This window comes from Nannobrachium achirus (genome assembly GCF_963921795.1).
Source record: "Nannobrachium achirus genome assembly, chromosome: 5".
In the NCBI taxonomy this organism is placed as follows: domain Eukaryota; kingdom Metazoa; phylum Chordata; class Actinopteri; order Myctophiformes; family Myctophidae; genus Nannobrachium; species Nannobrachium achirus.
The window spans coordinates 36,641,911-36,927,339 of record NC_137814.1 but is presented as its reverse complement, the minus strand read 5'-3'; the positions used below and the strand labels follow the sequence as shown (position 1 = coordinate 36,927,339).

Here is a 285,429-nt window from a genome sequence, read left to right as displayed (position 1 = left end):
AACCTCAGAGCAAACTGGCGGTCAATAAAGCTCTCATCGGCCCCTGAGTCGATGAAAGCTGGAATAGTGAGCGACTGTCCCTCCCAGGTGAGTGTGGCAGGGAAACTGGCACGACTGGCAGTGAGGGGCTGGAGAGAAGTTAGGCGACTCACCCGAAAACCCCGACTGGGAGAAATTACGCCTCCTGGCGTCCAGGAAGGGGACACCTTGGAACGTAGAATTGGACAGGAGTGAACGGTGTGAGCTGAGTCAGCACAATACAAACAGAGCCTGTGTAGCCTGCGGTGCTTGCGCTCAGCCGGTGATAAGCGGCCCTTGGAAGTCACACGGATTCGGCCCAGCTGCATGCAGTCTTCTGTGGGACTGTAGACGGCAGATGGTTCTTGCTTGGGCCGAGTGAGACTGGTGGGGACTGAGGATATAGGCTTGGAAGCAACGTAATGCTGGGATGCCCTCTCACGCTTACGTTCACGGTGTCGCTCGTCAATGAAAATGGCGAGAGAGATGAGTTTGGACAGAGTGGGGGGTCTCTCTCTCTCGGCTAGGGCATCTTTCGTAGGCTCGCTCAAACCCCGGAGGAACGTGCTGAGAAGTGCAGGCTCGTTCCAATCACAACGGGCGGCGAGGATGCGGAACTCAGTGGCATAATCTGCTACAGAGCTGGAGCCCTGCTGAAGAGAAGAGAGAGCTGTGTCTGCATCGTGCCCCTGGACGTCGTGGTCAAACACAGCCTTAAACTCCAAAACAAAGTCTTTGTAGTTCTGCATGTAGGCTGCAGACCCCTCTCGACTTGAAAAAACCCAGCGGCGCGCCCTACCGGTGGTCAGGTTTGTAATGTATGCTATGCGGGCGGGGGAGGTGGAATACATGCTAGGCTGGAGATCAAACACGTACTCACACTGCATGATGAACTCCCGGCAGAGAGAGAAAGTTCCGTCATAGGGAGCCGGGGCAGTAAGGTGGGGTTCCCGGCTGGGAGACGTAATCTGCACGGGAGCGGGACTCGGAGGAGGAGTGAGTTGAGCGTAGAGTGCGGCGACTCGTTTAGAGAGCTCCTCGACCAAGGAAGTGAGATGGTTAACCTGGGTGTGTTGTTGAGTGGCCTGGGACTGCTGGAATGTAGAAACCTCCCGGAGCTCCTGCTGTAGGCTCAAAACAGCAGCGGATGCCTCCGACAGCAGGCGGGAGTGTTGGTCCAAAACTTGTCCTTGGGCCTGAAGTGGAGTGAGAGATGGGCGCTTTTCCTCCATGCTGGCTGGGTCCAGGTGGCCAGTTCCTACTGTTACGACTGGTGTGAGTTGACCCAAACGCACAGCAAAGGAGGAGGCAGAAGGAGGTTGAAGCCCACCCGGGCGTGTTTATTAACAATGGAACTCAGAGTTAATTCACAAGGGGGGCAAAAAGGGGAATTGGGCTCTGCGGCTGCTCCAACTCAGCACGGAACCCGGGAAACTGAGGAGGAGAGAAAAAGGCAGAGTCAATAATAATCCACAAGGAATAGCAGTGCACAGCAGCTACAAGGAGCAAAAACTGGCTATCTCTACTAAACTGGGAAAGCTAATAATGGCTGTCTACTTTACCAACCATGGACTGGTGAGGAACTGGCGCCGAGCTGCAAACAGGCCAGGCTCTTGTAGGCTCTGGAGGAGATGATTGCAGATGGCGACCAGGTGAGAAGATTGGCAACGGGAGACAGGTGTGCAGATGTCTGGGACTCAGAGGTCTGCTGTGACGTACTGTGCCACGAGAGGGTGCCACAGTGCCAAGTGAGGACCAGGACGTAACAATCACTTCTGCTGACTCATTCTGACATCACTCCTGTGCAAATAGACGATTCTTCCACACTATCACTTTGCACTCTAGGTCAAGTATGTGGAGCTGATGTCTGACATCAGGGTGTTCCGGACCGGAACCGGCACAAAAGGCTCTGACATCACGTACGCCACATGAGTCAACCCAATGTGCGGTTTTCCGGAACCGGCACGCGCGTTCCCCACCGCAGCGGGGAGTGCAGTGCCTGGCCTCGACTGACCCGATACGCGATCTTCCGGAACCGGCACGAAAGATTCGTAATCTCCGTATACGGAGCTGATGTCTGACATTAGGGTTTTCCGGAACCGGCTCTGTGTCTGCAACACAGTCAGAGGCACAGACAGATACAGAGATCTCCATAATGGGCATAAAGGGACTCAGACAGACAGATACAGAGATCTCCATATATGGGCATAAAATGGATGCAGACAGACAGATACATATATCTCCATATATGGGCATAAATGGACACAGGCAAACAGATGGTCAAAACGGGTCCTATGACAACAGGTTTAATGGGACCGTTTGTCCCACCGGCCTCAAATTCGGCACACACGGTTTTCCGGAACCAGCGCCAAAGGTTCGGAATCTCCGTATGCGGAGCTGATGTCTGACATCAGGGTTTTACGGGACCGGCACATTCACAGGCATAAAAGGAACACAGACAGACAACAACTACAGAGATCTCCATATGGACATAAAATGTACGCAGACAGACAGATACAGATATATCCATATATGGGCATAAATGGACACAGGCAAACAGACATCGTTCCCGAGAAGGCCGGTCTCCGACTAGACGCTCGGCCGCCCTTCGGGCAGCCAAGCTTCTAGTTTAGTTGAATTTATATGAACGTATTCATGAATTAATTTTCTCCATTGACTTTAATTAAAAATGTAACTTTTCCCAAATATGGAGATGACTGACATCATAGATGTCTGACATCATAGACTACATGAGACTGACACATTATGTCCATATGGGCATTCCAAGATATATGCTTAATATTGATGACATCGTGGATCTCCATATATGGGCATAAAAGGGACAAGGACGGAATGGTTAGTACCGCTGACTTGAATTAAAAATGTAACTTTTCCCAAATATGGAGATGACTGACATCATAGATGTCTAACATCATAGACCACATGAGACTAACACAGTACAGTTGTGTTGTATGTACAGTACTAGAAGGTCGGAAGGTCGGTTTTTTGAGTAAAAAAAAAGTTTTTTGAGAAAAAAAAAGTTTTTTGAGAAGAGAAAAAATTTTGAGGAAAAAAAAAGGTTTTTTGAGAAAAAAAAAGTTTTTTGAGAAAAAAAAAGTTTTTTGAGAAGAAAAAAAAAATTGAGAATTTTTTTTTTTGAAAAAAATAAAAAATAAAACGTATTGGTGATGCGATGACGTGGTGTATACGGATGTTACTGCGATTGAGGTGAAAGAGAAAAGTGGAAAGTTGTGAGCTAACTATTAGCTATTTTTGTGTGTGTGTGTGTGTGTGTGTGTGTGTGTGTGTGTGTGTGACACAGCCCTCCCTCTCTGTTGTAAATGTAATTCGATACACTGCCCCGCTCCTCTCCCCTTCCCTCTCTCTCTCTCTCTCTCTCTCTCTCTCTCTCTCAGTGCCTGTGTGAGTATAGGCTTCAAACATGACCGTTTTGTGGAGGCTTCTTGTCCGTTGCTTGGAGGCTTCATGTCCGTTGCTTGAAGTGGGCTGCGGCTTTAAGCCAATTGTAAATATAAGATGTCCATATGGGCATTCCAAGATATGGGCTTTTGATGACATCGTGGATCTTCATATATGGGCATAAAAGGGACAAGGATAGCACACTCGAATAGGGACACTGACTGGCAGATACAGAGACATTTGCAAGTGTGACTCGCCTCAAGATAACCACACTTGACTTGCTATTTCCAAATGCATCTTTCTAGTTTCAGTATTACTGGCCGAATGAATAAAAACATCACTTTCATCATAGCACTGGTTCAGATCAGTGGTCAGCTCATATAGGGTGGACAGACACACACCCCTCTGACTGAATTCCCTCACTGCTCCTCTTCCCAGACCCATACAAATCCCATACCCAGCAGACTCCCACAATCCTGAAATCCAGGGAGGGAGGGTGAACAGAATGAGGAGAAGGAATTGCTTGGTCAGTAGGCTTCTCTTTTCTTTTTCTTTTTTTGTCAAGACATTGGCATTCTGTTTCCCAGGTTGGGTCAACTGCGTACTGTGAGGGGGGGGGGCAGCTCCACCGCCCGCTGGCTTCTTATAGGCTTAGGCCACTGGTGGCACCTGTCTCCTCTTCAGCGCCAGGCTGGGGAGACTGCACTGCTAGCCTTGATCCTCACGCTAATTATTTTCAAAGCAGGCCGGATTTATATCATTCTCCTGCAGGCGCCAAAGGCCCTGCAGCTCCCCCAGGAAGCAGCTTTCCTGGCCTTTCTCTCTTGCCTGTTGGGCAGAGATTGTCACCATGGATGTGAGTGGCGCTTGGACACCACACAAGCATGTGCCCACACAGTAAAATCCAGAGTGTTCATTTCACTCTGAAAATGTTACATTCGCAAAGTTAAATTATCATGCAAGGTTTTGTTGTCCATTTGGCTGGATTTGGTTTCCAGAATCAATGCATGTTAATTTGTTTATACTGTATGTTTTACACAGTGGCAAAAGAGCCCGCCACTCAATCATCTCCCATCATGTCACCAAAAGCATGTTCATGTCATATTGGATAATAAAAGGAACAGAATAGATCAGAAGATTGCATTTAGCTCTAGATTAGGTTCAACTAGAGATTAGTGGAATCACGCCCATGCAGCTCAACAATACAGCATTCATATCAAGTTTCTGGCATTACATATCATTGAACATGCGCCGTACCGCACTGTACTGCGCATACAATGTAAATACTATTGTACAACACATCACATACACATTTACCCGTTGCCTCACAACTCCATTTATTACTCAACAGCTAAGGCTACTGACACCTGACAACTAAGCTCTGCAAGTAGAAACGAGGGACATGCATCAACAGGAATGTGTAATTTATCTGCAATAATATTATGACTTGTGGTTATACTTAATTGGTCACAAAAATGCATTAATAAAGATCACATTTTTCAGATTACAGTATAATAATGCAATGTAATGCACAGATTATTTTAGAATGCATCCCTGGAGGAGAGCAGGATATTTGACACATTCTTCCTTTGAAAACATGCAATAGTGGAAGACCTGCTTCACGGTGCAAGATCCCGTCATTCCCTGCCAATCAACACTTTTCCATTCCCCAGAGAACTAATAGTTCGTTGTTATCGGGTGGAAACCTTGTATGTCCAAAACCGCATTTGAAACTTGGAAATACAGGGTTTCTGCTGGACAGTGACAAGTTATGGCAAAAACGAAAACAGATTTCAACTTATTGAAATATCTCTACTACTAATTGACAGGCCAGCTCCTGGTGTTGTTTAAGCATGTCATTGATAGACTCTCACACCACTGCTTCTACAGATTCCTCCTTTCACACATACATCGCTGCATTTCCCCCCTACATTCCTAGCTGCTTTCCCTGAACGTATTGTACTTGCACGATGTACAATTAAACAAAACAATAATTTAATGCTATGACGCGAATTACATCACAGTACGTCCATTATAAACCTTCCGGCCGAAACACAGACTTACAAATAGTTCCATGGTGCACTACTAATTGACAGGGCAGCTCCTGGTGTTGTTTAAGCATGTCATTGATAGACTCTCACACCACTGCTTCTACAGATTCCTCCTTTCACACATACATCGCTGCATTTCCCCCCTACATTCCTAGCTGCTTTCCCTGAACGTATTGTACTTGCACGATGTACAATTAAACAAAACAATAATTTAATGCTATGACGCGAATTACATCACAGTACGTCCATTATAAACCTTCCGGCCGAAACACAGACTTACAAATAGTTCCACGGTGCAGTGTACTTATGAGTGTAGTAGGCCTACTGTGTCCCCTGGTGGCAGGAACAGTGTAGTGCAGACATAATGAAAAGTAAAAGGGACGACCGACTACTGCTGGAATTTGAAGTCAGCTGTGTCTTCAATGACTATGATCAAATGTGAGCGCCCGTTAGGGCGCGATTTCTAGATATGAGCGGCTGCGTCATCGGCCGCGAATTTCTAGTTGAGATAACCCTTAGATATTTTGACTCATTACGCTTTTTTTTTTTTTTTTTTGTTTGTTTGTTTTTGTTTTGTTTTTCTTAATATGATTATTGCCTTTGCTTTAGTTGTTGAATTGCATGTATTATCAACAAGATTTTGAAAATAATAAGTTATGTCCCATTCATTCTATGATCCCTACTTTGCTATGCCATTATCACAACAATACAGTTTTATGAAATGTTGGCTAGTGCCCGTGTCCTTCACAAAGAGACACTAGTTTAAACCGACCCAAATTCAGTCAGGTGAAATATTATGGTCCACCAGACCATAACAAATGCAAGAATTCAAACTGTGACCTTTTTGTATAGTAGCCTATTATCCCATATCTTTGTTTTATCCTGAGGGCAGGCAGGGTCATTAATTTTACTGGTTCCTCAAGGTTCAATACATTCTTTGATGTTTTCTGACACAGAACACTTAACATTCCACATGTACTTCTCGTCACCCTTTTGGCTGAAGGGACTAACAAATAAGTTATAGCCCATCTAAATGCACTTATGCAAGGGGAAGTAAGAACAGAAAAGCAAGTAGCCCTGGCCAGTTTCCATTCATACAGCATCATACAGCACACCGCTGAGATAAGATCTCCATTTGATGATGTCATCCGATCATTGCCAGCTCGGAGGGGTCAGTGTACGTACACTTGACCTCAGCAGTGCACAATCAACCACACCCACAGAATCTAATGGACCAGTTGACACAGGTCTACAGGTCCGTGGAGCAAGACATTCTCTCTTTTTGCTCTTTAAACCTAGTCATTATTAGTCTAACCCTAATGTGATATAAAAAAAAATATCCTTTGCTCTTTTCTCCAAATTCATGGTTTCTAAAATCAGTACCTTCTGCAAAACCTAGCCACTGTTTTGTCCGGATACATACATTTGAAGGAATATTCCACAATGCGAGTGGAAAATCACAGTTCAATACTTCCGCATCAGAAGCAACAAACCATATTGTTGTTGCAACATGCCTATGTAATGAATGGTGGTCATTTGAATGCCATTTCTTGTATGATAATCCCAATCATGTCGATGGATTAATTTCACTCACTGTTATGAATTGTTTACACTTCCCAATTTGGCAAACCCATACAGACATGTTTGTCTCTAATTGACCAACTGGTATTACATCCCAAAGGAATCCTAGGAAAACAAACCACTGTGCTTGACCTTTGGAGGGACTCTTGTAGCAACAGGCTCTTCTTACAACTCATATCAGCTTCCATTGAAGTGCAAACAAAGGCTCCGTAATAGTAACCAAAAAATAAAAGAGAGAAGCTGAGCAGAGCTCTTATCGACTAGACATTGTGGACATGATGCAGAACCAACTGTCATGACTACTTCACACATAAACACATCATAGGCCCAAATTCTAACAGGTTACAATGAATCTTTTTAAAATAGTTCCTTATACAGTATGTACATGCGGCTCAACAGTAGCATGCCTTTGACATCAAAAGTTACAGTTATTCAGCGTACCTTCACATTGACACTGGAAAGGATGGTACTGCCAGGGGAGTGGTAATTTTGTAAATATTTAGGCTTAGTCTCATTAAGCTGATTTGGGTACTTTACTCTGCTGGTCTGCCATGAACACTTGAGGCTAAAGCTTCTTAATTTGTACTGTGCCACTTCGCGAGAGCTTCGCATTCTTTGAGACAGTATAAGTGCCTGATTCTGTGGTTACATCATTACAGATTTATTTATATTTAACGTGGGATTTATGGAAATGTTGTCATTTTTATCAGGGATTTATAACTTTGCAAATGATCTTTAATTGTGTTCAATTCAGTCTGGTGTTTTTGGAGACGTTGAATGCGAAGAAGGCTCCCATCGTCAGCTGGGAAAGTCTGGGCAGCTCTGTGATAATTGATCTGGGGAGCCAAGGAGCCTAGAAGTCCTGGCAACCGTGAGCCTACAGGGTGAATAAGGAACCCGTACCAGGTTCTTGTGGCGAGACAGCGGAGATGTTGTGGTCAAGGGCTAGGCTAAACTCCTCGGGTGAAGGGTAGCGATCCCTGTGGTTGACTGAAGGAACAATTACTGGAAGATTTTTGAATAAAAAAAGGGTTTGACAGAAACACGATGAGCATTAAAAAAAAAGAAAAGGAAAAAAGAGGTTGAGACAGAGATGTTTGTTTTTCCGAGAACGCTCCAGTCTGTTTTAGATGTTCGACATTTTTGTGGATCTCAATCAAAGGGCGATGCAGACGAGAAAGCCTGTGGTTCATCTATGATCCCTGGTTTCAAGGTGCTGGCTCAGGGCAAAAAAAAAACTGAAATATAATTTGATTATGAATTTACCATAAAGGCCTGTGTTTCATCCCAACTACTAAATACTGTCACAGAAGATAAACTGAAATATTGGGCAAAACAAGAGAATCTAAGAGATAAGTTACCTTATACAGTGTTTAGCATCACAAGCATCCATTGGTTCAATTAACAAGTCCAAACATCTTTTCATGCCCTATTTCAACAAACATTAGCATGTTAATTAATGTGTTGATGTGACTCTGTCTCAGTGTCGAGAGTTACCCCTGTTCTGGGTGTGTACAAATGGACCCTTAAATACCCATAAGGGTCCATGTGGTTTCATTTGTACACTCTCAGTTAAATTCACACCCAGGATTTTACTGTGTAGCCTCAACCTCTCCTGCACTGAATCTTCTATCTTGGGCAACATTCTTAACACAGCCACCGAAGAGCCAATGACAAGCTGGTCACACAAGTATTATGTTTTATGTTTTCCCCATTGCTGTCTAATGTTTCACATCGAGGTTGGGACCATCGAGCAAACTGCAGCTCACAAAAGAATGGACCCATTGATTCCCAGAGGAATAATTTTAGTGGAGGGAGAATTTAGCACAGGCCCAGCTAGAGAGAGCTATTAGCCGCTTCTCCAGCGCTGTGATCCATGACTGGAGAGGCTCAGAGTGAGGAGAGAAAGGGGACCTTACCCTGGCACAGTCTTACAGTGTCACCCAAGGGTGTCACACCAAATTCTGGGCCTTGGGTACAAGGATTCACTGTGGGCCCCTCTTGAATGGGATCGCAATATTATGCATTATTTTTTGCTTTAACCATTGAAAAATAGCAGATCTACAAGCTCGCAGAGCTTGAGATCTGCTATTTTTGAAAAGTTGTGACAATTTGTGCACGTCTTTCAATATTTTTGACACAATGCTATAAATGTCTTAAAAACCTATGTTTCTATGTCAGTGGTGCTCAAACCTTTTCATGTGAAGGACCCCCAAAATTATATGTATTTGGCCACAGACCCCCATCTCAAAATTTTTAGTTCCAGGGACCCCAGAAGCAAAATGTTAGTTTTTTCACTTAAAATAATACATATTCAAAGATTTGCCCACATTTTCACATCTTTTCAAAAATAGCAGATCTACAAGCTCGCAGCTCGCAGCACGGCACCGAGTGCCGTGCTGCGAGCTTGTAGATCTGCTATTTTTCAGTAGCTAAAGTATAAAATAATGGCCCTCCACCTTGGGCCCTAGTAACTCAGTCCCACTTCCCCCCTCAGTGTGACGCCCCTGGTGTCAGCTCACCCAGGCTCGCTCTGGTGAAGTCATGTTTTACGAGGTTGTTTCAGTCTTCAAACCATGCATATGAGGCCATCCTGCCACAGTGTATGGAATATCGTTGTTATTTCTTGCTATAGGCCTAACATAAAGAATTCAGATCATGTCATTACGATGGGAGGATGTCATACGTCTGAAAAGTAGTCTACGTTGCCTTTATGATCAATAAGTGATCTTAATCTTTCAATTTCAAAGTCGTTAGCTGCAGCTTGACAATAAACACACAGAAATGGAGATCTGCTGTATGTGGCAGTGTCACAATCATGGTGCTTTCGTGGTGCAACCAAAAATAGCCAATCTAAAAGCTCACAATGTACTGCGCGGATGCCACACGTCGTTAGCTTGTAGATCTGCTATACAGTATTTGTTGCGCCACTCCGTCACACGGCAAAGTCTAATTCCGCCCCTGGTCTCTAGACCCTCCCAGATTGGGCCCGAATTCCTCTTTCTCAGGAGAAACCAAAGTGGTCCATCATTACCTCCTCCAAACTCCCCCTTTTCCCATTTCAGCACCACACTGAGCTGAGATATCAGCTAACACATTATCCTCTTAGCCCGGGAGACTGATAGCCAGGGAGGGCCTCAAGCCAGGAGTGGCCGTACAGGTCAGTGAATAGAACAGGCGTCACAATTACAGCAACAGAAGATTGAACACAAATCAACAATTTTACGCTCACTTATTGACCAATTGCAAAGCATGCTAACTACATGTTGAATCGCTCTTATATACTGTATGTGTGCGTGTGCGTGTGTGTGTGTGTGTGTGTGTGTGTGTGCGTGTGTGTGCGTGTGCGTGCGTGCGTGCGTGCCTGCGTGCATGTGTTTTGGTAAACTTTTTGAATGGCGAGTATTGCATTATTGTTTATCATTATCTTAACATCACTTAAGTAATGAAGTTATCCAACTCTGAAAATATTAATACATGTATTATTATGATTATTATGATTATGATTATTGTTATTAGGCTATGTCAGAGATATTTCATTAAGTCATTGATATGCTAAAAAAACAGGTCAAGACTACGCACCCATTGACACATTGTAATGTAATTAATAACAAACACATCCCTCGTTACAATCATTACAAAATGTCACAAGAAAACATGATCACTACAGCAATGAATATTGGGTGACATTATTCCATCTGTGTTCCGAAACAGGACTTCCTTTTTCAAGAACATTTGATTGTATACCTTGGCTTCTACCTCCCTTGTGTCAATAGAGGAAGCCAAACCCACCAAGTTTTTTTCATTAAACGGACAAATTTGGTGAGGGTTCTATTCCAGACTCGACGCCAAGTCATTTTATATCACTTCAACAAGCAAGGGAAAAAAAAGTGAACTCATGAAACATTAATAGCCTGCTGCAACGTTAAAGAAACAGAAGTCCTTAATCGTCATGAGATGTTTTACAAGCGAATCTGGCATTCCTCATCGCATGTTGTTTTTCACCAGGGCCATTTTATGTAATAGCCTGAGCCCCAAAAGTGAGATGTCATGTAGCTAAAAAAAAAAAAAAAAAAAACATTGCACTGTAAAATCATCAGTGTTCATTTCATTGACGGGTCCATTTGGGTCCATTTTTACACTCTCGGTGTTAAATTAATACTGACGATTTCTACTGTGCAGCAGCCCCACATGCTGGCAGTATCCCAAGATGCACCTGCACTTTCAATTACTCAGTGAGTGCACTCCTCTCTCTCTCTGCTGGTCTAGACACCCAACACCTGCTGCACATTAATCTGAAAGGCCCCCACCCAGTGGCGTCAGTTCAGCAAAAGCTAGGGTATGGCAAAGATGGGAGTCCTCATGGAAAAAGAGGCATTACATTTTGTATAACACGGTTCTATTGTGAAAATAGCAGATCTACATGCTCACAACGCCTCGCAGCTGTGAGCATGTAGATCGGCTATTTTCACAATGTCTGAAAAAAATAAAGTTTTGTCAGTTTTTTACACAGGTTTCTATGGTTTCTTGAGCTGGATATGGCAGCCTGGAACGGTTGTTCAAGTGCAGCTAAACTTGGCATGTTAGTAAACGTGCCACAATTAACAATAATGCATTGCACCTGTGCAGCTGACCTGCGGAACCTGGGAATATACCATTTTGTCAAAATGGGGAGAATACGAGTGTGGAGAATATCATTATAATGCCTTGTTAAAGTGGCATTTTGTTTAACATTTTGCATTTGTAGTTATTTTTTACTATTTAACAACATAATAACCCGCACAGATCGTCAAAGAGACATTCATGGATTTATATTTATTTATAACTTTTATTTCCCCCCCTGGACCCAGAGTATGGCAGCTGCATACCCCTGCCATACCCAATTGACGCCCCTGCCCCCACCGCCGGATACGCTTGGTTAGCACGACAACATGAACATCTCGTTGCCACACCTCTCCCTCCTGCCCTGCAGGGGCACACACTTTTCCGACCCGGCTCTGCGGGGGCTGGCATGTGTAGTCCAGGGACGTGCTGGCCATTGGGAAAAGCGGGACAACTCCCGAACGGCCGGTTCATTCCCGGCCGGTCTAGGCCGGCCATTAGGAAAGAATTAAACTGTCTGCACAAAAGTTAAAATTTAACTGTTTGCACACAAGTAGTGAAAACAGCAGATCTACAAGCACACCGCGAGGCGTTGTGTGCTTGTAAAATGATAAATACAAAACAAACGGTTTTGGACATACAAGGTTTCCACCTGACAACGACGAAATATAACTCATGTAATTGGCATACTGGCTTGTCACTTGTCATGATCTGAAATGGCAAATCTTTGAGTAGCAGCAGCGCTATAGAGAGAGATCTCTCTCTATAGCGCGCAATGAGGGCCTCTCCAACTCTTTTTCCCGGGCTGAATCAGGGTCCCAGCACGTCCCTGGTGTAGTCTCACCTTCAACCAGCTGAAGGGTGGCAGGGTGGCAGCGGGGGAGGGCTTGGGGTTCGTATAGGACAAAAGCCGGAGAGGTGCCAGGTCCCCTTCACACATTATTTGCCATCTTGGCAGGTGCATTACCGTCTTGGCTCTCGGTTAAACATGTCCACATTCTTTGACTGGTACAGTAGGTTACAGTGTTTCTGGATTGAATCCATGTGCAATGGTTCTCACCACCGTCTCCACCAGCCAGGTCTGACTTCATCGTTGCATTAAGGCCCAGAGCTGATGCTCAGCAACACAATGAGAGTCAAGTCATCACCCTGTGCAATACCTGCTTTCGCTTTATGTGTTCATTTTAAAGTCCTCGTTGGATTAAACACGCCTGCTGTATATCATCCACTTGCAATTGCATACTGCCTTCAAAACCAACAACATTAAGAATATAACATGATGTCACATGCCTTATGCTGAATTTCATTTTTCATTTATGTAGGCTAATTCATGTGAGGGTGTGCAATTTTAGAACAAATCAAGTTACTAATTAACCCTGACGGAGTGTGTGTGTGTGTGTGTGTGTGTGTGTGTGTGTGTGTGTGTGTGTGTGTGTGTGTGTGTGTGTGCGTGTGCGTGTGCGTGAGCGTGCGTGTGCGCCTGTGCCTGTGCGTGCGTGCGTGTGCGTGTGCGTGTGTCCATCCAGCGTTCTTCTTGTGTGAGTCTTGCTTTGAGCAGGAGGACAAATGATGACCCGGTGTCATTGTGATAAGAGAATGCAAGGTGCACTCATCTTGGCCTGCCAGGGTGGATGCAGCCAAGGAATGGAGCCCAAACTGACAGCCACAGAGCAGTGATGAGTAAAGTGAATGTATGGGAACAACACAGACGGGGGGAGACAGTTGCTCAACCTGTCGACAGCTTCTCCATAATTCAATAAGTCAAGTTGGAGGACCATTCCTGCGTGGCTACAGCAACACCATAAATAGCTGTCAGGCCCTGCTGAGTTTTTTCTCCACAGTAATCTTGCTCCTCTCTCTCAACAGGTCTGCTAACGTAATTGAAAACACGGAGTAAAAGAAAAACAAAAAGCCCACAAGAATCATTGACACAAGGAATGTTTCTTTGTCCTGCGTTTTTGTTGTCCTGTTTTAACTTGTCCCAAGAATCTGTGAATCCAGCTACAGGTCAACACGTCTGACAATGCACCCCTTGTTCCAGAGTCGTCAAAATGAAATTGTTCATTCATTGCCACACTATTAATACATTATGATGGCAATGTTTGCAATGTTTATATAGCAATGGAAAATACTTTTCTGAGGGTATGATGGTTGATGGGAAATATTTACAGAGATTCTGGGGCGTGGTTATGGTGATGCTCCATAAATCACTTTAGTGACTTTAGAGTGCATTTGTGAGAACCTTGTATTACAGTATGATGAGATGAGATATACTTTATTAATCCCTGTAGGGAAATTGAGGAATCTTTGTTTTATTTATTACAGAATTACAGAATTTAAATTACAAATGTGATATTGAATATTAGACATGAAGTGAAATAAATGAAGATCAACTGTGGGTTTGTTTTCAGGGGAAACCTACCGCAGAGCGATGATTCCATGTTCCTACTCAGAGTGACTCTTCAAATTCCCCCTTTTTGTCGAAGAAGAAAAGAGGTATTTCAACTTTCCCACCATCCCCTCTCAATGTATCTACTCTCCTCCAATTGTGACTTAAGTCTCCCTTGGACAGAGGCCAATGTGTTAACTCCAGCAAATTCAATGGATTAACAACCCCCCCCCACACACACACACACACACACACACACCCCTGCCTCCCACCCCTAATCTTAAGGGTCTGACCTCAGCCAACAAATGACCAAATTCACACAAAATGGAGCTCCGCCCCCTCCATCCTTGTTTTTTTTTGTTTTTTTTTTTTTTTTCTCGTCTTCTTCTTCTTCTACTTCTCTTTTTATGAGAGGCTCCCATTGAATCAGCGAGCCACACTTGTTGAGATCATGGTGACAGATCCTCAGGTCCCCCCTCTCTGTTCAACAAGACCCCCTTATCCACTGGGATTCAATTTGGTTGGTAAACAGCGCTCACAAAACCAGCGAGGGTGGGAATCCAACAGGGGCAGACTATCTTATGCAGACTGGATTACAACAGATGGGAGCTCGCTCTGGGCCTCCCACCACAAGCAGTGTTCATGTTCAACACGTTTCATATATTTAATGCTCACTCACCACAATAGCTTGGCCACACACAATGTGGAATTAATTTAACGGAGGTGCATGTAGGCGCGAGTAAAGCCTGATTTATACTTCCCGCAATGTGCTGTGAGCTTGTAGAGTATAAAGTAAGCATTACGTCCTTTAAACACCAGGGGCATGACAAATAGGCCTTAATGATATGAAAATTCTAAGTACTCACCGGCGCATATTTCATATCAAAACTATTATACTAATACCGGTAGTTGATGCCTCATTCATATACTGTAGGTTGATGCCTTTACTCACATAGTAGAAGCTCCGAAAAATCTACCTTGTTCTCAATATGAATTACATCACTTCATCACCGCGCTATGTATGAACGCACTCTTGACAGTTTGAAAAAATATATTTTCGGCTGAATTAATCGCACGAAAATAACACCCCCGTTGTGTAGGGAGTAAGGACCTTTAGTCAGAGTTCCTTGTGCCTTGCAAAATGAGCCTGTTTCGTGCTGCATTTTATGGGCTACTGCAATGGCCTCACCAACTCCCTTCAGCTAGCCGAGCATGTAGTGACCCATGAGGTCAGCGTTACTGTTGAATCCATGCCACAGTGTCTGCTAGAGTGGAACTGGGCTATGTGCAGCTGTGCAGAGCTCTGGATTGGAGGGCAACTCACACACACACACACGCACACACACACACACGCACGCACGCACGCACGCACGCACGCACGCACGCGCGCGCGCACACACACACACCATGCTGTCACACTGTTTGTCATTCCACATGTCAGTCATTTCGAGCTCTCCCAAGCCAACATGAACACATTTTCATAAGAGGATGCAGGAGGAAAAGCCAGAGTTCTTCCTGTTAACGTCAATGTTTCCCCCAAGTTGGAAAAAGCTTTTCCATTGCTGCCCGGCCATTTCATGTTGTCCTTCAAGCAGAGATCAATAACTTTTGTGATCATATGTGCCAATGAGTACACGTACAAGAATGAGATACGGTAATAAGAATGTACCATTAAATAAACATTTAAATGTACCATTCTCACCTACTGTATGCAGATATGCAGTGACATGATCTTCTTATGTGCTACTGTGTGCTTTTTTCTGAGTTTAGTTTTCCTACATTGTGGCTTATTGTTTAGGCTATACTGTACATAACTATGTGTCTGAGAATCTGGAGAATTAGTTTAATGAGATTGTAAAGTTGAATGAGGGGTTTTGCTGGGTACCTGTCTTCCTAGTGTCTTCTGCTGGGTTAAAATGGTATTTTATTTAGCGAATCAGTCTTTGTGTCCATGGATATTACATATCCACACAGTAAAATCCACAGTGTTAATCTTTCCATATGTAAATCTGAGAGTGTACAAAATATAACCAAATGGACCCACATTTGCACACTCTATACCCCATATTTTACTTTGTCATATCGGAACACGTTGTGAGCATGTAGATCTGCTATTTTTTCCAAAATGACCACATGAACCCACATGTCCCTATTCAGGGGGAAAAAGCAGATAATTTCACAATACATCACATTGCAGCGCGTTGTAAGTTTGGAGATTTGGTGCAGAGGGGAAAGAAAGGAGGGGACCAAGCACAGACGCCCTCAATGAAGTATACATGGTTTAAGTCAGGGGTCTTCAACAGGGGGTCCGGGACCCCTAGGGGGTTCTCAAAGTTAGGGGGCCCTCCAAATCATTGTGGTATAGAAACCTTTTTTCTCCTTTTTTATATTGACCGTTCGAACCCTAGAGTCCATATTTGGAGAACTTTGGCCAAAAATAGCAGATCTACAAGCTCACAACGCCTCACAACGCGAGGCGTTGTGAGCTTGTAGATCGGCTATTTTCGGCAAAGAGGTTTTGTGTAGAGGGGAAAAAGAGCAGACTAAGTACAGAGTGAAAGGTCAAGTTTATTAAGTATTGATGCGGTTCAAGTGGTTAAATATCTGAAAACACACATTGACATGAATCCAAAATACACCGATCATGTGATGATTGTGATGTCAAATGATGAAACTATATGGTATCCATGGGTTGTGGGGGTCCCTGCTTCATCTCTCTCTCGACTAAGGGGTCCTTGCCCTGAAAACGTTGAAGACCCCTGGTTTAAGTAGTTAAATGAACACAGGATTTTACCGTGCATTTCTATTAGTTTGCTTAGTTGTGGATTCAGTGCCTGGCTCCCGGCAGTAGGCTATCACCCATCCCTTCTCCTTCCATCCCCTCTCATCCTGCATTCCCCGGGTCAGAGGCGCCTGCCCGAGCCGCGGTGCCATGTATCCTAATCACATAAGCACACAGGCTAATCCACAGGACAGCTGGGGAATCTTTACTGCACCATCGTAGCATGAGCTGGACGGCAGCTTCATGGCCCCCATGTCTCTCTGAACCCCCTCACTTTCATCATGCTGTCATTGTGTCCCCTGGTGCTGCAGTACATCCACCATAACTGTAGACACACACAGACACACACACACAGACACTTACACACGTGCGCCAACACAACCTTGAGCGGTTGTACACTGTAAAATCCATAGTGCAGGGTGGGCTGGGCACTTAATACTTCTTTGTAAAACAAATTGTGAAAATGACAGAGCAGAGACGTGCAGAGAATCTTAGAGAGGCAGGGGCTGACATTTCTAAAAGGGCCTTTTGGTGAAAATATATGGCAGAATATATAGCTTACGACGCGTCGCGCTGCGGTGCGTTGTAAGCATGGAGGTCGGCTATTTTCGGTGCATGATACTACACTGAACTAAGAATAATCAAGTGAATACTGAGATGTGGCGTAACGGCATGGATTTCTACACAGAAATTCTTTCAACATAAGATACTGCATTCAAGTTCAGGAGAGTTTGAATAAGGCTCTTGAATGCTGCCTTCAAGTATAGCATGGAAAGAGGGCATTTTCATTTCTTTCACCATAGTAAAAACTGCATTCATAGTCTGGAGAGGGCACTTTTTACAGAGGGATAAAAGGGCAGGGGCTCAAGCCTCCTTTGATGTCTATGTGTGCACATGCCCATGTGACAGAGCTTGTAAATATGCTATTTAGATGTAAATTGGGGGATGCCAAACATACATTTTTAATTAGCTTGTTAAATTGTGATATTACCAAACATAAATATCAAATATACAGTATATCACACAGTGTCAGTCTAAATGTCCTAAACGGAAATGCATCTATTTCATTTAGTGGGACCAGAAGCAGGGATAAAACATATCCCCATCGGTTATAAAATAAATAAAAAATAAATCGTCTGGGATATCAATAGCAGAGGCATGGATTTCCCCCCAATTCCCTCCAGCAAATGGAACCCTGTACACTACACACTACACACCGATTTAAACTTTGTATCCTATTCTGTCTGTGGCATTGAAATGCTCCACCATTTCTTGTGCGAAGGCACCCCCAGCATGTTGTGAGAAAATAAGCCTATAATTTGTCAGACAAGTCAATCTTTCATCCATCCCTGGCCTGATGCACAACACAGGTGTTGACCTGGCTGCTCCAATGAAGTTCCTCTCTCACAATAGCAAACCGTCAACCTGTTGTTGTCCTTTATACACGTACTTTATACTTTTGGTATTGGATTTCCATTCAATGACCTTCCAAAGTACTTACTGTCCTGTGCAAATTGATGGACTGAGGGGGGACATGTCTATCCCATATCCTACTGGTTATACATCAGAAAGCTCCCATGTCTAGGATATCTTCAATGATGAACCGTTTTATTCCAAGTGGGTTCTGTTAGAGCAGTTAGAGCATCCATCCCCTTAGAGAATCTGATGAATAATGGAGTAATAGAAGGAATTTCCTCAAGAATAAAATGTTGCTAACCCTGCACCTCTCCTGGCAAGTGCTCACAATTCCCCCGGTGCAATTGTGAGCACAATGGGCCTGCCAAAAAAGCCCAGGCGTCTAACAGATCTATGTTTATCCCATCCCCCTAGAAACCCCCGCTATGGGATCTCCAGGGCTTTCCTCACTCCGCAAGTATGTTCACCAATGAAAGAAACACATGCTCCATTATTATTTATAGAATCGTTTGTTTATTTATTATTCTATTTTTCCTGAAAGAAGATTTGTTGAATTAGGCCCATCCGAAAATATTGCAGAATTTATGTCCGGTATTGAATTATCCTTTCGGATTTTGTGGGAGTGGAGCATATGAAAGACGAGGGTTTCATGATAAATGAGCTTTGTCATGTGAAGCTGACATTTTTATGATTGTGAGCAAGTGTTGAAAACCTCCTGAGCCAGTTATCATCATTATCCATCGTATCTTGTAGGGAGGCCTCAGACATGGTGAGGTTTCTCTCTAGTCATGGAAAAAAGAAATGACACAGAGACCTCCAATAGAGGCTTCCAAATGAAAACGCTGATAGTTTTTACAGTGCACATCCCGAGTGGTATCACAAAACATATTCAAGATATATTACACCTGAATGCTCTGCCTTGTGCTTAAGTATTTAAGCAGCATGGATAATAACTGTTAACCGTGGAGTTTATTTAATAGACATTACCCAGGTCTGTGAGAATGTGAAGTGAAATGCGTCTATGCGAACAAGCATTGAATTATCTTAGCTGACAGTAAGAAAAGCGATTCCGGGTTGCTATCGCACACACCTGAATACACCGTCATTCAAGGTGATCATCATGTCTTTATAGCAGATGGCCAGATACATAAGTATTTTTGGAGCGGTGAAAGCGCTCCCAATGAACAGGTATATCCGTGGGTATGTGGCTGGGTGGCTGGCTGGGTGGCTGGCTGGGTGGCTGGCTGGCTGGCTGGCCGTGTCCGTAGCCTGGGCAATACCTTGAGTGGCCACACACAACACACTAGTTAAAGGAGGGGCGCTGTTTTGTGCAGGCCAGGCACACTCACCACTCACTCACAGGCACAGTTTACACTCACTCACTCACTCACATAGGGTACAGCTGCTCAAATTCACCGCTCCACTTCGAACCGAGGTTTGATTTTCCTGAACATGCTGTATTTTTGTTATTTATTATTTTGCTCCTGTTTTGAGAGATTCTGAGCTCACATGTTTTTCCAGGCATGAGGGACAAGTGGGAACCATGACAGGTACTTAACAACAATCTGAAACATTTATAAACAGGGCATGCTCCTGGGCAGGGCACAGGAAGAGGGCGAGGGAGGTAAATGCAGAACCCTTCAGACCCCTATCACACTTTCCAAAAAGGAACTAGCTTTTTCCTTGAGCGCTGAAAAAAAGAAATCATAAATCAGAGAGCTCCACAGACCTGTGCCATGAGCTAAGGTGTTTTCATAAGGCTGGGCACATATGTTTCAACCACGATTAGCTCGTCCTTTGGTAGCTAACGCTTCAACCTGACGTTCTGGTGATGCTCCCAGGTGTTTGCCTGCTTCATAGCGCTGGAGGACAGTTTGTTTCTTTATGTTTGTCTTTCTTTCTTTCCTTCTTTCTTTCTTTCTTTCTTTCTTTCTTTCTTTCTACCTACATTATTAAGGCTTCATTGAGGGTTGAAATACAAAGTGACAGGTCGGTTTGTCCTGTTTTAGTTTCCTGTCCCAGCACGCATGCATGCATTTCATGCCCTCAACTCTACAGCCAATTACATCCAATGCAACTGGACCACAACCAACAGCCCTCAGCAAAAACCTCCATGCAGACTAAGCAATATGGACACATCCTGTACAATGGGGGGAGGGGGGGGGGGGGCATTTTGGGCTGTTCCAGGTTTCAGTGAGAATAATCTCACTATCTGCTCTTTCTCTATACTACTGCCTGAGACATATGTGTGTGTCCAAGCAGTCCAAGGGAATGACAACGCAGAGTGGGGGCAAAGCTCATTTGATTTCTTTCTTGCTTTTTTTTTTTTTTTTTGCCCTGTGCTTTAGTTGCACCCACTTCCTTCATGGTAACAGCTGTCAAAACGTTGCCGGATTACAGCACACCGCAAAGTTACGGCTCGTATTAGAGCCTGGCACAGCGCAGGACGTTTTGGAGGAATGGAGCAAGCAAGGAATACTTGAGCCTGATTTATACTTTGTTGTAAGATGGTGTCGCATGCCGGAAATAGCGTATCTGTGTGAGCTTGTAGATCGATCAGCTATTTCCGGTATAAATTAAGCGTCAGGCGGGCCACTCTTTTCTTAGGGCAAGGCAAGTAGGACCCAGGGGAGGAATAGCTAACACTGGGAGGGTGTAAGTTAGGTACACGTGTCAGGGATACCACGGGTTTTACAGTGATGTTTTAGGTATTAGAGCTGATATCACTGTGAAATCCACAGTGTTTGATTCCATTTTTACACTTGGAGAGTTAAATCAACATTCCGGGTTTTGCTATGATACAAGCGTTAATTGTGTTTTGTTTTCACATAATGTGGGGCTCTTATTGCCAGTCGGGGATCACAAGGCCACTCTCTCTTGGATTAGCCCGGCTTCGAAGTTTGTGTGATGAGGAGGCCATGTGATATTTGCAAGGATGTTGAGAAAGAAAATTCCCTTAATTCCTTACACATCTGGCGAGGGAGAAGGGCTTGTTGAAATAATAGTAGTTCCAACGGGGGAGATTGTATCAGTTCTGGTGCAAATTATGTCCAAAACTAAACACAAAACACACAAAAATGTGTTTATGTCCAGATCTGATCCTAATGAGTTTCATAGTAACTGTGTTTGACAGCTGTAAGGAGACACCATCGCAAGTATAATGTGTAGTATAATAGGTCCTGATCATCAGTTTACACTGAATCAATGTACAATGTCATAGCAAATAAAAGGTGGGCTTTAGTGATAAGTGTGAAAGTCCAGCAAGGGTGCATATCATGTTCTAGTAAACACCTATCTCAGTGATGACATCTGAATACATAGCCTAGCAGACATAATGAATCTTGACGGTGACATCATTCCACAGCAGGGAGGGTATGTTATTTTCAGCCGTGGATACCTAGATGCTGACAGAGGTGTATACTTCTCCTATATAAATGTATCTGGACTAAGCTCCCACACCCAAAAACCTTTACACTTCAGCTTTAGCATACATGTGTGGGCTGATTCGTTTACAGTTCTATATTTGTTGTCGGGGCAACTGAAATTCCCCTTACGAACTGAACTTGGGTGCTTTCCCTTATGAAATGAAGGAGCAGCAAATGAAAAGCTGAGTTTTCCTTTGAGTTATTTTACCTGGTGAGCTGAAAACTTGAATGAATGCATACAGTATTATCTACATATAGTCTGTTTAGCTCACATTGCAGTGCAGAAAGTCAGTTTGCTTCTTATTTTTACTTTGTGGGAGTATATCTAACAAAAATGTAAATCTAGAGCCTGGAACAGCCCTTGGATCAAAGTACTTTAAATATTACCACTACTGAATGTACCCCTTTGATGTTCTTTGTTTAGTTTTTGGCAGTTGTACGTCTGTATGAGCATTTATATTATGCTCATGTACTATAAATGTTCATGTGTATACACATGAACATATATATATATGATATGGTATATCATGACCCGGGGGGGAGGGGGGGGGGTACTTTAACTACTTTGACATGGAACACATATGAACTAAGGTCATGAAAACTAAAATGATTGATCTTATCATAAATACTTATTAATTTGTGTTAAAATAATCATTGGGTGGGTGATAAAATTACATCAGTCCATGTTGCTGCAACGCTCAAAACAAACAACCGAATACCATATGAAATAATTTAAAAATTCATTTATTATTTCAGATTTGTTTCGCCTTTGTTATACAAAGAAGTTAAATAACTTAAATACATTCTTACCAGTCATTTGTGATCTGTTTATACCTACAAGCTATACACATGAGGTAGAGGAAAAAAATAATTTAGGGTTCCCATAAGACATGAATAAGTGAACACGGACAAAGCTTTGTTGGTGTAGTATCATCACAAAGGGCAATACATGGTTGCTGTGTATATTTACAAGCACAGGACAAATCCTAACAAAAATGTACATGCAACGTGACGCCTAAGTGAGTGTATAAACTATAATCTCACATTGACCGGTTGATGAAATAAAGGTATGATGACTCTTGTCAAACGATTGGAAATTGTTGTTCTGAGCATAAAAAAAATCAATTAAAATTCAGTGAAGATTCAGAAGAAAGTGACACCTCTGATCGCTCATTTCATTGTCATTTATCATTCCGGGATTACACTAAACGATAAAATGCTACATAAATACAATTGATGGTTATGATTTTCTTTTTGTGTACTTTATGAAGATGTTCCAATAAGAAAATAAGAAACGGCAAAAAGTGGAGTTTCAAAGTGTGTTAGGATTTGTTTTGTGCTTACATTACTACAAATGTTTGAGATATCTATATGAAAAACAAAAAACTAAAGTATACAATGCTTCTTGAAGCCTCCACCTCAAAAGGAACAAACACCCATACAGAGTAAAAAATACAGGATATAAAATCAGTTTAGACTTTGACGCTATTTACACTGAACACATGCTCATAATATAGTATTTAAAAATAATTTATCTTTCTTTTATTTTATTTTATTTTTTCCTACAAAATAGAATTTTGTACATGATCCACTGACAACTAAACAGTGCAGAGCATTGGGTCCCAACACAGAATATGAAAAACAAAAATATTAATATCTGGAACCGACTGTTGTGTGATGCTGTTCTTTGTCGTGAAATCGTTGAGCGGAATAGGCCTATGTACAATACATAAACATACAAAAATGCACCTGGTGTGCACACTGTATTTCTCTTGTGCCTGTTTACCATTTCTGACTCGATTCAATAGCACAGAACCACAGTTTTGATTCCAGGAGTGTGTGCAGGATACGCACACCAAAACCTGTGGGAAGCAGGCATTTATGCTTCGGCTCTCAGCATAGCTATTATGGTTTCCATGTAGCGTGCAAAGTTCTATGTATATGTTTTGACCATTCTTTATTTGGCATGCCTGCTCATATCAACATGCTTGGAATTCATCTCCTCAGGACAAATAGCCGATGCCAGGCTCGCTTCCTGAGGCATGATTTCCCTGTCAGAGATGGTGGTTCAATTCAAACAGGAATCCCATGATCGTCATCTTTAAACCCGCAGACAAAACCATCTGCCCAACATGACGGTGACCAAAACTCTTTTTCTTTTCATTTTTCTTTTTTTTTAAGGACGTTTGCATGCTACGGCATCTACTGGCATTGGCACCGCACTCAGTGATGATTACAATCTCTTACAAATAAAATGGGTTTACAGCAGCAATATACTCCATATTCGTGATTACTCTTAGCCAATGCATCAATAACAGAACATCACTGAACCGTCCCCAGAATGTGTCATGCTCCAATTGCTACCAATTTCCTCTTAAATTGCCTGTGAGATTTGAACATGTGCCTCACGCTTGTCTCATTTACCACAGGAGAATAAACCTTTTTTTATTTACAAGAAGGAAAAAAAAATCTGCACTGCACTGTATATATCCATAAATACAGATATTTAAATACTCAGGGAAATAAAAAAGAAAACTATTTTGGGGGCTTCAGTGCGTGAATGGGGCTATAATACAAAGCTGGGTCCCTCACTCAGTAGTTAATTCACACCCATCTAAAACAAGGCATAAAATATCCTATGTCTTTATTTCTTTGTATTTTATACAATGTCTGTAGAAAATGAATGCAGAGGAATAGAATGAAGCATTGTGCTGTTCGTCCGTGTACAAAAGTGTCCTCTCAAAAAGTTATACATGCCGTTCACTATTGACATTGCAGTTACGTCATGAGTCTGACTCTGTGTCGGTGTAGTGTTAATCGAGTGTGTGGAAAAAAGGTGAAAAACAATATACTGTAATACAAAAATGCTAATCAAATCAATGCATTGCAGCACAGACCTTTTTTAAAGAAGACAGCACATTTGCAGCTATGACCCGGTGTTTGGGATTAGACCGCAAACAATATGAACAGTAACTTATGGACTATATCGATCCCACCCTAACATATATTATATATTCGGTTTGAGACTGAAAGGGTGATTTATACTTAGTTGCATGCCGGTGTCATGCACAGAAAATATCAGATCTACAAGCTCACAACGCATCACACATTGTGATATTGTAGATTTTCTGTGTGTGACACGGCACGCAATCAAGTATAAATCATGCACAAGTTTTCGTCTACCTGTCATGGTAAATGTCAGACTCTAGCGCAGGGGTCTTCAACGTTTTCAGCCCAAGAGAGAGATGAAGCAGGGACCCCCCCCCCCCCCCCCCCCACAACCTTATCATAGACTCCATATAGTTTCATTGTTTGACAGCACGATCATCAGTATATTTTGGATTCATGTTAATGTGGGTTTTCAGATATTTAACCACTTGACCCGTCAATACTTAATAAACTTGACCTTTCACTGTACTGTACTGCTCTTTCCCCCCTCCAAAGCTCTTTGCCAAAAATAGATGACCTACAAGCTCACAACGCCTCGCGCTGTGAGGCGTTGTGAGCTTGTAGATCTGCTATTTTTGGCTAAAGTTCTCAGAATATGGACGCTAGGGTTCAAGTGGTTAATATAAAAAAGGGGGAAAAACAAGTTTCTATCACACAATGATTTGGAGGACCCCCTGTAGTATCTCTGAGGACCCCCTAGGGGTCCCGGACCCCCTGCTGAAGACCCCTGCTCTAGCGTATTATTGATTGACAATGCGTACTTGAAGTCTACATGCTGTTTATGGCTCAATCAAATTGTGGCTTTCTAAAGAGGAAGGAGGATGTGAAATGGTCAGAGACTACATTTTCCTCCAGTTCTCTACAGTTTTCTTTATGTTATAGAGTTAAGTACAATATATCATATTTTAGTATGAGCCACAGCAAATGGTATGGATACATACAAATTCTAATGGCTGTGCAAGTCACATACGGACCCACCTGTTGTCATGGTGTAAAGTAACGTAACCACTCTGTCGTCTGCATTTGCACTTTTTTTCTCACTTTCTTTAGTCCAATAACTATAGTGGTTTAAACAATTCCCTGAACAATGGTTGCGTTTGCTGAAGACCAAGAACAGCCCAGAGACTGACTGGCAAAAAAAAGCTATTTCCTGTCCATGTATTCACGAACGGCTTCATATTACATCATTAGTCATTACCAAAATATAGATATGAAAGAGAATTGGGCTTTTTTTCTCTCCTTGTCAACGGAGCAGTCCCAAAGGATTCATAAATTATCCACAGCGAGAGACATAAAGGACATAAATGTGCTGCTTTTCAAAGAGCCTTGTCAAAATGAATTAAAAAGAAAACGAGCGAGAGCACACAAACAACAAAACATTTGTGTGGTTAGTGGTTTGTTTTAACATAGTTAGATAAGTGGCTTGTATAATGTCATACAATAAAGTTTAATTTATTTACATACATATGCAGACACACAATATGTGTGTGAGTGTAAATATGTGCGTGTAGAATAATTCTTACACCCTGTCTTTTTTAACAGTCTCTTGAATATGGTCTTGATTGCCGTATAAGTTGTCATTTGACCGCCATTTGCACTTCCAAAGTCTGTCAGCACGACAGACACACAAACACACGTGCACACACACAAACGTTCTTCTTTGGGCAAGGCCCAAAAAAAAACAGTCTACTGTTCTTATAGTCCTTGTATTGGATGCTCATTAATTGCTCACTAGCTGGAGACAGCTGCTAAGATGACTCCTTCTTATTGGACTGATCCGATTGGATAGGGAAGTGGAAGCCCCTCTACCCAAGGCAACTCTGCCACCAAAAGCTAGAGGCGTTGATCCCGGTTGTCTAAGAAGGGCTGTGGGTTTACCTCTGCAAACCCAAAGCATGGGAGGGGGTGCGGTTGGGGACACAGGATTTCAGGTCCACAGAGATCCCTCAAAGTGCTTATTGCTTCTCCGTCTACTTGCTCTCTCTCTCTCTCTCTCTCTCTCTCTCTCTCTCTCTCTCTCTCTCTTTTGTCTGCAAAACTTTTTTCCCGACAGCAGAAGCAAACATTTGTCCAAGATAAAACAAAAAATTAACCAGGGACTACCCTGCACCCCTCTCTAAAAAGCCCCATCTTCCACTCGCTCCAATGGTCATAGGACAAAAGGGGTCATGGGAGGCGACTGGGCTACCCTTTGCAGGTGTAAACCTCTTCTCTCTGCGTGCACTGCTTGCATTCCACATAGCAGCACCAGCGCACCTGGCACTGGCACGGCCGCGTCACTTCCCTGCTCTGGGTGTTATGGCCTCGCCCGCAGCAGATGGCGTCACAGTTCTTGTCCTTGTAGCACTTGCGGGCCGCGGTGCCCGCCGAGTACTTGCTGGGTCTGCAGAAGCTCGGCGAGTCCTCAATGTGAAGCAGGTCCATAGTGCGAGGGATCTGATCGCTCGGGCCGGGCGGGGGCTGCTGCTGCTGTTGCTGTTGCTGTTGCTGCTGTTGCTGCTGCTGTTGCTGCTGCTGCTGCTGCTGCTGCTGCTGCTGCTGCTGCTGCTGGTTCCGGCCTGTGGAGATTTCTCCCTCCCCTGTGGCCTCGTTGGTGGAGCTGCCGACCTTGAGGGAGGTCTCATAGCGCTGCTTCAGCTGCTTTCCAATCTCATGGAAGGGCAAAAGCTGCCTCCAGCATGTCTGGACCGTGCAGGAGCCAGAGACTCCATGGCATTTACAAGTGGTCTCCACCCCAGCTTTGATGACCTGATTGTACAAAGACAGCACAATATAGTTAGCAACACAGATAAAGGATTGTCATATAATTGTAACCTTTTAATATGTATTTGTTTTGTAAGCAGCATGATTAAATGTACATGATTAAATGTATTTGTGTCTCTACTTATTGCTACCACCAACATCATACTAGATGACAGCAACATCAAAGTAAGTTACTCTGTATATAAAACTGGTACATCTGTGACACAAAGAGCAAATTAATCTTAGCTCGTGGGAAGCGTATACTGATATTGTTATGATAACCATGGATGACAGAGTTTTGATTAAACTCAATGACAGTTATTATGAGAAGTAAGTAGAGGTATTTCTTCTGAATAAAAGATCCATTCAGAGTCAGACAGTCATGGGAAAAAGAGGAGACAAGATGCCCAGGCATTGAGGTCTATTCTTATCCTGTTTAAAAGTATACCTACTGTAAACCCACGGTCAATCTATCAACCCGACCAATGTAGCAAAAGGCAAACAACAAAAATATTGTATAAAATCATGAATAATTGTGAGAGAGTCTCTGAGAAGTCATCCTGAAAGGCCAATGCATGTTATTATAACATAACATGACCTCTTTGTGGTAAGCCAAAGTTAATTTGTGCATCAGCCATGCACTGTTAAAAAACAGTGAGAGAATTCATAGCGCATATTCTCTAGATGAGGTTTGGACAGTATTTTCACTTTATTTTCTCACACTTTGAAACAGACTGGGGGATAAGAAGTGCATATTCAACACACTAACAGTGTAAGAAAATGTGATATGTCAGCTTTAAAATATCGGGGATGCAGAGCCTAGCACATTCCAAGATGTGTACTCTGTATGGGAATTTACCCCAAATGTGGTACACCTCACTACATGTGCAAATAAGAAAGAAGAAAAAAGAAATAGAACAAAAACAGTGCTGTAAATCTTTTATCACAAATGAAGAAAAAAGTCTTGAGAGAATGGATAATTGAGAGCCAAGTTTAAAAGGAAGAGCATAGTCTTATGGGAGAGGCTCTGTCTGCTATTTGGGAAGTGTGCTTCTGCTATAATTCATTTTGAAAATATCCAAGTAAATGTTACTCCAGATATTGAGTTTGCTTTGGCTTGACAGTTTATGACTATTCTTTGTTTTTACTATCAAAATCACTTCCAAGATGAAAAAATAAAAAGCTAAATTGCTCCCTCACCACAAACAAATGCTCAGCTTTGCCAAAGCACGACTGAAAGCAATTACCGCTCTAATTTGAATGGGAAAACAAACTATTGATTAATAAGTACATTCAGATCTTTACCAAATTTTGCAGTTAATTTAAATTATTTAGACGTGGGTTTTATGAAGCTTTCACCCGGGGTGATTTAAAATATATAGTATTTGTTTAATAACCGCAGCATTTGGTAGACGACTCTCTGCTGCCATTGGAATGCACCATAAAACTCTATCATTGTTATTCTATTGTGGTCACATTAAATTCCACATTGGTCATTTAAAAAAGAAAAAAAAGGGAAAAAAGGAAAAAAGTCAATCACCAACATGGCAATGATTAAACTCCAGCATTAGGAAAGCCCTATGATAGCATATCCCTGTTTAACCAGATAAGGTGCACAATTGACTAGCACTTACTGCTGTTTATCAGTTTAATAGGACGTGTGTGTGTGTGTGTGTGTGTGTGTGTGTGTGTGTGTGTGTGTGTGTGTGTGTGTGTGTGTGTGTGTGTGTGTGTGTGTGTGTGTGTGTGTGTGTGTGTGTGTGTGTGTGTGTGTGTCACTTTTTCCCACATTTAAACTATTCAACAAGCAATTACTGAGCATCTTTGTTCATTATGTGAACCCGCTAAATGAGCTTTGATCAATGTGAAACTAATTAAACTAATTTCTCTTATTGAACAGTTCATTTAAGAGGTTACTTTATTGAAAACCAAACTAATTGTGGGGTTCACTCAAGGAAACAATGGATTAGAATACAAGTAAGGGAGTAATGGCATGTCTAGACATTACAATGAACAAACAATGACGCAAAGTCTAATAGATCAAAGAGCCTGTCGTTAAGCCGTGTCAAAGTCAATACTACTGGAAAAGGGTGCTCTCTCTTGAACATACTTGGATCAATTCAAAACTGCAGTGAAGTTCTGTACAGTCTATTAAAAAAACAACAACTATGCTTTCTTTTTTCGACCAATCACAACATGATTTTCATGCCCCTGGGAATGTAAACAGATCTGTACAGCATCAACTGAACTTCCTTGGGCCCGCGGTACTTCCTGTATATCCATTAAGACCAGAGGTCTTCAACAGGGGGTCTGGGACCCCTAGGGGGTCCTCAGAGTTACTACAGGGGGTCCTCCAAATCTTCTAATCCTTTTTATATTAACAACTTGAAGCCTAGTGCCATATTCTGAGAACTGTAGCCAAATATTGCAGATCTGAACAAGCTTGTAGATCGGTTTGGTGTAGAGGGGGAAAAGAGCAGACTAAGTACAGAGTAAAAGGTCAAATTTATTAGGTAATGACGGCTCAAGTGGTTACATATCTGAAAACACATTGACATGAATCCGAAATACACTTGTGATTGTGCTGTCAAACGATGAAACTATATGGAATCTATGAAAAGGTTGTGGGGGTCCCTGCTTCATCTCTCTCTCAACTAAGGGGTCCTTGGCCCGAAAACGTTGAGGACCCCTGATTTAGACGCCTTCGTTAGCCATTCTAGTCCAGCGTGACAACTCACCTTCATGCCCACGTTTGTGTTGTGCATGTCCACACGTGCGCGGAGGTCCTTGTTGGAGCGTTTGCCCAGGAAGTCCTTGACAAACTTGTTGCTGTATTTGAGGTTGTCGCCGCAACCTCCCCACTGCCAGGCCTTCCGGTTCTCCAGGTCTGGAGCCTCGTCACACGTGCAGCGCTCCATCCGGCCTGCGCTGCACGCCTTGGCCATGGCATGGGTCAGCCCCGCCGAGGAGATGGCGTACAAGAAGGCTGTTTCTTTAAATCCTGAAAGGAGATGACATGATGCAAAGGAAGAATGAGAGCATGCATCAGGAACGTGGCTTTGCACTATGAAAGAGGAGGACCTTGAAAGTTGCTCGAAATGAGCTTCTAAGTAGAATTCCGGACTACCCATGTTCTTACCTTAATCTGATGTTATAATATCCCAGAACGAGTGGAAAGTGGACGGAGAGTGGACAAGTTTTATCGGTAAATCACTTATTTGTATCGCTTTTTTATTGTACATATCTGTTGTTCATAATGCCGAAATACTCTCCACAGTGTTTGTACTTCCTGATGTCTTGCAAAAGAAGATGTCTCCTGTGATTTCATCCAATGTCCCCTTTGAACGGCCATAGTCCACTACGGCGGCTCATTTGGGACACAAACACTGTGGAGAGTATTTCAGCATATAATGAACAACAGACATGGGTGCTGGCCTACCGGTCCGAGTGCATACCACATAGGCTCAATGTAGCCTGACAGCGTGTTGCTGGTTCGATTCCTGATCCTGACTACCTTTGCTGCATGTCACTCTCCCCATTTCCTGTCACTGTCCTATCAATAAAGGCATAAAAGCCCCAAAACATATCTTAAAAAAAAACAGACATCTTTTTCCCATCGCTCGCAGTCGGAGCTGTGGTGGACTCTTTTCCACTCGTTCTGGGATATTATAGCATCAGATTAAGGTAAAAACATGGGTAGTCTGGAATTCTCCTTTAATCACTTTAACCCTGGTGTCCCCCATTTTGTTTTTGAGCCAGACGTCTCCTACGTCTGGCTTTGTGTGTCTTTATGTCTCTATGTCACATAGAGACATGTTGTGAGCTTGTGGATCTGCTATTTCCTCTATTCATCGTACAACCAAGTATATAAATTCAAGGCTCAAGTGGTTAATCCTAATTTATATTTGCCGAACTATAAATCAGGCCATAGAGCTTCTCTCTCTAACCCTCACCTCGCTTCAGAATATTGGCTCGGTGGCGCCCCTCTAAGGTGCAGTTCCACCTCTCAAAGCGGAACTGATACTGGCATTCCAAGGCGCTCATGCTGATGGCCTCCATGAGGGTTTCAGCCACGCCCGGGTCTCGTCTGCACATCCTGCGCTGCTTCTTCTCCAGTTTCAGCCGGTCGCACAGCTTGTAGTGGGCCCTGCCCACGTTCTCCTCTGGTATAGAGCTCAGCGGCAGGATGGACAGAGGTTCATTACCTGTCAACCTGAGGGGGAGGCACACATGCACACACACATTAACCCATTGAGACCTGAGGACCCCATTCTGCAAAATGTCTTCTAAATCAGGGGTTCCCAAACTTGTTTGTCTCAGGGCACCCCATAAATATTTCTTTAATCCGAGGCAACCCTACATTATAATTTTCACTCCCGGCACCTTATATTTATAGCATATCGTCGTTGTCGGGTGGAAACCGTGTATGTCCAAAACCGTTAGTTTTGTATTTGTCATCTATAAAATGTACTAAACTAGTGAAAACAGCAGATCTACAAGCACACAACGCCTCGCGATCGGTCTTGTATGATGAAGCAGGGTAAAAGAAACTTGGAGATACGAGGTTTCTGCCCGACAGTGACGATATTTTAGTGATTATGTTGCGAGGAAAACGTTGAGATAATAGCCATTTTGGTTAGGAATAACTTTGTACTTCAAGTTTAAAATTATACTAAATAATATTTTTTCAAGTGTCCAAATAAATTCCAAACATTATCAAATGATCTCGTGGCACCCCTGGAAACGGCAAAACAGGGTGCCCCGTCACCCACTTTGAAAACCCCTGTTCTAAATCCATAACAGTTTTCTGAAAAACCTATGTTTCTATATTAGTGGTTCTAAAACGTAAAAAAAAAAATAAGGACCCCCAGAATTATATATTTGGCCGCGGACACCTATCCCAAAATATGTTGTTCTAGGGACCCCCCCAGACACAAAGATTTGAGTTAAAAACTTTCACTTTAAAACTATATACTGTATTCAAAGATTTGCACAAACTTTCATGATGTTTCCAAAATAGCAGATCTACAAGCTCTGTGCCGCGCTATGAGCTTGTATATCTTCTATTTTTGAATAGCCAAAGTATAAAATAATGGTAAAAAGTGGTTCAAATGTAAAGTGAGACAGATGCCCATGCATAGCGAGGGAGTGGAAACATCTTGATAAAGTATCCAACACACAGAGCGCAGGATGCTGAACTTCCTAGATAAACAATAGGAGTTGCAATGATATACTACACAAACAGCTCTGGAAGTACTGTAGTACAGCTGCTTAGCATGGAATGGTCCAAAAGTTAACATTCAAATGAATTCAGCTGGCATGTCTGCAGGTCAAAGCTGAGTTCCTGTGGGTTAATGTTCAAGTAAGCTCTCGCGTCACCAGACTTTCCACCTCGGAGGAGGAAAGCCTGGTAAAGCCTATATTCGTTTTAAATGGGCTGTCGCTACGAGTTGGACTAAAAGATGGATATACCAAACAGACTTTTCAAAAAAATAAGCAAAACTACACAGCATCAAGGGTTTTATTGGGTAGGCCCTAAAATTATGCGGGGAAATATTTTGGGTTAAAACTAACTAACCACTGTGCGGGACATGATCTGTGACTGTGTGAGCAGTGGTTCTCAAACCTTTTCATGTCAAGGACCCCCAAATTGACACTTATTAGCCCCGCAGACCGAAGATTTCTACGGCTCTAGCAGTGATTCTCAACCATTTTCATTTCAAGGACCCCCAGTTTGACATGCATTAGGATACGGACCCCCATTCAATGGTATTTTCCATCTCTGGGACCGCAATTTATATTGTAAAATGTTAATTTAACTCTGAGAGTGTACAAATGGAACCAGAGAATGATAGATGAAACTATCATTTAGCTGGGGACTCCCTCAAGTACCCTGGCGGTCCCCGGACCCCACTTTGAGAACCAATGGTGTATAGTATACAGCTAATTCTTTCTTTACATATTGTTCCTCACAGGCTTTGTCTCCTGTTAGCACTCCGTCACATCGGGCAAGTCACAGCACTGCTGGCTGCCTGCCGTACTGAGCGCCATAGTTTTAGGGTATGAAATGTATATCATCACCACTACTGCAGCGTTCGGGTGGTAAAGGGGACAGATTTAAAACAATGGCCCACGCCGAACGCGACAGTCGTACCACAGGCATGTGAAACAGTAGCCAATGGAGACTTGGTTTAATATTTATATCATATCCTGAGCGGGGAATGTCACTCACAGCAGCGTTGTGTAGATTTAAATCTGATCACACAGCAGGATTTACACTCTCATTATAGAATCCCCCATACAAACGTCCCACACACGGGATCTTAAAGCTGCAATCCATTTGAAATATAATGAGCACAAGCTTCAGTTCTAAACATGGTATAGAGAACATGTGGCGGAGTTGCACTCCTCTCGTCGGTTTATTTAAAGGAAGCGTATATAAAACACACAAGCGGGGCCTGCCGCATAGCTGGCAAAACCAACGACCAGCGTTCTGAGGTTGTGATGGGGAAAGCAGAGCATTACTTTCATAAACACACACAGGGGACATGACTGTCAGCCTGTGACCATTTTGGTCACACCAACTGACAGGATTGGCAGGGTAGTTGTTCATTATGTGTAATTTCTGGCCTCTCTTACACCCTTAAAGTGAAACTGAAGAATGAATGGATTTGCAGAACTCACAAGCGCTCAGCTCCCCAGGCCTGTGTGCTCTTCCAGAAGGAGCTGATTAGTTTAAGCACTGACACCTAACCTGATGTACGGTATTTAGCCTGGCAACGGGCAACACCTGGGGGTGTATATTTATGATGTATTGCAGAGATTACGAAAATTGTTTGTTTCCTCCAAAGCTCAATAATTCATTTACAGGCCCGTGCCACTGATGACCTGGCCCTGACCTCTCGCAGCAAATATCTGGCCTGGCAGCTGTAGTTTCTCTTTCTGTGCTTAAATCAAGCCTCAACATACAATTAATTATAACACTTTCAAATAAATAATAGTTCTGAGTAACCATGGCAAATGGACCAGAACATTTGTAAGAAGGGCTTTGTTCAGTTGTTCAACCGTGGATAGCGCTGTATAGCAACAGCAAGGGAGCCCTGTTCTTACAGCACACTGTGAAAGATGAATTATACTACATTGTTTAACATTATTTCGCTGAGGTGCAGAGTCCCTGCTGAACGTTCAACACTTTGTTTTAGTTCATGTTTCAGAGGTGTTGATTGGTGGTATATTTGCACGTGTGACTTCATTAGTTATTGGAGTAGATTTAGTCACCACTCACGTCCCATAGGCTCTATGAGAGGTCACATGAGTCCTTTTTTTAAGACATACTTTTTACACAAAGACCCCCCAAAAAATTACAGAGGTGTTTCCCCACAAGTCCTCAATTTCTCACTGATAGAGATCAGTAAAAGCTGCTTATTATTGCCTATGGCAGTGGTTCCCAAACAGTGTGGCGTGACTCGTGAGGCAAACCCAGGTGTGCCTTGGAAATTTGTGTCAACATTAGTATTGCAATATATGTTATGAATTACCTTTACATTTTCTATATCAGTACTTTGTGCACTCTCATTTCCCAATACAGAGGCAATTACACCAACATATATTTTAACCACTTTCAACCTGGCATCCCTATTTTAGGGAGGTCATTATCTATAATAATACTATAATTCACTAAATCTGTCTGTGTGTGTCAGTCACACGAAATTTGTCCCTGGCATAACTCGGACAGTGTCTAACCATTCCGTCAAATACTTGCCGCGTGTGTGTCTCATATAAACGCATGGTGTGCAGAGCCGAACAGCTTTTACGAGAACCAAAAACTCCCCGATATCTTTATCTGTCGTCCCGTGGGTCTGAGAAAGTTCTCCATGTGTCGGGGAGCTTGTATGCATGGGCTTCCCTGATTGGCCAAACAAACCAGTAGCTTCACGGATTGGTGTCAACGTTTGTGCCGCTAAGCCAGTAACCACTGATTGGCTAACCCGACCTGTCGGCTTATCTGATTGGTCGAGCAGAAATAACATTTGTGCCGCATATTAGCAGTATACCTGTAAATGGACCAACTTGCATCATTCCCATCCAAACATGCATGGCTGTTCTGCATGTTTTCCCTATTTCTTTCAAATTGCCATATCATGAACGCAATATCCAGTTGAGGGGCATATATAGTGCACCTCCAAAAGCAATGTCTCTTCTGCCCAGAGGGGACGCCACACATACAACATACAATACAACAGGTTTTACCATCTGTTGTACCACAAACGCTAACACCCCCTGCAGCTTCCTCGTGTCCTGATGGCTGCACCCTGATACAGCCCTTGAGTAGGCAACCCTGCCTGGCAGAGATATTTCCTCAGAGGAATCTAGAAAAACATTTTTTACAAACATTTTCAAAAATAGCACCAAAAAAACACTTTTAGGTCTGGTGTGGGTTTTCTAATTTGCCCATTGGTGTGCCTTGGGCACAAAAAGTTTGAAAACCACTGCCTATAGAATAGATTCATAGCTAAAAAAAAAAAAAAAAAAAAAATGAATGAAAAAAGTCATGTCAATAATATACACTTAGAATGTGGCTATACAGATTAGTTCAAATGGTTTCCCATTTTCAAAACATGTTTGCCTTTCCTAAACTTGTCTGACAACTATGAATTTTCAAATGGAAACCTGGCAAGCTGTGTCTTGACAGAGATTGCTCTCTACACGGTTCAGAGAGTAAAAACATGAAATGTAAGGTCTCAGGCATACATACAGGCACACACAGTGACACAGTAACTATGTAGCTCAATCAGAACAACTGGCATTTTCCTTTCAATTGTTTCTTGCTTTGATAAAAACCCACTGTGCTGACAATGCCAAGGAAAGATATTAAAGGGGGGCCAGAACTAACATTTCCAATTGACTCAACGCACCACGCATGAGTGACAACCGTTCCACAACAGTTCCACAGTAGGCTAGCATTCAAGATTTGAATGATGGCGCCATGTGGAGTACCTGACTAATACCACGGACCTGTCAGTGGGAGAGCAACACTGTACAAATGACAAGTCTTCACTCAGACACACCAGACAGCAGCAGTACAGTACATGGGCTGATCTTCAATAAACACACAAAGATCAGTTGCAAAATTGTCCATGTGCCATCATTAGCTTAGCGATGGGATGCAGCTGACAAGTGGAGGCATTAATTTACCCAATACCACTAACATGACGCATGCATTCCTGGGTGGACGTGCATATAGTCACACAGGCATTGGGATCAGGTCTGCCCAACAGCCCAGATGCCTGCTGCCACAACTCAAAACATGAGACCAATAAAATGCCATTCCTCAACTGTCTGTATGACGTCTGTCTGTCTGTCTGTCTGTCTGAGCGAAGATGGTCTGGAGAGAGTTGGAGCGCGGCCAAAGATGACATGACAATCATTTTCATTTCTGCGCTACTGTCTCTGTGGCTACAACACAAAGGAATATTTTCGAGCCAGTTACCAAGACAGCCTGGGGGCAACATGTGTGGATATGAGAGATTTGAGAATGGAGAAACAGTTCTTCTGTCTCCAGAGAAGAGGCTACCGGCCGGGGCTCACTCTTGTGCGTGTTTCCGCTCTGTGGCAGACCAGAGAATAGTCAAATAGTATCACAGATGTGCTTTTAATTCCACGCTCCCTTCTTGTAAAGGATTTACTATACTTTCAGGGGATACACATCTTCATTATGTAGCACATACAATGACCATTGTTGACGATGCCCATTACCCTTTCATTTCATTTAATTTTACCCTTTAGGAAAAACTCAGAACTTATTGTGGATGCAACACCATCCCTGCTGCTGTCACCTAAGGGGGCCATTGCTACACAGTCCAATGGCATGATCCCAAAAGAAGAAGAAGAATTTAGAAGGCTACTCTGCTGTTTGCTGTAGAGTGAACTCCCTCAACTCACTTAGAGGGAAAGACCATTGTAGGAGTACATCACATGCGGGACACAGCTGAATTGCAAATCTTTGGTTAAAAAAAAAGTAATTATTCTGCTCCCCTTCTTTTCAACCATAACAACAAATTTTATTCGTGTCAATTGAAATCCCCAGACCGCACGACCCGACCAGACGAGAACGTGGATGTTTATTATAAAGTGAAACCCTAGGGGGTATTACAGACTGAGTTATGTACAAATGAGAATAGGGTGAAGTGCATGGATCTATAGCCGTCCTACTGAGCATTAAACCATAAGAACATGTAGTCCTATGTTTTCATATCATGGACCATTTTCTGAGGTTGTTTCTGTTTGAGGTGTTGGCACAGCAACACACATTACACATGGAATATAACACCAACAGACATAATAAAGTTCACTATTATCCTACGTGAGGTGGGATTCTTGCTGATGTTTGCTCAGCTTTGCTTTTTCCACACTCACACACGTACGCACGTGTGCACACGTACACACAGAGCGAACACACACACACACACACACACACATTCACACACTCCTTGCAACGATCGCTGGGCTTCAGACCGTCTAATCTCACTCGTTGCCAGCTTCTCTGTCTTTCACTGGCTAACACTGGAGTTTGTTTAGTCCTTTCTCTGTACCTGTCAACACCTCCCATTGCCCGTGACATTTACTTCATATACATTTTCCAATGCAGCAGGCTCAGTGAAAATGGCTCATTGCACACCGTGGAGCCTCGGCGTCGATCCCTGGAGGAAACCATTTATTCTTACTAAACTTTGCCATCATCACTCCCATCATTGGCTTTACATTAGAGGCCTGGCAATGACCCCAGTTGCTGCAGTGTTCCATAGCTGCCAATGCAATTCTTCATTGCATATGTTTGTAAATAGTGATGGATGACTTGTAGAGGCATAGTACAAGACCATTTACTACAACTAACACTACCACCAGTACCAATAGGCCCCTTTCTGGGCCCGCCCCTTCCGCTTCCGCCACGTGACCGGCAGACATGATGGAGTCACGCAGAATGTAAACAAAAGACCACCCACACTGCTAACAATGGACGCGCTGAGCCATCTCACGGTGCCGGAGAGGCAACGATATGACGATAAAATCAAACTAATCGGTGTCGAGAAAATTAACAAAAGGGAGTCTAGTGTGAATACGATTTTTATCCGGCCATCCAATATCCGGACATTGTAAACTATTTTGTGTATTCGCGCAGTGCTTACACCACAGACCTTCATGGCCTGAAAGCCTACACGTTCTTCACGGCTGGATGGGTGAGAGAACCGCTGGTCACCGTTCTCAAAAACCTCCACGGTGCGAGGGTAAGTTTATAATGTATTTGTTTGGCAGTTTTCAGAAAACTACAACAGCAGGCCTGGCCTAGCTCTGGTCCATAGCGTTAGTGGATTTTCCCTAACGCTATGTGGACCAGAGCTAGCCAGGACTGCTGGCTGCAGCTATAGTGCTAACATGCGCACTGACTGCTGCTGTTATACTAATTTATCGCCATAAATGTGATTTCAACTGCTCGACTTGAGTTAAAACTATGACTAAAACAACGAGCTAACTGTAAACCTTGCGTTTATAGGTCTGACTGGGTAGGGTTACCCTCCTTGAAGTCACGACCATGTGGCTAGTGCTGCCCTGAAAGGTGTTGAGCGACATGATGAAAGAAGAAAAAAGCGGTCTAAAAGATCATCTGAGGCTGAAGGTAAATGCAATAAACAGTGCAGCATATGATACAGTATATTCTGGTAACCATCACCTCTTTATGTGGCTGCTATAGGCTACATCAGGAGTAGCTGCTGCTAAACTAATACATGTGATGTTGTCAACTTGCTCGGACGTGGGCTAAAACTATTAATAACAATCGTGCTGTTGTTGGTGAATGTTTAAAGTAAAACCTCGATCATTATATAGTTCAGGCCTGTGTGTCGTCAGTGGTATAAACACGTGTTGTTTTTGTTGTAGACTCTTGAGTGTGTGACACATTCTGATTTATTATATTATTGATTATTATTGAATAGTAAATGTATTACAGATAGAAGTCGAGTCTTGCAGGTTGTGTCTGATAGGTGAATAGACAAGAGTATATTCTTAGTAACAAAAAAAAAAACAATAACTCATGCACGTTAGCCTAGCCATCACTTTGGCTGGTCGCGCTATATGTATTTGACCTAACATTGTTATTGTCAAAATGCAATGCACAACCAGGGCCAATAAAAACACAGTATTATAACTAGATATAATGTCGAGGCCTAAGATTGATGCCCAACGTTGTTTTCTCTCCCAACAGTAAACAAACCAACCTAAAGTTTAAGTGTATAGTGCATACACGCATATTTCGAAAAGTGCACATTTATGGACTTTTTAATACATCTAAAATGACAAATTAACATTGGTTGTCAAATATTAGAGGCAGAAATTGTGAAAATAGCCGATCTACATGCTACATGTAGATCTGCTATTTTCACGTGTCATACCAAATGTAATGCCTCAACTCTTAGTGCTTGTCAGGGGTTGCTGCCTGAAAAGGTTGAGAACCACTGGTCTAGGTCTAGGACACCTTGGCTGAGGGAGATGAAGCAGGCAACCCCACAAAACATAGAATAAAATTGTGTTTCCACAATAAGGTATGACACTAAGGGGTGGGAAGGAAAATTCTCAGAAAAGCTGAGTTCTATAGTCTGAGAATATAATTATAATCATAAACATTTTCAGAGAGCTTCATAGGCTTGTTTGATAGCGCTGTAATCAGTGTTAGATTAATGTTGGATTCGTGTTAATGTGTGAAATTTTCAGACATTTAAAAAGCCATAAGCTTTCTTGGGAAATCCCTTTCAGAAGACTGTACTGTAATGCAGTGCAAACTGTTAATAAAAAAAGAACAAAAAAGACAACAACCGCCTAATAGTTGGTCAAATTGAACAATCACTGTGTACTTGGGCTGCTCTTTTTTCACTCTACGCCAAAAGTCTTAGCCAAACATAGCTAATTTAAAAGCGAGGTGTTGGGCTTGTAGATCTGCTTTATGGTAATGTCCCTGTAATAAGTTAAGACCCCCTGGTGAAGAACTTGGCCCCCTGGTTACTGCACTGGGCTGTTCTATCAGTAATCTCACTGTCTTTTTTTCTTTTCTTCTATTCTCAGGCAGCCGAGGGAGACGCTGAGCAAACTGGGAGGGTTCTTGCTGCGCATTGTGACTGCGGGCTGCAGGCCTGGGTGAGGTGTGCTCCCATGTCGGTGCAGTGCTCTTTTTCATCAAGGCTGCAGTTCGTATCAGAGATTCCAAGACTGTCACTGAAGAGACTCTGTTTCATCATTATACTGTATTATACATAACAAGTGCATAGAGATGTGATAAAAAAAATCTGTGATCCTTTTCATAATAAATAAAATAAGAGACATTGGATTTTCCTTTTGTTTTACTTCTAAGAAATAATGTACACAGTTTTAGTACAGAGTTGTGTGAACCTGTGATTTGTAACACAGTACACCCAGTAAAATCAAATTGTTGATTGTAGCCTATGCAGTTCAACAAACACAGCAAGTACTTGTCTCAGTTATGTCTTTTTTCAGAGAAAGTGGTTCTCAACATTTGGGTCAGGATTCCCATGTGAGCTTGTAGATCGGCTACTTTCACATTTTTATCTGTGGAGTCAAGCTAAATGTAATGCCTCAACTCCTACAGTCCAAGTAAGTGCTTATTAGGGTGGGTGTTCCCCAGTTCAAATATTATGTTGCAGGGGTCACAGCTTGAAAAGGTTGAGAACCACTGCTCTACTCCAGCAAATAATGGGTGATAATACGTGACAAGGTTATTGTTTTTTATTCACAACATGATTTGTTTGGCTGCAGTATCCACAGTGTCCACCTGAAATTGTTCTAATACAATTTGTGCTGTCATATACAAAGGAGAGGTAGATTGGATGTTTGGATCTTTACAGAAGGAAGGTAGCTTCATAGATACCTGTTTGAACATATGTACACAACATGCACTTCAAATAATACAGGTATGGGTCATTCTAAATAGTATATACATAAAACATCTTAATGACAGTTTCCCTGTGTTAGGTGATATAATTTACCAGAAACTTAATCTGAAGAAGGGCCTCACGCTTCTTGCTAAAGTATAATGATTTTGCTCCCTACAAATAGGAACAATTACTCAAACTATTCTGATCTTGTTTCCCAATTTGACTTATTTCAATAACAAGCTCACAATGTATTGTACCCTTACAAGTATGTATCTCTGATAGTATACAAACGGGCCCATTTGTATAATGTTCCAATTCTGCAATGAATCTCTACAGGATGTTTTTATAAGGTTCCCTCATGATTGTATCACAATATATACAATATCTCTGAAAAGGCATATTGTGGAGGCATATCTCCCTCCCCTACTGTCAACAGAGGGGTTAGATTAGTAGTATGATATTTTTAAATGAGATCACATTGATGTATGAATCAATATTGTGTGTGGTGCAAGGTTGGAGTAATATATAAGTTCCTGTATGCCACTTCTTCCACATCTCTTCTGAGGGCAATTCTTCTATGGACATCATGGTGCAGTATGGACTGCAGACGGCATCTCGCTCCTGCATCAAATAAATGAATATGCAATTATAGACAACAAAGATGAGGAAAAAAGTTTGAGTGTTCTCACACATTTTTACCAATAAAATGTCAATGTTTCAATAGCTATGTATTTAATCCTATTTCCAGGCCTATAGTAACCATACCATGCAATAATTACCCTTAAACCATTGTGCTATCAATGCACTAACACAGACTTCCACTGACAAAAATATATAAGCTGTTCCCTACATAGCCCCACAAAAAAAGGTTCTATGTTCCCCACTCATCCAAAAATTCAGGAAACATGTATTTATAATGATTAACAACTCTCAACACAACTAAAATAATGGGGAGAAATTGTGTAGGCATTTGGACGAGTGGCACCTGGACAAGTAGGCACTTAGGGATGGAGTTGTGGAGACATCTGGGCACTAGGGACATGTGGGCAGACTGGGCAACTGTACAAGTGGGCACCTAAATTACGATTGCCCAAATGTTCCAAGTGCCCAGATGTCCCACCATTTCCTGCATTTGAACATTTGGGTCGGAACATAGATCTTGTTTTTGGTTGAGCAGGGAACATAACTTTTCTTGGGGGTGAAGGGGCTAGCATAGAACCTGGGGAACATATGGAGGACCAATCCTTGATCATACTACAGTGTGGCCCAACAGCACAGTGTTGACAAAAACGACACATGGTTTTTACACCACGGACGAGTTATAATAAGTAGGTCACGACACACGGACCTGAACTGTTAATGATCGAGGTGTTATCTTAAACATTGGCCAACAGCACGTTTGTTATTCATAGTTTTAGCTCGAGTCCGAGCAGTTGACATCACATGTAGAACAGCAGCAGTAGCCTACTGACGGCTGCAGTAACTATAGCAGCTGTGCATGGGTTTAGTAGTGGATGTGTTCTTTAGACATTCACCAACATTAACGTTAGTACGTTGGTTTATTCATAGTTTTAACTCAAGTCGAGCAGTTGAAATCACATTTATGGCAATAGATCATTATAGCAGCCGCAGTGACTAGCTGCTGCAGCCCTGGGCTAGATATAGCCCTTGCATTCTAACAGTTTCAGCTTTCTGAAAACTGCCAAACAAATAAATATAAACTTACCTTCGCACAGACGCCATGTTATTGACAGCAGTGACAAACGGTTCTCTCTACCATCCAGCCGTGAAGAACGTGTAGGCTTTCAGGCCATGAAGGTCTGTGGTGTAAGCACTGCGCGAATACACAAAATAGTTTACAATGTCCGGATATTGGATGGCCGGATAAAAATCGTATTCACACTAGACTCCCTTTTGTTAATTTTCTCGACACCGATTAGTTTGATTTTATCGTCATATCGTTGCCTCTCCGGCACCGTGAGATGGCTCAGCGCGTCCATTGTTAGCAGTGTGGGTGGTCTTTTGTTTACATTATGCGTGACTCCATCATGTCTGCCGGTCACGTGGCGGAAGCGGAAGGGGCGGGCCCAGAAAGGGGCCTATACAACTACTACTACTACTACTACTACTACTCCTTCTACTTACCACTACTACTCCTTCTACTTCTACAACTACTACTACTAATAATAATAATAACTTGAAAGGTGGAACTCTGACAAATTGCAAGTGTGGTTGCACTGACGCGAGTCATGAGGAATCCACTATGAAATGATTTCCATCTTACCATTTATATTGTATTATATTGTGATGTCAAGTGAACCATGACCGGGCAGGGTCATGTTCATACTGACAATAAAAAAAAAACATAATAATTACTTAATTACATGCTAGAGCAGTAGTGTTAGAATTAGCATATTTCCCCCCTTATTTAAGCCTAAACCTAACACGTTCTGTTGCTTTTTATGCTTTAGAGGACGAATATTTCCTTGTGTACACTTAACATCCTTTTGATATATTTCAGTAATTGGGTATCATTTCCAACATCTCCACAAGACGCCAAAACAGGTGCTTGTGAGCGCGCGTGTGTGTGTGTGTGTGTGTGTGTGTGTGTGTGTGTGTGTGTGTGCGTGTGCGTGCACGTGCGTGCGTGTGTGCGTGTGCGCGTGTGCGTGCGCATGTGCGAGTGTGTGTGTGAGTGTGTGTGAGTGTGCGTGTGTGAGTGTGCGTGTGTGCATGCATGTGCGTGCGTTTATGCGCATGTTATACCATATATGCAAGCACATAAAACACGTGGGCTCCTCTCGTTCTACAGTCTACACCTATGAGAGTCAACCCTGGCTGAACCGGGCCTCACACAGAAAAGCACAAATCCCACAGTTTCCCCATCAGCCTGAACCTGCAGGTTGTGTGGTCTGGTGCAGGGGTGTCACACCAAATTCTGGGCCCTGGGTACAAGGATTCACTGCGGGCCCCCCATGAATGTTAACTATTGAAAAATAGCAGATATACAAGCTCACAGCGCGGCACCGAGTGCCGCGCTGCGAGCTTGTAGATCTGCTATTTTTGGAAAATCGTGAAAATGTGTGCAAGAAACCTATGTCAAGGACCCCCAAGATGATAAGTATTTGGCCACGGACCCCGATCTCAAAATATTCAGTTCCAGGGACCCCCCCCACAGAAGCAACATTTGAGTTAGAAATGTTCACTTAAAAAATACATATAAGATTTTCACACATTTTCACAACTTTTCAAAAATAGCAGATCTACAAGCTCGCAGCGCGGCACTCGGTGCCGCGCTGCACTCGGTGCCGCGCTGTGAGCTTGTATATCTGCTATTTTTCAATAGCTAAAGTTACTAGGGCCCCTCCACCACCTTGGGCCCCAGTAACTCAGTCCCACGTTCCTACCCCTTGTGACGCCCCTGGGTCTGGTGTCTCTAGGATCAACCCCCACCACTGCCTCCTTCTCCTCCACACTCCCCCAATTCCCACCGGTCACTTACTCTAAACGCATGCCAATCATTCCCTCCAGCTGTTGGCTCAAAACAAAGCCTCTTCTAGACAAAACCACTGCAGTCTACAAAGGCAACAAACCATAGACAATGACAGACATGACCATGTGCGTGCATGGCACAAGCGCACCCGAATCAAATAACCGGCACTAGTTTACCCCTCTCCCCTGTCACACGGAGAGACTAGCATGCTCAACATCTGAGGAAAACCACACGGAATGCTGGTTGTATCTTAGATATCATCACAGTGACGATGAAAAAAATTAAACGGGTGAGATTTTTGGAGAAGTGTTGAAGTTGCCCTGATCTTTTCCTCTCCCAAACTTTTCTCTATACCACTTTCACGGTGTGCTCCAAATGCTCCTTTTTGGGGGGAGTGTGTATTTCTAAGAAATGTTGGATGAACTTCAGACCACCCTGCCCAAGTCCCATCTGGTATATCACAGGCCAGGCCATGCCAGAGGTAGTAGGAATGTGAGTGTGCGGTATTTTCCCTCTGGCCCACTCTCGGCTGACGATGTGTTCCACACAGCTCAGACTTGAAAAATTAAAGGAACCGTGATTCAGTTTAAGATGACTCTCAGGGCGTACAGGGAGAGTCTCCAGACCACAGTACATCTCCAGGAGGGAGATGAGAAGGTCTGTATTATGCCCTGTTGGGATTAGAGCCGGCCAACATGTATATCGATATGATATTGATACTGTGATATGTGACCAGAAATCATCTGGAGTTTTGTCATCATATGGTCAAGATGTACCGTACCATATATATATATATATATATATATATATATATATATATATATATTTATACATATGTGACCCAGCATAGCAGAGGGGCAGTCATTTCGGAAAGCACAGCTTTAGACCAGCCCTGAAATTACTTTTTCTTTTTTCTTTCTAAAATGTGATAAAGCCACAAAAGCATTTCATAAATATCAGGCTACATTTCACTTTAACGACAGAGCTTAACTCTGCATGTAAATAAGACCTTTTTAAATTAATGTGAAGAGAAACCTCACATTTTGCAGGTTACATTTCATCTAAAAGGCTGAATTTCTCAGATCTAGTATTTCTGCATGGCATAACTCTATAAGATATATCTACACAACTGTTGGGTCAATCTTCACAACCAATATATCATTTTGTAGCTATGATTCTCAGCTTTCAAATGAAATGAAAATGAAAAAAAAAATAAAAAAAAAAATCAATGACTAGCCGTCAGCTGTGTTCGGACACATATATACATACATATATAGTTACCCATATATGGAGACCCCTGCATGATAGTCAACAATGTTATGTCAAAACATGCCCATATATGGGCATTACCAAATATGGGCATTCCCAGATATGTCCTTAATATGATGACATTGGGACAGGGATATCCATATATGGGCATAAAATGTATGTTAATTAGTAAAGCCAAGCAGGGCCTTGGCGAGTTAGGGCCTGGGTTTGATGCCTGAGGATCTCCATATATGGGCATAAGGGGGTACCCTAACAGGGCATCATCTGGGAATGCCCATACTGTATATGGACATTTTATTTATTTGATCCTTTATTAATATATATCCATATACATATATGGAGTTAATATTAACGTTTTCAGGATGGTAGGTTGTAAATCAGAGTAAAGCAGGCTCTTATTTAGGGCCTGGGATTGATGACATCAGAAATCTCCATATGTGGGCATAAAATGGATTTTGTTTCTGGGAATGCCCATATATGGACTTTTTATTTTATCCTTTATTAATAATAATATGTATCATATACATACAATATATGTTATGCCCATACATGGAGATCCCTATCTGAACCAGCCACACAGATATGGGCCATGTCTTGGCCATCTGGCCAGTGATATATATCGATGACATCAGGGATCTTCATATGATATATGGGCATAAATGGGATTCTGGGGAATACCCATAAATGGTACTTTTACATAGGTGATGTCACCTGTGATATCACCTGTGATGTCACAGTGATGTGTCAAGGGAACCAAACCATAGACTGTAAAAATGCACACACACACACACACACACACACACACACACACACACACACACACACACACACACAGACAAGCTGTGACATTTCTCATGGTAAACTGTGACCTTCGGTCGCAATAATATATATAATATATATTTTCATGCAGTTTTCTTTTTCAAATTACAAACATTATAAAGAACATCCGGTCACCCACACACTGCCTAGCCTCGGGATCCAGACTTTTCAAGAAAAAAAAGCCTGGGATAGCGTCCCTGTAACTGTGGCTCAACCATTTTAATTGTATATAAAATATATGTAGCCGTTCAGATATCTTATTTTACATCAGTATTGTTCATGTGAACTGGTTTCTTATAGGTTTATCCATTATCAGCATCATACACTCCAGCAAGCAACATTCCAATGGTGCGACACACTTCAAATCTGTATCTGTATCTACATCTACAATATCTGACAACACCTCTCATAAACATACCCACCAGGACAGACTAACCTGGACGCTTTGCGCTGTCAACATTTCATGTTTTCAAAATGCATATTTACCGTACAGTTTGTGTTTGTATGGTTATTTCGCAATACCTATTGCGCAATCCTCTGTAGGGCAATGTGTCATTATCATCACCAGAGTCTCAGGTTACAAGAGGGAAGGGGGGGGTCAGCTGAACAGGGGGAGAGAGAGAGAGAGAGAGAGAGAGAGAGGTACGGTACAGTACAATACGATAAGATACAGTCGGGTACAGTACAGTCAGGTACAGTACAGTACGGTACAGTCGGGTACAGTACAGTACGGTACAGTCGCGTACAGTACAGTCAGGTACGGTACAATACGGTACAGTCGGTACAGTAGAGTACAGCACAATACGGTACAGTCGGGTACAGTAGAGTACAGCAAAGTACAGTACAATACGGTACAGTCGGGTACAGTAGAGTACAGCAAAGTACAGTACAATACGGTACAGTCGGGTACAGTAGAGTACAGCAAAGTACAGTACAATACGCTACAGTCAGGTACAGTAGAGTACAGCAAAGTACAGTACAATACGGTACAGTCGGGTACAGTAGAGTAATGCAAAGTACAGTACAACACGGTACAGTCGGGTACAGTAGAGTACAGCAAAGTACAGTACAACACGGTACAGTCGGGTACAGTAGAGTACAGCAAAGTACAGTACAACACGGTACAGTCGGGTACAGTAGAGTACAGCAAAGTACAATACGGTACAGTCGGGTACAGCAAAGTACAGTACAACACGGTACAGTCGGGTACAGTAGAGTAATGCAAAGTACAGTACAACACGGTACAGTCGGGTACAGTAGAGTACAGCAAAGTACAGTACAACACGGTACAGTCGGGTACAGTAGAGTACAGCAAAGTACAGTACAGTAGAGTACAGCAAAGTACAGTAGAGTACAGCAAAGTACAGTACAGTAGAGTACAGCAAAGTACAGTACAACACGGTACAGTCGGGTACAGTAGAGTACAGCAAAGTACAGTACAATACGGTACAGTCGGGTACAGTAGAGTACAGAAAAGTACAGTACAATACGGTACAGTCGGGTACAGTAGAGTACAGTAAAGTACAGTACAGTACAGTAAGTGAGGGATGTGGATGGATGGATGGATGGATGTGAATGGATGCATGGATGGATGCATGGATGTGGATGGATGCATGGATGGATGCATGGATGTGGATGGATGTGGATGGATGGATGGATGGATGGATGTGGATGGATGGATGGATGGATGGATGGATGGATGTGGATGGATGGATGGATGTGGATGGACGGTTGGATGGAGATGGATGGATGGATGTGGATGGACGGATTGATGGATGTGGATGGATGGATGGATGGATGTGGATGGATGGATGTGGATGGACGGATGGATGGATGTGGATGGATGGATGTGGATGGATGGATGGACGGACGGACGGACGGACGGACGGACGGACGGACGGACGGACGGATGGATGGATGTGGATGGATGGATGGATGGATGTGGATGGATGGATGGATGTGGATGAATGGATGGATGGATGTGGATGGATGAATGGATGTGGATGGATGGATGGATGGAAGTGGATGGATGCATGTATGTGGATGGATGGATGGATGGATGTGGATGGATGGATGGATGTGGATGAATGGATGGATGGATGTGGATGGATGAATGGATGAATGGATGTGGATGGATGGATGGATGGATGGAAGTGGATGGATGCATGTATGTGGATGGATGGATGGATGTGGATGGATGGTTGGATGGATGTGGATGTGGATGTGGATGTGGATGTGGATGGATGGATGTGGATGGATGTGGATGGATGGATGGATGTGGATGGATGGATGCGTGGATGGATGGATGTGGATGGATGGATGGATGTGGATGGATGGATGGATGTGGGTGGATCACTGCTGCAACGTAGCTGTGAGATCTCTAGATGTGAGCGGCCCGAAGGGCCGCGAACCTCTAGTAATTATACAATCGCTATGATTTATCACTCGTTTTCCACCGCGGATCACTTCAGTCATTTCCCCCGCCACGTCCATTCCGAGACACCCGAGGAGCCGATGAGATTTGTCGGGGCCATAGAATGTCATGTAGGTTAGAGTCTAACCTACATGACATTCTATGGCCCCGACACACTGCCCGACTACACACTGCCTAGTTTAACCCAACATCTGTCCACACATAGCAGCGAACCGTTGTGTAGGCCCTACACTGTAGGGGACCGTCGTGAAGTTGGTTTCAGGTTGGATATTCAACTGGGTCAATATCCAATCTGAAACCAACTTCACCACAGTGGAAATGGACCAGTGTTGCGTCAGCGTCTTTTCCAGGATTTTTCAGAAACTAGTTGAATAGAAATATAACATTGTAGCGAACACAGCAGCAGGTGAGGACGGCCCTACTAAGATGTGGACAAAAAGACAGTGTAGCGAGGCTAGCGAGTAGCCTAGGCTAGCCTTGTGTTATTGACTAACAGCTGGATTTATTGTGTACTTTGTTTAACGAGAGACACGGCAGCAACAGTCATTTTGTTCAGTCCAGTTTCTATTCTTTGTAGCAGCTAAAATGGATGTGGAGTGTGGCAATTGTGAAACACTGTTATTCGTTGTTGCAGTGTAACATTCTCCATTACATGGCATTACAACATATCCATTGTCATGGCAACCTATGCTAGAACTCCTCTTGCTGCGTCTTTATTATTACATAATAGGTAAATCGAATTTGTAAACTAGTAAAAATCACTAGTCATAAAAGCCCTAATATATATAGGGACACCCTAAGGGCGAGAAGCGAGGTCACACTGAAACAACAGCGACTGACACAATACGTCCATATATGGGCATTTCCAGATATGGGCTTAATATTGATGACATCAGAGATCTCCATATATGGGCATAAAAGGGACAAGGACGGAATTCATTTGCAAGTGTGACTCGCATTGCAAAAACCACACTGGTTATCATGAGACAATATGTCCATTCCCAGATATGGGCTTAATAATCATGACATCAGGGATCTTGGCCATATATGAGGCATGCATCTACTGGTTTTCATACTAAATGTGACCTAGTACGGACGCAATAATATCCTATATTAATTTAAGGGGGCAGACAGTCCTCAGCCATAAACTCTTACTCAGACCTAACCATAAACAAACCCGATACGCCCATACAGTATAAAGGCATAATTATGGAGATCCAGTTGTCCAGAGCCACAGATTCAACCGTATATGCCCATATATGGTCATGAGCATATAAACTCTGCATGCCCATCGGCAAGGACTCGAGGGAGTGCAGTGCCTGCCGTCATGTAGTTCGAAAACGCGGTTGTCCAGAACCGCCGATCCAACTGATAAGTCATATTGCTTAGATATCCAGTTGTCCATAATATCCAGTTGTCCATACTGTATATGGGCCTGCTAATATAGGGGCATATAACATCAGGGTTCTCCATTATGGGCATAAAAGGGACAACGACTGACAGATAGAGAGATCTCCATATATAGGAATAAAAGGGATACAGGTAGTCAGACAGATACAGAGATCTCCATATATGGGCACAAAAGGACGCATGACAAGTACAACAGGAACTCTGGCAAAGCCTCCGACACTATGACATATAGACACTATGATATATCGGTCGAACTTCTTGAGTGTAAAAAGTGTAAAAGAACCAATAATGATCCCTAAAATATCTCCACATTATCGATATTGGGGTATTCAGTCAAAAATATTTCATTTACAAATCTCAAGTTATTTTGCACTAATAAACTGAGTGACACCATTCATTTCACATGTAATTTCAGCACTGAAATAGGGGAAAGACTAAAAGGTTATGTATGAGGCAAAGCTAAGATTAGCCATTGGTCGAAAGCATTGAGTGATGTGACTGCTCCTAACAAGCTGTGACTGACACAGTACAGTAACATGACAGAACGACTTTGAAAACAAAGTGGTGCTAGGATTTCTGTAAGTCATTATTATTGGAGTAATGAGCCTTTCCACATAGCGCGGGTATGATGCAAAGTGTACAAGCACTGCTATTCAACTGCGTGAGGGAAGGAAAGTCCCCTATCTTGAACTGCTGAACGCAACAGGATATGACCAACCATTATGTCATCTGTTGTCCCCTCTGGTCATTTGCAACTCACAAAGGACATGTCAGCATGTCCCTAACCCTCACACTAATTGATTGATTTGAGGTTCTACTGGATGGTGAATGTTAACATTGTGAATGACTTGTGACATCAAAATGTTGCCTTTTAATCCAGTAGGCTACATATTAAAATATAATTAATTCTATTGTTTCTTTTTCCTTATTTTTTTTTTTTACAACAACAAAACGCTGCCCTGGGTTGAATTGTTGGCTTGCAATGCTGAGAGGTGCATTCAGGCGCTAGGAGTCGAAGCTGTAAAAATACAGTTGGGATTGGGAATGGGAGTGTGTGGGGCATGGTAAGGTCTGATTTATATTTAGTTGTGCGCCGGTGTCTCGCACCAATAATGACAGATCTACAAGCTCACCAGGCGTCGCAGCGTGACACGTCGGCAAGCTTGCGGATCTGCTATTTTCGGTGCGAGACACAATGCGCAACCAAGTATAAATCACGCATAAGAGGTTTAACTGCTATGTGAGAACTCAAGACTTCTGGGCTCAGCAGCTCAGTTATAGTCACTGTGTGACTGGCACAGATTGGGCGTGCAGCGGTGTCCGCATGACTCCCCTGTTCTAGCCTACGCCATGGCACAGAGCACCCCAGTACCAGCACACCAACGCACCAAACACACTCAGGCACACAACCCATTCGCACATGCTGACACGGGAATCAGAGCACAGTTATTTGGTAACAGAGTGAGAGAGAGAGAGAGAGAGAGAGAGAGAGAGAGGGGATAACAACGCTCTGATAGTTTATACTCTTGGCAATACTTTACACTCTATTGAGGGGTGTGCGCTATGCACAGATTATAGATCACTAACTCAAGGTCTGCCTGTTTATTTTGCATCGGGTGAAAGCACTTCAGTGGATAAGTCAAGCATGCAAAAACAAATCACTATCAGAGAACAGTAGCCGTACAGTAGCTTAAGCCGTGCATCAGCAAAAGTTTAGACAGATTATTGATGGTTATTTACAGTCACCTAATATATTAGGCTTTTCCGTTGAAGGACCATGGAAGTGAAATTCGTCATATAAGCCAAAGCCACAAATAAATAGCGGTAGTTTTCTTTGGTTTTTGTATGAAATATAGAGTGATGTATAATAACAATACATGATGACGAATAATTGATATTATATGGCAAATATTATTTTGCCATTCACAATGAGTTCGTAAGACTTTGTTCATTTATTATTAGAGATTGATTATCTGTCATTACACTAAGAACAACAAGCTGGTGTTAGTAACAGGAATGGAAAGAAACTAGAGCAAAGAAATAATTTTTGGCTAATTGTAGACAGTTAAAACTTTTAAGCATATGCCCATGCATGTCCATGAAATGATTAGCTTACAGCAACTTTAGGATTATGAACACAATTAAAACGCCTTCTGGGGGCAAACTATGGTCTGTGTTATAACACATATTTGGCACACACACACACACGCACACGCACACGCGCACACACACACACACACACACACACACACACACACGCACACACGCACACGCACACGCACACGCACGCACGCACACTTGAGGGGGATATGAGTGCATGTAGGGTCATGTTTATTCACAATAATCAACCAGATATAGTGCCTAGTATACTCAACTGATAGCCACCAAAAATGCAGGAATAAACTTAATGGCTCTGCTGTGCTTTATTGAATCTTCCTTTATATGTAGTTATTCAAGGCGATCAGGAGTTGACATAGCATAGGAAGTAAAACGCTTTCTAGTCTCTGTAATGTCCCTGCAAAAAAGAAAAGAAATGACCTTAAACGGCCGCCCTCTCAAGCGAGACATAAGGCAAAGATTTACTGTAGGCCACCAAACTTTGTCAATCTACTAATGTTGGCTCATGTCAAGTCCAGTGCCTCTGCTGTTCCCACAGAGCAGGCACAGAAACAACCCTGTGGTCAAAGTATGGAAAACACAGGACATGGCAATCCCACTAATTAGCATCATCTCATCAATTCCTGACCACTAAAAGTATCATGGGTCTATATTGGCTTTCCTGTTTTGCAAATTACCCATGTCTCCGACCCCATCTGTAAAGAACATCATGTATGTACCTTCTTAACAACACAAGTTTCCTTCCTATATCTACTGACTATCCATCCATATTAAAGTGCACCGCTGACTGAGAGAACTGGACTTGAGTTGTGCGCTCCTTTTAAAAAGTCAATATATCTTAAGCTGTGGTCTCTTCGGCATGCAGATGATACCAGACCTGGAAGTGCTTCGGACATGAGTGGGCCAAATGCATTTTAAAAGCCCTCTTGAACCATGTAATCTTCAGGATATACATTAAAAACCATGTCATTACCCATTATAAGCCTCCTCGCAGCCCGCAACAGACACAACTAAAGCCTTCAAAACAAAGGTGTGTACCAGTAGTTTTCAACTCTTGATGGGCAATTTATTTAGGCTCATTGAATAACAACATTTAAAAACATTTGAGATCTTTGTAGAGAAGGTATTTTGTATTTCTGAATGTATTTTGGCCAAAACTAGGCATATGTGAAGCTATTTCCCCCTGTTCTATTTTCACAGTACCCACAGCCTTTAGATTTCACTGTTTTTACATTTCATTTCCCACTGTGCTAAGGTTACACAAAGGGGTAAGAAAGTGCTGATTGAGAACCATCCTACTCTCTCAGAACACACTGCTCCCCCCTGTGGAGTCCAGAGGCATAACGTGTCCTCCCGAGGAGATGTCAGAGGGCAGGGGCACTCGCAAAGCTGGGCTTAGCTCAAAACCAGATATATCAAACGGAAATGTAAAGAAAACAAAGCTCTCTTTTGCAGAGGGGCATGTGGTCTTTTATCTAAGCCTGCAGGTTTGCGTGATCTCACCAGACTGCATGATCAACGCCGCCAAATGCTGAGAGAATCCTATCTTCTTGGCTCATGGTAAAGTGATACCCTTTGAGGTGTGGCTCTAGCCACAGGATATCCTATGAAGTTGGGAAATCCCTCTGTCCGCGGTGCTCCCCGCCCTGCTGTGCGTCAGGGCTAATCAGTCCTTAAGGCCTGGTAATGAGACGCCCGCCACCGCTGTCTGCCAGGCAGGCAGGCAACACCAGCCTGAGCCCACTGCAGCTCCTAATGAGTGGTAATCACCCAGCAGCTCCCCACAAACCACGGCAGAGATGCCGGCACGCACATGAGGCAGGGAACAGAGAGACTGGTGGGCAGGGAGAGGAGGTGGCTGCAGGAAATGTTTACATGGAGCCACTTAAGAAACGTTGCGTCTCCATCCTTCATTAGAGGGGAGAAGAGGCTCATCTATACCAGTGGTTCTCAAACCTTTACATTTCAAGGTCTTCCCTTAACTCTGACAGTATACAAATGGAACCAAATGGACCCTGACGGGTCCATTTGGTTCCATTTGTACACTGTCAGAGTTACAGACTTGTATGGGTCAATTAAGACCACCCTAAAGGAACCTAGAGAGTCCCTGGAATCCACTTTGAGAACCACTAATCTACCGTATACCAAAGCTTCAAGATGCATTAACGTGCAATAGACTCCAGGAACTCACCGAGTGACTGTGATGCAAGCCTTTTCCAATTATGCTGAAATTCACTCCACCAAAGTCAATTTACACACATCCCACTTATTGCTATGTTTCTTTTGGCATATTGCCTTACTTAATGGAGTGGAAAACAATAACCCCACCTGAAAGGGAATCAGCCTCCGTGTTGTGAACAAACTGACGCACTATCTTGACTTCATCTGGATAATGTGGTGCCTCGGTGTTGGTAAATCACAGTTGCATGACTGTGGGCAGCCTTCCTGTATATGTCGCACAAGGTCTAAATAAAAACAAACTCCTGACTCAGTGTTAGGCCTCGCATTCAGCACAGTTTACAAGACCACAGAATGACATGCCATGGACCGAAAAAACGCACATTTTAAATGAATGGAATTGTCTCCAGCAGCATTCCAGAACTCCTTGACGTGAACCCTGAAGGGGTCAACCGAGCCAACAAATCACTCCCCTCCCCTCTGACAGCTCGCAAGAACGTTCCCTGGAGGTGCTGTAACCTATTAAGCCAAAGAATGAGTACTCGGTGAACATCTCCAATTGTGGCCTTAATGATAACGGATTTAAGTGAGGACCAGCACCTGCCACAACAGGCTGAGGGGAAAGAAAATGAACACTCACATTCTTGTGGCAAAGGATGACAATTTAAGCGGGTGCTTGACTTCGCCAGGAATCCCACCCCACCCTCTGCTGTGCAGACTATGGGCAACAGAGATTGTGTTTATGTTACACTTACGCTCCACCGCACTCTGGAAATTGGGTATGCAACATTGACCCTCTATTTTGAGTAAATCAGTACCCAGGAAGCCCTAGGATACCTTGTGTGCATGGCATATTTATTTGCACAGGTTTGTGTTAGTATGTTCTCCACTCAATGTCATGCAGGGCCTCTGTTGCAGTGTCCGTGGTGTCAGATTTCTGGGAAGTGGGCTGTGGGGCAGTCACATTTTGCATACATGTATCTATGTCACCTGGGCCGGGTCTTTCAGTATGTCTCGTGTTGTTCAGCTGCAGGGCTAAATCATTCACTGACACTCATTCATATTCCCCTCTCCTCAGGTCACGGAATAATAAATCTCAGAGTATTGTAATACCACATGTCTCTTTGCACTTCAGAGGCCAAAGATACAGAACAGATCGACTGAGGGAATTGCAAACAAGTGCTAACTGAATAAGTAAATATGCATTACCATTAGAGTGGCCGCGAGTGCCAATTTGGCACGTCAACTTTAATACATACTACAGGCGCGACACTGCCAGAAGATTATACTGGAGAGAGAGAGAGAGAAGGGAAGAGGGAGCGAGAGAGAATATTTGATACTCGTGTGAGTTTCATCGATGGTGGAGTTTCTGCATGAGACTGGTGTGAGACATTATGCAGCATCCTACCAACTCGGTCCAACATGAGAGTCCTAACAGGTGCCATGTGTGTGTATAAAAAATTCTCAGTGTGGCATCCCTTTATTAAAGTATCCCAGGGAAGACACTTTACCGTAATAACTTTAGCCTGATCTATGCTTCGTCATGTGATTGGGTTGCATGACGAAAATCTAACGTTTGTACATTCTTAAATTTAACATATAATGTCATGCCCAAAATAGGGATGCCAGGTTGAAAGTGAATAAGTCACATCATTATGCATCTGCTGCCATTTCAATTTCCCAAAGCGTACAACAATATAACTCGTGCTACACATAACTCTATGAGAAGGTAAGGCTCAATTGCACATAGCCCCTGAGGTCTCGTCTAACAAACCAGTTCACGGCTTCGTAACGCCCAACTGGTCCTGGGGGGCCACTCCTGTGTTCCCCAACAGATTCACAGCTAACAATGCCCTTATCACCTAATACTCCTGGAGCTCACACAGCACACTACTCATACCTACCATAAATATGACGCTGTTGGAGCGGCTTCAAGTGTCATCACTCCACAGGCTACGACTGTTTGTCTCTGTGTGAATTCAGAACTGCATTGTTTTCAGCACAAGGGAACTCTAACAACATCCATCAACGGAGATATTAGTGTCTGTGCCGCAATAAAAAAAAGAACATTGCGATTCTGCCAGTTCATGTCACACATGTCCCGTGGTTCCTACGAGATGCCCTGAAACCCTATGGCTCGCTTGGTTGACAGAAGAAATAAGTGACCGTGATTTATGAACTACATGCTGGGGAAAGGATGCAGAAGAATTCTTAAAATGAAACGTGTGCTCCACTACTTGACCTGCTGCATGGCCTTTGGGTTCCCTTAATTGGTAAAAAAGAAAATAAAAAATGCCTGAGTCAGATTTATAACGAGGAGTGATTTTTATCTGAACAGACAAAGTTAAGTGTAGCATGCAGTTCAGTCTGTCTGAGGTCTGGGTCAATGTGGGCTACACCTTAAAATGTAAGGCGTTCCCTAGGAATGACTACTTTGAAATATATACCCCTCATGCTTTTACTAAATTAAACGTTATTGTTGATTTGATATGATTCATGTGATTGCGCAACTGTATATTCTGTAAGATAAATTCCCTAGCATGTGCTTTAACTGTTTTTAAACTTAGTTGGAGCATGAAAACCTGGGCCAGAGTTCTCTGTCTTAATGTTTATGCTGGATGGGGAATTTTCTGTGCAAGCTGAGCAGACGGTCCGGCCACCAGTTCAGTGAGTTATATTGCTTTATTGTTACCAGCTGTTGAGTCTGAAACCTATGCTCACCTTTTGCTCTATGTCTGTTTTCAGAGTCGACTTACAATATGATATTACAAGTGTTTCAACAAAATAATCACACAACCGCTATACCTGCCATTCAAAAGCACCAGTTACAGTGTGGGTGCCCACCTGTCAAGCAAATAGTGGGGCCAGCTTTGCCTTGGCTTGGACACGATTCAGAATGGGCTTTCTAAATGGGTCCAAAATGCTTTACAAGTTACAAAACAGACTATATTAGCCTATTATTCAGCTGGATACAGTGTAGGCTAGCAGTTGTTACAGATGTGTAACCTGAGCGAGACAGGGTAGCCTTTACTAGCCTATAAGCATCAAGCAACGAGTCAGCAGACGCAATTCTGCTAAAGCAGTGGTTCCCAAACCCTTTACCTCGAGACCCAAAAGAAAAATTAGACGTTTGCCCAGCCGGGACCCAAACTAGCTTGTAGATCGGCTGTTTTCACTACTTCTTAAACATTGTGTTCTAATTTATGGATTTTCTTCGAGTTTTCTTTGATTTCTTCATAAAATTAATGAGAAAAAAAATGTTTTTAATTCATAAAAAATGCTTTTTGGGAATGCTTTTTGAAAATATTTTTGAATTGAAATAATTAAAAAACAATGTAGGAAACAAAAAAATCTAAAACAAAGGGAGCCATAAAAATCTGACTGCGACCCACAAATGGGTCCCGACCCACTGTTTGGGAAACCGTGTGCTAAAGCGTCCCAGTACAACCTGCTGCTGCTGCAGCCACCATGCAGCGGTGGACCCACCGCAAGTAACAAGCAGCGTTACCGCGAGTTGACAGCTCAGTTACACGGGACCACAGACACTGAATCACACCGTACAGATAGGGCCTACGTAAACGACCATAAACAGATTTAAATTAATGATTTAGGTAATAGGCATTCATAGGAAGAAAAAGAAGGAAAAGAAATGTATCAAATTGCTCTGAACGAACTGCGCCTATGTTTTCTGAGCCAATCACCAGATCAATGAGTGTGTAAGCATCATGAACATGTGGCAGCAGGTAGCCTATAATAGCCTATAATAGGCGCTTACCCGAAATATGCGGCGGTTGGTCCAGGCAAGTTGATAAGGTACACTATAACTGTGATCGATAACCATCCCAGGAGTAGGTGTCCATCCAGCATTTTGCTGCGGCTCTAGGGCAGATCATTTCGTTTCTTCTGAGTAGCTGTGTAAAATCCCTTGTTGAACGTTCAGCACTTCTTATAGAGAGAGGAATTCTGCGCTCCTCCCATTAGCAGGGAGCAAGTGGGAGAACCAGGGAGAGAGAGACAGACAGAGAGAGAGAGACAGAGAGAGTGGTAAGTAGCCTATGCTGCAGGCAATGCCAATAAAAGTGGACTGATTGTTCTTTCTCTGTGTTGCACTGTATGATAGAGTAATTGTTGGTTATATTGTAACTTTGCAATATATTTCCAGACTTGCCTGCAGTCAATATGTTTTACCTTATTATAGATAATAGATAGTATAGGCTACTAGCCTATGCTATATCTATCAGGAGCACAATAAAGATCCTCATCATTTCAAAACAGCCAACTTGAATGATGACTTTGAATTGTAACCATGTTCACATTTGTGTCCAACAGTGATAATTATGTACTGGACATGCAGTCAAAGAAACACAACCTATATCACAGAAGGTTTCCATGTTTCACGTTTTTGTTTTGGTTAAAGATTGTCTTCGAAGTTAAATATCAGTCTAGTCTTGCCTTTGAAAGACAACATGATCAGTTTCACCTAATCACAAACTGAGACAAGTTCACATGTAGTTCATAATGAAGAAAGCAAGTTTGTCAGCAAGTATAACTTTAGGCTATTTCACAAGTGTTAAAGATGAAACCTTTAAGCCCGATCACTTAGCAAAATATCATATTGAAAGTCATAAATCAAATGGCAAACTATCAATCATTCTTGCAAGAATTCTGAACCCTTTGGCAAAATAGTGTATATTGTCTCCCTTTTTTCTACACCCCCCATCCCCCTTTTTTTTGCATTATGTGATTGCATAATTTGATAAACATTCACTTTTACTGCTTGTCCAAACAATATTTTCAAGCCATAATTAAAAACTATACTTGACAGTTGCTAATTGAGACCAACTCTCTCTTGAAGTATTCCCAAGTGAGATAAATATATATTTCATACTTTTAACATAAACTCTGGTAATATACTGAAAAAAAAAAAATGAAAAAAAAAAGGTCACTTCTCTGTTCAGTTTTAGCTTTTTTGGACAATAGAAAAAATGGAAGTCCCGCACACTGTGTAGTTTATTTGGCTACAATCTAAACAACACTCATCATGTATCATGACAGAAAAAATCAAGGACAAAAAAATGCATAATCTGTGTACAGTTGTGTAATTATGGACAAAGAACAGCGCAATGTGGTGCCACAGTGGCACAATCTTGTGTCCGTGTATAGGTAGTCCGGTCCATTTGGGGGGAAAAGAAGACAGGGAGAAGCATAATGCGTATCAAGCCCTACTCCTGGCTCAGATTGCATAAATAGATGCAATTATCACAGTGTTTAATTACTAATATTCAAAAATATACTCTCAAATGTATACCCAATTTATAATGTAATTTTTGCATCACTGTATTATTTTGCAGGAAACCATTTGTGTGTTATAGATATAGTGTTTATTAAATTGACTGACTGATTAGTGAATAACATCCAGTGACTGCTGGCCGATTTCTTAAGTCAGGAACAACCTACTTAACTCCTGTGTAAACACCTTTCAGTGGCTTAGCTACCGCCTGACATCTTTTATGTCCACACACACCTTGCTTTCTGGCACATAACGACAGTGGTAAGCCTGATTTATACTTCAACCTATACGGTGCATGAAAATACACTATCTACAAGCTCACAGCGCGCCACGGATGTGATGTGTTGTGATCTTGTCAATCTCCTATTTTCAGCACATTAGACTGTTGTACTACGGAACATAAATTAGGCAGTAGCTGAACTTGGGAAGGATCCAGCTTTCTTCAGCTACACCTGGGAAGCACTCCTGCCAGGATCTCGGATGAAGTCTATTCATTTCCAACCTCAAACAATATCAACCCCATTCATCACACATCGGAAAAGATCAACAGATTGCAACAGATGCCAACATGGCTCTCTGTGCCAAGTTTCTGTTTACTGTGGCTACTTAAACATAAGTGCATCCCAAATTAGGGATCAGTGCAAATGATCTAGATAATTACTGTAGTGTGTTTCATATCAAATTGAACGTCTAATCTCTCTCTCTTTTTCTCTCTCTGCTGCAGAGATCACTATTGAGCACTACGTATGTGCAAATGTCAAGCATGCAAAATGAAGACGTGTGCAGGGATAGCGAAAAATACCAAATTGAGGCATTCGTGCTGTTTATGCTATCAACGTAAACATGCTCTACACGCTCCATTAAAGTGGTCTAAGCTTTTAAGGCTTTTTACAAGTGTGAAATTTAATTTAATCCACACAGTGAATATGATTCCAGATTGGAGCTATTCATCAGTCATTGCTAAAAATGTAGTGAGTCAAAGCCTTACGAGTAAAGGCCCCCAGTAAGGGCCTTGACTCTTAATAACACCTGGTTTTAAGGAGATCAGCTGGAGGGTTTGTCAGTACATGACAAGAATGGACACTAATCCCAGAAATACCCACAGTGGTCCTGCATGTCTCTTGAGTGGGATAATTGATTCCCGCACCCTTCTTAAACGTTCGCCCCCTCTTCGCCGACAAGGCAACCAAGAAAACAGTGCTTGTTTCATTCCGGTGTCCAGGGAACATGGCAAATGAAGACAAAGACATGTTCTTTTTTTATTAAGCGTTCCTATGAGGGTTGTACTGAGGCTTGTAATAAGTGCTGTAGGTGTTAGCTAAAATTTGTTTGGTAATGGACACTAATCCGTTTGAGCTGTCAAGAGACTTTCCCTGCTGTCCCTATACCGTCTCACTTACTGTACCTTCCTGTCAGGGGTGTCGCACCAAATTCTGGGCTCTGGGTACTTAAACTATTGAAAAATAACTGATATACAAGCGCACAGCGCGTGCTGTGAGCTTGTAGATCTGCTATTTTTGAAAAATTTTGAAAATTTGTGCAAGTCTTTGAATATTTCAAATCCTTCTAAGGTTTTTTTTTTTCTATGTCAGTGGTGCTCAAACCTTTTCATTTGAAGGACCTCCAAAATTATATGTATTTGGCCACGGACCCCCATCTCAAAATATTTAGTTCCAGGGACCCCCCAGAAGCAAAATTTGAGTTACAAATGGTTCAATTAAAATATACATATATTCAAAGATTTGCACACATTTTCACGGCTTTTCAAAAATAGCAGATCTACAAGCTTGCAGTGCGGCACTCGGTGCCGCGCTGTGAGCTTGTATACCCCTGCTTCCTGTGTCCCTCTTTCTGTTTCATACTATCTCTCTTGTATAGAAAAACATTTAAATGCATACAAGAGGAATGTCATTGTGAATATCACAGATCATTCTGAAAACAGGAACACCAAATGTCCTGAAAAAAACTACCCTTAAATAAAGCGTGGGTGCATACTCTCCTTTTTTTGTAAAAAGTCAAATTCTAGTGTGACTAGAATACTCAGCAGCGTTAGCCTGCAGTGTTACATTTCTTTGCAATTACAACGAGGCTCCTTTGGGCATTGAGGTTAGGAGCACTTCTGTGCACAGACTATTCAAATGAGATGGAATGCACTGTAGGATGTTGATGGATTTCAAGGTATTTCCTTCAGTAGAGGCAAAACGCAAGCGTGTGTGCGTGTGTGTGTGTGTGTGTGTGTGTGTACACACATATGTATATATATAATGTATAGGCTATACATTCATACACACACACACACACACACACACACGCACACGCACACGCACACGCACACACACACACACACACACACACACACACACACACACACACCACATATATATAGTACGGTATATCCTTGTCAGTTAACATGCAATGTCCAGAGTTACCATGGAAGATATCATGTTTCATAGAAAGTAATTGTGTCTCTTTATGTCCACTTATTGAGGGAAAGAGAGTGAGGCGGGGGCCCAGACCAGGCCCCGCCTTCATCTTTCTCTTGTGTCTTACGTATTAGCCTTGGTCTGACCTTGTCTTGATATCACATCCCTGGAGAGGAATGTAAATCGTATCCGTCCTATCCCAACCCAGTTACCACCAACCTTCCTTGCTCTCACCACCCTTCTACTCCGCTGCAGGGCCACATGATCTTTTCCATGCACCAGACATAATTTGTGGCTTAGGTTTGGAGGCTGACGGTGCGTCTGCGCCACTCTGCTGTTTCAGGCGTCGGGCGCACCGTGTGCAGTTCTCAGGATCGGGCTGAGGACGAGTCACGTCTGAGTCGGTATACTGTTGTTTTTTAAACCACAGCACATGCACTGTCACCCCCCCCCCCCCTCCCCTCCGCGCTTTGATTGTTGTGTCCCATCAGCAGGCACGTGCACACATAATAGACATCAACGGGGGCTTGAGCCCCTGCCCTTTTACCCGTCTGTAAAAAGTGCCCTCTCCAGAACATGAATGCAGTTATACAAAAAATGCAAATGCCCTCTTTCCATGCCATACCTGAAGGCAGCATTCAAGAGAATTGACTTGTTCAAACTCTCCTGAACTTGAATGCAGCATCTTATGTTGAAAGAATTGCCCTTTCGCTGTAGAAATCCATACACCACATCTCTTGTATTGACTTGATTATGCTTAGTTCAGTGTGGTATAACGCACCGAAAATAACCGACCTCCAAGCTCACAACGCATCGCAGCGCAACGCGTTGTGAGCTTGCTATTTTCGATATTTCCACCAAATGCCCTTTTAGAAATTTCAGCCCCTGCCTCGCTAACATTCTCTGCATGTCCCTGCCCATCAGAGCGTCTTGCAGTTCTCACCAACTCACCAAGGGGCCCAGCACAGCAAAGTGTTTTGAAGTGAAGGGAAGTTGAGCAGAGAAGCATGCTGGGGTAATGTACAGTAAAAGATCCCATCTCATAACCCACTGCAAAAAACAAAATAAAAAAAAAAGACAGAAAAAGACACTCAACATGTCATTTCCCTGGCAACATCAGCACTACATGCATAATACATTACTTCATGACATTTGAAGTTTAAGAACTTAAATGGCTTATTGTGCCCTTACAGACCGGTGCATTACAGCAGGGGTTCTCAACCTGTGGGTCGGGAGTGGGAGTGGGATTAACTTAATGTTAACTTAATGTGCAACATTGTTTTCTGACTCAACAGTAAACAAACCAACATAAATTTTAAGTGCATTGAGGGTATCTGTACATTTCTAAAGAGACAATTTAAGGACTTTTTAATACCTCTAAAATGACAAATCAAACATTGGCCAAATTGTCAAATATTAGAGGCAGAAATTGTGAAAATAGCCGATCTACATGCTCACTCGCATGTATCTGATTATTTTGGGGGTCGCGCCTGAAGAGATTGAGAACCACTGCATTACAGCACGAGTTTAATAAGTATCACCCACATTTACCTTAAAAGATGGTAGCTGTAGTATAAAGAAGGAGCTCTCCCCTGTCAATAAACACCTTAGTGGAACTTAATCCCAGTGCTTCATTTGTGGCATGTAACCTATGGTCCGTGCACATTTTCTAGTGAAATGTTATGACACACTTGAGCCAAATTGTATGTGTCTGCATGTAGTGGCTTGTCCATTCCCCAAAATGTCTGTTTAAGTAGGATTTGTCTAATGCAGTGCTGCAGCGTTGCTGTTGGGAGCTTGGGTGGCTAGATAATTGAACATAACATGAAATGACTTTGCTTTCTAAGGTGAACTATTTAATTAAGCCAGAATATCTTTTTTCATTAGCAAACATATGGCGATAAACATAGGCTTCCATAAGAAGTGAACACGAAAGTGAACAAATGTACTCTACAGCAAGCCTTGGTTGAAGATAACGTCTTGGTGTGGGTTTAAGGAAATGATGGTTCCACAGATATCTTCTGGTTTATTATGTTTACTTATACATTCAGTGGTTAGCCCAGAGCTTTGTTCCCCCAAGCACTACTTACATTTCCTCTCTATTAACTCGCAAAACAATGACGTTTATATCAAACCACATGGTCTTTTTTCATCTCTCCGGCAAAGCCGCAAGATATGATCCACTCCGTGGTTGCCCAGTAACCTGTGAAACGCCCTGCTTGAACGATGTTTACAGAATGACAAATTTGTATTTGCCTTTACTCAAACTCTACAACTCATCCAAGTTCACTCTCCATAGGGAAAGTATTTCCATTGACACAACACAGGCCCAACAGTAAAAGTAATAATAATACCAGTAAGACTCCCTAATCGGGAGATAAGTGACCGTTGGTCGCTTATCTCCACAAATAGGCCAATATCTCCGCATCAGTATGACATCACACTGCTGACATCAGTATGACATCACACCGTACACAAATGACCCTTATATAAGACCGGCATTATCTACCGACAGATTAGTAACAAGATGTCAAAATCGTTGAAGGTTGAATCTCCAGATATGGAGATAACCAACACAGTGTACGAGTTATACCCACAGAGCTATGGGAGCCCTATTCTAGGGCTTCGGCGGCGGCAAAAAAAAATCGGGTAATTGCGGATATAAAGTCGCCTAAAACGGGTACTTTCCTATATTAAATCATATTAAATCGGGTATTTCGCGGATATAAAGTCGGCTAAAACGGGTATTTCCTATATTAAATCATATTTTTCCTTTCACAATATTAATTCGGGTGTCTTTGGGGCTTCACATTGGCTATGTTGACAACTCCAGGCAGTCTTTTCTGTTCATATTAACTCACCATTATTGCTCAGCCTCCAGTTCCCAATTCCTCCATCTGAGCTCTGAGCCATCCAGCCAAAAGTTCCCGTTCTGGTAGCATAAAGTCGGCTAAAATGGGTATTTTTCTTCTCAAAACAAGGCGGGTCGGGTTCATATTTATTTACTAAAAAAAACATTGTCATGGGCACAGGCACACTAAGGCTACAGTCTTGCTCAGAAGACAGCGTTGTTTTGTTTGGTTGTTTGTTGCTGTCCGGCGTGTCCGCCTTCCTTTGCCGTCCGGGCCGTGGCTAGAACAAACACTCGATGCAGTGGTTCCTAGCTTACCCCATGCCCAGGCCATGGCGAGACCACGCAGCTGGGTAGGTCTGCATCCAGGGCCTCCTCGGCCCTGGGGGAAAGGTAGGAACCATTGCAGCGAGTGTGTTATAACCCGGACGGTAAAGGAAGACTCACACCCCACATTAAATGCGCCTGATTTATAATAATAAAATGAATAGTAGGATTAAACGGTGTGATGTCATTGTTCAGTCTTACTGTCTAACATGTTTATTTAGTATATCTAGTTAACATAAATAATATAAATTCTTCCAATGGAACATAAAAAATAAAAAAAAACGAGAAAAAAAAAAAAAAACACACTTAGAAAAAAAGAGACCCCAAAGGGGGTTGTTGACTATGGGGTCCCAGACTTTAACTATGGGAGCTAAGACCCCACTGGCACCCACGTAACTCGAACTCTGAACCAACACATCCCTCCATATATGGAGATAACCGACGAATCTCACTAAGTCTGACCTCACAAGCCCCATATTTGGACACGAACAACATATAACTCCATATATAGAGACATAGCTGCTGACATCAGTATGACATCACACTGCTGACATCAGTATGACATCACACCGTACACAAATGACCCTTATATAAGACCGGCATTATCTACCGACAGATTAGATGCAAGCAGGATCTCGACTCTGACACAACTCATCGGCTCATAAGCTGGTTCTCCCTCCATATATGGAGATAACCGACGAATCTCACTAAGTCTGACCTCACAAGCCCCATATTTGGACACAAACAACATATAACTTCAAAACCTCCATCGTGTCCAAATATGGGGCTTGTGAGGTCAGACTTAGTGAGATTCGTCGGTTATCCCGGAAGGTCGCAGTTTACTATGAGAAACGTCACAGCTTGTCCGTGTCCGTCCGTCCGTGTAGATGTGTACACATTTTTACGGTATATGGGTTTGCAGCTCTGACATCATGCTCTGATGTCACTGTGATGTCAGGGGAACCACTCTACCAGATTGGGTTTGCCGCTCTGACATCACGCTCTGGCTTCGCAGTGATGTCACACTAACAGAATCCCTTTTATGCCCATATATGGATTTCCCTGATGTCATCAATATTAATTATGCCCTGTTAGAGAGATCCCTGTGATGCCAGGGGAAACAAATCCCTTTTATGCATATATGGAGATAAGGAGATCCCTGTGAGGCCAGAGGAACAAATCCCTTTTATGCCCATATATGGAGATCCCTGATCCACAACCCTGATGTCCACATCACTGTGGCGTGACCTCACCCTTAGGGCGAGGTCGCTTGTCGCCCTGAGGCGTCTTACTAGTAATAATAACTAGAAGCAGTGCTCTTCCGAGCGCAGGTCTCCACCAGGTCAGGTATTTTATTGTGGCCTGGTGGTGGCGCTATAATAGGGCAATGTGAAAAGGGTGCCTGCCATGTCTTCTTTGGCCTTTCATGGCAATCGGACGCTTCACAGACAGAAGGAGTGGACGGACACACGGACGGACACACTGATGGACGGACGGACAGAGTGCAAAACATAGTCTCCCCATGCCTTTGGCTGGTGGAGACAATAATGTGCCAGGAAATTGCAGGTTGCTGTGTGAGGCAGACGATATGGTAGATATACAGTAGTGAATGGGTCATGCTCTTGACCAGCAGGTGGTGTGGTGTTGATAGAATGCTATGATCTGCTTTACTTAGCATTAATAAAACAAGACAGAGTCCAGCTGAACAGCTGTAGTCGCTGCTACCTCCCTCTCAGATGATTGTGACCTGGGGTGACCCGGAGCAATTGCAAGTGTCCGGAAAATGCGGGAGAATGGGAAAAGGAGAAATGTATAATAATTTCTCTCTCTCTCTCTCTCTCTCTCTCTCTCTCTCTCTCTCTCTCTCTCTCTCTCTCTCTCTCTCTCTCTCTCTGTCCGCGAGTGTGCACGTGTGTGAGAGAACGTTGTTGCGCTCTAAGATGATAGGCTGTTAGGCTCTCATAATTCTCATGTTTTCTCACACTGTAATTAAAGCTCTGTTGTCTCCCCAGACCGAGAACTCTGCTGTCTCTACATTAATCTGTGACACCTGCACTGACACAGTTTTGACACAAGGACACAAGTGTCTTAAGAAGTACCGTAGTTCATCCCAAAATGACTTTTTCCCCTGATTGATTACCCACGCAATGGAGACTTGAGTTCAATAAAATCTTTCGTTTTTTGTCGCATTCCTAAGTCAATAATTTGATTACAATAAATGTTCCCCCATTTATTCCAGATGGGGACCCAAATCTATTTGGGTCCCCATCCGGAATCAATGGGGATAAAAAATATTATCGAACTCGAGTCTCCATGGCATGAGTAATCAATAGAAAAAAGGTCATTTTGGGGGTGAACTACTCCTTTAAGGACGCACCTTGTGATTAGACACGTATCATGGTCAGTATCATGGTCAGTATCATGGTCAGTATCATGGTCAGTATCATGTCAGTGTATTATGGTCAGTATCATGGTCAGTATCATGTCAGTATCTTGTCAGTGTATTATGGTCAGTATCCTGGTCAGTATCATCATGGTCAGTATCATGTCTGTATCATGTCAGTATCATGTCAGTATCATGTCAGTGTATTATGGTCAGTATCATGATACTGATACTTCTTGCAGTTCTAAAATATGAAACATCCTACAATACATGCCGGAGAAATCACATGTATCACATGTATTCCCTATAGTTTCTAAAGTATAGGTCAAGGTCTCCTTGAGTACATCATTCCTCATGGACTCTAATGCCTGACAGCAAATCCCCGGTTTGATTGGACTGTTTGCTGTGTGTCACTTCCCTGCTGTCTCTGTCTTTCCTGCCGCTACCATATATCTAACAAATGCTCCAAAAAGCATTTAACACAAAAATAACTTAAAGAGGTGGTGCCGTGATATTTCCCCCCTCTAAAACATGATTATCAGGTATTATGATTATACTAGGAGGAAGATTTTTTCCAAAAAAGTATACAGAAAGAGTTAAAATTGGGTTTTTATGTGGCCACACCCCCAGTTCATTAAGTATGCATGGATGTCATGGTGGGTGGTGACCTAGCTGAGTTAGCCACACCCCACAGTGTTGAGTGAATGGCAATTAGGGGAGGAGTTGATTCTGTGATGTCATCATATCTGTGTTTTTTAACTGGCACTTTTGACCAGAGGTGGCAGCCTCCAAGAGAAAACAAACAAATACCAAGTGAATAAATAATTGCTCATAAAAACCACACCAGGGGGTCTAATGAGGTACTTTCAACCTCCTAGACACATGAAAAACAGAAAAAGTACAAAACTATGGCACCACCTCTTTAACACAATAAGATTCCCCTTATCATAGTGCTTTTACACCCTGTATTGCCATGAAGCTAAAGGAGGAGATGGGGATGTCAACGCCTATGGTAATGCCCATCCTGCAGATAAGTGGCCCTGCCCGCTTCCCTGGTTCCCATGTCTGTAGCCACCTTGTGTCTGAGACCTGGAGGTTTCTTTAGAGCAGCGGTCTTCAACGTTTTCAGTTAGTTGAGGGAAAAGATGAAGCAGGGCCAGGGACCCCCCACCATAGATTCCATATAGTTTCATCGTTTGACAGCACAATCATTGTGTATTTTGGATTCATGTCAATTTGTGTTTTCAGATATTTAACCACTTGAGCCGTCATTACCTAATAAACTTTACCTTTTACCATGTACTTAGTCTTCTCCTTTTCCCCTCTATACCAAAGCTCTTTGCAGAAAATAGACAATCTACAAGCTCACAACGCCTCGCACTTAGATCTGCTATTTTTGGAAGATTTGGAGGACCCCCTGTAGTGACTCTGAGGACCCCCTAGGGGTCCCGGTCCCCTGTTGAAGACCCCTGCTTTAGAGTGTACAAATAAAAGGGGCCTATTTGTTTTCATAGATTATTCTGAGTTTAAATAAACACTATACCTTCTTTAAATAATGCCCAAAGTCAAGTTAAAAAATAAACACTCAATAAACCGGATAAAAACATATAGAAACAGTGTGGGCTCTCTGTGTTGGTATCAGTAGTTTAAAATGTTGATAGTGTTAAGAATGTTGTTTTTGCTAAGGCGTGATGAGGGTTGCTCCTACATTTCTATAGTTTTCCTAGAGAGGAACTGCACTTCTATGTATGTGATTAACTTGCTTATTGTATGTTGCTCTGGATAAGAGCCTAAATTGAACTGATTAAGTATTAGTAGTGTTAAGAGTGTTGATAGTGTTAAGTATTTGTAGTGTCGTGAGTGTTGATAGTGTAAAGTGTTGTTACTAGTGTTAAAAGTGTTGATATTGTTAAGTAGTGTTAAGCCCCAGAATGCCGCAGCATGTCTGGTCTTCAACCAGCCAAACCTTTCACGTCTCCCACTTTTCCCATTGGCTCGCAGTTGCTGCCCGCACCGAGTACAAAACACTGATGTTGGCCTACAAGGCAACCAAAGGCATGGCAATCACATACCTTCAAAGCCTGATCCAACCATACAACCCTTCCCGCTCACTCAGATCAGCTTACACATGAAAACGGTCTGAAACTTCCCCAAAACACTCGGGAGTGTGTTCTCTCTCTGGATAAGAGCATCTGCTATAAATGCCTAAATTGTACTTGTAAATTGTACACTTGTCTGTTCAAATGGTCATACAGCAAAAACATTTCTTAGCATTCAGTAGATTTGTTTGAAATCTTTAATTTATAGAATATTCTTGTTGTGTTTTGTTCGCCCTGTACTGTTTTGTTCTTGTTACTGTTAGTCTTGTTTTGTTTCTTGTTTTATGTGAGGACAACGGATGAAATTTAGCTCTAAGCTAACTCCGGCTGGTTTACGCTGAGATTTTTGTATATTTGTATTTATTATGCAACATGTCAATGTCAATGTGTCCATTAACTGGTACTGTCCTGTCCAAATAAATAAATAAAGTAAAGTAAAGAATATATCTATCTTTAAAAATGATGGGAGTAGTGACTTTACAAACATTTGTCAAAAGATGTTATGATCTGGCTCCACTGTCGCTAAATGGCATTTAGCTATTCAAACTAATGTGATTTTGGGCCATTAAGAGTTAAATATCTCAATATAATTATATTAAATATACAAATGGTAGGCGACATGTCAAACATTGTAGAGTTGGAACGGAATTTCTAGCTAAGGACTGCCCAAACGATGGAATAATAAATAAATAAACTAGAAGAATGTGCTCCTCAGAGCACGGGTCTCCGCCAGGGCAGGTAGGTTATTGTAGGCCATGAAGGTTTCACAGCAATCGGATGCGCTGATGATTGGAGGCATTTTGTTCAAAACAAGACAAACAAACTTTGGAATCGGATGACTATGGAGATAATAAATGTGTACAGATTGGCATGACAAAATCTGTAGGAGTAATATAAGAAATATATATTTTGCAAATATCGGCCTCCCGGTGGCACTAACAGACCGATGTGAAAGATTTGGGGCAGAGGGCTTCCTTGGCCTCCAGGGAGTGTGTGTCCTAAGTTTCATGCCAAACTGTCCAAAGGTGCTGGAGATTAGCTGCTCATGGAACTATGCCTTTTATAGCGCCACCATGAGGCCGATTTGAAAAATGTAGGGTGCCATTTCTCCTTGGCCTACTCGGAAAATGCGTGAAAAGTTTCACGCCAATCCGACGCTGTGTTCATGATTTCAGGCATTTTGTTCGAAAGGGGACACTCCTGCAAACTTCAGTCAATCTTAGCCAATTAGGATAGAATATGAAAAATTTGACACAATCCAACATTTTACAACAAGTCATATTGGTCATGCAGTGCTGCTTTTTGGCCTCTTCTAAGACATTTCTAAGAAAGAAAGAAAGAAAGAAAGAAAGATAAAAAGAAAAAGCTCATCACACTCCACAACCTGCCTCTGACAGCACTACCAATATAGCCTATATCTACATTTCACTGTATAAATATAAGCCTATGCAGCAAATGGTGCGACAATGATTAATTCAACACACACAAATAAACTATAGCCTGCCTCAGTCAGGTCATAAGAATAAAATAAGACATATTGTATATGGTTACTACAAGCACTATACTACTACTACTACTATTACTACTACAGGCACTATCATCACTTCTGTTACAATTGCTTTCTATGATCTCACATTTCAGTGACTTTATAATTTCATAACACAATGGTGACATCTAGTGGGACAAATACATTTGCACACTAACTCATCTTCCATCACTGAATAAATACTAATCTTTCTGGCTTAACAAAATACTTTGTAGGCCTAAGTGTCCTCTAGACACCCATGAAGGCAGAAATGAGCGAAACACCTCGCTAACACTCACACATAAGGGAAACATTTATGGAAAACTCACTGAAGTAATGAAAATGTGATTAGGTTCATATTTTTCTGTTGCATGGCGTTGGTGGGACTGTGTTGTGTCAATGGAAGTCAGTCTGACTGTGGCTTACTAGCGGGATACAGGACAGAGGCGAGGCCCTGTCGCTCCGGACATGACTTGGGCCAAACGGTATTTTCTCTCAATGACATCATCATTGTAGTGAGGTCATCGTGGGCACACAAGAGGTGCCATGATGGCTGGCACAATTGTCCCTCTGTTCAAGTCTAGGGAAAAACTGAATGGACCAGGGACGTGCTGGCCATTGGGAAAAGCGGGACAACTCCCGAACGGCCGGTTCATTCCCGGCCGGTCCAGGCCCCCATCCATGTTGGGGGCTGGGCGGCCAACAAAGTAAATCGTCACTGTCGGGCAGAAAACCAAGTTTCAAATTTGTAATTTTTTTCGCAAAGCAAAGCCCTGCTTCATCGTACAAGGCTGTCGCACAAATGTAGTGAAAACAGCAGATCTACAAGCACACAACGCCTCGCAGTGCGAGGCGTTGTGTGCTTGTAGATCGGCTGTTTTCACTAGTTTAAATCATTTTTAAAATGATAAATACAAACAAACGGTTTTGGACATACAAGGTTTCCACCCGACAACAACGAAATATAACTCATGTACAGTAATTGGCCCACTGGCTTGTCACTTGTCATGATCTGAAAGGCAAATATTTGAGTAGCAGCAGCGCTATAGAGAGAGATCTCTCTCTATAGCGCGCAATGAGGGCCTCTCCAACTCTTTTTCCCGGGCTGAATCAGGGGCCCAGCACGTCCCTGGAATGGACTGCCGAACAAGAGGCCGAGCTGTAGATGGCTTGCTGCCGGTGTGGAGAGGAGACAAAACAACAACTATTTCTCAGTGCATGTGCCATGCACAGATTGCACACACACCCTCTCTGACAGGAATGATTTTGGGGATATTAATCTCTTGTGAGGTTGCCTCATTTGAAACACGATCACGCCCTGCATAATTCAAACCACGGTATGCACAAGTGAAATTCACACAAACACTGGTTTTACGCCAGTATAGGCTAACGGCTTTACGAAAGTAGGCTAGTGTGACTGTCGCAGTCTGTCAGTTACACTGTACATACATTCACCTGCCACATGGCAGTAAATTGAACAGACATTACATTTTTTCCCATGCATTAAACACCCTGCTGACTTTGCCTCTGTGCCAGCCAACTGCTGCTGACAGCTGCTGGAAAAAAAGGCCTATTGCCAGTGGTGGAAAAAGTAAAGACCTACTCACATTCTATACTTAAGTAAAAGTATCAATACTGCAAATGTAGAAATGGGCCTACTGTTACAAGTAAAAGTACGGAATTCAAAATGTAGGCCTACTTGAGTAAAAGTACAAAAGTGCCAAAAGTAAAAGTACTCGATCATGCAGAATTGTGTCAAATGTGTGCAAATATTTCGAAAATAGCAGATCTACAAGCTCACAATACATAGCAAGAAAGCTCTCAATGCGTTGTATAACGGCTATTTTTAAATGGCTGAAATGTATAGGCCTACAGTTTTGTAATAGTTTTGTTTTGTAATAATAAAATCTACAAAGTAACTATAGTAGCCTGACTAAAGTTTTCAAATAAATGTTTTGGAGTAAAAGCAGGTTAGGAGAAGTAAAAGTATTGGAAATAAAGTAAATTACAAACAAATACTCAACATTACGGAACAGTACAGTAGGCTACTTAAGTACGTAGGTAAATGTAGCCCACTTATAGTTACTTTCCACCACTGGCTGCCGTTCCCCCCTAGAGAAAGGTCTGGACTCTGGAGGTCAGCCCACTCAACACCAGTGGCGTCAGTTCCGAAAAAGCTAAGGTATGGCAACATGACTGGTGTCTTACACGCGCGAAGGTGCGCGTGCAAGACACCGGTCATGCTGCCATACCTTAGCAACACGCACGATGAATTTATTTTAAGAAGTACATTTTATTTTTTCCCCCTGTAGCCAAGGTATGGTAGCTGCCAATACCTTGCCATACCCAATTGACGCCTCTGCTCAACACCTGCAGGCCAGGAGGCAGCTGCATGAACCTGCTGCCTCCTCGTTGCTGGCTTGGTGGTTTCCACTCCACTCCACTGTAGAACGTGGTTGGGCTGCACTCAAAGACAAAGTGGCATTTAATAAATTGGTCAATCAAACAATTTGTCTTAAGACGTGTGGGCCCCTATAGGTCAATTCTTCTTATTCCATGATACGCATGTGTCAGGGCCATATTTTTCACATGGGACTGTTACTCCTACAGATTTTGTCCAAAAATCACCATGCAATCATGCTAATCAGTAGGCTACACAGAATCTCTATAGTCATTAACGAAACAAACAAAGATTTTTCATAATACCCGATTCCCGATTGGCTATAAGATTGGCTTCCAAAGCAGTTGTGAACAAAATGCCTCAAATCATGAACACAGCATGCAATTTCCGTGAAATTATTTTTCACGGAAATTGCATGCCTTTTAGTAAGAAATGTCACTTGAACATTTTCGAATCGGCCTCATGGTGGTGCTATAATAGGCCCGATTCGTGTTTTTACCTATGACTGCACCAATCTGTGTAAAACTCTGTATGTGCACTCTAGAGGCCAAGGAAAAACCTTTTTCACATATGCCTTATATTATATAATAGCACCACCGGGAGGCTGACTTTTTTTGCCCTTCAGATTTTATAAAAATTTCACATGATCTCTATAATTATGTGATCAAGACAGATCTGTTAGATGTTTCATATTCCATCCTGATTGGCTAAAATCTAAAGTTTGCACAAAATGCTGCAAATCATGAACGCTGCATCCGATTGCGGTGAAACTTTGCACGCACTACTTTGAGGAAAAAATGCCACCCTTTAATAATTGCCCTATTATAGCGCCACCAGGAGGCCAATTTTTGGTAAACATTTTTTTATATTTACTCCTACAAATTTTGTCCAAACATCACTTGAATCGATACAAATTATCTCTATAGTCAAGTGATCAAGATGGAACTGTCCGATTTTTCATATTCCATGATTGATTTGCATACTGAATTCCGAACATTGATGTCCCACAATAACCTACCTGACCTGGCGGAGACCTGAGCACTTCTTAGTCCATCCACTGTCTGCTGCAGTTTAATGCACTTGCTTGTGTTTCCACTAGATGGCATTAACATCCAAGCTTCGTGCCGTCTCTCAATAATTCAATACCTTTTACATATGAAATTGCACTAATGGTGCAATATTATTTTCAATAGCGTTTTATGCTTGGAAATTGGGTAATCAACAATACATTTACTCTATGCTAATGGAAGAGCCCAAGTTAGTATTTGTTTACCATGTTTATGTTATTTTACACTATAGCCTAAAACTATAATTTCTACTGTTTTGGGTTGGTTTACACAGTTTACATGTAAACAACACATCACAAATAATGCCAAGTCGAGTTGCCATACTTTTTCTTTTTTTTTTGCTTCCATTTCATTATTTAAAATATTGTGAGTTTGGGGTCAAATGAGATAATAATAAATAGGTTGTAAACTAATTTAAGAATTGCCTCGGCTAAATGAATTGCTTTTGCTTTGGTTGCATCCTTAGTTAGGCTACTTAAAACATACAGCTGTGCACTAATCATGCATGTCTATGATAATTGTGTTTGGCGTATAGTGTAATGCAAAAAATAGAAAGGCTATCACTGACTTAAATGTGTGTCTGTGTGTGTGTGTAGGGGGGGGGGGACTAAGCAATAAAAGTAAAACATGTAGCCTAATTTGTGCAGCATTCATTAATGGATCATTTCTTTAAATATAGGCCTAAGCAGAAAAAAAGATCTTGAAATTCATTGAGATGAAATTAGGCCTACTAGGCCAATTCTGCATTGCGTAACTAAAGCAGATTTCTTTTTTCTTTTCTTTTTTTGTAAGCAAGGTAAGCGCCAGTGCCTATAAATGGAGAGACTGGTCTACTTAGATCAGCGGCATGAGCCACTTGACATTGAAAGGGGGAAACAGACAACATTCCATTTACACTAAACGGTGCGGGTAATGCTATCGGTCGGATATTGCTGTGCGATAGGCCTTTTTTTTTTTTTTTTTTGTGATGGATAAAGTACTCAAATGTTTACCTAAGTAGGCCTAAAGCAGTAATACACAATATCACAATATAAAAAGACTCTGAAGACTCTGAAAAAAAAAAGAACTGTGTTCAAAATGTTACTTGAAGAAATTATACCAAAATATACCAAAAGTAAAAGTACTAAAATGTTTGAAAATAACAGATCTATAAGCTCACACATATAGATCAGCTATTTTCAAATATATATGTAAATATGGCTGAAGTGGTTAATGTTTGTTTTATAATATAATAATGAATATGCAAAGTAACTAACAAAAGTTTTTAAATAATTTTAGTGGAGTAAAAGTACAATATTTTCCTCAAAGATTTAGTGGAGTAGAAGAAAAAGTATTGCAATTTGGAAATAGGCCTACTTTAGTAAAGGTAAAGTAAAAGTACCTCAAAATTGTACTTGAGTATATGTACTTGAGTAAATGTACATTACACCACTGCTTTTGTCTAGGCCAGTAGTTCTCAAAGTGGATTCCATGGACTCTGTGCATGGTTCCTTTAGGGGGGTCTGAATGTCTGTAACTCTATAGTGTACAAATGGAACCAAATGGTCAATTTGGTTCCATTTGTACACTGTCAGAGTTAAGGGGAGAACTTGACATTTAAAAGTTTGAGAATAACATCTCTATATAGGCTACTGTCTATGATACAACATGCACATGCTGCAACCATGCAGGCTCTTCGTGCCCAAATAATTACAAATACACATGCACCATTTAAGTGAAACTCTTTCTTTCGTTTCCGTCAATTAATGCCTATAAAATGTGGCCTATAATAAAATAATATAAAGAATATCTGGAAGATTATGACAATGAAAATGCACGGGAAGATTGACTTAAATACCCGCTGTTATTCGTTTCAAAATTGGAATTATTTGTTTAGACTTTATAAATATATATATTTTTTGTTTTATGCAATCATCCAGCTTTAATGCTGATGATGGCTTAGCATTGCATTTTTATTTCATATTTGAACATGTGTGTAGCCTAAGCTCAATTCGTTTGGGTTGTATATGGGCTATAATATTAAATATATAGGCTAAATTAGTCAATTAGAAAAGCTTTCCGAATTGCGCTCATTCATGACGATGGCACACGAGGCCAAATAAAGAACTCACGAGCCTAATAATGGCCTCGAGCAATTCACACATTTATTTCTGCATTTTAGAAGCTTCAAACCAGGGAGTGAAATCCGGACAGGTTGTTATAGCTACGCGATCCACGGGGGTTCCGATGTCTGTTTAAAACGCCTCGGACCCTCCCTCTCTCCCCTTTAAACAACATTATATATCACACGCACACGCGCGCGCGCGCACACACACACACACACACACACACACACACACACACACACACACACACACACACACACACACACACACACTCACTCACTCTCACACACACACACACACACACACACGCACAGCATGCTAATGCGACCAATTCTCAATGAGCACTAAAACTCATCTTAAAATTGGCTCGTTCTGGTTAGTGCGTTCAAACTGACTCACGGGGGAACGGAGGGAACAGTACCAGCAGAAAGAATAGCCCCTTTGGCAATACCTGCTGATTGGGTCCTAAAAAAGCAAGCAGCTTTTAACTTTTAATATTTGGCTCCCGAGTTCAGCCACGACTAGTCGCAAAAGACAGATTCTCCGCCAGTTTCAGAGGACACATGTCATTATTCCCGAATCCTTATTAGTGCAGATATAGGATTTTTTGGAGGGGGTTGTTGTTGTCTTGTCGCTCCTCACTTGAAACAACCCGTGCGCGTCGGAGCGCGCATGTAGGCATTTCTACAGTGGAGATGTTTTGCGAGACTTTTTTAAGGATGATATACACTGGATGTCTCCTGTTGCTCTGTGGGCTTACGCATCATGTCATGGCAAGCTATCCAATCTGGTGGTAAGTTTTATTTTCATTTCTGATGTGCAAATTGACAGATTTTCATTTTTTAAACGTGTGTGTGTTTACAGCTTTGTTTCCTATTCTGTGTGCGATGTTCGGTAGCAGCGTGCATGTCAAGGAGCGACGCTTGTGCGCAATCGTGGCATCGATATTGTGTTAATTTGAGTCTGCAAAGCATGTTAGCCTGCCGGTAGCCTACTTATCGAAGTTAGTTAAACCAGGGGTTTTCAACCAGTGGTCCGGGGACCACCAGTGGTCCTTGGAGGGATTCCAGCCTGGTCCCCAGCTAAATGATGGAGAGTTGGTAACCAAATTATGGAACCCAATATAGATCTTTAACTCTCTCTCAATGGTTTCATTTTGCGCTCTCAAGAGTTAAATTATTGTTAAAAATGTGCATTACTTATTTTACAAGAAGTCTTTCTAAATAGAGAACATAGAAGAATCAATGTGTTGCCTGTCATCTCTAAAACACATCAATACAGCGTGTTGTGGATAAAATGTTAACCAACGATTTGGTCGTTTGGGTTCTTCTAAGTTTTGGGTTTGTGGGGCTAAAAGGTCATCATGACATGGTGGTCCGTGGCTCAAATGCCAAATAAATAATGGGCCTTGATATGAACAAGGTTGAAAACCACTGAGTTAAACAACTGAAGTGCAATCTCAGGGTGGCTTGATGATGGCTAGACAAGTGAAATTCAAGGAGAAAACAGCGCACGTGAGTCAATGACGCTATTGATTTCAAAGCCTGTGGTTGCGTAGCCAAACACTTCAAAACTAACCGGAGCCGTGCACTGGCATTATGTCTGTAGAGAGTTGAGACTAATTGGTGAGTTAATTGTAGGCATATTATCATCTTGATTGTATTTTGAGAGAAAGTGTAGAGATACAGTACATTTTAGAGATATTTCTTTAATACAGCAGCAGGTGCAGTGCACGCATGCGTGTGTGCGTGCGTGTGTGTGTGTGTGTGAGAGAGAGAGAGAGAGAGAGAGAGAGAGAGAGAGAGAGAGCGTGTGTTCACGCGCACGCGTTCATGCATGTGTGTGTGGGTGGGTCAGCTGTTGCAGAATAAGAACATCATGTATCGGAGGCTATTTAAACATTAATTTCTATCAATCTTGCATTACTGATTACATAATAAAACATAGGCCTGCATATTAGAATTATAATTTGCAGTCGCGTTTTCTGAATCTTATTATAGGCACCTTCTCTTAACAGAACTGTTGTATTAGTTTCTCAACTATTAGTAGCCTATTTAATATTTAAGAACTATATGACTACAAGTCTAACATGAATCAAAGGCCGAGCTCTAGGTTATCGCTGCATGCGTCATTTGCAAAGTTTATACTTTATAGTTCACTAAAACCTTAAAAATAAGGCATTTTGTATATGCTTTGTTTTGTCCATAATTTCTTGCATAAAAGAGGATTATAGGAAATTAATTGAGCTGTAACTGAGCTCTGTCTCTAAGCTTTCTTGAAATGTGTTTATTGAGCCTATATGAATGTGAGTTGAGTGAGGAACACGATTCAAGCCATGAATAATGTTAGTTTTTAGTGTCAGCTCATTTGCTTTTATCTTTGGGCAAAGTGATATATAAACTCAATGACATGGAAGCATGCAGTATATTTGACATCAGAAGTGAAATTGTAAAAAGAAAAGGCATATTCAGGCATTGCCAGGAGATTTATTGAATGTTTAGCCTTCGTCTAACCAATCAAATAATAATATAACATATAAAATAAAATAATAATACAAATATGAATTTGCTGAATAAATAATGAAGATTTACTTCCGAATGCAATTGGCCTGGGATTACATGTCTCCTAATTTAGCTTCCTTAATGGGTCCCCTGGTGGTTCTGCTGATGAGAACCTAATTACATGCTCTGCTGGAGGGAAATCCAGATATAATAGTGGAGCTTCAAGTCCACAGGTTGGACGAAATGGACCTAAATGAGGAACTATGAAGTGATGGGCTGCAATATCTTTCCAGCTTTTGTTTGTTGATTCATGAAATATTGATTTATGCAACCTAATTAAACGAATAGAGGGTTAAAATACTGTATGATAAATGTGTTGCCGGATGACTTTTTGGTGACCTCTCCGTCACCAAAAAAAAGAAAGAAATTAAATCCCAAAGTATTTTATTTCTGTATCACAACTCACAAAGAGGTGTCTCTTTATTCTTTATTATCAGGCTAAAGATAAGAACTAATCAGTCATTGGACTGCATGCAGCTTTTCATTTTATAACAGTAAATCTAATCATCGACTAAATTAGGAGTTTTATGATGTGCTTATAATGGATGGGTTAGGACATGTTTGGGTAAAAGTGCAACTATAACTATAGTGCAGAAGGTAAAAAGGGCAGATATGGGTTTGCTGCTGTATCATTGTAACCAATACAAACAATCTGTGATTGTGGTGCAGGAAAGGTAGCAGAGAAAAGTCACCACTGAGCTTGGCATACTTGACATAATATTGAGCTTTGTTTTCATTTCGTGTGGAAACTCAACCCATTCCCAATAACATGATACCCTCTGGATTTTAACTATACACAAACCCTAACACCAGATTCTGGGTATGTTACTGTATAAGCAAACATTCTGCAAAAATAGACAAACATTTGGTGAAAATAGGTGATCATTTGGTAAAAAGAAATAGGCGAACATTAGGTGAAAATAGAAATCTTGTAGTTCCCACCACAATGTGATGCACCGTGAGCTTGTAGACCTGCTATTTCGCTATAACAATGTATATAGGGTTTTAAGTGGTTAATGGCTACACTGTCTCTATAATGTGTTTGCAAACAGCTTGTCAGCTATCTGAGGGCTGTCATAGTCTTATGAAAACCCAGCATGGTGGTCTTCTGCCGACAGAAGACAGTGAACCCAACTCCATGTGGCCATCAGAGCTGCATCAAACTCCTTCAACCAGGGGTGTCACACCAAATTCTGAGCCCTGGGTACAAGGAGTCACTGCGGGCCCCCCATGAATGTTCTTCATGGGGGAGGGGGTTTAACCCATTTAGATTGGGAACGCATTATTACGCATTATTTTGTGCTTTAACTATTAAAAATAAAAGATATACAAGCTCACAGCGCAGCACCGAGTGCAGCGGGTGCGAGCTTGTAAATCTGCTATTTTTGAAAAATCTTGAACATTTGTGCAAGTCTTTGAATATTTTTGACCCGATTCTATAAATGTCTTCTAAGTTAAAAAAAGAAAAAAAAAAAAAACCTATGTGGTGCTCAATCATTTTCATGTCAAGGACCCCCAAAATGATATGTATTTGGCCATGGACCCCCATCTCAAAATATTTAGTTCCAGGCAAAATGTCAGTAACAAATTTTCACGACCTTTCAAAAATAGCAGATCTACAAGCTCGCAGGGCGGCACTCGGTGCCGCGCTGTGAGCTTGTATATCTGCTATTTTTCAATAGCCAAAGTATGAAAATAATTAAGGCCCCCTCCACCTTGGGCCCTAGTGACTCAGTCCTGCTTTCCCCCCTCCCCTTGTGACGCCCCTGCCTTCAACACAGTAGTCTGCGGGGGGATTGGTGCAGGACCAAGACAGGTTCATGTCTGCCTCTTCTCGACCTGCCATGGCATAGCCTGACTGCACCTCCCACCACCCTTCCCCTCCCCAGTCCACCCCACCTTAGAAGATAAATACCTGGAGGTGAAAGCTTGCCGCACATTCCTTTTCCCAAACATGCTCTCTTGATGTCAAAGTCGGCTCCAAGGCCCCAGGGCCCAAGAGTAAAGTGGTAATTCTAAGGCACCGTGCTTGGGCTTGCTGAAATATGCATTAAACCTGTGTTGGATACACTTAGATGAGAGAGGGAAAACATTCTATACTGAGAGACTAAAATTTAATATGATACCTTCTGTTCTCAACTGTTTACCTGTAACGGAAAACAAATTTGACAAAGGTGTTTTGGTGAGGTTTTACAAATCCTCTGCTTTATTAATGTCAGATTTAGTTACAAAATGGAAACCCACTTCCTTCAGAGGTGGTATCGCCCAGACTTTCTTAGAGAAGTCAAAAGAATAGTGTAAGGTTCACAATAAAATCCTCAGCCTTAATACTGAGAGTGTGTACAAATGGAAGCAAATGGACCTGTTCCTTTTGTGGAAAAATTAGCACATTAACATTTTACAGTGTTGGTTCGGTTGAGGCTGTGATAGTGGCACAGTGATAACAGTGGAATCAGAGGATGTCTAAAACGTGTATTTTCCTCCTTGGCTTGTAAATGTAAATCCTAAATACCAGCAGTTACATTTAGAGATTTATTAACAACAGCGCACTTCATGCTGTACAGATTTCAAATCATAAATCCTCCTTGGTGAAACATTCCCTGCCTCCACTCTCTGTGTTTCCTAACACAGGAAGAGGATACAGGGATGCACTGAGACAGACAGTGACTCTGTAGGCATGTGTGAGTGGAACTGTCCAATCTGGGTGACTCAGCGTGGTCTGGTCTGACTTGGTTATCGTGGCATACTGCAGTGATAGGGATCCTACTGTATGCAAACATTATGTTATTATTATGCCGGTAGAATGAGACAAAACCACAGACCCTCACCAGTGCTTTATCTGATCCACATTATAGTTGATTGGTAACTGTAATAGCGGTGCCTTTTTACACCTGTTGCTCTCACTCATCACAGACCTGAAGGAAACTCACAGAATAAATGATAGTATAATGCACTTTTCTTCCTGATTTGATAAGAGTTCTTACAGTCTGTTTAAAACCATATGTCTATACAGATTCAGACTCGAAGATGCAAAAGCATTTGATGATATTCGATTATATACATTTGCTAAAGTGACTTTATTGTGCAATTATAGGATCTCCAGAGGAGGAAGAGGAGGTTCCAGAGAAGGAAAACTTGCGTGTCAAATATTTTAACCTGCGGCACTTTTTTTTCTTCTTTTTTTTCCGCTTTCCCCCTCTTTCCCAGAACATCTAATCTGCTCGCACTTGTATTGATGAAGCTGTGTGATGACTTGCATGGCTACTCTGCATGTTATGTGTATTCGAGAGGCAAATGTCTTGTCTGTTTGTGATGCAGACTCAGGTTTCTGTTGTGAAAGGTCTGCCTATAGTGCCTCAGGGTGCGGATTGACAAGGGCCAAACAGAGGTCAGTTTGGAATAGGAGTGTCTCTCGTGTTTACTGATACCTTCAATCTCATTGATGTTGCAGACAAGCAGACAACAAAAACATTTGATTTCCTCTTTTTTAACTCGGCATCACTGCACTCGCTGGATCTCTCGTTTTCATACGTAACAACACGTTAGCTGAGCTCCAGCTTCTGGTGGAGCTGAGCACATTGGTGGTGTTTGAAAAGCAATCCACGACTGCGGTATTCAAGGTCACCGTGTCTTACAGGGTAACAGTCAGTCAAGGGTCACGTGGCTGTGGAGGTCTCTTAGGGATGTGAGGTTTTCAAAAAGAGCCTGGGGTGAGTGTCGGGAGTTTGGTTAATCTTGCTGTGATCAGTAATTAGTCCTTGAACAACACTGAACAGGTCAACATATAGCGAGCTAATTGAGCAGCACAGGACGACACAGTAAAATCCAGAGTGTTCCTTTGACCCCAAGAGGTTTCAAATGGATCCATAAAGGTGCATTGTTACACTCTCAGGGTTAAAAGAAACACTTTGGATTTTCCTGTGCACTCACACCTGCTTTGGCTTTGCCTTTGTGCAAAAACTATACAGCCCCTGTTATCATGCCCAGATCACTCAGAAGAGGATCATCAGATTACTGTCATTAATACTAGGTTTTTAAAGAGACAGTTAATGTGGAATGAAGGCTTGTCTGGATTGCCAGCAAGCTACTTTGTAGCTACTCTACAGTGGCCTTGCCAATGATAATAGGAAGTCAGCGATCAAATAATTTAGCTGTTCTGAGAGAGTACAAAGCGTTGTCAAAGCACTGATGTAGGGTGACAGTTCTGTGAGAGGCAAAGAGTTCAGGTCAGTAGTTCAGGACTATTCACTCATGTATATTCATATACATTGCCCCCCCCCCCCCCTTTAATTTCTATGAATTTTTATGAGGCCAAATTACGTTTAGACAACCTATTGATATTTCCCCCGATGGGTGGAAGCCATGATGTATAAACGCAAATGCACTCCATGCTCTCACCAGGCTTACAATTAAAGCACAGCAAAAGTCATTAAGTCTGCTTCAATCACATGACATAGCCTACAATGATACAGCGGAATGGTTGTTCCCTTTGCCATGGTTATGAGGTATAAACAATCATAATTGAGAGGAAAGAGAGCGAGACACAGAGAAAGAGAGAGAGATGTAATCAGTGAACCACCAAGTTTGCACTTGTTGCATCCCAGAATACCCCCCTCAAAGGCGAAGAGGGCTGGGTTCAGAGTCACACTTAATACACCCTCTGAAGTTTCAATGTGGGGTTTGCACTCTTATTACCCTAAGCTGAGGGCCTGTTAAGTGTGTGGACAGTTAATAACAAGGTGTAGGTTTCCAGGTTGTCAACTTAAGGTCTATGAAGCACTGTTGGTGTGTTGTGGACTTTCATCTTAAGCTGTAGCCATGCTTACGTCTGTGGTAGTAGGTCTGCAATTTCAATGCTCACAAAGGCCAGGTGTGTGCAGAAAGGGTAGTTGAAGGGATAACGGATTGATCGCTAATGGTAGCATCTGATATAACAAATGGACGTGTGTATGGATGCACATGCACGCGCGCGCACACACACACGCACGCACCCATGCTCATGCATGCACACACGCACGCACACACGCACGCTCACGCACGCACGCACACACACACACACACACACACTCTCTACTTTGACAAGAAATTATGAATCAATCGTTTTTGGGAAGGTTTTACGCTGTCTGTAAATTTAGTTTTTCTGTATATATGCACAACAGAAACTACATGTATGCCTTTTTACCCCTTTTTATTTTGTAATTGCTTTGGGTTACTATTTGGATTTGACTGGCACAGTAGCACAGATGTTAATGCCATCTTGGATCTTGACCTGGATGGTCTATAGCTCACTCTGAACAGAAAACAGGCAGATGCAGAACACTGCACACTGTTGATTTGACCACTTAAACCCTATACTTGCCAGGGATCCCCCAGGCGTCCCCTACTTTTTTCCCTCTTCACCAAATCTTATAGCCAAAAATAGCCAATATACAAGCTCACAACGTGTCGCATGGCAAATGCGCTGGGAGTTTGTATCTGCTGTTTTCGCCAAATGTTTGACTATTATAACATGCCCAGAAAAGCGTTTATGGGGTTATAAGTGTAAAAATGGGTGAAATCTTGCTTTTTCGAACGCACATCATTTCGACAACGGAGCGTCGGCAGGTATCGCTACACACACCACGGAGGTTAGGGTTAGGGTTAGGTTTGGTTGTCGAAAAGATGACTTGTAGAAATAGCGACACGCTCCCTAAAAATGGACCCTTACGGTAATACAGTAGGTACTGTCACTGGTTCCCAAACACTGGGTTGGGACCCATTTGTGGGTCGCGGACAAGTTTTTATGGGTCCCTTAATTCTTTGTTTCGTACAATTGGTTTGGCAATTATTATTATTTCAAAAACATTTTCAAAAAAAGCAAAAAGAATCAAGAATTAAAAACGTTTTTTTTCCCCCCAGGTATTTCATAAAGAAATAAAAATAAAAATGGAAGAAATTCGATATATTAGCCTTGTGCGCTTGTAGATCTGCTATTTACACTAGTTTGGGTCCCTGGCAAACGTCTAATCTCTCTTTTGGGTCTCGACGTAAAGAGTTTGGGGAACCACTGGTATGGATGTAATCCACACTGACACTGTGAATCTCTCACCCTCCTGTAGGTCTCTAGCTGTGGGCCACCAGTACTCATCAATGGGCACCCAACCTATCCTGTGTGGTAGCATCCCCGGCCTGGTGCCCAAACAGCTACGCTTCTGCCGGAACTATGTGGAGATCATGCCCAGCGTGGCAGAAGGGGTGAAGATCGGCATTCAGGAATGCCAGCACCAGTTCAGAGGCCGGCGATGGAACTGCACCACCGTCAGTGACAATCTGGCCATATTTGGGCCGGTGTTAGATAAAGGTAAGGCTAAATATCTGGCACTTGTATATCAAAATGCATTACAGGTTTCCCACGGTCATGAAATTCCTGGAAATATTTTGAAATTTGACAAATATATTTTCCAGTACTGGAAAAGTTTTGGAATTGATCAAGGGTCCTGGAAGGTCCTGGAGAAATTAGGTGTGCATTGTCTTTGGTTATTGATTTTGTTAATACCTCTGAAATGACAAATGAAACATTGGCCAAATTGTCAAATATTAGAGGCAGAAATTGTGAAAATAGCAGATCTACATGCTCACAACGCCTCGCAACGCGAGGCGTTGTGAGCAGCATGTAGATCGGCTATTTTCACCATGAAACCGTGTTAAACTCAAACCCTCAACTCTTAATGCTCGTCAGGGTGCTGGGGTCCCCAGTTAAAAATATGATCATTTTGGGGGTCACAGCCTGAAAAGTTTCAGAACCACTGTCTTTGGGCATTGCGCATAGGAGTAAGCGACTCGTTATTGAGCTGAATTATTGTTATATAGTCCTGGAAATCGGGTTAAATATTCTGTAAAGGTTTTGGAAATTAATTGGTAAAAATGTGTGGGAACCCTGGTATTAGCATAGGTCTGCAAGTTTGATCACACCGATAACGTTCACGTCATTTGTCAAGTTCCTGTCATTTGTGCAAGAGGCCTACTGTTCCTCTATTTGAAATCAATATCTTTCACACACGCCTCTTCTGTCAGTCAGATGACATCAAGAGCTGAGGTTGGTGTTTTTACTATTTATGATCTTAAGATCTTGGAAGATGACAAGCGCACAGCATAATCCTTTCCTTGGATAGCATTTTCTGATATGCTGACCTTTTTAGTCAAGTTAAATGTATGAAGCCAGCAGAATTGGTTCAGTCAGCATATAATCGAGTGGTACATTGCGGTTGCATTCAGTTTCTATTTCAACGCTATTACGCCAGTTGCACGTCACAGGCGACGTGGCAGTCAGCTGTCAGTCAACTGATCACTTGCCAAGCTATTTAGCCTGCTCAGCCTGTCATTCTCCTACTGCTGCTTCCCAGGTCTGTCGTGATATGCGCTTGCTTGCCCCCACCGCCTCCCCAGCACCACCAGTAGGCTCTGCTTATTCTGTCCCCCATGGGGGGGTGTTTATATATATTATATCTCCCTGCTCCAATGGTTATTGATGTTCTTCTGTGCTGCGCTGAGCAGGGAGAAGCAGAGCAGACGCCAAAATAAACATACACACTTGTATTACTAATTTATAATAATAAACATTGTTTCAATCCTTATCGTGAGTTATCTGACTGAACCACATTAACCCTGGCCTCCCTATTTTAGGTTTATCATTCATTATAGTTAGAAATTCTCAATAACCTAGTCCTATTCCGTATGGTTCATGTATATCATACACCAGTGTCTCACTGTGAACCATCTACAGTAGGCCCACTAGCTACTGTACACGCTTGTAGATTGACTATATTTGCTGTGTGACATCACACAACAAAAAAGTGGTTAAACTACAAATGTAGTGATTGGTTATATAATTGGTTATATAAATGGCAACACAAAATAAACCTCCCATATAAGGACGAGAAGTGAAAAATGCTGTGCAGTTCTGTTTAAAGGTGTTACACTCCCTGTGTGCATCGTTCACCGTATTCACTCAAAGCCTTGTTCAAATACACTTCACAGAGTGAATGAGCGGTCTGCATGCATGAAATAATGTATGTGCAGAATTAGGCTGAGAGTGAGTTGTGTCTTGTTGGAGTTTTTCTTAGAAGGGAATCCCCTTCGATTGTTCTTCTGTTTGTTAAATTCCTCAGAAGTTCCTTACACAAGACTTTTAATCATGCCATGTTCACCAAAATGAATGTTTCCCCTTAGATTCCTAGCTGTTTGTATGGAGGGTTTGCAGACGTATGCTGAGTCTGGTTTAATAATGGGCTCTGACTGTAGAAACCCCCCTCGACACTCAAAATATAAGCAATGATAAAACCAGGAAATATTCAACATTCATTCATTTTCACTGCATAAACATATATACACACATATTGAATGTGTATGTACCGGTATATACTGTATAATGTGTGTGTGTGTGTGTGTGTGTGTGTGTGTGTGTGTGTGTGTGTGTGTGTGTGTGTGTGTGTGTGTGTGTGTGTGTGTGTGTGTGTGTGTGTGTGTGTGTGTGTGTGTGTGAGACATACAGTATACAGTATTCAGTGCATATAACAGACCAACGTGTATTTATTTATACTAGATTTAGAGGTTGCTATACGATCAAATCTAGTTTCCAGTACTCTCCATACTGTATGGGCATGTTACGTTTGCCGTGTCCATCCACCGTCCCACCACAAGGCAGGTTTAACACAGAATGCCAGGACATGTTTTTTGTTTGCCTGATCCTGAATTAGCATGAGAACTGATGATGTGGAGAAGTTGTGGGTTCTAAACCTGTCAACTGTTTAACAGAAGAGTGATGTTTACTGTGGTGGGATATGAGGTTAGTTGGGGCAATTGTTTTTAATAAACTCTTGAGTCAGTTGTTACAATGACAGAGGCGGCTTGAACTCAAGTGGGTGGGTAACGACGGGGGGTTCACAGTCCAAACCCTATTGTGGTGCAAAATGCCATCACATTGCTTCGACCTCCCTGGTCTAAATTGCAGGGGCACTGACTGGAAAGGGGAGGTGGCTACTCTTTGGATCTGGGCTTTAGTAAATCATTTTGATTGGATTAAGGTCACTGAGGCCCTTAATAATGTGAGAGGTCAAAGTGGCTGGATTAAGTGCCTTTGTCAGAGGCCACAGAGAGTGACTTGGGGGCTCACGAGCCTTTGATAGGGCTTAGTAGGAGAGGGCTCCCATTTCATTGGCTTTGATTGATGCTTGTGTTTGTCTGCGCATCGGGCCATTGTCCTCACTGGTGTATGTTTGTCTGCCATGCAGACTCTTGTATGTTGGTTTCCTCGTCCCCTTTTGAGGAAGACGCAGGAAGCAGCGGTAGGCCACCGTACCTCATGCAAGGTTGTATAAGACACAACGTAAGTTTGTGTGTGGTGGGGGGGTCGTTCAGTGTGGTGTGCCCTGCCTCACTAGTCAACTAGTCTAAATTTCCGCACACCTTTTGGTCTCAAAAGTGAGCTAGGGAACTCTCTTTTCTGATTTGCTGCCTTCCGCTTCCTGTTGTGAGAGGATGTTTTCATTGTTCACTGTTGGCAACCACTTGTTTCCAGCTTACTCCATGCGCCCACCTACCTGTACAGTAGCAGTAGGCTACAGTATAGCTGTGGAGGGCCATATAGTAAGTGTACAACATGCTTCAAAGTGTTTGAGCTTATCAGTTATAGCCCACTACTTCCCAAAATCATCTTTAGGAGATTAGAGACTAGAGGTTTGACAGTCATGATTGAACAATGGACCAACACAGAGAGGAGGACGTTTTGTCAGTTGCTGCCTAAACCCTACAGTTGAAATATTATGAAAGGAATGTTTTTTTTTACAGTTACTGGCAACAGCCTGTGGAAATTATCATAATGCAATCAGTCAGTCTGTCTCCTCTCATAACAATGCAAATACACAAACATGCACATGCATGCACTAAAACATCATTCAAATCTAAATGACCACACACAAACGCACATATGTACAAGATACATATATGCTTTGCAAGCAATAGTTAATTGGTTCTTGCCTGTACAGTGAACCTATTCTCTCTTTCTCTCTCTGTCTGTCTCTCTCCGCCTCTCTTGCGCTCTGCCCTGATCACAAGCCCTGCCTTCAGGCTACGTCTGCGTCAGCACTCATTAATTTACATTAACCAAAGTGTCAAAACATGCACTGCTGGAATCTGCTTGTGATGAAAGTCTATAGAAGGCTGTGCAGGTGTTCTTAGTCGGCAGAACTGATCCAAGAACTGCTTTCAGCACATGTGGCTCTTGCAGAGGACCTGACAATGTGCACTGTAATCAGCCAATAGGTTATGAGTTATATGACACCATTATGGAGGGCAGCGTTGCCACAGAAAGTGGACAGTCACGATTACACAGGCATGAACAGCCTTGCAGGCATGGGCATGCACTGTTAGTCACTGCTCTTTACTTGAAGCCATAAAAAATGAAATGAGGTTTATGGTAAATCCAATGACATAATATGTAAAATATGTCGCCGTATTGTTTGATTCTCCAACCAGTTGTTGTAGGAGTTTGCCGACATTGAAGATGAAAATAGATAAACCGCCAAAAACGTAAAATGTGGATGCCTCCAGGCCTCTAGGTTTTCATTACATTGGTAAATCCACTTCAGAAGCCAAACTCAACCATCCAAGCGAGTCCCACCAGGAAAAGGTCAGGCGATGCAGGTTGTGACCCATGACCTGAGGATGAGAAAGTGTTACAATTTAGGATGTGCTAAGAGGTCTCTGCTTTTCATAAAACGCATGTTTGTCCATGCTGGGGGAGGGAGGTTAGCACACCGGTATATCATTAACTCTGGCCCAGAAAGAAAGCAGGGGTGTGGTAAATGGAGTTGATGGGGGGACCTTAGCCCCGCTCCCTGCTGAGCGCTGCTCGGAGCACAATATCTCCGCAACCATGAGATTAAGCAGGAGAAAAAGCGCTTTTCCCCATTCACACGCCCTTTAGATTGTTTTATTAAACCATTTGAATAGGGATTTCCCCGTCTGCCGACAAGCGGGGTCCAGCCAACGCATACTTCTCTGTTGCTATGACTTAACTTGGTCCCCACTAATCACTGGCCAGGGCAAATTTCATATAAAATATCTTGGGCCATTGTGGGGCTAACACAGCGTGACAGTGGCAGCACAATAGGGGATTCAGCCCCCCAGCAGGTCGTAGGGACCACTTGCCATGCCAGGGTCTGGCAAAGTTTGGTGGAGGAGCACTGTCAGAACAAAGTGCCTTGAAACCCTTTAAATGTGTTTAACACCAAGACTGCAACCAAGCCGGTGTTTAGGGGGGATTGAAAGTAAACCCAATTACAGGTGTGTTCATATGGGTAAATGCTTTTAAAACACCACAGCTCTCTGAAATTCCCAAGTTTGTACGTCTCAATGTTGAAAACACGATTTGGAGAAGCCATTTAGGGTTAGGTTTTAGGTAAAATCTTAGACAAAAGACAACATCAAAGCATTTCTTCTGAAATTGGAATCTAAAGGTATTTATTATCATATTTAATACTGTCTCCTCAAGTGTAAATGGTACACACATACAAGAGGAGTTCAATCAGTTTAACTTCTTAATGATCTGAATGCTGCTACCCTGATTGACTTTGAGAACTTGATTGCCACATGCATTGTGGGATCATAGCTTGGCATTTTATAGACTTGTCTTGTCAGGGGTCCAATGTGTGCTGTGGTTAGCGATGGATTATATTTAGATCAGAGCAGTGATACAGTAGTTGCTTCACATTTTCATTTCATTGCTGTTGATATCGAGTGCCTCGGGGAACTATATGGATTTACATATATATGAGCATATGAGGTATTTGGACATGGTGCAGTATGTGAACACCATGTGGTGTAATAGACTGAACTACAGTATATTCATTGGATGGCAGCCCAGTTGCCACAACTTGGACCTTGTTTATTTCAATGAGTCTGGGATTGTCACCTTACTAAAGCTTAATTTATACTATGTTGTATGATATGTATGTTTTATTTATGTATTTCTGGTTAAAAAATGCAGTAAAGTAAGGCAACTCCTAGTTTAAGGTTGTTGGGGGTTTTTGTTTAGTTTTTATATTCAAGTAAGGTACTATTCTTATCTCAATCTGTCTCAGGAGATAATTCTTTTGCCCCTGCTTTGCCTTCTTTTTCTCATTTTGCCCCCAGATAATCCTCTTTCCCCCTCTTATATTCATCCAACCATTCCTCACACCCCTTTAGCTCCGCTGCATCATTGTCAGTTGTCCATAAGAGCTTGACCCACACTTTATTGGCTTCCTGACAATAAAAGGGGGAGTCTGGGTGGTTTTAAATCGACATAGCAGAGGAAGCATCTTAGCTACACTCCTCCAGCCACCCCCACCCCCATGATGATAACTAATGACACAACACCCACTTCATTAGTAGCATCTTTACAATGAACTCTATTGATACAAGTGTCTTCATCATTCTTGTCTGGTATTCATTTGGTTGTATAACACATAAGAGGTGCCCAAGAGTAGAGCAGATTCGAGGATATTGCAAACGTCAGTGGAGCTGTGCACCGTTCTCTTGCATCATTGTTTCTAATGCCCTTTTAGTCCTCCAACCAGTTGGAACCTGCTGCAAGGGAGGAGTTCATACTCCTCTTTACTCCTCCCTTCTTTCATTTCTCTCTCTTTATACCTCTCTTCTCTTTACACATCTCTCACTCTCACTCACTCTTGCACTGTCCTATGCCCTTTTGCACTTCACTATTTTCACTCTTTCATCTTTATCCTTTTATTTTTCCTTCTCTTCACTCTCATGTATGCTAATACAGTATTTTCTCTTAGTTTAACCCCTTGCCTCTCCACCCTCTCCATCCATCTTTCTCTCTCTTTCTGTCGTTTCTTGTGGTTGTGCAAGACCATACAAGCAAGGCAACCTCCCTGTCATAATGAATCCAGTAAAATCCGGAGAGGTAGAAGTGTGGAATGTCTACTACAGCACCCACTTCATATCAAAACCACAACTTCTGCTGCGTTTCTGGACACTCCGTAGACCCATTGGCCTCTCGATAGTCTCACTCTCCTCGTGGCCCATTCGGTGTGAGGCCATTTCCTAACCTTTCAAAAGCTTAATTGAGTCTCTTAATTATAGGCCTGTCAGACCTCTGTCTCCTCCTCTCATCTTAGAGGTTCCTGATCCCCTCTGAGTCATCATTCAGCTATGCCAGACAGAGACAAGAGCCCTCGCTGGCCTTATTTAGGAGGATTGATGTCTTGGCAGGATCAACCCACACTTTTGGCCTCCAAGAAGTAGACACCGCCCCCAATCAATGACATGACTCCATCTACAGTGCTGATGATGACCGCTTCTCTAGCAGCACCGCTCTGGATGTGAAGCCATTTGGATTTCATTGTTCTGGTTTTATGCACGCAGTAAAAAAAACTCAAGGTTAATTCAACAGCGAATGAAACACTGTAGATGAAATACAGTCAGGTTTACTCATGTAATTACTCATAAATATGGTTCAAAATATTATAGTTGATTATATTGTACAAGCAGCTGTCAGCATCAGAGGTCATGACCTACATTAGGTCCCACGACTTTTACACTTGTTTTCTCTTTGTAGGAAATTGCCATCCATTGGCATACCATGCTTTACATGTTAATACATTGATGGTTACAGTGTGCTCCTCTGCTTCTACTTCCAGCCACGCGAGAGTCGGCCTTTGTGCACGCGATCGCCTCAGCAGGAGTGGCGTTCGCAGTGACCCGCGCCTGTGCTGAGGGCTCAGCCACCATCTGCGGTTGTGACACGCGTCACAAGGGACCCCCTCGTGAAGGATGGAAGTGGGGTGGCTGCAGTGAGGATGTGGACTTCGGCAGCATGGTGTCCCGGGAGTTTGCAGACGCGAGAGAGAATCGCCCCGACGCGCGCTCTGCAATGAACCGCCACAACAACGAGGCGGGGAGAACGGTGGGTTTCCAATAGCTTCTGTAGCTGTTTACTGACATTCAGAGTTAGAGAGGGAATTACCTGATAATGACACCTGTTTTTAGAAAGGTTTCCTTGAATCACAAGAAAGCCCTCTTCAAAGACACTCTTCAAAGACACATTCTTTTGATAGTCATTTAATCTCATCACCCCATTTCTCATCTCTCTCTTTCCAGTCCCTCAACGACAAAATGTTCCTGAAGTGCAAGTGTCATGGCCTCTCGGGCAGCTGCGAGGTGAAGACCTGTTGGTGGTCGCTGCCCGACTTCAGGGTCATCGGGGACTACATGAAAGACAAGTACGACAGCGCCTCAGAAATGGTGGTGGAGAAGCACAGGGAGTCCCGCGGCTGGGTGGAGACCCTGCGGCCCAAGTACAACTACTTCAAGCCGCCCACAGAGCGCGACCTGGTTTACTACGAGAACTCGCCCAACTTCTGTGACCCGAACCCTGAGACCGGTTCCTTTGGCACCCGCGACCGTACCTGCAACCTGACATCCCACGGCATAGATGGCTGTGACCTCCTCTGCTGTGGCAGGGGTCACAACACCCGGACCGAACAGAGAAAGGAGAAGTGCCACTGTATTTTCCACTGGTGCTGCTATGTCAGCTGCCAGGAGTGTGTGAGAGTCTATGATGTCCACACCTGCAAATAGAGACCTATTTATAGCACTGGCCTTCTCTCACCAAAACATTAAAGACTTCAGTAGGTAGAAGAGCAAAATGCAACAAACAGACCAGCTTGACTTGAGAGACTAAACCCGCCGGACCTGTCTGTGGATTGAGCTGACGGCAGACAACGTGGCCTCGTGTTTTTATGCTGTGATGCTAAAAAAAAAGAGCCATTCCCTGCCTTGGTTTGCTGAAAACAGTTGAGCTGTTGCTCGGAAACCACATCCATGCGATCTGCGCGATGTCAATGCCAGATGTTGACGACAAAGATATCGATCGTGGTGATGATGACGATGGACCAGGAGAGCCAGAGAGGTAGCCGAGTGGTGGCTGTGCGATGAAGGGGTTTCACGTCCTGACTTAGGAAAGGAGAAGTGTTGGCTAATTATGTCCACTTGACAAGCGCCATATTGGTGAATGTCTCTCTGCATTTCAACTCTGTTGAGAAAAGCACAGCATTGTAAAAGTGTTAATTTATCTCTGAGTTAAATTATCTGAGTTAGATTAACAATCTGGATTTTACTTTGTTAATACTCGCATGGTATGCTCTTATCATGAAATTATATTTTTCTCGTCCTTCAGTAGGCCTATAACCGAACTCTTCACTGTTTCAGTTATGTTTGTTTTGCCACAAAACAATATTTAAGAGCAATCTGTGCTTTTCATACACTTAGAATCATGTATTTCCTCTTCAAAGTTAGTATGTGCCTGGTAACTAACAGTTTCATTGTGTGAATGAATGATTGTTTTGCATTTTATAGTGTTCATTCATTACTGATGTTTGGGTAAGAATACACTTGCACCTGAGTGAATGTAGTCGGTACATTATCTTGTGTTTACGTATCCGGAAACTCTCAAGCTAGCAAGTCATCTGCTTTGAAATACATTTTTTAGAGTACATGAGCCACATCAACTGAACATTGGCAAAATAAGAATATTCTCAGTCTACACGTCTTCCAGCATTTCAGGTGCATCTTGAAACACCTGAAGAAAAATAAAGATAAAAATAAATATATAAATAATAAATATATATTTACTGTACGATAGTTTGGTATAGAATATCATGGAGAGTTATGACCAAAGACAAACAACTTTCCACTAAGCTATAGACGTTGTCAGAGAGCTGTAACTGGATTTCTGAAAGGTCAGCACTTGCATCTTATTGAGGAATATGAAGCATGTTCTCCTTATTATCAGTATTAGCAATGTCTCATGCGACTGGATGCGTAAAAACTGTGCTATTTATGAAAGGGACCTTCCCACTATATGTCTGTCTCACTTTACACTGTCCTTTTCCTTTTGTTTGTTTATTTTCTCATCAAATAGAAGTAATTTGTATGCTCCCTGAAAGATTCACAAATGGCAAACAAACCACACGCTAAGCTGTATCATATAAGCTGTGTAAATTCTAGTATATTTAGCAGTTGCTGTAAAATGATGACCAAAACCTTTGCATGTGATGATTATCAGTTGTGGTTTAATGTTCCCCCAACAGCAAGCAGCATCACTGATCAATACTTTCCCTCTATGCTGCTAGTAAACATTATAACTGTGGGCATGTTACGGTCCTTGTATGTGTGTGTCTGTCTATCTGTGTTGTATGTGTATGTTTGCATGTATTGATTCTTTCTATGAAAGACGCCTACAGTAGACATAGTTTGGAAAAAATGTGAAGTTTTTTGTTTTGTTTTTATACTAATTCTTGCATAGTAATGCTCATCTTAACCAAATAGCCTTAATTTTATACATGTTTATAGTTTCTAGCTTGTCCTGTATAACTTTGCAGTCATGCAGAACATTTGATTTGTAGGGCAAATATGGTTCATGGCTTGCTAGCCCGTAATTTAACCACTCAACCACCTAAACTCTGTACTTTATTGACTGGGGTCCTCCAGGGGTCTATACTTGGGCCCTCATTTTTCCCCTCTACACCAAATCTACTGAGGGCCACAACATTGCAGGGGGCGACGGTGGCGTTCCCACTACTCCAGCGACAGTTCAGATATCGTTGTTGCCGGGTGAAAATCTTGTATGTCCGAAACCGTTTGTTTGCATTTATCATTTATCATTTTACTAGTGAAAACAGCCGATCTACAAGCACACAACGCCTCACGGTGCGAGGCGTTGTGTGCTTGTAGATCTGCTGTTTTCACTACTTTTGTGCGACGGCCTTGTATGATTTGCGAAAGAACGTACAAATTTGGAGATACGAGATTTCCACCCGACAACGAGGATATACCGTACTAGTGTTTTTGCTGCTCTTATACCACCATTATTACTGGGGTTGGTGGGGGCCAGACAGTAGCCCCCCGCGGGCCGCAAATGGCCCGCAGGCCGCCTATTGGGGAACCCTGCCTTAAGCCCATAAACAGTCAAACCGTGTAAGAATAGCTGATCTACAAGCTCACAACACGTTACATTGTGATGCATTGTGAGCTCGTAGTTCTGCTTTCACTGTTTTTGAACATAAAAAAAAAAGAATTGAGTTTTTGAAAATGGGACAGGTTGAAAGTGGTTAAGATTTTTTATTTCTGTCGGATGGAAACCTTGTATGTCCAAAAACGCTCTTTCTTCATTATTATTTTTTATTTTCAGTACTCTTTTGCGACACTCTTGTATGATGAAGTATGGCGTCAATTTGCGAGAAAAAAAAAACTAAAATTTTGAAATACGTTATAGAGGTACAAGGTTCTTAGCCAACAGCAATGATATGAAATAATAGCCTTCTGAATGAAACAAAGTCTTAACATTCTACACTGACAGTGCTTTTTGATTTATGTTATGGTCTTCACAATGAAACAAGGTTGTATAGTAGTTGATCAATTAATGTTTACAGCCATGGTGATGTAAAGTCTCAGGCAAGAATAGATCTCAAAATCTTAATCTAAGATTTCTATGGCAGATCAGTGTATAATTTTCTGTGATGTTCATATTATTAATAATTAAGTACAGTCATTCCCAGACCAGTTTCAAATATTGAAATTTCTTTAACAAACTACACAGCAACAAATGCAGTACAAGATTTGGTATCTTGCGTCAATCTTTGTAGAGTGTATAAGAGTCATTTGTTATTTGCTTATGTTAAATTGTTTTTTGTAAAAGTCTGTAAATCCAAAGTTTTGTACAAAGTAGTTTTTACTTTTTATGGATTTCTAAAATTTGATGTTTTTTATAATTATTTATTTTACAATATGTATATATTAGTAAGTAAAAGTATATATTTGCAGATAAAAAAAGGAAAAAAACGTTTTTTTGAAACAGTGTTTTGAAACACTTCTAACACTGTAGCATCTTTACCTCACATTTGTCTTCCCCCGCTGACCGCACACAGGTAGGTTTGTCCTACTGCCTGTAGTAGATGTTTAGATGTTAACTCTATAACACCAAAATAAAACAACATAAACAATAGCTACGGTATATGCCTCTTTATTGATTCCTGCATGTGTTAAAGTGACAGTACTGTTTACCATTTCCCCCCCGACATATCTCATTAATTCTCGATATCACATATCTCCTTTGAGTAGAATGGAGAATTGATATATTGGTATATCACTATAATGTGACCTGGGGTGTGGTGGAAAGTAACTGCATGAGTACATGAAGAATTAGCATACTCAAGTGAAGTAAAGTACCTCAACACATAGAGGCCCCGCAGACGAAAACAGATATTTTTCGTTTGTCGCTGATTGATTCTGAATGGGGACCCAAATGCATGGCTCTGGATGGGGACACAAATAAGGCCCTGGATGGGGACCCAAATGCATTTGGGTCAGAATCAATGGGGGTCAATTTAGGGTCAAGGGTCAAGTAAATTTACCCCCATTGATACTGACCCAAATGCATTTTGGTCCCCATCCAGGGCCTTGTATTTGGGTCCCCATCCAGGCCCATCCATTTGGGTCCCCATTCAGAATCAATCAGCGACAAACTTAAGTAAGTGTTGAGGTACCGGTACTTTTACTTCACTTGAGTATGCTAATTATTCAGTACTTTTAGGGCTGGAGGAAGATAATGTTGAGATCATGATAATTTATCAGGCTTTCGTCTTGTTCTACTACAATTAATTCTTGCTACACATTTTTGAATGAAAATAAAATTGGTCCTGCTTATTCACCTACTGAACAATCTGTGCGTCTCAGAATGAATACCAAAACTTTTAATTAAATTCAAGAATACTTTCCAAATTCTGCTGCAGTGATTAAAACCCACCCACCCGGTGCTTCAAGTAGCTTTAAACTGTAATCTACATGTGTAACTGTGTGGAAAACAGCTGACAAAAACAGCCGTTGTCACCATTGCTTTCCACTCACATCCTCAGAAGTCGGACAGCCCTGCTTGTCTTGCTTTGCCCCGATAGCATTGATAAATGATGTTGACTTAGGCACACGAAGAAGTGAAATCATGCTCATCTTGAAGGGAACTCAGACTGGGGTGGGGGATATCCTTGCCTGAAAACTGCATTCATCCTTCAGATGAGATCACACTGTCACACCTTTTCTGACTACACCAACAGCATGTGGACACATAAAACAGCCTGTATTTAAAATACATAAATATATACTAGTAAGACGCCTCAGTGCGACAAGCCCTAAAGGGCGAGGTCGCGCAATGTCTTGGCAGTCTGGCCAGTGATGTATATCGGACCAGTTACCCATATATATGGAGACCCCTGGTACCCATATATGGAGATCCATGTACTGTATATGGAGATATGCTGTGAGACCCCTAACATGCTTACTCAGTTATTCATTATGTGAAAATCCTATGACGTCTTTCACATCTGACACCATACAATCCCTTTTATGCCCATACATGGAGATCCCTGTCTGAACCAGCCACACATATATGGGCTGTCTTCCTCCATACAGTATATGGGCATTCCCATATGAAGTCCTGTTAGATATGGGCTTAATATTGATGACATCAGGGATCTCCATATATGGGCATAAAAGAGATTCTGTTGGAGCGGTTCACATGACATCACAGTGATGTCAAAGCGTGACGTCAGAGTGGCAAACCCATAGACCACGCCTGACACTGTGGTTCCCTTGACACACCACTGTGACATCACAGGTGACATCACATGTCACAGTTATGTGTCAGGGGAACCACAGTGTCAGGCGGTACCCGTCCGTCCGGACGTACGTATACGGACAAGCTGTGACGGTTCTGATAGTAAACTGTGACCTACGGTCGCAATAAGTATAAAACCTGTGTAGGTACTTCTGTGGCCTACTGGCAATGTGCACAGGAGATTTGGCAGTGATCGGGCCAGTGCTTTGTGAGATTAGCTCTGGATACAGACACTCCGACTAAACACAGACAGAAAGACAGACCCTGAGGCGCTCGGGTGGCACAAGGGTTAAGTACCTGATCATCCACTGTGGAGTCTAGTAGGGGTTCAAATTCATTGTGGAGCATCTGACTTGCTAAACTCCTGGCTCCTCCTGTCCACATGTCGACGTGTTCTTGGCCAAAACACCCCACATTGTACGTGCTAGAAAGTGACCAACAGAACCCCGTTGGCTGACTGGCAACAAATCCTGATTGAGGAATCGGGTGCCATCCCACAGCAAAATGTGTCTATAGTGACCAGCATGAGGAGGAGTTGCCAAGCTGTGTATGGATCTTCCGCACGCTACTGAGGTCCCTGACATTGACAAATTTATAGTGTAATAGTTTTTTCCTTATTGCTGTGGGAGAGTGCAATCAAAACAAATTTGGGGTACTCCCCACATGTTTAGCTGTGATGCTCATTCCACAAATGACCGATCTTTACAAGCTGAACCTTGTTGTAAAGGTGACTAATCAACAATGAAAAACACATAAACACAATACCAATTGGTATTATAAAAGGTGAGAGGTAATCGACTGAAGTTAACTTAACGATATATTTTTTTTGTGGGCACTGGGCAGTTTATATGAACACAGTTAGCCTTGTTTGGGAGAGAGAAGCCAGGTGTGGAGGACGATGTTGGTCCCTGCATGCACATACTCCTATGGGCTGGGGCAGCACCTGTCTGAAGGGAATGTTGACTGGAGGATTAGAATGGTAGGTGGTACTTGCTCCATCACTGACATGGAAACATGGGTTTCTTGCACACATTTTTTCACAATCTTTCAAAAAGAGCAGATCTACAAGCTCGCAGCGCGGCACTCGGTGCCACGCTGTGAGCTTGTATATCTGCTATTTTTCAATAGTTAACATTCATGGGGGGCCCGCAGTGAATCCTTGTACCCAGGGCCCAGAATTTGGTGTGACGCCCCTGATGGTAGGTGGTACTTGCTCCCAGTGGGGACCCTTCACTGGCATGTGAGCCAGTAGTGTACAAAAGCAGCAGGAGGTCTCCTTGCATTAGAACTCTGTCATTTTTGTCATATTTGTTGACTCTGAAACTCTGGACACTAGGGCTGTCACAATTATTACATAATCGTCTAATCGTGATTTTTTGACATAATCGTGATTATTTTTCATAATCGTCATAATCGTTTCCATGTTGAAAAATGTAAAAAATTGTGGAAATAGCAGATCTACAAGCTCACAACGCGTCGCATCGCGACGCGTTGTGAGCTTGTAGATCGGCTATTTCCACTATCAAAGTTATTTTTTAAAGCTATACTGTGTAAGTTGCTCAACTGGTGGTCTGTAGCAGTATAGCAAACCGCGGTCGCGTTTGCTTTTTTCGTCCGTTTTTCGCTCGCGGACCGGGCCGTCAGACCACCGCGTCCGCCTCGCCGAGACGCTTTCAATGAGGTCTCCCGTGTCCTTCTACGAGCAGCGGTTGGGGAGTTACATGCTAGACTCCTCCAGTGTAAACACTGCGGTGTACTTCCTGAAGGCGTGTTTCCTAAACCCACCAGAGAGCCCGGCAGTGTATGTTCTGCGCTGTGATTGGCCGGCAGTGTATAACCCTCGCTGTGATTGGCCGGTAGTGTGATGACGCAATTTTTCCGCGAAAACCGGTCCCGGGCAGGGATCATAGAAAACATAAAGAGAAGGCTTTAGAAGCTGAAAATAACGGAGTGGGGGTTCTAAAACTTTAGCGATTTAACAGCTTGGACCATTTTAAGATTTGTTTTATAAAAAAAGTTACATGGTATAACTTTAAGTAGTAAGTTGTCAAATATGTCAGTAATTTCTTTGTATATTTAGGTTGTGTGTCATATCTACCATGTACTGGTACAACTTCAAAGCCTAAAAGCCAAACAGAAATGTAATTATCAGCGACAAAAACACAATTAAATCGTTAATCGCCAATTATTTGAGTGACAATTAATCGTCATGTAAAATGTCATATCGTGACAGCCCTACTGGACACATAAATACTGCCAAGGCTGGTCCTTTTCAATAGCCATCTCTACAGGCAGAAGTACAATTGACAGCAAATGGACACAATCCCGGCCTTTAAGCTCCCACTTCAAATGTCTGAAGGTCATTGTATTATCCACAGTTCTAATTTGTGGATTGGGTCGTGTAGAGACAGCATTAACCTAACCTACCAAGGGTATATTATGGCCCTTCACATAAACAGCACAGGCAGCTGCTGCGTGCAGACTATTATTTATTCTTAGATATGTGTTTACTTTATGTTTTGTTTTACCAGCAATCTATAAGGATGAGCAAAACAGTTCCCTTTGAACCTCCACCTATAACAGAACGCATTCACATGAAATTGAAATTGATTAAGGATTGGGATGAGCTGCCAGTTTTAATCAGTAGATTTAGGGATATAATATTCCACATATATTATTATCATTATTATTATTACCCCCCTACATTAATAATGTGATTCTTTTCAGAGTGCAGAAGCCAGCTGTGCTCTTTAAGACACAATAAAAAGAGAATAAAGTCCTTGCAATAGAGAGTTTAGAAATAGATGGAGATTTGGGGAGGAGAACGAGCTGATCTGGAGACAGATTAGCGATCAGATGTGAATGGAGCCCACCAGTGCTCCAGCTCAGCCCCTTGGACCCCTGATAGTCTTTGAGGTCTGCAACAATGTCACCACCAGAGGCCAGGTCTCACTGCTATCTAACCCCATTATCACACAGAAAGATTGATACCCCTACACACACCCCTCCGCCTCCGGAGTGGAAGCGCCACAAAAAAGCTATACCATCCCGTTTCCATTCATGTGGATTCATTTGTCTGCCCACCCCCCACATCAAGCTATATTTTAAGCTGTCTTTCACAGTACAACTTATTGGTAGGAACTTAGCTATTGGCCCTTATTTTCCCACACATTGAGAAAGAAATGCTATAATGTATAAACCTCCCCTCGTGATGGGAAAATGATTAAAACCCTGTGGTCTCTTCCCCAAGAGTTTGTTGCATATGACCTCCAGGAAAGCAGGAGCAGGTTTGTGGTTTGGTTTAAGTGACAAGGAGGCTGAGAGAGAGAGAGAGAGAGAGCTCCTAGCTCATTCCACACCTCGACCCTTGACACTTTTCACACCATCTGAAAGGGAGAAAACATGAAACAGATCACAGGATGGACAGAAACTCAGACCCTGGAGCAACACTGTGCTTTGCCGAAGGAAATGGGCCCTTCCCCTCAGCCAGACCCACCTAGCAGCATTGTCACCCAAGTGAGACGGACATTGTTAGCAGATAGTTGCCAGAGAGGGCTATGGCGGCTCCAGTGAGCGACATGGCATCCTGACTGTGAGAACTTTGACACGGCCAGACCCCAAGTGGCACAAACCCAATAACCATATAAGTGGGGAGACAATGGAACTAATTGCAATCAGTGGTCTCCACCCCTTTTTATGTCCTACTACTGCTACTGTTGGATAAGTAGGGAGAGAGCCTTGTTTTCACTGTGACATTCAAAACCAACAACACTGTGCATTGGGAAAGAAAAGGGAGGATAAATCTGTGTTTTAGTGGGGACTGATCAGAGCAAGATCCACAGTGTTGTGGTGCAAAAACCCTCCCTCAAACGTACAATACGTTCCCTCTCACTGTCATACTTCTTGTTTAACAGTTTCACTTTTCTTAGCGATCTTAATGTTGGAACAAGCACATTGGAATTCTCATAGCACTCATATTATGAGGCTGATTAATCTTAATCTTAATCATTACTGAAGATTTGTTGAAGGGCAGTGTGTAATAGAGAATATTATGTTTGGAAGCAATTCTGGCTAAATCAGCTGCAATCCTTGCCCATTCTAAAGAAGTCCCTTTGACCAACGCCTGAGGATGGGGACAGGGTGAATCTCAAAGCTGTTTTGCACAGCAAAAAAGAAATGTTACGCCATAATAGAACTACAGAGCTGTTTCAGTGTGTGGGCATTTCAGTATGCAAGTAACTTTGAAGCCAACCTTTTGATGTGCATGTGTGTTTCAGTCTGAAATTAGATCACTCACTCGACAATACAATACCTCAGTTCAGAGGGCCATGAGAGTATTCAGACCTAGGACTCTACATGTACCATTCCTTTTGCTACTTCAATATTCCATGGTATCCAGCATTGCATAGTAATATACCGTATAAAAAATGCCCCAAATGATGTAAAATTGCAAAAAGAAATTTCCTCCAAAATAACAGGTCGACAAGCATACACGTGTCACGATACACTTGAGCTTTTAGATCTGCTTTTCACAATTTGTCATAAAACTATGTATTTAGGGCAGTTTTTATATTATACTTGTGGGTGATACACGTTTGCACTTCTGTTTTCTAAGCAAACAGATCTTGACAGCACTCGCACCTTCACTATATTCTAAGTAAAGGTTGAATGTGTTGTTTCTCACACAAACTCCATTACTCCTTGGATCACCGTTAGATCACCATTACCGCTGGGCACTGGGCAGTGGACAGGATTATTTACAGATGTTTACAGATGGCGTAAAACCGCTCTCATATGACATTAATTTAGCCTATCGTTTTGTGAGCTTGTAGATCTGCTATTTTCGGTGAGCCACCACCAAAATTAAGCGTTTCTCTCCAAGCGTGTGTTAATAGCACTGTTGTAAACCTCACATTTTAACATCTGCAGCGGGCGAATGGGAGGAGGAGGAGGGAAACGTGAGAAGTATGTCACCTGCCCTGAATGAGGATGATGGGTTATCCACAGCTTTCTAAAGAGGACCCCCATCATCAGAACAGACAGGGCACCTGTAAAGCAGCCTTATCCCTTTTGAAGTGCTTGTTTGTATTGTTGAGGCCAACAAAGGAATGTTTGCCACCTTTGTACTTACAAGGGAACATTAGTCAAAGTTGGAAGGTGTGTGTGTGTGTGTGTGTGTGTGTGTGTGTGTGTGTGTGTGTGTGTGTGTGTGTGTGTGTGTGTGTGTGTGTGTGTGTGTGTGTGTGTGTGTGTGTGTGTGTGTGTGCGCGCGTGCGTGTGCATGCTGATGATGCACTGTATGATGCGTGCGTTCTTGCACATGTGTAAGATACGTGTGTCTGTGTTTGCATACAGTACATTCTTTGAAGCGGCCTAGGAGAGGGAAAACCGAATGTTCTTGTATTCTGCATGCTCAGGTATGCTGCTGTATGTAGAACACTGGTTCCCAAACATTGGGTCGGGACCCATTTGTGGGTCGGGCAGACATATTTATGGGTCCCTAATTTTTTTATTAAAAAACAAATTCAATTATTCTTTTCTATAATTTCATGAAGAAATGAAAGAAAAATCTTAAGAAATTCCATAAATTAGAAAACAAATGTTTAAGAAGTAGTGAAAATAGTCGATCTACAAGCTCACAACGTGACGTAGATCGGCTGTTTTCACTAGTTTGGTTTCCCGGGCAAACGTTTCACTTTCTCTTTTGGGTCACGTGGGCTAAAAAGTTGGGGAACCATGCACTGATGTAGAAGGTGACGAGGTTGCAGTGTCTGTGCTGGTTGGGGAGGTAGAACAGGGGGGCGGGGGCATTAGGGTGGGGGTGTGGGTGGTGCGTGGGGTTGGTAGCTGCTGGCAAGCAGGGGGTTGACCAGTGGTCATCTGGGATGATGGGGAGGAGAAGGAGGCAGCAGCAGTCAGCTCACCCTTTGACCTCTCTCTGAGCATGCAGGCATGCAGCCACTTCATTTGTACAGCGCTTGTTCTGCTGGGTGTTTCATTGCGGACATTGTGGGAATGTGGATCTCAACGAAATATTGAATTTGAACTTGTTATAAGCACAGAAAGTAATAACGATGCAGTTTGTGCGTGTGTGTGTGTGTGACACACACACACACACACACACAAAACACACACACACATGTGTGTGTGTGTGTGTGTGTGTGTGTGTGTGTGTGTGTGTGTGTGTGTGTGTGTGTGTGTGTGCGTGCGTGCGTGCGTGCGTGCGTGCGTGCGTGCGTGCGTGTGTGCGTGTGTGCGTCTTTGTGTGTGTGAGAGAGAGGGAGTGAGTGAGTGAGTGATAGGAGAAGGGTATCAAGGATATCAAATGGAACACAACCACCTTAAAGACTACTGATCATTGTGTATATATCCCTGCACTGTCTGCATCGAGTAATCTCGATACATGAAAACTGTTTCACCCCTTTCAATTGTACATATTTTATTTTGATTGTATTATATTGATTGTTTGTATTGTACTGTGTACACTTCTGCTTTGGCATTGTAAACATTATGTTTTCTCATGCCAATAGAGCCATTTGAATTGAAAATTGAATCGAATTGAGTTGAGTGGGCCATACACAGCTCGTTCAAGGTTCGACATACCGGTACCTGTATGTTGTGCTGTGATTCGGCCTTGCTGTTATCAAGGTTTGGACATGGAAGGGGGGGTGCATTGATGCTCTGCCCTTCAGCAGTGAAGGTAGTCCCAGAGCCGAATCAACGTCTGTGTAAAAGGGACAGCTGACAGGGCGGGACAGCCAGGGGTGTGATGTAAAGTCCACACAACTTTCTGTCTTGAACCGCTCCCTGCTTCTCTTCAATTTCTCCACCAAGGTATTTTATTTTATTTTTTATATTCTTATCTTTTTATTAGGGGCACAAGGTATTTTCTGATCGCACAAACTTGTGTTACAACAGCTGTCATCTCACTGGACAGTGAGTGAGCAAGTGAATGAGTGGGTTATGATTGGGTTAGTGCACTGGTTCTCAACCTTTTCAGCCCGCGACCCCCAAAATAATCATATTTTAACTGGGGACCCCCCCAAAATAATCATATTTTAACTGGGGACCCCCCCAAAATAATCATATTTTAACTGGGGACCCGGCCCCCCCCACCCTGACAAGAACTAAGAGTTAAGGCAGCTCATTTTGTATAACACGGTTTTTCACAATTTCTGCCTCTGATATTTGACAATTTGGCCAATGTTTAATTAGTCATTTTGGTATTAAAGTCCTTAAATTGTCACTTTAGAAATGTGCAGATACCCTAAACTTTTTTGGTTTGTTTACTGTTGAGAGAGAAAACAATGTTGCACATTAAGTTAATCATCTGGGGACCCTCCAAAATAATTTGGGGACCCCCATGGGGGTCCCGACCCACAGGTTGAGAACCATTGGGTTAGTGAATGAGCAACGGAGAGAATGAGTGAGTGAGTGAGTGAGTGAGTGAGTGAGCGAGCGAGCGAGCGAGCGAGCGATTGAGCGAGCGAGCGAGTGAGTGAGTGAATGAGTGAGTTAGAAAGTGAACAAGGGAGTGAGTGAGTGAGTGAGTGAGTGAGTGAGTGAGTGAGTGAGAGAAAGAGAGAGAGAGAGAGAGAGAGAGAGAGAGAGAGAGACACACACACACACACACACACACACACACACACACACACACACACACACACACACACACACACACACACACACACACACACGGTGTATCAATGACAAGGTGACTGGCAGGGCAGATGAGAGGGGTTATCATTAGCAGGGACTGGCGCTGCTCTCTGCTAGTTCCAGTAATTACCTCACAAAGGGTGCTGCTGCCTTCCCACTGCTTTTCCCACACTGCATTGCAGGCTCAGAATTCCAATGGGCCCCAGACCTGCAATCTCCTTGGTTTTAGCCAGCAAATTACTGACAAGTCCCATTCTTCACTGCACTGTAATTGCATTTTAGTGCTGTTTTTATTGAGGCACCCGCACGGCCCCCTTTGTCCCCTCCCTCTCACAAGCCAAGTCAAGGAGGGGGTGAAGGGTTAATATAGATAGCATTAGTTCCTAATTGGAAAGTCTAGACTGCAAGGAGGTTTGATGCAAAGTTGGTGTTGTGCTTTGATTCATGCAAGAATTAATATAACAATAAAATTGGGAGATAACCGACCATCAGGTCGCATACCAAACTTTAGAAGGCAATGGTAGCTAATCAGGAGGGAATATGGGAAATGGGACAGATCCATATTTGATGACATGCCTTTAGAGATACTGTGTACCGCTTTGTGTGATTTTAGGGCAAAATCTGTAGGAGCAGTGTCCAAAAATGTGTTTTGCAAGAATCGGCCTCATGGTGGCGCTAGAAGAGGACCATGTGAGAAATGAGGGGTGGAGGTTGTGGTTTGGCAGCCAAGGAGTGTGTGCAAAGTTTGGCGTGACGTGACGTGTGATGGACAGACTGACAGACTGACAGACTGACAGACTGACAGACAGCCGGTGGAGGTTTTGATAGTAACTGCGACCTGACAGTCGCAATAACGTCGTTGTAAGGTGGAAACCTTGTATGTCCAAAACCGTTTGTTTTGTATTTATCATTTTAAAAACGATCTAAAACTAGTGAAAACAGCAGATCTACAAGCACACAATGCTTCGCACCGCAAGGCGTTGTGTGCTTGTAGATCTGCTATTTTCACTACTTTTGTGCAACGAATTTGTATGATGAAGCAGAGCTTTACTTTGCGAAAAAAAAAATTGAAACTTGGAGATACAAGGTTTCTGCCCGACAGTGACGATAATGTAAATGTTGTAAATGTGTGTATCCTGTTTTCAAATTGAGTCTATTTTATATTAATCTCAAAGGCCTTATTGCCAGTCAGTCACACACTGCACTAAGAGTGTTTGACAGATATCACTGATGGTCTTCACATCCTATATAACAGACGTATTAAGCATCTTGGCTACTCTACTACTCTAATCACCCTGTGTTGTCTTTCCCACCCCTCTGCATTAGTCTCTCAATCTATTACTATGTGGAAATCATTAGTCTCCATGTCAATACAAGCTCGGAGCAGAGAAAACATCTCATTATGGGACTTAAAGAGATCAGTGGCATTCTTGGCTCCGTCAAGCTGTTCTTCTCTTCTTCAATATAGTTACTTTTCTTTTCAGGGAGAGGACAAATTCTCGACGTTCCAGCGCCGGACAACCAAACAGTCGCCATTTGAAATGAAAAAAGAAAAAGAGAGGGAAAAAAATGGCAGAGGGATTAGAGGATCCAAACAGGATAAAAGGATAAGAGATTCTTGGTGTGATCCAGTTTAGTTTGAAAGATGGAGGGTCTTACCATGGATTTGAAACTTTAGAATTCATTGTGCCATTATTTCTATCCTATCTATGAGTTTTCAACTAAAATGATGGCCCATATAAGCCATCAGTTTCTTCCCATCCTAACATACGGTATACACACACACACACTCCAAATGCATGCATGTAGCCTACATATTAAACAAGAAGAAATCATGCATTCATTTGTTTTATTTTTGATCAGCGGTTGGATCGGGAATCGACATTCCATTCATGCCAAGCTTGTTTTATATTTACACACATGCTTGTGAGATGGGTTCATGCAAAACATGTGTGTAAAACTAGCAAGAAAGTGTAATATCAAGTCTGATTGAGAAACTATAAATACAATTCTACAGTCCATATCTTAAAGTCATGCAAGCCATTGTTTCACATACCGTAGCAAAAACAACAGGAAGAGCATTGTGTTTGTCTTCAAATATAGAAAAGTCAAAAAGGTCAAACATCCACATACCACCAGTGATTGTCAGTATAGGTTTCTATATGATTCCTCTCTGCTTTATTGGCGGAGCAGCAAGGTGCCTTTGGGCTACAACCTGCAATTGACTCTAGGAGCAACCTAATTCGCCTGTGCCCTAATGTGTCCATCTCTCTGTCAGTCTGAGCAGGTTGACACCTCTGACCCTGTCGAGAGTGTCAAATGTGTTGTCAGGGGCCTTCAATAAAGCGCAGTGACAAGCCCTCTAATGCATTACCACATGAGCAGCAGCCAGAAATGAGAGGCTGCAGCCTTTTCAGCCTGGAGGCAGACAGGTGCGCTGTCCATGAACACTGCGCGCACACGCACAGGCACGCGCGCGCGCGCACACACTCTCTCTCACACACACACACACACACACACACACACACACACACACACACACACACACATGCTCGCACACAGACACAAGAAAGTTTTCAAAATGGTGACAGTAGACTAGTAGTATAGCGTCAGTAGACCAGTAGTAACTTCCATGTAACAGTGGTTGTATCAACACACAGCAACATACGCTACTGTACACAAGAATGCGTTGGTTGTACATACGGTAGCATAGTGTTTGTTTATTATACAGTACATTTCAATAATCAACAAAATATAATGCATGTATGCATCACAAAGTCTCCCACTAACACTCCTTTCAGAAAATCTCCATGTACCATCCAGTTAAACTGAGTGATTTACTGTTGTCTTACAGTAGATTAGATAGTTATAAATTCTTCCCAGGAGAATGTTCAGTAGCTGTGGTGGAAAAAGTACTAATTTTTTACCTATAAGTAAAAGTATTTCTCAAGTTTTCAAATGTATACAAATATTTTAAAATATACAAGCTCACAATGCGTCGCAGTGTGACGCATTTTGAGCTTGTAGATCTGCTATTTTCAAATGGCCAAAATTTATAGGCAGAAAGTGGTTCATGTATGTTTTGTAATAATAATCAAAATCTACAAAGTAAGTTAGTAGTAGTCAACTTTTTTCTTGAAAACGGACACTAAAATTAAAATAATGTTTCAAAAATATTTTATAAAAAAGATTAAGCTTCATATATGTGTTTCTATTCAAAAATGACCACACATGGTGCCGCTTGGTGCCGCGCTGTGAGTTTGTTTATCTGCTATTTTCAATAGTTAAAGCACAAAATAATGCGTAATGATGCGTTCCCTGCAGTCTAATGAAATACATGGGGGGGCCCGCAGTGAATCCTTGTACCCAGGGTCCAGAATTTGGTGCGACACCCCTGCTGTTAATGTCACATTGGCAGGACTGAGTGTTGGACAAACTGACCTCAGCTGAATGAGCAGGACACAGTGGGAGGATGCAGTGCCCCGTATGGGCATCTATACCTTTACCTTTGATGCCACTGGTTTGGGTTGGTGCTGGGTCTCCTCCTGTCTCTGCTTCAACATGCTGTGCATTCCAGCCAATTATCAAGCCCAAGGTGGAACAGGTTAACACTTTTAACTTTGATGCCTCCTCCAATGGGATATAGCTGGATTTAAAACAGGGAATAGGGGTGGAGCAACCCCTTAAAAACCTGTATATACAAAGCAGACATGAATCGACTTCAAACTAACCCACTGAGGTAAACAAAAAGTCTTTTTAAGAAATGCTTTTTATCCTCATCATTGTTTCATCTCTCCCAGCGACATGTATTCACCCACCTGGATACTCGAAATGGGTTTTCATATAAGAACACTTTCTAAATATTTCAGACTGTTCCCGTTAGTCGACTGAAATGAAATGGCATCATTCAACGGATGTTTATTTACTCTCGATGAACTGGATAAGATGTGGTAACCTCACATACTTTACCGGAAAATCCAATTCTCCAGGACCTTTTGGTGTTTTGTCCTTTTGACAGATATGTAGAAGTATATGAGCATATAAAAGTATCAATCAATCAATCAATCAATCAATCAATCAATCAATCACCTAGTCAGTGCATTCACTTATCCTTACAATTCCCTTTCTAAGCCTGATCTACACTTAGTTTGCATGCAGTTGTCATGCGCCAACAACGATCTACTAGCTCATCACAACGCATCACCTACATCTTACATATCTACGACACATTGTGAGCTTGTAGATCAGCAAATTTTTCCATGCACATCATCGAACACAACCAAGTATGAATCAGGCATTATACTTTACTACACACCCACAGGTGTTCCCCCTTTGAGGAAGTGAGTGCTTCAAGGGCTTGTCTGAACCGTCTGTCACGGATATCTGTCCCCAGATATCTCCCAGCACTCCAATGGCCCACACAGATGCTGTCCTCTCCATCAGCTCTGAAAGCAAGGAGCGATAGTGTCATATACAGTCTTTGGCACCATTTAACACTGGAAAGTGATAGTTCGCCTCATTACTTTTGCTTTGATAAATTGTGCCATCATAATGCATGAGAACAGTCTTCATGTAGACTAGAGAGACCTCAATATCGTCACTGTCGGGCAGAAACCTCGTATCTCCAAGTTTCAAAATGTGTAAGCCCTGCTTCATCATAAGCCCGTCGCACAAAAGTAGTGAAAACAGCCGATCTACAAGCACACAACGCCTTGCGGTGCGAGGTGTTGTGTGCTTGTAGATCTGCTATTTTCACTAGTTTAGTTCATTTTTAAAATGATAAATACAAAATCAACGGTCTTGGACATACAAGGTTTCCACCCGACAACAACGATATGCTGTCAAACATTTCCTCATGCGCCCAGGGCGGAGTGCAAAATGCTATGTAAATCCCCTTAACGACCTTTTCAGGCTGCTGACAATCGGCATACAAAGGTGATTGGCAGCCGACACCGTGGTGCACATTTATCCTTTGCCCCAGCCCGTCTTTCTCTAGGGCGCCCCCTACTGTGAGAGGCATGGGGGTAGGATGCCCAGTGGCATCCGCTGCCAATGGGTAAAGCCAGCATGGATCCTCTCATGGCAACGATGTGGGTCGTCGTAATAATGTTCGGTTTGTTTCCTCCTGTGCACCGCCTTTGGGAGTTTGCCCGACCCATAATCCAGTACATGAGGCCCAGAGGGAGGCCTCCCATGCCTGTCCATCCCGGTTCCAGCCTCGCCTTGGCCCAATCTGGCCTCATTGTGTGTTTCATAGGGCAGCCTATTGGTTGCCCAAGGCCCGCTCCATAACATGTACTTATTATCATCAGAATTAGGATTATTGTTGTCGAGTGGACCCATACATTCCATACACAGTATGAACTTAACGAATGTGGAAGTCCATGCAGCTGTACAGATGACAAAACTCCTTGTGCGCACGCACACTCATGCACACGCTCATGCACGCACGTACCGGTACACACACACACAGACACACGCACGTACGTGGGTGCGCACGCACGCACGCCGCACGGACACACACACACACACACACACGCGCACGCGCACACGCACACACACACACACACACACACACACACACACACACACACACACACACACACACACACGCAGGCAAACGCGTACACACTCAAACACATTCACAGACACGCACAGCAGACAAGGGTTCCCAAGCCCCTTACTGAGCGTTTTTCATCCTTACGAGGCCTCATCTCAGAGGGGAGTAAGGCCCCTACTGTGACCCACAGCCACTTGGGTATGCGAGGGCTGTGTGGACGCTTGGCGGCCGTCCTCCATTCACACACTGCAGACAAGCCTTTCTCACTGCTTGGTCACCAATACATTCACTTTGATTTGGCCATGACTGACTCAGCGACATGAATAATTGGCGGATGACCTAAACCCACACAGGTTGCCTATGACAATTCCCAAAGAACATATTTTCATAACTGTAGAGTGTAGAGGCTTACACAGTAACTGCCCAAAACATCACCAGGCTTACAGTATACCTGTCTGTTATGAGACCCCAGGTGGGCGTAGTAGGGGTCACGGAAACACGGATGATATGAATAAAGCGAGTGCCCGAGCGAGTGCATGTTTGCGCATGCGTATTTGTGCTAATATTGTACGTGTGAGAGGATGCTCGTACGGGTGTACTTAGGGGGAAGTATCAGAATGTGTGTGTGTGTGTGTTTATGTGTGTTCGTTCGTTGGGCGGGGGGTGCATAATATATACACCCCCTGCTTCCTATCAGTAGCTCTCTGGCCACCCATCACAGCTGTCAGTGACCAGTGCAGTGACATGAAGCTGAGAGGAACAATCTGTTGAAATGGTCAAATGGATACCCCACTGAACCGCTCTATCTGCCTGTGGATTATGGAAAAGGGGGATTTAGCAGCAGTATCCTTCAGGAACTTTACTGTACCTTTGGCTGACTGCACGGTATGTCGCATGCACTTTAGTGGCGATAATGTCACCGAAGCCATTCTGGTTTTGCAAGTTTTGCAAGTGTATTCTGGTATGAAATGTGTTTGCTGACTTACAAAAAGAATATGTATAGGCCTATGTGTTGTTTTTGTCATTTTGTCATTGTAATAATGGACTGGGTTCATTTTTGCATGCTCATGGTTCAGTTCTTATTCCTCCAGTGTGTGGCTATCAGTGATGATGGGGAAGCAAGGTAGCCAGAAAGGAATGAAGGACTGACAGGATGCAGAGCAGGTGTTTCCCCTAACCCAACCTGCCAAACCCCAAAACCTGCACCTGTGCTTTAGCTCCCTGCATGATAGAGATCTGTGGCGGGGGGGTTGAATCATTTGTTCCTGTTGGAGGCAATATCTCTTCCAATCAAACAGCACTTTGTTGTTAGATCCGCTTCATTTGTCTTGTAAACTGGGCTTACTAAAAGTGGCCCTAGGCATGGGCTGAACTGTAGTATCATCCACTCTGTAAAATCCAGAGTGCAAATTTATGGGTAAATGGATCCGCAAGGGTCCATTTTTACACCCTCATCAGGCTTGGATCTCTGGATTTTGCTGTGCAAGCACTCGCAGTGACGAGTCACAGAGCAGTGCGGTGTTGAGGCCTTTTGTCTGGTGTCTATCACTTTGAGACACTGCATGTGATTCCACTGCACTATGCAAAATAAAATGAAATGTAGTATACAACTACAAGCCATTCCATGTTCTGAATTAAGAGCGTGCAAATCCCTCGGGTGTGGTGAGCTTGCCTCAAAACAAGAGGCAAACAGATTGCTTAATTTTGAAATGCTTGTTGCAACATATTTATGTGTGGTAGTAGGCCTACATATACAGTACGTTTAAAGATAATCAATTGTGCAAGACAATTGTTGTTTGGCTTATATTTCTAGGGTCATGTCTTTTGGTGTTTTGTCTCCATGCCTTCCACTCGAATATAGTGCAAGGCAAGGATCTTTCAACTCCAAAATATTGCTATATAGTGACTAGATACAGTAGCAATATTTTTGGCCAAAGTGACTCATTTGATTGTAATGGAATACAGCTGCAGTTATTTCAACCATTATGTGGACAAAACAGTGCTTCCAAGCACCGCACCATTAAGGTCATCAGTGTGATTTTAGGCAGAAATTAAATGAAGGGCATGCCAACTGGGTTCCAAGACCCCGTATCTGTTTTGGAGTGCCTATAGTCACAGCTAGTCACTACTAACCCACATGAAAAGGACACATGAACATGGATTCTAGCCATTGCCAAAATATTGCAGTATTTATGATGCCAATCACTGTGGTTGTTTTTGCAACACGTTTTGGAACCCTGATGTGGAGATAGTTCAATAAAAACAAATTATTCACCTAAAACTTTCCCGACAAATAGGGCATCATTGTTTGTAATTGACCCCTCCATCCAATAATAATGTATGAGGCTGCGGTGAATGACAATCTAAGAAACAAAATGACGTAAATTCAGTGAATTGCATATAATAAAAATAAATAAAGAAAAATAAATCTATATAAGCAAAGGAATTATCTCTCTGAGCAAACACAAGCCGCACTTGTGTAACAAGTGAAGACAGTAGTTGCTGTGAAAATATGCTGAAAGCTTTCCCCCAGGCATTTGGCAGGGCAAAACCACAAAATAATGATGGTTCCACGGTGAGATGGCATTATGAACCTTCACTGTGTGGTCCATTACCCACCATGGACCCTTACTCCTTCCCTGCTGATCCCTCCCTGTCCCTCCTACCCTCCCGCTGGCTGCCCCCTCTGCTGGGGGTGGCAGGCATAGTTGACCCTGGTTAAAATTCAACTGACCCAACAATAAGATTCAGTTAGACTTCTCCCTTAATGAACTGGTCATGAATCAAGAGTGGAAGTGAATGCCGAAGGGTTTGAAAAGAGCCGTCTGAATGAATTAAAATAAATTTAAACTGCAGATAATATTTCTTTTTTGTTATTTGAGAATATACCTTGTCGCTTTTTTTTTTTTTTTTTTAATTACCACAGCTAATAAAGAATTATAATAATAACAACGTGATTAAAACAGGAACCGCAATGCTGTACACTAAGTATAACAAATTTCTCTTTAAACTCTATTTAAAAAAATCCCAAACATTTCATTAAACCGTGAATTCATTCAATCATTCATCTACAGTGGTTGGTAGTCTCCCTACTCTTCTATTGAGAGATTTAGACTGTAGTGTCAGGTATGACACAATACTGGTTGGCGAGTAGGCCTGCCTGAAGCTCACTAGTGCAATCTCCCCTATGGGTTTCCAACTCAACTAAAACGTAAACGTTTGGTTACGCATGCGGAAGACCAGGGTTCGAATCCTGGGTAGGGAAACGTCTGGATAGTGGTTTTAACCATGATTTAAAATTAATTCAAATGAGCGATACATACAGCATGTCGTCACACACTCTGATAGGTATTGGCAGAATGTGAGTCATCACTGTCCAAAGGCAGTTCTCCTCATAGGTATTTTACAGCCAGATCATCAGTTGTTGTTTTCTGCTTCCTTAAGGCACTGGGGAGAATAGGTTTCATTTGTGTATAATTTTCCTCTTTTGCATTATTAAATTACACTTAAAAACACTGAACACGTAATGAAATTATTGTTCTTTTATTGTAACGTTTCCCCACCCATTACCAACATTGCCCAATACAACCTCTGTGAGAGTAGACGTGTATTTGGGAGACAGTGTTGTGTGAAAAGAACAGGATTGCTGGGTTTCTGCCCTCCTTCCAATGTTGATGGACCATGACAGCAACACCATAGGTCAGGATCTCTCTGGTTGCTACCAGCATCAGTTGACATGGTCTATGTATAATGGTTATTTTCCTGTCTGAGGAGGCGTAGGCAAATATTCAGCGACGCAGATGAAAAGATACAGACAGTCAAAGATTTCATGGCTGTTTGCCCAAACCTAGGTAACTGAGACGATTAAAGTGAATGTTTGATGCTGGCTGCCATTTCCACTGAACATATGATACCATATTGGATGTGTTTGTGTCTGCAGTGATTGTCATATTTTGCAAACAATGCTACAGTGGCTTGCTTTCATGCTCTGCTGACGCAGCCAACCTGGCAACTTGTTTGTAGTTTAGTCTTAAAATAGAAACATCCTCAGTGCTGGCAAGTAGATTTACTCAAGTACTTTTCTTTACTTGGGTATTTCAATTTTTCAGACTATACTTCTACTTATACATCTCAGAGCCAAATGTTTTGCAGATTTAGATTATTGTTGCAAAACATACATAAGCAAATCAAGTCCTATTTTATACATTGCTTGTAGATCAGGGGTCTTCAACGTGTTCAGGCCAAGGACCCCTTAGTTGAGAGAGAGATGAAGCAGGGACCCCCAAAACCTTTTCATAGATTCACACACATAGATATAGTTTCTTAATTTGATAGGACAATCATCAGTGTATTTTGGATTCATGTCAATTTGTGTTTTCAGATATTTAACCACTTGAACGGTCAATACTTAATAAAGTTGACCTTTCACTTTGTACTTGGTCTGTTCTTTTCCCCCCTAACCTCTTTATATAGATAAATAGCTCACAAGCTCACAATGCCTCGTGCTGCGAGGCGTTGTGAGCTTGTAGATCTGCTATTTTTGGCTTCTCAGAAGTTCTCAGAATATGAACGCTAGGGTTCAAGTGGTTAATATAAAAAAGGAGAAAAAAGGTTTCTATCACACAAAGATTTGGAGGACCCCCTGTAGTGACTCTGAGGACCCCCTAGGGGTCCCGGACCCCCTGTTGCAAATCGTCTATTTTCAATAACACGACTTTTGTACATTTCTATCACACAAAGATTTGGAGGACCCCCTGTAGTGACTCTGAGGACCCCCTAGGTGTCCCGGACCCCCCGGTGCAGAGGGGAAATCCCGTCTATTTTCAATTCCACGACTTTTGTACATTTACTCAAGTAACATTTTGAATACATGTATTTTACTTGTAACAGAGTCACTACATTGTGGTATTGCTACTTTTATTAAAGCAAAGAATCTGAGGACTAGTTCCACCACTGAGTATCCTCTCCTATAGCAAGGATGGGAGGGTGGGATCAATGAGATGATAGACCCTGTTATCCTCACTCACTCTCTGTCTGTCTGTGTCTCACTCACTCTCTGTCTGTCTTTCCTGTTTGTCTATCTCAGTGGTTCTCAACCTTTTCAGGCCACGAGCCCGCAACCCCCAAAATAAATATATTTAACTGGGGACCCCCCCATCCTGACGAGCACTAAGAGTTGAGGCATTACATTTTGTATAACACTTCTAAAAAAGTGAAAACAGCAGATCTACATGCTTGCTCACAACGCCTCGCGTTGCTATTTTCACAATTTCTGCCTTTAATATTTGACAGCTTGGCCAATTTTTAATTTGTAATTTTAGAGGTATTAAAAAGTCCTTAAATTGTCACTTTAGAAATGTGCAGCTCACTAGACACTTAAACGTTATGCTGGTTTGTTTACTGCTTAACTGCTGAGGGAGAAAACAATGTTGCACATCAAGACCCCCCAAAATTATTTGGGGACCACTGGTCTATCTGTCTATCTGTCTCTCTCTGTGTAGTCTCTCTCTCTCTCTCTCTCTCTCTCTCTCTCTCTCTCTCTCTCTCTCTCTCTCTCTCTCTCTCTCCTTGTAGACTGTGTGATCAGATCATACTCCTGCCCATAGAGGGCGGTAGCGTCCGAGCAGACGATCACGGAAGTGTCATTGGAAACGTCTGACGTGTCAAATGATCGCCATCTTCTTGAGGAAGGAAACGCCTAGAAGAGGAAAAGAACGATAACAACTTTGTAAGAGAACATTCTTTTAACCATATCTATCGGTTTAGACGCTGTTTGATGTTAAAACTCAATGTTCCTCTTGTGTAAATAAAAGCTATTCTATTGGCATTGCTGGTGAAGGCTATGCTCTAATATTACACTATGTGTGTACGAGCTAGCGCTAGCTTAGCTGGTGGATGCGACAGAGAGGGTTGTTTTCATGTGAACAAACTGCCAATATAATGCTATTTTCAAGTGCATAAAGTGGCCGCGTTATGATGTTACATTACTGTATTTTTCTGTTAATGAATGGTCCATCATTATGACCAACTCGGCACGACTTTACCATTTTAAACGTTTTAACATCAGGCTGGGGGTAGCCTTAGGCTAGCATTAGCACTGCTGTTTGTTTGTGTGTGTGTGTGTGTGTGTGTGTGTGTGTGTGTGTGTGTTCATTTCACCCACTGACGCTGAATGTCAGTGGCTGAATGTCACTTTATGTCCAGCGTTGATGTACGTAAAGCATTTGTTCTCAAAGTGGGGTACTAGAGGCTGGCTTCCCGAGGCTAGGGGTCCCCAGCTACATACGTTAGGAACCAAATGTTCCCTGATGGGTATGTAACTCAGAGTGTACAAATTGGATCTCACAGTCACAGATAGAAATGCCATTTAATTGATTGATTGATTGAAGAATTTATTAGAAGTTTGCTATAGAAAACATACAGTTTCATGACAGTACAAATCACTGGTACAAGGTCAACTAAAAGGAGATCCTAGAAAGCCGAGGCTTATTTCCACAGGAACCACACTTTAAGTATCTCATATAACATTGAAAGACAGACGGATGACGGATGACCATTTAATGCGGGTCCTTATGCATGTCAAACAGGGGGTCCTTGAAATTGAAATGGTTGAGAATCACTGCTGTAGAGCTGTAAAAATCTACTCTTTTGGGGGTCCATGACATATCTTTTCAAATGGGGGTCCGTGGGCTAATACCGCTTCACTTCCCAATGTATGAATGAATGGACCATTGTAAAGAGCGAGTTCGCAACTGGCTTAGAAAAGTGCTTTAAAAATGCAACCCATTATTATTAATAATAAGTGTCAATTTGGGTTAATTTGTGTCTGTTAATTGAACTCTTGTGTAAGGGAACCCCTAGGGATCCCTGGCTGGAACACACGTTGAGAAAACAAACGTTATTTAAAATTTAAATGTTTGTTTTGTGTTTTGACCACTACTAATTGTCGTCGGGCAGAAAGAAACCTTGTATGTCCAAAACTGTTACTTTTCAAGAAATGAAAAAATAACCTGTGTTGCAATAGATCTGATGTGTTGTTATTAGTTAGCCACACACTTCATTGGTTAAATATTTATAAAATCCACAGACATACTTAGCCACCTTCGCTTTAACTTTTTCCCCCCGGAAATAGTTAAAATAGCTGATCTACAAGCTCACAAATGCGTTGCATCTGCTATTTTTGTAGTATCACAAACGCTTACTTTTATTTTTGTTCAAAAAAACAAAAAGGTTAAATGAGATGCAAGGTTTCCGCTATATTTTATAATGTCTGCCCACATTCCTCTTGCATGGCTCTCTGATTGAAACGGCACCTCTGCTTTTATTTCCTTGCAGGTTTCTACCAAAGCTGTCTCCCATCAGTTGCGACCATGGGGAATATTTTTGCAAACCTTTTTAAACTGCTCGCTAAGAAAGAGATGAGGATCCTAATGGTGGGCCTGGATGCTGCTGGAAAGACAACTATTCTGTACAAACTCAAACTTGGAGAGATTGTGACTACGATTCCCACAATAGGTACGTTGATCAATGTAAAGTAGAGAAACTATGAGAGGACAGAATGATCTATCTTTGGTAGTAGTGTTATTGTTGTTCTGTAACGTTATAACAGCATAATGTGTGTGGTTTCTTTTTTTATGATTTATATTATTTCACTGCAGTCAATATTCCAGTTTATGGTTGTCAGGCAAGGTATGCAGAGATTTGTCAATCTTATCTATGTTCTAAGAATACTGAGCAGCTTATTGAAATGCTTTCCAGGCTTTAACGTGGAGACAGTAGAGTACAAGAACATAAGCTTTACCGTGTGGGATGTTGGTGGTCAAGACAAAATTCGACCGTTGTGGCGTCACTACTTCCAGAACACACAGGGTAAGTCTTGTCTGTAGTGACAACTGTTAAGTGTAAGGTAAATAGGACATTTCACAGTGTTGTACATGTATAGATACACATTCACACACATTACTTATACTTATTTCTTCTGTGTGCTTTTTGCCTGCAGGTCTCATCTTTGTTGTGGACAGCAACGACAGAGAGCGAGTTAATGAGGCCCGTGAAGAGCTGATGAGGATGTTGGCAGAGGACGAGCTACGGGAAGCAGTGCTATTAGTGTTTGCTAACAAACAGGTAAGTCATGATTTCCTCATGTATTGTAAATCATTCACTGTGTTCAAAGGGGCAATCCCGATCACGTTTAGGCCTGTCACAATTATTTCCTAATCGTCTAATCGCAATTATTTGACACAATCGCAATTAATTTGTCATAATTGTTTACATGTTGAAAAATGTTCACGTTTTCAAACATTTAAAAGAAATGTCAGATCTACAAGCTTGTGAGCTTGTAGATCGTCTATTTCCACTATCAATGTTCTTTTTTAAGTATAAAGTTGTCAAATATAACAGAAATGTAATTGTCAACTACGAAAACACAATTAAATCGTTAATCGCAATTATTTGAGTGGCAATTAATCGTCATGTAAAATGTCATATTGTGACAGCCCTAATCACGTTTTGTTAATATTTATATTCTTAGGACCTTCCGAACGCTATGAATGCTGCGGAAATCACGGACAAACTGGCACTTCACTCCCTCCGCCATAGAAACTGGTACATCCAGGCAACCTGTGCCACCAGTGGCGACGGTCTCTATGAAGGACTGGATTGGTTGTCCAATCAGCTCAAAAACGCAAAATAATCACCCACTGTCATCCAAATATTACCCACCATTTCCCCTTGCTCATCTGATGTTGCAAATTGAGCTACTTTGTCCCAAAAAGTACTGGAAGCTGCTCTCACTTCATCTCTAATTACAACACAAATAATAGGCCCAGGGGTAATCTGCTCTTGTAAAGCTGTCAGGTTTCTTATTTAATGTAAATAGACGTTTGGTAATTGGGCAGCTTATTGCACACCTAACGTGGTTACTTCTCTTAGTGGCCTTTGGGCAGTCATGTGCAGTGTATGAGAAAGGGAGGCAAATAATTTAAATGTACCAGCTAACACAGGCCCTAGACCTCATTGTAACTGGCAACTTCCTTATGTCAGCTTGTATGTAAACTGGAGATTTGTACTGTAAAAGGAGTGTTTTACTTTTGGGGCACAAATTATGATTTTATTATGACTATATTTACATAACACTGATGCACTACTTGCAAATACTATGGTTCTGTTTAAATGCCACCAGTATCAAGCCCCCAAAATACCATTAGCAAACACTGGCATTAACTTGTCATACTATCTGTACTGTGAGATTAGTCAGTCCGATTCAAGAACTCCTGTGAACACTTACCAGCTTTTGTTATACAGTATGTCAGTGGTTAGCTTGAATTGAGAAATGCTGCCATGTTATCTCATCAACCTGCTTTACGATTTACAGAGAGGCTGTCTGTACTGTCAGCATTCGATTTTTGTGTTCATATGACTGTCTCAGGTTATTCGTGTTATGCCTTTGCAATATACCTGCATTAGCAAAGATGCATGATGTGGTCTATTGGTCTTGTCGGACATGCAAATGATTGTCGTCATGGGACTTGCTAAGTGATTGTTTACATCATTAGGCTGCACAAGAACTCTTATTACCCCACTGTTTGTCTGTTGGAGAACATTTAAAACTGTGGACATGTGACATTTTAACTGCCCTATACTGTAACCTAATATGTATGTACTGTGTGATGCAATTGTAACAAGCAGTTGCACGCTGTGATGTCCTAGTGTCCTTACAATAGGCTCCATAAAAACATGCCTTTTTAATTGAAAACTGACTAATGCAATCCATGTGGAAGAAGGCATTTTGATGGCAATACCAATTCAGTTTTGACCTAAATGTTGAGCATAGTGCTAGTATTCATAGTTTTGTTGCACATGTCCTTGGGGCAAAAAAGAAGCCATACCTCTGCCTTCTAATCCAAGACACATGTTGCCTCTGTTTTGTATTTTTATTTTTCAAGCTTCTTATTTCAAGGTGTGTGGGTGTTACTTCACTCTACTGCTCTGAACATGTCTTAGTGATGCATTAAACACTTTTGATTGATAACGGCCTATATGTTTGTTGAAAACTACGTTAATCTCTTAGCCGACTTTCTTTTTAAGCATTCGTCGCATTTTCATGTCAAGTTACCTTAGCCTTTATTTTGTGAAAAAAGCACTGTAATTAAAGCGTTTGGATTTAACCGTTTAGCATTTTGATTTTCATTTGTTATATTGTATGCAATAAAATGTATTTGTGAAACTTATGTCCTCACTTTGTAGTTCATCTACATCTTGGCTTAAACATTGACATTTTAAATAGAAAACCCCAAAGTAAAGTAAAATGTATTTAATAACTAAAGACATATAGATTTAATATGACAAACAAGCCCAGCCCAGGCGGAAAGCGTCGCCCCCGATTTTAGTCTTATGTTGAGCTAGGCTGTAATAGAACAATGTGCCATGAAATACCTATGCATTAACTGGGGCTGTCACCCTAAGACCTGAGAAAAAAAAAAGTTGTCCCAAGGTGAGGGCACTGTATTTGTGTTGAAGAGTGGTAAATGTGGATCATTCGGCCTGGGTGTTGTCTGGTATAAGCTTGCACAGGCGCCAACACTGGAGGTGGGGTTGGGGGTGCAATTGGGGAGCAATCTAGGACAACGTTCTTTCAGGTTAATTAGGCTGCTATGGTTAACGCAGCCAAGCCTATAAAACATGGCGGAAGAGTATGGTGGTCGTGGAAAGGGAGGGGGAAAGAGTCTTGGGTCCCTTACAGGGTGGCTTTGTCTGGTCTTCTCTCCTGCTGGTCCATCAGCCTGGTTTGTGTGTGGCGGTCCTAACAGTACTCGGCCATATAAAAGGACCAGCTTGGTTTTTTGCACTCTTCTTTGTGAATGCCTTGCTCTTTTTTAGTGCACCCCCAGGTGCCAGCCTGCAGAATGCCCTCATTCAGACCATTTCAAGGCAAATGCAAACACTACACTCTATTATGACGAGTGGAGTGCATTCCAATGGTATCTCACCAGCCAGGGAGCCTAACCTAGAACGGGGAGGGACAAAGGACCACTGGCTTGATAGAGAAAAGAAAAGGGACCAGAAGCTGCTGAGTGGTGTGAGAGGCACAGTGGGATGGAGGAGAGGTGCTAGGATGGAAACCATCAGGGAACATCTGTGAGGATTTTCAACAGATGGCAAAAAGAGAACCGTTGTGCACGAGTCCATGTAGCTAAAGGGCTGATTTTGAAGGTGGTATATGCAATTAACGGATGACACCCGAATCAATACTTGCATGACATGGTGTTTTGTTGGTGTGCTAGAAGTCATGATCTATTCCAAGACAGGTTTTGCTGCACTTGCTGCAAATGTGATCCTAATAATAGGTGGAATGTAAAGAACTTTGTAAATGAGCAATACTTTGTCAATGGTAATTTACTTGTTTTACAAAACAAAACATGTTGCTCAACTTATCCTCAAAAGTTCATACGAAAAAATATATAGCATGATACCACAAACAACATTCTCACACCATTTCAGACATATGTGTGCAACGGTAAACAAACAAAATAACCTGCAGTTAAAAATAAAAATACAAAAAAGTGGTTCTGTGATTCCGTTAAAAACATTTGCTGTTCGTACAGATTGTCCCATTTCTATCCACAGTTATGTGGTCTGGTCTGGTCCAGGGCAAATGAGGTCCTACGTAAGCCAGTCAGGCTGTTGTGGAGCGCTCCATCCGCGTGTCTCTGACGGGGGGAGGAAGGGGGGACACTAGTCGTCCGAGTCTGTGTCATGGCGCCGCCTGCGGCTTTGTGTGTCAGCAGCAGGGGCTGCCTTGTGGCTGGCACGGTTACGGGGGACAGGGGACCCCCTGTCGGATGAGTCTGTGTCACGCCGCTGCTGGCGACGATCGGAGGGGGAGCGGCGGCGCTCGGCCTTTGCCCCCCCCCTTGAATGGCTGTCATGGGGTCTGGCTCCACTCTGACTGTGGCATGATGGATTATGATGATGGTGGTCCTTTCTATGCCTGGAGAGTAGAAAGAAATAAACCATCAATGATTGGGACCCGGTGGGGGGTCCAGTAAAGTTGGTGGGAGGGCTACGAGTACGCAGCTTCCTGAGGGACGTATTGCGACACTCACAGAAATATCAATGGCCGTTGCAGATTAATACGATTCCTTTTCCTCCACAGCAAAGTACAGTTAATAAGTAAAGGTTTGGTGAATTGAACATTTCATACACCCAACACCACTGATGGATATGGCTTCTACGATCTCCAAGACTAGGCTTTCGCCACACGTACTGCAAACAAAATGTATAGATTCAACTTTTATCTCTTCCAGCACAACTTTGAAAAAAGTGTATGATGCTACAAGTAGTTGCCTGACAGTCTATTGGCGCCCTCTAGTGCTCCCACGTCATTACACATCACCAGGCCAACTCCAGGTTCTTCCAACTGCAATGCAAAGAAATACATCACCTCTTTCTATCGTCATCGGATTCTGAGGAGGAGTCTCTTTGCCTTTTCTTCTTTTTCTCTTTCTTCTTTTTCTCTTTTTTGTGCTTCTTTTCTTTTTTCTTCTTTTTGCTCTCATGCCTGAAGAATATATTTAAATTAAAGAAGCATGCGTTGAGAGTTCAAATGCTCGCCGCAGGCACTCGCCCTTTTTCAAAACAATGAAGAGCATTAATAATATTTAACATATTATTCTGCATGTACTCACCTTTGCTCCGTCACCTCTGTTTCAAGACTCTGATCCATTGTTTTGGCTGACGTTTCTGAGCGACTCTCAGTCTTGTGGTGCTGTGGCGAAAAGGACTTGTTTCAGCTTAGGCCGAAATTCACGTATAACTAGAAATACGGTTCCTATGAAACAGTGTGGGCTCGCATGGAACACCATGTATGGGCACAAAGATCTACCCAACGGGCACTCCAACGTATATGGGCACAAAGATCTGCCCAACGGGCACTCCAACATTACTTCTCCTACATTCAATCCCTCAGATCCCCTATATAGAGATTTGGGAGAACATAACTACAAAAGATTTCATGAGGGTGTTATTTATATCAGGACGCACTTGTTGGTGGTTATGTCACCAAGAACGCTGCTCCCTCATTGGCTTAAGGCCCTGCCTTTGTACTTTCGGACAGTTTTTTGAGAATAAACTTGGTCTATAAAGATTTGGGAGAACATACTGGCTTTCAGCGAGGCCACAATTATTACTGTGACATTTTGGGATTATGGGAATATTTATTATTAGGGCTGGGCAATATATGCATCTTATACCAATATTCTATATTCAGGGATATCAAAACGATATAATAGCACAATAGTGATATTAAGTGTTTTCTTTCCCACTATTATATAGTAGGTATTACTATTGATTACCACAAATGTAACTAAATATTTTGTGAAAGCACCAAAAGTCATCCCCACAATATCAATATTGAAGTATATTATATGTTGTGACATTTGACCTTCAACATCTTCCAGTACTATAAATAACCTGTCACACCGGGGGCCAAAAACAACACAAAAAAGAAAACCTGGTGATTAATTCACATCAAAACTATTCATACTAGTCCTTGCCCGTTCAAAGATATGTGCTCCAAATTATGTGCCGTTTGGGTTATTGGGTGTGCACAGTATAAACGGATAGATTGTAGAAGTCTCAGAAGTAATGTTGGAGAACACAGACACATCATTGATGTCAATCATCTCTAAATTTAGCCACCGTTTCAGCATGCAGCCGTTACCATGGTGGCGACGCATGCGCAGTACAGGTGGCTATATCAGTGATGTCAGATGTGTGGATGTATTCAAGACACAGTTTTTTTTTAAAGGGACAATTATTGAGACAAATATAGACGGGTTTCTTGTTTACAAACATTGAGACTAAATGCACAGCTGACTGTATCATGTAATCAATTCCGTCCAATCCCCAAACCTGTTGTTTTGGGGAGCGCTGGTTTCATTGGCTAATTTTGGTACGGACCCTGCGCACGCATCTAGTTTTATCAGTGTAACGTGGACCAGAAACCTGTCTATAGCAGGGTTCAAATTGCAGGAAATCTAAGTAGAGCTCAGCTACCATGAATAAAACTAAATCCTTTGAACACATAATTTGTGAAATGTTTTGCATTTATGTTTTCTGTATCTTTAGGAAACATTATAATGGCATACCTGGGATGAAAATGCCCATCACTCATACACTCAAATTCATTCATACATGATGGGTATAATCCAGTTCTAATGAGGGGTTCAAGCTCAATGAGCTGAAACTGTATTGTTTTTAAGCTGGCTTTTCTTCTGCCATTACTTACACAACAATTATGACCCCAATTGGCCTGATGGGATAAATACCCTATAATTAACTCCTCCTATGCAGTGAGTCTGATTTACAAGAAACTTGCAAAAGATATCCATCTAGATTCATTCTAAATCATTCTAAATCTGCCTCAAGGAACTACTACATTTTCTGTCTCTCCTAAAGAAGATAATTTGTCAAGCAAAGGTCTTGTTGTAAAACTCTTTTCAGCACCTCAGACAGTGACCAGTCAGTGGACCACTCTTTAGTGGGATTGTGTGCACCCACGCAGTTACGCGGGCCAGGAGACCTGCTTTGTGATTTCCCAGCTTGCAAAACACTCTTCAACCTCCCCTTTCCCCTTAAACTGTTAGAATTAAGGAAATTAAGCTTTTAATTGCAAAGAAAATACAGCTGTCCGTCTACTGACATTTGCACCACAAAAGGTCCTGGCAATAGAGCTGAATATCATCTACTTGCCAAGTTGCCTTTAGTTGACCATGTTGTAAAATGTTTATCACCTAATTGGAATGTAGACAGTTTCTAGCCCACACGGACCTGTATTTGCATTGTTAAATGCAAACAAATTATGCATCCAATATCTCAACACTCAGTTATGGGCATTTTAACAGACTAACTTCAAATATTAACTATTAGTATAATATACACATAATAATGAATCTGACCCCCATGTTGTCTCACAAGTTGCATTTTCTGAAATTAAGCATAGAATGCCATATAATACATACTGTATCTAATGATACATTACATTTAAAATGTCTGAGGACCAAAAACTTACTGTAAACACAGCCAAGCCAAGTTTAGCAGCCTCCTTCTCCTTTTGGGAGAGCATCATTTTCCGTGACGTTGCACTGTGGACAGAAACATACTTGTAACTTAAGTACCCTACAATCATGCTCCATTCAATTTAAGAACCCTCTTCTCCTCTTGAATTTCAAGAGGTTTATTTTCGCTTGAAAAAAAAAAAAAAAAAAGAACGACTAGAAGCAGTGCTCTTCCGAGCACGGGTCTCCGGCGCTCCGCTAGGCAAAGTAGGTTATCGTGGCCTCCTGGTGGCACTATAATAGGCCAAAAGGGTGCCATGTCTTCTTCAGCCTTTACCGGCAATCGGATGCTGCATGCATGATTTGGGGCCTTTTGTTCCAAAAATGTGTTTTGCAAAAGTTGACCTGCTGGTGGCACTATAACAGGCCAATGTGAAAAGGGGTGGCATTTGTTCCTTGACCTAATAGGAATGTGCATGCAAAATTTCACGAAAAAAATCGTAAGCTGCGTTTGAGGCATTTTGTTCAAAACAGACCAAACTTTGGAAGTCATTAGCCAATCTTAGCCAATCTATGGAATATGGAAAAAGCTGACAGATCCATGTTGATCACATGACTGTAGAGATACTGTCTACCTATTTGCGTGATTTTTAGACAAATCAGTACTGTTAAAACACCCCGGTTTAGCCTGGTTCTTGTAAAGGAGCGCTTGTTTTCGGTGGAGATGACGGAGGCGCACCTTCTCAGGCGACCTTGATCCATGTGAGACACTGCCGAGCGGGCAGGTTCCTAATTGGCATCCAAGGAGTGTGTGTGTGCAGAGTTTGGCAGCGACCGGGCCAACGGTCTCCGCCAGGCTCTAACTGCACCTGACATGCATAAGCATTAAAATAATCTCCTCTGATGGGGGTAATGTAAACAAGAGTTTGTACCACACCCACATTAATTTGTAATGCTCACTATATACACCGGAGCAATTCAAAGTGCTTTATATAAAAAGTTAACCATGCAGGGCCAGGCCTGGGGGACTAGCAATGCAAACAAATATCAAAAAGTCCAATCACCCAGAGCTTCCCAGGCCTGAGATACGGTCCACATCTCTCTCTTCACCATCAGCCTCTTCCCTCCTACACACATCTGCAAGGTCCTGGTATGGAAAAAAACTAAAAGTCAGACTTGGGTGATGAAAGAAGTGAATTAAACTCAAAAAGCAATAAATGACTAGAGGGAAGTACCTCTTTGGTCAGGCCAGTGGGTTGTCTCCTTATGTTCTTGTGCCCTCTAAGAGAAATGGGAATATACATACAGTAACAGTCAGCGACTCATGTGTAGGTGTACATGTTACACCTCCTTTCTTCAACAATAAATATAAATGGTAGCTTGTTCAGTATATATGCATTTCTGGTCCACGTTACACTGATAAAAACCTAGATGCGTGCGCAGGTCGGTACCAAATGAGCCAATGAAACCAGGGCTCCCCAAAACAACAGGTTTGGTGATTGTTGGGAATTGATTACATGATAGTCACCTGTGCATTTAGTCTCAATGTTTGTAAACAAGAAATGGGTCTATTCAGTTAAGTGGGTGATTCATTAGGTATTTTCAGTGCATGATGCCATTTTCATTGTATGTCAGATTACATGCTTATCTCAGTTTCTCATCTGTTAAAAGTATGTTTGCCTCACTGAGAGAACTGTTCATTTGTCTAATATCCTGTGGTTTTGGCGAGTTGCTGTTCAGCTGTTTTGAGCAACTGTTATACGTCTTTGAAAATGTTATTGTAGCATATGATGTGAGTCATGACACTTACAGGGCAGCCATCAAAGCTTCCTGCTCTTCAGCTTTCACAGCGGCTATCTCCTCTTCTCTGGACAGCTTCTTAACGCCACCTTGTTTATCTCTGGCATACCATGACAAGTCTTTGCCCTTCTGCCAGCGCCCTACTGGTGCCATTAATGAGTTCCCTAAAAGAGATAGAAAGGCATTATGAGAGTGCTTTCTGATTAAAAGAAGCATTTTATATATTAATCCATAATAACCAGAGGGTGCAATTCCCTAAATGCAACTTGTTGAATTCCTCCTCATCATCGCTGTTTAAAATGCATTGGATTCTGTTGCACTTTGCTCAGGTCAAACTTCATAGGGTGCACAATAACAAACACCATGAATGGGATGTATGCTTGGTGGGCGGCTATCGCTCAATTTTGCAACCACCAGTCGAGCACCACTTACCAACATTTTATTGCACTCATGTTTCATAGCAATCTGCGCGTGCACGGAAGTGGTTGGTTGGCACGATCAAATACAAGAGGGCCAAGCTGCTGGCGTGTGATCTATCGGGTCAGTTTCTAATAGAAGTCAGTGGTGTCACAGCAAACTTAATTGAGTCAACTAAGTTGTACAGGAATCGAGGCCCTAAAAATCGTTGCAATGCGGGATTGGTGTACAAACGGTACAGACGCAGGTAAGACCAATGACTGCTGCTCTTGCAAATGGAACAACTGCCTTTGGTTTGTCTTTCTTTTTCTGACAACAGCTGGCCATTAGCCGGTGCTAGCGACTTAGCATTGCTAACCACAGGAGCTAACGTCAGCTTCCTATCAAGTGGACTTCTTACCCAGATAGTTTTCTCTGTGCTTGTCGACTTTCACGTCGTCCCAGTTGAACTGGTCTTGGCCTCCCCGAACCCCTCCAGACCTCGAGGAGCCAAACATGTTTGCGTTGCGTTAGATACGGTTCCTTTTACAATTTACCCACACGTGTGCCACCACAGTGCTGTATGCTAGCTAGCAGGCCTGCTAACAAACAGCTAACTCCTCTCTCGTTCTCTTCATCGGGGAACTAATCTCGCGAGGTCGGAGAGTATTCGGGATCTGATCTCGTGTCCCACGTGTCATCATCTGCGCATGCGCGTCACACGGCTGATGTTTAGCTTCTGTTCTTTACCTTCCATGTTTAAAGTTTTATTTACCCCTTCTACACGTTTACTAAACGGCTGAGAACTTAAAAGCCATGGCAGACATTCCCGGCAAAATACATTAAAATAACTGGAATACAACATAGCTAGGTAAAATAGAAGAAACCATTTTGTTTATTATATATGAAATAGTATTTTTTTCCCATCGTGACTTTCTTTTCCGCGTTCGGCGTTCATAAAAAACCCCGCATCCTCCTAGAAATGAATCAAATGCGCGATCGAGCGTGAATGAATGAATGCACAGTGTTAACGATGAAGCCTCGGCGATCAGACCGTTTGATCACACGTAGTTTCGGTGGCTGTGTGTTTTCAGTGAGTTCAAGTTGTGTACTAGTCGTCGGTACTGATGCTGCTGTCAGTGCTGTGGCTCTGATGACGTGATGACGTTAGCCTCGGTGTGTAATGGCTCTCACAAGGAGACTGGGTGCAGGAGAGAGACACACAACCATCTAGGAACGCTGCTAAAGCCTTGGATTTAGAAGCTTTAAATGTTCATGTACATGAGACACATTTCCACTCGACTCTTCTCAGGTAGGAACCGCAAGGCGTGCAGATGATGTTAATTTCCAATTAATTCAAGTATTCAACCATCATTTACTGCAAATAACGTAAACTATAGGCTAGTTTATGGCTACTCTAGCAATTATTCTGCTGTCTGAGAAGTGATAAGTACTGATTAACTTAGCCCTGAATACAGGACTCTCATATACATGAGAGTCCTGGTGCCGCCTCAACATGAGGAGTAGTGGGCAATCGAGCCCTTAACGGTTTGAGCTAGGAACGTCAGATTTCAAAAATAAACTGCTTACCCAAGCCAACTTTGCTAACGATTTGACGCCGCACAACGTTCATTACACGCCGCTCCCCGGTTGTTGAATAAAACGCATTTTTGTCCGAAATTATTTTGCTTAACATAGGACGTCCGCCTCTAGTGGACAGTCGCGTCATCGCATCATCTCCGTTCACTACAATGATCAACCGGAGATGACGCGACTGTCCACTAGAGGCGGACGTCCTATGTTAAGCAAAATAATTTCGGACAAAAATGCTTTTTATTCAACAATCCGGTAGCGGCGTGTAATGAACGTTGTGCGGCGTCAAATTGTTATCAAAGTTGGCTTAGGTAAGCACTTTATTTTTGAAATCTGACGTTCCTAGCTCAAACCGTTAAGGGCTCGATTGCCCACTACTCCTCATGTTGAGGCGGCACCAGGACTCTCATGTATATGAGAGTCCTGTATTCAGGGCTATGATTAACTGTTCATTTGATACTGTTTGCTCTCTGATTAAAAAAGAAAATATACTTTCCGATGTAAATCTACCTGTGCTAGTATATTCTTTATAACTATAAATGGATGATTTGATATGTCTTAGGTCTTATCTATTCAATGTTATATGAGATACTTAAAGTGTGGTTCCTGTGGAAATAAGCCTCGGCTTTCTAGGATCTCCTTTTAGTTGAACCAGTGATTTGTACTGTCATGAAACTGTACCCTTTTCTATTGCAAACTTCTAATAAATTCTTCAATCAATCTCACTATTTGATCAAACCAGATTATTCGGACACAACTATCTATACAATGGAATGCAGAGCTTTATTTTCACAGTTTTTGTTGAGCATATTTTAAGACATTGCCATTTTGACCCTAACCTGTGTGCGTTTTGTCTTGTGACAAGATTGCCAAATTCCATCACGTCTGCAACACACATTAAGTCCTAACAGATTTCACATGAAGTGAATTATAGCATTTCTAAATTGGTTGCAGGCAAGGATCAATTGCATACCATTCAGTGCACAGGTTTGGAGTAATGCAAGTCATGTCTTGATTTTAATTTGTACCCATATATAAACTCATATCAGTCACATGTCCCACATTTTCTATAATAGAGGCCTTTGTCAGATTAGAAACGTTGAGTCTGGCTGTGAAATGTGTGAGAATTAGCAGTAACATTACAGTAGCATTTCTCTGGAGCCGGGTCAGTTTGAGAGCTTCATGTCAGATTCTTTTTTTAACAGTATGTTATTACCTCTTGGCAAAGCAATTTTTTCCATTATGCTCTCAATTAATGTGCACTCATAAATCCTTTAAAGTGCTGCATAAAGTTAAGTTATGGTTACTTTAAGTAAAAAGATAGTTATGGATTTGCATGCATGCCATGCCCATGTGAGCCAGAAGTGTTAAGAAAATATACAAATGTTGTATAACGTGAGTGTGAACCTTATTGATTAGTGATTAATGTGGGACAAAGTTGTGGGATCCCCCCTCCCTGGGCATCACGTCTTCCTGAACTGTTGCTGTAATGTTCCTTTGTGAGTTGTGAGGGGAAACATGGTGTTACAACTGTCAAGTCAATTTTAGCTGCATCCTTCTTTCCATTCTCTCCAAATTTCTAATCCTTCACTGTGTGGACAGAAGCATACTTGTACTGTAAGTGCCCTACCAACAATCATGCTCCATTAAAATTAGGAAGCTCTCTCGCCACTTGAATATCAAGAAGGACATTTTGCTTGAGTAAATAACACAAGATAAAAACAGGGGATAATTGAAATAAATCAAGTACTGGCTTCCAAAATAGCAACAGTGGTATGAATTTTAGACTAGTGACGTAATGTTTCTTTCTTCAGATTTCTCTATAGGGAAGACTTTACTTATTGAGCACATCATTAGTGATCAACAGGACAAGGTTCTGAAAAGGATTTTTTTTGCCTTTTCTGCCTTTATTGATAGTACACAGTGGAGATGGACAGGAAACGGGGAGAGAGAGATGGGGAGTTATTCCACCCTTATGTACATCCAGAACAGGGCCTTGCTGTTTATGGTAAACGATCAAGAGGCGGTGGGGAAGAATGACACTGTCACTTGCACCTGCAAAACGCTGTAACCTCACTTTATCTGTTCTGTTTTGTTTGGAGGCACAGAAGGGCTTTAATGCATTGATTTCCTGCTTTGTCTGAACAAAGATTACAGAAACCTGTTTGTTAGTAGCAAATCTAAATGAATGATCAATCACATTTAAGATTTTATTTTGTGATGTGAAATGTGTACTGAAAATATATCTAGTATTTCTTAATCATGTCATGCATCCATCCAAAACCTCTGATACCTGACTTTGATGTAGCCTATAGAATGTCTTGTAAGTTTGACTACAGTACAGGGCAGAATACCAGTGTCATACCGTTCTTATATATAGGCCTATAGCTCAGTCTACAGATGGCCTGTTGGCTTTTTCTTAAATGTATTAATGTGTCCAATATTATTATCAATAACCTTAATGTCTATTAGCCAGTAGACTTTGGTATGTTTTGTCTTCCAGTGTTCTAAGCACTATTTCTTGAAATGTAAACACCTTCACAAAGAGTCTTTTTTGTAATATTAAATAATGAAAACTGTATGAGTAGCCTAATCAATAGCCATGCTAATTAGTGTTATTCAGAATAAGATACATTTGTATTGCCACTAGGTAGACTTATATTTTCATGTACAGTGTGAGGAACCTCTCTCTGTGAGGGTGCAATATACTGAATGATTTAAGAAATATTTACACAAAGTCAAGAAAAATAACTTGTGGGAGGGCTCACTATCATTTGCATTCTCTCTCTCTCTCTCTGTCCCGCCTACATGGCATGCCACAAAAAGCTAGGCTACACCCTCCATGTACACATACAATTACCAATCTCTTGAAAAATACCAACCATATCTAAGATCTGCCTGCACTTCTACACACTTTCTTACTGAGTAACGGTAAGAACAATGCGTAGAGACAACATATATAACTTGAGATTTTTCAGGATGCTAAATATTCTGGGAAGGCAAAAGTTGTAAAAAGCAATACAGACTTCAATTTTGAGAATCTGGGAAGAGTTGAATATTTCTAGTTGGGCAAGATAGGTAGGCCTTTACAGTATGTGGTTTGTCTGGGACACATTCAGGTCAGACCCTGGAGTGTGTTGTTTGGTATATTGGTTGTAAGATGAAGACGTTCTTTTGTTACTTAATCTGTTTAAGGTTAACAAACTTTAGATTTTACTAACTTTGCAGCTGTTTCTTGACACCATTCAGGGTTGGGCTGCAACCCCAATTAAGGGTGTAATTATTCCATGACAGCACCTTGTTAACAAGAGGACCTGGCTGTCTCTGCTGGTCTTATGGGAAATGATTACTGCATCAGTGATTGTTCATTAGCGCAACCAGTCTTTGGAAACTGCTGACCATTTTGTATTGTTAATTGTGTTTGTTTATCAAACATGAATAAGCATAGTCTGAAAAAGACAAGGCCGTCATTGCTTTGTGGATTTGTTTTACCTTTTTCCTTCTCAAAGAAAGGGTTTGGATTTGGAAACTATCCTCCATGACTCATACTTTTGTGAATGTGGTCTAACTCCACCCACTGCATTCAGCGTCTATATTTCTCCTCCCTCAGCCCAGATTCACTCTGCTCTCTGCTAACTGTACATCCACTTAACCCAGTCTCTCTCTTTCTCTGTCCTCTCTTCAAGCTATGGCTGGTCCCAGGCCTGTGGTGCTCAGTGGCCCGTCAGGGGCAGGGAAAAGCACACTGGTTAAGAAGCTCATGAAGGAATACAATGGTGTTTTTGGCTTCAGTGTGTCACGTAAGTGTGCCTGTGTAAACTACCATAGTTCTGATGGAGATGGCGATCTGGCCAAGTTTATGGTCATAATACAGTACAGTTTATGTATTTGCCTGTAGCTTAGTTGCTTCGTTGATCAAGGTCAAGTCTCTGTTTTTCCAGGAGAATACATGATTTACAAATGTCAGGATGTTTCCTGTTCAAAACTATTGAGAATCTATGAGCCAAATGTATTGTCATTCCTCAGATACAACAAGAAATCCTCGACCTGGCGAAGAGAATGGCAAAGGTACGTACTCCTTTTTCTTCTGTGACTCCTTTACTCCTTTCAAGTCATTCCCCCTTTGGCTCAATATTTGAGTTTCTTGTCTATTCTGTTTTTTTTTTATTGCATCTTCTATTGTCTATTCGGTTCTCATCTCAGATTACCATTACGTTACAAGGGAAGTTATGCAGGCTGCAATCGACAATGGGGAGTTCCTTGAGAATGCAGAATTCTCAGGAAACCTGTATGGAACGAGCAAAGCTGCTGTGCAAGATGTCCAGGCCAAGAACCTCATCTGCATACTGGACATTGACATGCAGGGGGTGAAAAACATCAAGAGGACAGACCTAACGCCTATCTACGTGTCCATCCAGCCTCCATCCATGAACATCCTGGTAAGGACATAAGGACATTCAGTCTCTGTGGATCCATGTCAGGCATTGTCAGCCATACAAGATGCAGTGCAGTGTTTCATATAAATATGTATATAAGGATATACAGTAACTGTGCAGGACAGAAGTGGGAGTGTATTCCAGAGCTATCATGGATGCATGCTTCCATGATACTCGACCTGGCGTTATATATACTGTGTGTGTGTGTGTGTGTGTGTGTGTGTGTGTGTGTGTGTGTGTGTGTGTGTGTGTGTGTGTGTGTGTGTGTGTGTGTGTGTGTGTGTGTGTGTGTGTGTGTGTGTGTGTGTGTGTGTGTGTGTGTGTGTGTGTGTGTGTGTATACAGTATATATAATATAAAAGGCTACTCCATACTGCATTACAGTATATATAATATAAAAGGCTACTTACCATACTGCATTATATTAAGTTATACAATTATTATCCTACAATTTAGCGAGACTAAAATCGAAACGAAAATCGTCCAGAAGAGAAAGGGGGGAAATAACTGTTCAAAGCAGTGCTCAGCAAACAGAAGGGTAATTAAAAAGGTTATTTAAAAGAACTAAGTATAAGAACTGAAGTATAAATAGAATAATTGCGCTGCACGTCATCACCTTGGTTCTCATAGCAAGGGTGGTTTAAAAGGGTTCTCATAGCAAGGGTGGTTTAAAAGGCTATCTAAAAGAACTAAGGGTGGCAGCCGACCTGGCATTTATTTTAGGCTAATATAAATATAATAATTTTGTTTTGCTTATATATAACTGCCTTTGTATGTACGCCTTGCAACTATAGATTATTTATTTTCCTAGCAATTATTTTACCGACTTCCTGTTGATCTAGCTAGCTATACTTTTACGAAAATCCTTTGTTTAACTGTTGCACCCCTTTTCTATTGATATGGGAGATTTACTCTACTATCCGTCTTTATTTTCTTCTCAGGAAAGGCGTTTAAGGGACAGAAAAACCGAGTCAGAGGAGAGTCTCCAAAAGCGTTTACATGCAGCTCGGGTGGACATGGAGATCAGTAAGTGTTCAAAATTTATTTTAAACATTGATGAGTCACTTGTTAGACTGTGTTGCTGAACCATCCTGCCTCTCCTCACAGGTAAAGACCCTGGCTTATTTGATGTTGTCATTGTCAATGATAACTTGGAGGATGCCTATGGGAAGTTAAAAGATGCTCTTCTTGAGGTAAGTTACCAGTGAGCAGTGTGCAGGATTTTTGTTCATGAAATACCCTTCTTCGTGATTGCTCATACTAAAATTAGTTTAATGTGCAATGAAGGACTAGGGCATTTGAGGGATAAGCCATATGATGTTATGCTACAAGACGGTAGAATTCAAACTGGAAGCTGCAGTGGTGTGTTCTAGACTTTTTTTGAGGGCATGCTGTAATCTATGATCCGCAGCTATTCATGTGGCCAGCGCATACGCCAGTGCATAATGCCTATCAGATACGCTACTTTGAAAGGTTAACGAGGGCATACGCTTTTTCCAAAAAATATCTTCACAGCATACTCCGTATACCCGCATGACAGGTAGAACACAGCACTGGGAAGCTGCTATGAAACTAAATTATGTTTGGTTAAATTGTGGTTTAATGAATTGGCAGGAAGAGGTGAAGTTCTCTCTGCCAAGTCTGTTATTTTCCTATATTGGGACAACTCACAGTGCATTATCACACTTACATCAAGCTGGCCACTTTTTAAATAAAAAAGCTGTTTCTCTCTCTACTTTCACAACTGATTAAAAAAAAGAAATGCTGCTGGATAACTACTTTCTACTGCTACCGTTTTTACTGTCATGGTTACATGCAATTTATTATTCCATGAGCATTAATTAAAACAGTTGACCAGGATCATGTTTGAGTTGTCCCTAAATCAAGTATCAACAGACACCTACCAGCTACAGCCAAACAGAACATGTGAAACGAAGTTTTATCTCCCCCAGGAAATAACCAACGTCAAGAAGGTCGGCATGTCTTCATAGAGGAGTGAGAGTCCGGAGAGCCCTCAACTCTTTTTACAGCTTCTCCTTACAGAACAGCAGCAGGCCTCCATAATTCCAGCTCTGGACATTCCTTCAGGTGGTGGTCAGACAGGTTCAGACAGCATCCTTGGCAACACCTAAAACTATTTTTTTACACATTTCAGAAATAATAATGAAATCACAGTGGAACACTTTTTACTGTATCTATGGTAGTTCTTTGACTGGTTTGGGTTACATGGTTATTATTATTTTGAACATTAAACTTAATTAATGGTTATTTTATGTGTAACTCAGATGGTCTTTAGGATTTATTGTCTTTATCATGTTTGGTCCTGTCAAAGTATGGTGTTGTTAAACTAACGGGTAATCATGTACAGAACTGAATTCTGTCCATTTGCCCTTCTGGCCTATATGGATTTATTACAAGTGGAAACTCCATATCTTTCTCTCCAACTGGATAAACTGGTCTGTTGGGTTAGGTAGGTTATAGTTAGTGGCAAAGAGTTGTGCTACTTTAAACATCAGAGCAATTCTATAATGTATGACATTATGCTGGTGGTGTTGGATTCCATTGTAGTGAATATTACTGGTTGTATTAGCCAGATGACCACAATGGTTTCTGTAGATAGTAATGTAGCTGTGAGAAATGAGGTTTTGTTTTAGTTGACATTGGTGGTTCTTGAGACTCTTGTAACACAAACAGTGCTGTTTTCTACAGTATGTGGGCATTTAAGGGGGCATATATCCTTTTACTTTCCCGCTAGCTGATTCATCTTAAATTGTAGAACAAATCCCTCCACGGGCTGTCCCTCTGTCAGTCCCTCAGTCTGTCACATCACACTTTTGACCCTACTCTTATCTCCGGCACTGTTGCCCCTATCCATGCCAGACTTTGCACACACACTCCTTGGCTGGCAAACCACAACCTCCAGCCCTGATTTCTCACATGGCCTTCTTCTAGTGCCACCATGAGGCCGATTTTTGCAAAACACATTTTTTGGACACTGCTCCTACAGATTTCGCCCTAAAATCATGCAAAGTGGTACACAGTATCTCTAAAGTCATATCATCAACATGGATCTGTTCTGTCCCATTCCCCATATTCCCTCCTGATTGGCAACGATTGCCTTCTAAAGTTTGTGTAATCTCCCAATTTGGGAGTTTTACTGGTGTATATATGATCTCAGGAACATTACTCCTATTTGCTCTCTGAAGGTAGAAGTATAAGTCAACTATACTGTTGAAATGACTGGATTCCAACTAGTGAATAATCCTTGGTAGTACAAACCTGGTTATGTGGATTAACACATTGTTGCCTTTGAAGTTTGGTTTGAAACAAGTGACGCTGGCTAAAAACCTAACAACTGATGATGTGCTGTAGTAGGATTATATCTACTCTTGGTGATGAGAGAAGGAAACTGAAATGTTGAAAATGTAAAACAAATATGTAACGGCCACCAATCTTCGATAGGGATCCACGACATAATATAAATGACATGCCTTTTTAAGACCAGATGTGAACATAACTCCGTTATTTTATTGTTCAATTGTAAATTAGTAAAAGTTTTATATTGTATAATTTCCTAAGTTATGTTAACGTTCAAACTCTATACTGTAATGATATCCAGTGGGTTGTTTTGATCTCTTGACAAAATAAGTGCTTTTTCAAGAAACCGTTTATGTGTGTCTGTGTGTAGTTATATGAACCGATGCATACCCTGTGTACACACGTATAGTTAAATCAAGCACAAGACAAACACCTCTACTTGAAGCTACACTATACCTATTAATTTCCCATTGAGATAAATGCTACTGTCTTCAATCTGTTAATTTCTTCACCTTTTTGATGGCTTTTATTTTCAGCAACAGATTCTTTTAATCCATTCCATTGTGCAAAGATGTTCTTGTCAGCACAACCCCCAAAAGCAGCAATTTAATGCTTGAATGGAAATGTTACACCATTATCTTAGGTGCATGTTGGTTAGATTAACTGTTACTTACCCAGCTCTTAGATTTGTTGTGAAGAATGTATGTCATGTTTATCTTTCAAGTGTATTAAAAGTCAAGTAGTAAGACTGTTTATGTATGGTCACTGTAGAAGAATTGGCATGTGTATTACCTGTCACCTATGTTCCATGTCATCTACAGTATGGTGCTGTGCTTCCCTGTTATGTTGTGAGCTTGTAGATCTGCTATTCTTTTTTATAAATCTCTACCTTACTGCTGTGGTTCAAACTTAATTATTTCTTATGCATGCTCTTCAGTTAAAGAGCCATATAGATATAAACATATAAAACAGTTGGATTTGAAACAAGAATCTTCTGTTAACAGCACTGCATTTTCTCCCTGGCTATAGGTCAGGGGTCTTCAACATGGGGTCCTCCAAAACTTTGAGTGATAGTTTATTTTTTCTCCTTTTTTATATTAACCACTTGAACCCTAGCATCCATATTCGGAGAACTTCAGCCAAAAATAGCAGATCTACAAGCTCACAAGGCCTCACGCTCTGTGAGCTTGTAGATTGGCTATTTTCGGCAAAGAGCTTTGGCGTAGAGGGGAAAAAGAGCAGACTAAATTACAGAGTGATAGGTCAAGTTTAAGTATTGACGGTTCAAGTGGTTAAATATCTGAAAACACAAATTGACAGGAATCCAAAATACACTGGTGAAACTATGGAATCTATGAGAAGGTTGTGGGGGTCCCCGCTTCATCGCTCCCTTAACTAAGGGGTCCTTGGCCTGGAAACATTGAAGACCCCATGCTATAGGTACATATGCGATTCTTGTGATAATTAAGTACTTTGTAGGCTTTAGATGCAAAGTGAAGAAGATCCAAAAGGTGGACTTGAAACCAGGGTCCAGGCACGTGTTTCTAGGACACTGCCTTTTCTCCAGCACCATGGAGACATGGAAAATGTTTGTGAAACTGTTCTCGCAGAGGCCATTTGCCATAGGTTAAAAAATGACAAATTACAGTTATTTTGCAGTTCATTCATTTTATTCGGATTCAACGCTTGAGTAACATGTCTTTCCAAGAACTAAACATGTACAGTACAGCCAAATAAAACCTATCAGTGCTTGAGACTGAAATTATTACATACAGTCATCCATGTAATTCAATAAAAGACATACATGTCAAAAACAACCAAGAAAAAAATATTTTTTAGATCAATTACATTTTTAAAAGCTAGCAAAATACAGTATAAGTTAGTAAATGCTGTTAACTCAAGTACTCAGACCAAATACAACTAATATGTACTCAAACTTCAAACAAATGTTTCATTGCATACCGGTAATTGAATGTGATCTTTAATGGATAAATACTCACATCAGCTTTCAAAAAGCTAATAAATGTCATGCGGTTACATACCTAATATATCTGCCATTTCTGATTATTTTAAGGTGAGTTTCTTGGACATTGCACTGAACTAAAAGACCTTAAAATGTCTATGAAATAACATGTATATTGAATAATGTTCAGTGCAAAGTGAGCTGGAGTAAAAGTATCTTCCTTGCACACTGAAATAAATAGTAGGCCTACATTACAGGCTCTGAAATGTACCTGGCATGTATATGTCGAAATACCAACTCTAAGCAGCTTGTATCTGCCCATCAGTGGTTGCATAAACAACAATCAGAGCTGTAGTTAAATGCCATTGGACAATAAGCCCTATTCACGGCCCGCCCACAAAGCATCCCCCCGGTGCTGAAGTCACGTTTTGAAGGGGTAAAACCCTGCTAAGCCTATAGAGTTAACACAGAAATCGCTAATTTAATGCAATTTCCGAATAGTACAGTATAAAATACGGCTAGCATGATCAAGAACACAAGATAGTAAAAGGCACAAAGCGTTATAATTTACTTTACCGTTCGAAATAATGATTTGTTGGCTTTAAGTCCAGCAATTTCTGTTATAGTTTCCCCTTCTAAATTGACGTCAGCACCAGGAAGTTGCTGAGAAATTTGCTGAGTGGGCGGGCCGTGAATAGGGCTTATAGAAACATGCTTATCATTTGCCAGTAAATTTCCTTTTATTGAACTTCCTCACACCAGTGTAATGCATCACAATATAACTAACAAATAGCTGATGTTCTCTGAGGTTTGCAGGAGTTTGTGTTGTATGTATTTCCATGTGTACAGTGCATGCTGTCAAGGAGCAGGTGCTGTTTGTGCACAGTGAGGTGCTGGTGCATAGTGAGGTGCTGGTACTGGCAGGGAGACTCATATATGTTAGTAGGAAAGTACACTGCACAATCAATGTAGCTCCATTTAGATTATTTTAATGAGCAATGTCTTCTTGAGATACATCGATGAAGACAGCTTGTCAAAACATTGGTAATTAACTACATTTAGTGCAGTGTTCACCGCTATTTGGCTTTGCACAGTTCACTAAACTAAAAAACAATAGGCCTACTTGTTGAACCTGTACATGAACACGATGTTCAGGTTTCAGCTTTTTAAAAGGTCATTTTTGCCATAAAGAGAACAGTGAAAAATTGTTGACTGTTCATACACTCATGAGGTGTAGGCGTATACCAAGATTTAAAGTGGCTTTGAACCTTGAACCTTTTACTGTATTTCATAGACTTCTACAAAAGACGGGACATATTTTTGTTGGCAAACCAAAGTATTGAAATTCAGAGCATCTGTCACAATGGTCCAACAGTCAAATTTCAGTCCATCACATATGGTGTCCTTCCAACAGTAAATAATACATTGTAATTATACATATGTTGTACAGTATTTGTAACAGGGCAACAAACACCTGAATACTGATTACAGTGACTTCTATTTCAGAGAAACCTTATATTCCAACCCCTTTCTTGGCTTTTTATCTGTCCTGCCACATTGTCTGAACAGGGGAAAAAGACTCATGTTATGGGCCTATCACTGTTTCTGATGGGTTACTTCAAAATGGAATGATCTGCCATATGCAGTCACCTTACGGTTAGAATATGCTTTGTAACATTTAACTTAGATTTAAGTATAAATGTTCCCATTTAAGACTAAAAGGGTTATGTACCAAATAATTATTGCTTTGGCTTATTTGAAAAGCTATTCGTTATTGTACTGATTCTTGCTTATCTGAAGAGTGACAGGGCTGCCCACTGATGTGTAGCCATACGTGTGGGTTGACACTTTGGTTTTGTAGCTTTGTTGTCCACCTTCCACTCTCTGCACCTCTGAACAATATGAAGGCTTGACTTCCAGCTTTGCATGGCTCACCTGGATGGGGACGTCTCTCTCTCTCCTGGACTGGGAGCCGCCAGCTTGGGGGACAGTGGATGAGAAGAGGCCACCAGAGAAATGCTCTCTGAAGCGGGCGAAGAGGCCGGGCCTCTGCCTGGGGAGCGCCGTGGGCCGTCCAACGTTGAGGAGCACTGGCTGGCCAACGCTGGAGCCCCCAATCTCCCTCTGGAGCACGGCGATCTCACAGGGCTTCTCGGCAGGAGGGTCGTGGGTGTTAGAACATCTGTAGGTCTCCCCTTCCTGTGGAACGTAATCCTCCAAGTCCTCCAGGGTCAGAACGTGGCTGCCCTCTGTGAGGATTTGGGGCTCCAGCCTCACGAGTTGGTCGTTCTCGAGGTCTTCGTCATCCGATTCCAAGACGACGGTCGCTCCGTCGTCCAGGTCAACGTCGTCCCCTCCATCCGGGGTCAAGGCCGACGAGACCTCATAGGCATCTCCACTCATTCCGGAGGCGGTGCCAGAGAGATCATTCTCTTGGTCTCCCCAGGCCAGTGGCTGGCCGCTCGCGTCTCCCTGCTCCACCAGCTTATTGTTGGAATTATTGGCGTTGGGGTTGAGGTCAGGGTGAGGCCTTCTGGGTCTGATGCCAGACGAGGTGGTAGATCTCTCCGACCCTGCGGGAGAAACGCCTCTCCTCCTGGACGGCCTGGGGGACTTGTTCACCTTGTACTCGATGATCTCCTCCACCTCCACCCACCTGGGAGTGGGCTTACTCTCCATCACCCTGGCTTCGGCGCCCTGAGGCTGGGTGACGTAGAGGGTAGGGATGGTGGTCTTCCTGGAGGAGGGGGGCCTCCTCTGCCTGGCCACGGGGGGCTCTGGGGTGGAGGTCTCCGAGCGGTAGGGGGACTTGTGCCTCCTCATGCGCTGGTTCTTCACCACAGTGGTTATGGTCTCCTCACTGGATTCAAGTGGAGAGAAGAGCGCAGGAAGAAGATGGGATTATATGAGTTATTACAGATGGTAATGGTTAGGGTTATAAAGAGGTTAATAAAGTGTGGTTGACTAAAAATTCGAGGCACTCCGGACGTACACCAACCAATGGGTTAGACGGCAAAGGAAGACAATTGGAAAATGTGCGTCTTACTACAACAGCAGTGGTACCATGTACACTATGTACACTGACATTGGGTCAAGGTTAACTTTATTGTCATTCATAGTATACACTAGTGCACAGTAGAACAAAATGTCATTAATGCGATTGAGAATACTATGAACAACTAGTATTACTAATACACATACTCTAACCTACATTATACTGAAAATGTAGTGTTTTGCATCACAGGGTGCCACTGTGAGGCTTTTGTCAAATTTACACTGATCTCATTACAGTGAACAATAGCAATATTATTTTTAAATCTTGTGGTCTAGTTTTAAATGCTGTGTTCTGAGCTACAGTTCTAAAGTACTATGAAGTATGCAGCAGCATGGAGATAGTAAGGGACGATCCTTTCATCTTATCCATGCTGTGGAGCTTTTCACACAGAGGGTTCACATTCTACATGAGCATGCATACATGGGGCCATGGGAAAAGAGACACATACTGTAATGTACACACACAAACTGCAAAGTGCCACTTGGAACAAACGGTAAACCAAAATAAGTTACCTGAGGCCAAGGCACTGCACTGCTTCACTGGTACAAACCATATGGCATGAAGCCAATGACTGAAGTGTGAATTAATTATAAGATATTTGGGTATCTGTGAAACTTGTCTTGGCGTTAACGAGCCAGTTCACAACAATATATGAAGCCGTTTCCTGGCTACTTATACGTATGTCTCACTGTGGTTATGGAAGGGTTAGTTTAAAAGATCAAACCAGGCAACAGATACGCTTCGTGCACATACAGTGGTCCTGCCAACACTTACATGATGATGGTTTTCTTTGGTAATCTAGTCTCCTGCTCAGTGACTATGGGAGAAGCATAATGAATGAGATTCAAACGGACGAAGCGAGATGAAAAGCTAAAGCATAAAAATAACTCTTTCTTCTGAGCAAGATGTGCATCGAGTTTTGTGTCTGTAATTTGCCATTGTTACATTATTGCTGTGAATAAGCAGAGCTCTCCTACCTTCAATGGTGACAGCCTGATCTCTGGAGCGAGCCACAGTGGGGTGGACGAGGTCGGCTGCACATTTAGCACTGCCCAGACGATTAGACAACTGGAAAAGGCAGAGAATGTATTTTTAGATGACTGTACAGCTAAGTGTTATTTTGTCCGAGTGATGTAGACTGTGCTAATTATACCGTATGTGGTTGGTTCTCAACAGCAATTCAAATAGAAACATAAATGATTACAGTAAGTACAGTAAGTACACAGTAAAAAGATATGTTAACCCATTTAGGCCTAGAATTATTGACTGCTTTAACCAGTGAAAAATAGCAGATATACAAGCTCACAGCGCGGCACCGAGTGCCGCGCTGCGAGCTTGTAGATCTGCTATTTTTGAAAAAGTCATGAAAATGTGTGCAAATCTTTGAATATATGTATTTTCAAAGCGAACGTTTGTAACTCAAATTTTGCTTCTGGGGGGTCCCTGGAACTAAATATTTTGAGATGCGGGTCCGTGGCCAAATACATATCATTTTGGGGGTCCTTCACATGAAAAGGTTTGAGCACCACTGACACAGTAGTCTCTCAAGAACAGACTAACTGAGCTCCAGTTAAGTGAAAAGGACCTTTTCTTTGACGATGGCTGGCCAGATTGCTGACATAGAAACATAGGTTTTTTCCAAAAATCTTAGAAGGATTCAAAAGACACTTATAGAATCGGGTCAAAATTCTAATTTTCACGATTTTTCAAAAATAGCAGATCTACAAGCTCGCAGCGCGGCACTCGGTGCCGCGCTGTGAGCTTGTATATCTGCTATTTTTTATATTTAAAGCATAAAATATTGCGTCATAATGTTTTCAACACTGAGGATTTTACTTTTGTGTGGTGTGTGGCTGAAGAGTGTAGACCAACCTCACACTCGTAGTGTCCAATGTCTCTCTCTGTCAAACTCTTGATTATCAGCACTAGGACTCCACTGCGGTTCTCACTGTACGTCTGGTATTTCTCCTGGTCTGTCAGCAGCCTGCCATCCTTAAACCACCTTGACCACAAAATACACAGTAGAATAGAGGTAGAATTAAAGGATTACATCTGAAGTGGTCATCATTAAAAAAGAATATATATATATATATATATATATATATATATATATAGCCTAAGGACGGAATTCATTTGCAAGTGTGATTCGAGTTGCGGTTGGTTGTTTAAGTTGGACAAAATGTGGACAAAATATTTTCCCAAATTTGGATATGACTAACCCTAACCCTAAACTGACATCATAGATGTCTTATGTTATAGACCACATGTCATGAGATCTCCATATATAGGCATATATATTTGTCACAACAATGTGATGTCATAGGTCAGCTATGGAGATCAGGGATCACCATATATGGGCATACAATGGGCAATTGGGCATACAAGGACAGAACGTGATGTCACAATGTGATGTCACAATGATATGATGCCACAACATGTCAGCAGCTATAGACATTGAGGCGTTACTTGTTACTCACGGAGGTACATCATTTTGTGGCCATTCGAAATATATGTATATTTTCCTTCACAATATGTGTCCAAAGTTTTCTTATACAGTGTGAGTATTCCAAATATATTTCAATTGTTTCACTATAAACAAAACGTATCATGGAAAGATGCTGCGTACCTGATCTTTGGGGTGGGGGCACTCTGTATGATACAGGTGAACTGGGCATCCTCACCAGCAACAAAGGTGGCATTCCTCAGCTTGTTCACAAAGCGAGGAGGCACTAAAAGGAACATCTCACAATTCAATACACAGTACATCCCAAGGGAGGATTTTTGGTACAAAATCTGTTTGCATTATTGCAAATCACTAAATAATAGCTAAACATGATTATTATTACTAAATTCCATATGGTGTTCAATTTGACTGAATGGGTCACTTTGCAATGAGCCACGATTACATACATTATACAGCAGGGTTCCCCAATTAGTTTTCCCTAAGGGCCGAATTATGTCTAGGGTACCAAGCCGAGGGCCACAACATTGCAGGGGGGCGACGGTGGCGTTCCCACTACTCCAGCGACAGTTTTCATCGTTGTTGGGTGAAAATCTTGTATGTCCAAAACCGTTCGTTTTGAATTTATCATTTTAAAAATGATTTAAACTAGTGAAAACAGCCGATCTACAAGCACACAACGGCGTTGTGTGCTTGTAGATCTGCTGTTTTCACTACTTTTGTGCGACGGCCTTGTATGATTTGCGAAAGAACGTACAAATTTGGAGATACAAGATTTCCACCCGACAACGACGATATACTAGTGTTGTTGCTGCTCCGATACCACCATTATTACTGGGGTTGGTGTGGGCCAGACAGTAGCCCCCCGCGGGCCATTTGGCCGCCTATTGGGGAACCCTGTTATACAGTATACCATTATACCAATATCCCTACAGGGGAAACTGAAGCATTCTGTAATTGAACTGGTGCATAAAACATCATATCCCATTAACAAAAACCCAGCTATGGTTACAGATGAGCAGAAAATGTTTATTCAGAGCCTGCCCCCTAACTGTTTTATGGGCCAGTATCCAGAACACTGCGTGCACATGGAAAGATATTCACTAACGTTTCCTGTCACCTACCCTGAACAGTGACCTTCCCCAGAGTGCTGGCGTTGCCCGCTGTGCTGGTGGCAAAGCACATGTACTGTCCAGAGTCATCCGCTGTCATGTTGTCCAGGATCAGGGTGCAGGAACCGTCAGGGTCCTCGATGATAATGTGGTGAGGATCTGCTTCCACTGTACGTCCATCTGTAAGTAAACATCTACGATGAGACACCGTGGCTGCACAGTTAAATGTTTACTGCTAGTTTTACAGGGCTCTGATACTCAGTGTGTAGCACACGGAGGCTTTTAAACTCTGTTGCCTGTTAATAGAGGTTATGCAATTTAAGTGCTATACATATAGGCTGGCTCAGCTGACCACATAATGGCTGAATCTTTGGTTGGATTCCCACTTTGTGAACTGTGTTGCATTTCTATGCTCTACTCTCTGTCCTTATCTTCCTGTTGCTGTCATTAACAACTTAAATGTGCATAGTGTCCTTAGTCCTTACCTTTGTACCAGGTAACCACAGGCTTGGGTATTCCTGTGGCCTTGCATGCCAGCTTAACGGTCTGTCCCAGCTCTGCAACGCAATCTGCCAGGATTTCCGTAAAGTCAGGAGGACCTGGATAAAATAGAAGCACAGCAAATGATCAGTAACATCTCCACACATATTACCAGTAAGACGCCTATGGGCAGTGTGGTTGCCCTTACAGGGAATCATCTGGGAATTAGATGTAGAGGTCAGCTACATATAATATATGGAGATCTAGGTGATGATCCAGTCATCTCCATCCGGGAATGTAGATGTAGAGGACAGGGATCTCCATATATGGGCATAAAAGGGACAAGGACGTAATTCATTTGCATGTGTGACTTGTGTCGCGGCAACCACACTGGTTAAACTGACACAATATGTCCATATGTGGGCATTCCCAGATAGGGGATTAATATTGATGGGCATAAAAGGGATTCTATTAGTGTGGTTGGCTGGTTGCCCTAACAGGGCATCATCTGGGAATCAGATATGGAATCAGATATGGAGATCTAGGTGATGATCGTTCATGAGGCGATGTCACAACAATGTGATGTCACAGTGTCAACAATGTGATGTCACAACAGCTATAGACTATAGACATTGACTATAGGCGTTACTTACTCACTCACTCAAAAGATGTGACGGTTTTCATAGTTAACTGCGACCTACGGTTGCAATAACCTCAAGTATAAAGCAGATAAGAGAGTGTTTGTGTGTGCGTGTGCGTGTGTGTGTGTGTGTGTGTGTGTGTGAGTGTGTGTGTGTCACACTCACTCCACGCAGGCATGCTATAGCGCTGCTGCAGCTCTCTGAACTCTCTCAACCAGGAGTTCTTAATGATAGCCGTTCGGGCCTGCATGGTGTATTTCCTCACAGAGTCCTCCCTCTCGTGCCAGATTTCGAAGGCGCGGTCGTCACCCTCCACGGTCTCATTCACATCAATGTTGTTCAGCTGCAGCAGGATGAAGAATACAGCAAACAAACACATGATACTGACATTATACTGACCATGATACTGACATTATACTGACCATGATACTGACATTATACTGACCATGATACTGACCATGATACTAACATTATACTGACCATGATACTGACCATGATACTAACATTATACTGACCATGATACTGACATTATACCGACCATGATACTAACATTATACTGCCCATGATACTAACATTATACTGACCATGATACTGACATGACACTGACCATGATACTAACATTATACTGACATTACACTGACCATGATGATACTGACATGACACTGACCATGATACTAACATGATACTGACCATGATACTGACATGACACTGACCATGATACTAACATGATACTGACCATTATACTGACATGACACTGATCATGATACTGACCATGATACTAACATGATACTGACCATTATACTGACATGACACTGATCATGATACTGACCATTATACTGACATGACACTGATCATGATACTGACCATGATACTAACATGATACTTACTGACCATGATACTAACATGATACTTACTGACCATGATACTAACATGATACTGACCATAATACTGACATCAAACTGACCATGATACTGACATGACACTGACCATGACACTGATTGATGTATTGCTAAGTCAATAATTTGAGTACTTCTCCCACTACTGATTACTACCAGTAATTCAAACAGAAGCGTCACCTTCATCATGTTCTTGAACACGTAGCCCTGTGTGTCAGTGTTGCTGTCTCTCTTGGGTTTGCAGATGATGCAGTAGTTTTTAAAGAGGAAGCAGTGGCGATGGTGACCTCTTGTGGACGACCTAATGCCCGGAGCCCCCTCCCACACTTGGAATGGTCCCTGGTGAGAAAGACACAAACACAGATCAAACAGATTTAGTTTTGTTAGTAGTAGTAGCATAACATAAATAAATAAATAAATTGTGTTTTCTTTTGGGATGTATCTTCTTTAACCACATGAAGACACATAAACCACATGAGCACACCTAATCTGGGGGCGAAGATACGCTGAAACTATTTGGTGTAGAAGGAAAAAAGAAGGGGGCCTAGTATAGACCCATGAGGGACACCGGTCAACAAAGTACATAGGTTTAAGTGGTTAAAGGACAACTTTAGTTTTTTTACAACAAGGGTTCATATTTTAGATTGTAATTAAAGAATATAAAAGATGAGTGTTAAAATGATTTCATTCACTTCTTTCTATTGTTTTAGAGATTCTTATTTCAGTGGTTGGGGGCATGCATACAAGTGGCTAAATACCGGTATGTCATTTTACGCAGAAGCCCATTCCCAAGATACAACGCAACCTTTCATGGTTTGATGTGACTTATGGGGGCTAGAAGTGCTACTGTAAATAGCAATAGAGGAACTGTTGTCTAAAAAGACATATTTAGCAACTTGTACGCATGCCCCACATTTTAACAAGGTAAACACGATAAAATAATAGAACAAAGCAAATGAAAACATTTTAACACTCACTTTTTCTTTTCTCTAATTACAATCTAAAATATGAACCCTTGTTGTAAAAAAACAAAGTTGTCCTTTAAATGGGACCCCGTCGATGGGGATAAACAACATCACATCATCACCATTATTGCCTCATATGTGGGTCGCACCTGTCTGATAGGCTCTCCAAGCACTTCCAGGGTGGCAGGATAGTTCTCAATCAGGGAGACATGGTGGCTGTTGTCTGAACGCTGATGAAGTGATGACACCATTGCGTAGGCCTCCTCCAACAGGCAGCAGTTCTGACCGTTCCTCGCCTTGTTCCTGATCATCTCCTAAAGGTGGGTGAGGTGGGAATAGTACCAGAGTTATTGCACTCTAGCATTTCTTATTCATGATGTAGAGGCTTTGTGCTTTGTGAAATGCAATGCATGTCCTGTTCGTAACGCAAAGACTCAAACTTTGGTCAATTCATTGCATGTGTACGGTATCAAAAAATGCGTCACCTTGAGAACAGCCTTGTACTTCTGAATTCTGTCCACCGGTCTCTGGATATATCCATTGACGCTAAGAACAGCAGGATCGGAAGTATCTGCATCGGCCTGCACTTTCTCAGTGTACTCCTGATGGGGAGAATATGCTTAAATTCAGGCAGTGATGGTTAAATCATGTTATGACTGTGTTGTTCACAATAATGTAACAACGTTATGAGAGTCCGTGAGGAGAGCAGTCTCACCTTGAAGAAGCGATGGATAGCCTTCTCGCTGACAGAAGACTCAGCCTGACCCTGACCTACGAGATACTGGAGGTACCTCTCAAAGCCCTCCTTGTTCCTCAGGAAGCGCATGGCTATGTCATCATCTGTGTCGCACTCCTTCAGCTTGGGGAGGAACAACCTACAGGAAATAGTGGCACAGTAAATTGTGGTTGTTCCTTTTTTTGGTTTATTGTCTCCACCAGCCGAAGGCATGGGGGAGAGTATGTTTTCCCCTTCGTCCGTCCATGTGTCCGTGCGTGCGTGCGTGCGTCCGTCCGTCCGTCCGTGCGTCCGTGTGTCCTCGCAGTTTGTGTGCACCTAATCTCAGTCGCCGTTGGCCCGGTCGCTGCCAAAGTGAGCACACACATTCCCTGGATGCCAATCTAGAACCTCTGCTCTAAATCTTTCAAATGGGCCTTTTCTAGCGCCACCTAGTGGCCGATGTTCGCAAAACACATTTCTGTGCACTACTCTTACAGATTTTGTCCAAAAATCCTACAAATTGGTAGGCAGTATCTCGACAGTCATGTGATCGACACGGATCTGTCCGATTTTGCATATTCCATCCTGATTGGCTAAGATTGGCTTCCAAAGTTTGTAGGATTGAGTCGTTTTGAACAAAATGCCTCAAATCACAAACGCAAAGTGCAATTATCATGAAATCGCGCACACACGTTCCCACTAGGTCAAGGAAGAAATGCCACTTCAAATTTTTGAAATCAGCCTCATGGTGGTGCTATAACAGGCCGATTTGTGGTTTTACCTATAACTCCACCGATCAGTTTCAAACTTTGTAAGCGCACTCCCTAGAGGCCAAGGAAAACCCTTTCCCTGCATTTTTCACATCAGCCTTTTATAGCGCCACCAGGAGGCCGACTTATGTAAAACACAATTTCTCCTATTATTCCTTGAGATTTTATCCAAAAATCATGCAAATCGGTACACAGTATCTCTATAGTCATGTGCTCAAGTCCGATCCGTCTGATATTTCATATTCCATCCTAATTGGCTAATATTGGCTTCCAAAGTTTGCAGGATTGCTCCGTTTTTGAACAAAATGCCTCAAATCATCAACGCAGCTTGCAATTACTGTGAAATTTGCCACACATATTCCCACTATGTCAAGGAACAAATGCTACCCTTTTCACATTGGCCTGTTATAGCGCCACCAGCAGGTAGACTTTAGCAAAATACATTTTTGGAACACTTCAAATCATGCATGCAGCGTCCGATTGCCATGAAAGGTCTAAGGTGAAGAACATATGCCACCCTTTTTACATTGGCCTATTATACAGTAGCACCACCAGGATGCACGACCTGGTGGAGACCTGTGCTCGGAAGAGCACTGCTTCTAGTTACATTTCAATTGACCTGTTTAAAGGGGCCACACCATAAAATTTGAAAATGTCTATTTTTTCATGTATTCTATTATTCCCAGAGTATTTTTCCACCCCCCAAAAATACAATTCATTAACTCTACGCCTTGGTTTTCCAGGGCCCATTTCATTTAGTACCGCCCCTCCACTTCAGTTTCCTGGCAACTGAAGAGAAGGGGGCGGTACTTTTGGGGTGGATTCTATTGAGACTATTGTGGGGTGGGCGGGGTAAAGTGGCTAAAATTGGAACAATACAGGGAAGATTAGCATGGTGCCATGCTAAAATTGGAACGATACATTGTATCGTTCCAATTTTAGTTCAAAGACAGCGCCCCGTTGCCAACAATGGGCATTTTGGTATTGCATCTGAAACGGCTTGGAATTAGAGACAGACAGAACATGACATTTCAATATCCGAGTGGTTGTTTAGGCTAAAACCTGTATAAAACCGTATTATGGACCAATATTTATATAAAATATATATGTTTAAATATATGGTGTGGCCCCTTTAATGAACAGGATACACATTTTCCAAAATATTGTATTGAAAATACATTTGCTGACTAGAATGTCAGAACATGTAAGTAACAACCAGGCAGGCGATGAGTTGCCGACTCACTCGCTATGGAAGGCTTTGATGTCACGAATGTTCCGGAATATGGCCTCCTTCTGGCTGGTGACATCAGCGGGAGTGTCAGGACGTTCCACATGATTCAGGTGGTGCTTAGTGACGAAATCCAACTCTTTGATGAACTCTGCTTCGGTAGTTATCAACTCCTGAATCATTTGACTAGAGACAAGAGAGGAGATCCATCAAGCATGGTGGCTTACAGGGGCGTCACAAGGGGGGGAAAAGTGGGACTGAGACTGAGTTACCAGGGCCCAAGTTGGAGGGGCCTTGATTATTTTTTACTTTAGCTATTGAAAAACACGGAGTGCCGTGCTGTGAGCTTATAGATCTGATATTTTTGAAAAGTTGTGAAAATCTTTGAATATATGTATTTTTGTAACTAAAATTTTGCTTCTGGGGGGTCCCTGGAACTAAATATTTTGAGATGGGGGTCCGTGGCCAAATACATATCATTTTGGGGGTCCTTCACATGAAAAATTTTGAGCACCACTTACAGAAACATAGTTTTTTCAAAAAATAATTTTCACAATCTTTCTAAAATAGCAGATCTACAAGCTCTTTGAGCTTTTATATCTGCTATTTTTCAATAGTTAAAGCACAAAATGTGAGTGGATCCTTGTACCCAGGGCCCAGAATTTGGTGAGACACCCCTGGTGGCTTATACCTATGCCTGTCACAATTATTACATAATAATCGTCTGATCGCAATTATTTGACATGATCGCAATTTATTTAGCATAATCACCATAATCGTTTCCAAATATCAGATCTAAAAGTGATGCGCCGTGCTGTGAGCTTGTAGATGTTTAGAAATATAACCTATTTTGTCCATCCATTATTTATTTTGATTATTGGTTCTGGTCATTGTCAGTCATTTCTTTGTATATTGAAGTCATTTGTTTTATCTGCCCTGTGCAACGACTAAAAGGACATTTGTATTTACAAAAACACAATTAAATCGTTAATTGCAATTATTTGTATGACAATTGTCAAGTTACATTTCATGATCATGACAGCCCAGGTGTTTGTGTTAGTGCTTACAGTAGTTTCCTCTTGTACTCCCCCTCAGAGACCTCCTCCACACACGTCTCTGGAAGGTCACCTGCATCAGCATACAGCTGGAACAATAGAGCAGTGAAGCCAAATATCAATTTCACCATTACATTTCAAACTTCTGACTTAAACAAAGCAAGTTGAGGACAATCGACCATATCCTCACAGCCGTCATTTTGCTCTTAGGCCATACGCCTGATTTATACAGTGTTGTATAGATGGGTTTCTGGTCCACGTTACACTGATAAAACTAGATGTGTGCGCAGGGTCCGTACCAAAATTAGCCAATGAAACCAGCGCTCCCCAAAACAACAGGTTTGGGGATTGGACGGAATTGATTACATGATACAGTCAGCTGTGCATTTAGTCTCAATGTTTGTAAACAAGAAACCCGTCTATGTGGTCCTGTAAGAGCAAAATGTCCGGCTTGTGAAAATGGTCATAGAAAATATCGATATTTAATATGGTTCCTGTTATATTATAGTCTGAAGACTTACTTTGAGTTTCTTGTCTAGGTAGGCAGGTGAAACCCAGCCCTGGCGAGACGGCGTGGTTTTGGTGGGTTTCGTACGGACCAGCCATCTAAGTGAATTGGCTGAGTCCAGCACTTCAACATACTGGCCCTCCTTCAGAGAGATGGCTTCTTTGCTGGCCATGGTGGGGTTGTAGTCAGCAGTAGCAACATAGATGTCAAACATCTGTAAACACATCCAACATTCCAGGTTAACTACATTCAACATGGCGTCCCTATTTTGGGTAAGTCATTTTGGACGAAAATCTTAAATAGTTCCAAATATTCAAATATTTATAAAAAAAAGTAAAATACTAATATTTTCCAACAACACACAACATGCGTGAGAATGTAGGTCGGCTATTTTTGCTATTCGTTGTAAGATTGCGTACTATTTTTGCTATTTGTTCTAAGATTGCTTATACTTTTGCTATTCATAGTAAGACGAAGATAGGGACACAAAATGCTATTGTATTCTCATATTCAATATTTGCATATTCTATCCATTTAACAATAAATGCTCTATATGAAATTTAAAAACAGTTTTTAAAGCTGGCTTCATACATGGCCCTAAAATAAATTTATATAGAAACATATGATTGTAAATATAAAAAGCAAATGCCCAAACACTTTCTACTGCATACTGTATGCCTAGCCAAAAGTTTCATAAAGAACCATTTTGTTTTATAGAAACGCATTTGTCATGAATTGATTAATGTCAATACAGTAAAATATCCACAATGTAATACCAAATAACCACACTGTCAGGTGTCCATTCCCATGTTTTTAACCCTTCGGCTTATATATAGATTTTTACAGCTAATGGCCAGTTAGTTAGTTTTACAATGGTCTTTAACAATGATTTATATAGAGATTTTTTTTTTACAGCTAACGGGCACCAGGGGCGCTCTAGCGGGAAGCAGGAAGGACACCTGTGGCTTATATTCAGGTGCGGCTTATAGTCCAGCAATTACGGTATATAAATACAGAATATAACTGCACAACAATCAAGCCATAAAATCAAGTACAGTATGTAGAATGAAAGTTTGAATAGAGCGTATTCACACGGCTGCCATTTTGCTGTCACTTCATACAGTATGTCAGAGTATGACATAAGAGCAAAATGTCCAGTGTGTGAAATGTGACCGGGCCACGTCTCACCTCTCCCCTGGCTTCGCCCTCGTCAGACTCAGACGATGAGTCCGCGATGAGGGAGGGAGGGCGAGAGCGCCCGTGGTGAGGGGACGCGGAGGGGGTCTTGGTCTCGTCATCACTGTCAGCTCCGGGGACTCGCAGCGTGGCTGAGGAGAGAGTGGGTGGCAATCAGAGGAAAACAGGAAAACATATACATCTGCTACACTATGGTGTTATGGTTTTGTTAGTATCACAATTGAATGCATATAGGTAACACCATAACCATTTAATCTCTATTCAGTAATATCTACGTATGTGTGGACGTGCACTCAAGCCATCGACTGCCAAGACGACATAATCACTAAATGAAATCCATGAAAATTCTGACAAGACAGCAAAAACGGAATAATGCATCACAAAGATATAGAACACAGACAACACTAAGAGGGACAGTACAGAGATGTTTGAACCATGTATAAATGTCATCAGCATATGCAGTGTTGTATAGCAAAGCATCAAACTGCAGTGACAGGTCTTATCACCACAGAACACACTTTTCTTACATTATTGATGATGACTTTGCTTGTCTTTGAAGTGCACTATAGTATATGGGTCTTGACTCTTGTTTATGTTGAGAATGTAAGACAAAATTATTTCCACAAGTCCTCGTCTGGACTAGCTTGTCCAACAATAGAGGAAATATAAACATCTCACCATTGTGCTAGTTGTACAGTGCAAGAAAACTAAATCGACAAGTCATGAGCAGCACTCCTTGTGGAAAGAATGTATGTCTACTGTAAAGGTTGATGAACTGGTGATACATACTGGACGCTTTGGGCCATGATTTCATCCACTGGAGCACTTGATGATTCTGTTCGCTGTCTGAATAACAAACCAATGACTGGGTGAGCATTTGAATGGTTGTACTGACGAACTGATGTGTATGAAACGTTAGAAAAGTGGAATGATGATGTATGTCATTGTCTGGGGAAGGAAGGAGATGTGTGTAGGACATACACACACAGTACAGTATACACACTCAAAAACAGACACTGTAAGGAAGAGAAATATTTATTTCTCTCAGGTTTGTTGTCAATTCTACTGTCAATTAGAAGTGAATTCCAATTCAAGAATTGCAGAGTTAATGCATTCAGATGTTCAGCGTTAGGACAGTGACAAAATTCTTGAATTAGGTATTTGAATTCACTGAATTGCCACCAAACCTGTTCTCTAAATGCAACACAAAACAAATACAATGGACAGAAACAATGTATCCAACATTTGAATACAAACTGGTCAGTTCTTCTGCCACAGCCACTTATGGCAGCCTGCAGTATTGTTTGCAAAATGCGGTTTCCCTAGCGTTATAGCTGACCAATTGTCTCACAATGTGTGTATCATGATGTACAGTATATGATGTACAGTATGGATATGATGATTAATAATTTATCATAACATAGCATATATAGCATAATATTTTGGCAGTAGCATTTAGTCTATATGCAATAGAATCATAAACTGTATGTGCTTTAAATGAAGCCTATGCCATTGATTGGCACTAAAACCAAACTATACTGTTTGGCAATGAATGAACATAAGTTTTTATTTTGTTTGTAGTTTTTAATAATAATAATAATATCTCAAATTTATATAGCACTTAAGACGCTTTACATGGGGCAAAAATAAAATAAACAACTTTAAAAACAAAGATTAAAAAACACTAAGACTAAGGAATACATTTTTTTTAAAACAATACGTTGTTTTTTTTGTTTTCCCGCTCTTCATTTCCACATCCCATTCAAGGTTTTTTGGATTTTGTTAAATAGTGACAATTATACTGTATATATTATATATTATAAGATATATATGTAATATATAAATATATACAGCATATAACATTTATAATAAATATAAATGTATATTTATGTACATTTTCTATCAGGGATTTATGTTTTAGCTCTGTGAGTGTGTCTGTCTCGGACACCTCTGGACTGATTGGTGTGAAACTTTGCACTCACACTCCCAGTAGGCCAAAGACGAATCTCCACCCCAAATGTTTGAAATCGGCCAAGGTACAAGGTGTAGTGTATATACTGAATGTGTCTGGATTTTAAATGTATACTTATGTTTGGAGAAGGTTCCTCTATGACTGAAACATCACAATGTTAAGCACCCCATGGTTTTGTTCATGGAATGTGATCAAGAACATTACTGCAAACGGTTCTCTAACAAAGTTAGAGAAGCTAGGGTGATGTTCATTTCCTCAAGCACAGCAAAACTACCCAGCACATTGGCACATATTCCACCTTTTCCCAGGGTGTAAAGCTGATGGTAGATACTGACTACTGTTCAGGAAATATGTACTGTAATTTGTTGTATTCCACTGCTGTTCTTCTTCGGTTCTCCGAATACATAATAATGTAGACAATGAATACACAATGTATTTTGATGTGAACATGCTGTAAAAAAAAAAACTCCAATGTCTAATGACAGTAATGGAACTCACCTTGAGAGAACTTTGCAGAAACCATTTCAGTGATCTGGCTGGTAAGCTTCTTGAGGAATTCCTCTGAACCAACCTCACCTAGATAGGGCCTTTTCCCCTCTGAGTGGAGAGATAACACATCATGTCATCAATTCTGTATAATAGAATAACAAATGATGCTGAATCGCGAGGAGTGAATTCGAGGCGAGTTATTGTAAAAGGTTCACGCCCCTCGCGGATTGGGAGCTTTTGGTTACGCACCCTTCGGACCGCGGGGGGGGGGAGGGATTTACGATTCTGTCCCTATCGGGATGTAACTCGGACGGTGCTGAGTCGCCTCAAGCGGACGCAACACACAACATGAACACAGCGACTCGCTCGCTTTAGCTCCCTCTGCGGTGTCTCACGTGGATCAAGTCTGCGTGACAGTGCACCTCCGTCGTCTTAACGAGCCAAAAGCTCCCAAGCCACGAGGGGCGTGAACCTTTTACAATAACCTGCCTTGAATTCACTCCTCGCTGCTGAAACGGAGTGGTAATAGTTTGTCTTACCCTTTTCTCTGTTAGCCTCATCCTCTGGAGGACTGACTGTAATTACCCTAAAGTCGAATGAAAGGTTTTAATATGATAACATACTTTTACAATGTCTATCTATTCTATATAATTTACTATATAAATATTTACTTGAATTGGAAAACGTAGACACTTACTCTGGAACTTTGGTCTCTTGCTTTTGTTGCAATGCTGGTGAAACAAGAGAACAAGTTAGCAATCAATCACTTTCATATCTTCTTTAACGTTTATTTGGGCTTCCTGATCCTCACCATCGTCCACTTCCAGCCGGGAAGTGCAGACAGATTGGCCTGCTCTGTTTGTGGCAATACAGATGTAGGTGCCAGTATATTCTGTGCCAACGTCCATCAGGATCAGGCTGTGCTGGCGCCCAGAGCCGGCTATTTTATACCCTTTCGTGTCAGGTTTGATCCACAAGACATCTTCCACTGACTCTTCCTTTAGCCAAGCCACCATGGGAGTAGGAGATCCTAGGAAAATACAGATGGGAAGTGTGGGATTTGTAAGGTTATTTCATGTTTCACAAGAACTATGGTGTCATAATGTACGGTATGGAGCCCATCATAACAACTAAGGGAAAAAAGCAAATCATCACTGGGGTCCGTTCTGGATAATAATTCTGGGATTCAAATAATTCCCTTTTCTTTTCTCCCACTTTAGATTTAGATTCCTTGTGTACTAGGCCCCTGTCACTGCTACCTCCTACAGACAGTACTAGGCAGAGGACAGTCAACCACATGTCTCCTCTGAATGCTCTGATACATGTGATGTCAAGGAAGGCCGCTTCTTTTCACCTGACAATAAGGAGTTTCACCTGGAGGATGTAATGTTGCACATGTTGGGGTACACACACTATTCCTCCGAGTTCCACTCCCCACTGAACAGGCTACAACCTGTAGGTGTCGCTATAGTGTAGCGACAGAGATCGCCCTCCCCACCCTCATGTCCTGTCTCCCCCCACCCCCTCAAGCATGGCCAATTGTGCTTGTTGGAACACTCGGCCAAGCCGGAGGCACCGCAGAGGATTCAGGGATTAAAATATTAACAAGGCTGGAGCTTCTGAAGTGGAAATGCTTACTGCAGGCAAGACTCTTTTTTTCCCTCTCCATTCCTCATGTACCCATGGAGCTTATCTTAGCTTAGCAAATCAGCACAGGCTCTGCCTGGGGAATACATCAAACCGCATAGAGAACAAACCTTCCACTTTGACAGACAGAGTGATGCTGGTGCCTTGTTTCACTTTCCGATTGCTGAACCTCTCCAGGAAGCGAGGGGGCACCAGGGGCTCCTTGCTGTCTGTAAACAGAATGCTGTGTCATTATATGCCACCACGTGTCTACCATAGAACCTACAACAGTATAAACAAGCAATTAAGATGTAATTATTAAGTAACATACCTTTCTTTGCCAAATCTGCAGGCATTCTCTCCCCTGGAGCTGTTGTGAAAGGGAGTTAGCAATTTTTAACTTTTCACCAAAACATGTATGTAAAACACCACATGCTAGTGGTTGTAATTGTGTTCTGAAGTGTGATTCAGTCATACCTAGAACCATCAGTCTGGCAGAGGAGTATGCAGAACCAGCTGCATTACTGATGTAAGCAGAGTACTCTCCCATGTCCTCTCTCTTCACCTCCAGAATCTCCAGAGCGTGAACATCCCCTCTCTCCACCAGCACCTGGATTCTTTTTGAGGCTCGCAGAGGTTGGCCATCCTTGAACCAGTACACCCTGGGTCTGGGGAAACCTGAGGGAGAAAGGACAGTAATAATGAAAACATATGCTCTAATAGGGCTTCGTATTGATCCTCACTAATGCTCATTATACGATCGTTCTGTGTCTCAGAGGAGGGCTGCTGTCAAATTGTATTTTTTAAATGAATGCAAGAACAATGGCTTCTATTTCAGCATGCTAACTTTCAAGAGAAAGTCTGTAGTAGCTAATAGTTTGGAAAACCCATTGATGATGTCATTGTAGGGCAGCTTTCTGAACTGTCCAAAGCCCATCAATGAGACGCAGGGTGAGTAGATGAAAATGAACGTGCATTAGTGAGGAGCAATTGCATGATGTCATATTTTGACAAGGAGATGATGAATATAACTCATTAACCTACCCTTTACTCTGAGCTGCATCTTAGCAATGGGAGAGCCTGGGCAGACATGCATGTCGTGGAGCTCATCCACCACTTGGGGGAGCTGTTCATCTTCGGCTACAGACTCGAAGGCCTCCGTCTCCCTGCTTCAGGAGAGAAGAGCAGCGCAGCACTCAGTATTTACTCATATTCATTTAGGTATTTTCTATCTCTAAAAAAAAAAAACTATCAACGCTGTAATAAACAGAGTAATAAACTCACCTGGATGCATAGTCCTTGGCACTGACGAAAGAGGAGGTCTCAGTGGCATCGGCTGCAGTGTCATAATCTGAGCTGCAGGACACTGTGAGTGATAGATGTATTAGTGTTATATTTCTAAAGCCACCAAATACCTGAATATTTAAAGGACCATACCGGCTTCAATGTCATTGTCATGATCAATGTCAATTTCTATTGATGTCTATTCACGGCGCAATATTTTGTAACTAAATATCTTCCTTTATTTAATTAAAATATGACTAAACGGAATAATTGGGTAACTGTTTGCCTATGTGCAATAAGTCATGGAAAGATTCACAAGGGACTATTTTCGTTTCGAATGTTCAAATCAATCTGTGCTTTAAATTGCATTATAACACATTCAACACAACAATAATAACTTTGACTGAAATTAATGGAATCCAGTGGCTTCCTCGTAAATCACATAAACCAGGGCATGCTTTGTTAAATGGTCGGTGCAGTAACGTCAATTACTGCATTGAGTCGTAGTCAATGGGCTACAGCCACCGGTGTGATCCTTTAAATGTGCACATTATGTGTATTATGTACAAATGCATATGCAGTATGTGCACTCACTGTCAACTCTGAGTTCAGCCTTGGTGGCGGTGATGCCACTGCTGTTCTCGGCCGTGCAGCGGTAGACGCCCATGTCAGTGGGTAGCACATTAGTGATGATGAGCTGGTGGCAGCCCTCCTGGTCCTCATTGATCATGTAGTGGTCATTCTCCTCCAGCAGCTTACCGTCCTTGTACCAGCGCACAGCAGGGGAGGGTTTGCCGATCACCACACAGTCGAAGCTGACTGGGTAGCCGTCGGGGACGTCTTGGTTCTGCAGCTCCGTCAAGAAGACTGGCGCAGCTGGATGACAAGAACAAAAAGTAGTTAGATTCGCCGAAACAGGTTTGAAAATGATCCATGTTCACTCCAAATTGTCTTCTATGAAACAGGGTGAGATATCCCTTCAGTTTTTGTCCATGTTGTCCTTAAATGACATCAATAATAACAATACTTAGCACAAAGAATAGTACATTTCGAAGGCATGCAAATAGACCAGAAGAGAGATTGGATAGAGTTATTAGATAGAAGTGGGTGGAAATGGGTAGCAATTAGCAAAAACCTTGAGAAGTAAAGATGGAGAAACCACAGCATTCAAATGTAGCAAACACACAAAGTTAACAACAGAGAAGACGAAAACACAGTGGAAAACAGTACATTTAACAAATACCAAGATTTAGTTGAATCAATGATTATTAAAAAGCGAAAAAGCAGAAGATTAAGGATGAAGGATTATTTCTTCCAAAGTGGCAAATATTGCCAAGAGAGAAGGTTACAAAGGTTCATTGGTTAATTCCGAGGATGAATGAAATGTTATAGTAGCCAATATATTAAAGGAGGGTAGATGGATACTCTTAGTGCTTTCCTACCAGCTGCTCCAGTCATAAACCCAGGCATCTGCCTATCCTGCGTAGGGGTTTGTGTGCCATCTTGTGTGTACCCCATCTTCATAATACGCAGCTCTGCTTTCACAGGCCCCGCCTCCAGGATGGTCGTCTCCACGGGGACCCCCTGGGCTGTGAACATAGCCTGGAACCGCAGCGCGGCCACCTCAGCTTCTGCCCGCGTGTCAAAGCGAATGTAGATGTAGCCCTCGTCCTCACGGTATGACTGGGGGTCTGGCGAGCGCAGGTCGCCCTCTTCTGCGCTGAGAAAGGGCTCCTCCTCCACATCCGGAGGGAGGCTGGAGCGCAGGAGGCGACGGAGCCGTCTGCTGGCGCGCCTCAGTGACTCGTCCATCTCGCTGCCAGAGGAGCTCTCGGCCTCACTGTCTGCACTGTAGCCAACCGTCAGTGGGCGCCGGGCGGACGACTCTCTCTCGGCCCCCACCGTCACCTTAGCGTTGTGACTGGTGACCCCGAATTTGTTGGTGACCTCGCAGGTGTAGACACCCGTGTCCCTGGTAGTGACGGCCGTGATGACCAGGGTACAGGTACCATCGTTGTAAATGTCGATGTGATGGTGCTTGCCGTCTGCCAGGGGCTCCCCGTCCTTCAGCCAGCGCACCTTGTCGGGTTTGCCCTCCGCCACACATTCCAGATGAATGGTTCCGCCGGGTTCTTTGCTCTGGTCCTTGAAGGTATCCTTGAAGACAGGTCGCATGTCCCTGCGGGCTTTGTAGCCCTTGAAGGCCGCTTGGATCTTGATGGCGGCATCTGTGAGCTCAGGCTCATCCTCATTACTGATCTCCATGATGCTGATGTCCTCGCTAGTGGCCTGTGTCACCTCTGTCTGCAGCACTGTGGCAGTTTTCACCACAGTCTGCTCAGACATTTGGAACTGTGCATAGAACCTCTCAGTGGCCAGAGTCTCCGTCTGCTCGCCTGTGATGTGAGCAGACTTGCTGCTCTTCTTCAGGTACGACACCAGATTAAAACCACCTGAAAGTGACTCATCCTCAGAGCCGGCCTTTGCCTTCTCCTCCTCCTCCTTCTCCAGCGGCTTTGTTTCCACTTTCTCCAGCGCTTCCTTATCCTGCTTGACCTCCTCTTCCGCTTTACCGTGGCCTCCTTTGCCATTTTCCTCAGGCAGTTCCGAGATGGAGTCGAGGGTAGGCTCTCGGCTCATGCGGCGTTTCTTAGCCGAGGCCTCCCACAGCTCGTGGAGGTCCCCCTCTGCAGCAGCCTCGGGGGGCAGGCCGGGCTGACCCCCTTCCCCGTTCTCTGGCTGCTTTACCTCTCCACCTATAACCACAGCAGTGCACCCGAGAATGCTTTGTTAAAAAAAGAAAAGAAAAGGCATCCACAAAACACAACTTACCAAGCCAGTGAGAGAGCCACAAAGTATTTGATTTCTGCTGACCCAAACTTACCATAAATAAACCCTTGCTTGGCCCACATTAGTTTGACAGACTATAGGACTATAGACAGCATAAAACAACAAAAAGTCATGCGAGGAAGCAGCTTTAACCATGTGGTTCTTTACCTTTTATGGTGAGGTTGATGGAGCTCTCAGCCTCACTGGAGGCCACACAGGTGTACACTCCCTGGTCGTCATCTTCAAAGTCCTTAATCAACAGCGCTTGCTTCTTTCCCTCTGTGATGAACTGGTACTTAACCCCTGACTCCAGCTCCTTGCTGTCTTTCAGCCATGTGACTGATCTGCCCCCTGCTGAAAGCTGGCACTCCACACGCGCCATCTTACCTGCCTGCAGTTCGGGGCAAGTCAACGGCTCTGTCACCGCCACTGGAGCCTCTGTGTTAGAGAAAGAATCAGGCATCATATACCGTAATTATACACTGTTACAATCATCTGCTCTGTTAATCGTAAAGGCTAACGTTGAGCGTAATGAAAGTTTATGCAGAAACTTTACTATGATTTGGTATTTGAACAGTCATTGGCAAATATGCACCGTCAAAGGAACTCAAGGGTACTAAGAAGCTCACACCATACTGTAAATGTACGCACCGAGCTGCACTGCCTGAGGCAGCTGGACGGGCTCTCCGAGGCCCGCTCTGTTGAGGGCTGCCACCCTGAACCTGTAGCCACTGCCTGGGATGAGGTTTTCCACCACAAACTCTGTGTTGCACACTGGCTCTGAATGGCATGGCAGCCAGAGGATGCTGTCTCCTACCCGCATCTCCACCCTGTAGCCCAGGACAGGACTGCCTCCATCGTGCAGAGGAGTGAACCAGGAAAGCGTGACAGATTGCTTATCCTTACTGAGAACCTCTGGGTCTTCAGGAGGATCAGGTACGGCTATGGAGGAAAATAAATAAATGGTTAAATTCTTCAGTATAAAATTAGTCTCATTGAGCAGTGGTTCTCAACCTGTGGGTCGGGACCCCCCAGGGGGGGTCACCAAATTATTTTGGGGGGTCCCCAGATGATTAACTTAATGTGCAACATTGTTTTCTCACTCAACAGTATAACCAACATAAGGTTTAAGTGTATAGAGGGTATATGCACATTTCTAAAGTGACAATTTAAGGACTATTTAATACCTCTAAAATGGCAAATTAAACATTGGTCAAATTGTCAAATATTAGAAACATAAATTGTGAAAATAGCCGATCTACATGCTCACAACGCCTTGCGTTGCGAGGCGTTGTGAGCATGTAGATCAGATAAACCAGATAAAATAGGGTTATTTGGGGGTCGCGGCCTGAAACGGTTGAGAACCACTGTCTTAGAGGGCTAGGAAAGTGTCTCTCCAACACTTACTGATGATGACGAGTTTGGCCAGGGAGAGAGCTTCTCTTGCGGCAAAGGTGATTTCCTGCTGGGGTAAGGCAGTTGCTTGTCTGAGAACAAGACGGTAAGAGCAGCCATCAGCCCTCATGGCCCAGGATTCGTTTGCCTTCAGTTCCATTCCGTTGGCATACCAGGCAACCTCCGCCATAGGGACAGGATCTGTCAGCTCCACACAGAACTCCACCTTCTCACCCACCATAGCCACTTTGTCCTCCAGACCCTTCACGACGTCCACTTTCCACCCTAAGTACAACACACACACAAGGGAAACAGAGAAGCAGTGGTGCTGATCAATTATAAAGGTCTATAGAAAAAGCAGTATGTGTATTGAGTAAAGCATTCTCAACCATTAGCAATGTTTTAATATTAACATTATACTGTCTGTATGTAGTATGAATATTAAGTAAGAACGTTAATGTGATGTCAAACTTTCAATCAACAATTATCTGCCCTGCTCTCCAGTCTTGTGTTCAAATGAACAGTTATCAAGTAAGACATGTTCACAAGCCACCCTAAATAATAAACAGATGTCTTTTTACATGTCTTATGGATTTATGTATTCCTAGACTTCTCAAGAACAAAAATGGTAGGCCTACATCTTAGAAGCAGGTTGATAATCAGAAAACCTTTAAAAGTCACCAAAAATGTTAAGGCCCTCTCTGTTTACAGCAGGGAATGGAAGCGTTTACAGCTGTCCTTGAATGGCCTCACTTCATCCCTGTTATAGACTGACAGTGTCCACCCACAATATCAAGGTGAACAAAATGGATGATGTGACCATCATACAGATGAGATTCTGGGCACATAAAAACCGGAGCAATGTCGAACCATTATTAGTTTATCACTCAAACCTCTCCGTGTTTGAGTGGCTTTTTTTATTTTCGTCATGCTTCTAAAATGTATTGTATTTGTTCAAGAGAACAACGTTTCTTATTCAGCGTGGCTTGTAATAATCTTTTACTCAATAAATGCATGTTTGGACAATTGATGGGATAGCCAAGCAGATAATTGACGCTTGACAGTACTATTATGGGGTATGGGCTTGTGCTAAAGAGCTTCTTTCAAGGTTAATATAACATTAATCATTTCACTTTCCCCAAATGACATACCAGAAGTAGTTTATGTTTAATATTGGAAGAATCGGCTTTGCTTGCCCTTGTTTTCCTTTGAAGTGTGATTTTGAGACCATAAAATGACAGTTAACCTCTAGCTCCTTAATCACAGAGCACAGAAGCAACAGATACATATGATCGACAATATTTGGAATTATCTCATGCTAAGGTATCTATAATATAACTCAAGGACTACCAAAGTTCGCTTTAAGCTTTATATAACTATATAGTACCTTTTTAAACCAAAGTTCCAACATGCTCCCATGCAACAACAGCAGACAGATGAAACAACAAAATAATAAATAAATACTGTAGTAGCATCAAGGCCTTATAACATCTGCTTGTTTAACTCACTCTTGACAGTAAGCTGGGCAGATGTGGATGCTGTGCCAGCTTGGAAGGTCATGGTGCCAGAGTCTTCAACACGCAACTCTTTCAGCAGCAGCAGGTGACGACGGCCGCTTTCAAATTTCACAATCTCAGCATTTGGTGACTCCTGTACTGGTTTGCCATTGAGAAGCCAGCGGCAGTCCTTGCTCTCAGGGCGAGAGAGAGCACATTCAAACAAGGCTTCACCGCCATCGATGGTCTCTGCATTCTCCAGCCCCTGGACAATTTCAATGGGTTTACCTGTAGAGTGGATATGTGAGAATGAAAAGAGAACAAATAAAGATAGATTTAGGCCACTGTGTTGCTTCAGACAGATCATTTCAGGTTTTGTTGATGATTATTTGTACGAGAGCTTCATGATGTTGTTCGACAGCAATATCTGCATGTCTGTCTGTCCTTCACATATCTCAAGAATAGTTCATCTTCCCACTTGGATATTTGAAGACAGAGTTCCGTATTGAGTATGAAGTCACTTTGGTTCTCCAGAACCGGCCCGGTGTGCACCGAGCAGGATATCTCATATGATTGCCTTCACACTTGGCAGGTGTATTGCTGAGGATCCAAGTAAGTGCATTGTCGAGTGTGAAGTCAATCGCATGAGCCATTCTCCAGAACTGGCCCGCCTCTTATGAGCACACATTACGAATGGCCGCCACAGCCCCAAACAGCAACTGCACTAGTAATTTAAAGATTGAATTCCAAAATGCAGTATATACATTTTGGAAATATAATCATTTGCATATTACTGTATTGAATATTCCCAATGATATGCCTTCAAAATGGTGAGAGTCATGACTCTCAAGGACATGACTCTCAAAATTATTTTGACACAGGATTGAAACTAGTAATCCTTTTCGAAGCTAAGTAGGGATAGGTATCGTTCACCTTTGAATCGATACGATACCTTTTTCGATACCTGGGAATCGATACGATACCCTTTTCGATCCATTTTCGATACTTTTTATTTAAGTTTAACTTCAACACGGAAAGAGTGGTGACTCGCTGCTGCGGTAGAGCAGAGGTGATGATGATGATCACACAGTGTGGCGGAGCGGAGAGTATAGACATTGGATAATCATCATAATAATAAACATTATAGGCTATTGTCGGCTATTTTCCACAGTAACAAGTGTAGCCTACTAAAGCAGTCATTAAACTCTCAGTAGCCCAACTGTGCGACTGGCCAGGGGTGCGTTCCAGAGTATCGAAACGAGGTATCGTTCGTTTTTACGTGAACCGATACCCGATAGTATCGACGCCATGCGATCGATACCATTAAAAGTATCGCAGACGATACCCATCCCTAAAGCTAAGAGAGGGGGCTCTTTCTCAAAGTTGCTCCTCTTTTCATGTGGAAGCTCACCTAACAACTGCAGTGAAGCAACCACGCAGGTCCCCTCTGCCTCACAGGTGTATGTGCCCCTGTCCTCCAAGGACACCCGGCTAATGTACAAGCGAGCCACATTCCAGTCCTGCTCCACTACCACCCTCTGGCCATCAGGCTGTAAGAGCTGCCCGTCTTTCCTCCACTGGGCCTTGACCGGCCGTGAGTACTGGCAGATGAACTCGGCGGGTTGGCCTGCGACCACGTGCAGGTCTTCCATCTCGCTCACCACTTCTACCGTGGGATCTGAGGGTGAGGGTCAGGGGTCATCACGGAGTCAGGGCTTGGCCGTAAGACGTACGGACATGCGCTGGACATGCCGAACGACACATGGACTTTGTAACCCCCATTGCACCATGGAGTCTAGTCTTGAGTGATAGGCTAATTTAGAGTGATGATCAGGGACGTGCTGGGCCCCTGCTTCAGCCCGGGAAAAAGAGTTGGAGAGGCCCTCATTGCGCTATAGAAAGAGATCTCTCTCTATAGCGCGCGCTGCTGCTACTCAAAGATTTGCCATTTCAGATCATGACAAGTGACAAGCCAGTGGGCCAATTACATGAGTTATATTTCGTCGTTGTCGGGTGGAAACCTTGTATGTCCAAAACCGTTTGTTTTGTATTTATCATTTTAAAAATGATGTAAACTAGTAAAGGCGTTGTGTGCTTGTAGATCTGCTGTTTTCACTACTTTTGTGCGACGGCCTTGTATGATGAAGGGCTTTGCTTTGCGAAAAAAAATTACAAATTTGAAACTTCTGCCCGACAGTGGCAATTTACTTTGTTGGCCGTCCAGCCCCCAAAATGGAACGAGACCGACATTTTATTTTTAATTTTTTCCTTTTCGGGAGTTGACCCGCTTTTCCCAATGACCAGCACGTCCCTGGTGATGATACTGTTACGTGTGTGTATGGGTGAGTGTATTGTGTAATGCACTTTGTGAAGTACTTTTGAGATACTTGCTATATAATTTACCACGTTAATATGAGGACCAGCTATATGTACAGTATTTTAAAGACTGGCAACGCATAGGCGCCGAAATAGAGGAGGTTACTATTCCAATTGATAACTTCCACTGATTTACTAAACAGAAAGGTATCTGTGTACCCTGAAAGTGTGAGTGGTATTTTACACCAAGGAGAAGTACTGTAGGAGCAGTGGGTGTACCGATGCTCTCTTTCAGGTGCCAGAAATGTTTGCTTATTTCCACAGCTGGCCCATGAAACTAAAATTATATTCCTTTTCCTAATTTCCTCCTCTAATTCAATAGCTGGTAATGTGGTTAAAACCGTTGACCTATGAATGGATCCATATTAGCGCCTCTGCTTATTTAATTGGCAAACTGCGTTTGACGTGATTAGAAAGGGAGGTCAAAGTAAATCAATCGTCTGCCTAGGGCCGGCTGAGCTCCTATATATGTGAGTATGCAGTTCATCTCTCCAGACAGAATAATTATTTTTAAACCAAATGTTTTTCCATGGCACATGATGCACTGTAAAGTGTTAAATTGACTCTCGTAAGTGGGGGGATTCTTGCATTATAAAGATTTAGTATGCTCTTTGGCAGATATTATGTGTCTGTTTATGGGTGTGTGTGTGTGTGAGGTGGTTGTTTTTTTATGTGGTTACTCAAACTGAATGGGGGTCAAAAAGCCCAAACGTCAATGTTCAGGGTCATGGTCGCCACATCGATGACCAATAAGCGCTAGCAGCCAGGAGAGGAGGGAGGGAGGACATACCGGTAGAGGTATCAAATGTGATAGGGTAGTAGTGGGAGGGTTAGAGTTTTTAGTACTTGCAGGTCAGAGGTGGTACGGGGCAGGGGCAGAATGGGACAGTTGGAGGTGACGGTAAAGGTAAGTATGGGACAATGACTAGCCTGAGTGGATGGGTGGAGCAGCACTTCCCTAATGTGATTGTGAACCTCTCAGTCCACATTTATACACCAGAAAGTAAAGTATTCATATTACCAAAGTCAACGAGAATCGCACATTATACAATTAGAAGAAAGAAAGAAGAATTTACCTACATCATCCCACAAGGGAAATTCAGTTTTCAGCTTAACCCAGCTGACCCCCATTGCTTCGCACAAGGAGGGGAGCATTGATAGCTGGAGCAGGGAATCGTACCTGCGACCTCTGGGACCTCAGGAGTCCTAGGTATGGACACTAACCACTCAGCTATCACTGTGCTACCAAGGACATTGAGTTCCTACAGTATTAATACATACCGGTAAATAAGAATTCAGAAAGAGTTCTACCAGAATGTATATACTGTAGGCCTTCAGTACACACAAAGATATCTATGCAATGACCATTGACCACCAAGACCAATAGCAATGATTATAACCAGCAGAAAGCTTTATAACATTGGCAACATTGCCCACACTGCCTAAACCTGCTTGAAACAAGTGAACTCATCTGTGTTGCAGGGTTTTCCACTGCAATTAAATTGGAATTCATAGTGTTGCTACACCCAGTTTTCAAAAATCAAAGCATTCACAGGAAAAATCCTTTAGTGTTCATTTAACTCAGCAGAGAGTATAACAAACGTAACCTGTGAGTTAAATTAGCACTGGGATTTTATTGTGCACAGCACAAATCACTCTAATGCTGTTATTATTAATGAAATGAGAAACCATTTCTGCTCATGCACGGATGAGGCACAGAAATCACAAGTAACCCAGCTTCTACTCAACATCCGTCAATTCATTCAAGGAGCCTCAAACTCTTTCATGGACGCTGCAGAATCATAATTTTTTTAAATATATTACTGTGTATCACCATACACAGCAAAACCCTGTGTGTAAAAATGTACTCGTGACATACAGTCCTGTAGTAGGCCTACAGTGGTTCTCAACCTGTGGGTCGGGACCCAAATTATTTTGGGGGGTCCCCAGATGATTAACACAATTCTAATGTGACAATTTAAGGACCTTTTAACACCTCTAAAATGACAAATTGAACATTGGCCAAATTGTCAAATATTAGAGGCAGAAATGGTGAAAATAGCCGAGCTACATGCTCACAACGCTACGCAATGCGAGGCGTTTTGAGCATGTAGATCTGCTATTTTCACAATAGAACCGTGTTATACAAAATGTAATGCCTCAACTCTTAGTGCTCATCAGGGTTGGGGGGTCCCCAGTTAAAATATGATTATTTTGGGGGTCGCAGCCTGAAAAGGTTGAGAACCACTGCTGTAGTACAGGAAATACTGCCATTGTCATCATTTTAGTCATGGCTTTGAAGTAAGCTAAAGGTAGACATTGCTCAGGACAGAGACATTTATTAAACTGCAGGGTCTGAGGAAAAGAGTTCAAGTGATTTGCTCCTTTTCTCTGAATCTCTTGAGTAGCCATCTCCGCCAGCCACTTCTACCCTGATACCTTTCACTAAGAGCTTTGCTGTGGACACAGCGCTGTCGGCTTTAAACGTGACCGTGCCAGAGTCGTCTGGCGCCAGGTTCTTTAAGGTGAGTGTGTGGACGTGGCCGTTGCTCAGCCCGATCTCGGTGAACGGGCTGTGCCCCAGTAAGGTGCCGTCCAGCCACCACTGCACCTCACCGCCTGCCCTACCAGACAGCTGGCAGGAGAAAGTGGCCCACTCCCCGACAAAGACGTCGGTGGGCTTTAAACCAGACACAATGAAGACCTCTTTCACTGCAGAGTGAAACACACACGCGCACGCACGCACACGCACGCGCACGCACACGCACACACACACACACACACACACACACACACACACACACACACACACACACACACACACTCAGGGTTTCACATTACTCATACTGTGCTTTATGTTTAGGACAAACTAATCCTTTTATATAAACATACTGCTATGTGTACTGTACATAGAAAAAGGTTTTCAAATAATTGTAGTGGAGTAAAAGTACAATATTTGCCTCTGGGATGTAGTGGAGTAGAAGAGTACAACTATTGAGAATTGGAAATACTCAATAGTACCTCAAAATTGTACTTAAGTACAGTACTTAAGTAAATATACTTAGTTACTTTACACCACTGTTTACAAGACATTGTGGAATGCCATGACATTCTCAGCTCAACTACAAAAGTGATGACAGATCCGTTCAGTGATGCGAGGCAGTGGTGGCCAGGGCAGGGAGGGACACACGCAACAGTAATGAAACTGAACACTGTACCTTGCACTTTCAAAGAGGCGGCGGTGAGCTGGTCCCCTGCGTCACACGTGTAGTACCCGTTGTCTTCAAGCTCCACGTTGCGTATGGAGAGCTGGTGAACGCACCCTTCCTGACTCATCTCATGCCTCTTACCCGGGTGAAGGACCACGCCGCCATTCCTCCACTCAACACGAACGCCTGGCTTAGAGAGCTCACAGCTAAATGTGATATCATCCCCCTCGATGGCTTCCTGGCTGTGCAGCTCTTTCTCGAAGAACACGGGGGCACCTGGTGATACGTTAAAACAGCAGAAAATGAGACGGGTGGTTGAAGACACGGATCTCTGCTGAGGGGAAAAAGATAAAAGTTGATTTTGATGATGTACGCTATGTTGAGAGCAGACCAGGTGCATATTAGAGGACAAGGGACATTCAAGAGTGTTGCATTGTGGGTTCAGCCCAATCCTTTAATCTTGATCCACAGTCTCGAAGTCAAGCAACAGAGTAAAGAACTTTTTTTTCCGGCGTCGTTCTTTACCTTCCACAGTTAAGATGACTGCACATTGAGCGTCTCCTGTGTCACAGGTGTACGTCCCCGAGTCCTCCGGCAGTAGGTTGTGGATACGGAGCTGATGGCAAGCTCCGTACTTTTTCAGGTCGTACTTGAGACCCGCATTGATGACCAGATTGTTCCTGGTCCAGGTGACGGGGGCCTTGGGGTCTGAGATGGTGCAGGCCAGGGTGACAGTCTCACCCTCTAGGGCCACAGTGTCATGTGGACTCTCTAGTATTAGCACTGCAGATATGGGAAACCCAAGACTATGTTCAACAGTGTTATATTATATTTCCTGTCTACCTGCTTTTATAATTCATTATAATTTTGATAAATAAAAAAATATCCATGCAGTGACTTTTACACTAGAGCAAATACTTACCCTAAACTTTTCAGCATCAATTTACAGTTACTTTACTTTCATAGAAACTACTACATGCAATATTCTGATTTCAGGCTATTATGTTGAAATATTATAGGCTACATTTCAAACTGCCCTTCTCAATTTAACAATGACAGTTTTAGTAATCAATCTAGTTTAATGCAAATGTCTTTGTTAGCCTTTTGGTGGCGTTTCTTTTTATAGCAAATGCTATAAAGTGAAGGCCAGGGGTGATGTGAATCACATCTAAGAACACGTCTGACAGGTTAAGATGAAAGGGGTAATGGTGGCGGGCTGGCAGCAGATTTCCATTAGCAAAAGCTTGATGGACAATGGAATGGCATGGATTAAAAACCTCAAGTGGCCATGTCATATCCATTACCTTTGGGTTTGTCTTCTACCAGGAGAGCGCATACAGTCTTCTCGTCTCCCACAACAAAGGCCACATCTCCGGATTCATCTGTAGTCACCATCTTCAGTGCCAGGCGGTGCACTCTGCCCTGGCAGCTCATTTCGTTCAGATCATTGTTTTGCAGCGGATTGTCTGCAAGCCACCATTCCACATTGGTCACTCCTGAGTGTGTCAGCTCGACCTCAAAGACAGCGTCCTGGCCAGTGATCACGGTCTGATCATAGAGTTCTCTGACGATGCGCACGCGCTCTGAAGGTGAAGGGGGTGATGGGAGGGTCAGTGAGGACAACTGAGCGGGGTTCTTCAAAGGACTCGTTAAAGCACCATTGACCCATTAAAACCGGGAAAGCATCTGTGTCATTCAGAGACTATATTATCGCCTCTGTCGGGTGGAAACCTCATATGTCCAAAACTGATAGATATATACTGTATTCCTATATTTTACGTTATCAGTGTCCCTTCGTGTCATGTTTCAAGCTTCTGGATCTGCTACTTTTAATGCTTTTGTTTGACGCTGTAGTATGATCAAGTATGGCGTTAATTTAAAAACACAAAAAGTTCTAATATGGACATTCCTGCCTGACAGCAACAATATATATGTATAGCAATAGGTTTTTCAGAAAACTCATTTGTAGAAACGGCCTGAGCTAAAGTTAGACGATTTTACATGAATATATAAACTGCCTCTTATCCTGATGCTAAAAAGCAGTGCAAGTAGGCACTGTCAAAATAGTTCTAAGAACGCTAGTCTGTGAAATTGTTATGGTGACCAAATCTTATGGTCTTTGCACTTTGCAGCCCAGAAAGCTAACAGTACAGTCCCATTTTCACTCACTGGATAATGTTCTCCCATACTCTACCGGGCTCCATGAGCAAATGTTTACAATCTGGCCTGGTGGTATGCTAAACTCAAAATCTGCCAGTGCAGTCTGCACTGCAGCAAATAAAAATAGTTTTGTGCATGATAACAGAACGTCAGGAAATTACAGCAAAGTTTCAATTGATGTACTTTGCGTCTTTTTACTCTGTGGACCTCACAAAGATTTTTGTCTCCACCAGGCTGAAGGCTCAACTATCCTGTTTGGAATACTTTGCACTCGTCGCAGCTAGACCCTATAAACGGGAGCTTGCCATTTTTCAACCCACATCTGTAGATATTATTCACATGCGTGTCGCATACTGAAAATAGCCAGTCTACAAGGTCACAATGTGTCACGTTGCAACGTGAACGTTGTGAGCTTATAGATTGGCTATTTTTGGTGCAAGACACCAGAGCGCAACTAAGTATAAATCAGGCTTAAGAGGCAAATTATAAATAGGTCTACATTAAATTCGCCAAACTTAGCCTTTAACACTACTTAGTATTGCTTAAGTGTAATAGGCACAGTATGTTCTCTGGAATTCTTTTTTGAAAACATTCTATAACATGTGATTTTACCAAAACATATTGTTACATAATCATTCGTATAGGCTAATACATTTGGGAAACCAACCTTATATTTCCAGCAATATATACTATACTACGTAGAATAATACATAACATATAATTCTATGAAAAATATGAGAATTTTAATTAAATTTTTCGACCATGGGATGACCATGACCTTCAAGAAGAATGAAAAGTGCCGGTCACAAGCTGGGGGGCCGTGAGGGGGGGGCTGAATGACACAGAGGGCTGAGACCTAGAGAGGGGCCTTGGAACATGCCACAGATACCAGCTTAAATACCAGGCAAGAACCCCTTTTTTTCTTGAATACACACCTTGGTTCAGTTCCTTGGGTCAAAAATGTATTTGAAATGTGCACTGTGTAGCATTTTGTAATGGAGTAAAAACTACTTTCAAAAAGGTGTTTCCTGAGTATACATTAAGCTAAAATGCAATTTTGCATTATTATTATTATTTAAAAAACAAAACAAAAAAAGCTTGTGCTAGGTATCAACAAGTACTAAAACAACAAAGCACTCCTACTCAGTCATGAAAAAGTGCTATTGGGTTTTGTGTCAGTTTGGCTAACACCCGGGAGCCCAGGTGTCTGTCAGCCCATGGATTTCTATCCGTGCCTCTGGTCACGAGACACGGCCAAAGCATCAACTCTGAGCTTGTCTTTTACCTTTAACAGTCAGCGTGGCTGTGCTCTGCTTGTCTCCCGTATCGCAGGTGTAATCTCCGCCATCGTCAGTCTTCAGCTTACGAACCACGAGGACGTGGGTGGAGCCTCTCTGCTCCATAGAGTACTTCTCTCCCTGGGAGAGCAGCACAGAACCCTTCCTCCAGGTCACCTTGGCATCAGGACTGGAGATCTCACAGGACAGGGTGGCTTCACCTCCCTCCACCACCTCCTGGCTCTCAAGCCCTTTCTTGATTAACACGGGAGCCACTGCCAGAGAGACAGTCATAAGTTAACACACTGAGACCCCTGTTTCCCAAACACTGGGTCGGGACCCATTTTTATGGATCCCTTCATTTTTGGTTTCCAAAAAAAAAAAAACATAAAAAAAAAAAAACACTCCCAAAAAAGCAGTAATTTAATAAATAAATAAAAGAAGCAAAGGAATTCCATAACAAAGGATTAAGAAGTAGTGAAAACAGCAGATCTACAAGCTCACAACGCGTTGCTTCGCGCATTGTTGCAAGCTTGTAGATCTACTGTTTTCATTGTCCCGGGCAAATATCTAATTTCTCTTTTGGGTCACTCACGAGCTAAAAAGTTTGGAAACCACTGACTGAGACCATTATAGGTTATGTGAATACGTTGAGAGGTTCTAGGAGAAAGACCATCAAAGGTTAGGTGTACACATTGAGAAGGATTAGGAAACGACCATCATAGGGTAGGTGAACATGTTGAAAAGGTTTAGGAGAGACCATGATAGGTTATGTGAACACATTCAGAGGGCTTGTGGTCCGCCATAGGTCATGTGGACACACTGAGAAGGTTTAGGAGTGAGCATGGGAATGATGACATAGACTTATCCTTAATGGAAATATTCAGTGCTGTTATGTACTATATTCACAATTTCAACTGGGCAATTATGGAGGCATACAAGAGAACAAGTCCCGAGCTAAACGTGCTCAACTGACAGTGGTTTAAGAAAAGGAAAGACCGGTGCCAACTCTTGGCAAACAGTCTTTTCAGCAAACAGTTAGAAAATAATCTTTCTTCGATTTTCTAAATTTACAGCAGTCTCAGGTAAACGGACACATTTCGGCTACTCAGGCCTTCATCAGCATTTAGAATAAGACTGCTGCAAATCATAAGTGACACGCCTTTGTGGTCACATGTCTCACTTCTTCTCTGAAACAGTAATTGTTCAGCAATCTACATTATAACAGCATGTAGCTGCTGGATTAAATTACTTGGCCAACGGCACAAACATTAACACACAATTTGATAGTTGTTAGATACGTACTATAATATGTTTCTAATTTGTCTCAGCAAAGAACAATCATTTTTCAATATAAATGTTCAATGGAGCAATTATCAAATTACAGGAACAACAAAACTGATACTTAAGTTACCTTAAAACTGTTAAATGTCTGTGGAATGTTAATGTTAGAGATGTAGAGAAGGTCCTTTATTCAAGAACTGATAGAGATAGAATGGCAAAATATGAGTCACCATAATAGAATATGAAGTTCAGTGTGAAATATGGACACGATAAAGTGGAAAGTGAGAGAGTGAAATGAACATTTGGAAATCAAAAGCATCCAATGAGGAATGCTTTGTCTAAAGTTTCCACAAGTACAGATCCGAGACAGGAGTCTGGTGATGAAGATGAAGATTATTTCTTCATATATTCCCATAGCAAAAAAGGTTCCTCTTACCTCGGACTGTCAGAGAGGCAGTGGAAGTGTGGTTGCCCATTGTAAAGGTTACAGTGCCTGAGTCCACCTTGGTGACACCTCTGAGTGTGAGGCTGTGCACCCGGCCCTTGTGCTGGATCAAGTTCATCTCATTGCTCTGAAGAGGGACATCCTGGAGCTTCCACTGGGCCGGCGGTGCCTCCTCATGAGAGACCAGGCACTCAAAGTGGACGTCATCCCCCTCGTGCACCACACAGCTCTCCAAGAACTTCACTATGGTAACCTCAACCACTGTTTGGAGGGAAAGGATTGGAGTGGTTGGGAAATACTCTCTTTGTTCAACATGAGGGTATGCATAATGATCAACATTCGTTCCGGTGATTGAAAGTTTGTGTTGTTAGAGTGAATGTCAAGGCAAGATGAGCAAAGAGAGGCTGCGCTTACAAAAGAAGACAAAAGGGACAGGAGGAAATAATGAAAAAACAGGAAAGGAGGAAAAGTGCCAGACACATGGGATGATGGATAGAATCATAAAATAGAATCAGGAAGACGCCGCCTTGAATTATCTCCAAGCTGGATGTGTTACATGGGTGAGTCCTTGGGTAAAATGTGGTTAGATAAGGATAGGAAAAGGGCAGATGAACAAGGAAAGATTTAGAACAAGGAACGGGGGCATTAGTCCAGAGGTAAGGGATGTGATTGAGAAGGATCATGAAGAAAGGATCTAGAAATTGCTATATAATCCCTATCCCTACCATGCACCGTGAGAATGGCTGAGGTCTTCTGGTTGCCTGAGTCACAGGAGTACTCTCCAGAGTCGTCTCCCTTCAGTGTATAGACGATGAGCTGTGCTTGAGCCCCATCCTGTTTCAGCTGGTACTTGCTGCTTGACTCAATCACCCTGTCACCGCGTCTCCAGACCACGCTGGCTCCCGGCTTAGTGGTCTCACAGCGGAGAATGGCTATCTCCCCTGCGTCTCTCTCTACGTTCTGTAGCTGGGTCTTGAAAAAGACCGGTTGGGCTACGGGGGGGAAAAAACGGAAGAAATATTGTAAGACACGCGAGGAGCAGGGGGGTGGGCGATGCGTTGATACCCCATCACAAGCAAATAGCTGCTGTAAAACATAAACAAGTTGCAGAGAACGGAGTCTACTTATACCATACCATTCACAACTAGTTGTGAGGTGCTTTGACGGTCACCACTGTCACATGTGTAGCTACCCGAGTCCTCCACGTCTACATCACGGATTACTAGTGTGGCACTGCGTCCTTTCTGTGTGATATCGTATTTGGTACAGGGACAAAGACCCAGTTCTCCCTTCCTCCACTCCACTGCAACCCCAGGTTTAGACAGCTCACAGCGCAGTGAGACACTGTCTCCCTCCTCAGCCTCCTGGCTCTCCAACTCTTTTGTGAAAGTAACTGGGAGAGCTGACGAATAAAAGGAATAATAATTTGTCACTGTCGGGCAGAAAGCCCTGCTTCATCACACAAGACTGTCCCACAAAAATAGTGAAAATAGCTGATCTATAGGCGGTGTGTCCTTGTAGATCGGCTATTTTCACAATTTTAAATAATTTTTAAAATGATAAATACAACACGAACGGTTTTGTATTTACAAAACCGACAACAACAAATTGATGATTATCTAACCTACAGTACAATTCCGATAGAGATTCAACAAAGGTAATCAGCACAATCAACACAAAGCTGAGTTTTATACCAGCAAAACAGCCCGACGTCCTACCATTTACTATAAGAGTGGCCAAGCTTTCCACGGCCTCTGCGCAGCAAGAATAGATTCCAGTGTCTCCAGGATTCAAATCCAGGATCTGAAGATCCAAACTACACCCTGTTTCCTTCAGCTGGTACTTTTCTCCTGACTTGAGAGCCTGTGTCCCCTTCTTCCATTCCACAGGGACCCCGGGTTTAGAGAGCTCACAGTGCAGGGTAACACTGCCACCCTCCTCGGCATTCTGGCTCTGAAGCTCTCGAGTGAACACGACTGGAAGAACTAGGGATTGAAGGTGTTATATATGAGTGGAGGCCCAACATGTGTGAACCGCAAGCTATCAGACCCCGAGCATGACATTGTTTGTAATCTCCAACAATACTAACACAATCTACTAATTTATAAACACACAAACAGACCAAGACAAATGTATGAATGCTCAGACGGTCATACACCAAAAAACAATTACACACACAAATGGCAATGAATGGACAATGACGACCATGGTGTTCAAAAATCACATAAGCTGTCAACTGGATACACTACGGTTTTCTTCTCCTCTTGAGAATCTGCTCTGAGAGCTATCAACAACTTCACAAACTATCAAACATGAAATGCCCAAATAATGTATTTTCCCAAAGCGAGGAGCTGGGAATACAAGAACAAAACCCAAAGGCAACAAAGCTGAACAAAACAATATTTGCTTTGAGAAATTAACACGTTCAAGTCACAGAGTGCACACGACTGCACAAAACACAAAATTACAGAATAACTCATATGAACAAACACAGAACAAAACTTGCAAAATGCAAGTGGACAAAACTGGGATAAAACTCAAGGACGCACATGTACTGTAGTACCACAAAAACTCTACCTTCATTCTTTATGTCCTCCAGCTTAGCCGACTCTGGTTTTGCAGGGACTGCCGAAACAGCATGCTTTTCTTTCTCTGCTGATATAAGATCAGACTTTTTACCCATCTACTATAATGTAAAGAAAGTAGGAGATATAGGCAAGAATAACTTGCCACTAATACAACAATCATCAATTTATTCTTAGCAGATTAAAACCCCTGTCAAGGCACAAGATTTGGCCCACATACTACCGGTATATTACACAATTTAAAATAGTGCTGCAAGGATATACAAATACAAGGACATTCACATTATTACACAACCACAGATACAACAGTGTATCAAACCAAAACCGGTGGCCAGAAACGTTTGAAAGCAACAAACAACGTTAAGGGCAACACGATAATGTGACACCAGCTCACAATTAGTCCAGTAGGCTTAAACTGACAACAGAGAAAAGCAATGGCTTGAAATCGAAGACATTATAAGACAATCTGGGTATCCATTCAACAGACGATATACAACAAGAAGAGCAATGCTTTTTAAAGCAATAGAACTGGGACCAAACTGGCATAACATATTCCACCACAACAGCCAGAACAGTTTTTCAAACTAAAACCAAGGCGCCAGAAAGTTAGAGGGTGACAAACAACGTTCAGGCCAACAGAATAATGTGAAATCAGCTCACAATTAATCCATTAGGCTTAAACTGACAACAGAGAAAAGCACATGGCTGGGTGGATATCCATTCCACAGACGATATGCAACCTCTACCTTCATTCTGTTTGGCCTCCAACTTAGTGGACTCTGGTTTTGCAGTGACCGCAGAAACAGCAGGCTTTTCTTTCTCTGCTGATGTAATACAACATGTTAGACTTTTTACCCATCTACTATAATGTAAAGAATTAGTCATGCACCACAATATATTGATCACATGTCGGTATCAAGCAATATTTGCTGATGTAAACATCAGTATCAGAAAATAAGGTTGACATTCACAAATGGCAGTAGCTGATATTTATCTGTTGTTGGGAAGCATCAATTTTGCACTGGCTATGTTGGTGTGTTGGTTATCTGCAGCCTACAAAGTTTCTAAAGATTCTGAACTGTTATTTGTTTTATAATTAACACTTATTTGTTTCCCTGGCACAAAAGGGGGGAAAAAAATTAACAAATATCTGTATTTATTGGCTAAATCTTTATTTTGAACATCTGTATCAGTATCGGCCAAGAATGTCCATAGCCCTATAACGAATGCAGGACAGATGAAAAATGAATAAATAAGGAATTAACTATACCAAAATAGTTGCGATGACCAATACATATTTACAGGAAGAGTGTAATTAGCAGAACATCGCAGCAAGCACTTTCTAACTCCTCAGCAAACAACTGAATGAAGATATTGATGAGACTTAAAGTACAACTGAACTGGATGTTTAGACAAACTTTTCTAATTGTCCCTTCCTTCTGTACCTTCTCTCTGCTTGATGTCCTGCTTTGAGGGATCTTCTTTAGGAATGACTGCAGATGCTATGGGTTTAGATAAGAGTTATACTGTAGTGAAATCATGGGACATTCTCGTAGAATAATTAAGTGTGATCCAGATGAACAGCAGCATGAAGGATTTATCACAAATGTTTAAACTCAAGTGGCAGATAGCACCAGCAGATACTGTATACCGTACATTCTATATCAAATGAAAAGGCCTTGCAATTGTATTTGCTTCTTCATCAGGTCACCGGAGACAGAGAGATCTTAACCTGCCAACATACAACATAAAACTACACCGCCCAAACGGGATTTTCCCCTTGCGTTCTTATTGTGATGCATACCTTGCACTCCCTGCTTGGCTTCTTGCTTATGAGGCTCCACTGTGAGGGGCTTTTCAGCTGTGATTTAAATCAATATGGAACGATTATAACTAAAACTAAGTCTAACTAAAATACAAGGACATAATAACACAACCACAGACAGAACAGTGTATCAAACAAAAACCAAGGTGCCAGAAATGTTCGAGGGTAACAATGTTCAGCGCAACACAATAATGTGAATCAGCTCACAATTAGTCCATTATGCTTAAACTGACAACAGAGAAAAGCACACGGCTTGAAATTGAAGACAATGTGGATGTCCATTCCACAGACAATATACAACAAGAAGGCCAATGCTTTTTAAAGCAACAGATTATAAGAACTGGGACCAAACTCGGATAACATATAGCACATGACTGAATGCAGAACAGTGTATCAAACTAAAATCGGGGTGCCTGAAAAGTTTGAGGGCAACAAACAAAGTTCATGGAAACACAATAATGTGACATCAGCTCACAATTAGTCCATTAGGCTTAAACTGACAACAGAGAAAAGCACACGGCTTGAAATTGAAGACACGGTGGAAACCCATTCCAGAGTCGATATGCAACAAGAAGAGCAATGCTTTATAAAACAGTAGATTATAAGAACTTGGATAAAACACAGGGAAGCACACGTGTACCACAAAACCTCTACCTCCATCCTGTATGGCCTCCAGCTTAGTGGACTCTGGTTTTGCAGTGACCGCAGAAACAGCAGGCTTTTCTTTCTCTGCTGATGTAATACAACATGTTAGACTTTTTACCCATCTACTATAATGTAAAAAATTAGTCATGCGCCAATATATTGATCACATGTCCGTATCAGGCAATATTTGCTGATGTAAACATCAGTATCAGAAAATAAAGTTGACATTAACAGATGGCAGTAGCTGATATTTATTTGTTGTTGGGAAGCATCAATTTTGCACTGGCTATGTTGGTGTGTTGGTTATCTGCAGCCTACAAAGTTTCTACAGATTCTGAACAGTTATTTGTTTTATAATTAACACTTATTTGTTTCCCTGGCACAAAAGGGGGGGAAAAAATTAACAAATATCTGTATTTATTGGCTAAATCTTTATCTGTATCAGTATCGACCAAGAATGTCCATATCCCTATAACGAATGCAGGACAGATGTAAAATGAATAAATAAGGACTTAACTATACCAAAATAGTTGCGATGAGCAATACATATTTACAGGAAGAGTGTAATTAGCAGAACATCGCAGCAAACAATTTTTTACTCCTCAGCAAACAAACATGCTGAATGAAGATATTGATGAGACTTAAAGTACAACTGAACTGGATGTTTAGACAAACTTTTCTAATTGTCCCTTCCTTCTGTACCTTCTCTCTGCTTGATGTCCTGCTTTGAGGGATCTTCTTTAGGAATGACTGCAGATGCTATGGGTTTAGATAAGAGTTATACTGTAGTGAAATCATGGGACATTCTCGTGGAATAATTAACTCATATAGTGCCAATCCCGCGAAGACTCGTGAAATGTAATAGAGTATCCGCAGTGCCAATCCCGAGTATACTCGTGAAAAGTAATATATTACTGTAACGGCGGATACATTACCGAGAAGAATGGCCGGAGGTCCGGAGACGAAATCCGTCGCTGATTTCGCATCATCACGGCTCCACGAGCACAAAATAGTCCCATCCATAACATTGAGGTGGACGGGGGATCTCATCTTTAATGTCCATTATCTCAAAACTACACTTTAGAAGCTAGGATGGAGGCAGATGCTCGCTTATGTTACACAGTTATAAAAGCTCCGTTCCGCCATTACACAACTCCACGTGGAGAACGATCGGTTCCGGCGCAGGACGCGATGACGTCAGACCGGAAGTGATTGCGCTGTGGACTTCTGGCCTTCAAAATAAGATAACGGGGGTGATGCCAACCTGAGACTGGCATCGTGGACTTTATAATCCGTTAATTTCATGGGCACTAAATGAGTGATCCAGATGAACAGCAGCATGAAGGATTTATCACAAATGTTTAAACTCAAGTGGCAGATAGCACCAGCAGATACTGTATACCGTACATTCTATATCGAATGAAAAGGCCTTGCAATTGTATTTGCTTCTTCATCAGGTCACCTGAGACAGAGGAATCTTAACCTGCCAACATACAACATAAAACTACACCGCCCAAACGGGATTTTCCCCTTGCGTTCTTATTGTGATGCATACCTTGCACTCCCTGCTTGGCTTCTTGCTTATGAGGCTCCACTGTGAGGGGCTTTTCAGCTGTGATTTAAATCAATATGGAACGATTATAACTAAAACTAAGTCTAACTAAAATACAAGGACATAATAACACAACCACAGACAGAACAGTGTATCAAACAAAAACCAAGGTGCCAGAAATGTTCGAGGGTAACAATGTTCAACGCAACACAATAATGTGAATCAGCTCACAATTAGTCCATTATGCTTAAACTGACAACAGAGAAAAGCACACGGCTTGAAATTGAAGACAATGTGGATGTCCATTCCACAGACAATATACAACAAGAAGGCCAATGCTTTTTAAAGCAACAGATTATAAGAACTGGGACGAAACTCGGATAACATATAGCACATGACTGAATGCAGAACAGTGTATCAAACTAAAATCGGGGTGCCTGAAAAGTTTGAGGGCAACAAACAAAGTTCAGGGAAACACAATGTGACATCAGCTCACAATTAGTCCATTAGGCTTAAACTGACAACAGAGAAAAGCACATGGCTTGAAATTGAAGACACGGTGGAAACCCATTCCAGAGTCGATATGCAACAAGAAGAGCAATGCTTTATAAAGCAGTAGATTATAAGAACTGGGATAAAACACAGGGAAGCACACGTGTACCACAAAACCTCTACCTCCATCCTGTATGGCCTCCAGCTTAGTGGACTCTGGTTTTGCAGTGACCGCAGAAACAGCAGGCTTTTCTTTCTCTGCTGATGTAATACAACACATTAGACTTTTAACTCATATACCATAATATAAATAAGGGATTAACTATGGCAAAAAATAAGGACAGTTTATTTAGAAGAAAATCTTTTCAACTCCCCAGCAAACGAACTTGCTGAGAGAAGCTATTGATGAGACGTGAGGCACAATTGAACTTTCTGCATGTTTAGACAATCTAATTAGTGTGGTTTCCCCTGCAGGGCAACCAGACTAGTACTTGTCCGACTTTATTCTATCCATCCATTTCCCCCCCCATAGCATGGCCATGTGTGTATCCGTGTATCCGTGTGGGTCTGTAGCCTGAGTATGTAGCCTGAGTACCACTGGGTGACCAGAGAGGGTGCTGTTGAGTCTATCCTGAGCATCAACTGCAATACACACACATACACACACACAGTAGTGCTGTTGCGCAGCCTCCATGACCACCGCTCAGTTCACACAGGTGTGATTTTTACTGCTGCGCTACTCCTCCCAGTTTTGGTGGCACGTACTTGGGCCATATGTCAAATCGACCGGCTTCTTGGGGAATCGATTCCTTGCATTTTGCTAAGATATGTTATTATAGTTTAATTTATATAAATGTATTTGTGAATACATTTTCTCCACTGACTTTAATTAAAAACTTTTCCCAAATATGGAGATGACTGACATCATAGATGTTTGACATCATAGACCACATGAGACTGACACAGTATGTTCATATATGGGTATTCCAAGATACGGGCTTAATATTGATGACATCAGGGATCTCCATAATGTGCATAAAAGGGACAAGGACGGAATGGTTATCACAGCTCAAATAGAGACAAGAACTGACAGATGCAGATATATTCTTGCATTCTTTTGTGATGCATTGCATACCTTGTGCTCCCTGCTTGGCTTCTTGCTTAAGAGGCTCCACTTTGAGGGGTACTGCAGGCGCAGATGGCTTTTCAGCTGTGATTTAAATCAATCTGAACAATTATAACTTACCCTAATTCCAAATGAAAAATATAATTCTACATGACCACAGACAGAACAGTGTATCAAACCAAAACCAGAAGCCAGAAAAGTTTGAGGGCAACAAACAACGTTAAGGGCAATATGATAATGTGACACCAGCTCACAATTAGTCCATTAGGCTTAAACTGACAACAGAGAAAAGCACATGGCTTGAAATTGAAGACATTAAGACAATGTGGGTATCCATTCGACAGACGATATACAACAAGAAGAGCAATGCTTTTTAAAGCAAAAGAACTGGGACAAAACTGGGATAACGCAGTCCACCACAACAGCCAGAACAGTGTTTCAAACTAAACTTTGATATTTGAGGGTAACAATGTTCAGCGCAACACAATAATGTGACATCAGCTCACAATTAGTCCATTAGGCTTAAACTGAAGGTATTCATTCCACAGACAATATGCAACAAGAAAAGCAATGTCTTTTAAGAACTGAGTGAAATTAGCACAATAAAATCACAAAGGATACCACAAATAAAGCAGGACATACAGTAATTTGACTTATTTACCTTCCTCCACAACATTGAACTTGTTTGTCTTGTTGTCCTGTTCGCCTGCCACTTGAGGAGAAGGAGTCTTGACTGCTGCGTTAAAACAATATGGGCGCTAGTGAAACCTCTGAGGTCTAATGTAACATTACTTGCACTGGATTGTGTAATATAATAATGCAGCATTATGCACTTCAAATCTAAGAATTGGACCATTCAAGTATGCTGTGATCTCTATCTAAATGTCCCCCTTTGTAACTGTATTATTATCTGAAGCTGCAGGATTTGAAATCTCAGCTAAATATTGAACCCTCTGATACACCAGAAGATCAAATATTATCACTGAATCACCACCATGTCTTGTGTGACATGGGCCGCCAAACCTTGATTAACATGACATTTTGTCAACAATGTGTGGTTGTGTGCTACTGGGCCAATAAACCAAGCTCGTGTTTGCTGTGTTTGCTTCCAAAATTCAATTCAACATCATAGAGTAAAAAGAAGTGGTCCTGCACACGGTCTTCACTTCGAAAATGTTATTAAAGGGAGAACTAAGTTTTGGTCAACTGACCTTCATAAGGTATCTGATACCTGATGAACGTTGCAACAATTAAGTTTGGCAAGTGAAGGCAGTGTGCAGGACTACTTTTTTTTAAACTTTGTCTTTGAATTCCTACAACCAAAACATGCCCAGTAAGAAAAGAAAAATTACAGAATGGAAATATTGGTAAACACTAGGGGAAAGCATAATTTAAAGTATGGTAGATGTTTAAACTTTCAACTAAGCATATGACACACAGCTGCCTGGTAGAAGTAGAAACTCTGTTCATCAAAGAACTAAACACAGTATTGCTGAGTAGACCATCGTTTGACAGCGTACAAAATGAGACACAACTGAAGCAGGAAGTTGTCAAACGGAACAATATCCTTCCATACCTTCCACTGCTGCTTTGGTCCCCTGCTTCCCTATCTCTTGTTTGGCAGCTGCTGTAGTAGCATTAGTCCACTCTGCTGTGAAGAACACAACAGTAACCCCAACTGCTTACAGTGACAGACAGGTGTTACAGCCTGAGACGGAAACGGCAGCCAACAAGAACGACCTTGCGAAAAGCAATCTCCAAAGTCTCTCCATGTCCCCATCTTCCATTCTGTGCACCACTTTATATAAGGATTAGTTTTTAGCAATAACTGAGGTTTAAGTGATAACAGCTACTGTATGATTCAGTATTGTACTGTAGGCTCACTATGCTGATATCTCTACACAAAATGGACTCACTGAGAAATCACAAGTGTCTAAGTACAGCAAATCGTGGGAAACTAGAGGTGATCCTGGTTGTTGAGCTCAAATACTGTAACACTGATCAAAGCCTTTTGCAAATACGATTCAGTCAACGTTGTACACCATTATAGAAGCACAATAGTAAGTACAAAGCACTGGAGATAAATACTGTAGGTTTCTATAACAAGAGACATCACAAAAACAACAGGAATTGATAGCAGTGCGGTCATAGCCACAGAGATGCACAAAAACTGTAAGCTATTAAACAGAGAAGTGGAAAAACAAGACTGGGTAGACTAGAAATCTACTGTAGGTAAGCCACCCAGAAACAATATCATAACAAGAGACTGGAGGACGACAGGAATACAGATATACAAAGGAACCCATATAAGGCATTAAACAGAGAAGTGACAAAAAAGTAGTTTAAGTGTACTGAGGAAGCATAGCATGCATGGTTAAGCTACAGTTTGTTGATTGCGACCGTAGGTCGCACTTACTACAGAAAGCTCCACCAGGTGTCCGTGCGTCAGTCAGTCCGTCCGTCACACGTCAGACGTCACACTTTTGCCCTGCTCATATCTCCGCAACCGTTGCCCCGATCCATGCCAGATTTTGCACACACACTCCTTACCTGCCAAACTACAACCTCCAAGGACCCCCGGAGTTCCAGGGACCCCCAGGTCCCTGGGGGACCCCCAGGTGTAAAAAAAATACCAAATGTGCAAAAATGACCAAATGACCACCCCCACGGGGCTGCTCACGGGGAATTCCCGGGGACCACCCACTCCTGCTACTCCAGAACGGATGCAAAAGTGGTGGCGCCCCCAGTGGAGGACCCCCTCCACTGCAGCTCACATAAAATGCCCTAACTCGGCCTAGGAGCATCCGGGAGAGCCAGGGCCGGTACCTATTCGTCCGCCAAGGCAACGCGGAGACCCCACCCCTCATTTCTCACATGGCCCTCTTCTAGCGAGACCTACGGTCGCTTATCTCCCGATTAGGGAGTCTTACTGGTAGGTACTACTATAAAACCTCCACCGGCTGTCTGTCCGTCTGTCAGTCAGTCCGTCGTGTCACACTTTTCCCCTACTCATATCTCCGCAACCGTTGCCCCGATCCATGCCAAACTTTGCCCTCTTCTAGCGCCACCATGAGTCCGATTCATGCAAAACACATTTGGACACTGCTCCTACAGATTTTGCCCTAAAATCACGCAAAGCGGTACACAGTATCTCTAAAGTCATGTCATCAACATGGATCGGTCCCATTTCCCATATTCCCTCCTGATTGGCTACCATTGCCTTCTAAAGTTTGTGTATGCGATGACATTACTATAGAGCAGTGGATCTCAACCTTTTCAGGCCGCAACCCCCAAAAGAATCATATTTTAACTGGGGACCCCCAAAATAATCATATTTTAACTGGGGACCCCCCTACCCTGACGAGTACTAAGAGTTGAGGCATTACATTTTGTATAACACGGTTCTATTGTGAAAATAGCAGATCTACAGTACATGCTCACAACACCTCGCGTTGCGAGTCATTGTGACTTGTGAGCATGTAGATCTATTCACAATTTCTGCCTCTAATATTTGAAAATGTATTTGAATATTTGACAATTTTGACAATTTGGCCAATGTTTAATTTGCACATTAAGTTAATCATCTGGGGATCCTGACCCACAGGTTGAGAACCACTGCTATAGAGATTGTGTAACGATTTGCGTGATGTTTGGTCAAAATCTGTAGGAGTAATGGCAAATTTATTTTTTCTTTAGGCAAAAATCTGCCTCAGATTGCAAATGTGTTTTGCAAACTTCACTCCATCACATACTTATACCTCATCACTCTGTGACTCAGCCAGTCAGCCAGTCAGCCAGTCAGTCAGCCAGCCAGTCAGTCAGCCATTCAACAACATATGCGTCTTTAGGGCCGGTCCAGGGTCCAGACAAAAAAAGGTTTAGATAGCCAGTTAGCTTAGATTCTAAGCAAGCCAGTGCAAATGCTTAGTGATAACACAATCACAAGAAGCCTTGATTTAGCTCATGAATTATTCATCAGTTGACATTAACAGTCCAGATGGTGAATCAAACTTTTTTCATAACTTTTAGTACTGCTTCAGTTTGACTTGTCTTCATCCTGTACTGTATGCCTCACACAGCAGTGCCAGTGACAGCACACCACGGACAGCAGCCAGCAGACAGAAATATTGATGCCAATTGCATTCCTCACATCTGTCCCTACCTGCATCTCCCCCTGTAGGCTGTGCTTGCTGGGACCCTTGTTCATGGGGTTGTTGTTTTGGAATCTCTGCAGTAGTTGAAATCCTCACAGCTGGCGAAATTAATGGAAATATCACAGCCATAACATTCATTGGTCTGAGAATGCTTTTTACATGCTTTTTAACATTTTAACACATTGCTGTGTATGCAACACTTTTGCATAATGTGTTCGCAAGTAGCATGTTCTCTCCTTCTGACATACAGTATAATAGTAGTTAAAAGCAGCACAGGAACAAAAGCTCATGGATCATTCAAATGAAAAAGTAAACACTAAACGGATGACATTCACTCCTTTTGCAGCATTTTGTATGAGTGTCACAAATAAGGTAAAAGCAGAGGAAGAAATCAGACAATACTGTAGACCAGACAGCATTGATGCATAAAGCATGGGGAAGTGGCCTGAAAGCATACTGTATCTTTAGAGATGCATAATGGCAACACATTTAGCACCAAACTAATTTCACACGCGTCATCGTTGAAGACCAAACTAATTTAGCTGGTTTTGACAACACTGAATAACTTTAACAGTTTCCCACTAGGAAGTTACTAATAGTGTCTGCACTTTCTGACTGCATTTCAAAGAGATGCACAAAAAATATACTACATATATTAATTTAATTGCAACATGAGCAGAGGGTAAAGCAAGAAGCATGTAGCCAAAGTCACTCTGCCCATTACCTTCTACTGTCTCAATGATTTCCTGCCGCTTGACTGCGTCTTTGGCAGCAGTCGATGGTGTTTCAGGTTTCACAACTGCAATAACAGACATAATATTTGTAAAGTCCAATTTAACAAAGTGTAGGCCTATATATCATCATTTGCAAGTAACATACAAATGCTTCAGATATACCGGTAAGCCTGATTTATACTTTGTTGTGTACCTGTTTAAGACACCAAAAATAGTAGATCTACAATGTAAGTTTGTAGATCGTCTATTTTTGTGTGCAACATGGTGTATAAACTAGAAATGGGCACTCCGCTACAACATACATTTATGGTGCCCCCTATGGGCAGAGGTCAAAGCACTTTGGAGGCGTGCTCTGTGGAGGCCCCTCAACATAAAATTACAAGTTGAGGTTGATTGGATGTTGTGTTCATGATATATAATATGGAGTATTTTGTAGTTGTTAGAAATAGGCCCCTTACAGCAAATTACAGGTCAAAATATGGCATATCAAACACTGTTCCAATCTAGTTAGGTAATTACGTAGAAATAAGCATAGCCTATATGAATAGTTTTTATTTAATTTAGTCTTGGAGCTTGTTCAAGAGTTATACGCCAAGCGAGCTGGTATAGCACAACCATGAGGCAGATTTGAAAACATTTTCCTACTGGAAATGTTATCACGTTGATTGGTCCAGTGGTTGGAAGATTAGCTCCAGTATCACTCAAACACAACTTTCTGGCCTGGCGGAGATAATCCAGGCATTAGTCTCTGCCTACCTTCACCTCCCTTTTGGGTCTCCTGTTTGTTGGCTGCAACCGTAGTTAAAGTCTTAGCATCTGCAAAATTGTACATCAAATCAGCCACTGAACACCAAGACGTCAAGGGATTCATTTGAACAAAACAATTGATGTACATAATATCGTAAGTGGCAAAATATGGTATAATCAAGTTATGTACAGTAGATATAGTACAGTATGTGCCAAAAATAAAGCAATGTGCCATCGCCACATCACAGAGTAGCAGCTAGCCATGCAGTCAAAGGCACCATTTTCAGACAGACACACCAATAATGTGGTACAATAATGACCACCAGGAGCATGACCTCCAATCTGCCGAAAACATTCAAGCAATGCCAACTATGAGCACTGCGCAAACAACAAATAAAGCAATTTGCCACAGTGAAGCATCAATCTTCTAGTCAAATGCAATGAGACAACAGATACCACTGCCATATCTAAAGAGCCATTTTGCCATGACAGAAAGCTAGAGCACGTACTGCAACAAAAGCTGTAAACAACATACGGCCAAGGTTTAAACTTAACTGCACAATGGTGTCACTTGCTGAAAATAACAGATTTTCAAACTAAAAACATGTTAGGATGCACCACATACATTTGATGGGAAATCATTTATTCAGCGAGTGACACCAGTGTGCAACGGAGCATGAATTTGGCTGCAAATGCCAACAGAGCAATAACAGTGGAGAGTGTATAAGCCAAACTGCTGCTAATGGGAATCCTCCCATACCTTCCTCTTTGAATTCCATCCTGGACTCCAATGTGGCAGCTGAAGCAGCCATGGACGTCACACTCACAGCTGTGATGAAACATTCAGAAAAGTTGAAAGTCATGAGGCATGACATCATCCAGGATTATGATAACCACGGATGACCAGTTTAACAGAATTACTGTCAAATTGCAAAATCAGTTGTGTACCTGTTTAACACACCAAAAATAGTAGATCTACAATGCAAGTTTGTAGATCGTCTATTTGTGTGCAAAATGGTGTGCACTCAAGTATAAACTAGAAATGGGCACTCCGCTGAGCGCATATCTCCGCCAGGCTGGGTGGCTTACCCAGGCCTAGTACAACATAAACATACTACATTTTTGGTGCCCCCTATGGGCAGAAGTCAAAGCACTTTGGAGGCGTGCTCTGTGGAGGCCCCTCAACATAAAATTACAAGTTGAGGTTGATTGGATGTTGTGTTTATGATATACAATATGGAGTATTTTGTAGTTGTTAGAAATAGGCCCCTTACAGCAAATTACAGGTCAAAATATGGCATATCAAACACTGTTCCAATCTAATTACGTAGAAATAAGCATAGCCTATATGAATCGTTTTTATTTAATTTAGTCTTGGAGCTATTGTTCAAGAGTTATACGCCCATCGAGCTGGTATAGCAAGCACAACCATGAGGCATTTGCCTACTGTATATGTTCAAAGTATGACGTTGATTGGTCCAGTGGTTGGAAGATTAGCTCCAGTATCACTCAAACACAACTTTCTGGCCTGGCGGAGATAATCCAGGCATTAGTCTCTGCCTACCTTCACCTCCCTTTTGGGTCTCCTGTTTGTTGGCTGCAACCGTAGTTAAAGTCTTAGCATCTGCAAAATTGTACATCAAATAAGCCACTGAATACCAAGACGTCAAGAGATTCATTTGAACAAAACAATTGATGTACATAATATGGTAAGTGGCAAAATATGGTATAATCAAGTAATGTGCCAAAAATAAAGAAATGTGCCATTGCCACATCACAGAGTAGCAGCTAGCCATGCAGTCAAAGGCACCATTTTCAGACAGACACACCAATAATGTGGTACAATAATGACCACCAGGAGCATGACCTCCAATCTGCCGAAAACATTCAAGCAAAGCCAACTATGCGCACTGCGCAAACAACAAATAAAGCAATTTGCCACAGTGAAGCATCAATCTTCTAGTCAAATGCAATGAGACAACAGATACCACTGCCATATCTAAAGAGCCATTTTGCCATGACAGAAAGCTAGAGCACGTACTGCAACAAAAGCTGTAAACAACATACGGCCAAGGTTGAAACTTAACTGCACAATGGTGTCACTTGCTGAAAATAACAGATTTTCAAACTAAAACATGTTAGGATAAGCCACATACATTTGATGGGAAATCATTTATTCAGCGAGTGACACCAGTGTGCAACGGAGCATGAATTTGGCTGCAAATGCCAACAGAGCAATAATAACAGTGGAGAGTGTATAAGCCAAACTGCTGCTAATGGGAATCCTCCCATACCTTCCTCTTTGAATTCCATCCTGGACTCCAATGTGGCAGCTGAAGCAGCCATGGACGTCACAGCTGTGATGAAACATTCAGAAATGATGAAAGTCATGAGGCATGACATCAGCCAGGATTATGATAACCAGGGATGACCATCTTAACAGAAGTACTGGCAAGATGCAAAATCAGAGCCAAGCCATGAATTGGTAAAAGCACCATGGAACACAACTCACACCACCTGTGACTTGATATAGATAATAATGATACACTGTTTTTTTGCAACATGAATCCCACTAGTCCGATGAAAGACAAATTATAGCCAACATACAGTAGAGACAAGCTTCATCAACAACACTGAACGAGAAGCACTACTTTCCAGCAGTATGGGTATGGTTACAGAATAGTATATGTAAGCCTATTCTTCAAAACAGAGCAGGAATTCTTCAATATAACCTACAGTAATCCTAGATATTTTGGTTATCCTTTTTCGGGCTCATAATAAAAACCCTGGAGGCTTTGGGATACAGAAATACTAAATCTAAAGAAAATGTACGCCAACCTTTAGACTACCATAGCTCTGAGCACTCAGCAGCAAAGAACAAAGTACAGCAAGGTAAACCAATGTGGTAATCCTGTGAATCCCCAAAGAACACTGATTTTCTTCAACAACTGTATATTCTACAGTACACCTCTAGCTTGACAAACAGAGACAAACATAAAAAACACCAAAAAACAGTGAGAGACAGGACATGATGCTTTAGACAGGACAACGACATGAAACACTTATTACCATGACAAACAAACAAATTTCCCAACGAACTGCATCATTCAATAAATCCATTTGTGGAAAGCTTGAATGTACAGTATTATAGTTAAAATCACTAATCCCGGTCCTACCCTTGATCTTGATGCTTGCTGTGGTCTTCTGGTCTCCACACACACAGCTGTATTCTCCACTGTCTTCTGGCACCACTTTGCTGATCAGGAGTTCGTTCATGGAAGCTTTCTGTTTCATCTGGTACTTTTCTCCAGACTTCAGCACCTGTGTTCCCTTCTTCCATTCCACAGGAACATCAGGTTTAGAGAGCTCACAGTGCAGAGTAACACTGCCCCCTTCCTCCGCCTCCTGGCTCTCCATCTTCTGCTTGAAGGTCACTGGTTGAGCTGAAGAAGTGTTAGCTGTTAGTATATACCCAATGGCAAAGCTACTGTACAGAATCCAGAAAAAGATTTGAAATATAAAATACGTAATACAGTCGCACCAGCCCAATCCAAAATCCAATATTATAGGATCTACATAACCATAACAAGACAGACATAAAACATGGAAACAGACAAAACACAATCCATAATGATGACATACCGGTATCAGACAGTATAGCCAATTGCAGTAAAAGTAAAAAAAGAAAAAGAAAAAGCAGACATGATGAAATGATTGTATAAACCACAGCATCAGCTGAAGCAGAGCTCCAAAACAAAAACTAGAGATGTTACACCTATGCCACATGCTATGCGCTGTATAGGGCTCAACCTTGACCTTGTACTATGTTTTGTCTTTATATTTTTCCACATCTTCTTCCTACCCTTGATGTTGATGCTGGCTGTGGTCTTCTGGTCTCCACACACACAGCTGTATTCTCCACTGTCTTCTGGCACCACTTTGCTGATCAGGAGTTCGTTCACGGAAGCTTTCTGTTTCATCTGGTACTTTTCTCCAGACTTCAGCACCTGTGTTCCCTTCTTCCATTCCACAGGAACATCAGGTTTAGAGAGCTCACAGTGCAGAGTAACACTGCCCCCTTCCTCCGCCTCCTGGCTCTCCATCTTCTGCTTGAAGGTCACTGGTTGAGCTGAAGAAGTGTTAGTTGTTAGTACTAAATAGCCAATGGCAAAGCTAAGATATACTGTAGCATACAGATTCCAGAAAACAACGTTAATGCCTATTGCAGTAAAACAAAAACTAGAGATGTTACAACCACGAAACATGCTACTGTATGTACTGCATAAGTATAGGGTTCAACCATGACCTTGTACTATATCACCTTATCCTTTGACAAAAAAAAAACAACTATAATAGCGCAGCTCATGTGCCAATTAAGAAATCAGATGAAATCCGTCCAGAGTTCTCAATGTTAAAGACAAACAAACAACCAGACAGACAGACAGATGCAGGCGACAACAATACGCCCACACCACTGGGTGTGGGGACAACAAATATTTTGAAATCTGTAACTTTTTCTACATCCATAGTCCAACTTTGTTTTACGTCTATCCACATCCTACTCCTACCCTTGATCTTGATGCTTGCTGTGGTCTTCTGGTCTCCACACACACAGCTGTATTCTCCACTGTCTTCTGGCTCCACTTTGCTGATCAGGAGTTCGTTCACGGAAGCTTTCTGTTTCATCTGGTACTTTTCTCCAGACTTCAGCACCTGTGTTTCCTTCTTCCATTCCACAGGAACATCAGGTTTAGAGAGCTCACAGTGCAGAGTAACACTGCCCCCTTCCTCCGCCTCCTGGCTCTCCATCTTCTGCTTGAAGGTCACTGGTTGAGCTGAAGAAGTGTTAGTTGTTAGTACTAAATAGCCAATGGCAAAGCTAAGATATACTGTACCATACAGATTCCAGAAAACAACGTTAATGCCTATTGCAGTAAAACAAAAACTAGAGATGTTACAACCACGAAACATGCTACTGTATGTACTGCATAAGTATAGGGTTCAACCATGACCTTGTACTATATCACCTTATCCTTTGACAAAAACAAAAACAACTATAATAGCGCAGCTCATGTGCCAATTAAGAAATCAGATGAAATCCGTCCAGAGTTCTCAATGTTAAAGACAAACAAACAACCAGACAGACAGATGCAGGGGACAACAATACGCCCACACCACTGGGTGTGGGGACAAAAAATATTTTTAAATCTGTAACTTTTTCTACATCCATAGTCCAACTTTGTTTTACGTCTATCCACATCCTACTCCTACCCTTGATCTTGATGCTTGCTGTGGTCTTCTGGTCTCCACACACACAGCTGTATTCTCCACTGTCTTCTGGCTCCACTTTGCTGATCAGGAGTTCGTTCACGGAAGCTTTCTGTTTCATCTGGTACTTTTCTCCAGACTTCAGCACCTGTGTTCCCTTATTCCATTCCACAGGAACATCAGGTTTAGAGAGCTCACAGTGCAGAGTAACACTGCCCCCTTCCTCCGCCTCCTGGCTCTCCATCTTCTGCTTGAAGGTCACTGGTTTTGCTGAGGAGTTTTTAGTCGTTAGTAACCAAACGAAAGCAAAAGACAAACACATGCCATGAAAGATGGAAAGACTGTTTTATCAACTCAATAAAAAAAATCTAACATAGATTGTTGCTGGCCTTTGTGGTTGCCCAAAATGATCCAACCTTAGTATGGCATATCATTTACAAAATGTACAATTTATCCAATAGGCTATATGATACGCCAATGTGACATTACTACAAACGCCCTACCCATTTTCTTTTTATTTGCATTTTCTTATCACATACCCAACCTTTATTTGACCTAGGTAAGAGGAGTGATACAAGTACATAGATGGTGATGAACTTGTGCTTATTGATGAGCTGCCATTTAACACCTAGGCTAGGGTATGGATGATATGACAGCTGTCTGTCACTGCATCAGACTCTGTGCTTAAACATTCTTCTGAATCTGAAGTCTAGAGCTTCTACCATGGACTGCAACAACATGGCTGATTCGGATAATGTGGTAGAGTTCTCAGCTGAGGAGACATTGGACTTTATCCAGGCCCAAAGAAACCAAAGCACAGAGTGGGAAAAAGTGACCTTTGATGGCTCACAGAATAGATGAGTAAGGGCGAAGTTGGAAGCCAGCAGCACATGTTGTTTTCAAACAACTCCCTTCATACTCTGTCAGGAAATCCTAGCGGGACTATCTTATTACACTTAATTTAGATTTCTCCACGTGTATCACTGGGCAGAGAACAGTGATTGTCTGGATATGCCACGGAAGCACAGTATGGGGCAGTATGTCATTTTAATGATGAGGCCTTGCATTGATATGCGCAGCACCTATATTTTCAAACACATGGCCTTATCTAGTTCCAAAGACAAGGAGAGATTAGTATTTTCAGCAATGTAGCAACCATGGTGGCATGCTTGACATGTTTCTTCTCTGCAAATGGTTTGATATGTTTCTCCACAACTTCAATTTTCTTTTAAAAATAAAAGAATAAAAGAAAATCCTCCTCCTACCCTTGATCTTGATGCTTGCTGTGGTCTTCTGGTCTCCACACACACAGCTGTATTCTCCACTGTCTTCTGGCACCACTGTGTTGATCAGGAGTTCGTTCACAGAAGCTTTCTGTTTCATCTGGTACTTTTCTCCAGACTTCAGCACCTGTGTTCCCTTCTTCCATTCCACAGGAACATCAGGTTTAGAGAGCTCACAGTGCAGAGTAACACTGCCCCCTTCCTCCGCCTCCTGGCTCTCGATGTTCTGCTTGAAGGTCACTGGTTTTGCTGGAGAATTATTAGCGATTAGGCTCTAGTGATTGAAGTCATTGATCAAAACCCCAAATATCAGAATTAAATGTCTAGAATATAATGAAAGGGAGAGGTTAGTGCAATAACACATGCCAATTAGTATCAACACTGTCATCAGCTCAACATGCCAAAAACTCCAGGAAATTACACTAAACAAATAGGTGAAAATTGGATCCACGTTTCAATACACTTTAGATACAATGACAGGTTTGGTGCAGAGTTAACACATATCCAAAAGAGAAAATAGTCAACTAAAACATGCAAGAAAACGAAAATCCAAAATATTACAGACAGACAGGTTGACAAGACAGTATGACACCTCAATCTGACAAGAGACAAGACACACAACAAAATGAGTGAAAAGCAGATCCACATTTCAATACACTTTAGATACAATGATAGGTTTGGTGCAGAATTGACAAATATTACAAGTTTACAACATGTGTCATCTGAAACATGCAAAAACACAAATCCTAAAAGAAGGCATACAGGCTTATAAGCCAGTATCACACCTCAAGTTGACAAAAGCCAAGACACACAACATATTAGTAAAAATTAGGTCCACATTTCAATTAGAAAGGTTAGATACTGTACAATGACAGGTTGGTGAATTCTAAATCCTCCTCCTACCCTTGATCTTGATGCTTGCTGTGGTCTTCTGGTCTCCACACACACAGCTGTATTCTCCACTGTCTTCTGGCTCCACTTTGCTGATCAGGAGTTTGTTCACGAAAGCTTTCTGTTTCATCTGGTACTTTTCTCCAGACTTCAGCACCTGTGTTCCCTTCTTCCATTCCACAGGAACATCAGGTTTAGAGAGCTCACAGTGCAGAGTAACACTGCCCCCTTCCTCCGCCTCCTGGGTCTCGATGTTCTGCTTGAAGGTCACTGGTTGAGCTGAAGACGTATTAGCGATTAGGCTCTAGTGAATGAAGTCACTGATCAAAACCCCAAATATCAGAAAATCAATGTCTAGAATATAATGAACGGGAGAGGTTAGTGCAATAACACATGACAATTAGTATCAACACTGTCATCAGCTCAACATGCAAAAAACTCCAGGAAATTACACTAAACAAATGGGTAAAAATCGGGTCCACGTTTCAATACACTTTAGATACAATGACAGGTTTGGTGCAGAGTTAACAGATATCAAGAGAAAATAGTCAACTGAAACATGCAAGAAACGCCAAATCCGAAACATTACAGACAGACAGATTGACAAGACAGTATGACACCTCAATCTGACAAGAGACAAGACAACACACAACAAATGAGTGAAAATCAGATCCACATTTCAATACACTTTAGATACAATAACAGGTTTGGTGCAGAATTGACAAATATTACAACATAAATGTGTCATCTGAAACATGCAAAAACACAAATCCTAAAAGAAGGCATACAGGCTTATAAGACAGTATCACACCCCAATTTGACAAAAGCCAAGACACACAACATATTAGTAAAAATGAGGTCCACATTTCAATTAGAAAGGTTAGATACTGTACAATGACAGTTTGGTGCAGAGTTAACAAAAATCATCGAATTTCTTCTACCAACAAAAGTGAATTTGAATTCTAAATCCTCCTCCTACCCTTGATCTTGATGCTTGCTGTGGTCTTCTGGTCTCCACACACACAGCTGTATTCTCCACTGTCTTCTGGCACCACTTTGCTGATCAGGAGTTCGTTCACAGAAGCTTTCTGTTTCATCTGGTAATTTTCTCCAGACTTCAGCACCTGTGTTCCCTTCTTCCATTCCACAGGAACATCAGGTTTAGAGAGCTCACAGTGCAGAGTAACACTGCCCCCTTCCTCCGCCTCCTGGCTCTCCATCTTCTGCTTGAAGGTCACTGGTTGAGCTGAAGAATTATTAGCGATTAGGCTCTAGTGATTGAAGTCATTGATCAAAAACCCAAATATCAGAATGAAATGCCTAAAACATAATGAATGGGAGAGTGCAATATAAAAGCATCAACACTGTAGCACAACATGCAAACAACTCCAAACAATGACCCTAAGACAGTATAGCTCAATCTCACAAAAGACAAGAGACTAGACAAATGAGTGAAAATGGGGTCCACATTTCAATACACTTTAGATACAATGACAGGTTTGGTGCAGAGTTAACAAATATCCAATAGAAAATTATAGTCAACTGAAACATGCAAGAACGCAACTCCAAAACAATATAAAGACAGCTGGAAAAGACAGTAGGACAAGAGACACAAAACGAATAAGTGAAAATGGGGTCCGGTCCACCTTTCAATACACTTTAGATACAATGACAGCCAGGTTTGGTGCAGAGGCAACAAATACATGCAAGAAAATAGTCAACTGAAACATGCAAGAAAACACAAATCCAAAACATTACAGACAGACAGGGTGACAAGACAGTATGACACCTCAATAGAGATAAGACACACATCGTATTAGTGAAAATGAGATCCACATTTCAATACCAAGCCAAAATGACATGTGAACAATATGACTATACCAATGAAAGTTCATCTGAATTCTAAATCCTCCTCCTACCCTTGATGTTGATGCTGGCTGTGGTCTTCTGGTCTCCACACACACAGCTGTATTCTCCACTGTCTTCTGGCACCACTTTGCTGATCAGGAGTTCGTTCACGGAAGCTTTCTGTTTCATCTGGTACTTTTCTCCAGACTTCAGCACCTGTGTTCCCTTCTTCCATTCCACAGGAACATCAGGTTTAGAGAGCTCACAGTGCAGAGTAACACTGCCCCCTTCCTCCGCCTCCTGGCTCTCCATCTTCTGCTTGAAGGTCACTGGTAATGCTGCACAACCAATGTTTGTTGACATTTTAATTTAAGCTTACATTTGTGGTTTGCTACTCTACACTAAATTTGAAACCCTAACAATCTCATCGTGTTTCTTCCGGAAACAAGATAGTGAAAAAGCTATGTTCCCTATCCCATTTAGACCGGAACCCAAAAACGTAACTATACCGGTACCATTCAATCTGGGGACCCCGTTCTTTTGTAAAATTTGAAAAAATGTGTGACATTTTTCAGAAAACGTAGGCCAGGATTTAGAAGCGTGTTTAGAATCTGCCTCAGGTCTACAGGTAAATGGTCTACAATCCTTCCACTTCTGGTGTTTTGTTAGCAATAACTATACGCCATGATTTATCCACATTCAACCTGCTGTTTGTATTTTGGGAACGTCATTGAGGCAGAAAATGTCAAAAATAGCAGATCTACAAACAATGCAATGTCTTGTGAGCTATAGATAGGCTATTTTTTGACACACAACATTGTATGATACAATAAGGCTTAAGTGGTTAAACTGACATTGCTGGATTTCTTCTTTTGGACTCTGACAAATAATCAACGAATCCGTACCAGTGACTTTGACATCTGCAGTTGTCTTCTGGTCTCCGCACTCACAGGAATACTGTCCACTGTCTTCAACCTTCAGGTTTTTGACTTGGAGCTGGTAAGAAGTCTCCCTCTGTTTCATTTCGTACTTCTCCCCAGCTTTGAGAATTTCAGAGCCTTTCTTCCACTGAACTGTGACATCAGATCTTGATAACTCACAGCAAAGCGTAATGGTCTCTCCTTCCTTTTTATCCTGGTTCTGTAGCTTCTCTTTAAAACTGGCAGGCAGAGCTATGGTAGAATTAACAAGTATATCTCCATTAATTCAAACAAGAAACTCAATACTTTGGGCTGTGATGAATGGAATGGAAAACTGTTCAAAGTGAATCGGGCTGATGATCAACGAACAACTTGTTTGTTTGTTTGTTTTCTAACAGATTATTTAAATCCCAGGAAATATGTTTTGTGTACAAATGATCAGAAACATTTTTTCAAGACATTACGGAATGTGTTCTCCAGAATGTTTACACCAGTTCTAAAGAGGAAAAGGTGTTGAATACAAACACAAGGCAAATGTTGAAATCAAGACACACATGCACACAGTCCCAAAACAGTAACAATAAAACAAAAAGAAAAACAAGGCACTGTTTTCAACTAATTTAGACTTTGGGGGCCATATAATTACTGTCTGGTCCCTAGGGCTAAACTGTTAACAGCAAAGAGATGGGAATCCCTCCTAATGCCTACATTCAATGGATTGAGCTGCAAAATGTTTATGTTTGGCACCATTGGAAAAGGGTAATTACTAAGCACTTACTAAGCCAGATTACACAAATAGCGGTGACAGAATCATGAAAGAACCACATCCATATTAAAAAGCAAAAAAGCTAAATCCTATATACCGGTACTACTAACACAGCAATAATAATCCTATGACCAAAATAAAACAGTTACAGAATGTATGCTCTGGCATAAATGCTGAAAAGTGCAAATAATAAATAGTGAAAATTACATAATGCCCCTTCTTGAAATTGTATTTTCTTTTATTGAACTGTCAATGTTTTCCCTAGTGGCACATTGAACAATAGCAGGGTACCCAGCTTGGATTACTGCACAGGTGAAAAACATTTTAAAAGGCTGCCCATGACCTTCCTCAGAATCATAACACACCGCTATGGAAACTATCATTCCAAACTGATCTGGGGTGTGGACAGGCTACTGCAAATGATTCTTAAGCAGAGAACCAGAGACAGTCGCAGCAGGCGAAGTTGCACACCTGTAACTTCTCTACCCAGCAGTCACACAATGGTATGTTGTTTGTATTTGTGTTGGAAACGTGCAGTGACAGAGGTGTATATGGCACCAACACCAATTATAGCACAATCATTCAGAGGTGTAATGAAACATGCCCCAAAATCAGCAATCTGAAACCACACTGTCAAGCATACGCTACACTACATTGTTAGACACCACCTTGCTTAATGTAGAATGATCAAATTCAGTTTCAGATTTGGGGATGCTACGCGCAGTGCAGGAATGTAAACAAATAAAGTAACTGCTAAATTGCTAATAAGTGTGTAAATGATTGCCTAAAAGCAATCATGTGAGTCTTACCTTTGACCTCCAACTTGCCCTTGGTGGTGGCTCCTCCAATGACCTCACAGCTGTACTCCCCAGAGTCCTGAGCGGTGATGCCGTGGACGGTCAACGTCATGACCTTATTTTCTTGGCTGATGTCATACTTCTCACTCTTCCTGATGGCCTTGCCGTCCTTGGACCACCTTACAGTCATGTTAGCCTGTGTGACTTCACAGACGAACACTGCATCCTCCCCATGGCTTGCACTAACGCCCTGCAGTCCCTTTGACACGGATGACGCTTTACCTGCAACAAGAGTCCAAAGGATGTTCATTGCTTTACCTCAGTGTACACTTAATTGACAGTTATGGCAATGTAATATTTATGGTCAGGGTTAGGGTTAGGGTTAGGGTTAGGGTTAACGATTCTGATTTGCACGCATGCCTCCAGGTTGGGGGCACGCATGCAAGTGGCTAAATATGTATTTTTAGACACAATAAGCCCATTCCCAAGATGCACTGCAATATTTCATGGGAAGATGTGACTTAAGGGGGCTGGTGTAAATAGTAACAAAGAAACTGCCGGCTTAATGTGTCTAAAAAGACATATTTAGCCACTTATACGTATGCCACCACCCACTGAAATCAAAATACAAAAATCGCTAAAACAACAGAAAGCAGTAAATGAAAACATTTTAACGCTCATCTTTTCTTTTCTCTAATTACAATCTAAAATGTGAACCCTTGTAGTAAAAAAAAAAAAATCCTTTAAATGAAAAGATATCTTACCTTCAACTGCTAATGTTGTCTTGGAGCTCAGGTCATTAATGTTGAAGGTCACTTCACCAGCATCACCAGGGTAAACATCGTTGATGGTTAGCATGTGCTTGCGGCCTTTAGTGGTGACCTTGAAGCGTCCTCCGTTTGTAATGGTTTGGCCGTTCAGCGTCCATGTAAACTTGTCAGTGGTTTCCCGTGACAGGATGCACTCAAATGCACACGACTCTCCTTCGTTCACCTCCACTGACTTCAGCCATTTGGTGATGCCGATGCCGATTTCTAACATGGAGGACAGAACATATCGTCACTGTCAGGCAGAAACCTTGTATCTCCAGGTTTCAAATTTGTGTTTTTCCGTAAATGAAAGCCCTACTTCATCCTACAATAGTGTCGCACAAAACTAGTGAAAATAGCTGATCTACAAGCACGATGCGAGGCGTTGTGTGCTTGTAGATTGGCTATTTTCACTATTTTAAATCATTTTTTAAATTATAAATACAAAACAAATGGTTGTGGACATACAAGGTTTCCACCCGACAACGACAATACAATAACTGAGTAGCAAAACATGGTGGATAAAATGGGGACATACGGTAGCAACAGACACCAAATGTCTTGTGAAATGAATTTGACGTCAAATAATACCAACCTCTCACGGTGACCTTTGACTTGGACGCCTCAGTTCCCAGGTCGCAGGTGTACTCTCCTTCGTCTTCCTTGGTGACGTCCTTAATGATCAGTCCCAGGGACTTGCCTGTGTGCAGGAGCTCATACTTCGGCCCAGCCTTCAGGACAGTGCCATCCTTCTTCCATGTGGGGGTCACCCTAGGCTTGCAAGCCTCACATGCCAGGGTTATCATGCCTTTCTCCTCTCCAACAACATCGTCCAGAGACTTGAGGAAGACTGCACGTTTCTCTGGGGAGTTATAGGTGAGAAGAAAGTTGAGCAAGTTTGCGGGAAATATTTAGTTCGCACCTCCTTACCTAATCACTTTCAACCTGGCATCCCTATTTTGGGGCATTTTGGGCATGTCATTACAGTAGTCTAAAAGAAATCTAAAAAACTGATCAAAAACAGAGAAAATAGCTGATCTACAAGCTCACAACGTCACATTGAGCTTGTACATCAGCAATTTTCATTCCATAACGTTGTAAGGCAAAGAATAAATAGGGCTTGTGGTAAGATGTGGTTAATTAAGTAATGAGTCCTGTTCTTACCTTTGACCTTTAGTGTGACAGATTCTTTCACCTTGCGGACTTTGAAGGTGATGGTGCCGCCATCTTGAGGCGCCAAGTTCTTCAGTGTGAGTTTGTGCAGTTTTCCGTCGTGTGTGATGGTGTTGACCTCATTGGTGCAGAGCCCCTTGTCATTTAGCAGCCACTGAACCTCTTCGTCTGCATAGTTGATCTCACACGTGAACACAGCATCGCTATCTTCATCTACCTCAGTGTCCACCAGGTGATTGGTGATCTTTATTTCACGCTCTGGTCAGGAGAAAACAAACAAAATGTTTTAAAAAAGGACTGGGAGTTCCTCTCCGTACCTATGATATGATTGATGATTATGTGATTTTGTCCTAGACCTTGACTGTGACCTTGAACTTGACCCAATGTTTCTCCTTGACCTTGATTGTGAACTTGACCGTTGACCTTTCAATCCTAAATGTCTCTTCAGGGCAGCCTACTGATACTCTACTCCACGTTTCAGAACAATCTGTGTATCTGTTCTCTAGTTCATTTACACACAAACACACAGACCAAGCATGCTGCGGCCAGAACAGCAGGGAGACAGAGATTATGTTCTCACTCTTTAAACGTTTTTGTTTGGTTAAATTAAAAAAGACAGGAAAGCAGCTATCGTGTGCGGACATTCCCTTTTCTTCACTGGAGTCATTAATCTTCGGATTCCATTTTGATTGGCTTCCAAAGTTTGTGGTAGGGGTCCCTTTAAACATCAAAATAAACTGGTGAAACACAAAGGGATTCGCAATACTATACCTTCCACAGTGAGTGTGCCTTTGGTTTCAGCAGGTCCAGACACACAGCGATATTGTCCACTGTCTTCTCCAGTCAGCTTCTGGATGGTCAAATGAGCCCTCGCTGCATCTTGCTTCATGGTGTATTTGTCTGATGCTGCCAGGGGTGTTTGACCTTTGAACCAGCTCACCTCCTTGAGTGCAGCAGAAAACTTACAGCTCAGTGAAGCTGAGCCTTTCTCCTTGGCCTTCACATCTTTAATGGGCTCTGTAACCTCAAGAGGGCGCTCTAGAGAAACAAATAATAGTTGTGAGATTACTTTTCACTTCTCAAATGCTGATGATGGCCATGTGCTGACACACATCCATTAGTGTTCAGGGACCATTTTGCTGCCCATGCAGTCAAGGCAATAATTGATATTGTGTGCTGGTACAGTATTTCCTTCCACTAAATTAAGTTTCACAGACAAACACCATAATCATGGTAAGACTTTGTCTTTGCATTATTCATACATTAAAAATCCAAACATTTACTTGTTAAAGTTCACATTTTTACCTTTGACAGTGAGTTGGGCCACACACTTGCTTTTGCCAGCGGTAAACTGCACAGGGCCTGTCATGGATGCTTTGGTCTTTTTGAATGTGAGTCGGTGCATGGTGCCTTCTTTCTCCATCTCCACGTCAGCGCTCTCCTGCACAGCGACTCCGTTCAGGGCCCATATGGGAGGCTTCACCAGCTCCATGCTGATTTCCACTTCGAAGACTGCAGCGAAAGGCTCCGTCACCTCTACTGCACTGAGCTCCCGCACAATGCTGATAGACTGCTCTGGAGACGCCATAGATAGAGAAGGGTTTAAGCTGCATGTGTGTGTGTGTGTGTGTGTGTGTGTGTGTGTGTGTGTGTGTGTGTGTGTGTGCGTGCGTGCGTGCGTGCGTGCGTGCGTGCGTGCGTGCATGCGTGCGTGTGCGTGCGTGTGCGTGTGTGTTTGTGTGCGTGTGTGCTCACACACACATTAAAAAATATATGTGTCTATGTCCTATAAAGCAGTGGTTCTCAAGCTTTTCAGGCTGCGACCCCCACAATAATCATATATTAACTGGAGACCCCCCCACAAGAGTTGATGCATTACATTTTGTATAACACAGTTATATTGTGTTATATAATATATGTATATATTATTTTTAATTTGTCATTTTAGAGGTATTAAAAGGTCCTTAAATTTACTTTAGAAATGTGCAGATAGCCTCTATAAACTTAACCTTATGTTGGTTTGTTCACTGTTGAGTGAGAAAACAATGTTGCCCATTAAGTTTATCATCTAGGGACCCCCCCAAAATAATTTGGGGACCTCCCTGGGGGTCCCGACCCACAGGTTGAGAACCACTGCTATAAAGTAAGAACAGATTGACAGACTGTGGAGAAAAGGAATGAGACACTGGAGATATTCCTTTTCTATTTGTAAGGTTCTATTTCAGGACTAACGGTTCGATGCCAGGAGCATCTTCATCAGAGTCATGATGACTCTGATGTGCTCCTGCTCCCTGTGCCTCATTCCATTTGGCTGCTGATATGCTCCTGAGATGCACCTGACCTGCTGTTAATTGTTTCATGTGCGGTGGTACTCCCTCTCTTCAGATCTGTGTTATGAGTAATGAGTCACATTGTTTCTGTGGCAAAGAAAAATGTGAAGACTCTGCAACTTTGTGTACCATTTCATATAGTAAAGATTTACTATTGGATATTTGCCATAAATATTTGCCGTAAATTACTTGGCCAAGAATTCAGCAGAAAGGTTATACATTAATTAGATTAATGACCGTCACCCTGTAATGGCATGAAGCTGGTTTTTGTTTGGTTTTGCCTGTGCTGGCCAGCGTAGGCATGAAGTTAATTACAGATCCACACGCTGTGAATGAGGTTTTGTAACAATAAAGCTTTCTTGCCTTTGGCATGTTTAAATGGTGGTTTATTTCCTTGTAAATTGATTAAAGTGATTAAACATAGTAAGTCCCATATTATTATTATTGATGACATTTATCTTTTATGACACTGAGGGGTTGCAGAAATGTGTTCACATATTTCACCATGCTACATACTATGACTGCAGATTAGTAGAGATGCTAAGACAGACAGACAGACAGACAGACAGACAGACAGACAGACAGACAGACAGACAGACAGACAGACAGACAGACAGACAGACAGACACATAGACAGAGAGACAGATAAGACAGATAGACAGATAGATAGATTTATTTTATCTATCCATCTTCCTATCTTTTAGGCACCTCATTGTCTGATGGCATGAAATCAATGATTTTTTGGAAGAACTCACATACATAAATGCCCTACACCTGATCATATAAATGAATACACGGGAGCTAACCCAAACACCATGTCTACATTATAGTCCTCAAAAGAGCTCGGTCATCTTCCACCTGGTTACCTTCCACAAGAAGTTTACAAGATGTCTTGTCATCGCCCGCGTCACAGGTGTAGGTGTCTTCATCGCCCGCGTCCACGTCGTTGATGGTGAGGTAGCGGTACACGCCTTCACTTCTGATCTCATGCTTCTGGCTGGGCTGGACCTCCTTCTTGTTCTTGTACCACGTGACCTTCGCACTGGCGCGAGACACTCGGCATTCGAGGTAGCCACGATGCGTATACATCGCTATCTTATCCCTGAGCCGCTTCACAAACTTGACAGGCAGCTCTACAGTAACAACAACACCGTATCAATCACCAGAGTCGTTATCATTAGCATTAACATGGATGCAATAAAGACTGCCAATGCCATACGCATCGTCAAAGCCACACTAATATTAAGGACAGAGAATGATCAAGTCCAAATCAATTTAGAGCCATAGTATGCAGGTCTAATAACCCTAACCCCATTTGATGGACCATCCTTCCGCCCTTACTGTACTTTACACTGAAGCTAAAGCAAGTGGCAAGCGTGGTATATACATTACTTCAGCTTAGTACCACTTATGGCAGAGTTAACATTGCTGTTAATACAACAAGGGAAAGTGTTAAGAGTTAAATTATGTATTATGTTTATCCAAACCACTGACCTCATACTCATATTATCTGAAGAAATCCCGGCTCATTTAATAGGAGAGTTAACATTCAAACATCTTAGACAACTACAGGTCAACAAACCTTTAAATACTATATAACCAAGTCAAAAGTCAGGAAACCGACCCCAAGCCCACCACAAATGTAACGAAGTCACAGCTCTCCACTCATAGCATTACCCCAGTTCAACAAATGTAATGCAATGGAGGGACAAGGACTGACAGATTCAGAGATCTCCAAATATGGGTTTATCGTCAGATCGACGGTGGGATGTAGGTGTGAGGGCCAAGAAGCGGCCCGAACCTCTAGTTTTAGAAAGCTAAAAGGGAAACACATGCAAGGAAGGCCTGTGGGATTCCATGCTAGAAATACCAGAATGCCATATCCATTTAAGCATGAAAGTGTAATGTCCCAAAATGAACTCGCTTGGTAGATGGGTTTAGACTCAAGTCAGTCTGAGGACAGAACAATTTCTTCAAAGGCTCTAATTTGTTATAGATTATTAATATAGTATGTAATGGATTTATTTAAGATTGCCCATGACTGAAATACTTAATTTTTTTATCCATCAGTGCTGGCATTTCCTTACACCACATTATTTTTCACAGACCACCACAATAATCATGTTAAGTCTTTGTCTGCATTATGCTGACAAGATGTCCTTAGATTTCTCCTCTCCCTACACCTTCCTGTCTAAGAAATAAAGCCAAAAAATGCTGGAGAAAATATAATAATAATATAAGAGGCACAAAAAAGCATTTTGTTCTTCATTGCCATCAGATCATAACCCAATGAGGCATAAAGGCCTGAACGGATAACATTCATAAATGCAGGATGCAAGTGGATATCTTACTTGACCTGACTAAAACGTCAGACTGTTACACCAGATTAACTACTTGAGCAAGAACACACTATAATAATAGATAATATTAGGTTGCATGTAAGCATTGCTATTTCTACTACTGTACATACCACATAGTAACTGGTTTAGTTACCTAACTGCAACCAAAATGGTCAGAATTACAAATGAATGATGATTATGAATTATAATCCTATGTGACTGCCTGACTCCTTTAGTCAAGTTGGATAGATAGAGATCATCTATTTGCATCCTGCATCTAAAAGCATTGTCAATAAACGAATCTGGAAAAAAGGACATTATGTAATTTCAAGAAACCAAAAGCAAACTCTAATTGTTTTATGAAGTCAATGTGAAATAAAAGGTTTTGCTGTATGATGTTGTGCAAGTTAGACAACGGCTTGGCACATGCTGCATTGTGTGACATAAAGCCAAGCTGAAAAGACTGAGTTTGTTTACCTTTCACTTTCAGTTTTGCAGTTGAAGACGCTTTGTCAGCTGTGAATTTAATCTCGCCCGCGTCCTCTGGAGTAACAGACGGGAAGAGCAGCACATAGGTTCTACCTGCATGGGGACATAGAAGACAATTTGTAAGAATACTGTATGTCTATGTGGCGGAGAGAGTCGCAGCCCCAGCCTGAAGCCTCAAAAGTCTAGTATCTGCCCTTGTTCCATAGGGATATCCCTTTGGAGTAATGGTTAAGATATTGGACTTTCACACGGAGACCCGGGTTCGAAGCCGGGTGGGGAGGTTCGGATCACCTCCGCAGGGCCGTTTTTAGCTATAGGCGGACTAGGCGGTCGCCTAGAGCGCCAGCCTAGAGGGGGCGCCAAGGGGGCGCCGAAATGGAGGGAGTGGACCCAAACCAGCCCAAAACCGACCCAAAACCGACTAAATTCACGGCAAAACCCGCCAGCGCGCGCGCGGGAGTGGGGGGGCGCATTCGAGAGAGCTCGCCTAGAGCGCCGATTAGGCGCGCTACGGCCCTGCACCTCCGTTACATTGGTGCTGTGACCTGGATCCGGGCTTCCCCGTAGGAGGAGGTCAAAGGGGGGTGAGTGTGGCGGAGAGAGTCGCAGACCCAGCCTGAAGCCTCAAAAGTCTAGTATCTGCCTTCTGCCCTTGTTCCATAGGGATATCCCTTTGGAAGTAATGGTTAAGATATTGGACTTTCACGCGGGAGACCCGGGTTCGAAGTCGGGTGGGGAGGTTCGGATCACCTCCGTTACATCTATCAACAACAGAAGATAACACAAGGACTGCAGCGCTGTATTATTTGTATTGTGCCTCACCTTCTTGTCTCATCTTGATGTTGTCACCAGCTTTGAGTTTGGTGCTTCCTTTGTACCACAGGCAGTCCACTTCATCATGTGATATTTCACAGACAAACGCAGCGCTCTCCTTCTCCGTCACCTCCACGTCCTCCAGCTTCTTCACAATCTTAATATCTCGTGCTGGAAGAGAAAACATGCTTAAGACTTCCTACTATGCAGCATTACTATTAACCAGTAAGACTCCCTAATCGGGAGATAAGCGACCGTAGGTGGACGAATAGGTACCGGCCCCGGCTGTCCCGGACGCTCCTAGGCCGAGTTAGGGCATTTTATGTGAGCTGCAGTGGAGGGGGTCCTCCACTGGGGGCGCCACCACTTTTGCATCCGTTCTGGAGCACCAGGAGTGGGTGGTCCCCAGGAATTCCCCGTGAGCAGCTCCGTGGGGGTGGTCATTTGGTCATTTTTGCACATTTGGTCATTTTTTACACCTGGGGGTCCCCCAGAGACCTGGGGGTCCCTGGAGCTCCGGGGGTCCTTGGAGGTAGTAGTTTGGCAGGTAAGGAGTGTGTGTGCAAAAGTTGGCATGGATGGGGGCAACGGTTGTGGAGATATGAGCAGGGCAAAAGTATGACGTGTGACTTATGACTCACGGACGGACATCTTTTTACACCTGGGGGTCCCCCAGGGACCTGGGGGTCCCTGGAGCTCCGGGGGTCCTTGGAGGTTGTAGTTTGGCAGGTAAGGAGTGTGTGTGCAAAATTTGGCATGGATGGGGGCAACGGTTGTGGAGATATGAGCAGGGCAAAAGTGTGACGGACTCACTGACTCACTGACGGACAGCCCGTGGAGGTTTTGGTAGTAAATGCGACCTACGGTCGCAACTAACACTTTTGAAAAAGGGAAAGAGCACCAAACGATGGTGTCATACCGTCACTGTCAGTGTCACTGTCAGACAAGTTTGTAATTCTTTTTCTCACAAAGTAAAGGTCTGCTTCATCATACAAGGCTGTAGCAAAAAAGTCGTGAAAATAGCCGATCTACAAGCACACAACGGCGTTGTGTGCTTGTAGATCTGCAATTTTCACTAGTTTAGTTCATTTTTTAAATTATAAATACAAAATGAACGGTCTTGGACATACAAGGTTTCCACCTGACAACGACAATATAATGGCAAGTACCGTGAATCGTGAGCTTGGCTGATGTGTTGTCATCAGTGGTGCGACAAATGTAAGTGCCCTGGTCCTCTGGGGTACACTTGTGGATGAGCAGAGTGCGTTTGCGGCCCTGAGAGTGGATGCCAATGTTCTTGCCTGGTTTTAGCTCCACATCGTCCTGTGGAGTAATTGGAATTTAAGCAATGGTATGGGTTAATAAGCCCATTGCCACTTTTGTGAATTTTCTGCTATCTAAAGGCTAAAATCATTTAAAGGGCTAGGCTAAACTTGGTACATTGTGATATTTACGAAGGTGTGTCAGTGTACAAGCATTGACACTACTAAAATTATTTAAACTGGCATTTGGCATGATCACATTGGCACACGTACATATAAAAATACCATTATTATTTATTAGTAGCTGCTATGTTGCCAACATCCCACTGTACCAAAATCAGTAAATTATGTTTAACCTTTAGTGGATAGAAAACTTACAATATGGGCTAGGGTTTAGTCCCTCTTTAAAACCAAATAAATAAAGCAAATAATGCTTCAGGGTTACTGTATATATTTAGACATACATTATGATTTCTCACCTTGAACCACTTAACATCCGCATTGGTTCTGGATACTTCACATTCAAAAGTGACTTTGTCCTTTTCGGGTGCGCTGATATTCACCAGAGGGCTAGAGATCTTGGCAGGAGGCTCTGTAAAAGCAACATTTATTTGTCCACAAGTCCAACACGAGTCACGACACAGTAACTAACAGAACTAACCGAAAATCATACCTGTGACAATGAGTTTGCCAGATGTATGAACACCGTCTGCTTGGAAGGCAATCATTCCTGCATCTTCCATTTTTAGTTGAGACAGTGTAAGAGCGTGCTTCTTCCCCAGAGCTGTAACACGGCAGTTAGTCCCTGTTTTTATCTTGGCCCCATCCCTGGTCCATGACCCTTCAACATCAGCCTGGTTGAGTTCCACCTCCAGAGTTACTGTCTCTGTCTCATGAGCCTTGGTTTCCTTCAGGCCCTTCACTACCTGTATTTTTCTCACTGAAAAGAGGAGGAAATATGAGTTAATTACAGTGCTTTGTTGAATACTTGATCCTGCAGTCTGTCATTCCACAGTTCTGCCTCTGTTGATGATGCTATGGATATTGAAGCTTTTAGCTATTTAATGTTGGTAAGTAGGCCTGTCATAAGCAGGATAATGTACAATGAGCCAGTCATCATTACAAAATAAACTACTTTCAGTTGAAGCAGAACCTCCACTTGGCCCTTTATATTTTGCAGTAATAAATGTGTCATTCCACATTATCGCTTACTTGTACAGTATGAATGCAGAGGTACTGTAAATCATACTGTGTCGTACCACATTAATCAAACATGGATGCAAAATAAATGTGAAAATGTGAGGGTGATTTATGATGGTAAGTACTTGAATAAAGCAACCAATGAATACAAAATGTTGAAATGGAAAGTCAATCTTACTCTCCACGGAGAGTTTAGCCTGAGTCTTGTCGTCCAGAGTCTCACAGGAGTACAAGCCCCGGTCAGCAGAAGTCACACTCTTAAACACCAGACTCTGTTTGGCTCCATCCACTCGAATCTCCATGTTTCCTCCAGACTGCAGCACTACGCTGTTCTTCATCCACCTGACCTCAGACGATGCTTGACTCAGCTCCACCTCCAGCTTCACCTCAGACTGCTCTTCTGCAGTCAGGTTTTCCAGTTTCTTCTTAAAGGTCACCGGTACATCTGCAGAGAAACCATCAAACGTTAGAACAGCTGTCGATGAAAATACAAATAATGTATTCATTCACACCCAGTGAGTGTTCTTACGTTGCACTTGCAGGGTGGCTTTGCAGCCTTTGCCTTCTGCATCAAGGCTTATCTCCCCTGCTTCCTCCTGTGTTACAGAAGTAATGGTGAGGGAGTGGCTGGTGCCACCATGTTCAATCTTATACTTGGGCCCGGCAGTGAGGGGTGCACCATTGCGGAACCACTTAACACTGGCGTCTGCCGGGGTGACACTACATTTGAAAATGGCGTCTTTGCCTTCCATTGCAACCACATTGTTTAGCTTTGTAGTCAGCCTCACAAGTCTGGGTTCTGAAAGGAGAAAACAAATGTTTTGGACTCAGATACTGTAAATACATGTCAATAATTCTCATGTCAACCCTTTTCATATGTTTTAGTACAAATGAAACTCCTTTCACCTTTTGAGGAGACTTTAGCAGAGGTCTTGTCGTTTTTACATTCACAGCTGTATTCTCCCTCATCTTCCTTAACCATGCCAGTCACAGTGAGTGCCCGCTTGGCACCATCTGCGCTGATGCAGAACCTGCCACCTGGTTTGATCTCATGGCCATCATGTCTCCAGAGTACATCCCCAGAGGGATGGTTCAGTTCACACATCAGGCTAAGTGTGGCTCCAAGCTCTGTGGCCACAGACTTCAAGGGCACCACAAACTTCAAAGCCAAATCTAGATGGAAACAATGTTTATTAGACCCCAAAGAATATTAGCCACATGCAGAAACAAGTGTGTAGTGCTTGTGATACTAAAACAAATTTGCCAACCTTTGACTTGCACTTTGAACTCCATCTTGTCATCAGCAGTGTGACAGGAATATGTCCCACTGTCTTTAGCCTCACTGGATTTTACAATAAGTGTACAAGTAAGGCCATGCTTTTTCATTTCATAATTGCTGCCCTCCTTCAACTCCACTCCATCCCTGAACCATTTGACGGTGGCATTCTCTGTGGTCAGTTCAGCAGTCAGAACGATCTTTTCACTTGCTTGAACACATGTGTCCTTCACCACAGACTTCTTCTGGAATTTGGCAGCTGCATCTAAAGGAATAAGGATATCATTTAGCTACTATGCTGTATTCTTATGCAGAGCAGAAATAACCCCCGGTGAAAGTATTGACATTTTACCTGCTACTTGCAACTTGAACACCAACTTCTCTGTCCCAGCCTGACAGGTGTATTCTCCAGCATCCTTCTTCTCGATCTTATCTACCACCAGCTGACGACTCTTACCCTTTGACTCCATTTGGATTGTCTTGCTGGAAGTCAGCAGCTTGCCATCTTTGTACCATTTCACCTCTGTCTTTGTGTCAGACACCTCACAGCTCAGAGTGGCTTTCTGGGAAAGAGTAGTTTTCACCTCCTTCTGGACTGACTCTTTGTTGGAGAATACTGCCTGGGCTTCTGTTAATGCAGAGAACACACACAATGATTAAAACATTGATTATGACCCTGATTAGGCCCTGTCAACTGATATTTAGGATCGGCACTAGTCTACGCAAATTAGGGTAGGACACCATGGACTGTTCTGTTGGCACATGTTTGAATCAAGTCGTCACATTTTTTACAACTGTAATCTGGACAAAAGAAGAAGCAAAAGAAGAAACAGAAGTATGTACCGTATATGATGCTAATGTTTCTGAATAGCATGCACACATGCTGATATTTAAAGAGGCCCTCTTGAGTGTTTGTCTGACCATACCTGTCACATGTACTTTGAATGCCAATTTCTCTGCACCAACTTCACAGATGTACTCTCCAGCATCCTTCTTCTCCACACTGTCCACCACCAGCTCACGACTCTTTCCCTTTGACTCCATGTGGATTGTCTTGCTGGACGTCAGCAGCTTGCCGTCTTTGTACCATTTCACCTCTGTCTTGGTATCGGACACCTCACAGCTCATGGTGACTTTCTGGGAGAGAACCGCTTTCACCTCGTTCTGGACTGACTCTTTGTTGAGGAATGTAGGCTTGGCATCTGAAAAAATATGAATGGAGGCAACAACATTGCACATTAATGCCAGATTAAATGCCATAACACCGCACACAAAGGGACTGCCAGGGAGTCACAAGACAACAGAGCTGCCTTATGAAATCCTCAAATAACAGTGTAATGAAGCACAAACATAAAAACATAAACCCAAGGCACCAGGAAAAAGGTACATTCCTTATATACAGTCTCAGACTGAAAAGATCATGACAGATACTGCTTTGATGACAGAATTAAAGAGGCGGTGCCATGATTCTTTTCCCCCCTAAAACATGATGATCAGGTATTATGATTATACTAGGAGGAAGATTTCTTCCAAAAAAGTGTACAGAAAGTGTTAAAATGGAGTTTTTATGTGGCCACACCCACCAGTTCATTAAGTATGCCTGGTTTGCAGGTGGGTGGTGACCCAGCTGAAGTTAGCCACACCCACAGTGTTGGGTGTATTGTAAAGGGGGAGGGGTTGATTACATGATGTCATTTACTCAGTGTTTTTAAGTTGACATCTTGAGGCGTATAAGATGTGTTCTTCATACTGTATACCTTCCACTTGTAGTTTGAAGATCAGCTTCTCCGTTCCTACTTCACAGATGTACTCTCCAGCATCCTTCTTCTCCACACTGTCCATCACCAGCTGTCGACTCTTGCCCTTTGACTCCATGTGGATTGTCTTGCTGGACGTCAGCAGCTTGCCGTCTTTGTACCATTTCACCTCTGTCTTGGTATCGGACACCTCACAGCTCATGGTGGCTTTCTGGGAGAGAACAGCTTTCACCTCCTTCTGGACCGACTCTTTGTTGGAGAAGGCAGACTCAACCTTGACATCTAAAAAGGTAACCAAGCAGCGGTGTGACATCAGACAATGACTGTGGCCTCCACTTTTGTCACACGCTATTGATCATATTCATATGCCAGCCATTTTGCTCTTACTGTTTAAACATATTTTGAAGAAGTAGAAGAAGAAGAAGAATGGCAAATAGAAGATGGACTGGCAGCAGAGCTGCCCAGCACTATTAAAAATGGCAAATAAAAGACGCCTGGCCCCCAATAATAACAGCGAATAGAATAGGGGCCAGCAGCAGAGTCTCTTGGCCCCTAAGAATAATGACAAATACAAGAGGGGCCAGAAACAGAGCTGCCAAGCCCCTAGTGAAGGGACAGATTATCAGGTTTAATGTTTTAAGTGGCCCTCAGAGTATTGTATCACCATACCTGTCACATGTACTTTGAAAGCCAGTTTCTCTGTTCCAACTTCACAGATGTACTCTCCAGCATCCTTCTTCTCCACACTGTCCATCACCAGCTGACGACTCTTGCCCTTTGACTCCATGTGGATTGTCTTACTGGAAGTCAGCAGCTTCCCGTCTTTGTACCATTTCACCTCTGTCTTGGTATCGGACACCTCACAGCTCATGGTGACTTTCTGGGAGAAAACAGCTTTCACCTCCTTCTGGACTGACTCTTTGTTGAGGAATGTAGGCTTGGCATCTGAAGGAAAACGGTGAGGTGCCCAATTGAAGCATCAACAACAACCATAACCAAAGACCACTAATGCCAGATGAAAAACCATAACACTGCACACAAAGAGAAGGGAGCCAAGAGATAACAAAGCTGCCTTAATAAAACTGATAATAATCATTCTGAACCGGAGCAACCAACAAAATAGGACATTTAGTATAAGATGTGTTCTTCATACTGTACCTTCCACTTGCAGTTTGAAAATCAGCTTTTCCGTTCCTACTTCACAGATGTACTCTCCAGCATCCTTCTTCTCCACACTGTCCATCACCAGCAGACGACTCTTGCCCTTTGACTCCATGTGGATTGTCTTGCTGGAAGTCAGCAGCTTGCCGTCTTTGTACCATTTCACCTCTGTCTTGGTATCGGACACCTCACAGCTCATGGTGGCTTTCTGGGAGAGAACAGCTTTCACCTCCTTCTGGACTGACTCTTTGTTGGAGAAGGCAGACTCAACCTTGATGTCTAAGATGATAACAAAGCAGCGGTGTGACATCAGACAATGACTGTGGCTTCTAATTTCTAAGACAATATCGACCATATTCACAAGAGTTTCCCAACCCTGAGGTTGATGAGGAGGAGGAAGAAGAGTAGGAAAATGGCAAATACTGTTCAAGAGGGACCAGGAGCAGAGCTGCACGGCACCAAAATAATAAAGGAAATTCAAGAGGGTCCAGCAACAGAGCTGCCCAGCTGGTAATGACGCTAGATTGTCAGAGTTATAGGTGCTTTTCCACTATCAAGAACATTCTGATCCATGAGATACCTATAAAGCCACAGATCATATTTTTATGGTCTGGACATACCCTTTGTTGGATCAGACACAACTTTTAATGTGACACATTGTGACAGCTGCACACAATAGCATCATAAACATGTCACCTACTGTAGAGCTGAACACTGCAATCAGATTCAGTTGGAGGATAGGTTAGAATCTAACATATTGTTATATAGTTTTCCACACATGATCATGTGTGGAAAACGATATACCAACTACCAATCTTCATTAATCAAAAGCACTGAGTCAATGACAATATAAAATGCATGTCTATACTCCCTTACCGGTTACTTGCATCTTAAAGACGAGTTTCTCTGTTCCAGCCTCACAGATGTACTCTCCAGCATCCTTCTTCTCCACACTGTCCATCACCAGCTCACGACTCTTGCCCTTTGACTCCATGTGGATTGTCTTACTGGAAGTCAGCAGCTTGCCGTCTTTGTACCATTTCACCTCTGTCTTGGTATCGGACACCTCACAGCTCATGGTGGCTTTCTGGGAGAGAACAGCTTTCACCTCCCTCTGGACTGACTCTTTATTGGAGAAGGCAGCTTGGGCTTCTGCACGGAAAAATACAGGTTTTCAGTATTAATCGACTGAACAACTCTGGTGCACAAATTCAAGGTCCTAGTTAGTAGAAGGGATTATGCTGAGGGAACAATTCTAATAAGTTGTGATACCATCCTGGTCTTCCCCGCTGATTGATACTAATTCATATATTTTTATTCTTGTATTGACAAGCTGTCAATACACACACACACACACACGCACACACACACGCACACACACGCACACGCACACACACACGCACACGCACACACACACACACACACACACACACACACACACACACACACACACACACACACACACACACACAGACACAGACACACACACACACACACCCTTACCTTTTGTCTTGACCTGGAATGTGACTTTGTCTGCGGCTGTCTCACAGGAGTAGTGTCCTTCATCACTTTTCTTAACGTTCTTGATGACAAGTCTCCTCTGAGTCCCTTTTGAGATGAAGGTGATTCTTTGGTCCTCAATGATCTCCACGTTATCTTTCTTCCAAACGACGACCCCGCTGGCAGCCGACACCTCACAGCTCAGCTCAAGGTCCCCTGAGTTGACCGGTGACACTCCCAAGGGCCCTCTGGGCTTGTTCAAGAATTTGACGGGTTCATCTTAAAAGAAAAGGCAATAGAATAATTAATTTAAAACATATGCTCTACATAATCGTTGTTACTGTCTAGCACCTTGCAAATCATCGCTATAAATGTAACGTTGCTAAGATTTGCCTATTATTGTAGGTAATTGCCATTTCTTGAAAATCGAAAGACTTGAAAATGGGACAAGCATTATAACACATTTGCGACTAAAAGTGTTTTTTTTTTGTGGTATTTTCTTTCTTTTCCTTTTGTGCAGTGCTATTTTGCTTCACTTTCATTTCAAAGGTTTGGTATTTGAGGGGCGTTTCATTATGTGGGGGTGGGGTGTGGGTGGGGACAAGGGTCTGAGTCATACTGGAGTTGATTACATGTTGATACAGAGGTCTATCTGATGGATCACGAGCACCTGCTGACAGTCTTCACAGCATGTCCTGTTCCTGTGAGCAATGTGGCGTCTGTGGGACTGCTTGCACTATGAAGGATAAATGCTGCACGCAGTCAGTTGTAGGTCAGGCTCATTGATGACAAATTAAAGTGTGTGTACTGTGTATCTGTGTAAGGTTTATAATGAAATGTTTAGATTTTCCATGTGAATTCATTAATAAGGGACTAGGCTTATTTCGAGGGGTAGCTTCGTAATAGTGGTTCGAGTTTTAAGCAAAATGTTATAAACTTTAACCCATTTAGAAATCTCTGGAAATAAAGTATATATGTGTTGTATTTCTTTACAATGTATCTCCAATTTATTTTGCTTGACATTCATGATGACATGGCAAGCAGAATACTGTAGTCAAGGCAGTTAAGAACATCATCTTGCAGACTTGTAATGCCATTGTCAGTACTAATACTGCCAAGCTGACCAATTTGTTTACATACTGCCTAGTACAGTGATTCTCAACCTTTTCAATTTCAAGGACCCATAATTTGACATGCATTAGGCCATGGTCCCACATTTGAAAATATTTCTTATATTTGGGATACCAATCTAAGAACATTTTCATTGCTAGATTTGATCTGGTCCAATATGGTCTGGCATTTGTTCCAGAATGCCTTTCTGGTCTATGTGCAGTACTGTAGGTAAGTGAAATAGTAAAAATAGCAATTTTAGTTGTATTTAAATGTACAGTAATAATGTAGTAATAATGTAGAAGATTTAATACCACTGTAAAAGTACAACACATGAATGAAGTGTTAATGTACCTTTAAGAGCAAGCTGTAGTGAAAGTCTATCGTCCTCTAAAACACATTCATAGATGCCCACATCCTCCTCAGTGACATTATGTATTGTTAGGGTCCTCTTGCGGTCAGCAGTCCCATACTCGTACTTCTTCCCCACTTTCACCTCTCGTCCATTTCTCATCCAAACCGCCTGAGAACAAGTGCAGAAAGAAAGAGAACAAATAAGAAACAACAATTAAGAAACAACAATAAGTTGTGACAAGGTGACAAATAACTTCTTTATGAAAGTGAAACATAAAATGGTAAAAGAAAATGTGTTGTTCTCAAATAACTCACCTGAGCATCATGAGTGGACACTTCAGTGGTCAGATGAGCGGTTTCCTGGGCACTGCAGGTCACGACCTCTGTGTGAGCTGACTTGTTGATGAACTTGATAGTTGCGACTGAAAATAGAGGTCTGGTGTCACACACACTGAGAGGCCAGAGTTTTGCTGATCATAGAAAATCTACAAGCCTCCTAATTTGTCCTACAGCAAACAGGCAGCCCGTGGCGGACAATAAATACATTTGACTTCATTACGTTTTTCTTAGTAAGTACTTTACTTAGTATTTCTATTATGAATACTTACTTTCACTACACTGCATTTCAAAGACAAATATTATACTTTTGACTCCACTACAGGGAAGAAGTACATTATGAACTTACACATAGTGAAGATAGCCGAACATCGTAAGATCATTGGTGGTTGCTATTTCCTTTTAGTCAAAATAAATGTTGGTTCAGTTTGTGGCACAATGCTGTTGCATTAAGCAGGGGGTCCGGGGGTCCCGGACCAAATCCTTGTGTGATAGAATAATTATTTTAAATGAACCCTCGCATCCCTATACTCCGAGGAGAACTTCAGCCAAAAATAGCAGATCTACAAGAGAGCTTGTAGATCGGCTATTTTTGGCAAATAGGTTTGGTGTAGAGGTAAAAAAGAGCAGACCAAGTACAGAGTGAAAGGTCTCTACTAAGGGGTCCTTGGCCTGAAAATGCTGAACACCCCTGGCATAAAGTATGAACGCCCTAACAAAGTGCCACTTGACGTAGTTATGCAACATGTCAAGAGACACAAAGCGTAAACTGGCCTCTTACTGGCAGAGTGACGTGCTTACCCTTCACGGTCAAGACGCAGCTCGTCTCGGAGCCACCGCCCACAAACTTGACCTCGGCTCCGTTCATTTCCATGGACACGATGCGGATGACCAGTGTGTGTGTGTTCTTGGAGCGGGTGATGAGGTAGTCTGCCCCGCTCCGCAGGAGGCGGCCGTTTATGGACCAAAAACCAGAGCACACTGCCGAGAGCTCAGCGGAGAGGGAGGCCTCCTCGCCAGACGCCGCAGTGCAGTTCTTCAGACCCATCGTCACCTCTGCCGTTGGTTCTGTGGGAGATCGAGATCGTCAAAACCAAAGACACATTACGGTATATTCAGCCAGCTACAATTTAGAGCAAGGGTCTTCAACAGGGGGTCCGGGTCCCCTAGGGGGTCCTCAGAGTTACTACAGGGGGTCCACAAAAGTAGGATCATTCTTTTTAATTAACAACTTGAACCCTCGCATCCCTATTCTGAGGAGAACTTTAGCCCAAAATAGCTCTCAACGCCTCGAGCTGCGAGGCTTTAAGAGCTTGTAGACCGGCTATTTTCGGCAAATAGGTTTGGTGTAAAGGTAAAAATGAGCAGACCAAGTATATAGTGAAAGGTCAAGTTTACAAAATATCGACGATTTAAGGGGTTAAATGTCTGAAAATACACATTAACATGAATCCAACATAGACTGATGACAGTGCTGTCAAACAAGTCTATGAATCTATCTATGAAATCGATGACAATCTGCATCACACATTTATACAATATGTAGAGGGGGTCCCTTCTCTCTCTACTAAGGGGTCCCTGGCCTGAAAATGTTGAAGACCCCTGATGTAGAGAAAAGGAAAATGTCAGACACTCATAACAGTCTTACCGAGATAGAAGCTACCAGGCACCTCCAGGTAGGGGCTCTGGCCATAGTCGTTGATGGCAGAGATGCGGAACTGGAAGCTGGACTCTTCAGTAAAGCTTGATATGGTCACCTGTGTTGAGGTAATGGTTTCTGAAGCGTTGCACCTCTGCCATGTCTGAGAGCCTACTTTCCTCCTCTCCACCAGGTAGCCCTTGATGGGCACCGGACGATCACTGTCAGGGGGGGACCACTGGAGAGTGATGGAGGACTCCGTCTTGTTCTGGACCACAGCGTCCACTGGGGGGTCTGGGGGATGCTTTCTTGCAGCTAGAACAGAAAGGAGGAGTGATGTTCATGCATCATTATTTGCAGGGATATCGCACCAAATCCTGGGCCCTGGGTACTTTAACTATTGAAAAATAGCAGATTTACAAGCTCACAGCACGGCACGAGTGGTGAGAATTTGTGCAAGTCTTTGAATATTTCAAATCCTTCTGAGGTTTTTTGAAAAAAACTGTTTCTATGTCAGTGTGGTACTAAAACTTTTTCATGTGAAGGACCCCCAAAATTATATGTATTTGGCCACGGACGCCCATCTCAAAATATTTAGTTCCAGGGACCCCCCAGAATCAAAATTTGAGTTCCCAATGTTGGCTTAAAGAAATACATGTATTCAAAGATTTGCACACATTTTCACGACTATAAAAAAAAAAAAAAGCAGATCTACAAGCTCTTGTATATCTGCTATTTTTCAATAGCTAAAGTATAAAATAATCCCAGGCCCCTCCACCTTGGGCCCTAGTAACTCAGTCTTATTTTTCCCCCCCTTGTGATGCCCCTGTTTATTTGATCAAATGAAATAGGAGAGAGAGCGAGAGAGAGAGCGACAGGGGCGTAGCCACGGGTGGGCCTGACTAGGCCTAGGCCCACCCATTTCGTTTTTGTGCCCACCCAAAAAAAATATATATATATTTTTTATTTTTTTTTATAATATATTAAGTCATTTTGATAATAGTCGCATCCTTACAACAACTAAAACACACCCGTGTGAACTGAGCGGTGGTCGTGGAGGCTGTGCAACAGCACTACTGGGTGGGTGCAGCGGGGTTAGTGTGCTTTACAATGCTGTAGTTTCTTCACACACTCTAATTTATTTGACCCTAAAACATTCAGTTTGTTAATAATAATAATAATACTTGACCACACATGCTGACCCACCCTTCCCCCTGTGTGTGTGTGTGTGTGTGTGTGTGTGTGTGTGTGTGTGTGTGTGTGTGTGTGTGTGTGTGTGTGTGTGAGAACAACAGCGCCCCTCCCTTAACATGTGTGGTCAAAAAAGGTACTGCAGGCTTGAGGCTACATACACGGCCGGACGGCCGGACGGACGCATACCCACACACACGGCCACGTATAGGAGACGGTGTGACCACCGCTCAATAACATAACATCATCATGTGGACGCTAGTGATATATAATATATAATGTGCACCAAGCATCCTTCCCTGCTCGCAGCCAAGCATGTCTAGACTAGAGTGTCATGTAATTCTAATTTAGTCCATTTACTTCCTGTAAGTAGACTTAAAAATAAAACCAATTGCCTATATAATCATATTACGGCAGGGTCTTATTTTGAAATCCACCATTACAGGAAATGCTTCAGCGTGTTGGGCTACTTGTTAATAGTTGTTGCAGCCTACAAGATGTATAGGTTTCACATGGATTATACTGACACAAGCTTTTGACTAATCTAAAGTTCATATTTATGATATGAAAACCATGCTCCTGGGACTTAAAACAATGCACAGCGTTTGAAAGCAGCAATATAGGTGAGTGAGACTGGTTAATTACCTTCTTCTGGCTTGGCTGTTTTTGTATGGGAGAGGGAGAAGCGTCAGTATAGCTACAGAGCTCTGATAAAAAGTTGACGGTGCAATTAAACATTTCTGTCTTTTCTCTTCATAGTTGTTTATTTTGTCTTGCACCAGTGACTAGGCTACTGGGTCAGTCTGCAATATCTCTCTGTGATACATTAGCGTTGTGCTTCGTGTGTATAGTCTTATACTAACAGGAGTGTTGTCAATTAAAATAAGCATCTCATGCCGTCATGTTACCGGCTTCTTCTCTAATATGCCATTCTGTTTTTGCACGGCTGGAATGACCTGCGCATCACTAGTGGACGCCACGCATTAATTGATTATTTAATCATGCAAAGAAACCCGACCCAAATCGCACCAGAAGGCCCGATCCGACCCGAAAAACATGGATTTTTTTCGCACGCCGCACGATATCCGGGCCTACCCAGATGGGCGCAGGCCTAGTCGGTGGTTCAATTCTGTCTACGCCACTGGAGAGCGAGAGAGAGATCAAGAAAATATAAATAAATGAGACGTGTATCCTCATCAGACAGGGTTCAAACAAAGGAATTCAAATACAATATGTTTGACAGTTGGTTTTAGCCTCCTGATGTGTGATGTGGGTGGGAATTTCCACATAAACAAATCAAATGCCAAAAGATCGGGATGAACACAGGAAGTGTTTGGATGTTGAATGAGAAGAACTGAAATGTCCCAGGGAAATAAAGACTGGTATTACGAGCCAATGAAATGCATGGGTGTAACATTTGTATTTGACCCAGCCATGGTCCTCACCAGTGACAGAGAATCTCGTGGATGTCTTGCAGTCTCCAGCCATGAAAGCCACCTCTCCTGAGTCATCTCCATGGCAGTCTCTGATGGTCAGTGTGTACTGTCTAAGTGCGCAGGCGATGGAAATTCGGGCGTCTTCCTTCAGCCTATCGCCATTGCGGGTCCAATAGGCGTCCGGACAAGGACGCTCCAGCTCCACGCAGAAGATGACAGTGTCACTCACGGGAACGACCGTCCTTCTGGGAAGCTTCTTGGTAATGTTGCCTGGGAATTAAAAGCAATTTGGTAATTAAAATGAATGCTAGGAGTACCATGGATAATATCTTACTCCAGGGGTCTTCATTCAACAGGGGGTCCGGGACCCCTAGGGGGTCCCCAGAGTTACTACTAAATCTTTGAGTGAAACATTTTTTCTCCATTTTGATATTAACCACTTGAACCCTAGTGTCCATATTATGATAACTTTAGCCAAAAATAGCAGATCTGTTATAGCAGATCAACGCCTCGCGCTGCGAGGCGTTGTGAGCTTGTAGACCGGCTATTTTCGGCAAAGTGGTTTGGTGTAGAGGGTAAAAAGAGTAGACTAAGTACAGACTGAAAGGTCAAGTTTATTAAGTATTGACGGTTCAAGTGGTTAAATATCTGAACACAAATTGACATGAATCCAAAAAACACTAATGATTGTGCTGTCAAACGATTAAACTATATGGAATCTATGAAAAGGTTCTGGGGGTCCCACTCCCTGCTTCATCTCTCTCTCAGCTAAAGCCTGGGTCCTTGGCCTGAAAACATTGAAGACCCCGGTCTTACTCAATTGGAAGCATTATCAAACCATGGACAAGAAGCGGAGAGGAGACCCATACATACCCAGGACAGAGAGCTCGGCCACGGTGCGGCTGCCCTCGTTCATCTCACAGATGTAGACGGCGTCGTCGTTGGTGGTGACGTTGTGGATGGTGAGGAGACGCAGGGTTCCCTCCTCCTCGATGTGGTACTTGTTGCTCTGCTCCAGGCGAGTTTCCTCCATGAACCAGCTGGTCTTGGTGTGCGCACCAGGAACCTCACACAGCAGCTTGGCCGACTCCTTCTCCTTGACCTCCACATCCTGCAGCTTCTTTCTGAATGGTACTTTGGGCTCTGGCATGACGGAAGGTGACACAATGTTTGTTACGTCGTGGGTGTAACATTAAATGTTTTGTGTATTAATTCAGGGTAAAATCAAAAATGTAACGGTTGTAATTTATATAGAATACATAAATGATTATCGCACTACTTTAAAGGAGTATAGTTCACCCCCCCAAATGACTTTTTGATTACTCACGCCATGATTACTCACGCCAGACCTGAGTTCAAAATTATATTTTTTGGTTTTTGTCACATTCCTAAGACAACAATTTGATTACAATAGATGTACCCCCATTGATTCCAGATGGGAACCCAAATGCATTTGTGTCTCCATCCCAAATCAATGGGGGTACATTTTCTATACTAACTATAATCAATTTTTTGTCTAAGGAATGCGACAAATACAAATATATATATATATATATATATATATATATTGGACTCAAGTCTCCATAAACATGAGTAAACGATAGAAGAAACTTTGGGGGTGAATTAAAGGAGTAGCCTTTAATCAGGTAGCTGTGGATTTTGTTTGTGTGTGCATTCCCACAGCACAGGGGTATGGGTTACTGGGTATGGCTTTCATGTACTGTAGGAAAGGGCCAAATGAATGTCGAATGCCAAAAGATCGGGATGAATACAGGAAGTATTTGGATGTCAAGAACTGAAATGTCCCGGGGCAATAAAGACTGGTATTACGAGCCAATCAAATCATGGGTGTAACATTTGTAGGAAAGGGCCAAATGACCAACGGGCACTTTCTTATAGTTGTTTGAATAGACAAAGCTGTAATCCTTTTTTAAAGTGAATGTTTCATAAACTATGAAGTAGTATAATGTGAAACACCCCTGCGATGCAACTCTGGATATGAAGATGGTTTGATGGATTTCTTATAAAGTATTTTTTAAATCTTTCTGTGCTGTTCAATTCAACACCACAAATGACGGTTACAACATCTTATCCGTCATCCATCAACAAGCTTAGAATCAGGGTTCACGCCAACTATTTGATCAATGTGCTTACTGTAAGCAAAGAAGTGTTAACATGTGGCACTCTAACATGAGTTATGGGAGATGACCACTGGGCACAGTAAATCCTTCAAACATATTCATAAAGTAAAGCTAATATTTGTCCTCCCTAGAAATGCGTGAACCTGTAAAAAGACAATATAGAATAGCTTAACATTTAGACTAGTTCTTGTTGACCTGGAATCCATTCCAAGACTTTAAAAAGATCTGTGTCAAAGGTAAGCAATCTTAAAAGAAGGAAAGCATTTTGTACGCACGCACGCACGCACGCACGCACGCACGCACGCACGCACGCACGCACGCACACACGCACACACACACACACACACACACACACACACACACACACACACACACACACACACACACACATATACGGTATGCAGTAACCAGTTACCGCATGTATGGAGCCAGAGTGTGCAACACTTATTTCCTTTAAACGTTAATTCCCAATGGTCAGGCCCTCGCCACAACCTATGGTGTTGATAAATGTGTCATTATTAAGCATTCGTTTTAGATCAGGTTTAATTAGGAATATTGTTGCCTTTCAATTTCAGTAGAAATAAAGATTCAATGTGGGTTGTGTTTCAATTCACTTTCTGTGACCTTTCCCAGAGGTAGTGCACACCGGGGTTATCAGATGAACCTATGTGAATACGCACACCCAAGTGTAAAGGGCAGAGGTGTACAGTCCTCTCTCTTGCAAATCTAGCACACAGTGTACACCGTAACATTTGGAGTGTTAATTTTTAAGCTCTTATTAACACTCCCAATATTACTGTGTAGTCGTCTGAGGCAGTGGTTCTCAAAGTGGATTCCAGGGACTCTGTGGGTTCCTTTGGTGGGGACTAAATTGACCCACACAGGTCTGTAACTCTTGACAGTGTACAAATGGAACCAAATGAACCCCAGCGGGTTAATTTGGTTCCATTTGTACACTGTCAGAGACCTTGAAATGTGAAAGTTTGAGAAACACTGGTCTGATCTTGCCCATCCCAGCCATCAGCATTAAATGGGTTTGAAGATGAACACACGTCATTGACAAATTCATGTTCATGGGTCCCGGCCAATCAGGGCTGGTTCAAAGATAGTTCCCGTATCAGTGGTGAATGACTAACATAGCAACTGTGAACACTCATCACCAGCAGAAAATAGATGGAACACAACACCGCTCTTTCATAACACACACAGAGTTCAAACTTGTTGTGCAAAGCCACACATGCACCTGTAAGCACAACCTTATTTCATTTTATTTTGAATGTTATTCAGCATATAATAGACCTAGAGATTATTGGCACAAATATAATTTCACAATTCCTCTCATCTACTCACTGAATGCTGTTGACTGTGTCTCAACACATGTGAACACTTTCTCTTGTAGACTTACACCCCTTTACTTTTAGCATTGACATTTAACATGCATTCTGTTAACTATGTTCAGGGGCTGTTAGGCTGTCTACATGGCTCTGTTTCTGGAAATAAATTAAAGCTGCAAGGGCGAAATTTCGTATATTAAGCCGGTGGACTAAATTGCTAAAGAAAACCCTATTAAGTTATTGGACGCTCTGAAAGCCCTCTCAAGATCATTAACCTAGCCTAACCTCCCCACCAAACACATGCCTAAACTTATATGATCCCTGACCAATCAAATTGCATACATCAAGGAAGATCCAATGGCTGTGTATATCCACCACCTTTTATGAATGTTATCATGGAAGAAGATATGAAAGAGGGTTATCATATACAGTAGATGAATGCATCAGAAAGAAACATGATGCAACTACGGTATGTAATATCTCACAGTCTATCTCATTCATCAGTTTCTAATTGTGGTGTGCCCACCAAAGCCAGATTTATCAACGTCAGCTTACCTTTGACAATAACCAACACAGCACTGTAGGTCTGACCAGCCAGGTTGGTTGCATTGCAGGTGTAGAGGCCATTATCACTCTGCTTGCAGTACAGGATCTTGAGGACGAAGTTCTCAGCCTGGTCTTCATAGATGACATGTCTGCGGCCCTCGCTGATGTTCATGCCGTCCTTCCTCCAGATGGTGTGGGGCTTGGGGTGCCCTGTCACAAAACAGCTGAGTTTGGCATGTTTACCCTCGGTCACTGTACAGGTGCGTGTGAACACTCCCTTGGGAAGCTTGGCCATGACAGATGCCCTCAGGTCATACTCCACGTTCTTAGTGCCCAATCCATCGGTGATGCTGGCGGAGGTGAAGGAGGAAACAGAGGAGCCGATCTCTTCAGTGTGATAGATGCAGATGTCCTTGTTCATCTCCTCTTTGCGCTTCATCAAGTGAGAAAGGAGGGAGGTCTTGTCTGTACTCTGGTGATGATCCTGGTTATCCACGACGAGCGCTGCGGCAGCTTGCGCTCGGCCCACAGAGTTCTGTGCTCTGCAGATGAAGGTGCCGCTATCCAGATTGCGGACACTTTGAATCCTCAAGGAGCTACTATCACCGTTTGAGACAATCTTGATGCGGTTGGTCACCGCCAAGTAGCGGCCGTCCTTCTCCCAGTCAAAGGTGGGTTCAGGATAGGCTGCCACGCGGCAGTGGAAGACAACATCGCCTCCCAGCACCACACGCGCAGAAGTGGGTTTCACCAAGAAAGCAGGAGCCCTCTGTACCATCTCTGATGGAATGCTCACTTTGAGGGTCACGGCAGCATATGCCTCTCCAACGTTGTTTTTGGCCCGGCATATGTACTGACCACTGTCGTCCAGTGTTAAGTCATAGATGGTCAGGCGGTATATGTCGCCATCCTCCACTGTCTTGAAGCGGCCCCCGGATGTCAGCTTCAACTTGCCCTTCTCCCAGGTGATCAGAGGGGTCGGGTTGCCTACGATGGTGCAGCTCAGGGTGGCATCCTTGCCCACACACACTGAAAAAGCCGCCTTGGGCCGAGTGAGGAACCTGGGGACTCCTCCAAACATGTCCTGATCCATTATGTTGTCCTACAAACAAAGGTGAAAGAAAATTACTGTTAAAGAGGTGTCAATGTCATTCAATTGGGGTGGTTGTATTTTGTCTCCCTGCTCTTCTATTGAGACATTAGATGTCAAAGGTCATGTATCACAGGATCTGACATGAATTTCGACATGATGGTCGAGAACTTGAGATTTAACTTATGAAGAAAGTAGTGCACGCACATCCGTGGCCCAGGTGCTAGACAAGCAGAATCATCATGAAGGACATATAGAGTCTGCATGGATAGGAAGCTCCGTAGTTTATTGCTGGTCAACGTTTCGATCTTAATAGATCTTGGACATAGATCAGGACATATCCATCCAGTGTGCAGACTCTATATGTCCTTCACAAGATTTACAATAACTTATCCCCTGAGCAAGCAAGCAGGCTCTATTAGCTGAATGGTAAAACATTTCAGCACTTGCATAGGTAATCGGGTTCAAATCCAGGGTAGGAGAGGAAAGTTACATAGTGCAGCTTTATGTTTTTGACTTTAGTACAGATGTAAATATAATAGAAGTATTAGAAGAATGAGGCATTTAGCCGACTTGCAGTACTTGGTATTGTCTGTTTTGTTACTGTCATTGCAGCCATTTTGCGTCTCAATCCATAGTATGACAACAAACAACATTATTAAATCATGGTTGGCAAATGCACATAAATAGAGAGCATAGATGCCATATTTACAGATGGAAGCAAGTCTTCAGCCACCATACTCCATGTCATACACAACATTGGCTTACAATGAAGACATACAGCCCAGGCATTTCTGTAGCAGCATTGTTTAAATTTAGAGTCAGATTTATAATTCGTCGTACAATGGTGTCGCTCTCCGGGAATAGATCTGCAAGTATAATTAGGTCGGGAGTGGCTTATTGTCTGTATCAGCCTGTAACATGCGGGAGTCTGTCCCTGTTACAATGCACTAGACCCCTGCGAGATGGATTGCTGAGGTGGAGGGCCATACCATGGCTACTATCAGCTCCCAGTACTTGCCGCACGACTTGCCGCACCCAAGCAGTGCTACTCATACGCCGAGCAGTCAGTGCCCGGGATCATACGCATGACCTTGTGTCCAAAGACAAGAGCTCTATCGACTGAGCTACCCACACCCTAAAGTATAGATTAAGCATTATTCCCCATTAAGTGTCAGAGGCATATTCCCCTTGGAAGAAGACTCGCGTTGCGAGGCGTTGTGAGCATGTAGATCGGCTATTTTCACAATTTCTGCCTCTAATTTTTGACAATTTGGCCCATGTTTAATTTGTCATTTCAGAGGTATTAACAAAATCAATAACCAAAGACAATGCATAGATATTTTTTCCAGGACCTTCCAGGACACTTGATCAATTCCAAAACTTTTCCAGTACTGGAAAAAATATTTTTCTAATTTCAAAATATTTCCAGGAATTTCATGACCGTGGGAACCCTGATCAGTTGTCTTATAATAACATATCGACAATGATGTACAACTTCAAATTTGGGCAATGTTTCAGCCCAATCAGAGCCTGATTGACTTCCATTATGAAATTGCAGTTAAATATTTCCAAAAGCACAACACACACCTCCATGAAAATAATTGTGGAGGTATTTCTGTGGTCTGCTTGCAGTTTACATGAGAAATTTGGCACTGATCGGTCCAGCTGCGGTTTGTGAGATAAGAACTACTAATCACTATTCCTGCACTGTCTGCACTGAGTGGAAGCATGATTTGTTGAAGTGCCTTTAGAGCCAAGCTTCAACCTCCAGCAACATCAGTGGGTGTTATTATATAATGATATAATATATTTTTTTCTCAGAATTTCTTACATCTCAAAATAATAATAGTGAAATAATATTGTAATATTGTAAACCTTTGGGGTCCAGGTCCATCAATGAGTAGGCCTATATGCATCCAGGCAGTGTCACCTACACTAATGCTTTTATCCCAATCTGAATGAATCCTTAAAGGATAGCATGACTTTTTTTTGCTATTGATTACTCATGCCATGGAGACTTGAGTTCAATAATATTTGTTGATATGTCGCATTCCTAAGACAAAAAAATGATTATAGTAAATGTATCCCCATTGATTCCGTATGGGGACACAAATGCATACAGGTCCCCATGCGGAATCAATGGGGGTAAATTTAGTGTAGTGAAATTATTGTCTTAGGAATGTGACTAAAACACAAAAAATATTATTGAACTCAAGTCTCCATGAGTAATCAATAGAAGAAAAGTCATGTTGGGGGTGAACTACTCCTTTAAGGGGGTCATTTCACAATCATAATATTGACTGTTTTGTATGCATTAATGTGCATCACTTTAATGTTGCAGCAAATGGGTCTGATAATTAAGCTATTCTCTATGTTGCTGGGTAGCTTCATCTATAATAGGCATAATGCATCATCATTTATGCACTATTGTATGTTTCATATTCATAATCTAAATCTCCAAAGTAACTTGTGGAATAAAAGGTAAAAAATATGTGCCTCTGAGATGTATAGGCTAAATTAGGCTACCACAAAATTGTACATAAATAGCTGTACAATACTTATAGCCAGGCTAAATGCCTTCTACCACTGACAACAAACCTAAGTGACAGGACACCAAGCAGAGGAAGAAATAAAATGGCTATTCATTTATGCCTTCAACATTATTACCAGCCAGCAGTAGTAGGCCAAGTAGACCTATGCTTCCTATGTACTTTAGCTTGTATAGAATCCTTAGTACAATGATATTTGAGTAGCCTACCCTATGTAGGCCTAATTGATGAGTTCTCTGTTCTCACCATATTCCTGTCAAACTATGAGCATGTTGGCAAGTTTGGCAACATGTTGTTAAGTTGCCACTGTGTGGACAGCAGGCCCAGAGCTGGTGTGAGTGATGGAGAACGTGTGACTGCCTGCTGTGCTGTTGTCTTAACTATAATAGCAAATACAATACAATACAATGCAATGCAAAACAAAACAAAACAAAACAAAACAAAAGCCTAAAGCTACAACAAACTAATAATAGCCACATAATTCAGGTTGTTTCTCTAATGATATCTGAGAAGGGACATTTAAAGATTATTGTTAATATATAGGCCTATATATACAGTATATATATCTTACTTTTATATTTCTAAGATAAATAGGTCTACAATAATTAGGCTATAGCCTACAGTAGGCTAATAAGAGATCAGGGGCTGTAGAGCAAAAGCCTATCCGACGCTTATAAGACTCTAACCGCCCCCTTCCCTCCGGATCTCAATGGCTCAGAGCATAATTATATAAAGTCATAATACATTAATTATACAATAATAATTCCTTTTTAACAAGGTCGAATGGCGCAGATATGTGTCTTTCAAAGGGTGACATTTGTCAGCTTTGTCACCTCACTCCTCTGAAACGCCTGTCCCAAAAATAACCTCAGCTGTCAGAGCCTGTCTCTGTCATTGCCATTTGTAGAAGCAAAGTTAGATCAGCTGCTTGATAATACTCCCACTTCAGAAAGAAACTTCATTTAGAACCATGACAATGAACTGAAATTGGTTGTCTTTTAAATGACTGTGGCAGTGCTAATCATGGTTAGTGATGTTAATATGTGAGCATTAAATATTCAAGCCCAATGATTAATATTAGATAAAGTGTCAAAGTCATAAAGTCAACATTTTCAATTCAAACCAAACGCATGCATAACGCTATGGACCAGAGCTAGATTGGCCTAACAATTGAATTAGCCAATGCAATTATAAGGCTAGTAGTAGGCTAATAGCCTGCATTCTGCTATCCAGAAAAGGTTTGATTTGAGAATAGGCTAAATTAGCTATTGTTTTGGTGTTAAGTTTATGTTCCATGAAAAATATTACTTTTAAATAACTTTATCACCTTGAGTCTTCTGCCACACTCAGGTAACACAGATGTTGTCAATCATGTGCAAACTTCTGCTGGCTGTTTCGATTTCCGGGGAAATAATCCAGAAATGTGTCTTGAGAATTCCACAAAAAAACGATCTTGCCAGAGGTTATATTTCCAAATGATTGTATAAATCCAGGATAGTGGAACATCCCAGCCAGTCTCCTGCGGTGGGCGGTGGACTACGCGTCTCTTCTTCTTTCCTCTGTGGTGGTAGCCTACCTCATGATGCCAAATAGCTGACGTTCCTATTTCGGTGCAGCCTCCCTTCTAAAATAGACGTGTCATTTACTGTAGTGTAGAGATAGCCTGTGCTGCTGGTCAAGAGGGGAGAGAAAGCAGATTGGCCTGCTGGCGTCTCCTAGATAATAGACTGCATTTGTTGTAAGCTATCCACCCGCCCACCAGACTATTAGGACAGCTAAAACAATATTAGGCTACCAGTAGTAGGCCTACTTCTTCAAATGATGCCAAACTCATTATTTAAATAGGTGTAGTATTTCAAATGAATTACTTCACAAACATGACAGCCCCCATGTCCCCCCCATTTTTTCTCCCCTTTTTCTGCTTTTGTAATTAATATCCATATGTAAAGTAGGTACTATGTTCTATCTGTCTGTCTTTCAATGTTGAGATTTAGTTGACCTTGTACCAGTGATTTGTACTGTCATGAAACTGTACTTTTTTTCTATTGCAAACTGCTAATAAACTCTTCAATCAATCAATCAAAGCCAGAAAAAAACTAAACATGGTGCAAGGATGATGATAGGCTACATTTTGTAGCCTACTAATAAATTGGGATATAAAATTAAAAAAATGGATATACAATTATTGCTATAATTCATTCATAAAAATCCCTCCCCAATGTACTGTAATAGAATCCATTAATGCTCATTCACTTTTAGAGAAAGCGTATAACACATAGCCTAATGACGGATAGCAGTTAGGCCTTCATTGGTGCTAAGAGGTGTGACGGGATCACTGTCAAGGATGTACATTTTATTACTTAAGCATCCTGGCGTTTACTTGGCCCTCTAGGATGGGCTTTCCCCCTAATCCCTATGAGTGACAGCAGCAGGCCTCGTGGGCCTCCATTTAAACCCCCGGAAACTCTAGCAGAGCGTCCTCCCCACGGCACTGGGCTGGCCACTGGTGCTACTTTCTGCTGCTACATCATCTTGTGTCCACTGTTTGGAATAATTAGATCTGGGTTGTCTAAGGCCACTTAGCAGCTATCTTAATGCCACTTAACATGATCAATTACCATTTACATCAGGGGTCTTCAAAGTTTTCAGGCCAAGGACCCCTTAGTTGAGAGAGAGATGAAACAGAGACCCCCACAACCTGTTCATAAATTCCATATGGTTTCATTGTTTGACAGAACAATCGTCAGTGTATTTTGGATTCTTGTCAATTTGTGTTTTTTTCTTTCTTCAGATATTTAACCACTTGAACCGTCATTACATAATAAACTTGACCTTTCACTCTGTACTTAGTCTGCTCTTTTTCCTCTCTACACCAAAGCTCTTCCAAAAAATAGCCGATCTACTGTACAAGCTCACAACGCCTCGCAGTTCAAGGTGTTGCAGTTCTTTAAAACTAGTAAAGAGCCTCCATGTGGCAGAGATTACAGATTGGTGCCCCCTGGCTTTTATTGTGAGCTATACCTCAATCTGTATATCACACTTAGTCACTGATGTGTCATAGAAACCATGATGATGTACTTTGTGGCTTTCCTCTAGACCACACATGTCGAATGAAACTTGTCCATGAAGTCTGCACCCCACTGCCTTCAGCCATTATACAGTATAGGCTACCAGAACATACACATAGACTATTTGGTCAGGAGAGCAGCAAGTATTTTCCTCACACCTTGGTAAACACATGAAAAGCACTCCCAGTACATCGATCAAGTCTAGATCAATAGTTAGAACAGGTGCACTTATTTGAACGCTTTTTATTACTTGTTGGTATACAGAGAGATACATGTGTGTATCCCAATAAATACATTTTCTCTGATTGATAACTTACTATGAGAGTTCACGTGACCTCAGACATTTTCAGAGTAAAGTCAGGTCCATCATGTTTGGAGCTGACACATGGGTGCTTTAAAAAGAAGCGGTATGTAGCCTATACAAGTGAGGGTCTGGTGTACCATTCATATACAGTGCATGTATTTACGGTATCTATGCGCGCGTGTGTGTGTGTGTGCGTGTGTGTGTGTGTGTGTGTGTGTGTGTGTGAGAGAGAGAGAGAGAGAGAGAGAGAGAGAGAGAGAGAGAGAGAGAGAGAGAGAGAGAGAGAGAGAGAGAGAGAGAGAGAGAGAGAGAGAGACAGACAAGATGAACAGTAAATGGCAATATAGTGACACCATAATGTTACTGTAAGTACAGTATTACATCAAATTAAAACGTAATGTTGGAGCATATGCGATATGAGGCTATCATACTTCATTCCTACACTAACCCGTCTGCACACAGCATCTACATTAACCAGTAAGACTCCCTAATCGGGAGATAAGCGACCGTCAGGTCACATGTATACACAAAGAGGGCTGTAACTGCCATTGCTTCCTAGACATACTGTGTACCGATTTGCGTGATTTCAGGGCAAAAATTGTAGGAGCAGTGTCCACAAATGTGTTTTGCAAGAATCGGCCTCATGGTGGCGCTAGAAGACGGCCATGTGACAAATGAGGGGTGGGGTGTCCGCGTTGCCTTGGCGGACAAATAGGTACCGGCCCGGCTCTCCCGGACGCTCCTAGCCCGAGTTACAGCATTTTATGTGAGCTGCAGTGTAGGGGGTCCTCCACTGGGGGCGTCACCACTTTTGCATCCGTTCTGGAGCACCAGGAGTGGGTGGTCCCCGGGAATTCCCCGTGAGCAGCCCCGTTGGGGTGGTCATTTGGTCATTTTTGCACATTTGGTCATTTTTTACACTTGGGGGTCCCCCAGGGAGCTGGGGGTCCCTGGAGCTCCGGGGGTCCTTGGAGGTTGTAGTTTGGCAGGTAAGGAGTGTGTGTGCAAAATGTGGCATGGATGGGGGCAACGGTTGTGGAGATATGAGCAGGGCAAAAGTGTGACGTGTGATACCTGGGGGTCCCCCAGGGACCTGGGGGTCTCTGGAGCTGCGGGGGTCCTTGGAGGTTGTAGTTTGGCAGGTAAGGAGTGTGTGTGCAAAATTTGGCATGGATGGGGGCAACGGTTGTGGAGATATGAGCAGGGCAAAAGTGTGACTGACTCACAGACAGACGGACAGCCGGTGGAGGTTTTGGTAGTAAATGCGACCTGACGGTCGCAACTATAACTTGGTTTGCATTATGTCATGTGACACTCAGTGATAAGTGATACTTATTATGGTATAAATCTTTGGTGTTCGTTCAGACATATACATCAGGAAAGGACAAAGGACAAAGAGTGGGGTTACCTGTCACACTGCAGCTTGAACTGAAGGTTGTGGGTGGGGTCGGGATGTTGTGGCAAAATGTATGTGGCATCACAGAATTAAGCAATCTCCTCTTTGAATTGTATGAGTGAGCCGTCACCCGCATTGCCTTGTGTAAAAACAGCAATAAAGACATAGTGTACCTCATGGAACAATCTTTTAATGGCAATCAATAAGATTGACTATTAATTGATTATCTGATTTATAGTAGTATGTAGTTTGACATTTTCATATTTATTTTATATCTCTGCATCTTCATAGGAATATTAATTGCAGGCTTCCAGAGGACTACCAGTTTAGCAACCTGGAGGGAAATCAAACCCAGTAGCAAACAGAATATCACATAAAAAAAAAGAAAAAAAAAAGGAAATGACCGCAGGCGATCAGGTTTTTATAGTAAATGCGTCCTACGGTCGCAATAATCCTACAGAAGAAATCCGAAAGGCCCGATGATAAGCTCCAGCTGATGATGTCCACCACTTTATCGATTGACAATGCATGATAATGTCTGTTGACAATAAAATATAACCATAAACCACTAAGTGGTTAACAAACTCAAACTAATGAATATGCTATCCCTCTCATAATTGTCACTGATCAACTAAGACATCTTGTTGCAACATGTGCATTTTGCCACAATAGAGGTTGAAATTGTGGAAAATCAAAAACATCCATTTATATAATAAGGCACAGTCTGTTGAGCTATTGTTTTGACGTGAGCATTCTCTCTGTGGATAGACTGAGATTGCAACATAATTATGTGAAGCAACATGTGAAGCAAATTCCTTCCTATATTTGTAATTGTTTGACACAAACTCTGTCAAAATGATAAGCACTGTAACCAACACATATGAACATTTTTATTACATAGGATGTTTTGTTTATAGTTTGTGGTTATTCAAAAGGTCACAACTTACAAAATTAAGATTCCTCCCCTTGTGAGAATCCTGACTCTACCTGTGAACCTTTGACCCTGTTACGGTAACCTATGTTTTGTTTCTTGGGCTGTAGGGGTCACAGATTTCCCCAAACCTGGATTGCTCAACAATGGAAATTCTGCAAGAGTCAAAGACTTTATATAAGCACTACTGCTGTTCAGTTTAGGACACAGTCACACAGACACAAAGATGAAGACTCAAATGACATTGTTCTTCACTCTTACTCTGCTTGCTTGGCTTGCCAGAGCTGAACCCAGCTATGAAGACTTCATCTTAAACCTTAAATTTCCTCTGCAGAACTACCGCCTGCTTCACGATGACGTCCAAATTGAAACTGTGAGTATGTCAGAAGACCTACTACGTTGTATTATTTGTACAAACTCTAGACAAAACAAAATATTGGAAATGGAAAGTCAAATAATATTATCTTTTGTATTAAATAAAAACTTTGCTGACTTTGACCTGGATTTCTCCCTGGGAATGAATAAAGATTATCTCATCTTTTTTTATTTTTATTTTATCCAGCTGCAGCCCGAGGATGCCGACCTATCTGCAGTATCTTTCAGAAAGCTGACATTTACTGCACAAGAGACAGAGTGCAACTCCACAATCGACACAGCGTGTTCTCTGAAGAAAGATGGGGTACATTTAAGTAGCTATAATAAGAAAGAATTTATAACTGAACTGTGCCTGCAACTATGAAGAGCATAGAACATCTTGTTCAGAGTGATGCAGTATGTTCCTCAGGTCTTCAATAAAAAATAAATACATGAAAATGTACTTTTTTCAGAAAAGAATGTTGTGCAACATGGATGTTACCCACCCAGTTCAGGATGTTGATGAGATCAGTGCCTTTGAAATCAGATGTGATGTGGAAGAACAAGATTTGCAGGTACAATTGAACATGTCTTGAAGTGAATGGCAGCAGACCTTGACTGATATCAGTATAGTTTAAAGATGGTATGGCATTCTATTTGAGAATTCAGATATATTAATTCCTTTGACCTTTGAATGACTCATCAGTAACAGGCATTAAGTAACACATTAGAAACAAGCTGCAGTTATACAAAATAACAAAGCCAGACGTTTTTCCTAAAACACACACCAAGTTTTCCCTAAATACCACTATCCATTGTGCCTGGTGTTCCGCACCAAAAATAATCCGATCTGCAAGCCCACAAAGTGTTCCATCACAATGTAACATGCGTTATGGACTTGTAGATCTGCTATTTATTTTGGCACAGGACACCATCGTACAGCTAAGTATAAACCAGGCTTTACTTGATCCTTTGTCTCCTGTAATGACAGAAAAAGATCAGGACAAGACGAAGCAAGTCTGGCAAAGGCTCTGGACGAAGCGGTCGTGGTGGAAAGGGAGGCGGCCGTGGTGGACGGGGAGGCGGCCGTGGTGGACGGGGAGGCGGCCGTGGTGGACGAGGAGGCCGCCCTGGCTCTGGCTCCTCGATTGCTGGAGTTGGAAACAGAGGAAGCAGCGGAACCCGAACTGCATAAACACAACATTTTATGAGTCTCGTTTTTCGCTGTGACATAACCCCACACTCCGAGTTCACTTGTACTGTATGGTTGCTGTTGCTTCAATTAAATATACTGTAGGCTATATCTTCATTTTGTAAACTGCCATGTTTACTTATGCTCTTCATTTGGCCAACTTTCTAAACATGCTGTACTTTTGTAATCTGTATTAAAGTGCAGTTTTCAAAATCAAAATCTTCCATTTCACTTACTTCACTGACAGGCAAGCAAACTTGGTAGCCCATTACTGGCAAAAGTAAAGCAGGTTCTGCGGATTTCTTTTTTCTTTTCTTGTGCTAATAAATAAAACCTTTTCAGGATCATAGTTTAATATCATTTTCATAGTAGATCATTTGGTGATTGGGTTCAAACAATGAGGCGTGAAAGATTTTCTTGACACAATGCTAAAGTTAAAAAACAATGACATTATATATATTGTTTTTATTTAAGCTTTATTTATACATTGAGATCAGAAATCTCGTTTACAAGGGAGCCCTGTTCAATCGCAGTGATTATAATACACTCTAAAATGATCATCTCCTTGTATCGCTTCCTATCAAATTTTGATATATGCTATTTATGCATATAGGCATGTTGGTTACTTGTTAGATTTTCTTGTAGATTTGCTTTTGCTTGACCAAATTTAGATAGTGTTAGACAGATAGTGTGTTTATATTTAAGTACTACAGTAGTAACCTTATTTCTTTGAAGCACTACATTATTCTATTTCCACTAATGTGACTATTTACCCTGTTGTTTGTTGACTAAGGTTTATCTTTATGCCATTTACTCGGAGTTGCGCATACAGTAAGTCACTCTGGATATGAGTGTCTGCTAAATGCTTGAATTTTAAAATATTACTATTACTATAGTCTTGCAAACCATCCCAGTCGTGTGAATTCACATTATCATTTGTTTTCTGCAGACCGGTCTGGCCCAAAACCAAAATATCAGCTTCTGCACTCTCTTCTGCACACTGCTGAGTGCAAATTTGCACACAGCCATAATTCAACATAATATGCTGCACAGGTTAAAATGTATATTATCATTTTTTATTTCAAATCACATGTTCAGACACACTTTCATGATTAAATACACACAAAATTAATTAGCCTCTCTATTTCATTCATAGGAGATGAAATGTGTAGAGTAAAGCTGTGCTGAAAACAAGGTCTTTTGGCATGTTTCATTTTCAGCTAGTGTTTCTTAAATGACCAAACCATAAAAAAACAAAAACAAAACAAAAAACAAAGCTAACAAAACCTATTCAACACTTGAGGGTGAAAACTTAGCACCTTGTTCCAGTCAATATGATTTATAGACTGTTGTTATTAGTGGATACGGAGCCAAAGTGTGAGAAGGTTGGCCATGATAAGAACATCCCAGCCTCCTCAGAACTACTGCATGTTCAGTGACTGTGAAGACAGATGATACCAGACATGACGATGACATTAGCGGTTGTCGGACGATAAATGACCATCATGTTGCAAGCCACACCCACAATATCATAGTACAATTCCACTGTGTATACTCCATGTCATACACAATGACGTGCCGATAAAACTTTAATAATAAATACTGTACATACGTGCATCTAAACCTGCAAACATGAGGGTGTACGTATACTGTACATACGTGCATCTAAACCTGCAAACATGGGGGTGTACGTAAAGTGGTGTGTCTAGGGAGAACTAATCCTAAGGCACTGTTTAAAGTAAAAGGACGCAGACATGACAGTGAGCCCTAGATGCGGAGACAGCCTGAGGAAATCAATTCTGTACACAAACTTGAGCTCCAACGTCTCCACAACTTACAACCCCCTGCATTTGAGAAATGAACAGCACAACAAATGAACAGCAAAGAGCACTATGCATGTAGCGTGTCTGACAGGTCTAAAGTGTGACAGAAACACAGAGAGACATCATCCCGTAGAGGAGCGACTATTACTGACCCGAGGTTACATCAACCTAACGTATGCTTTGCCACAGTGCTTCCAGATTACTATAATACACATTTTACTGCTATGAGGAGACTGACTCAATGTCCCTTTGAGACCTGGCCTATCTAAAATGTAAATTGATGTAAATATATCTATTGATATAAAAGTAGATTGTGAGTCAGTGCAAAATGCTGAGTTAATATTAGCATAATTATGAAGAAGTCCGAACTCATACTCTCAGCGTACACCACAGTGACCACACACACACACACACACCATGTGTGGCTCACGTGTGTGTGTGTACACATACACACTCACGCACACAAAAAGGAATAGAATAAATGACCTGGCAGGGCAAAAAACACAACACATATACTTTCTGTGCCCTTGGTCTTACAGTAGCGGAGGATGACAATCGACGGTGAGATCTAATAGAGGGTATGCATCATATGCCACTCATCTAGACTGAGTGGCAGAACATAAAGCAGCATGAAGCATTGGAGTTTGGAAGCGCTCATTGGGAAACTCTTCCTGACTCCTCATAACTCCTGCTGACTCCTCATGACTCCTACTGACTGTTTTCTTTGCCACTCAGTAGGCGTTCCCGCATAACTTCCAGGTAGGATGATGTCACGCGCATACCCTCTATTGTGGCCTAGAATGCAATCTAAGTGAGAGGAGTAATCTACTTTGTGTCATTTCAACGAGTAGCTATGAAGTGGTATAAGTGTATACATGCCACTTTGTTTAAATGTGTAGATCACATTCAGTATCACACAGGTGGGCAGTGTCATCACTGACAGCAATGAACCCAGTCTGGGGAGTAATACCACCAAAAAGTTTTTCATTTCAGGCTCCTTTCACACACTGCACCTGCAATGTTCTATTTTCTATTACATGGGAGACATTCTGAAGCAATTTTCTTCCTTTAGCTTCTTCTAAAGCGCGGGACAGTATCAAGCTCTTTTTTACAAAACATTCCTTATGTGACATATCCATATTTAAAACTTATTTCGCTTTTTTAAATAATGTCTATGATAGCTATAAATTAAATAAGTGGGGCACAAAAATAAATAAACCTAAACAAGGATGCAGAGTGTGTAAAAACAAAAGCATACATTTTTACCACCATCCTCTCTCTCATTTAGAAAGCATAAAAACATTTGCAATTCTTGCATTTTCAATCTTCAAACCAAAATGTCCAATCGCTGCAGATGCAACAATGCATGCCTTAGAATGAGCCCTTGCAAGAAGTTTTTTTTTGTGTGTGTGCGCATTTTGGGAAAATAAGAATTTCTAGCAGCACAAAAACAATGTACATAACACATGCCAGTACAAACAATTACACCGTGCTTTGTTTGTTCTCGTAAAACTATCCTTGACAGCGATTTTTAAATCGCTGAATTACTAGATGCTGTTATCAGGACAATGACTAATCAGGATGCCTCTGTAAGATGAAGAATGGAACTCATCTAAACCTGGCATTCAAATCCTAAGCACCATTTGCATGTGCTTTTTGTGTAAAATCTTAATCAATCTAATTCCTTAGGGACATAAGTTCCAGGTGTAATTGTGGTCCAGGGTTCAGTCTTGCTATAGGCTCCAAGAACATACATATGAAGGGAACATTACTAGGTGCTATATTAATACTGAAGGAAATCTGTATTAGGCCCACAAAACAGAGACTGAGCAGCTTTCAAAGCATTTGCATGTCCAGTTTAAAAACAGGTTTTATCAAGCCCAATTGGGCTTTTGTCAGGTTTCCATGGTTGTGTCTCATTTGGAAGGATACATCCCATCACTATGGTAACTTGTAAGGAATGTTCCTCTTTAGAAATCGGCTTAATCTAAAATGCTAAATGAATTTAGAAATGTAGAGATCAAGTTATCCGTCTCAAGCTCAAGCGACTCAAAATAAAGCATTTTGGAGCTCTCATGTTTTTACATGCTGAAGCTGATGCTATGGGTTGAGTGCTTTGTCCACTAGTACTGACAGCCGAGTCAACCCTCATCAACCCCTTAGCCGACAAAACGTAATTGAAAGAATGATTTCCTACTTGTGGTGGAGAGGTTTGCCATAACTTCATTCTACTAGATCTGTGTAAGTCATCGTACATACGTAGTACATAACTGCCTCAGTCATCAAACCAGACTATTTTTGATTGATGCATAACTAAAATATCAAATCAGATTATAAATGTATAATTAATATAATTGTATGGAAATTGCCTAACAGTCATGGCTTGTCAACTTCCTGAAGTGCTCAAGGTTCCTTAGGCCCCATTTACACTGGTAGCCAAATCCAGCCTGAATCAGATCTGTGCCACATGCAGATTGGAATCTGATTTAATCAGATTCTTACACTTGAGCCACATTCAGAGATCTGATTTCTAAAGATGTGTCTCAGTCTGAACGCAATAACCTGATCTAACGAGCCTAGTCGCATATCAAACTGTCCAAAACTTGGAGCGCGACCCGAGTGCCACTGACGTCATTACGGAGTGCAATAATTGCATTTTGATTTACGAGAGCGCAAGGGGAATAAAATAATAGTTCAGCATAGGTTTTACACTCCAGAAGAAATGGTGGGTACTGGGTAGCTTTCAGTGGACAGACAGATATATTCAATGTCTCCTAGCACTTTGGAAGAATGCCTCAGTACATGCAAAATGTACAGGAACAAGCAAGCAATATACGAAGACATTAGACATATCTCACGGCATGGCAGAAAATGGGTTCATATTAAGGTCCTATCTGCAAATGTCAGAGGAAATTTAAGAATTTGAAGAACGTAAAGAGAGAAGTCATAATGTCTATGTCGTTACCATGGTAACAAAGCAGATATGTCGACGCAGGGCGGCTTTGGGTTGAAAATCAGTCTGAACACACAGATTCGATCTGAACAGATGGGCCAAAAGTTCGGATTTGAGAAATGAATAAGATTTAGGCTGGATTTGACTGCAGTCTAAATGGGGCCTTATTTACCCGAGTCACATGTATAAGGCAGTAGTAGCTTACCCATTTTAATACTTCAGGAAGGAACTTCACTTTAGTACCTTCCCATTTTACTGTTTAACTAATAGCGTTAATCCGTCAGTTGTTATATTAATTAATATTAATAGTTTCAACAAATTAAGGAACCTAATTAAGATATATCCTAGTTCTATTCCTAGTCCTAAGCGTTCTAAAAATGCTACCTAGCAATGAGTTTCCTTGCAAATGAGACAGAGCCTATGGTGCATTAGTGATGACTCAAGTAACATGACTGCCACCCACTCCCCATCATCACAGCACATTTGATCTTTGTCAAGCATCATATCTGGTAATACAAACAAAAAATGATTATTCATAAGACGGCAAAATGTATTTACAAATGACTTGGGCCGAGTACAAGGGGTGTTAAAAAAACTAAATTAAACAATCCTACTGTATATGATTCTGAATATGGTTTGTCAGCTACAATGCAGCTCATAATCTTTGCGACAAACGGAAAGAAACCATTCAGCGGGAAATGAGACACACAGGACTGTAAGACTCCTGAATGGTAGAACAGAAGCTGTGATGAATCGGTTGCATTCCACACCAACTACCGTGCCCTTCCAACATAGAGAAACATCATAATCACATAATATATGTCTTTCACTCACTCACACAATCTTCATGAGCCATATATAAATGTTCACTTAACAAAACGATGATCAAAGGGATGGAAGACATGGTTTTCCCTGATGCCATATATTCCTCTTGGTGTGACAGCGGGAGGCATGGAGGTGCAAAGACAGTGGTTATTCGATGAGCTTCTCCCACAACAAACGCTGATGGATGTTTTTAAAAGATCCAGTCTAAAACTCTCTCCACGAAGATCATCTAAGGCCACAATGTTCATTGACGAAAAGTAACGTGTAAACACTACAAAGAGAAGAGAGGAGAAGACCATTAGACCATGAGAAGACCAAATATGAAATGAGAGCCATTTTGCTCTCATCTCATATACTCGGCTAAGGTTTTGGACAAGGTTGACGCCCCCCTAGGCTCGCGATGCAAAAGAGAGAGGGAGACCTCTTGTGTCAAGCGCGTCTCCGCTGAAAGCACAGTGGGCAACGTGAAAATAAGAATAATAAACACTTCTTTGGTATTTCCCCCCTTTTTTCCTGCATAGTAAAGCGTTTTATTTCATTGTTATTGTCATTCTATGTTAAATGCGCGTCTCCACAGAAAGCGCAGTGGTAGCGGGCGATGTGTAAATAAAAAATTAAAACACTTCTTTGGTATTTTATGAAAACATTGCTACCCTCAAAACTCAATGTTCCCTGCCATGAAGGGGGCGTAGCCAAAAGCTCCCAAGCCGCGAGGGGGTGTCAACCTTGTCCAAAACCTCAGCTGATTTAGCTCCTCGCTATACTCAGGTATGAAGTAAGAACAAAATGGCCAATAAACATATAATTGGTTTGTTCCATTAAAGAAAGGTCATGCCACGAATGTCATCTGGTCGAGAGTTGAAGAGAGCACATCAACTTACCCTATGACATAAGGCACTTCAGCAGCTACTCCCAGACCCAGTGCCCTGTTTTGGAGTAGATCCACTGTTAAGTTCTTCTTCTCCTTCATCCTCCTCTTCCTCTTCTGTCCAGCCACCCAGGTGGAGAGTTGAGGGCATAGAACTGTTGGCTGCATTGCCACTACGTGCCTGAGAACCTGATGGATACGACACAAATTATGTTTTTAAAAAGTATTAAAAAAATAACACTTGTGTGAACTGAGCGGTGGAGTCTGTGCGTGTGTGTGTGTGTGTGTGTGTGTGTGTGTGTGTGCGTGCGTGCGTGCGCCTTGCCTGTTCTGGCCTTGCCTGAACAACAGCGCCCCTCCCTTAACATGTGTGGTCATAAAAGGTACTGTAGGCTACATACAGACAGACAGACAGACAGACAGACCCGGACGGAGACAGACATACCCACACACACGGCCACGTATAGGAGCGTTGTGACCACCGCTCAAAAATAATAATGAAAACAAATAAACAGTTACACCTTGTTTTATACATTTAATGATATGCTAAATGTTGTCAATATCCCATGCCACCTCATATTTGGTTGCATGTTCAGTTCATGTCATTGATATTCTAGAAACAATTCATGCAAAAACTAAAGCAGCCCAATGTAACTTATATGGAAATATGCTTGCTCAGGGGATGAATTGAATTTTGAACATCAGGTGAAGAGAGAAGCAGGGAGACTTATTGTACACCCACCCCGAATGTATTATATTCAATCAATGCCCAGTCAAGCCAGATGCAAACCTCCGACTCTGATGAAGGGGAGGGCACAAACTTTATCTGGACAGGAAATCCACACGTGTTAATATTCAGTGCAGATGCATATCAGATTTAAAGATGTTATATTATGCCTTTCTCATTAATAATTTTCTGTAAACAAGCATTTCTTACAAGTGTAATGTAGAGGACAAAGCCAGAGAAAGAGGCAAATTCAATAAATGCATTGTACAAGTGTCAGGCAAAAATAGACAAACTTGAAAACAAGCTCACAACATGCCATGGTGCAATGCATTGAGCTTCTAAATTAGCCATGAAAGTGAATCAGTCTGTGCGTTTTATAAATGAAACATATTATAAGTGACTCCATTCTGCATCAAACCAACCCATTACAAGTTAACTTGCACATTTTCTGAACCCAATTAAAAACACATCCATTTTCACACAACCAGTCCACTGAATGTAAATATAACCAGTGAAAAGTACAAGATATTAGCTATAAAAATGACTAAACTATAAAAAACTAAAATATATAGAGAAATATAACCTTTCTTTATACATCTGCAATGAATTATTATCACTTGACTTTACTATACAAACGTCTTAAGGAAATGAAAGCTCCAATCCATAACCTGCATGTCCTATCCAGGGTTGGCACCTGGGTCTCCCGCATGAGACAACATTTTTACCACCTCTCCAAAAAGGCATTCCCGCTCGGTCAGGGGGAGATAATGTGTATGAGCTTCAAGCAGTACTACTTCTCAACCAGTAGGTGTCCTACACAACACCAGGGTCTACATTTCTTAAGGGAAGATTAGTAGGGAGACCACTTCCAACCACTGAAGATGTCCTACCATACAGTTTGTGTAAAATAAAAATTATACATTTAGTTAAGTTAAAATAATCCTTATAGAGTAAAAATTATAATAAAAGTTTTTCAGCTCCACAGAAATATTTAGCAAAAGAATAAAATAAAAAATTCACGACCAAATAAATGTATAGGATTTTTAAGGTTACCGGTATCTCAAGGAAATCCCGACATGAACCGGGAGGTCTTAAGTGAGTTAGTATGGAATGATATAGATGTGTGTGTTTCTAAATACTTTTAATGATCATACATTCCTTTGGATGGCACCAATGTTTTGGAACCAATTCTTAGACACAACCTTTCCTAGTAGTGTGGTCTATTGTTCAACCACCAACTGAGCCCTGATCTCCAGATATTATTCTACACAAAGACTTAGTTAGTTCATCTGTGGGGTTTGCAATATCTATCAATCACTGTGATACTCAATAGCCAGTACTCCTCTTATTTAACTCACACAAAGAGCAGTAGTCATTCGTAGCAAAACAAACCACAATGTGATTTTCACACAAAGGCTAGCAGAGCCTGGGAAAGTGAAATAATATATCCACTTACTGGTGTTACTGTGTAGATCTCTCATTGGCACTGGGTTTTGCCATTGCCCTGAAGTTCTCTGGGGCTGGGAGCTCTGCTGGTGGACCTGGAGACAAAAAAGAGGCTATTTATTAAGAGTACAGCAAGAAAGAGCACTTCACCATTATTCTACCAACGAACCTGACATTTCTTTCCCATGACTGGTAACTTACCTCATGCATATAGATCGCATGGAGACTCATCTCTGCTGAGGCGAACTCAGAGACTAGTGCATTGCTCCGGGGATGAGACTCACTGTTGGATATGCTGTTGAAGAAGCAATTATTATAAAGGTTTCATTAGCCTGTACTGATGTTTTATAACTAACTTTTTTTTTCGACCCAGAAACAGTTCAAGCCGGATATAAAAAAAAGGCAAATCTGCATTGCCTCCCATGTAGTCTCAAGTGACCAGACTGTTGACTCCCACAATTTGCAAATGCTCCCGTCATACAGTTTGGGGCAACAGAAGTCTGACGATGAGTGCGAGATAAAGCGGATGTGACGCACCCGCTCCCTTGGTGCAGTAGCGATAACAAGTCCTACTGAAAGCGTTTTCTTTCAATATTCTTTGAGGTGTTATTTTGTCTTTCTCTGGTGTTGCATTACTTCCATGATGTTTTCAAATTATATTCAAACTATACAAGCATAACTAGAATATGCCGCTCAAATGACTCTGTCTGTGCTAGTGTGGTTCCGTCATGTTTCCAGTGGGACTACAGTTCCGTGCAGCAGTGACTACTTCCGTTACTCGTCGTTTGGAAGCTGCAGTTCCAGACTCTATATAGCATTCGGAGATTGTGGAATAGTTGACTGGCTACGCAAGACTACATCCCAATCCCATGTAAAGTTTTGCAGGAAACGCCCATTTCTCTGTTTCCTGATCCTGCCTGCCGTCTCCATTGTAAACAATGCGAACTAGTTAGCTTGCATCTATGGAACCATATGATGGATTCAAATGCTGTTTTTGTCATAGGCCACAAACTTCAAAAAGGTAAAAAAACATAAAAGAGCATGGCAGGGAACTACCAAAGTCGAAGTTTAATGGTGGCATCAAATGAGTTAAAAGGTTCTTTTTTCCTGAAAAGTAACTGTGTTGGACACACATTTTCGTTTTTCTACCCGACATGGACGATATGGTGTGATATTCAAAAGGCGTGTGATGGTGTGAGATCATTAGGCCCCCGCGCCGTAGTCAAGTAAGGGACAGAATGTGGGAGTGTGAAGCCAGATGGATACCTGTCAATAATGGTGCGGTCGCTGCGGTACATGGTGCTATCGGGGTGGGAGGAGAAGGGCAGGAGGCTGTGCGAGCGGCTGCGGCTGCCGTGGTGGAACTGGGAAGAGGACAGAGACGCCAGGACGCTGGCGGCTGCTGATGCAGCAGTGTTCTGTGGGAGGAAGCGCCGGTCACGTCCCGGCAGTCCGCTCGCAGTCAGGACAGGGTGGCCCAGAACACTGGCCAATAAATTGTCAGGCTGGATGTGACACAGACATATTATTTAACAGTTACACAATCAAAATAAAAGTGTATATGAATCAAATGTTTTGATGATGTTGTATATTTGCCATTAAAAACAAAAACAGCAAACACTGGTAATAGACAGACATTATTAAAGCTATAACTGTCTACACTCAGTATTTGACTGCTATATTCTATTGTCAGGAATACATGTTGTATATACAGTATTCTAGGGTCGGGATACACGCTGTATGTATATATTCTAGTGTCAGGGATACACACCCCAGAGGCGGACTCATTAGACAGCAGCGAGGTGCAGAGTGGAGCCTCAGAGAGTAGCAGCTGGGTAGAGGGTCCTTCCTTAGCATCCTGGTGCACCTTCTCCTTCAGATGGCTGATAAACACAGAGCTTTCCTGAGGAGGCTGCCAGCGCGGGTTCTTGATAGTGAAGTGCATGAGGGACAACTCTGTCTTTCCATTCTCAGCTTGCTGGTAGACAGATGCTTCTGTCTGGCCCTCCGACATCCACTGCAAAGAGATCAGAGGATTTGCGTCTTACAAAACATGAAAGCTGGCAATGCACAAGTTCATAAGAAAACACTAAAGCTTCAGAAACACTAAAAATGACACTTACCATTGGGTTTCCATGGCGTCTGATGTCCATCTGTGCGAAGGAGCAGATGTCCCCAACTCCGACAACCTCCACGGTGAAGTTCCTGAAGAAATCGATGATCTCCAGAGATTTATTCCTCAGGAGGAAGATGAGGATGAAGGGTGTGACAATAGGACTGAGCAGCTCTTCCAAAATAAATACCTGATTTGGAAAGAGACAAGAGTTGCTATTTAGCATCAGGTAAACTTTATAACCACTGCACTGGAAATCAACAACATCAACCACCTAGCAACTTAGCAAGTACCAATTATGAGGTAGTGATGCATTCCAAAGTTGATATGAAGAAAGATGTTTCAACATCAGCCTTCAGTGGTGAGTTGATGTGGCTCTCCGCGGTTTCCTATATTTCATAACTTGAGAACTTCTGTATGTGCCTCCATAGCTTCACTTAATCATTAATCAAAATACACAATGTATATCCACTTTTTTAGACACAAATCCTCTGACATAGCTAAACATAACATTTCAAATTAAATGTTACTTTGATTGTTAATTACATTATATAATCTTTATATATAATAATAGATACAAAGAGAGACAGGAAAGGCAGGCGACACCGTGCCTCCTGTCAGATTTGAATCAGCTTCAGCCTTATCCATGTTTTATGCATGTTAGCCATGTGAAAACATTGATACCCCTAAATCTTTCTGATGATATATCACTGGCAATGTACTGTATGAAATAGCTAGGGGTGCAACAGTAAATCCAACTAATCAATGTAATTGAATATAAAAAAACAACAATTGATTAAAAACAAAAATCCATTTTCATAACAGTTCGAAAATAGCGAAAATAGCAGTATAAAATAGTGCCTAAGTGGTTAATCAGGCTAATCGATTTCAGTCGATTATAAAAATGCCCTACTAAAAAATTTAAAAATACAAGAAACACATTAATCAAAAATGAAATCAACAGAATACTCGCTAGTAATAACATATTAAGTGATAGTTGCATTCCTAGAAATTGCTCATCAGTCACACTCACGGCTGGAAAGAAATGAATAGAAAACATACCAAATTTGTGTTTAGGTGTGGAAAATTAGCTCTATCTGTCAACAGAGGTCATGACTTCCTCACCGCTTTGTATTGGAACAGCTGTGCCACCTCATCGCGGGTCTCACTCTTGTTGGCGTTGCCCCTCCAGTGGTCTGGCATGTAGTGGATGTGTGCCAACACACACTGCAACAGCTGCTCTGGACACCACACCATATGCTCATCTGGGATGAAGGACCTGGAGTGTTGGTGGGAAACGCAACACGTCATTTCTCTTTTTCCAAACCGTTACAGGCAGAACATGTGAACTATTGAGGAGTGCATGGATCTGCAAACGGATACATAACTTCCATATTAAGATGTATCCCTGACGAAGGAATCGCTGCATTCAATTTAGTATTTTGTGAGTTACAGAACATCATGCACTATTTTACTTTTTTGCACCAAAACTTTTTTCAGGTGTGCAAAAGTTTACTATTACTAGAGTATATGTGAACTGGGAATGCCTAGGAGTGTGCCCAGTAGTTCGATATGTTTGGTGTAAATCTCATTAGATGATAACAATGACAGTGTGCAAATAAAAGTGTCACTTGCTTCTAAATAGTTGGCATTTATGATAGCAGTGGTGAATCCCTCACCTGGCGATTGTGATTGTGACCCCTAGCACAGTGATGGCCGTCAGGATGTGCTGTACTGTCAGAACATCCTCATCGTAGACTGTCAGGGCAATGAGCACAGCCAGCACTGAACCCGAGAAGAAGGCAAAGTTCTTGGCCAGCACGGTAAGCAGCGGCGACGTGAAGGAGTTCATGTACTTGGAGGTGGGTTTGTAGCCACGGCCCAGACGCCCGTGCAGCTCATGATTCAGCTCGTTGAAGTGACGCAGGTAGAGGCGTCCCCACAGGGACCAGCGTCGCGCGCCGAGGCTCCCGGGCTCCCTTCGGATCACCTCGGTGTAACTGAAGAAGGCGTAGAGCACCTGCCACACCAGGATGAAGGGGCATAGCAGCAGGTTGGCCAAGCCCATCAGTAGGATGATGCGGCTAAGCTGCTGAGCCAGTTCCAGGCGGTTTCCGGCCCGCTTGTACTTGGGGTGCAGGTTCCATTTATTCTGGAACAGCGAGCCAGGCCCCCAGAAAAGGATGAGCTCAAAGTTGTACTTCAGGCCCTGGGTGAGGAAGACCACGTTACCCAGCAGGGGGAGCTGCAGCTGTACTGGCAGCAGGGACTTGTTTACCATGGCCACCATGTAGTTCTTGAATCGTAGGATGCGGTGGTAGATGTCCAGCTCCGTCAGCTCTTTCTTGTGGATGCACATCTGCTGTTCTCGCTGCAGGCTGATGATGCGGTCCTGGACTTCTTGCCATGAGAAGTTGCACAGTTCGTCCTGGGAGATGAAGGAAATGAGAATAAAATAAACATGACTACAAGCCTAATGGCACATTACACCAACACCTAGTGACGTTCATCTTCATCACCATCCAAAGTAAACTAAAATGACGAAATTATCACAAACTTGATTTGGTTGTGCGTAGTTTTGAAGCAGACTTTTGGCTTCAAAAATCAAGGTGAAAGCAACACAGGCCTCACCATTCTGATCTTTAGTGCTTTGATGTAGAATTGCCGGATCTCCCAGTAGCTCAGGATGTTACAGAACACTTTAATGAGACGATAGAGCCAGAAGATTCCAGCCATGATGAGGAGGAATATGATCCAGCTACTGTCTTGGATCCTATGCAGAAACAGAGAATAGAGCATAACAGTGACAACCAACTTTTTGAACTTCTCAATTCCCGGTCCAGTTTTACTCCATAGACATTTCAGAAGATACTTTTAATAAAGAGTTTTAAACCTTGGCTTCAACCAAGGTTAAAACATTTAAAACATTTGATTAGGTTAAAATAAAGAAAATTTGAGAAAACAAAAGAATGGACCATGACTGCGTATAGAACAATTTTAAGAGTGAAGGAACTAGTCAAACCATAAACTATTGCGCTTACCTTTCCAACGCTTCCAACCTCAAATTAGTTTAGCTTACTTCTTCTTACATGTAATTCATTGTAATTCAAGTCATTATTAAAGTATTTATATTATGAATAATAATGTTGTAATATCGTAGATTCTCAACAATGTACGACCATCCATACAGGCCATGGCACCTAGTGGTAGCAGAAACTCACAAGCCGACTACTTGCATTCCACTATTACGCGACAGAGACATTCAAAGGGATGGTAACCATTTCTAAGGTAACAGTGAGCTCCACCAATCAGAAACCCTGCTACTACACTTTAGGATCGTGGGTACTAGTGTACTTTCTCTGACATTGTAAAGAAAAAATGTTTTTCTTAAAATGTGGTTGGTTTATATGGACTTGTGGCTTCTACAGGAGTATATACAGCAGGCCTGGAATTTCGTCATTTTAGGGGCAAGGCCACTTGGCCTTTGGGGTTGTCCATGTTTTGAGGGCACAAAGGCCAAATGCCAGGGCAGGGAGGCCATCAAATAAAACAAGATTTTAGTCCATTGAAATAATTATTTGAATTTAAGGGTTACATTTCATATGTAGAATATCTGCTGTGAAATAAATAAATACATATTTACAATCTGATGCTCAGCCCTGCACAAATCAAAGATTCAGTCTTTATAAAGTGTTCAAGCCGGTATTCAAGGGTACATGTGTAAACCCTCCACGGTCCTCATCATATCGCATGAACAGATGCCTGATGCAATATGCATTATAAACAGATGCCCTTCAGCATCTGTTTATCTGTTATAAAGTCCCTTGTAATGCATTAAACTGACACTAGGTAGGCTTCTGTTTACAAGATATGGACACTCCAGATCCCATTTCAAAACAGTGAACACATGTAGGAGACATGCATTTCTTATTATTATTCATTATCATTTTCTTTTGAGTTATTATTCCCTATTATTATTAATTATAGTATATTTAGGTGGAAACATGGTGCCATTTAAATGTCATGTTATGATTATATTCAAATCAAATTTATAGACACACATTCCTAGCATCAAGCAATGTAGATATAAACATGCACATAAACGTGCATGTTTATGCACCCTAATGGGAGTTATGATTCAGATCTACAGGTACATTGCATGTCAGAGACCGGCGAGGGGACAGTACAAGGAAGAGAGCAACCTCTAAACTCCAGGACAAGTTGTTCTCAAGTTGGACGCCAAGTACCTGCGTCACTGATATAAACAAAATGTTCAGCCATGGTCATTTCTTGGATCAGGGGCAAACTGATGGTATGCCCACTGGTAGGGGGAAAACAAGCTGGTGCTAAGCTTCATGATGGAAAATGATCTCAGTGTGTTAGTGGGGGGGGGGGGGGGGGGGGGGGGGGGGGTCTATGACTTGTGGTAAACTAGCGGTGGTGTCATGTGGTTGTCAGGCTGTTGGCTCAGCCTGTTGTCAGTGTCTGTAGCTACTTGGGCCATTTTACCTTGCAGGGGCTATCCATTACATCTACCCCGCTTCCTAGTGCCACCCGGAGTATAGGGGCACAAATAACCTGCTCTAAGGAGACATCCACTACTACAGGAAGTGTTGTAATTTATTACAGGGCATTACTTGGTGTAAACGGCAAAGCCAGCTTGTGGCTCAATCTGGGCGCTTTACCGAATTAGCTGCTGTAAATCAATGAACAACCATTGCCTCAAGTGACATTTTTAAAGCCACAAATGTGACATAGCTTAATTCTCAAAGAGAGAAAGCTTAATTCTCAAAGAGAGAAAGCTTAATTCTCAAAGAGAGAAATAATACTTATGTTAAACTTGGCTCTGTGAGTAAACCATAAGCCCTTCAATGTTAGCAAGAATAAAGTAAACAAGTCAGGATTAAGTGTCACAGTAACTAACCTCACAAGCACCTAAAACCGTTTAGAATTCAATACTATTCCATTGACTTGAAACAAACCAACCACAACTGTTCAAAATCTCACTTCAAATTTGTTGCTCGTGTGCTATTGGAAAGTGGAAATAAACCAACATCAAATATGATTTTTACTGTGCAGACTTATTCAAAAGAACGCTTAAATAGCATTAGCCTGACATCTTAAATAAAAGTCATTTGTATTCATCAGGATCTAGGTTAAAGAAGAAACCTGCAGGCTATATTAAAGTAGGCCACCATCGCTCCATATCACTTGTCTGTGAACGGGAGTGTATCTTGACGTTCATTTTAATCCGATAAGAAACATTAGGTCACTCACTGGTCACGAATGTTTTAGGCTAGACTAATAAAATCTATCACATGGGAGTTCATCCAGTACAAAAAAGGACCTCAACGACAATTGCCAGTCATGGTCAGAGAACACACAGTGTACATTTCATAAATTACTGAAATGTTTAAAATGTATTTGGTCCTAATACCCACAACGGTGCTGTAAGTGATATTTTCAGGTTACAACAAAATGTTTTAGTTCTAAAGTTAAAGCTCTACATTTTGATAGTAATCATTGCTATATTATTTACAGTATTTGTTCAGTAACGGGGGGTTTCAACATATCTGCAACTCTTTAATAAACAGAGTTTTCAGATGGGTTGCCAATTTCATCCAATTAGGAGAGAGAGAACCAATTTATCAGTTTCAATTACATAGTGTTCCAATTACAATTCTGTTTGTGTTGAGTCACTTCTGATTTCATTTGTTTAGCCTGAATCCTGACATGCATGATTTCTCTCTCCTGATTGGATAACATTTGTGTCCTGATGTAAAATGTATTTTCTGTTTACTAAAGAGCTGGAGAGTTAGGAGACCGTGATTATTAGAGCATTGATTATTATGGGAATATATTTAACATTTTAAACAACATCACTCAACCGCTTTTACTATGACAGAAAAAATAATAATAATAAGCACAAATGTACAACAACTACTAAGGACAGCAGCAGATACAGTAGGGTACATTTAATACAACTTAACTGTTTTTACACACAACAAATAGGGCTGTCACAATTATAACATAATCGTCTAATCGCAATTATTTGACACAATCGCAATTATTTTGTGATAATCGTCATAATCGTTTACATGTTGAAAAGTGTTTATATATGTTCAAACATTAAAAAAATTGTGGAAATAGTAGCAGATTTCCACTATCAATGTTCTTTTTAAAATGTTAAGTTGTCAAATATGTCCTTCATTTCTTTGTCATTTTTCTTTGTCATTTCAAGCCTACACGCCAAAAAGAAATGTAATTGTCAACAACAAAAACACAACTAAATCGTTATGGCAATTATTTGAGTGACAATTAATCGTCATGTAAAATGTCATAATCGTGACAGCCCTAACAACAAAGTATATAAGTACAGGATTACCTCTCAGTGCACTGCTCGCTGGGTAGGATAGCATCAGGCAGAGTAACCTTGTTCCTGTCCAAAGGGCTCTGGCCAGGTGTGGTGTGGTTGACTGCCCGGTTGGCAAACAGGACATCATACTCCACACAGTTGAACAGGAAAGTTGTAAATGTGACAACAAACAGGAACTGACTGTAAAAAGTACAACATTAAAAACAAAACAAAGAGTTGATTTTGTTGTAATATCATATTTTGGTTCAGAATATACTGCACTCAAGCTCCTGGATTAAAATCCCACGTGAATGGACCCATTATTAGACTGGGACATGTAACTGTCTGAGACACAGATAATGGCTTGTAAGTCACCATCAGGTCCCACCAATGCTTAACCACTTAACCCTATATACTTCAGTTGACTGGGGTCCTCCAGGGGTCTATACTTGGCCCTCCTTTTACCTCTCCTTTTACCTACACCAAATCTCTTCACTGAAGATAGCCGATTTAGATCCAATGCGTCGCAATGCGATTTTTTTTGCCCCTTTTCCCATAATATTATTAACATGAAAATAGGAAATGTAATTGAATATTATCCTTAAGTACTGTGGATCATGTTCAAGACTTGTGTCTACAGCTCTGACTCACAAGACCACATATGAGACTAGTGCTGTTAAAACACGTCATCACATCGAGCACTGCCGAGATAATAATACATGATTATGCAGAATCCAAATGACAGTGTTTTGTTTAGGGACAGGAGTCATTTCTTATATACAGCAGCAGTGAATGAAGAAGCTGGAGCTTGCAGATACATTATGAGATTGCAGTACAGCGCCTGTTCTTGTCTGCTCAGTGCTGGCAGAGCTTGTTCATTTCTAACTTATACTCTGCAGTACGGCGGTGTCGGATGGTGGAGTATAAATTAAGCTTCAGCCTGAGGCATGCAACAGTCAAAACAACATGAAACATTATCTGCAATGTGGCCAAGGCCGAAGTAATCTGCGATCAGGCATCCTTCTTAGAATTCTATAATAATCAAAACGGACTATAATATTAAGTAAAAGCTATGTTCTAAGAGTGGGGTGTTTTAATTTCACATAAAAACATTGAGTTGATATTATTTAATACTTACATGAGTTCGAAGAACTCTGAGACCATCATACAGGCAAAGCCATACTTTTGGTGAAAATGGTAGATGTGGACAGTCAAGTTAAGGGAAATATACTGTATGACAATGTCAGTGAACACGAGGTAAACATAACCTTCTACTCAACTAATAGGCAGTGTGTCAATACAGGCAGCATGCACTGACAATCTCCAAGCATGCACATTTTTGCACATGGGGCCTCAGGTGTCTTGAGTGACTAGTTTCTAGGAACGCCACTTCTCTAGTGAGCCAACATAACATGTTTTCAGATGTCTTATCTCTGGGTCAATTAGAGTTCCCAAGGTTTAATCAGAATGACAGGAGAGACCAGTGATTAATCAAAGCTAATATAACCACAGTATTTGCTAAGAATACTTGGATTTGTAAAGGATATTCTTGTGAAGAAGTTATCCAGGTTCTTGATGTGGTGCCATGAGTCTGTAAGAGAGCAGTCATCAAAACACAGTGTATGCACATTAAAATAATTTCAACATAAGACTATTGACTGATACACGAGAATACCAAAAAACTCGCCCTCTTTCAAAGTCGCCCCAGACTCGTTTCCCAACGGGTCTGTGGCCTTAAGCTAGATGCAGATTAGACTAAAATCAAATCTGTGCTTCTGGGGGTCCCTGGAACAAAAAAGTTTGCAATAGGGGTCCATCCGTGGAACAAAATATTTTGAGATGGGGGTCCACGGCCAAAAACTCATTTTGGGGGTCCTTAACCACTGATAGGCACATCTACAAATGTCTTCTAAATCATAACAATTTTCTGAAAAAAAAAAACGTATGTTGCCATCAGTGTTTCTCAAACTTTGTCATGTGAAGGACCCCCAGAATGATATGTATTTGGCTACGGACCCCCATCACAAAATATTTTGTTCCAGGGACCCCCAGAAGCAAATATTTCATTTTGGTCTATTCTGCATCTAGCTTAAGGCCACAGACCCGTTGGGAAACGAGTTTAGGGGCGACTTTGAAAGAGGGCGACTTATTACCATACACGAAGAGTGCACACCAAAACATTGTGGACACCTCAATGTTACATGGCCTATTTTATTTATTTATTTTTTGTTTAAAAACATTAAGAATTTGGGAAATTATCTCAACTAAGTAATGTATTGTATACATGATTAGAACATGCATCAGTACGAGTTTATTTGACATGTTCAAATCATGTAGGCTATACTTTGCAATACTTTCCTTATTATTTATTCTACATTTTGTCAAAATGAATGTGCCCACAATGTTTAGGTTCCCACTCTCCCTGACGGTTAACCTATTTACCCCACTGAACTGTGCCACCCACCATGGCCTATGACAGATTTACTAATGTATACTAAATTAATGACTTTATGACACTTCCCTGCCGGTAGTTCCATAAGTAAAGACAGCATGTACATTTTTGACATGTTTACCTTTCAGACCTTCTGTTACATGCAGTAATAAATCTTCCTCCCCCGGTGGCGAGTCCTCCTCGAAATCCTCAATTCTTTGATACTCCTGGTACGCTTCTAAGTTGGCCATTATGCTTCACATTCTCACAGATAGGCCCTGAATAAAGAAGAGTTGAGAAATTGTAAAACTAAATACACAACTATTCTGCTACACAGTGAGTGGCAGCTGCACCAAACTACTGTAAAGCTAACTGATATTGGATATTGGCAACTTGGTTGACAGCCAGCAGAATGACATGGTATGGTAATCAGATGGACAAATTTGAGGTGGCATTTGGAGGCATTTTAAAACTAGTAATGCAGGGGTTCTCAACCAGTGGTCTGGGGACCTCCATGTGGTCCCTGAGGGGGTTCCAGGTGGTCCCCAGCTAGACGAATTGGTAACCAAATAAACCCTTATAAATATGTAGCTCCAAAAAGGAGCTACACAATGTAGAAGAATTATTTTGATCAACGTTTGCCTGTTGTCACTTGTCTCTACTATGGTACCAACATCAATACAGCAATTGTGGACACACAATTCTTATCCAACGATTACAAAATATATTCTAAGTGTTGCGTCTGAGAGGATAAAACAAATGGTGGTCCGCGGCTCAAATGCCCAATAAATAATGGACCTTGATACGAAAAGGGTTGAAAACCACTGTAGTAATGCATACATTACCGAGGTTAGCGTTATATAGAATAGATACCTGCATCCAGCTGTCTATAAGCCCAGTGTTGTGGTGTCTGCTGCTGCTGCTAGCCACAATGATTCAGCCACTCGTGGAGTCAAAGAACGAACGGTGCTACGGTTTGTTTTGTTCCCGACTTGTCTCGGTCCATTCGTCGGGTCCTGAAGCTCCTTGGCTTTGCTTGGGACTCCGCTCTCTGGATAGAGGTCGTTTGCTAGCTATACCTATTGACCATTAACTGTCTTTACTGTTTATCGAGCAATGTCCCCCCGAGCAACGTTCAGTTGGATTCCAAAAATAAACCATCTGAGAGAGAGAGTCTCTCTCCACTCACTGTTTTGTCTTTCACAAACAAATGTCAACAAAACACCATTGACGTAACTTCCCTTTTGCACGGCGTCACCTCCGGTTATGGGTTGTAGTTTTATTTTATTTTTTATTTTTTATTACAAACACATTTGGTTCTGATTGGGAAATGTTGCCCGAGTCGCTTTGAATCCATTATTGATCAGCTGATGCTGCACATTTCAAGGAATGTGGTTCAATTACAGTGACAAAACGCTATTCAAAGCTCACATGTTGTAGCCCACTAGCCCTGAATCATGACGGTCGTGTGACAGTTAAGGATCGACCTCCGTGAGCAGTTTTGCCAATTTGCCACGTATGTCTACACAAACATCACAATTTCAAAAATAAAGTGCATACTGAAGGCTCACGGATGTTATAATATGTTAAGTTCAAGCAGAATTACCCTTATATTCTGTATTGTTTAATACAAAATATTTTAATCCGATCGGCGACCATCTTCTCGTATTTCTCTCTACCCGACCCCACCGGTTGGGAGGCGTACTGCACACTGATACATTAAAACTTTAAAAAATATATATCAACCAATCAAATTCAAATTCTTCTTATTAAACAATAAGGAAGATAAGGGTAATTTTGCTTAAGCGTACCATATTGTGACATCAATAAAACTTCAGTAAGCCCTTTATTTTTGAAATATGACCGTTTGTGTAGACGTATGTGGCATATTGGCTAAATTGCTTAACACCAGGTTGAGGTCTATCCATGACGCTCGTGAGTTACGACCGTTCATCGTTCATAAATGCAATGCACCCTGGGGCTTACTGTAAAAATGGCAGCCTGCATGTTGCTCCTTGATAAATCCTTCTTCGCTTAGAGATTAGTTTAGTTGTTGAACCTAACGAACTTATTCCCCTATGAAACAATCGAAATATGTTTCACTTACTTTGCTGTAGAGTAAGCAGCCCAGCAGCAGTTCGGCCATTACACGCGCGATTCAATAAAAGAACAGATTTGTGGAATATTTCAAGGTAGGATAACATGGACCTGAGATTTAGCTAAATTATTAGTTATTAAATTATAGATTACTGTAATAATTGTCTAATAGCTGTTGGTTCTAGTACACCTTGCCTGGCCTGGAGCTTACCTATTTTACACTGTTATCAAATACTATAATAGCTATCAAACCTAATCATAAACACTACTGCCCATCAGTGAGTGAGTCAGTGAGAGCTTTGTTTTCATTTGGCTTTATATAGTGACAGTATGTACAGATGACTGTAGACTAGATTAAACAGACATCCTTACCCTCCCCCTGACCCTTCTTTGCAAATACCTTTTATTTTTCATTGTTGTTTTTTCTTTACAACTGGTTTTCTGATGATATCTACTGCATAATACTGTGTTCTATCTGTCTGTTATTCAATATGAGTTAAAGAGAAGGATCTCCTTGGAAATAAGCTGCAATAGCCTACTTACCTGAGTTTCCTTTTAGTTGACCTTGTACCATGCAGTGAACTATACTGTCATGAAACTGTCTGCACCTTTCCCTTTGCAAACTTCTAATAAATACTTCAATCAATCAAATCAAAAACCTGTCAGACTGTCTGTAGTCATAACCTAATACACATAATGTTCATTTAGCCTATATCCCTTACTGTTTTATTTCAGATCCAGGTTGTATGGATCGCCAGGTTCCAATGCACACAGCTCCTGTCAACAACCCAGCAATGCTTTTAACCGCGTCTGGAGCCTGGGTCAGAGAGCGGCCCGTCAGGCCAACACCCGTTCATCAAAACCTCCACCCTTGGCTCTGAAGTATATCCTGGGGCCAGTGGCCCTCACTGTTTCTGCACGACTATTTGGTCATGTAGCTTATTGTGAGGCAGACGCCAATAATAACATCCCACTGGAAGTTGTAGGCAAAGAGAACTTGCCTGAGTTTAAATGGCATATCCTGTGGGAGTTTGTCAAACCTCATCTCTTCGCTCTGATTGGCGCTGTTGTGGTAAACATTAATCAACCTTAAAGGACAACTCCGCCCTAAATCACTTCTAGGCTAATTTTCCTACTTATATTGATCCAAAAATACTGTCCATGGGGTCTATTAGGCAGAAATGCCCCTGTTGTCCAGTTTCCCCAGCAGAACACAGCAGCTGTCACAGCATAGAGTGGAGCTTATAAGCCTATCGCGTTTACACTTATTTGTTGTGTTCAAAAGTGATTTTCTTTTTCATGAATGTGTTACTAGTTGTCATTACAAACACATCCATGCCTTGGTTGTCCCACACAAGCCACCACAATCTCATAAATAATGTTTTGGGGTGAGCATTCGGCACAAGTGCCAATCAAAGTGACTGCACTGGCCAATCACAGGGCATCTTTTCCGGGACTTGGCAAAACACATAAAAGCATAACATCTGTTTAGCAGAGTGCGATGGCTTGTGTGGGACAGCGATGACATGGATGTGTTTGTAATGACAACTAGTACCACATTCATGAAAAATAAAAACACATTTGACCACAACAAATAGTGTAAAAGTGATAGGCTTATTATCTCCACTCTATGCTGTGACAGCTGCTGTGTTCTGCTGGGGAAAGTGGACAACAGGGGCATTTCTGCCTAATAGACCCCATGGACAGTATCTTTGGATCAATATAAGTAGGAAAATGAGCCTAGAAGTGATTTAGGGCGGAGTTGTCCTTTAAAGTCAAATCTGTGTCTGGGACCTGCTGTGATGTGAACGTGCTTAACTGTCATTACTTTTCTTTTGCTCAGCTTGCATTTGGTGCTGCCATCTTAAATATACACATTCCGCTGATGTTGGGGAACTTGGTGAATATTGTGGCACGCTACTTGAGTGAACATGCAGGGGACTATGTCCTTGAGATCCGGGCACCTGCACTTAAGCTGCTTGGGCTGTATGGGATCCAGGTAAGTTGACGGAAATTATGTGAAATGACAATTAGAACCAACAGCAGGTCTGTCGCACCAAATTCTGGGCCCTGGGTACAAGGATTCACTGCATGAATGTTCTTCATAGGGGGAGGGGGTTTAACCCATTTAGACTGGGAACGGCTTATTACGCATTATTTTGAAAAATAGCAGATCTACAAGCTCACAGTGCAGCGCTGCAAGCTTGTAAATCTGCTATTTAAAAAAAAAAAAAAACATTTGTCCAAATCTTTGAATATTTCAAATCCTTCCAAGGTTTTATGAAAAACCTATGTTTCTATGTCAGTGGTGCTCAAACCTTTTCATGTGAATACCCCCAAAATGATATGTATTTGGCCACAGACCCCATCTCAAAACCTTTAGTTCCAGGGACCCCCCAGAAGCAAAATTTGAGTTACAAATGTTCGCTCAAAAAATACATACCGGTATATTCAAAGATTTGCACACATTTTCATGACTTTTCAAAAATAGCTACGCGCCACTCAGTGCCACGCTGTGAGCTTGTATATCTGCTATTTTTCAATAGCTAAAGTATACATTAGGGCCCTAGAAACTCAGTCCCACTCCCCCCCCCTTGTGACACCCCTGACCAACAGCATGTCATAACTGATTCAAAAGACAATTCTGATGTATTGGAAACAATGGTGAAGATCATCACTCTGACATTGTTTAACTATCACCTATTTCATGCAGGGTCTGTTGACTAGCGGCTACATCATCCTGCTGTCCAGGGTTGGGGAGAGAGTAGCAGCAGACATGAGGAAGACCCTTTTTGCTTCTTTGCTGAGGTACCTTCTCCCAGCAGACTGTGACATCATCCACCGTTTTATGGTGCAACATAAAAATGTTTGTAGAAATGTATTAGCAATGTGCCATATTGCTAAAGCATGTCAGTGCTCTAGATAGGGTACTAGAATTCCATCCTGTGTGGCGTAATACACATGTAGTAAATGTATTTTCAGCAAGCAACATTATCCACACGATCCATCCCCTACTAAACTAAATGCTGGCCCAATGCACACGATATGGGTAATAGAGGGAACTACATTCGCTGTTTAATAACACACAGAACAGAGCAAAGTTAGCTTACATTTTTAGCAAAAGCGAACATATACATTCTTGGGATGCTATTGGTAGTTTTGAAAAAGATATGTTACATTAAACCATAAAGCTGTCAATAGAATAAATTATTGTCCACTGTGAAGACCTGGGATTGACCACAGTAATGGTCACCATGCCTGTTACTTTTTCATAGGCAAGATGTGGCTTTCTTTGACGCCAATAAGACTGGTCAACTGGTGAACCGCTTGACTGCCGACATTCAGGAGTTCAAGTCATCTTTTAAATTGGTTATTTCTCAGGTATGATGCTATTTGCTTGCAGATTATATATATGTGTGTGTGTGTGTGTGTGTGTGTGTGTGTGTGTGTGTGTGTGTGTGTGTGTGTGTGTGTGTGTGTGTGTGTGTGTGTGTGTGTGTGTTGTGGAAATATGCCCACAATAAGTCATTCCTATATTATTATATCCTATTTGATTTGATGGACTGCAACAATGTTAAAATGATTGTTGTGGGCAGCCCAGTCCGTTTTTTTCTTTTCAAGATTAAGATATTTGGTATTCCTTTTTATTAGACAAATACCCCTCTTATATAAACCCATTGAAACTTCAAACTCCATTTTGACCATGTCCTAATGTATGATGTTGTCCTTCTAATGTATGAGGAGGCTGTATTTTGCTCTCTGCATTACTGATCAGTCACCAGAACCAGGGACGTGTGTTTTCAACGAGGTTACAATGGAGTTTACAATGGGTTTATATCAGATCTAATAAAATGAATATCGAATAACTATATATTGAATCGAGCAACTTAAAAACTGTTTGGGGTGCACACAAAATTCTGAGTACAAACGTAGTGTTTTAAAGTGAAATACCCCTTTAAGTGTTCTAATTATTGGTTGTTTTCCTTTTTTACAGGGACTACGGAGTGCTACACAGACAGTTGGCTGTTTTGTCTCCCTTTACTTCATCTCCCCCAAACTCACTGGCTTGACTGTAGTCGTCCTGCCCTGTCTAGTGGGAGCAGGGGCTTTTATTGGCTCATTCCTTCGCAAGCTGTCACGTTTGGCCCAAGAACAGGTGTGACAGAGTATTTCAGAGTTATTGTGCCTCATTTCGTTGTCATTTTGTTGTCGGAATCTTTCCATTTGATAGTGAGAGCGTCTTGATCGCACTGTATGGAATTTTAGGTGTCGAAAGCAACAGGTGTGGCAGACGAGGCACTTGGCAACGTGCGGACAGTGAAAGCCTTTGCCATGGAAGAGCGAGAGCTGCTGTAAGTGCTGTAAATGTGTTTTCTGTATGTACTGATCATATTTGTGTATCTATTAAATCAGGTGTGGGAAACTTTGATGATGGAGAGGGCCACTATACTTCCACCTTCACTCCAGAGGGCCACATTGCATATTGCTACGTCCTACTTTGTCATTCTAGTATCTCATACAAAAGAAGCAAAAATAGCTTGTAGATCGCCTATTTTTACTTCTTTTGAATTGGAATCCTGAATTATTTTTTGTTATTTTTTTAATTGGAATCCTGAAATGTAACATTTTGATTTAATTTCAAACGCATTTAGTTATACTTATGTTAAATTAATGAACTTAAATACAAATACATTGGACATAAAAAATGACATTTTAATACTACTATACTAGTCATTAAGCTACTAATATAGACTGATGGAATTAAAGCAGGTCATGTTTGGAATTATAACAGCTGAAATCAATAATATATCAGTATTCCGGTATTAACCTGCGGGCCGCATTAAGCGAAGGTGGGGGCCGCATGTGGCCCCCGGGCCGCCAGTTGCCCATGTATGTATTAAATCTTTCAAGTTGCATTGTATCTTTTTTTCTTTAAGGCTATATGCATATGAAGTGGACAAGTCGTGTGAGATGAATGAAAATCTTGGTACAGGGATTGCCGTTTTCCAGGGCCTTTCAAATGTTGCCCTAAACTGTGAGTGCTTCTCTTTCTGTAAATTGAACATTTTGATTTGCAGATTGGTTCTGAATCACATTTTCCAGCTGACTGTTCAGTTCTGTTATTTTTGGCATTAAGTATACATCTGAAATTACTTGTATCATAATTTGTTTTATGTTGTTCACACAGGTATTGTTCTGGGAACTATTTTTGCTGGAGGATCTATGATGGCTGGTAATGAATTGTCCCCTGGAGACCTCATGTCTTTCCTTGTAGCCTCTCAAACTGTTCAGAGGTAAGAGGTAGTTCTGATTGATCATGGTGAATCATTGCACAGTACCACTGTGTACAAAGAAGTGGTCATGTTGTAATCTGACATACTGTAGCTAATGTATACACTCTACCCTCAGGTCTTTGGCTGGCATCTCTATCCTTTTTGGACAGGTGAGTGAAAATAAATGAATTAGTCTGTGTTAAATGTGTAGAAATGCAGTACAGTTACATGTGCAAGTGGTATGAATGTAGGGGTGCAACAACTAATTGAAATAATGTGTTTAATTGATTAACATGGATTCTAATTAAATAATTGATTTAGCAAAAAAATAAAATAAAATAAATATACAGTAGCATAAATGGACTTTGAATTCCAATAGGGCTGCAACAGTTCACCACTTTCAACCTGATGTCCCTATTTTGAGCATGTTATCATAGGGGAAACTTTTCAAACATTAATTTAGCAGATCAAAGTAGTAGATGAAGTAGAAATGGGCTTCAGTAGTTCACCAGACTAAGCAATGTAGTTGATTATCGCCTCACTTCATATAAGAAACTAGAATCAAATGTTTTTTGATAGAAAGTTTTGGGTGCTTGTTGTTTTCTTAAAGTGTTAAGCCGCAGGGGGGTCCGGGGGGGGGGGGGGTAATCTGCATAATACCTTGTTAAAGTGTCCATTTTGTTAAACTTTGCATTTGTAGTTATTTTACTGTAATTTACCAACATAGTAACCAGCACAGATAGACAAAGAGACATTCATGGATTCATATTTATTCAGAACTAACTTATCTTCCCCCCTGGACCCAGGGTATGGCAGCTGCATACCCCTGCCATACCCAATTGACGCCCCTGAGTCAAAACATGCATTGCGTTCTACCTTTTCTTTGCTGACATCAACCCGTTACACACAGTGCTGCAAAGTGCATGATGATACTCGTCAATTCTGCGCTTCTTTATTAACTAATTTACCTTGCTCCATTGTTGGCTAAATGACGTTTCGTTTCGGCGTCTTTTGGGCAAATCTGCAAGTACTCTCGCCGTGGTTTCATCCACAAGCGTGGGAGGACGGAGGAGTGACGGCGGAGCGTTCAGTGTGAGCGATCTGCTCTATAAATGAAATGCACACACGTGTGTGTCTGTGAGCTTGTGTATCTGCTATTTTTCTATACCAATGAAACGGGAGATTTGCAGAGATATGTAAATGTAACCATTAAAGCAATAACACCACTCTGAATGGAGAGAAAAACAGATCTCCGATCTCATTTCATGCTTGTGTAACTCGACAGATCTCCATCTCAGCCAGTGCTTGTGTAATTTGCGGGGAATATATTAATCTGACTCTGATTACAAACCACTTGAACTCCGACTTCTATATCCTATCATGCCAGGGGGAACAAACCCAATTGCGAGCTTGTTGATTTGTGGCACTGCATAGATTGGCAAAAATAGATTTGGTGTAGTGTAGACTGAATATGTGGTCAAAGTAAAGAGCAAAATTGGGTCCCGTTTTATTCCAGAGGTTTTGAGGCAGGAGTAGGCTTAGATGAGGCGAGGTAGGCTACTGAAGCTCCGTATACTGCGTATATCACAGCGGTGCTTAATAATAAGTGAACTTTCCGTCGGCGAAGTCCTTCTGATGGATTTTTCTTGGCTGTCAATGTCTCTATAGTCCAAAAAATCGCTCTGAACGTGAGTAAAACGATAGTGTACTGTGTACGCTGTATCGACTTGTCATCTAAAGCATTGCCAAATGGGAAATGTTAACTTGAGCATGTTTAAACCACTCACCGTTTTTTCCTCCTCTGCTGCAATGAATCGCTCGCCTCTGCTCGCACGAGCCGAGCACAAACGAGGAAGGGCGAAACTTGCCGAGGCACAAATGAGGGAAGGCTGGTGGGCTGTGGCGCTCGATTCCACATCTAACGAGGAGAAAGCCTCGTTAAAATACGTGCAGACAGCCTGGCTCCGCCCGGCCAAATACCTTCCGACACGTATATCGCCCTTCCCAAACCAAAGAAGGGGGGCGAAAAAGCAACTAGCAAAGCCCACGGATAGAGGAGCAGTTGATTCCACATGATCTGCACGCTGAGCGGGGGCGGCGCCCACTGACTTCAATAGAATACGTGGAGCCAGCCGAGAGAACCGCCCGCGTTTATCATCAAGTGACATTTATCCACTTCCCATGCCCACGTCACTTCCAAAGTGACTTCCAAACCCTAGGTAAGGAGTTTTGGTCATAGATTCCCAAAACTAAAAAGAAACAATATATTTTAAAAAGTTGTGTGCTTGATTATTCAATTAATTGAAAAAGTAATCGATCCAATACTCACTATGAAAATAATCGATAGTTGCAGCGCTATATAAATACACAGCTCAAAAAAATAAAGGGAACACCCAAAAAACCCAACATAGACCTGCCAGTCCATGTGTTCTCTGGCAAATGTCAATCGGGCTGCACGGTGTTGGGCTGTGAGCACAGGCCCCACTTGTGGACGTCGGGCCCTCATACCACCATCATGGAGTCTGTTTCTCACAGTTTGAGCAGAAACATTCACATTAGTGGCCTGCTGAAGGTCGTTTTGTAGGGCTCTGGCAGTGCTCCTCCTGTTCCTCCTTGCACAAAGGACCAGATTGCGGTCCTGCGGCTGGGTTGTTGTCCTCCTACGGCCCCCTCCACGTCTCCTGGTGTACTGGCCTGTCTCCTGGTATCGCCTCCATGCTCTGGACACTGTGCTGTGCTAGCAAACCTTCTTGCCACAGTGCGCATTGATGTGCCATCCTGGATGAGCAGCACTACCTGAGCAACTTCTGTGGGTTGCAGATACCGCCTCATGCTACCTCTAGTGGTCAGGGCACTGGCAAAATCCAAAACTAACCACAAATCTGCCAGAAAGGATGAGGACAGGCAAATGGTCTGTGGCCACCACCTGCAAAACCATTCCTTTTTTAGGGGTTGTCTTGCAAATTGCCTCATTTTCACCTGTTGTCTTTTCCATTTGCACAACAGCAGATGAAACTGATTCATAATCAGTGTTGCTTCCTAACTGGCCAGGTTGATATCCCAAAAGTGTGATTGACTTGGAGTTACATTGCAATGATTATGCGTTCCCTTTATTTTTTTGAGCAGTGTACATTTATTGTAAGGGGTATTTTTCTGTCCAACATTTCCTGTACAGATGGTGAGAGGAATGAGTTCTGGTGCTCGGATTTTTGAGTATCTGGCTTTGGAGCCTACTATACCAAACTCTGGGGGAGGACGCATTCCATACAGTTCTCTTATGGGAAGGGTTGACTTTATGAACATTTCATTCAGGTAAGAACCCTTGCTTTATAAAACATGAAAGAAATACTTCACCTTTGTTCAGCCTAATCTCCATACATCAATCCTCATTAATGCTAATTTATGTCTAATGAGGTTATCTGTGGATTGTTTCCATATAATGGATCCTACTACCTTTCTCTTCCTGGATCTCATGGTAAAACATTAGCTAGGTTGTAGCATCAATAATTTTTGGAAAGAAGTTTGAATCATCTGAGATAATGTCATTGGCACGTACATTTGTGAGCTATCCTCAGCCCAACTCTGAGGCATTAGTGAGCAGGACCGATATACAGAGATTAGATTGAAAAAAGGTTAATTGTTCCTTAAATATCCATTTTCTGTGTAACATTCATATATGTTATTTCTTATGTGAATGTTTATAGCTATCCAACCAGACCTGGTCATGAGATCTTGAAGAACTTCAATTTAACACTGCCCCCTTATAAAACTATTGCTATTGTTGGCGAATCTGGGGGAGGTGAGTACATCTTCAGCTTGTGTGATCACAATCTTTCTGCCTCTCCAAAGCTCATGTGATCACGTGCGTGTAAATGTTTCATCCCATGTACTGGAACGCAGGAAAGTCCACAGTGGCGTCCTTGATGGAGCGCTTTTATGATCCAACCAGTGGTGTGATTATGTTGGATGGGATTGACGTACGGACACTTGACCCTAGCTGGCTCAGAGGACAGGTTATTGGCTTTATTAATCAGGTAATAATCATTTATCAACTGGGTAATATTCCATGTTATGTTTATAAAACAAATACAGTGAAAGGAAATACAAATGTTACGCTGTTTCCACCAAAAGTATCATGCAAATTCTGTTTATGTTTTTTAACATGGGAAAACCCACTATCTCTTGTGTTGTGTTTTTTGTTCTGGTTTGACTCATTCAACAGCACAAAGCCTGTTACAGGAGCTATGTCCACCATAACATTACAGATAAAAGTTTGCCTGTCATCTTCAGTTCTGGCTTTTGCCAGCAATGAGTGTGATCCATAGACTGTAAAACATAAGTGCTTTGTGAAGTGCCTGCGAGAGTGGCACTTGGTCTCTCTCTCTCTCTCTCTCTCTCTCTCTCTCTCTCTCTCTCTCTCTCTCTCTCAAACACTCACTCTACCTCTGTCTATCGTCCTCTCTCAGGTGCATGCTTTCCAGAGGCAATACATTACAACTATCCAATGACAATAATTTTTTTGCGATTGCTTGCGATGAAAAGGCATCGGGCTGGGATTCTAATTACAAAAAAGTTTGAACAACTTCTCTGTTTGGATTCTGGATCTTTATTCACACAATGTGCTTGTAAATTATTGTTACGGTTAGCAGTTATTTTTAGGGGCAAATGAGAGTGAAATACTCACACTGTAGAGCCCTGGTCATCTTATTTCCTCTTCCCTCTAATCAGAAGTAGCTCTCATACAGTAGCATGGTGCCAGAAAATGAGCTAAATTAGCATTTGAGTTTCCATCACTGCCGATCGAAGCTGGAGACAATAAATACCAGTGACCCTGATGCAGAGTAATTTGTCCCTGGAATAAATGCTGAGCGTACCTTTCCCACTAAAGACAAAAGCCAGATGTTTGTGAGTTTTAGAAGGTTTTTTGTCCAGTGGGAAAGGGGCGTTAGTACAGCAATTACCTTTTTTTGTTGTATACCTGTCTTTGCAGGAGCCAGTGTTGTTTGGCTCCTCTGTGATGGAGAACATACGCTTTGGGAAGCCCGGGGCCTCTGATGCAGAGGTCATCAACGCTGCCAAGCAGGCCAATGCTGACCGCTTCATCACAAATTTCCCAGATGGCTATAACACTTTGGTTGGTATGTATGCCAATTAAACATTTTTAAAGTATTTAAACAACACCTGATTTTAAATTGTATGCCATATGAACACCGGTAGTCAAGACAATTTACCTTTTCTCTGTGGATGCCTAGGTGAACGTGGTGTGACACTATCAGGTGGTCAGAAACAGCGTATTGCCATTGCCCGTGCCTTGATTAAAAACCCCACCATTCTGGTGTTGGACGAGGCCACTAGTGCTCTGGACGCAGAGTCGGAACGGGTGGTGCAAGAGGCTCTGGACAGGGCCACCAAGGGGCGCACGGTGCTCATCATTGCCCATCGACTCAGCACTATTCAAGGGGCCGACCTCATCTGTGTCATGAGCAATGGCCGTATTGTGGAGGTGAGGAAGCAGACACCGACAGATCATTAGAAGAAAATGAGGCACTTTCATGTCACGTGTCGGAGTCTTGCATGTTTTATTGCCTTGCTAGTTTCTATAAGGCTGACTGGTGCTTTATTATTGCACTGCATAATGTATAGCAGCAGTTAGATCTAACATCTGTCTATTTTTTGTTTTAAGGCTGGGTCACATCTGGAGCTGCTAAGCAAAGGAGGACTATATTCTGATCTGATCCGCAGGCAAACAGCTGAGGGACAGAAATGACCAAGAAAAGAAAATGGTGTGCGATAGACGTACTGTCATTTAAATGTTATTTTAAAATGCAGTGAGAAGTCTTGCAGATGAACAATAGTATGTAAGTACTGTATGTACTCTAACTCTAGTGATGGTCAGATGTTCAAAATCTATTTATACCTACAGTACAGTATGTGAATGTCTACTGTAGTTGGTATTTCTGGTGTTCATTGGGGTTGATTATTGTTCATGAACACTGTTGTACAGTATTTAATTTAAATGTTTTGCAGGATTCCTTTGCCATGTCCTGTGTAGAATTATTGTTTTGATAAAGAACATAATGTAACCTTTGATTAAGAAAATAAATCTGACTATTAAGGTTTTTTTTTTCCTTCTTTTTTTGACACATGGACAGTTTCTTTTTTTTTTTTTTTTAAATAATTTGTGTAGCTGAGTAATGTTAATGGAAGGAGAGGAACACCCGCACACTGTTTATACTTATAGGCTCCAAAAAACGTACATTTATTATAGCCAACTGCAACGTTGCGACTTTACGTCTTCATCAGGCAAAAGTTGCTTTGCACTGGTAGGCATCTGCCTTCACTGGGTAGTTATTCATCAGCGGATCATTGTGACACCATTGTGATGTCAGAACAGGTCAGCTATATCCATATATCTGAGGTCAAATGTACATATGGTCAGATGTACACATATTGGCCAGCTCCATACATGGAGATGTAGGTGATGATCCAGTCAAGTTCAAGTTCATTTATTTGTTTGTCTCCGAAGGGCGATTTGGTATACAGCAAAACATAAAAGCAGACATGTATCACAAAGACATAAAAACTCTTTGAACAATAAAATCAGGATAGCAGTTCAAGGTATCAGTGACTACAGTGAGTCAGTCTGTCAGTGAGTGCAGGTAAGAGGTAACCCAAGAAGGGCCTAGCTAAACTAGCAGCTAGAGTCTAGACAGGGCCTAATTCACATTGACATTCATAAGTAGCATCGAAATTCATGATGTCATGAGCACACAGTCAAGCACTAAATAGACTATAGGGTGGACAGATGCATGTAGCTCAGATGCAAGAGGAGTGAAGAACAGAAGAGGAATAAGAGTAACACATTAGTGACAAATTAAAGAGTGATTTTGAGTAACAATTCTGACAAATTAAAGAGGGATTTTGAGTGACGGATAGGATATGGTGGCTTCCATACTAAGAGGTCGCAATAATGATAAAATAAACATATAACATGATTTCTGTTCTTGTACCATCTGAATACTAAAGTCTGGGTGCAATTCATCATTTAGCCTCTAGATGTCACTCAGCAGCTGGGTGCCGTCTCGCGAGATTGATCCTTGACTCGAAGCTGTAAGTGCACAGTGGCCCAGCTAACATCAGTTAGCAAAACATCAACCTCAAACCTGGAGTTTTGCGCGGTTTCTTGTTTGCTGGCTGAATACAGGCTAGTGTTGTCGGCCAAACATGCAGAAATATGAAAAGCTTGAAAAAATTGGAGAGGGTAAGATATTGCTTTTTACTCCACAAAGCTAACGTTTGCTTTAGCATAGCTACTAGCTTGATATAGCTCAGTTTGCTTATTGCAGGGTAACATAGAATAAAACTGACTATTAAACTGAGGATAACGATAGATTGTGCATTTTATTGAATTACAATGAAAGCAGCAACGGTCGCAGACTGAGAGGCTGTCTGCTTTTTGTCAGCTTTACTTTGCTTTCATCATTAATATATTCGTCGCTGATTTGTTTATTTTATTTTCTCCCAAAGGTACTTATGGTACTGTGTTCAAGGCTAAAAACAGAGAAACCCACGAAATCGTGGCTTTGAAAAGGGTTAGACTGGATGACGACGATGAGGTATGTATTTATAATAAACTGTGGTTTAAAGTAACTAAGTACATTTACTTAAATACTTATGCAGTTTGTGGTACTTTTACTTTACATGGAGTATTTTCAATACGTCTACTCCAATACATCTTTGAAGAAAATGTACATTATTTTTTACTCTACTACAAAGATTTGAAAACCTTAGTTACTATTACTTTGTAGGTATACATTATTATATTATAAACTATACATTTACCACTTCAGCCATATTTAATACATAGGCTATTTTCAAATAGCCTATCTGTTGTGAGCTTGTAGATATGCTATTTTCAAACCGCCAATACTTTTGTACTTTTACTCAAGTACCATTTTGAACCATGTTTTGAACACAGGCCTTTCACTTGTAAGGGTGCCCTCACACCAAAATACCTATGAGAGTGGAATCCGCATTCTGCCAGTGCATTTCAATGAGAGTGAAGCGGTTTCATGCCAGTAGAGGATTTCTGCGAAAACCGCTCCACTCTCATATTCCATTCTCATAGGTATTTTGGTGTGAGGGCACCCTAAGGGTGCCCTCACACCAAAGTACCTATGAGAGTGGAATCCGCGTTCCGCCAATGCATTTCAATGAGAGTGAAGCGGTTTCATGCCAGCAGAGGATTTCTGCAAAAAACGCTCCCTTATCATTGAAATGCATTGGTGGAACGCAGATTCCACTCTCATGGGTATTTTGGTGTGGAAGCACCCTAACAGAGTATTTCTAGATTGTAGTATTGCTACTTTTACTTTAAGTAAAACATATGAGTACTTCCACCAGACCACCACTGATAATAAACATATGTACTTTTTCCACCACTGATAATAAACAAACTGAGGTTCCCTTCAGCGAGCATTGACTGTCTATCGCAGGCATGCCCATTTAATTTGAACTTGGTTCTTTCAGGGGGTGCCAAGTTCGGCACTGCGAGAAATATGTCTCCTGAAAGAACTGAAACATAAAAACATTGTCAGGTCAGTATTTTTTGGTCAATAAATGAAAGATTGCTTCTCTAATGTTTGTACGGTATCCTCTGCGGTTGACGCTAAATGGTGGTTCAGACTGTCAGCAGTGATATTCATTCAGTATGTTCTTGTGTTTCCCAGGCTACATGATGTTTTACACAGTGATAAGAAGTTAACCTTGGTTTTTGAATATTGTGATCAGGTAAGAGAACCTGTCTCATTCTTACTCAGTTTTGTTGTGTTGGTCCTTTTATGTCGATGAGCAAAAGATAATTGTTGTGACTGAATGAGATTGATTTGAGACTCTTAATTCCAGGATTTGAAGAAGTATTTTGACAGTTGCAATGGGGATCTAGATCCCGAAACTGTGAAGGTGAGACATTGTACATTTTAACTGACACTGTTTCGATCTTGAATGGCGTAGTTTCCAGATGGTTGAGCGGAATTGACACGCTTTAAGTCAACATGTAATCAGTATTGATTATAGGTTACCATTCAACTACTTTAAATGTAATCTTGATGAACCTTCTTTAATGAAGCTTTGACTTTCTCTCTCATGTGCAGTCATTCATGTACCAGCTATTGAAGGGCCTTGCGTTCTGTCACAGCCGAAATGTTCTCCACAGAGACCTTAAGCCACAGAATCTCCTCATAAACAGAGTGAGTATAATGCTGGTGAACGTTGACAGTTAGGGTAGCTAGAAATTATTCATTGCTGTGTTGGCAAATCATTTATTTTCCCATGCCTATATGTTGAAGGCCCGAAGAAGGACATGTTAATTCTTTGTGTGAATCATGACTTATTGTTCAAGTCAATGTACAACCAAATTCAAAACATATTGTCCTTAGGTTTTGTAAAGGTTGTATGTAGTGTATTAGGCTTTGTTCAGAATGCAGGTAAATCCATATTGTTTCTCACATATCTGTTGGGTCTTTTGATTTGTGTATTAAGACATAGACTGACCTACGGTATTGCATAGGTTGCTGTAACAAAGTAACATACTGTAGGTGTAAATAATGCTTTTATACTCTTTCGTACAACGTGTCTACACGAAAATAGCCGAGCTTCTCGGTCACAACACGTTGCGCCGAGAATCTAAGATAATGGCTGTGTTTGGAAATTGGTTGTAGATTATTTTGAACAATAACTTATGAAATTCGAAATCGTGCTTGAGTGTACACACTGAGACGCATTTTAAATGCCTAGGAATGTGTTTTAAGTGTGATTTGTTATTTTATTTTATTTTTGCAGTTCAGACTTGACAAAAACAATTTGATCCCAATCTCGATATGCAAAAAATAGTATTTGGGCTGCCACTCTGGACATAACCTTAGTGTCTTACTGAAAGATTGACCATCACTTATGTCTTATCTCCAGAATGGGGAATTGAAGTTGGCTGACTTTGGGTTGGCTCGAGCCTTTGGTATTCCAGTGAGGTGTTACTCTGCTGAGGTATGTATTTTCTGTTCACTAAAGAGCTGGAGAGACAGGGATGTACCTCTGTTACCTACCAAACACTCCTGTTATTTTATTTTTTTCTTGTTAAAGGAATAAACCTGTCTTTTTGTAAATGTTATGATGATTACAATCTCTACCTTTTTTTATATAAACTAAAAGTATCAGTAGTAAAAGTATCGGTTACACCAAATGATGTAGGGAGTGATGTAGTGAAGCATCCATCTGTGCTCTTCTGGTTGACGTCTAGGTGGTGACATTATGGTACAGGCCTCCAGATGTTCTCTTCGGTGCTAAACTGTATTCTACCTCAATTGACATGTGGTCTGCTGGTTGCATCTTTGCAGGTTTGTCATTGATAGTTAGCACATGTTATATAATGGAAACCATGAAGATTTGTTGGTGAATCTGTTTAATGGCCAGAAACTGAAGTGTTATTCATTTACTGTTGTGATCTCAATGTGATATTTAGAGTTGGCAAATGCAGGCAGACCCTTATTCCCTGGGAATGATGTGGATGACCAGTTGAAGAGAATCTTCAGATATCCTTTTGACAGTATTAGTAAATATGTATTAATCTTTAGATTTAGTTTGAAATCTGATTAGGACTTTCAAGTTGGATTAAAGAAATTGTTTACCCAAACATGGGTGGGTAGTTGATACCAAAGTTTTACTTGGGGACTTGAGCCCCTGCCCTTCTATCCGTCTGTAAAAAGTGCCCTCTCCAGACCTTGAATGCAATTTTTACTATGGGGAAAGAAATGCAAACGCCCTCTTTCCATGCCATACATGAAGGCAGCATTCAAGAGAATTGACTTGTCCAAACTCTCCTGAACTTGAATGCAGCATCTTATGTTGAAAGAATTTTTGAAATGTCAGCCCCTGCCTCTCACATTCTCTGCACGTCCCTAGCTATTCCACCAAGGCCGACTGTCCACTTATAATAGTATTACATTACAGTATGTTTCAGTTTGAAGTCAGTTGTGAAAGCCTTTCTTTAACTCTGCTTACATTGTTGGGTACACCAACTGAAGAACAGTGGCAGACAATGACGAAACTCCCAGATTACAAGGTAAACCTTTGACGCGATACACCAGACCGGCAACTGTGTCAACGCCAAAACCGCGCCCTGGAAATACTCCAGAGTTGTTTCCAGCTTGTCAGAAATGTAATCAAAACAAATATTTGATAGAGATGTCAAATGATATCAGCCAATTTAGGTCACATTCTATAGGCTTACAATGGTGATGGTTCCTCCAAAAAGGAGCAAGGCTTTGCATTGATGCGTTGATGGTCCACTGTATACTGTATTATCCAGAGCCTATGTTGGCCCAAAGCTGTTGAGCAGCTGTCTCATCGTTGTGCTCGCAAAAAACATAACTTTTTTAGGAAATGGTAAAAAGAATGTGTCCAATGTAGTTCTTTAGTCCAAGCTCTTAGTCCTCATTGGTTAAATATTTATAAAACCTGCAGACAGATTTAACCACCTTCACAGATCTACAAGCCCAACAGCGCAGCTACTTCCACGCAACATTTGTACGACGAATTAGAGTGTTCATTTTTGTAAAGACACATTGAAATATAGAAATCCAAGGTTTCGGCCGACAGCAATGATATATTTAAATAATCTTTGACTCAATTGTTGCTTTCTGTAATCTGTACCTCTCTCCTCCACCTATAGCCGTATCCAATGTATCCAGCCACCACCTCGCTGGTGAACGTGGTCCCCAAACTAAGTAGCACAGGACGGGATCTATTGCAGGTGATATGTTTTTAAATTATAATAGCTTTGATCTTTGTATGCACTCACATAAGCACACACAGATGGGTGATACATTAAAGGAAGTGTTTTGGTAAAGTGTTCATACCGTGAAGAAGACTTTCTGCTGAACCGCATTGGTTGTTTTTTAGATTCACATTGCATTGCGGCTACAAGTGTGTGACTGCTTTATCCTTAAATCTTTATCTGGGGTTTGTATTGATTTGCAGTGAATCTTGCCTCCTAAGGGGACAAATAAACCCAAACCATGCCAGGAAAGTGCCCCACATAACAGAGGAACTGGACTCCCTCACTGTAGGAGTCAAACATTCGGACCTGAACCGTTCTCTTGGTGTATGCCAGAATAGGGGAAGAATGACTCATTTGACCACATTTTTCTACTTCTTTATAGACCAGTGCCTCTAGTTTTGTCGCACTTGCTAAATTTTCAAATTTGTAACGAGGGGTTTATGCACTACAAACCTACTCCTGATATTCCTCTGCATCGGTCTGTTTTTCGACATAATCACATTATTGCACAAGCATCAGTCATTGAATGTGTACTTTTGATCACAACTTCAGACCTTATTTACTGAGGTTTTTTTTTCCCCAAAATGAAGCTCCTGCCATCCAATGCCCCAATAATAACTTTCTTAATCACTTTCAGTTTGCCGTCTTGATCCAACATTGAGTTCAACAGGGCCTGTGTAGAATTTTAATCAATGCCACAGAAGTTGCCACAAAGATGATAGGATGTTAATTGCTTAATTGTATCGTCCTACGTGTTCTTCTCTTTTTCCTTTTAATTTGTCACCTGTCTGTATATAACTAATGTTCAAGTTTCTATATATATATGTATGGCTGTGAGTGCATTGTACTAACAGCTTTCCTTTGTTCTTGCCCAGAATCTGTTGAAATGTAATCCAGTCCAAAGGATCTCTGCCGAAGAGGCCTTGCAGCACCCCTACTTTGCTGATTTCTGCCCTCCCTAAGGCTTAATTGCCATACTGGGTACTGAACCACAGCTGCCATAATCAATCGTCCTTCACTCTGAGGTCATTAGGACCTAACAACAATACTCCCCTACATTTCACTCTGTTGTGCCTCCTTGTTGAACAACGGCCTGGTGGCCTAGGATTTATTTGGGTGCAAGCCAGTCTGTCTTTTCTTGGTCTCGCTAGGTATGTATTCTTTTGAACCCACAAATGTGGTAATCATGCAGAAACAACAAATCTAGCTCTGTAGGATCTCTCAACCACAAAGCCCTCATTTTCACAAATTTCAATCTGTGCTGTTAATCTCCATTTGAGTCCAACAGTGAGCCACCGAAATACGCTGTCACGTCAAATGTGTACGTGCATCTTACTTAACGTTACATTGAGAACCTGGTCTAAAATGTATTCTGTTAACAAACAAATGTATGTAATGTGACAGCATTTTTAGTTTTATTGTAATTGTTCACGTTTATGAAACGTCATGCACAGCACAGAATATTTTGGTTTACTACTTATAAGTAATTATTTAAAAAAGAAATTACTGAGGAGACAGACTTGTATTATGTTCTGTGTAGTGTGTACACAAAACCTTTTCCACTGCTTTTAATAAACGATTGTATAATATAATTGGAAGTGGGGGGGAAAAAAACGTATTTCTCAGGCTTTATTTTTGTTTTTGCACTTTGTAAAATGGCAGTTCCATTCTACAGTAAATCATTTACATACTATACAATTATGTTTGACACTGAGAGACAGGTGGTTAATGAATGGGCCAACATAGATTCAGAGAGGACCATGAGTGAGTTGTTGCATTTCTTTTTAACATGATCTTTTCTGATTATCCTGATATGTTTTAGCTTATTAAAGATGCTTAATAGCTTTTGTAATAGTGAGGTGAAAAAAAGCCACTGACACTTGTATTATCATTTAATTGTTTTGCACCACTTGCTATACAGTATGTGTATTTTGGCTGCTTAATTTGGTTTCAAGCTTACAACATCTGCAGTGTTGTATTACTTCTGTTTGTTACTTCCCAAAAAAGCCTATATTACGGAGTTGTCTTTGAAATCATTAAGTAGGGGGAACGTTTATTTTCATTTTGCTGATGTCAGACAAGAAAGGAATGCATGTATTTATTGATAATTGAATGTTGGCTTTTTTTGCATTGTCTTTTTTTTCTATATACAACAGCTATTCATTTGGTACAGAGGTTCTTCACTAAGTAATGAAACATGACAGATCTACAGAAGTTACGGTTTCATCATTAAAATCGTACATTTGTTTGTATTTAATTACCTAATAGTGGGTACAACACGGCCAAATTCAGACTGCTGTGATCGTGCAGCAGTTTGCATTAAGTAGCACTGCTTTAATTACACATTTTTTATTTTGAATGAAGAGTGGATTTTGCACTTTCCTAGTATTCCTCTTGGTTTCATTGGTAGAAGTTGGTTCATGTATTGGGACGAATGCAGTCGGTCTTATTTTCAACCACAATGGTTCCAAAATTCAATAAAGTGGCCACAAATACACCAACTACCCTGTGTCTGAAAGTCATACATTTGCTTAATGCAACAGGCCATAGCACTTGACTAAATATAATGGAGCTGTGTTAAGAAAATGTTTCCATAAGACTGAGAATGTTAGAATTTAAGAGATTCTTTACTATTCAATGTGTACCACAGAGTTGAAATCACAAATCTACGATATAATGCACATACAAAGGAGGTTAACCAGATGAAGCAAGTCCACTGCTCTAGCTAACATTGTTTTCATTAAATATACAAAGTGGGTTGCCAGTAGAGCCAGTCCTATACAAATACATTTTTCAATCAAACTCAAAACTGTAATTATGTATCGAATGAATAAAATAAAAGCCCATGAACATATTGCATTTCTTATCATTAATTGTATACCATCCCTTTATTGCTCAATCCCAAGCATGGTTTGAGAAGATCTTTATAAATGTTTAATACATTGTACCTCAGGGTGTGGAGCGCAGCCACTTTGTTTCATCTGGCTTTAAAGTACAGACAATACAACGTAAATAACACTGTTAGTAATACATAGAGTCCAGAGATACTTGAAATATACTGATCATGCAGAAGAAAATGGGTGATGTGCAATATTGTAAGAACAAAATAACTTCATTGGCTGCCAGATACTATACTAATATTGTCATCTACTTGTCTCTCTCTCTCTCGCTATATATGTACAGTATATATATATATATAACAGTTCAATATTTAATGTTGCTATTTCAGATACCCATGTGCTTTGATTGAAAGTAAGGCAGAAGGAGCAGGGGAGGTAATATAACTATAGTGAATCAGCTGATTCGTTAAGTCTTGTGAAAAAGCAATTGTTACGCTCATAAAACATGACGGTCAAAATGATGGTAATGCAACATCATCAGTCAAATGATGGTAATACAACATCATCAATAGCATCACTGTGTAAAATGAACTGGCATCGTTCTAATTTGCAGCTGTTCAAGCTAGAGCTAATTCAGCAGCTGCATAAGCAATAAGCAATGAATTGAAAAACGGAATTCCAAATCAGTGTATATCTGAATCAAGGTAGTTATTGCTCAAAAGACACCAGAAATTCTTCATTTTACCATACACCCCTGAAAAGTAAACACACTTCCTTTTGGATATTGGCCCTCAGTGAGGTTTGGCTCCACTTGGAGTATGTTCTTATTCCTGATAAAGCTGCAACATATTGCACACGACACACACTACTATATGCACTGTGTGTACAAACAATGACAGCCAGTTATTGGCTTTGGAGTGATGGCTAACCTCCAAGACTTTGTGCTTCACATGAACAGTCATCTAATATAATACAGACAGAACAGTAATAAAGCTACAGTGTTAAGGACACAGTCTGATTAGTATCATACTTCACATATCAAAAAAGAAATCTCTGTATTGTCAAAATGAGCTCTTTTAGTTAGCCTTAAGGATACAGTATACTTCTCGAGTCGACACTTTGCGCAGTTGAAACTATGTCCGGTTTGTCGAGTGATTAAGTATAAATTAGCCTTAAGCTGTAACTCCACAGTACATCACTGTAGTTTCATGGAATCTTGAATGACACAATGCATGGACGGTGATGAACATTATGAGGAAGTCGAGATAATAAGAAAAGTTATGTACATGAACACGATGGTTATATATATAGTTTATTATATTTGATCATTTTTACATCACAAATGGTGTTATTTGTGGCGTATTACATGTACTGGAATAACAATAGGTTATAATGATGCCATTGTACAATGCATTTCTGTTATAAATTAACCAGACTGAATTGGGGTGAGGAAGGTGGGGGTGTTTTGAGGCAGTTCTCCTGTATCTGTACTCTAATTTATGCTTCAGCGACAAAGTGTCATACCATGTATCGCTTGACAAAAACATATTTTCAACAGAAAACTGTGTCACTGCATCACTTTTTAAAGTTGCAAGTACTTTTGTCGCAAAAGCATAGATTGGAATTAACAAATTCTACTCAGTGTTCCATCATGTACATTACTATGAAAGCTGGAAGACACTTGTGGTCCAATCAGATATAAACACATTCAATGGCTATACTTGGACTTGTTCAAATTCAAGTGCATTGTTAATATTCTCTCCCTTTCCACATTCAATGTCCAAGTGCCTTCTGGTGCACAATCAGAGATGAGCAAATATGTTTTTGTATATAATTATGTATGTATATCTGACAAATGTCTCCACACAGAGCAATATAGAATGTCTTCATAGCGAGTATTTACAAATATCTGTCAAGTTTAGGAATGTCACCAACAAACTTCTTTTACTTCACTAATGTTCAATAGAGAATAGATTACTATCACAGGAGATTGTGCTGATGGACACTGTTAAGCCATCGGTAGTAAATGATCATGGAAAAATCTGTGGTTCTGCGATATCAACGAATGCAAAAGAAAGCCTGACTGTTTCTGTTTTAACGAACCCACTCATTACACATAAAAAGGGGCTGACTCCTGAAGCAGGCTAAATGCTTTTCTTTTTTTGTGACCGTCCGTATGCCTCACATAACAACAAAATCCCCAAAACAGGGGAACATCTGTAGGCTAACTTGAATCATCAGCTGTATAAATATATAAAGATACAATCACCGAATTTGCCTCACAGCATTCCCTTTGAACAATAGCGTTCAAAAACTGGCCATGGAGTAAATGCTATAACATCCAATGAAACACTCCAGCTATCCAAAGGGAAATCAAAACAAGAAATCTTCACTCTTACATCGGTTCCGTCCACTGACCTTCCAATAATGTAAGCCAGGGCATATTCCAGATGCTTTAGTGACGAGATACATTCTTCTAACCCATGAGACATTTAAGAGCCTCACAGTAGCAAAGGCAGCAATGAAAAACTGTAGTCTTTCCCGATATCAAGTATTTTGACACAGACCAGCCTAGGCACGAGTATGAGCGTGTCTTCTGTCTCATTATCATCTTGTCACAGTTGAGCATGTCATGGGGGTTG

General features: G+C 41.9%; 10 protein-coding genes across 10 annotated transcripts; 6 read left to right on the top strand and 4 right to left on the bottom strand.

Moving 5' to 3' along the window:
- Window positions 1-24,979: 24,979 nt before the first annotated feature.
- On the bottom strand, window positions 24,980-58,940 carry wnt9a (wingless-type MMTV integration site family, member 9A). Its single transcript, XM_080726569.1, has 4 exons — window positions 58,812-58,940; window positions 31,329-31,588; window positions 30,114-30,376; window positions 24,980-27,381 (listed from the first exon to the last, which is right to left on the bottom strand). The coding sequence occupies exons 1-4, from the start codon at window positions 58,901-58,903 to the stop codon at window positions 26,818-26,820; spliced, it is 1,179 nt and encodes a 392-aa protein (XP_080582695.1). The 5' UTR covers window positions 58,904-58,940; the 3' UTR covers window positions 24,980-26,817.
- Window positions 58,941-78,202: 19,262 nt separating this feature from the next.
- On the top strand, window positions 78,203-94,690 carry wnt3a (wingless-type MMTV integration site family, member 3A; the record flags this gene model as incomplete). Its single annotated transcript, XM_080726717.1, has 4 exons — window positions 78,203-78,300; window positions 86,167-86,408; window positions 93,751-94,016; window positions 94,211-94,690. The coding sequence occupies 4 exons, from the start codon at window positions 78,203-78,205 to the stop codon at window positions 94,688-94,690; spliced, it is 1,086 nt and encodes a 361-aa protein (XP_080582843.1).
- A 23,964-nt stretch (window positions 94,691-118,654) lies between these two features.
- arf1 (ADP-ribosylation factor 1) lies at window positions 118,655-123,217 on the top strand. Its single transcript, XM_080726964.1, has 5 exons — window positions 118,655-118,726; window positions 120,334-120,513; window positions 120,757-120,867; window positions 120,998-121,122; window positions 121,529-123,217. Exons 2-5 carry the CDS (start codon window positions 120,369-120,371, stop codon window positions 121,688-121,690), a joined length of 543 nt encoding a protein of 180 aa, XP_080583090.1. The 5' UTR covers window positions 118,655-118,726; window positions 120,334-120,368; the 3' UTR covers window positions 121,691-123,217.
- Window positions 123,218-124,347: 1,130 nt separating this feature from the next.
- On the bottom strand, window positions 124,348-130,869 carry cUnh1orf35 (chromosome Un C1orf35 homolog). The gene is made up of 8 exons (XM_080726090.1): window positions 130,672-130,869; window positions 129,865-130,018; window positions 129,290-129,335; window positions 129,119-129,201; window positions 128,069-128,141; window positions 125,685-125,764; window positions 125,441-125,557; window positions 124,348-124,987 (listed from the first exon to the last, which is right to left on the bottom strand). Exons 1-8 carry the CDS (start codon window positions 130,766-130,768, stop codon window positions 124,732-124,734), a joined length of 906 nt encoding a protein of 301 aa, XP_080582216.1. The 5' UTR covers window positions 130,769-130,869; the 3' UTR covers window positions 124,348-124,731.
- Window positions 130,358-140,443, top strand: guk1a (guanylate kinase 1a). Its single transcript, XM_080726091.1, has 7 exons — window positions 130,358-130,518; window positions 135,530-135,643; window positions 135,870-135,911; window positions 136,047-136,282; window positions 137,220-137,304; window positions 137,386-137,471; window positions 138,231-140,443. The coding sequence occupies exons 1-7, from the start codon at window positions 130,485-130,487 to the stop codon at window positions 138,267-138,269; spliced, it is 636 nt and encodes a 211-aa protein (XP_080582217.1). The 5' UTR covers window positions 130,358-130,484; the 3' UTR covers window positions 138,270-140,443.
- A 2,880-nt stretch (window positions 140,444-143,323) lies between these two features.
- On the bottom strand, window positions 143,324-231,409 carry obscnb (obscurin, cytoskeletal calmodulin and titin-interacting RhoGEF b; the record flags this gene model as incomplete). The annotated part of the gene is made up of 81 exons (XM_080725756.1): window positions 143,324-144,419; window positions 145,389-145,431; window positions 145,592-145,682; window positions 146,487-146,616; window positions 147,241-147,343; window positions 148,200-148,367; window positions 148,673-148,786; window positions 149,474-149,651; window positions 150,385-150,543; window positions 151,319-151,483; window positions 151,655-151,771; window positions 151,885-152,044; window positions 153,901-154,071; window positions 154,953-155,029; window positions 155,462-155,662; window positions 156,637-156,776; window positions 157,435-157,491; window positions 159,116-159,214; window positions 159,646-159,692; window positions 159,804-159,837; window positions 159,918-160,136; window positions 160,864-160,962; window positions 161,064-161,102; window positions 161,210-161,410; window positions 161,777-161,898; window positions 162,017-162,098; window positions 162,611-162,892; window positions 163,459-164,772; window positions 165,014-165,283; window positions 165,497-165,787; window positions 166,253-166,525; window positions 167,749-168,024; window positions 169,148-169,414; window positions 172,552-172,824; window positions 173,331-173,597; window positions 173,847-174,104; window positions 174,626-174,904; window positions 176,767-177,033; window positions 178,479-178,748; window positions 179,213-179,479; window positions 179,623-179,889; window positions 180,206-180,472; window positions 195,524-195,790; window positions 196,210-196,476; window positions 196,916-197,182; window positions 197,619-197,885; window positions 198,881-199,147; window positions 199,802-200,068; window positions 200,769-201,035; window positions 201,709-201,975; window positions 202,543-202,809; window positions 204,133-204,402; window positions 204,885-205,154; window positions 205,525-205,791; window positions 206,094-206,360; window positions 206,874-207,140; window positions 207,408-207,677; window positions 209,299-209,565; window positions 211,249-211,353; window positions 212,083-212,244; window positions 213,243-213,396; window positions 213,815-213,927; window positions 214,009-214,275; window positions 214,714-214,980; window positions 215,065-215,334; window positions 215,442-215,708; window positions 215,804-216,076; window positions 216,164-216,439; window positions 216,738-217,013; window positions 217,569-217,850; window positions 218,238-218,513; window positions 218,727-219,008; window positions 219,606-219,881; window positions 220,227-220,508; window positions 221,694-221,862; window positions 222,009-222,115; window positions 222,831-223,097; window positions 223,678-223,983; window positions 226,305-226,565; window positions 227,169-227,438; window positions 230,326-231,409. 81 exons carry the CDS (start codon window positions 231,407-231,409, stop codon window positions 143,324-143,326), a joined length of 20,073 nt encoding a protein of 6,690 aa, XP_080581882.1.
- An 8,474-nt stretch (window positions 231,410-239,883) lies between these two features.
- On the top strand, window positions 239,884-241,363 carry LOC308285037 (uncharacterized protein; the record flags this gene model as incomplete). The annotated part of the gene is made up of 4 exons (XM_080725755.1): window positions 239,884-240,030; window positions 240,220-240,336; window positions 240,485-240,586; window positions 241,003-241,363. The coding sequence occupies 4 exons, from the start codon at window positions 239,884-239,886 to the stop codon at window positions 241,204-241,206; spliced, it is 570 nt and encodes a 189-aa protein (XP_080581881.1). The 3' UTR covers window positions 241,207-241,363.
- A 3,071-nt stretch (window positions 241,364-244,434) lies between these two features.
- atg9b (autophagy related 9B) lies at window positions 244,435-261,904 on the bottom strand. Its single transcript, XM_080726446.1, has 15 exons — window positions 261,618-261,904; window positions 260,887-261,022; window positions 259,861-259,904; window positions 259,452-259,516; window positions 258,344-258,514; window positions 254,590-254,731; window positions 253,638-254,386; window positions 253,084-253,237; window positions 251,969-252,148; window positions 251,617-251,862; window positions 251,112-251,350; window positions 250,047-250,140; window positions 249,856-249,940; window positions 247,686-247,861; window positions 244,435-247,075 (listed from the first exon to the last, which is right to left on the bottom strand). Exons 2-14 carry the CDS (start codon window positions 260,993-260,995, stop codon window positions 247,704-247,706), a joined length of 2,436 nt encoding a protein of 811 aa, XP_080582572.1. The 5' UTR covers window positions 260,996-261,022; window positions 261,618-261,904; the 3' UTR covers window positions 244,435-247,075; window positions 247,686-247,703.
- Window positions 261,905-262,763: 859 nt separating this feature from the next.
- On the top strand, window positions 262,764-274,114 carry abcb8 (ATP-binding cassette, sub-family B (MDR/TAP), member 8). The gene is made up of 16 exons (XM_080726523.1): window positions 262,764-262,936; window positions 263,577-263,913; window positions 264,685-264,840; window positions 265,555-265,649; window positions 266,117-266,222; window positions 266,836-266,997; window positions 267,108-267,193; window positions 267,779-267,876; window positions 268,030-268,135; window positions 268,251-268,284; window positions 271,290-271,426; window positions 271,819-271,913; window positions 272,015-272,148; window positions 273,105-273,252; window positions 273,367-273,617; window positions 273,798-274,114. The coding sequence occupies exons 1-16, from the start codon at window positions 262,839-262,841 to the stop codon at window positions 273,879-273,881; spliced, it is 2,127 nt and encodes a 708-aa protein (XP_080582649.1). The 5' UTR covers window positions 262,764-262,838; the 3' UTR covers window positions 273,882-274,114.
- Window positions 274,115-275,233: 1,119 nt separating this feature from the next.
- cdk5 (cyclin dependent kinase 5) lies at window positions 275,234-282,754 on the top strand. Its single transcript, XM_080726571.1, has 12 exons — window positions 275,234-275,375; window positions 275,642-275,730; window positions 276,644-276,711; window positions 276,844-276,904; window positions 277,019-277,075; window positions 277,267-277,362; window positions 278,081-278,155; window positions 278,409-278,505; window positions 278,631-278,702; window positions 279,172-279,230; window positions 279,840-279,920; window positions 280,823-282,754. Exons 1-12 carry the CDS (start codon window positions 275,339-275,341, stop codon window positions 280,907-280,909), a joined length of 879 nt encoding a protein of 292 aa, XP_080582697.1. The 5' UTR covers window positions 275,234-275,338; the 3' UTR covers window positions 280,910-282,754.
- The last annotated feature ends 2,675 nt before the right edge of the window (window positions 282,755-285,429 follow it).

What these genes read in the sequence shown, in the direction of transcription:
- wnt9a (XM_080726569.1), bottom strand. Translation starts at nt 58,903, where the DNA reads ATGCTGGATGGACACCTACTCCTGGGATGGTTATCGATCACAGTTATA. An exon ending in AGCCAATATTCTGAAGCGAG is followed by an intron (nt 30,377 to 31,328) that starts GTGAGGGTTAGA and finishes ATCTCCTTTCAG; the next exon opens with GATTTAAAGAAACAGCCTTC. An exon ending in ACACAAACGTGGGCATGAAG is followed by an intron (nt 27,382 to 30,113) that starts GTGAGTTGTCAC and finishes TTGTACAATCAG; the next exon opens with GTCATCAAAGCTGGGGTGGA.
- arf1 (XM_080726964.1), top strand. Translation starts at nt 120,369, where the DNA reads ATGGGGAATATTTTTGCAAACCTTTTTAAACTGCTCGCTAAGAAAGAG. An exon ending in GACTACGATTCCCACAATAG is followed by an intron (nt 120,514 to 120,756) that starts GTACGTTGATCA and finishes AATGCTTTCCAG; the next exon opens with GCTTTAACGTGGAGACAGTA. An exon ending in CTACTTCCAGAACACACAGG is followed by an intron (nt 120,868 to 120,997) that starts GTAAGTCTTGTC and finishes TTTTGCCTGCAG; the next exon opens with GTCTCATCTTTGTTGTGGAC.
- guk1a (XM_080726091.1), top strand. Translation starts at nt 130,485, where the DNA reads ATGCGGGATTGGTGTACAAACGGTACAGACGCAG. An exon ending in TTTTGGCTTCAGTGTGTCAC is followed by an intron (nt 135,644 to 135,869) that starts GTAAGTGTGCCT and finishes GTCATTCCTCAG; the next exon opens with ATACAACAAGAAATCCTCGA. An exon ending in TCGGGTGGACATGGAGATCA is followed by an intron (nt 137,305 to 137,385) that starts GTAAGTGTTCAA and finishes CTCTCCTCACAG; the next exon opens with GTAAAGACCCTGGCTTATTT.
- cUnh1orf35 (XM_080726090.1), bottom strand. Translation starts at nt 130,768, where the DNA reads ATGTTTGGCTCCTCGAGGTCTGGAGGGGTTCGGGGAGGCCAAGACCAG. An exon ending in TTGGCTTGGCTGTGTTTACA is followed by an intron (nt 125,765 to 128,068) that starts GTAAGTTTTTGG and finishes TTTTCGCCACAG; the next exon opens with CACCACAAGACTGAGAGTCG. An exon ending in TCCGATGACGATAGAAAGAG is followed by an intron (nt 124,988 to 125,440) that starts GTGATGTATTTC and finishes TCTACTCTCCAG; the next exon opens with GCATAGAAAGGACCACCATC.
- atg9b (XM_080726446.1), bottom strand. Translation starts at nt 260,995, where the DNA reads ATGGCCAACTTAGAAGCGTACCAGGAGTATCAAAGAATTGAGGATTTC. An exon ending in AGCGAGCAGTGCACTGAGAG is followed by an intron (nt 254,732 to 258,343) that starts GTAATCCTGTAC and finishes GTTTCTGCATAG; the next exon opens with GATCCAAGACAGTAGCTGGA. An exon ending in GACGCCATGGAAACCCAATG is followed by an intron (nt 251,863 to 251,968) that starts GTAAGTGTCATT and finishes ATCTCTTTGCAG; the next exon opens with TGGATGTCGGAGGGCCAGAC.
- abcb8 (XM_080726523.1), top strand. Translation starts at nt 262,839, where the DNA reads ATGTTTCACTTACTTTGCTGTAGAGTAAGCAGCCCAGCAGCAGTTCGG. An exon ending in CACGTTTGGCCCAAGAACAG is followed by an intron (nt 266,998 to 267,107) that starts GTGTGACAGAGT and finishes ATGGAATTTTAG; the next exon opens with GTGTCGAAAGCAACAGGTGT. An exon ending in TTTATGAACATTTCATTCAG is followed by an intron (nt 271,427 to 271,818) that starts GTAAGAACCCTT and finishes GAATGTTTATAG; the next exon opens with CTATCCAACCAGACCTGGTC.
- cdk5 (XM_080726571.1), top strand. Translation starts at nt 275,339, where the DNA reads ATGCAGAAATATGAAAAGCTTGAAAAAATTGGAGAGG. An exon ending in AAACATAAAAACATTGTCAG is followed by an intron (nt 276,712 to 276,843) that starts GTCAGTATTTTT and finishes TGTGTTTCCCAG; the next exon opens with GCTACATGATGTTTTACACA. An exon ending in CAGGACGGGATCTATTGCAG is followed by an intron (nt 279,921 to 280,822) that starts GTGATATGTTTT and finishes GTTCTTGCCCAG; the next exon opens with AATCTGTTGAAATGTAATCC.